Raw genomic sequence first — 282709 nt, 5'->3', positions numbered from 1 at the left:
ACAATAGGATTCCCATTCACGGCTCACAGTCCCAGGTCCGAGCAGGAGGTTTCGTTAGGAGACTCGGTAGAAAAATGTTGCTTTGTCTCTGTTAGCTCCGCTTGCCAGCAATCACCGGGCAAGCAGCCTTCTCTATTAGGATTGCTTTCTGTGTCAAACACCTCATCATTAGAAAGTGAGGCTTGAATGTTATTCTTTAAGCCTTAGATCGACTGTGGAAGCTGAGATGTAATGGAAAAACCTGACGCTGGAAATTTTTGAGTCGTTATCACAATTTATACTTAAAAGAGCTCCAGTTTTATAGCAAAAAGGAAAAAAAATCCATTCATTTTAATCATTGCAAAGCTTATTAAAAGGTTTTGAGTATTATTTATTGCAATTCTGTACCAGTTCTAATTCACTCATTAATTCTATTCATCTTGAAACTAATTTTAAAGTTTCAAAATTTACCATAGCATTTTGAAAAGTTAAAGTAACTTTCAAGATGAATAGAACTAATGTTTTCTTTCCTTCCTTACAAACTGGTTTCACCTTCAAACACAAACCATGACCACACTGTGCTAATAGCTGCAAATGTGTTCTCTGTTTAAGGCTTCAAAACCATTACTTGACAGCTGATGTGGAACACAATTTCACTGATATCGGTCTTGTTTTCAGCCAGAGATGGTGCGGTCTGCGCCAGGAGCTGCAGCCTTCAACGTTTACTCCAAATACGTTTCTACAGCTGAGGCTGTGGAGTGAAGCTTTTTTTCCTGCTTCCTCCTGTATATTTTCTATTTGTTCTATTTTCCCTTTGACCAAAGACCATTGCAGGTCTGTAGAGCCTGATGTAGCTGTTACAAATTTTGAGCATTTTCTGTGTGGGGAACATGTGGTTCCTAAGAAAACCAAGTGTTATTTTTTTTCTGATGGCTCCAGGAGAATGTCTGGGTTTAATCCACCTGTGAGGGCTGCTTATTTTTAAAACTTCACACCACCAGACCGGAGGTGGATGCTTCCTGGATGCCATGGCACAGCTGTGGCCTCAGCACTGCCAGAACTGGCCTTCATTTCCTAAATTATTCAGGTTACAAAAAGTTTCCCTCTTCCTTGCTAAGTTTCTACAGGACCTGAAGGAGCAGGCCTGGTTCTTTCTTTCACTGAGTGATCCCAAATTCCTTCCAGAAACAAGGAAAACCTTGACTGAAAAAGAACCCATTGGAAACTTTGTGAACAGAGCATTTTCAGTTTTGCATCACTGGGCAGCCAGCCGGGGCAAACCGAGCCGGGGCAGTGCTGCGGTGAAGGTAAACACCTTCTCACCAAAGGCTTCTGTTCTACGTGGAGTGACCGCTTTCGTCTGAAGATGCTAAAGGTCCTACATATGAACCCAGTTTTCTGATAAACATCAGGCTGCCTTCCTTCTGGCAGTGAGATTATTTGCAATAAGAGTTTCTGGAGCTTTGGGTACTTTATTTTTGTGTTCTGAAGTGATCACGTGTCTGCAGCAAAAAGGCAACAAGAGCTTATTTCTGAGCAGCTTCAGGTGCATACACGAGTCATCTAAGACATACCAGTTCTTTGGAAAGGTCTGCTGGTGAAAAATAACCAAGAAATTGTTCTAATTTTGGATATTGAAGGTCATGACTGTGTTCAAGTTTGGCTCTCATCCTTTGCTACAGCTACAGAGTGAAGAGGGGACATACATTGTGAACAGAGAACTGCAGAAAGGTCCTTGGTGGGTGCGTTCATCATTTGAAACCAACAGAGGTGTGTTTTTGTGTGGTTTTTTTTTTTTTTTTGAGAGTGAGTTTGAATTTGCACAGAACCCTTCTAGTTTTCCAGCGGTTGACAGATACTGCTGGGGAAGGTTCCCTTGGGCAGTTTAGGCCAGTTGGAAAGGCCAAGGAGACCCCTTTGCCATCTGTAAACCACAAAGGTCAAGCTAGATTTGGCCAAGCTTCCTCTCACATCTTAGGAAACACACCCTAGTCTTGGTGGGAAGCCAGGAGGAAAACCTGAGAGAATCAGTGGACAGGAGTTCAATTAGAAAGTTCAGAGCAAACACGGATGGGTTTCCCCAACACCCAAACCCTCCAGAAATTTGAGACACAGTGTACTCACAGCTGGAGAGCAAGGTGACCCATCCTGGGCAAGAATCTGCAACTGGTGAACGAAAAGTTCCCCTGGAAGATCTGCCTCTGTGAAAGGTCCCCTGGGCTCCTTTCGCTGTGTAGTGGCCACTTCTGCTGTGGGTGTAACGTGGGTAGTTTGCTGGTTGAAACCTCTTCCTGAAGGGAACAAGGACAAACCCTCTTTCTCCTTGCGGTGCTGGCCTGTTGGAGTGCTCGAAATGCATCGCGGCAAAGCATAACTCTTTTTTATGCTTGTGGTCACTTGACTTGATTTTACATGTGGCAAGCCTGGCAGTGTGGGATATAGTGCAGGGCGCCCACGGTAGTGTCAGGGAAGGTGTCTGAGTGAAGCATTTTATGGCTTGGCTGGATTTATTTCCTGGCTGGAACATTTCCACCGGCTTCCTTTGGCCGTGCCTCAGGCTCCAGCTTCTGGTTTCCTTATTTTTCTTCCCCTGAAGACTACTGTCTTCACTTGGAGAAAGGTGGGAGCGCAGGGAAGGATGCTGCTTTTGTGCTTTCTGCATGTTTCTGGCTGTCCCTCTCTGCTCCGTGTACAGACCTTCTCCAGGAGGGAAGCCGATGGCGCAAATTGCCTTTAGCACCAAGCCTAAGAGGATCCTGCTCAGCAGCTGCCGTGAGATTTATTCCCAGGAAAGGAAATACAGATCTAACGCAAGCGAACACACCTGAGCTGGCAGAATCTCGCTGGCACAGAGACACGGGCTGGGAAGACATGGCAGAACGGCTTCAGCAGGACGGAGGCATCAGGTCAGCATCTCGGCTCCCCAGCTGGTTTTCCCTCCAGGTGCAGCCCATGATCATGATCAGTTCAGGTGGAGGATGAACTCTCCCTATCTCAAATGGGGCTCAGCCTCAAGTCTGAAAAGGCTGTAACCCAGCTAAGGGCACACAGGCTTCTCTGTGCCAAAACTTTTTGTAGCTGATGGCCGCACTGACCTGTCTGGTTTTCTCCTGCCTAGCTCCTTGCACAGAAGACATGGAGGCAAGCAACCACGAGAAGGATTGATGTCACCTCGCCTGAATTTTGTAAGTCTGGATCTTGGTGTCATGCTCAAACACCTGCTTCCAGCCTGAAAGTTTCTGTTGCAAAACTAACATTCAGCAGTGTTTGCAATGGGGGTGCAGGAGCTGGCAGCCTTGGTAGGAGAGGCGCTGCTGGATTGAGAACTGGGTCTCCAGTTTTATGCCTGATTGGGAAATTTGAAAAAAAAAAATAAGAAGGGATTACGATGCTGTTTGTCAAGCCAAAAACGTGAGCAGTAATTCAGACACAAAGAAAGCTGTTGTCGCTTGTGGCAGCCTAAGGAATCTGGGCAGAGAAAGGAAGCGCTGTGTGTTCCAGGTAACCCAGGGAAGAGCCTTAGAGTGACTCTCGGGCATCTGCCAGGTCAAGCAAAGCTACCACTGACTTCCAGAGGCTTTGGATGGGGTCCAGAGTTAAATCAGTGTCTGATCCCTAAGCTGCTGGGTGGCTGAGGAGAGCTTTATGATTTGGGACGGCCTTTCCAGTTTAAAGTGTTGGCATTGAGCGGTAAATGTAGTTTAGCCAGATGATGCATTTCCTATTTCAGTTCCTTATTTCAATTACAAACACTGGCTTAATACAACCATTACAAAACTGAAGCCTTTAAAATTCAAGCGAAAAAACTTTCCAGAAGTGAATGAATTGATCTGTCACACGTACAGAGTGACTGTCCAACATGTCAGTCCTAAGGCAAAAGGCAGAATAACCTGAACCTCCAGATCTGTATCTCCAAGCACACGCTAACAACAACTGCCTAATTCCCGTTAAAAAGCAGCAATAGGAAACAAGGCTTGACTTTCGGTGAGAAATCAGTGGGAGTTACTTGGATCGTACTGCAGGAAAATGGGATTGAGAAGACAGAAACATAAGGTTTGGGAGGCAGAGCTGCTAGATAAACTCGTCTTGGATTTGTGCTTCTTTCTGTTCAAGAAGTGTGGCCCTTATCAGGCCACTGGCTTTTAAGCAAAGCTCTCAGTTGATTTCAGGGGGGTATCTTGCCCAAAAATCAATGGTTGGCGATGCGCCCGTACGTTTAGCTACTCTGATTTGGTTATTGACTATTAATAACTTCACAGATACTAACAAGGAAAAATGCCAGGACAGGGGTTCTGCAAATTTAAGTCAGGAATTCCCTGGGAAAGCTCACATGGCACTGCGTAAATACCTAATTTTGCAGTAACCACCCGCCAAAATGCAAATTGTTCTGCTCTCCAGGTGAACAGGTAAATTTTTTTTCCCTGAGTGATCACTCATCCATCAGAAAATTGGGAGTGGGAGGGGTGCAGGGCAGGCTGATTCTGCAAAGCTGCCTGCTAAAGCCCTGATTAGGGTTATCAAGCGAAGAAGCAGTCCAGTTTAAGCTGCTAAGGTTTCTGACAAGCAACAGGTTATAATGAAGGGAGGCAGAGAAACGTGTGAATGAGCGACTACAGACTCTGGTAAAGAGCGGATTACACTGAAGGTACATTCCAGTGAACAGACTGCATATTTCAGAGCAAGGCAGCAAATGGGCTTAAAAATAATCTGAATTTTTTTTTTTTTTTCTCTCCCAATCCAACAAAGATAGAGAATGTAAGATGCTTGTGGAGGGCAGGTCAGCACATCAAACAGGCTCTGCTTGTGCTGCTGGGAGCAGCGAGGGAAGGCTCTTGCCTGCCCGGGGCGAGTGGGTAGGGTTAAAATGTGTGCTCTTATTAAGCTGATCCCAGTGGTGTGAGGGTGTTTGGTTGTGTATCTGCTCAGTGTCTCTCCCAGGCACATCACAATTCACCTGCTCCTTGGCCTTGATGCATTTTCTGGTTGCAGCGGGTGTTGTCTTAGTCGTCCTCTGGTCATTGCAACACCCTGAATAAGCTGAAGTAAGATGTTTTGGATACTCTTCTCCTTCTCAGGGTTTGCTGGGAACTTACTGTGAGGTAAAGCTAAAGCTGGAATTTGTAACTTGGTGGTAACTGCCCGCGGGAAGGCTCTTTCCCTGGCATAAATGCAGGGTTGTTTCCCCTGCGGCAGCTGGGCGAGCCACCTCATACCTACAGCATGGCAAGACTTGGTGCATGGGAATGGGGTGGAATTTCCATGACTGCAGTTCAAACACACTTTTAGATGGAGGTGTCTGTCCTGGCAGCTACCATCTAGGCGTCAGTTTGGTTTCTGGCACAGAGGAAAGTCTCTGAATGGGTCAAAATCCAGGAAGAGGGCTGGTTTTTGCTCCTCTTACCCCATGACAGCGATCGTGGCGATGTCGAGATGCACCCTTTACTAGCCAGAGATAAGGCAGTGCCCTTTGCTGTCTGAAGATTGCGCAGGGCTTGTGTTCTTGTCAAATGGAGGAGAGATGCACGCCCCTCTCTCCGCCGAGCTTTTGAGCAGGCACTGATACGTTTACAAATGGCGTGTGATAAGCTCTAGAAACACCACTTTGAAATGGAGCCCGGAGAAGTGTGAACCACCTCAAACAAAAGCGATTCACCTTGGTCGCTCCACAAGTGCAGAAGGAATTTCTGACAACGGGAAGAAAACTGAGCCAACGCAAAGTTGCTAGGTTCCCAAAAAGCTCAGGCGGGGAAGGAGCCCCTCTGGTCCTCACTTTCCCTGCAGAGCCTTTGCTCCTGCCTTGGCCGTTTCCCTCACTAATGGGGAGGATGGCTCTGAGCAGGCAGCAGAGCTCAGAGTGCCTCAGCAGTGCCCAGGACAAGGCGTGGGATCCGACAGCCGGCTCTGCAGCAGTGACTTGCTCAGCTCTGCCGGGCATCGATCCCCCCGTGCCGGGCATCCCTGTGCTGCACGCTCCTCGCTCGCCGCAGGGGCCCAGGTGAGAAGTGCCCCGCACACAAACTGTCAGAGGGATGCGGAAAGCAGCTTCCTCGTGAACTGGACAGAAGTTTCAGCTCTGCTGCTGCTCCGGGGATCGCTAGTATTGCGTACAGACTGTCGCAGCCCAGAGAACCGTGATTTTAATACGCTCTGTGCGTGGTGTCACCCTACTGGAAAGAGGCTCATCAGAACATGGCATGTCAGTTGTCACTTCGCTGGGAACAGATGAAACCCTATTATCAGTACACCGTCTACAGGCCTTTGCTGCATCAGAAAACAGCTCGTCGGTGCAGCGTGTACAGAGATGTCACTGGTTTCTGTTGAACTATATAGAGGCCGTTACTGCGGCGGGGAGCTGCGTGATCAGTACAAAACATAGGGGCAGAGGGTGAGGGAGCAGGCTGGGGCTTCGCTGGGAGCATCTTCTGTGCATGGGGGGCAGGCAGCAAAGGGTGGAGGGGAATGGGACAATTTCCTACAGACCAGGGTCTGGTTTGCCTCTCTTGTGCCAGGTTAGGGCTGCTAAGCCTGGACAAACCACAGCGTAGAGAGTGAAGGAGGCTAGAAACGTCCTGATACACTGCTCTGTGGGGTTGTGGTGCTGCTACTAAGAACAGGGTTTGGCCCGTGCCATGCAAGGAGGAGAAACACGGTCTGAGACCTGCTGAGCTCCTGCTAACCCTAGCAGCGATGGCTCAGCCTGGCGCTGGTACCAAATCTCTTGCTCCAAGGATAGCAGCCTGGAGTCTCTGGATGGCATCGCTCTGTGCAGCAGAGTCCACCTGATTTCTGCAGCCTACACTCTGCGGACGTTTTCCTTCCCAAGCGTCCCACTTCTCCCCCAACACCACTTGGCTAATTTCTTGAGCGGGATACGCTAATCCTGTATTTCTCTAGTAGTTACTTTCCCCAAAGCTGTCTCGGAAACCCAGGTGCCGCCCCCCCCCCCCTTCTTTCCCCCAGACAAGGGAAAAGAGATGGCGAACGGCTTTCTCTTGATTGTGTCGATGGGAGATGATTTTCAAGGTGAAATTTCTAGTTCAGTTGAGTCACTTTCATTCAAGGCGATGAGCAAAATGTCACCCCCACACTGAACCACACTCAATGCGCTATTCTCCTATTGCATTTAAATTTACTCCACTTTTCCTTTCTGACACCTGTTTAAATCAATATCTTCCTCTCCAGGTCGTGGGCAGAATGTGCCTGGTCTCTCCGCACAGCGCTTCTCAAATCCACTAAAATCAACACAATAATTGAAATATTTTCAAGCTGATTACACCGCTGCCTGAGGCTAGGCTGGTTGCTAAGGGTAAGCTCCCTGGTTGCTAGGGGGAGTAAATCATCTTGCATTATTTGATTTTTGTTATAGATATGAAACCGCTACTCCCTCGATTAAATGTCTCTCAGTCTAACACCTATGGGACCTGGGGAAAGAGAAAAGAAAAGCAGCAACCTTGACCCTGTCAAATAAATATCTCTAACTTTTCCTGTCCTCCGGCTTCCAAACCAAACCTGTCTACTGATTTTTTTTCTTTTTTTTCCCCTGACTTTGTTTTTTTTTGTTTGTTTTGGTTTTGGTTTTTTTTTTGTAACCTGACTTTAAATAACAAAGCTGTGGGGACAAGCAGATGAAGAGAGGAAGAACTGTCTGTTCCATTAGAGGATCTCTCAGCTTGGCTAAACACTCTCTATTTACTCCAAACACAGCATGATGGGGAGCTACAAGGATCTAATAGCCTTGAAGATGTAGAATTGCACCAATTACAGTTGCTATTCAGCCCATGGCTCACGAGACACCAGCTGAAATCATAGGGCCAAATCCTGCTCCTACATCTGCAGAGTGAGATTCTGGAGCACCTCCGTTGCGGAGAAGGATTTCTCCAACTTTCTCATGGTTGCATAGGTGCAGAGTCCTGCTGGACGTTGTGGAGGTGAAGTGTCCGGGAGCCTGAACGTGTGCAGGAATCTTTGCTGGTGGAGCAGGATCTCCTGATGCATTATTAACAGGAAAGCAGTATGTGGGCCAAATCCCTGTGCCACAGATGTGGCACAGCTCCTCCCGGGGTTTTGTTACTCTCTTAGTGCAATCAGCTCCTGGGTGAAGGTATCATTGCTGTAGGGTCCCCTCCAAAAATGCTCAGAAATTAATGTGATGTGGTAAAGCTGTTGCAACTCACTGTCAGTGCCAGAGGAACAAGAAGCTCTTCTGCTGTTTGGGCTGGAAACAACCAGCAGCCCAGGGTGCTTCTGAAGCAAAAGCTTATGGAGGGGAGCCGACTTGGTGTGAAATCTTTTTCCACCCCTAAAACTTCCTGTTGATCCTCACAACCGCACTTGGCCTTCCCTGCACTGCCCCAAATTCTCCTTCTTGGGCGAGAAAACTGAGGTACAAAAATGTAGCTCAGCTATTTGCCTGAGGTTGTGCAGGCAGTCCAGGTTCCCATCCTACACCTTTTCCCCCGCTGGCTGTGGTGTGACCCAGGGATGTGCAGCAGAGACCCAGCTCCTCGCCCTTTGCCACAGGTCATGTTCCTCCCTTGCTGAACCTATTTCTCAAAGGGCAGGTGTAATCTGGAAGAGACGGGTACAATCTCTATGTAAATATTGTAAATGCTTTGGTTACAGCTATATGCAACAGCAATATCTCCTCTGCCGTGTCACTTCATCCCTCAGCTGGAAATAGGGATGAAAGTGCCAAAAACTGATGTCAAGAGCTTCAAAAGCTGTTGATAAAATAGATGCAGAGAGGCACCAAGGTCCTTGGTGCAAACCCTGGCAAATGAGAGGCCAGTGGTGAACAGCATCGTTATCGCAAATGAGCCTGGGCAAGCTCAGCCCAGCACAAGCTACGAAGAGCATCCCCATGTTGAACAGACTCTGCGGTTCCCTCTGAGCTGTGCCAGTCGCAGTGGTACTTTTTGGGGTTATTGGTAAACATGTGTGGAAACACGCAGGTTACAGTTGAGTAGGGTAATCAGGAAACCCTTGTAAGCCTGGAGGACACACTTCTTCCAGCCTGGCTTTCTGTTTGTGTCCTTGTTTCCCAAAGTTTGCAGGCAGGATCCCTCCACGGGGTACCCGCACCTGTGCCACACATCTAGTGGGAAATGCCTGCAGCATTGAGGGTACTGCAATCTAAATGATTAATTGTTTAATATATTGCAAACTGGTTACCCCTCCTGGATGTGCCGTGTAACAAATGGAGTCGGCTGAGGTCTCGCAGTAGCGAGCTCCTTGTTTGATTCTCAGCCAGCCAGCGCCGTTGGTTTGAGCTCATAAATACAGCCCGGTGCTGCCACCGCCTTCTCCGGCAGCTGCCTCGCTGCTCCTGGGCTTGATGTGAGGCTTCAAAGAGCTGTTGAAGGATGGGAGCAAACGCATGGGCAAAAAATGGGGCAGCCTGGGATACCCCGGGGCAGGGGAAATGCAGATGTGTACCAGGGATCAGGGCAGGTGCTTAATCAGAGCTGCTACGTACTTTTATCCAATGTGGGAAGACTTGAAGTAAAACCAAAAGCGTGTAACTCAACGGAAATGGGCCACACCTGATGTATAATGAGCACACTTAGGGAATAACCTGATCTGGTTGGAGATGTCCCTGCTCCCAGAGGGGTTGGACAGGATGACCTTTAAAGGTCCCTTCCAACCTGAAGTATTCTATGATTCTCTATGGTGTGGTGTTTTACTTACGTGCTTAACTTAAAAATCCATATTAATTATTATTTCTATTTCAATATTGTACAGGTCACACTTCATGTTAAGGTTCCATTTATAAATAGTTTATAAAGATTAATAGACGTTTTAATCAATAGCTATCAATAGTTTAGTGACAGGAAAGCCCAGCAGAGGGAATTGCCCCAAGGACTGCAGACATTTTGCTCTGGTTTGGTGACATTTGACCCTTGTTCTGGGCTAGAACCAAGGACCAGTGCTGTTGACAGCAGTGGGATGCAGCACTCCTCCCATCACCAGTGGTAGACACCCTGTGCCCATGGGAGCTCTGGGCTGGGCTCTGAGTACCCCACATCGTTACCAGGGGGGCTCGTTTGGGGAGACTTCTTGCCTCCTAAACTCCTGTCAGGGAGGCAGCTGAGGGCTCAGCTGCGGTAAGGGTCCAGCAGCCCCGTGGGTCTGAGGGGCCTTTCTAAGCATCTCATCACCCACTGGAATTTCTAGGAGGGATCTGTATTCTGTACTTGGGGAATACATTTTGTCGAAACCTAGTTATAACTTTTAAAGAGATTCCTCTGAGAAATAATGCTGTATTGTTTTAATAATTTTTTTTTGTCATATTCTTTAAAGACTCATGCCCACACGGGCACTACAAGGAAAACCTAATTATATATTTTAAAAGAATACAGTCAATTTAAAGGAAGACAAATATTAATGTTACATAAATTGATTGGTCAGAGGTTTCCAAGGCAGAGAGGTACGTGCCCATTCCCACTGAATTTCAGGAGCAGCTGGGTGTCTAAATCCCTTACGAGCCAAACTCCTGCGAAAAGCCTCCAGAACAGACCCTGCAACTGAATATTCAGGTGACTTCATGAGTTCTTCTTTATGTACCATCATCCTGGTAATGCTCAAATGACAAAACAAGACTTCAGCTCCTTCAGCACCCTGGAAACTCAAGTGAAGCCATTTAGCAAATCCCAGAGCCAACCCCTCTGCCTCCCAAACTTTCTCTGCACATGAGTCTTTGAAGAACTTTTCCATTTTTAATGGCCAGAAATATCTGCCTGCTAAACTTTAACTACAACTGTACCCAAAGCCCGTCTGTCTAGCAGCAGGTGGGCTAGTGAGAGTCACAGTCCTGCTGGGATACAGCCAGCTGTTCCCAGGAATGAATCTCAAGTAAATTAACAAACACCACACAAACCTGTCAATTGAATCATTCTTGATTACCGTAAATGCTGGGCTACCCATTAAGGAGCTTCTCCCTCTGTGTAGAGTGAGTTTCTTTATGTACTGTGTATGTAACTGGGGCAGTGAGACTCCATCCTCCAAATGGAGAATCCCTTGGTACCCACAGAGGTAGACAATTCAGACCATTGAGTTGAAGAGGTGGAGAGGTCTAAGGTGGTTTCCTCACATCTCTGAAGGTTCTGTGGGCTTTCAAAGGGCACATGAGCTATTTGGGGATAGGTCAGAGCATCCATCATCCCATACCGGGCATGTCTGCCTCTTTTTCCTTTTGGAGGCTTCTCCGTGGCACCAGCCTGTCCACCAAGTGGATCAAAATCCCATAGACTTTCCAGGACACCCCTGCATGCACCAGCCATTTTCCACTTGGCAGAAGGACACTGAGGAGAGAACAGCAACTCTGTGGAGATGAGAGAGCTGGAAACACGTTGCATTGAAGGCAGGAGATCTTCTGATACCAGATAACAGCAGTTTACAGAGGCTTGTAGACATCGTATAATAATCAGGGTGGTGGGTGAGAAGCAGAAGGTCTTGACTCAACATCTGTCTGTACAGTGTTTGCTTTTGTGCTTGAGCTTTGATGGTGCATCCAAGCCTTATGTGCAAATTTACAGATCTCTCACGAGTGGAACAGCAGCTAAATCCCTGGTTGCCAGCAAAGCCACGGCAAAATTCAGCTGGGGTTGTCTGCCTGTGCTGTTTGTGGCTGATGGGTGTCCTGGAGTGACAATGTGGGAGAGCTGGAGGTGACCAAGCAGCAGAGAATTTGAGGTTGAAGGGCCAATTGAGTGGGAGCGGGTGGTGGAGAAACAGAGAGGAGAGGAGCGACATGAGAGGGCTGGAGGCTGTTGACTGCTGCCAATAATAATGACTTGGAAACAACAGAAGGGAAGGCAAAAACACATTAAAGAAGGGAGAAAATGGACTGTCAAGAGACAACAGACTGATGTGGTCTGGGAAAAGCTGGAGGGCACATGGCAGGGAGGAGAGTGGTTGTGAGGGGCTTGAGGGTAGAGGATGGAGGGGACACCAAAAAGACTGTCCTGACCCCGGAGCAAGAGCTTTGGGTCTCATTGTTACCTTCCCCTGGTCAAGCAATAGCCTGGCCAGCAGCTGATGCTCCCTCTTTGTGCCCATCGCTTGCAGCTACTACTGTGAACTGGGGGCAGCAGCTTGGACCTGTGGAGAGTATCGGATCGCTGTGTAAGACACAGCTCATATCTTCAGAAGGCTCTGACTGTTGGCAGTCTTCAAATTAGAAATGACCTTAGAACTGCTTAACTGCCTTGCTTTGATGTTGTTTGTTCAATGTCCCTGTTTGTTTTCTAGCTGGTGACAGAAAGAGCAAGGAGGAGCAGTGCAGCATCACCTTGATCCTGTGCAGCAGATCCCAAGGTCTTTCCTCCCACGGAGGAAACATCCTGCTCTGTGCAGCATGGCAGACACCTGGGCAGAGCAGAGAGCCATGTGTGGCTGGGGGCCACCCGTCACCTCCCCTCCACAGGACTGGTTTTGCAGGAGGGTTGTTGCATTGTGCATCACAGTAGTGGGGAGGGGGGTGGTGGTGGCAAAGGGTGAAGACATTGGTGGGACATGTCTGCAACATGAATTTTTCCCAATTAACAAGTGGTAGGACGAAAGCAAATGGCCTCAAGTTGCACCAGAGGAGGTTTAGCTTGGATATTAGGAAAAAATTCTTTACTGAAAGGGTTGTCAAGCATTGGAGCAGGCTGCCCAGGGAAGTGGTTGAGTCACCATCTCTGGAGGTATTCAAAAGACATGTAGATGTGGTGCTTAGGGACATGGTTTAGTGGTGGACTTGGCAGTGCTAGGTTTACAGTTGGACGTGGTGACCTTAAAAGTCTTTTCCGACCTAAATGATTCTATGTGCAAAGCTCTTGGTGCCTGTCCCCACACCGTCTCCAGGCCTGATCCTTTGCCAGGTCTCCGAAGGAAGTTTCAGCACTGGTGCTGGTTTGTTCAGCTTTGGGCAGCCTGGCAATATGAGCTTGACACATCCCTAACTGACAACTGAACTTTGATTTAATTCCGTGCAAGTCAGCAGACTTAGCACTGGGTTCCTCCTCATGCGACAGCACAGTTCAGACTGCACCGATGTCAAGGACCCACAACCAGAGCAGCGCCCACTGACTTCAGGAGAGTAGGATTAGTCCCAGGATGGAGGATTTTGCTTGGAAGGGTGTGTGGGAGACGGAACGTGGCCCTAACCTTATCAGCTCTGAATCTCTGTCTATCTGGATATTAGCAACGTGTTTCCCCAGCTGCGTCAGTGTATGTGTGCGTGTATACAGACTCGATTTATGTCATTTTGTAAGCAGATAAGTGTTTGTGCCAGACTCCGTGTGATTTTGTGAAAGGCGTGCTTACATGTTTGGATAGATTTAATAACAGCCTGCATGTGCACTTGTTTATATTTAGACAGGCTCCTGGGAAAGGCTCAGCACACAGGGAACGGCATCCGGATGGCCTGGCTGAGGGGGGTTTCTGGAGGCTTGCACCTTGGTCTGCCTTCTGTGCGGGCAGCAGTGAGGCTGGGTCTGCCCATGTTCGTGCGCGGGGCGCTGCTGACCCCGTGTCCCAGGTGTCTTGCGTGGTCAGTGGTGGTCCTGCACAATGTGGGAGAGGATTTGTGTGTGTGTGTGGTTTCTGCACTGGATGTGAGACAAGTGTGTATGCCGTTTAATTTTGGTGGATGCCTTGGGAGGACAGATTTGCAAGATTTCCAGTGGGCAGATACAGAAGAGCAATGTTTATGAAGCCATAACAGCACCCCATTGTATCCTCCAAAATTCTGTGTGGCGCAGATGACACGAGTGAGGTGAGTTTGTGTGCTATGGATCTATACAGCACCAACACGCGCGTGATTTTTACGCCGTTCCTCACTTGTTCCTGCAGCATGCAGCGCATCCCGGGCGCAGGGCCCTTCCCAGCACATCCCAGTATAGCTGAGGCACCACTTTGTGGAGTTGAGCAAACCTCTGGCTCACCAAGAGATACCACGCACAGCAAGCCCGCTGTCCGCTGAGGCCCATTTGTGGCTTGAGACAGCAGAGGCACTGGCGGTTTAATGCCACGCGCGGTTTCACATGCTGCGCCTTGCAGCGGGTGCGTCGCACTCACAGACACACATTTCCAAGAAATATCTTTCCCTATTTGAAATACCTGTGCTCATCTCACGGCTTTTTGTACATGTTGGCCCAGGGGGGTCGGAAGCGGGGTTTGCCACGGGATGGCCTCGGGGTGGGTTTTGCTGGCAGGGTGCTTTGGGGGCGGGTGTCTCAGTCCCCATTGTGCAGCTGCTGGGGACGCAGGCGTTGCGCTCCCGCGCCCGTGCCCTGCTGCCCGCTCGCTTGGCCACCGCCCCGACTTTTGTCCTGCCGTTTGACATCTGTGACTTTTAAGGCGACGCATCCCCAGTGCCGAGCCCCGCTCGGCGCCCCCCACCCCGGGCTGCAATCCAGCAGCATCTGCCAGCCCCGGCCCCCACCATCACCACCATCACCACCGCCTGCACCCCGATCCCGCTGGTTCTCCGCGCTGGCGGGCAGCGAGCAGGGATCAATAAGACACCTCCGACTCCTCTATTTACAAACTAGCTGCCTTCAGCAGCCAGGCTGTTTAAGCACTTCATTCCCATTCAGGAGGGCCATCTGCCGCCTTTTGCTGTACGTCTCTCTGAAAACCTCAGCCTTGACAAGCTCGAGATATGTCAGCGCAGTTATCAGCGGAAAGCAACATCTGCCGTGCCTGACACCCACTATTGTAGGCCATTTAATCTGTCCCCCTCCTCCCTTTAACTGCAGACAACAGCTCCCTATATTATATTTTCCCACTCAATTAGCACTATCATCCTGCTGAAATAGAGGCCAATTTACCTTTAATGACATCATTGTTAGGAGAGTGGCAGCCCTGGCCGGTGGCTGGCGGGAGGCAGCCCGTCTCCCCAGCGCGGCGGGCGCGCGGGCAGCCTATCCGCGCTGCCTTCACCCCGACCGCAGACATTGTTTCCGACAGTTCGCAGAGGCAGTGTGGCGGAAAATTGAGTCCAGATTCATTAGTTTTTTTTTTTTTTTCCCTCCCTCCCTTCTCCTCTCCCCCCTCCCCATTTTTTTTTTTCCGCCATGCGCTGCTCAAGTCAGTTAAATTGATACATTTCCTAACAAAATTGAAGTGCTTTGTGCTGCCAGCGGAAAGCCTGGTGACCCTGCGCGGCCCACCGAGCAGCCAAAACGAGTTGATGGATCCATTAGGCCGAGCAGAATGCCTTCCCCCTCTGCCTCCGCTCCTGAGTGACACTGTAAATCTGAACCAATTTCAGTCCCTAATCATCATTACAAACCCCTCCACTGTTCATTTATTACTCTACAATTCTAATACAGCACACGACTGGGTCAGTGCGCAGGGAGCCGGCGTGGCTGCGGAGACAGGCTTAAAGAGACCATAATCCTTCCCGGGCTTTATCAGGGAAGCAAACCTGGTTTGGCTCCCCCTGGTCCTCGTGTGCCACCCACCGCCCCTGACCCAGCCATTGGATGATGTCTGCCTGGCGCGGAGATGGGGAGCACGGGCTCCGGAGCCTTGAGGAGCCGGGGGGCAGAGGGAGAGCGCACATCTGTCGGATGCGGGAATCGGAGCATGCAAAGGATGGGGTGCTGCGAGAGGGCTGGCACGGATGCTCCCGCCCCTCGGCTGTGGGATGGACAGGTTTCCGATGGGTGCTGCAACCCTGCAGCCACGCAAAACAGCTGTGCAAAGAGGGTGTTTGGGTAGGGGAGAGCTGGCATGGGCCTGGGAAAGACTAGGAGGCTAGAGGATGTTGCGAACTGGAGGTTTGTTGAAATTCTCCATCAGTTTTGATGAAATAAAGGACATCTTTTCAGAGCTGAAAAGACTCAGTGGACAACCCTACAGGGATGAGTCCTCCAGGCAGAGTTCAGCAGAGTGTCTGATGGGATCCAGGTGATGCCAGCTCACAGCCGCTTCCTGCCTGGCCATCCCTGCTCTGAGAGCCCGGGAGATGCCACCCGGCTCCTGCTGGCTCGGGGAAACCTTGCCCCAAGTGCTGGCTTCCAGCATAGAGAGTGGATGCTGATTGAGTTCTTGACTGGCTAAGTGTGTTTGCGTGTCTGGATCAAACACTTTTCCAACAGGCTGCTGAAGAATTCATTTATTTGATTTGATGTGGCTGACATTTTTTTTCCCCTCCCTTTTTAGCAACATGCTTATCAACATCTCTGTAGGTGCGGAAACAAGCAAAGAATCAGAAAACACACACAGTAAGTAATCAGATTAATGGCATGATCAGACATGACTTGCTGGCACCTAGGATTGCTTCGGGTGAAATCAGCACTCGTTGGGGCACTCGTAGCTGGAGCAGGATGGGGAGCATGTGGGGACAGGCTGCTCCTGTGTGAGAGATGGGCTGGAGGACCTCATGGAAAAGACTGGTGCCTTCATTGGGATGCCAAGATCTGAGCTCCTGACTGTGGATCTGCCTGCATCAGGAGGATATCAGACTCCAGGAAGTGTCAGTTTTTCTGCCATTGACAACCAAAGTGGGTCTTTTTTCTACAGCTCATGTGCCAGACGTGCATTTTGCTTCCTGCTACAGGGTCCCAAGCTCGAGGTCAGCCTCGTCTGGCAGGGAGACGTGACAGCTGCCGAACCGTGCTGGGGCCAACCCACAACCCCTGTCAGCCCCACCGGCGTTGCTGCCTGAGCTGCGTCGCACTCACAGTAAAACTTCCCAAAGTTTTCTCTGCCTGCAGGCCTCGTTAAGAGCAGCAGAGTTCATCATAAAAATAAATGAACCAGCCTTAAAAAATACATATTTGGAAATGCAACCCTGAAGCCAAGGGAGGTTGACTGTGGGGTTTCCTGTGGGATTTGGCCAGGGTGAACTACTCTTTGCTTCAAAAATGGTCTTGGCAACCTGCATCTCCTGTCTTAGCCCCAAATCAGCACTGGGGTAGAATCAGTTCGTTTCCAAGCTGGAGAGAAGAGCAGCACCTCGGCAGTGATGGCACTGCTCCCTGCGGGCCATGGCCATGTTTTTGGGAAGGTCTCCATCCCAGTCCTTACCAGGCCAATCTGCAGTTGAATCGCCCTCTCCCCATCACCCCCACATACACATATTTCTTGGACCTGAGCTAAGGGCCGGTGACGCAGCTCCCGTACCTCAATGCGTTGGCCCTTAGCGACTCCTCTCTGTTTACGGCCTGCCGGATGCCTCTCAGTCCGCACTGTTGTTAATGCTCATACCTAAGGCAGTCCGGATTAATTTCTCAAGTAGCGTTTTGCAAGGATCAATATCAAATGCTTTGCTGGAGTCTAGATGCATTACATCTTCTGTAAGGCCTTTCATCCACTAATTTTGTAATTTGATCAAAAAAAAAAAAAAAAGCTATCAAGTTGGTCTAGCATGACTTGTTCTTTATAAACCAATGTTGTTTATTGCTTGTGATTTGGTTATCCTCTAGGTGCTTTCAAACACGCGCCGAACAGCCTATTAATGCCGGCTGTGACACTCTGGGTTTGACGAAACCCAGCCGAACCTGCTGCTCGCACAACTGGGTTGAAGCACAGCTCGCCGGCAGCTGCTGGGACATATGTTTGCCGTGCGCACCAAGGGCCTGATTCATCTCTCACACCAACGTAAGGCAGGAGTAAGGCAGCTCAGCGGCGAGCTCGAGCATCCAGAGGCAGGTTTGATGCAGCAGATGTTGTGTTGCTGTTGCAGGCACTATTCCTGAGTTTGCTTTTACCTGCTGTTTCCCACCATGACCCTCAGGATCAGACCTAAGGGTTTCTCTTGGGGCAACAGGGTGGAAATTGCTGGCTACATAATGGGTGTTTTGTGCCACTTGACTAAAAGGTTCAAACCTTTGGGTGACTGATTCAAATTCTGGTGTAAAGAGATTTGGGCTGTGTCCAAATCAGCCTTGATAGAGTACCTGCTACAGAAAAAGTGAGGTTAAATACTTTGCAGAAGTGTGTTACCATTTGTGTCTGCCCTGATCGGGAAAGTGTAGCCCTGATGTTTCCTACAGCATGACCTGGTGCCTGGTCCAGATCTCCTTCTTCTTCTGGGGGTTCTCATTCAATTGCAGAGCCCCTTACCTGGTGATGATGATGATGATGATGATGGTGCACTGTGCTGTGCTGATGTTATCCCAGGGACTCTCTGAACAGAGTCATTGGATTGTGTCTTGGCATTGCCAAGACCAGGGGTACTCTCCCCTCCCTGATTTCTGTGGAGCAAAGACCACGACAAAGATGCTGAAAGAGCCCAAGAGGTACCGCAGCCTCTGTGTTGCATTAACTATGTTTCCACTGCCTACGGAGCTCTGCTGCTGTATAAATAATGGAGCTGACACAGCACCTTCTGGGATATGTTTTGTACAGTTTCATAAGACCTTCAGTAACTGCCTGGTGGTGCCTTGGCAGCCAGGCACCCTGTGATCTATAACACTGACAGCTCAGGAAGCTTTTGGGGGATACGGCATAGAAGAGTGAATTTCCAAAGTATCGCACGGGTTTGGGGTTGTATTGCTCCCTGCTGAGTCCCCAGACTCGCACAGTGCTGCAATACTCTGAAAATTAACTCCTTTACGGCATGACGCTCCAACCACGCAGCCCAGGGGAGAACGGGACGGATCCAGCCCGGTGGGATTGACTGCGGCACATGCTGTTGGCACAGCCTGCCGACCGAGCAGCCTTGCTCCTGCTGACAGTCCGGCTCTGGCACAGCCCTCCAACGCCCGCTATGGCTCATAGTTAAGCCAAGAAAAAGATTAACGGGACTTGTTGTAATCTCTTCTGGCATCCCAAGAGATTAAAATAGTTTGTTTCACTGCTGGAGCATAATCTTGAGAAGTGGAGAATTAGCCTAAGGAGGATCATGGTGAAGGGTCCTTACCAGTGTGATTTAGAAAGTTCGTCTCACTCAGGGTGCTGATGATTCTACTCTGGTTGAAAACACACTGTGAACCAAACCACTTGTTCCTCTTCCCTCCCCATGGCTGGGGCTTTGGATGGATTTCAAGGAAAGAAAAGGCAAACAAAACCCATCCAGGGGCACAAGGAGTCTGTAAATGTGGAGACACCTCTGCAAAGCTCAGAAACAGAGGACTTTTGACTGCATTTTCCCTCAGACCTGTGTTTTTCTCCTTAAGAAGAAGGGTGCCCTGTGTTCAAGCCCTGCTCACCAAGAAAGGCTGGAAGCCTTTCAGAGACCATGAATTCATGGAAGGGAAAATCTTTTGCATTTATGGACAGCAGCACATTCAAGTGTTGCATGACAATGGCAAGCAATAACCAGTGTCTCGCCCTATAAAACAGACGTTAGGGAATGATAATATGACCTTCATTCATCATTAACAGCGTTTATCATGCATTAGACCCCAAAATGGTCTCTTAAGGTCATCTTTCCCCATGGAAGGTCTGGCCGGTCTTTGTAGGAAGCAATGCTTTGGTGTGGGCTATTGTAACACCCTGGTCTCGAAGCTGCTTCTGTGAATGGAGCTCTCAATAGATGAAAGGCAGTGGGTGATGGAGGGTGCCTGCATGGTGAGCACGGGGATCTCCCTTGCAGCAAGAGCCTGTGAGTGCAGAGCCCAAGAGAGAGCTGCAGAGAGTTTAACAGGACCAAATTAACCCCTGTGGACAGGCAAACATTTGTTTACACAGCAGAGAAAAGCAGAGATGGAAATTTATGGTGTCACTAAAAGAACTTCTCACCTGGAATACAGAGAAGAGGAAAGAGATAGCGATATTTCCCACTGAAAGGAGGAAGAAAAGCTCTTAACAAATCAATACCCTTATTTAGTCAATAAACCCACAGAACAACCCCTCCAGGGGATAAACATGGAGAAAATTCATAGCTTGCAAACAGGCAGGCTCCAATTCCAGCCTTTGACAAGACGGTTGTGGTAAATGCGCTCGTCTCTCTCGGTTGCAGGGAGTTCAGCGTGGGGCTGGTCTTTCGGGAGGACGCAGGGCCAGGGGAGGCTGCAGGCTGCAGCTGTGCACCTGGGAGTGCAGGCGAAGAGGTGAAGGGTTCCGGGAGCGCCCCGCGGCGAGGGCGAGCGCATTAACTCAGGTTAACGTCTCTTCTTGGTGTGGTGCATGGAGCACCGCTGGCTTCGGCACTGTTATGCTGGGGAACGTAAAGGAGGAACAGAGTCTGGGCAGGGATGCCACAGGCAGGCTGGGAGCATGCCTGGGCTGAACGTCAGCAATAAATGTATGAAACTGCTCTCAGCAGTGGCTCAGCAACATGTCCAGCAGAAATGCAGAGGCACTTTATCTTATAGCAAAGTTTGCAGGGCTGCGAATCTCCAGCAGCCAACAGCTGGAGTCAGAAACTCACAGTGTGGCCCTATGATGTGCAAGATGTTAAGAAATTAATTTAAAATGCTTTCTTTTTTTTTTTTTCCTAAATATATATATATATTTAGTTTTGCTTAGCCTGCAGGCTTTACATCTTCAAGTTTTTCTCTGTAACCATGAACTAGAAATTTGCTTGGAAGAAATCCAAATTGTTCCCTTATTCACAAGAATTCAAGAGATGGAGCTTTGGGAAAAACTGTCTCTGTCATTACAGCACACATGGTAGAGTCCCAGGAGCTGCCATACCAGAAACACAGCTGAGCAGCACCATGGCGTTGACTCCCAGCACCTTGCAGAGGAATGCACCACCCTTCAGCAGCATGAGCACTGGATACGTTATTCCAAAACAAGTAAAAATAAGGCTTTTGTAACCATTTTGTTCCATCACAAGTGAACCGTTGGCCCTTTTGTATTTATCTGCTCTTCCTCTCCTCAGCCTAGATCCCTGGAAACCCAACTGTCTACGCTAGACCTGGGAGAAGGCACTGACCACAGGAGCCAGTATGGACTTCCTGGTGAATCACCAAGGAAACACCTGTATGTTTTGGGCTGTGCATATGAGACTGATGTTGTCTGAGATACACAGGTACATGCATTTTTCCTTGACTAGATGCTGAAGAAGCAGGTCATCATTAACCTTACCTTTGTTAACCATCTCTACCTTCTACAAGAATCCCCTCCTTCTATAGAGGAAAAGAGGGGATTGCAAACCACTGAGAAGGGATAGCTCTGCTATCACATTGCACAGAACCCTGTGGCTTAGGGATGACAAATTCTGTCTCTCAGCTGGGCTTTGCTGGGACCAGTAGCTGTGTGGAAGCCAAGGCTCCACCCTGGGGCTGTTCCACTGAGATGCTCGGCCAACACCCCAGGGTGATGCCTCCATTCTTTGAATGGATCAGACCATGGGACTGCATGCTGGCTCTGCTGGCCATGCAGTGTTGCTCCTTTCTACCAAGAACATGAAGCTGAAATAGAAACTTTAGGCCAGACTTTGCAGGCAGAATTTTGGGTGGAAAACTGGAGGAATTCAAAGAAAGCCAATGGATTTCCATAGTGGTATCCAAGACCTTCATGACCTAATAGAGCAGAGAATTCTTTCCTTCTGAGTCTATGATTTTCTCCACAACATGGCTGCAGACTGTAATTTGTGTTAAAAGGGAGACATACTCAGCCAGGGTTCACCAGTGTCACTCATCTGAACTGTGAGATGCTCAGATTTGTTCCAGCCAAGTCTTAGCCCAGTATGTATATTTCAGTTTATATTTATTTTTTTTTCTTCTCCTCTTTCCTCTGGTGCTCTTCACTACCAGGGCATCCATCAAGAAATGAAGCACTTGTTAGGATATGATAGCACCTGTCCTTTTGTGTTTTTGAGAAAGCTTGCATTTGAAATGCAGCCAGAGGTTGAGCTACAGGTGATGCCTGATTGGTTTAGTTCAAATCTGGCTCCTTAATTGTGTTTTGGAGCTGGACATTCACAGTTGGGAAAGCTCCTGCCTAATCTTATTTATACTCTGACAAAATGCATGAGTCCCAGTGTATATTAGTACTTTATATTCTGGCTCCTTCCAGAGCCTGGGAAGTTTTCATACTTGCTTGGGTGAAGGTCAGAGTTTAGAAATGGGGGGACCAAGGAATGGAAAGTATGCAGGAGAATTTGCACCCAAATCTGTTTGCCTCGGGTACTTGTGTTTGCACCACGAAGCTGCTGAGAAAAGTCACCAAGAAGTGGTGTAAGCTCTTCCTATGTTTGGAGGAGCGGTTCAGAAATTCAGGAATAAGTCATTTAATAAGTAGGCAGGTGGCTGCTTCTGCTTTGGTGTAAATGTGAGGAAGACCTTTGTAGCTGGGCTCTCTCAAAAAACCCCGATGTCCCCGAAATGAGTATCTGGTCTTGGCTGCTTGGCTCCAAGACTGTGACAGACCTTGGATAGAGGGGCCAGACCTCAGTCTCAGCTCTGCTGGTACATCCAGAGCATTTCTATCAAAATGCTGAGATTTACACCAGCATAGCTAGGATTGCATCCAGGCCCCTACCAGCTAATGCTCCAGTAATTGGATGCAAACGTGCTGGGGTAGGCAAGATACAGGGGGTTCAGGAAGATAAAGGCACCTCATATATGCTGTATAGACGATCTGTGTTTCCTGCAAGAGAGACATCTGTATCTCTAAATTTAGAAACGATACTCTCTTTCCAGCAGGTAATAAACCAGCAAGCGCCGTACATATTTTTTTTCTATTTTGAATTCTGTTAACTGACAATTTAACCTAAAATCCCTCGTATTTTCTACTTGTTCAGCTGTAAATAGAGACTGACAGTTTATTTTCAAACATCCTGGTTAAAAAAAAAAAAAACAACCAACCCACAACCCACCAACATTTGAAATAAATACTTATGGGTCCATGACAGACTACAGACGTGCAGTCAGTGCTCTGCAGCAATCTCTTGGAGCTGTCACACTCGGTGATCGGTCTTTTACAAACACAAACACTGTTGATTTCTTATCAAATGTAAAACCTCCGCAGCTCTTTCGTAAATGGTTACCGCGAGCATGAAATCGACATTGTGAATCACATGTGACACTGCCTTGTCTGCTTGTAATTGAGCTGCGCGGGGAAGGCGCCGGCATCGCGCCAGCCTCGTGTGCATCCCGCTCCCCAGCACCCTGCGAGGAGGGAGGATGAGCTTGGGCTGACTGGGTGCTGGGGGGGTTTGCTTCTTTATTTAGTGCAATAAATGCTTCATCCTGCCTGGGTGGTGGTTTTGGGTTCTGTCAGTTGTTGAGGATGGGATGCAGTTGGTGGCAAGGGGGACATGTTTCTTTACAAGGGTGGTTTAGGGTGGGAGACTGCATGGGAAAGGGGATTTTGGGTGCTGCCTGTGCCATCCCGAGAGTGGTGAGGGGGAAGGGAGACTGGTATGATAGCACTATCCCTTTCTGCCTGGGTACCCAAAATGACATCTGGAAACCAGGAGCCTGTTGAGGTGTTGCTGGCAAAGACCCTGGACAAATCCCGTGGGTCTCAGTCCCAGGAATGGACCTGCTGGTGGGACAGGTTCCCCCCTCCTACAGCATCTTCGTTTCTGACCTTGCAGTGGGGACAGCATGGCACATCCTGGCTGCTCAGTGCCCACTCAGCTTGGACAGATAGAAGCCCTCATCCCCTCCCTTCCCCATCCCTGCTATTTTTTAGTGTAGCCCAAATGAGTAGGCTTCCCTGGGTTGAAGTTTCCTGGGTGTCCCTCCAGGACCCGGCTTTAGTCCTCACATTTGACACACAAGGTAGATTTGTTCTCTGACCCTCCCCAACTTTGGGTCCCACTGGGCAACCCCAAAATATTCTCCTCTTTGCACAGATGTGTTACCTAGCTTAGATCAGTACGATCGGGGTGACCTGTTAAAATAAAACAGAGATACACCAGAGTTATGAAACACTTACATAGAAACATTTCCTGCATCTCTATCTATAAATAAAACTATGTCCTATTAACCAGGAGGTGGAAGATGAGTAGAAATGGAGTGGTCTATCTATTTATATAATGATATAATCTATCTAAATAAAACTAATCTATTTTTCATGCCATCTATTTCTCTAATCTAAAATATACTCGTTACCATGGAGCAATGATGTCACTAAAATGAATGACACCCATAAAGGCAGATGAGCTGTAGTTATTCTGATGATCCAGGACTTCTCTCTTTGCTCATTTGCTTAATTTTACACATGTGAGGAGTAGCTTGGAGCTAAACAGGGTCGCACTAGTAGCAAGCCTCGCTCCACGATGTACCACACTCTGTGAGATTTTGTGTGCACGTGTGTGCACATCCACCAAGAGAAGCACACACTGACGTCTTTCTTGATGCATTGCCAGCATTTGCTCAGTTCTGGATAATTCCTGTTTTATTTATCAGGGTTCGGGAGCTGCACAGGGTTAGGCGCTCTGTGTGTTCTCCATTGCAAGAAGTTTAACTTAATGCAATGTTGCACTTAATTTATGGAATGTAGCCCGTTGCTATGGCATTTGGCACATAAAAAAAAATCAATAAATAAGTGAAATTGGTGTCAATGGGAATTTTGTACAAAGATGAGCAGTAGAGTATGACTCTTCATTTAGAAAGGCGAAGGTACAATTTTCTTCACACTTTCTCAATGTAGTTTAACCCCCTCCTCTTTGGAGACGTGCATTTCCTGACCAAGAGTTATGTCTGTTTTGATTTTACTGAAGAGTAATAAAAAAATGTCTTCCTTTTGCTGGATTTATTGAGATCTTTGGATTCCAGGGCAGGATTTTCATATTCAAGATTAGAACTTATAGTCTAGAGCATCCAAAGGAAATGAAGTTGTGTATCAGTATGGCACATGCATTTGTGGGAAACTCCTTTGAAATGCAAATCGTGATTATTTGGTGAGTTAGGCAGGCTGAAGTAAATAGGAAGTCTCCAGTATATAGGATCCACACATAGGACTGAAAAAAACCACTCCATCTGGTAAAAAATGACAAGATGTTGTGTCCTGTTGGTGTGGCCTGTTTGCATGGGGTTGCCCCCAAGGTCACTTCTCCACAAGGATATTAAAACAGATCCTAATTCAGCAATGTTGCATTGGGTTTTGTCTGTGCAAAAATCAGAGCAAATATCTAAATGTGCAAGGGAAATCTCCCCCAAGAAATCCCTAAATAATTTCTTTTTTTTTTTTTTCAATATCATTGGTCAGACGATTTAAACAAACTCAAGTTAAAAATGGAGTTATGTAGATTGTGGTGGGAAATGGATATACAGCTGTGGCTGCATTTGGATCCGGAGAGAAACAACCCTACAGGAACAGCGGATAAACGGGGAAGAAGGGCTTCCCCATGGAACTTTTAAGTAGAATGCTCATTGGCCAGGCCCTAGCACCTGGAGGCCAGCTTGAGAAGATTTGCCACTGAGCTCCTGGTTTAAGGTTTCCTGCATCCTTTATCGCTGCCATCTTTTTGGTTCTTCATCTTCCCATTCCTCCTCTGTGGAGGCTGAAGCTGTGGCAGATGCATTTGCTGGCTTGATTCAGAGCCCACTGGTGCCAGCAGAAAACCTCCTCTGGACTTCAGTAGATTTTGGGATGAACTCCTGGCACCTGACTTGGATACGGTCCCCAGGACAGCCCCCATTGTGCTGACCCACATTCTGCCCTATGCATTTCCATCTGGGAAAGCTCTGGGAGCTCTCAGGAGCGACTTGTTTCAGACGACTGGCTTCTTGAAAGCTGCTGAGGACAGCAGTGGGCTTGGATGCAGAGTTTCCCCATCCTTTGAGGGTCTCCCGGCTGCTTCCTGTGCCCAGACGCCTCTCATGGGGTGAGGATGGGAGGGAGCAGCCCAGGATCACCCATCCTGTGGGAAAGTAGAGCTCACCAGAGACCGACAAGCCCCTGGCCAGCCCTGGCTCTTTCTGAGTGAGAGGGGAGGGAAAAAAAAATCAAAACTTTAAGGTATATGAACTGTGAAATTAAATCGAAATACTCAAATAAGGAATCACATAACAACATAAGCAAAGATGTTTACTAGGGCTTGAAGTTAAATACAGATTTTTTCATAAAGCCTAACACCAAATGCAATAAAGTTCTCTGGATTGATAAATATAATTTACAAGGGAAAAAATGCGCCCTGCTGCCATAAACCGACTCACGCCGTGTCCCTTTCCAGGGATCAGGCCAGGAGCAGAAGAAAACACGCACGGTGATACCTTGCTCAGGATTTCTCTATCCAGAGTAATCACAACCGCACTCGGTGATTGAGCCGCCCTTTCTCAATCTGCAACGCAGCCAACAAACAGGAGCTAATTAATCTGTGCTGCAGCTCCAGCGAAGGGTCTGCCCGGAGCGGGAGTGTCGGGTTGGGCTGCTCGCCGGCGTGGGGTCCCAGCTGCCCCGATATGGGGTCCCAGGCAGGCGGGAGCATGGCCCAGTGCCTTTCTTCACCCATCTGGACATTGTAGTGCCTGCACTGAAGCTGGAGAGTTTGATCCAGGGAAAATCACAGTCTCGCAGGATGCTTATTCCTTGACTATTGCCCTTCTCTCTCCCCCGGCGTATCTGACATTAACACCCCGAACCGACAGCACAAAGGCGGCATCTGGATAGCATAGCCTGTGGCTCTGGAGTCACGGCTGGTGGACTTGTGGTGTATCCAGATATATTCATTAAAACACTAATCAAGCAGAAGCTCATTTGTGGAATTGTCTTTCAATTTAAAAGGGAAAAAAAGATGGTCGAACTACAAAGCCACCGCAGTCCAGAAGTGCTCTTCCCATGAAAGACATTCGACAGCTCAGGCCAGTTAATGCCAGCCCCACTCCTGGATGCCCGTCAGGGTTTGCCAGGTCCTGTCGAAATGCCAGGGAGTGACAAACCAGGCATGGTGGTGGTAAGCTGGGGACGAAGAGCTCCTCTGACGTGCTATGAGCTGCTCCCACGCGTCTACACAAAGACAGGTCTGTGTGTATGTCTGCATGGTAGATCCTCTCCTGCTGTCGTATTGGCATGTGGCAATTATTAGAGGAAGGAATAGGAATATGCATTATATATAAAATAAAAAACCACACACTGAGACTATTTCACTGTCATCCCTCTCCCTTGTGATGTGATGAAAGGCTTTATCCTTTTCTTCTTACCACCAAAACTCTGAGTCTGTGAATTGCTCTGAAAAGTGAATATCCCTCCCACAAATGTAATCTTGATGGGAGTTTTAAAATTTCTAAATGCAAGAAATGGTCTGTTTCATGTTCCCAGTGTCCACCATTTTCTGGGAGCAGAACCAGCACATACCAATCTCTGCTCTCTTCATGATACAGGCAACAAAGAGGGAAGGATGATGCTTGCATGGGGTCCAGACCCCAAACCTGGTACTTTTTGTCCTGGACCAGTGGCAAATTTTAGTTTTTGGACCTGGACCTAGGACAGAGCCTCCTCCAAGGGAAGGGAGGTAGAGATTAATTGCTGGAGATGAACATTTATGCTCAAGGGACTTCTCCCCTCTAAAGACAGGTTGTAGGGTCTTGTTCCTACTGCAATGAGGAACAAAACTCCATGTTGATTTCAGGGGGTTTTGAGGGCTCCCTGGGAGCTGAGCAAGTAGCAGAGGGACCCTGGCAGCTGGAGAGGATCAGCAGTGGGGTCCAGGGCTTGGGCTCAACCCAACTTAACCAAGAAAAAATCCAACCTCTATAAAAAAACCCAAAAGCCAAAACCCAAATCCCCCAAACCTTACAGGAGAGAAAGTGTCCTCAAGACAGCTCTTCACTAGCAACTTGGTTGGACAAGGATATATACAGATGAGCTAAAACTAAACTAATTTTCAGCCTCTTGGAGGAAACAAAATGACTGTTGCTATCATGGTGTAGCGTGAAAGCCTGGGTCACGGGGCGACGGGAGACAATCCTTTGTTCCAGCAGTCCCAGGTGCATCATGTACTGGGCAGAACTTTAGCTTACAATTTGGGATTAAAGTAAATCCTAGTATTTTTCTGCATGCCTGCCCACTCCCTGGCTCCCAGAGACTGCTGGGTAACTGCCTATTATCCCGTGGTTCCACTTCAGTGCCCTCCCCAATAAAACTTTTCATATCCTTATAAACGAACTAGATTGCCGTGTTATAAACATTTACACTGTGCTAACAGATCATCTCCGCACATCAGAATTGGCTAAATTCCCTTTTCCAGATGAATATATTGAAGGAGATTAGAGATATGATAGCTTTTCAGATTGCTGAACCCAGAGAAATTAGTTTAGTGAGCATTTACAGAGGCTAAATTGGAACCATTAAATAGTGGATTAAATTGATGGTACTTTCATTGTCTGTCCTTCGGTACTGCTGTAAAATCAATTAGCCGTCACTATTCCATTCTCCATATAGTGAGATTGTCAGCCTGGCTAGGAGCTGCAGAGCCTCACAGCAGTAGCAAGCAGTGTGAAAATACACCTATTAGGTGATGTGGCATGAAATAACATCATAGGGCAGAATGTCCCAGTGAGATTTATCCCAGCCTTATCTCTACTTTAACAGAGAGGGGACAGACAATAGACTCTGGTGACACTCTTATCCTCCGAACATGTGCACCGGGATGCTCTCTGGACTGACAATTATTACATCGCCTCTCGGCTGTCCTGAATTTTGCATCGGAAATCCCTGCTTTGCCCCCTCTTAAACTGGCAGTGTCCCACATTAAGAGCAGAGGATTTGAGCAGAGTAGGTTTGCATCTGATTTGGGGAAAAAAAAAAAGAAAAGAAACCAACTTTCTCCCCCTTGCTTTTTTTACAGTAAGTCTAAGTCCTGTTGGTTGGCTGATTTATTAGCACATCCTCAGCCTGTTTTGGGGGCCAGCACAGCTTTGCCACAGCCAAAGAAACTGAGGCACAGTCACGAGTGTCCCACCACATCCCTGAGAGATCAGGGGCCTGATCAGGAGATCAGGCACAGTCTGGAGTACTGCTGCTGAGGACCACTTGCAGCCCTTTTCAGCTACAATTACTTGTTTTACACTCTTACATGGATAAAAAAAAAAAAAAAAAAGAAAAGGGTAAATAACTTGCTCTTAGGTCATGGGGTGAATTGGAGCACACGAGATCTCTTCACCCTCAACCCGTGGACTTCCCACCACTGCTCTGCCAGGAAGAGAGTGAAGCCCTGGAGCACTGCTTGCACACCACCTGCATGCAACCACCTCCTTATGGGGGAAAATGGAAATATTCCCCAAATTTGTGCTACTAAACTCTTCTCTTAAAGTGTGAAATTAGAAAATACTGAAGAAAACAAGGCTCCTAAATTTAAGCTTTAACCTTTTGACCTTGGTCCTGCCTTTTTTCCTCCCAGGGGAGGTCTCAGCCCTGGTCTGAAAAGCTATCATCCCCATTGTCAGCTGTGGAGTGAACTGGAGGAGATTTTCCATCCCCAGAGAGCTTTCCTTTCAATCTTCAAGTTTTCTATTGAAGATGGAAATGGAAAAAAACCCCACATTTCCAATAAAACTGCAGCCAGTTCCAATTTCTTGCATTGACGTGGCAAAGTTTTAAAATCCCTTGTCAACGTCTTAGTTATGCTTCACGAAGGAGCCATCTGGAGCTGCTGGCCTTCGTATTAAAAGTTTGCTAGGCTTGTAATACGGACACTCTGTCTTCTGCTCTCACAGAGCGCTCCTCTTTGCAGGGGCAGGCTGGGACCCCAAGTGTCTTGAACTCGGAGGATGTGCATATTTCCCCTTGTCCTGGGCGGGATGTAGGGTGAAGTGGTGATTTCAGTGCACTTTTATTTTACGTAATGCTCCTCTGCCCAGCCCAAGCCTTTCTCTTTCCTGGCTGAAGTGGATGCAGAGCAGCATCCCCACTGAGATCTGTAAAACACCGTGCACGCTCACTGCAAGTGCTTGTTCCCCAAATCTCCATCTCCTGATTCCAAGAAGATGTCATCCCTGTGGAGACCATGCAGTGAATATGGGAGAGTGCTCCCACATGGTCTCAGCTCATGGAAGTGGGGGGAGATGTGGAGGGTGAAGGTAATGTCAGCCCAGCGCTTTTGCCCTGGATTTAGCCATGTTTACAGAGACACCCTCCACTACTCCCCTAATCAGGTCTCACTCTCCTCCAGCCGAGGAAGCAATCAGCACTTCGTTATCACTGGAATCTCATTGCTAATTGAGGTCTGAGAGCCTTTATTTCCTGGACATCTCATGCATGGTGAGGGCACCACCTTTCACAAATAAATCATGTCATCGTCTGTTTGGCATCGCTCCCCTTTGCAGAGGGCTGGGGGTCACAATAAAAATACTTGTTCCCTCAAAACTGTCCTTAGAGCTTCTCCCTTCTACCACTTGGCCTCTACAACTACCTGGAGATTTTTTTTTACTTTACCTTGGAAAAGTATAGTTTGGCAAACCACTTTCTTAAAATTTCTCTGCCTGGTGACCGTAGTCCTCGATGGCGTGCTGTGGATCCCACAGCAGACTGTAGCAAGTCACACTTTCTGACTCACGAATTCACCCTTTCCTGCTGATGGAGGGTGCCGTTCCTCAATCAACAGAGAGCTTCGACAGTCAGCCTGGAAGATAGATCTAACTGTTTCTGCCATTGCCCCATTTATCTTAATTTCCATTTTTGCGTTGATGGGTATCATACACCACAAAGAGCCAGCCCAGCCGTGAAATGACACTGGACTGGCAACCTCATAATTACCCGGGCTCCCGTATCAATTCTCTTCAATCCCTTTGTGACACTCCATTGCTTCCTCATAACTTCCTCATCTGACAGATCAGCACTGCACACCCGAACCGCCTGAGAGCCCCTGGGTAATAGCCTCAGGGACAAAGTTATCCCTGGAAGAAGTGGGCAAAGATGCTCGTTGGCTTCGGCAGGAGTTTTGCTCACTTTGTGCCAAGCCTGAATATTGTCCAACCTCTCTTCCATACACACAAAGACCTCAGCTCCTTTCTCTGCTGCAGGGGAAAAGTGTTGGGGGCAGAAAGGTGGAGACAGGTCCTCCTCCATGTTTACTGTGATGTAGTCTGTCTTAAAGTATTCCTGTCTCTAGGCACATTCATATTTTTCCTCCGTCTTTTGCACTAAGACAACGAAAGCTCTCCTGAGGCAGGACGGGGTTGGTGCTGGTGTGGTGCCCACTAGCTTATTGATTAAGTGCACCTCCACTGCACAGAGCATGAAGGCCATGGTGAAGGAGAAGACTGTTGTCTACCTTGGAGAGCAAAGGCCACCAACCCCCAGGCTGGAGCAGCACCTGGACCTCGGCCCCAGGCTCATCTGGGAGCTGCTGTGTATCCATGTGGTTTCGTACTCTTAATGCTGGGTGAAAAAAACAGCAGTTGGTGCATTTTATACCTGCCTGCAGTGCCCATGGCTCTGTCTGGTCCTCGCTGAGTCAGACCTGGCGTCAGGGGCTGCTCGCTGGGTTCGAGGGGCAGCACTGCAAGGACCAACCTCGCTCTGGAGCTGTGAGACCCTCTGCTCGCCCAGTGAGCCCCAGGGATGGTTTGGCCTGACTCTTTCTTCTTCCTCTTCTTGAGATGAACTTAAAACTCCCCACACCATCCAAAGCGGTTTTGCTACAGATTTTTACACAACATGAAGATGTCAGAGGGGCAAGGGTGGGAAACGCTGGTATTAAATTTCTTCCCCACACGGCCTGGCTGTTTCTCCCAGAATATCTCCCCTGTTTTGGGGCACAGCAATTGGAGGATGAGCCCCATTTGTGGGAGCACTGGGGTGAGCTCTGCAAGAGGGCGAGGGGACTTGCCCCATCTCATTCAAACAAACTGCGATGCCCAGCAGCAAACCTCAGCCCAAAAACCTCCTCTGAGATGCTCCCCCTCCTTAGCACCCAGGTGAAACACAACCCATGGACCTTCCACGAGCTGGAGGAGGAGGGATGCTGGGCAGAAAATTGGTAGCAAATCCTTGGAGAATGGGGAACTTTTATTCTTCCTGCTGCTTGCATCCTAGAGCCAGGCGGGCGAGGAAGCCTCACCGGCTTCTCCGGGGCTGGCAGAGCTGCGCAGGCAAGCTGGGCAGTGGGCGTTGTGCTGCCCGAGCCCCTGCTGCTCCAGGCAACTGCCTTTCTTGCCTGCGTCCTGGGCCCCTTCTGCCTGTCAGATAGGCACAGCATGTGTCCCCAGCGAGGGGGGGAGGCCAAATCCTGCCATTTCGGGGGGAAGAGGGTGGCTCGCGCGAGGCTGCGCTCAGCCGGGTGCGGGGCTGCTGGAGTCAGGGAGAGCCTCACCACTGGTTTTTAATTTGCTTTGGATCGTGGCCATTATCATTAGAATAATCTCAAGCAGGTGATAGGCAGGAGTAAATTAATTCTGAATAAAAGCGTTCGGGAGTGGGGGCCAAGGAAGGGCAGGGGTGGGCATTGGGTACCGCTGTCACGGGTGGGTCAGAGAGGAGGTCTAGTGACAAGGTGGACTTGGACTCACGGTGGAAGGAGCTTATTTCCCCTCTGATGTTACGTTTGTTTCTGATAAAGATCCCCAGATCCAAAATGCAGAAGCCGGTGTTTAACAACGGATGCAGAGGGGGGTGGGAGCAGGGTTATTTATGTGATTTTATTTTTAATTCGCCTTGTCCACTGAAATCATGTGCATGAAAACAATTGAAAATAAATTATCTCCCATCTCCAGAAAGAACCTTTCACTGTTGTTCCTGGAGCCACCCGGACACACGAACAATTAATCCTTGACTCCAGACCCAAGTGACTCAACCAATAAAACAGCTGTCAGCTGCCGGTCCTGGGGAGGTGCTGCCTAATATCCCAGGAGAGGATAATTATTCTTATCTGATTTGGCTCTGGAATGAAATCATAAAAAGCCTCGTCCCATTCTGTAAATTCAGTTCTTCTTAGCAGGTTAAGCAGAGCCCAAATGACTAACATTTCTGTCAGCACTGACTCTGGCTAAGGGCTAATATACCATGAAGAATAACCCAATAATAAATCTTATTATAGGGAAGGAAGGGAAAAAAAAAAAAAGAGAGCATGGAAGAGTGTGAAACCTCAGAGACGACCTAGGAGGGTGCGAGGCAATTTAAGTGGCTGACAAAAGTGGTTTCAGATTGCTGTTCAGAGAGAAATTTCTGAGTAATTTTATTAAAAATTCCCCAGAATATTGACTCAAATATGAATGTTTTGGGTGAAAACATTTCTGGAGCCAGAGACTTTTTCTCTTGTTCTTTGGATGTTTCTCTTTGCTACACACAATGCCTTTTGGTACGCAATGAGCAGATACTGTAAAGACACCCCTCCCCCCTTCCCCCCCCCGGCCCCATGAAGAGAGACACTTCTTTGGAAGCAGAGATTTTGGAACACTGACCCCCCAGCAACAAGTCTTCAATGCTCCCTGGGTCAGAAAATCCTCCTGGAGCACATATGTGGAAAAAACGGTGCTACATGCCACATGTCCCTGCCTTTGAAGTGGCAGGTAGACCCAGGTCCCTTGTGTTTTCCTGTGGCTGGGATGTCTCTAGCACACCCCACCCAAGCTTGTCAGACCCATCCCTGTGCCCCGCTGTGCTGCAGGGACAGCCCAGTGCAGGACCAGGGCTGGGTCACCAGCATCTTGTGACGGCAAAGAAGCTGGAGGTGGGGGCTGAGCTGGGTAAGAGCTTCAAAACCAAACATTCGGGTCTGTCCCTTGGATGAACACAGGCTCAGGTGCTGCAGTTGATGTCTGGGAAGGACCCGCTCTTTGGAAATGGTGAGCTCTCCCTTATCACGGCAAGATTTACTGCCTGGGTGGAAAGTGCTTTGTTGGGGGGATGGGGTATGGTGTTGAGTTTAAAGTTCAGGATGACCTTTGTTGTTGCCTTTCATACTGCTGATCAAGAGGCTCCTGGAAATAATGACCGTGCAACTCAATCTGATGTCCCTGGGTCTCTGTTTCCACCAGTCCTCCCGGCAGGCAGTTTCCCAGGCAAGCAGGTTGGACGCCGTCTGAAGGGCTGTGTGCTGGGACCTCAGCAGGGCATGGGGACGGCTCGGGAGAGAGCTCGAGGGGCGTGCGGAGGGTCTTGAGTTTGGGAAACTGCCAAGAGGTCCAGCCAGGAGGAGCTCTGCAGAAGATTGATGGCAGAGCTCTGGTGCCACCAAAGCATTTCTCCAGCGCCTGGGAAGGACGTTAAGGAAGAGCGGGGACCTGGTGGTCAGGATGGGCTGGAGAGGAGCCGCAGATCTCAGCAGGGAAACCCTGGTTGCAGCCACACAAATCACAAGCACTTTTGCATTTGGTTTGTTGCTCCATCCCAAGGAACCAGCAGTGGCTGTACACTTGGGGGACCGCAGGGACAGGGACAAGGAGCTAAGAGGGGGATGGTAAAGAGATACCCCCAGTGCTAGGGGCTTTTGGGGCCTGTCTCAGCTTCCTAGGGCTGCCTGGGGCTGTCACACCATGACATTGCCATTGCAAAGCATGCAATTCTCCCACGCCTTGCTGGAGGGGCAGCCAGATACAATTTCAAGGAGAGAAAAAGCCAGGGCTGGGGGTATCAGCAGGTCAGCGGTGCTGTCTCTGGGCTGAGGAGGAAAAGCAAGGAAGAGCATCGGGGTGCAAACGCACATGGGTGGAGTGTGACCAAGGCAGGAGAGGCTGTGGCGATGGCTTCTTATGTACCAGCATGACCCAGACTGTCCTGACAGCATGGGATGTTTCAGCGAGGAGCGGGGCAGCCATGCTGATGAACAGCAGGTATTTAGAGCAAGAGGGACAGAACCCACAGGTGTCACCCAGATGCAAGGTCACCTTCCATCCCTCTTGGGCAGGGACACCAGCTTTTATGGCTCTTCCCTCTTTGGAGCTGCCTACCACCATTGCACAGGGAGCAAGGGTGCAGCGGAAGGCAATATAAATACCACATGTCGCTGCTTGTGTCCAGAGTGCCTCCAAGCCAGGTGAACCAAATCTCTAAAAAGTGGACAAATATTTGCTGAGAAAGGATCTTCCAGGTCTGGCTTGGGTTCAGGCTGATGGCTGAACAGTACATAAAATCTGGAGAGGCAAGGCCTGGGATCTGTGTTTTTTTAGAAGGGAGATTTATCTGTTTATGGAAAAAAATATTAGGACTGGTAGAAAGTGCTATAATCCCTCAGAAATGGAGATAAATCTTGGATGGAAACATAGTATATAAATTTCTATATATCACATATTCTTTACTACAGTCTGGGTACAATTATAGAATACTGTACTAATGAAGTTTTATACAATTCATTTTCATCCTTAAAATGCTGTTTCTGGGCTAAATTTGATTTATGCCTCTTGTCCTTTTCAGTGATCATATCTCCATCTGATGGGAATGAAGGACTGGTAAGACTGACCAGCACAGACCAGCTAAGAGCCACGTGGGAACAACAGTTCCAGTCAGAGGTGAGCTTTATTGTTTACTATATGAAGATCTAAAGAGAGAGAGACGAATGGTGATACCACCCTGGGACAATACATTAAGCAGCCTCAGAGATGGAAAAAAAAAACCTAAAAAAAAAGAGGAGTGAACAGTGACCGCATCAGGGATCTGGCCTCCATCAGAGGGAGGCAGAGAGTGTTTCAGTAGTTCTGCTAAAATTAAAGATTGCTGGGAAACAAGAGTGTCCATGATGAGGAAGCTCCAATGGTTCAGGAACAGGCTCAGGTGGCCCAAAGGCCACTATTGACTGCTCTGGTCCAACGGAGGGAGAGGGTGGCCAAGGATGGGAATGGCTCAGTGAGCCCTGCTGAGATGGGAATGGCTCATCTGGACTTGATGTTCAAGACAAAGAAATGAGGCCAGAGAAAGTGATGGACCAGCAGCAGTGGCATGGGTAGAAGGACAGCAGAAATTGCCTCCACTGTGAGTTGCAACGTAAGACAGATACCTTTTTCAGCTGAATACCTAACTTGATGATCCTGTATAGCTGGTGCTTGGAAGGATATTCCAGTTTCTTCTCTCTGCAAAAACAGACATTTGCATGTACATCGATTAAATTTACCCATGAGAGATCTTGGTCCTGTGTAGCTTTGAAAGTGTTCAGACCTGATTACCTTATTAAGTCCAATGCTCATTTTTAAGCCACTATTTGTAGAAGACATCAAGCTCCAAATTGTACCTGGCTTAGCTTTTATCTCAGATGCCTGCTTACCATAAAAGCCTGGAAACGAAGTACTGTAACTTCTTCCAATAAAAAAATTAAAAGCTGGTATTTCTCTGGCCAAGGGAAGCAATCAGACAGTGATACTGAAAGATCCATCATCAAAGTATACAGCAAGGAACGAACAGACTTCTAAATCAGTCAAACATTTTAAACATCCCTTTTGTAATTGACAATTTTGTAATATTTATTCACAACAGATCTGATTGCTGGATTCCCACTGGCTCCCCTCAGGAGGGTTTGCGTGAAATCAGTTTGAAATGGTGTGTCAATTTTTTTCTGAAGTCACCATCTGGCTGATAGACTTGAGTCTGTTCTAATACACTGACCCAGTGAATCGCTGCTAAACAATTCCCAGGGGTCTCCACTCCTCTCGCAGGCAATCCGGGAGAACGCTGCCGGGAGAGAGTGGGCGAGACAAGCATATTTTAATGTGTTATGTTGAAGGATTGTAAAAGAATCTGATTTATTTAAAGAAATAGAAATCTTGGGATGGTCTCGTTCACTCTTGCACCCTCGTGCTGGTTTAGAATGTGAGAGGAGGGCCAAGACCAGCATTGTTGACCTGAAACTACTTTAAATTGTGCTGAAGGAGAAAAAAAACCCAACAAATAAAAACAGACAAAAAGCCCCCCTCCCTGATCAACAGCAAGGAACCCAAACATTTGGTAGCAGCAATCCCCACAGCCCAGGTGGCAAAAATAAATATTGGATGAAATACACGGCACATCTATTTCAAATACGTGACAATAGATAGGTGACACTGGAGTCCTGCAAAATCAGCCCCATTCTGTATCACTGGAAATCCCTGGAATGAAATACGGTCAAACTGTTTGTACTTAAAAATAGATTGGTTTAACTTACAGTGTGAAATGAGGCCTCAGCATAGGTGTTTTGTGTGTGCTCTTACACACTAGCGATGAGTTCATATGGCACATGTTGGTAATTAGACGCTTCCTCTCATCATCCCTCTGCAAAGTACTGCCACTTCTGTGAGTTATATTTTCTACTCTGCAAGAGACTCTTTGTCACCGCATTCCCCGGCCCCAGAGCATGTGTGCACACTGCCGTCATAGATGCAACATTGCGTACGTACCCATACACGTGTGTTTGTGTACACATCCACATATACACGTAAGCTTGGCATAATTCTAGGATGACTAATTTTTTTTGACAGGCGAGTAAATCATCATTATAGCATTTGTTTTTTTCCATTACCATCAATCATTATTGTATGTGTGATCAAGTAGAATTTGTCTTTGGCTGCTTAAAATTTTCCTGATCGTTTTTCAAGGCTAAATATCATCTCTAGATAAATAACACTTACCGTAATAATGGGCATGCTAAAGAGCTGATCCGAACCCCACTGAAATAATGTGAAAGGTATTGGCTCCATGGGCATTGATTTAAGCCCTAAAGGATCGTTTGTTTCTCAATAGAGCCCCAGTAAGAGACTGAATGTGGAGAATGTTGTAAAGAGTTGGATTAATTCCCTCTTCTACCAACGGGGTGAGGCTACAGCACATAACTACTGATCAAGGCAGAAGAATAAGCAGGTATCTAAAGCCTATGAAAATATCCAGCATATCACAAGCTGGTGAAACATGTGGAAAAGTTTTCTGCAAATCTATTCCATTTTTAAATGAATTTGCTTCAGCTATGCTGGGGTCCATTCTGTAGGTCCATCTGATGGGAACTTAGAGAAAAGAAGTGTTTGGGAAGATGAGCAAGAAACAGCAGGAGTAAAGGTTAAATGAAGACCAGGGAAAAACCAAAGCAGTCATCCAAACCCACAGACCAAGGTACCAGGAGTAAGGAAACAAGTGTAGACTGGGTCAGGACACCTCCAGGATATCTTGCTGTATTGCCACATTTGAAGGACCTTGCCTGGGAGTATGAGACCTTGTCTGAGATGCTCTCAGACATCTTGATGTCTCCACACTCAGCATTCATCAGGGGCTTTTATCATCAGAGGGCATCGAACTTCCTCCCAAATATGTTCCACCATTAAAAACATGCGGGGAATCGGAGCTTGCCAGGACTGAACGGCAAGCACTCTCTGCAAGTGTTGTAATCAACAGTAAGAGTAATTAAACTTTTAACACCGGCTAAGCTCAATATGTAAGATCTGGGGGTTAATGTAGCAGTTTTCAAAAGGATAGGAAAATAAAGTAGTAATAAAATAAAATGAACGTTGCAAGGACTCTGAGGCATGCTCGTTCTCTTCACAATCCAGTGACGAATGCGTCCTGGTTTTTTTTCGGCTGCAGGAAGCCCTCAGTGCTCCCTGCCTGCTGGTTAATTATTTTATGGGGCCGTACAGGTTTGATCACAGACCACCGACAGCCTGGAGGACAAGAAGACAAGCTCTGAAGCAGCTGCAGAAAAAAAGTCTTTGCATCCCACTTTCTCTCCCCATTTCTGGGCTTGCAAACCAAGGAGAAACAGATGGAAGGGAAATAAATTTGACAGATGAACATTCAAAGTTTATCCTCATTTTTAGTGGGTCGTAGTGGAGACCATTTTGGCAATGCTGTGCAAGATGTTCTTGGGATGTTTTTCATCTTCTTTCAAGAAAGTTTGGTGGTTCTTGGGTTGTAAAAAAGGATGAGAAACAAAAGTAAAAATGTCCTGTGAAATGTGGGCAGGTTTGGGGGTGATTGACCCTTACCAAGCCTTTGAGACTGGTACGGAGAAGCCCTGTGCAGCGTCCTGGGTGCTACTGGACAAGAGCAGGGGCAGGAGCACCCATGCTGGTGTGCCTCCCTCTCTGCACGTTGAGTACCAACAGGTTTAGGAGGTCATCCCTTCCTGGGCTCCCTCCTCCTGTCCCTTGCCACCTGTTCCCATGGCGAGGTGCCTTGGCAAGCATTGATAATTCTTGGTGCAAGCCCACATAGGTGAGGGACGTGTCTGTCTAGTCTTTGTCACAGTCAGTTCACTTTGCCTATTATTTTGCCAGTTTTTTTTTTCCCAGGTTGGATCTAATAAGAAAAGCATTTTTCTCAGAAATAGGCTTTTTGTCCTTGAAGGATTCTGCTGTTGTCTCCTTACTTCTCTTAATTATATAACCCTAAGGTATGCCTCAGATTTACACAGCCTAAATCCAGACTTATTTGACTATATTTGTCGTTATTCCAATTAATTGTGCATCAACTAATTGTGTAACATGGCTATTTGCATGTCAACCCAGGGTCCTCATGCTGTTCTTTGCAGTGTAATTGCTCTGGCTAAGTGAATACCAGGAATATTCCTGAGGTTTCAGCCATTAATCAGGGTCTGCTGAAAGGAATATTAGCACCCTGGGAAATAAAAAAAAAAAAAAAGAAAGATGCAAAATATCAATGAGGTTTTTTAAATTAAAATGAAACATTAAATGCAACAACAAGAGGAGTATGAAGGCCAAGGAAGGTCTGGCCAAGCTTACAAATGCCAGGTCCTCTGGAGGTTTGGAGGGTTGGGAGATGCTTATGGACAAAGGAAGGGGCGATGGCTGGGCTTTCTCTTCTTGGTGCCCAGTTTGGGAGTGTTTGGGAAATGCTACTGAGCAAACAGTGATAGGACTCTGACTGTGTGCAGGAGCAGGGAGCCCAGATGTCAGTGGGAAGGTCTTTTTAGAGTTAGATGTTTTAGGGAAGCAAAACAGGGGGCTGTCTAGGTCAACCCCATGAAAGTGGGGAAATAGTCGGCTCTTCTGGATGTGGAAAGGCGAGGTGCTGCTGCAGGGGAAGCGGCTGGGGTTGGCGGATGGACCCTGCCAGTGTGAGGAGTGTGGTAGGGTTTGTTCACCACAGGACAGCAGGCTGGTACCTGTGCAGGGACATCCCAGGAGTAATTCCCTCCTGGGTTGGAGAAATTGCTCCCTGAACTCTGCACTCACTGCCCTGGTTGGAGAAGACACCCAGAGGGCTGAAGCTCCCACCAAAGCTCTCCAGGTAACAAGTGCTGAGACAAATCCAGGCCTGGGATCACTCTCCTTAAAACATCCTCAGGAATATTTTGGGAGGAATGAGAGAGAAGAACCATGGCCTGCTTCCAAACACTCATGTATGTCCCCAGAACAGCAGAGGCACCCAGTGATGAACAGTCCCTTCCCTTTGGGGATGGATGGATTTTTATTTTCAACACTGCTTGCCCTGTTGATGTATATAAGGTTGCTGTGGGAGAAACCAACTGAAGGCTGCGATGATGGAGGAGACTATTAATATCCTTGATGAACTATTGCTAACTTAGTCAACAAGTTAGTGACAGATCCGGTGCTGAAACTCAACTGCCTCTGGATCCTAGACTGGAAACCCATCCACTGCATTTTGCTGCCCCACATTACACAGTTTAGGTGTCTCAGAAAAAAAAAAAAATCATGTTTAGGAGACCATCAAGGATGCTAATCAAGGATCATAAAGGATAATCAGGATGCTCAAGGACATCATCAGGATCATCTTGCCCATTCACAAGAAGGACGCTCGCAAGGTGTGCAGCCCTCAGCGATGGCACGATTTCGGCTGCGTTTCAACATCTTTCCCAAGCTGTTGGTGAGGCTTGAGAACGCCCATGGGTCTCGCGCTCAGCTTGTTTAACCCAGGCTCCTCAGGGGACCAGGGCTTTCCTCACTCAGCTGTTTCCCATCCCTCATGCTACTGGATGGGCGGCAGCTCTCTTTTCTGCAGCTCTCCCTGCTGCCGAAGATAAAGTGAAAGCAAAGCTGGCCCTGGGCTGCTGTTTGCAAATAGAGATGAAGACAAACAGATGAGTTCAAGCTGCTGGAAGGAAAACAACCCTGGCGGCTCCTCTGCTTAATGGTGGGAACCTGGAAGTGTAAACAAAACCCTGGGCAGGTCCTCCTCGTTCCCACCGGCCCTTAGAGTCCACCGGTGTTTTTCAATCTTTACCTCCTAGAACCAATCAATTTCGTGCCAGCCTGTAACTTTTTACTGATGTTGTGGCTGTTTCAGTTAAAGACAACCAGGTGCCTCATCCCTTTCCCCCTGCTCAGCACTGGGATCTCTCCTGCCCCTGTTCTCTCAGACCCTGAGGGGTCCCTGGCTGCTTTTTCGTCACCAGGTCCATGACTGTCCTGAAATCGCAGGTCTACGCCCCGATGAACATGGCCAAGGAAGATGTATGTGGAGGGTTTTATTATCCTCCTGTTTTAACACTGTGTTCCTGACACCTTTTGTTTGCCCTCCATCCTGAGGTCGGCCATTCCCTTTAAAATTCAGAGAAAGGTAACGTTACTCCAGAAACTTGCTGGGTTTCTGAGTAGTGAGAAACAGGGCGAGGAGATGTGAGCCCCTCATGGCTCCTCAAGCCCCAGCGGCACCTTCCCATGGCAGCATTGCAGTTCCGGGGACATCCTTTCTCTGAGTGTTCGTGGTTCAACCACCAGCCTAGAACCATGCGTGGCACAGTCCAGGGACAGACAAAGAGCAGGTGAATTAGTTTGGGTAGAGAAATGGAGATGCATCGGGGTGCAGAGCAAAGTCCAACAGCGCTTTCATGGAAAGCAGCATCAGGAAGTGCTGAGGAGCGGACTCGATGCTCTTACCAAGCACAGCTCCCCTGGAATTGCGGGAGGTTTGGCTTGGCAGGCTGCTGCATTTTTCCCCATACGTCAAGTCAGAGAAGTGAATGCAGTATCTCAATTCTGCTTTTTTTTTTTTTTTTCCTTTCCTGACAGTCTCTTAATTAGCATGAGATTTCACAAAATTCACCAAGGCAGCCATCCATCTGTTTTGCTGACTTTCAGTAACAATATTTATCGTTGCAGAAGTGTCAAAACAATAAAACCAGATGACATTTATGCAAAGGGTTCCTAACTACTTTAAAAAAGGCCCAGCCCTTGAAAGCCTCCCGCAGTATTTTGGTGGGAACTGTTTGCAGACACAAAGCTGGGAGTAATTCCTTCTGTACCCACGTAAGTTTTAAATAAGCTGTAGAAGACTTTTCCAAGTGAGGTGCAAGGATGGCATATCCTTCTCTGTAGCAACTTTATTCCAAGTGATCAGATGAGAAAAAAAAGAAATATCCTGCCCTGATGCCTTTTCCTGGTTTCACCCCCCTAAAATATTAATTTTGGTGAATACTTTTCACATTTCGAAAGAGTGCTATATAAATTAGTTCATGCCAGTGACTCTTCTTAAGAATTTTAACCTGATCTGCCATGCAGTAAGAAGGGGGAATTAAAAGAAAAATCTGCTTATTTAACTTTACGGTATTTGAACCAATATATAAATGAGAATTAATAAATCTGCATTTCCTATTGTCAGCACTAGTTGATTACAGCACTGTGGAGCCATATCAAAGGGTGCATACGGCACACTAAGTTCTGCAGTGTATTTAAATTATCCGTAATAAATTTACCTAACAAATTCAAGTGTAGCTGCATTTTCCCCTTGTCAGAGTTTCTCTGGCTGGCAGCACTCAGAGTTATGCTCTAGCTTAACGGATGCAGGAGAGGATGAGCCCCTGTAACCCTGGTTTTGACGGCTTTTTGTGGGGAAAGTGGCTTGGTTCAGCTCAGCGCTGAACTTAACTCAGTCTCTGATTGAACATTGTTTCTCCCTCTATCTGATCTCTGGCAACGTGAGGTTTTAAAGCCATTTTGCACTCATGGCCTAATTTCTTGAGATTTTTTTTTCTCCTGCCGCTCTTGGATGCTCGATGTCAGGGGTTGTTGAAGGATTTGCAGGGGCCAACGCTAAAATGGAGCGAGATGCTGTGGCAAGGCGTTGCGGCACGGATAGGTACCACTGCCTGATTTGGGTTTGTGCAAGAGCATCCCAGTGAAGGATGAGCATTGGGTAGACATGCTCCAGGAGGAACTTCCCGGGCACTGCGTCTGGAGCAAGTCAGCGTTTTCCTCCTCAAGCCGGGGACGGGGAGTGTGGACCCCGTGGAGCTGGGCTGAGCTCCGTGCTGATTGCCCGCATCTGTCTTCTTCTGGCAGCTCTGCCTGTTAGTGGAGTGAGTCTGCTGTTTAATTTACCTGACTTGTTAACAGCTCCCTGTTTTGAAGTTGTAGGAAGGAGCCGATTTCACTTTTACAGTCGAAGCATTGAATTCCCATCGGGTGGCTAAAATTCACAAATAATCTGGTAATTTGTCCACTGTCTTGGGAGGCCGTGGGGACACTGCTCGGTGTGTATCTCAGTGAATATCACCGTGTTTTGGTGAAAAGATTGATGAGCAAAGAGGAGGATGGAGCTGGCTAGCTGTGTGCCAGGAGAAGCTATCGAAACCAAAAGGCTCAAGGAAATCTCGGCCAAAGAAAGCAGGAATGGAGGGTTGCACAGCCCCTCCTTGCAGAGGGGCTGCAGAGGAGGGTGGCAGGGGGCTTGCTGTGTTTCAGGACTGGCTGCTTGCAAAGAGCCACGTCCTGTTGCTGCTGTTGGTGGCCAGAGTGAACCAGAGCATGGAAATACAAAGGTTTGCCTTGGCATATTGCAGCCTTGGCCCCCCAGAACATCTTGGGTGTCTGCTCAGTCTGTAAAACATGGGGGCAAGAGAGAGCCAGAACAGAGCAGAGCTCGGCTCTGGATCATGCCCGATCTCCATGATACAGATCTCTTGGAAGGGAAATTGGCTCTCAGGAGCGCCGCTGCAGACAGATATCACACCCGATAGCCGCTAGTGGAACAACAAATCTTTGGACTTTCTCATCATTAATTGCTCACCCCCTCCACCATTCAACATATCAGTAACTGGCAGCCACAGGAACTGAAGGAGAGGAAAACACCGCGTGTGCGGCCTGGGGCATCCTGAGACTGCATGACTGGATTGTGACAGTCAAACTCTCACCAAGCACGTTCACCATCCCTTGCATGACCCATTGAGGATCATGCAGGGAGCTCTGGGAAGGGGCAGACCCTCTGCTAAACCCAAGTCCCATCCCCAGATGCCACAGCAAGCAGCATCCAAGCTCAGGCTCTGACTCTGCGCGTCTTCTCCCGGAGCACAGACCACCACGCGCCTGCGCTAAGGAAAGTGCCGCAGCTCTCCCTGAAATCAGAAGTACTGGATTTGTAAATGAGTTTGGAATTAGGGAAGGCAGGCTGCAGACATCCCAGCAGAGCTGCAGGTAATCAGTAGGCCATCCTCTACGGAGAAGGTGTTAAATCCTTCTTGGAGTGCTGACAAAAAGAGTCACAGCCCATATGCCTATTGCCAGAAAAATAATAAAAAAAGACTGTTGGTTTAACCAAGTCTAACGGCCATCAAAAGATTTAGACGCCTGCTCTTTCCCTGGAAAGGCAGTGAGCAGGGGAGGGGCGAAGTGTTTCACCTCAGCCTTGCCATCAAGTGGCCAAAGCCAAACCAACAACAGCCACCAGCCCAAAGTCCCAGTGATCCCAACAGGAGAAGGATTTGGTGCTATCCCACCTGCAAACCCCAATGAGTCATGAGCTCACTCCCAGGAGACAGCTGGCTCTGCCTTCCCCCTCGGTGCTCCGGCTGCACCTCCATCCCTGGCTGCTGCTTGCTGTGGGCAAGTCCCCACACTGGGATGCTGCTCTGTGGCTGGTGATGCTGCAGGGTGTCCACCAGCTAGGTCCTGCACCATGGCAGGGTTTGGTCCAACGGCTGCCCAACCTTGCTGCCCTGCCTTCTGGCAACACCAGCCCCACTTTTTTTAGGTTCTCCTGGGGCTTTGGGGCAGCAGTTGGGTGCAAATGGGTGGTAAATTTTACTATTTGAGATGGACATGCTTGTCCCTTGACGTCTGGGCATGATGAGATGGGAAGATCCATCTTAAAACTGAAGATTATTAGATTTAGGAGACCTCTCCGACCGAAAGAACAGAAAGGACCTTGTCAAAAAGCCAATGAGTGCATGAAATCGGAGCCGAGGGGAGGAAACCAAACTGAGAAGTGGTCCAGACGATGCTGCTCAGCCAGGCTGGCAGTGCTGGGGCAGCCAGTGCTGGGGTTCGCTGCGGCGTGTTCTCGTTTGCATTAACTAATGCTGCTTGGCATCGTGTAATGCGTTATTGTTTTTATTGTTCTTGTTGTAAATACACCTAGAGGCATCTTACAAATGGAATTAATTATAGTTGTTTAATTCATTAGTTAAGTACACAGCTCATTCTGCTCTCTGGAAAGGCATGGATGGCTGCGGTCAGGGCACACAACGTACGAATCAATGTATGGTCACGTTCGTTGTGCCTGGGCCTGCGGCACCAACTCTACGGATCCTCTGTTCTCATGTTTCCAGCTTCACTCTCAATTCTGTCCTTTTTCTCAAAAGCTCAGGTCAAAATCAAATAGTTGCAAAGAAGGTTTGGAAAGACTGGTCTACAAGAGAACAGCACAAAGGGAGGAGCAAGGCAGCAAATATGGGTGAAAAGCACTTGAAAGCTTTTCAGGGTTGTGGAGTCCAGGGGTAGGTCTGTCTGTGCATCCTAGGGACGACCCTGGCTAGGGGAGAGAAGCCAAGGATGCTGCTACATAGGGTGGGCCACCACAGGGAGGGGCCACCCACAAGGACGTGAGTACCTGTGCAGCAGCCCTGTGGAAAGGTGCTTTTCAAGGAGCAGATGAGTTTCCCCAAGTAAGGGCAATGCCAGCAGCCGTGTCCAAGTAAGGATATCCACACCAGGCTCTGTCCTGCCTCTCTTCTAGTCCAGGCTGGGGACAAACCCATCCCTCAGGAAGCACTGCAGAGAGGAAAAAGGGGCTTGCAACCAGATCATTGGCTGCTCTGTGACTCATGCCTGTTCAACCTGGCAGCATTGGAAACCACCTCCACACTCCTCCCGCACCACGGAGGCTTTCTTCCTCCCCTTCCATCTATCATGGCTTGCAGCAGAGTTTTACAAGCTCGCCCAGCCCAGGTTGCCACAGCCTGGAGCTGCCTCGCTCGCGGGAGCAGAGCTGTTTTTCTGCAAACCACAACACAACTGAAAAAACACAACGGATCAATACATCACAGGGTACACACTTGAAAGGGAAGAGGCATAAAACTCATGTCACTGCTGCGGGGCAAACCCTGATCCCTTTCCCCTGATGCTTGGGACGTCCCCAGGGCTGGAAACCTTCCCGGCTTGAGGATGCTAATGGAAACTCAGATGCTTGATAAAGTGTGGAGAGATGTGAAGGGAAAGCTGCTGAATAACCTCATGCAGAGCTATAGTTATGACCATTGGACTTAGGACAAGCTGAGGTCTGACGCTGGCTCTGACACTGCTTCACTGAGTGGCCTTGAGCAAGTCACCTCCTTCCCTCTGCATTGTCTTTGCCTAAAACCCTCCCTGGCACCACTCTTTCCCTGCTGTGTGTTTGCAATGGTCCCCAGCCTCTGCCAGCACCTGTGGATATGGCCAGATCTCAGAGCTGCTGCTGGGTGTTGATGCCTTGCCCCATCCAGTCCTTGATGGACTGAGTGGGTAACGCAACGCTCTTCTCATCCACCTCCTGCACATCTGGTACCAACCACAATCCCAGTACGCTGCATGCTGGTGTCCCCACGGGCTGCAGCATTACCATCATCCCACCCAGGAGTGGAGCCATTGACAATGCTCAAGCCATAAACTGAGCATCTTGAAAACAGGCAAAGAGAATCATAGAATCCTAGAATCTTAAGGTTGGAAGAGACCTCCAAGATCATGAAGTCCCACCATCAACCCAACACCACCATGCCTACTAAATAATGTCCTAGAGTGCCGTGGTTAATCTCTCTGGGAAAATAGCAGAGTGGTGGAGATTAAAACTCTGGCAAGAAGGAATACAAGGCCATTTTTGGTCACCAGGCCTTGTTCTGCATTAATGCTGCCTGGAAGGAGTGGAGACACTGAAGACCTGGGTCACATAACTCAGGAAGTACTGACATGCCTGGGACCAGGGCAGTTGTTTAATACACATCCCACCTCTCACCCAGAACAAGGCCATCATAAGCATCTTCAAAAGGTGCTGTTGCATCCTTCTGCAGGCAACTGCCTTTAATTAGCGCAGAATGGAAGATATTCACAACAAGATGGGAAAAAAATAATAATCAAAGAAAACCCAGTGAAGCCCCACATGACAATAAAGGCTGACTCCAACTAACAGTTGTTATTCAGACATCGTTAATGATATTATAAGCACTACCATGTGCTAGGCAAGCTGTGACACGCACCCCGGCGGACATATGGGTAATCAGATCATATGCCTATTTCAATCAAAGCCATAAGTACGAATTTGATCTGAATCGAAGAAAGACCAAGCCAGCAGTAGCTGGGGTGTGCTTTGGGAAAGTGAGCTCATACAGTTAAGAAAATAAATAAAAGAGGGAATCATAGGCTATGATGCCAGACACCCTCCCTGTGCACGAGATAGCCCAGCCCAAGTGCGCTCAGAGCCTCTCAGCATCCCAGGGACAGAGCCTGACCTCCAGCATCCACAGTGAGAAGCTTCCAGTTCCAGGGCACTGCTGCCATCTCAAGAGCTAGACATGCCCGTAGCCATCTCCAGCATGATTTCCCCCCTACACCGACACACCACAGCGTTGCCCTAGCTCAGGGGCAAGACTTTTGCCAGAGTTGCTGAAGACGGAGGTGCCTGAGCCTCTTTACCTTGATTCACCTCCTCCGTTTAGCCAGCTGCACACCGCAGTGCGGTGCAGCGACGCACACGGCTCCCTCCAGCCCGCACCTGAGCACAGCCAGTCAAGGCACAGGCAGCTCGCTGTCATTAGAAACACTGAACATAATCACCAAATTTAATGCCTTTATCATTGCTCAATGGATCAGTGAACAGAGGAGCTAAAAGAAAGACAATTAGAAGCATCAGTCTATGCTAAAAATTTTTCCATTGCTTTGCTTTTGTCTAAAGAGTTATTCATTCCCTAATTGTGAAATGTAATTTTGTTTGGAGGCTTTTTTTTTATATTTGTTTTGTCGTGTGGCTAATGCAGTTATTTGCTGCACACAGCCTCTTTTCTCCCGCTCAGCCCATTTAATGGAATTCTTTGGCAGCTTTGATTTAAAACCATTTTGGTTTAGTGACCAGGACATTTCTGGAAGTGGCAGTCAGATTGTTTCCTGGATTTCTGAGTCATATTTTGCTCAGTAAGATTCACTTCTTTAAATGCATTTTTTTGCCAAGGCCTTTAATCCGACATTTTTGGCTTCAGTGGAGACAAATCTCAGCAAGAAACAGCATCCCCCTCCCAACCCCCCATCCTGAGTTGGGAGACAGAGGGACCCACACCCAAATCCCCCTCCTTCTCTTTTTATGAGAAAACCCCAAGAAGTCACCCCCTCTGTGCACTTCCTCCCCCTCACCCCATTCCCATTAATGGCTGCAAAATCCTAGAGCGTCCCAGACGTTTCCTTTCTGTGAAGGGTGCCCAAACAAGAGCTGGTGCCAGGTCAGCCCCGTTGAGTCTCTGGGTGCTCTGGCTGCTTTGCTGCCTCTCAGAAATGGCTGTGTACTGGGCAGATTTGTTTTCAGTACATAATAAACTACACCTGAAAGTTGTTTTTTCCACTCTAAGTGTTTAACTAGAAGGCCTCCTACAGCTCCAGAGCCCCGCTGAGCCTGGATGGCAATGTAGGGAGTGAGTAAATTGCCCTTTTAGCACGTTTTCTCCAACAAGAGGATTTTCAGTCCCAGCCTGTGCACCTCTGTGAAATCTAGAGCAAAGGAAGACTGATTTAAAACCAATCACTAACACTTAAACACAGTCCCTTATTCAAGCATCCCAAGCTTCGTCTTAGACTATTGAATCAGTCCTGTCTCCACTGTCGCTTTTCCTAAGTAACAAACCAAATCAGATGATGGCACGGTCTCCTCTAATTGACTGAGCTGCACAAGTGTATCCATGTCTCAGGATGTGGGCATCAGGCGTGCTACACTGAGGGAGACAAAGCATGTGAAGATATCAATAAATCCCAGGCTGAGGAAGGGACGAAGCAGGACTGGACCTGGCCATCAAAGTCCATCACTCACAAGACTGGGGAACTCTATAGGGGAAGTAGAGCTTGTGGGGGGCATCCAGGCTCAGGCATGTGAAAGCTGGGTTGTCTCCATGCCAAAGTCATGCATGGTTTTTGGGGAGATTACCCGTCAGCGTGACTCAGGACGTGTGGATTTGAGATCACATGCAGGACAGGTCAGCTTGCCTTTTGAACGCATCTGTTTCACTGAAAACTTTGGGATTCATCTGGTTTTAAAATATATTTTCACCACAAAGCCACAGTTTTCATGATCTTTCTGCTGAATGAAATTTCCAACCCAATTCTGTTGGGTTCACTGAAAACAGCTCCATCCTCTGCCTGTCCCCCTTTGGATGTACACCCATTTCCCCCCCAGAGCCAATGCTTCAGCTCCCTACAGTCACACTATTTCCAAGGTGGACAAACCCAAGACATTTCTACACCAGGCTCATCCCAGGCTCCAGCGATGTGGTCACTGTGAAACCCCCTTACCTCTTCGCTCCCGAGCACTCGCACAGGTGATGTGGAGATCCGTAATTTTGCTGGTCACCTCTCTCATCCTTATCTCATCCCGGGGCCAAGGAGGTGAGACCTGCAGCACCCACGGCTGGCAGCTAGCATGTGGGAATGGGCATTTCACCAGCAAGTGCCAGTGGTCTTTCCCGCTTTGCCAAGCCACCTGCATGGAGTTTCCTCCAAGATCTGGGCCCAAATTGAGAAGACTGAGGGCCCTCAGTGCCTTGTCATTAACAGTTAAACAAAAGCCCTGGTTCCTTACACCTCTACCTCTTGCATGGCTCCTCCATCATCCCTGTACCCCAGCTCCTTCTTGCCCCTTCCCTTTCATCTTTTGAAGACGGATGTTCAAGATCCTGAACATGTGTTGAAGACGTGCCTATTAATAAGTGTCTTCATAAAGAAGAGAAGAGAGGGTAAGGGGGAGAGATAATGAGGAGGAGAAGCTAAACAGAGCAGGCATCCTTATAAATTAATTTCCCCGGCAGAGCCTAAATTATGCAGCAATTGCTGTGGTCACGAAATCCAGGGGCAGCCAGGCCTCCTGTTCCCGGCATCCCTTGGAGGGAGCCGTGCTGCATGGGGCCAGGGGAGGGGAACACCAGGGTGGTGGCTGCCCATCACCGTGCTGCCGGGGCTGCGCAGAGCCTGGGGCTGGGGCTGTGCGTGGGATGGCTCTGGGAGAAGGGCAAGGGACCAGGTTGTGAGCATACCCTGATTGTGCTATGGACCCCAGGAGACAGGGAAATCATAGTTCAAAGCAGATTTACCCTGTGGGGCTGAGTAAGGGGCTTTAACCCTAGTGGGGTTGTGCTCTTTAGAGAGGAGAGACGCTTGCCTATCTGTTAGGAATGGTACTTAATGCCCTCTGAGGGTAATGCCAGGGGCCTGGGCTGCTGCCAGGGGCAAAGTAGTCCCCGTTTGCTCCTTGGGAAACTTCTCCCATTTCTGCAGAGGTGTGTGCATCACCATCAGCCCTTGCCCCATCGCTCCGACTCGGATGGAGCTCATCACAATGAAGGCCTGGCAAAGAACAGTCCCAATCCCACCAGGAACTGCAAGTTTCAAACAAAGCCTGGCTCTGTAAAGCCCTTAAAAACCAAGCCCCGTTGCCTCAGCTGAACTACCTGCCCCCTCAGTCCGCACCATCCTTGGAGCCAGAGCACCCAGTCTCCGCATGCAGCACCGGGGCGGTTTAAGGTCTCGACTCCACGAGGCACCGCTGGAGAAGTGACATCACCAACTCGTGCGGCCGGGCTGGGAACAGGTGTGTGAAAATCAGCACCCAGGCACCCGCCCCAACAACGTTGTTTTTTCCTTGTGTGCCATAAATCAGCGTGCTAATCTTTCACTGTCCGGCGAGATCTCTCACTGGGAGGGTGATAAATTGCCCTCCAGCCCCTGACAGCTGCTGGGAAATCACTCACGGCCTGAGACAAACCTCTAAATCTGACATTATAGAGTGTTGAAAGGAAGAATGTCTGTTTTTATAACCTACCTCAGTTATAATAAATATTTAAAATCCACATTAACATCCTCTTATAGTTACAATCTGCCCTCTATGGAACAGCGTCCAACTTAGATTTAATTAGCAACTGAAACTTTCCAGCCCAAGCTCCTAGTTAGGCTGAAGATCCAAATCTCCAGTGAAATGCCTCTGTTTTCTTAAACTACCTGCACTGTAATAAATATTAGCCATGTCACCAGGCAGCCCTGTTGGAGACAGTGCTCTTTTTGTCTTCTCAAAGGCTAACATTTAATTTAAATTATAGGGTCTTTCCAGACTCCGGGGGGAATTTCTTTCCCGCTCTCCAGAAACTTTGCCATACTTCACCTCCAAGAGCTGGTGTATTCCTTTGGTACCAAGAGGACACAGGAATGGAAACACCTCAGCACAGGCATGGGACTGGAGTGACGAAAATAAAATCCAGGCACAACTGTTTTGGCATCTGGTCATGGACTCCCGCTAGAAATACGGAGCAGAGACCTCCCCCTCCATCACATTGCAGAGAATTTGGGAGCTGGATCCCAAACTCTGGCAGTTGGCTTCTCTTGGAGAGATGGAAGAAAAAAACACTGTCTTGAAGTTTTTGCTCACTCTTTTCCCACCTGCTTTTGCAGGTTGCCTTGTTTTCTCTTTTACAATTTTACACCAATTGTTTCCCAGAAGGCAGCATTCATATTTGCATTTCCCTCCTGTCCCATTAGTGTTTCATTAGGGTTTTTTTTTTCAAAAATATCACAGGAATAAACATGAGCAGAGGTGTTAAAAAGAACAAAGTTTCCTTCATCTCCCCTAACTAAACATCCTGCACCCAGCCATTTTGAATTTTGGCGATTTCTTCCTCCTCCTGCCTATCTGCCGCTGCAGTACGACTGCATCAGCCCATGGCAGAGGGAGGAGGAGCATTGCGGGCAGAAACCCACATGTTTGCAGCCCCCCCAGCTCCAGAGGTGCCCTGCAGCAGCTCCACCAGCCCATCGGGATGCCCTCCTCTGGGCTGGCCCAGCGGCCGTCCCAAGAGCGGCTGCAGCCAGGCTCCAGGGCCGAGGCTGGGGGGCAAAGATTTGCTAAAAAGCCTGGAGGTGACAGCCACCCTGCCAGCACCCTGCTTTGGGGCTGACCTTAATAGGAGAGGGGTCAGGAGGCTTCAGATGGGAAGGGGAGGCAGGGCAGCTGTGATCTGCGCGCATGCTTCCCCCCGGATTCGTATTTGGGCACCCTGCGACCAGCCCAGCTGCTGCTTGAATCAATAGCAGTGTATCAATCAAGGCGTCCCAGAGGAAACTCACTGCTCACACAGAAATAAACAGACATTTTCCTTGTGTATGTCACAGCAAGCCCTGGACATCTCCTGGCATTGTTTGAACCACAGGTAAATGGGACGCTGCATCTTCGGCTGCACCCTTAGGACGTAGGTTGTAGAAACGGGAGTGTGTATTATGTGAATTGAATATAAATAAATATGCAGACACAGCTTGGCCTGTGTTAAGCAGACAGACATGGACTTCTGTTTCATTTCCAACTCCCCAAATGATGGCAGACGCCCAAAAGAGTATGCAGCTTTTAAAAGAGCATCCTCCAAGCCTTAATATTTCGCCTCGTCCATAAGCTCCACACTGGGAGCTTTATCCAGATGACTCCAGCAAATACAGCCTTTATGAAAGCAAAACTAGGGGCATCCTGGTGGCACTTGGGTGATTTGGTGCCCTGATTGGTAGCTTCTTCGCTCTTCTCTTGCAAAGTGCATTGGGTTTCCCTTTTCCTTTCCAGTGTGTTTCTGGTTCTACCAAAACAAAGCTCTTGGGAAGAGGCATGGCAGCTCGGGTGAGTCTTAGATCTGGTTGGGGGTTAGAAACCCGTTGTTAAGTCATTGCTGTCCAAGGACAGAAGGAGATGAAAGGGCAGCTGATCAGCTCCTCGCCCACCATCCCAAAAGCAGAGCCAACTTCCTACCTCTCCTCACCCTAAACCACTCCTGCCCCGGCATCTGTTTGCATAACCTGCCTGCTGTGAATCTTGCTTGGGTTTGTAGAGATGGCGTAACCCCCCGTGGGAGACAGCCAGTGCGTTTTACCAGGAAACCTGCTGTTTTACAAAGGGTTTACGACCAGTGGGTCCCGCGTCTGAGAAAAGTTACATTCTCCATCATTCAAGGTTTGTTTTTGGATTATGTGGGAAGTGGTGTGAATGGAAGTCACAGAGTCCTTGAGGGAGAGAGGTAACATGAATCTTCAGCAGCTTTCTTAACCTTTGCTTTAGCAGATGTTTTTGGCTTTGCAGGAGGAGCTCCCAGGAAGCCTCAGATGGAGAGTACATGGGAAGAAAGATGCTAAGATGCTTACGTTTCACTCAGTGTCTGCACTGCACTGAGATGGTAAAGATGTTAGGGGCTTCCTCCTCTGCCCACTCGAAGAAGCAAAGAAGGATGCATAGCACAGCGGGGAGCAGGGAAACAGATCTGGAGGAAACTGCTCTCAAGTCTTCCCTACTGGAAGAGAAGAATTTTCCAGCTCTTCCTAGAGACCAAAGTACTATTTCATACAAAATTGGTGTCTGAGTACATATACCACAGGATAATGCCAATCCCCCCTGGCCAGTGCTAGAGAACAAGCAGAAAGTAGCAGCCTCCCACAGCGTGGTACATAGACCTTCCATCACACACACACCTGTGGGTGGGTGAGAAAACAGACTCCTCTTGGAGAAGGTACGGAAGACCGAAGGACCATGTCTAGGCAGGCTCAGCTCCAACTAAGCTGCTGTGCTGAGCATTTGTCATGCCCAGCTCAGAGACCCCCAAGAAGAATTGCTTGGAGCCATGTCAGATGTTCTCTGCATTGTCCACTGAGAAGGAATGAGGACTTAGCTGGAGCTCAAGTCTCCAGGCCATGTTTATATTTCCTTAGGATGACAGACGTGAAGAGTTAGATCCCAAAAAGAAGCAGGTTCTGCAACCTCCCCTCTACCTCCTTGCCCACCTTTCTGCAGTTGGTATTATGCAGTAGGATGGACTAGATCAACTCATGGTCTCTTCTAGCCTCAGCCATCCCCTGTGGAAGCCCAGGGAGGAGCTGAAGCAACAAAGAGAAGAAGGAAAATCAGCTTTCCTGGCAGAAGCACTACTCCAGCTTCCTAAGAGCCAGTGCACTGCTCAATCCAAACCAGAGTGAGCTTGAAAAGAGGTCGATCCCCAAAGAGGAGGGTGTCCGGGGAGTCTGTCTGGAGGTTGAAGCTGAAATGCCAGGTACCAATGGGCGAGCGGGTGACAAGAGCAAACAGAGCTTTGAAACTGCTACGAGCCGTTTGTCGATTTTATGTCTGAAGGCCTCTTGCGGACAGTCGGCGACCGGCTCGTTGTGAACACTGGCGCTCAGTTCCTTTATATACAGCGATTCCCCGCAGATTGCATCAACCGTGCTGCTCGCCAGCAGGACGTGGCTGTGTACCGTCGTTAATCAATGTCATGCTTTGAGAGAAACGCTGAGTTCATTCTCATGTGTCTCCTCAGACCTCTGGGGACCGAGTTGTCTCTAGCCAAGGCCGGTAGTCACCTGGAACAGTTTTCCAGCCCCCCTAAGCAGCAGGAGTGTCCATTAACTACCACGGATCGGTGGGGACGGTTTGTAAACTCCGGATACATACGGAGGGGCCCGAGCGCTTATTGGCTGCTGCTTTCCGCTCTCAGAAATGGGTCATTTAAACAGAAAACTGTAAAGTGTTCATGGCTCTGAATGCAGAGAAACTATCAAAACAAGCTCCCGTCTCCGTGCCACAGACCAGGCATTCAAACAGAGACTTGGGCACGTTGTATGGGAATGATCCAAGTGCTCCCAGCAGATTCCTTTCCTTTTTCGTGATGTTTCACACAATAAACATTTCAACTTTCTGGCGAGAGAGCAGACCTACCCCAATTACCAGGACAGCCTGTTTTGTTTGGAGCAATAGTTAAGGGTCCCATCCTGCATCACTGGAGCCAGTGAGAAAATTATCCTTGCCCCCAATGGGCCTGAATCCAAGAAAGCCCCACGGTACATTAGAGGCACTACTGTTGCTGGGAGGGTATTTTACCTTTCCTTATGGAAGTAAAACCAGTTCAAGCAAGTTCTGCCATGGCTCCACCTACGCAAAGGTGGAGACATTGTGGCTTCCCAATGAAATGAAAGGCAGAACCTGGCATCAGCAAATGATGCTGCTATAGGCTGATATGTTTCCATATACAAAACACACATGAAATGACCGTTTCATGGTGTCCTACAGCTGATTGACCTTTTGTCCATGTTTCTTGTACATCTGCAAGCCAGAGAGCAGTACCACAGTCCCTGGGGCCTCAGAAATCTGAGCTCTGCAGGGATACATCTCAGAAAGCTGGGGAGGGGAGGTGTCAGAAAGAGATGGAAAACCTTTAAGATTTGGCAATTAATGCACACTAAGAGGAAAAAAAATATTTAGTAAATGAAATCTGAATAAAAACAGCTCATCAATAATTGTTGTGTTCAGTATGAGCATTATGCAAAGTTGGGTTGTTTTTCCCAGTGCATTGAGTGGTGCATATCTGGGAAGTTCAATGATGTGGAGGAGAAGTGAGCTGCAAAAGCATCAGAGAACAAGGCTGCAGTGGTCCTAGAAAGTCAGGATTCTCATCCAGGACCCACTGTCTGTTGCCCAAGCAGGCAGCCCAGAGGAAGGAGATTGTGGAGTGAATTGAACAGTGAGACAGGAGCCCAGCAACGAAACAAGTCTTAGTGAATCATCAGCCAGCCTGCCTGGGGCACAAGGGAGCAGAGGGGTTATTTTTAAATAACCACAATGCCAAAGAATGGAAAGGACTTGGAGGGCCTGAAAAGACGAAATAGGCAGCTATAGCTGCCCTCAACCCATATGTGCCGTTTGAGCAGGTACAGAGAGAGCCCGTCTGTGAATAACCTCTAGGTCATTCAAACTCCAGGGCTCTGCAGACTCCATCTCTGCCTTGTCTCAAGGCTCCAGTGAAGCCCATCAGCTCACTCATTTACCTTGTTAAATGCCATCTGTGCATTATCAACCGTGTGTCACATCCAGTTATTCCTACCAGCTCCAGCACTGCACTCAGCAAAGGTACATCCATGTCTGAATATTCACAAGTGAGATGAAGTCCATCTGCCCATAATACCAATATATAGGTTGTCAAGGTGGCTTTGTATAATCCTGCCTTCATGGAGGTGATTTAATCATCTGAAATATTTGGAATCATGCTGAATTATGCTTGTTATGGTCTTCAGAAGGCAACATCACTTGAACACTATCAAAAGAAAGTAGATATGTCTATGCTGTCAGAGTGTCTCAGTGCAGAGAGACTTCAGGAATTTCCTCCTATCGTTTCAGCTCAGAATATCCCTAAAGTACATAAAAAGCACCCCTTGCAGGATCCCATCTAGCCGGGCAGAGAATCCAGTGGCTGTGATGTAGAAATAATCTGTCATTGAGCATCTCTCTGATCCCATTCTGGTCTCAGATTTGCACCTAGATAGACAGACAAACATCATGAAGACCCGATGCATCTGAAAATTGACAGATGCCTTTGCAGCCTTCTAAAAAGAGTATGTGTGGTGGCTTCTTGAGCCTCCAAGCAGGTTCATCACTACCACGGGGTTGACCTCGCATCAGGCAGGAGCACAGCACCCATGCTGTCTTCAAATTCTTCAAAATTTGTCTTTGAAAATGGAGCGGCAAGTATATTTTCAGAAGAAGAAATGTATAGCAAAGTAACAAAAACGTAATACAAATATTTCCACCTCTTCCTAGTGTTTTTAATTTTTTAAGAGCAAGAACTATCTGTCAAAATTTGCTCCAAAGCTATGAACATTTCCGAACACTGTCCAACAGCATTCTTTCCTGAGTCTGTTATTTGTAGGAAAACACATGTCTCTGCAGAGGTCAGGTGAGTGGCAGGAGCTGGTTGGTCTTTTCCACCAGTGCCGAGCAGGGCAGAAGTAGGGAGTTCAACATGAAACTCCTCTGCTGCACCTTGACTGGAGGGAACCATGCTGCTTCACTTTGTCTCACGAGCTTTGGGTTTAACACAAAACTTCGTAGCAGTGGCATGAGAAGATGTCAGATGTGGGATTTAATCTGTGCATAGCCTCCATCTTCCCACCCCGGCAAGATGTTGAGCTGGTCACCAGCGTTGATCCTAAAAATCTCTGTAAGGATGAAACCATGGTGTCCTAAACTGGCATAAACCCTATTGCGCGACCCTCTGGGGCCATTTCTGTTTATTCTCCATTGCAAAGCAATTCTCCCAGTGGTCTGCCTTGCAGCTCACTGCTCTCTCCTTTCACCATGTGTGTTTTTGCATGAGGCAGGAGCTGCCAGATGCTCGGGCACCCCAGGGTGACCACCCTCCCCGCCACCTCCTTGCCAGCACCGTGCCAGCTGATGGCACGTTGATGCATGCTGGATCTGCAGCGTTGATGGTCATAGGCGAGTGGGAAAGGGGCAGGGAGTGATAGCTTGGACGTGTCCTGAAGCCCATCACCTGATTGGGCAGGGCAGACCCTTCCATGCTGTTGGCACTGGCGAAGCGAAGGGTCTGAGGGCTGCACTCCCGCACAAACTGTCAGTCTTTCTGTCCGCCCAGATCTGTCTGCTTTGTGCACCTTCCCTTGCAAGCAGCAATTTCTGACAGCTAATATTTCACAGAAACCAGAGCCAGCTCCCTCCCTCCCTCCTTTTTTTCCCTCTCTCTCTCTTCTGTTTATGAAGCTGAGGGTAAGTGTTTAATTAGTTGCCTAATTGCCTGGGTAATTGGTAGACATACTCAGCTCTCCAAGTAATCAGTCTGAACAGGCCTTGAAAATATCTGGCCCAATATTCATTAGTGCAGTTAAATCGTTAAACAGTTACTGTGTTTGGTTCCTGACAAAGCCTCACCGACGGCTGCGTCGGCGGCACGGCAGCTCTCACGGGGCGGGGGACAGACCCGGGGAGACCCCGCACCCCGCAAAAAGGGCTCCCGTCACGTACGCTGACAGAGGAGCTGGAGGCGGGGTGAGGGGCTGATGGAGGGGAAAAACTCCAACAGATACAAAGGGCAGTGAAAGTGGGAGGTCTGTCCCCTTTGCTGGGGGACCAACCTCTTGCTCCAGCCTCCCGCTTCCCGCGCTGGCGGCCCCAGTCCCCTCTGCGTGCAGGCAGCCGCCCCTTTCCCTCCCTTGGCCGCCACAGGTTTGGAAGCCGGTTTTGCCATTAGCCCCAGCATCAATGTGAATACTGTCTCGGCGGGCTGCCCTGACCAGAGTAACTCATTAAAAGGCCCTCAGTCGGTCCTGCTCCGGCTCGGTACAAAGGCACCATTCTGCCGAGTGCTGCCAACGCACCGCCTGCCCATCCGTCTGTCTGTCCATCCTGCCTCCCTCCCTGTGGAGAGGGTCAGCACTGGTAAGGACCCCAAGCCTGGAAGGGGGGTCTCCAAAGGGCTCCTCGTCCCCACAGTTGAGCTTCAGTCGGGGTCTAACAGCAACTTCAACCTCAGAGGAGATTCCGGGTGCAAATTCCTGCACAGCCATCCAAGAGGCCGTGCAGCAGCGAGGAGGAAGGCATCGATGGGGCTGGCTTTTGGAGGAAAAGATTTGAGACTCAAGCGAAGCAAGAGGAGGAAACGGCTTTCCTCTACCTGCTGCCTCGGTTCCTGTGGTGGGTTTTTTGGAGGGCATAAGGTGCCACAGAAGATGCAATTAAAAGCAAGTGAAACGCAATTGTAGCACTGTGCAGCTGGACAGGACTGCCGGCCAGGGAGCTGCTCAGCGTGCTCCCGTACGGTTCCAAAACACACGAAATAGCTGAGGCCCTGAGCACTACGCCCAGCTCAGCAGGTGGTTGGCCAGGATATATGACCTCAGAGTTATTTCTAGCCATGATTCAAGGAAAATGGACGTGTTAGGAATCAGACCCTGTTAAAAGGTTGCTTGGCTGCAGATCCTTCTGCAATTAAGTGCAGAGGGGATGGGAGCTGGCGCTGCCTTCCTAGCCAAACCTCTCCACCCAATGCACCCCTCCTTCCCCTCCGTGCTGCCAGAAGACTGTCCAGTAGCTCTGTGTGCTTCATTTTCCACAGAGCTGGCTCATCCCTCTTGCCAGTGCTATTTTGAGTTTCTGTGCTTGGGGTGTGAGTCCATGATCTTACTGCTCCTTACCAGCTCCTGAAGCTCCCCAGAAACCATCTGTGGGACAACCCAAAGAAGGGACTGAGGTCCCAGGCAATGACAGAGGGGGAGATGGCAGCATCCAGGCAAGCAAATTCCTAATCAGATCCTGCACCTTGGTTTTTGCCAGGTGAACAGTTGGGTTCCTGGCAGAAAGGGACATTGACCAGAAAATGAGGACAGGACATGATCCACCAGAATCCGGGGCAGCCAGGCAGCCCCACGCCAGCACTGCCAAGTACCAGCCTCCCTGCACAGAAGGCAGGGCGGGATTCAGAGAATGGCAAGAGGGGAATTGGAGGAAGGCACAGAAAAGGTCCAGGGGCAGCGAAAGGGAAAGAAGGGAGAACTTGAGTGTGGGCTTTGACCTAGAGGTAAAGACAAAACTGGAGATGGTGAGTTAAAAAAGTGAAGGGATACTGAAGAGATCAAAGCAGCTTTTTGTTCCCATGCAGGAGATATTGACAACTGGAGGAGAAAATTTGAGATGGTTATATAAGGATTTAGGGAAAGGGGATACACCTCGAAGTGCAGGAAAGCCAGGAGATGTGCTGCCTGACCCCAAGACCTACAAGAGCTGGCAGGGAGCACCTTGGGGTGGCTCTACCTGTCAGAGCAGCCAGACCACCAGGCAAGAGCTGCACGCTCCATCAGCGCACAGGGACATCTTCCTTCTATGCTCTTCTTCTCTCATTGACGTGGCTTTCAGGACTTTCAGGATCCCATCCCTTTTGGGGAAGATAGTTTCTTGAGACTCCCCTTGCTAGGAATGGGGATGAGTCCCTGCCCAAGGGAAGGATTTTGGGCACCAGGGAGCACCAGGCAGGGCCCAATGAGCCTCCTGGGGAAGAGGGAGAGTGTGCAGGGGGAGGAATGTCAGAGGTGACTAAGAAATAGGTCTCCATCCATTACTCTGCCGGGCAATCCTTTCTAGTCACTGACTGGCTTTGTTCTCGACAACATCTGTAAGAGATTACGGATGCCTTCCTAGCTGAGGACATGGATGGGATCTATAAATACCGTGAGCCGGGGGTTGCTGCTGTCAGAGGAGAGCTCTGCCTGGGTGGCCTGGAGGCCAGCCACGGACAACAGGCCCTGGGAGCACAGGCTGTGTCCCTAGCTGAGCGCTCCGGGAAGATATGACTAGCACAAGGTGGTGATGCCACAGACGAGGTCTGTGCTGACGCACGGCCAGCAGCAGCTGGAAACGTGGCCGTGCAATGGGAGCACAGGGCTGGGGGTCCTCAGCACCAGCCCCAGCGCTGATACTGGCTCCTTACTGGCCTTGAGCAGCTTGTATCATTTTTCACCTAAAACCAGACTGACCCCTGCGAGGGGGCAAAGGTTATTCAGTACATTTTTTTTTTTTTTTGACAAGGACCTCAGGTAGCTGTCCGCTGTAAAGCTGAGATAATACATGCCCAGACACCATGGCAATGGGCACCATTTAAGGAACACAAATGGAGCAGACCTGTTACTGCTTGATCCTCCCAACTGCCCTGTGTCAACACCACTCCCCTGAGACCGTCCTCTAATTCCTCACTGCATCCCAGGCTCTCGCTTCGAACGTCGCGAGACTTTGTGCGGTTCACGCAACGCTAACGCTGTCCGGCAGGAGCTGAATTCTCCAGCGACTAATTGCTTGAGCATGTCTTTGTTCGCTCAGCTTTTCCCACCGAAAAAAGGATCCTGATTTTATAAGCTGTTAGAAGCCTGAAGATTCGGCGCTACACTAGCATGTTGCTAGCCACAATTATCCCCTTTCTGACAAAGGATTCCTGATTAGGGCTGTTGCATATTCATCCATAGACTGCGCCAAGCCTGGCTTTGTTTTTCAAGGTCGAGGATTGCATTTCTTTGGATTCAATTCCCATTCTAGACATAGATTACAAGGCAGGAGAGGAGGAGGCAGCTGAGATTGCTGGAAGCGTTGAATCCTCCTGGTATTGCTCGAAACATCCAACAGACGCGTGCCAGACATGCCAGGCAAACCAGGCAACCTCACAGCCTTTGTGGGCTTGGTTAGGTGAGCCGGGCAGCCTCAAAACTGACCTTGATTGCAGGTATGACATGTTGAGATCAAAGACCGGTGAACCCATAAGTGTCCCTGGTGCAGAAGAGTGGGTGCTGGGCAGGGATCTCAGCCCAAAACACACTTCCAGCAATCAAGGCTTCATGAGCTCCTGTTTCACATCCTCCCTGGGGGCCCTGTCCCATTTGCCACCATGGGAGAAGGGGCAAAAGTGGGACTTAGTCAGGAGGGAATATTTCACAGAGGAACTTCAGTTGCTTTCCCTTGCTGATTCCTCCACTTAAAAAAAAAAAAAAAAAAAAGGAAGAAAAGGAAAAAATAATTACTTCTCAGCCTCTAACCTTTCTAGCAAGTGACTTTGTAATAAATAATCCACATGTCTCTCCAGTGCAATCCATCAGCAGGAGTGCCTAATTACTTTAGACTCACTTTGAAAACCCTTCCAGTACCACTTTCAGATGAATAAAAAATTAACGTGGAACTAAAGCAGTAACCTGTAGAAAGTTTCCCCACCCTCCCTCAGTTCTCTCCAAGTCTGGGCTGACGCCTGGAAGGCTCCATGCCCAAAGATACTTCCCTGTCATGCTGAAAGGTGAGCTTGGGATGCAGTTTAGACAGCAGGGAACTCAGCCGTGGTGTCCATGCGAACATCCATCCTCCAGATATGCAGATGCTTGGAGAAATAGCTGGAGAATGACCCAACGCAACCCTTGTGCATGAAAACTCTTTTTTTTTTTTCCTGAATCCCCTTCCTCGGGATGTTTCTGTTACTTGTTTCTAGGAGTGCATTTTGGAGGCAAGTAAGCTCTGGTTTACTTCTTGGAGTTGTTCATTGCTCCCCGGTTGCATTGTCTTCTGCATCACCCCTTTCCTTCTTGCTCCCATGATTACAGGTGTGAGAAAGGCACCTAAAAGCTGAGCTGACCTGCCCCTGTTGTACCCTACACCACCCCCACCAAGGCTAAAGGGCCCCCACTGTGCGATTTCTGCAGTGACAGATGCCCCAAGCGCTGTGCTCATGTTCTGCATGCTGGGCACGTTGCAGCGCGAAGGCTGCGACAAAGGAGACAGGGGTCACTCGAGAAATTAGTTCTGTAATGGGCCTGTCCTCTAGCAGAGACAGGAGAAATTCCCAGTCTTCCTCGTCTGTTTCCAGCCGCTGCGTCTATGTCAGTTGTGGTGTGGAGGGCTGAGTAAGGGCATGAACACAAAGGCAATGTTCATGGCTAGAGCACAGCAAGGTGCCACGTCCAGAAACGTTCAAAATGGAGCTGGACGCCAACGGGCAGGACTTCTAGGGAGATTCTTTGGAAATGAGTAGAATAACACTGGGCAAGCCAGTTACACACTCAATGTTAAGGATGGTGGGCACAGAAGACAGCAAGAGCACCATCTCCAGAGCAACCCTTGGCATCTGGGCCATGCAGGGATGTGTTTTAATGGAGTTATTACCAAAGCAAACAGGGTCTTGCTGTAAAACTGTTAGATTAGGGATCATTAGTCAGCTGAATTTAATTATACTGGAAGTGAACTTGTTCTGGTGAAAGACCAAGCCAGCCATGAAAAAGGATTTTCAAGGCATCCTGTTGCAGTTATCCTTAAGGGAACTGACAGCGAGAGGAGGAAAGATGCTCAAGCCTGTGGGTGGATGAAGAGGTTCAGGAGCTGTGGGTGCTCGCAGCACCCAGGGGCACAGAGGCTCTCCTACCCTCCTGGAGAGGGTGACAAGGAAGCAAGGGACAGACAGCTTGGCTTGGGAGTTCTGGAGGGTACAGGGTGCTGGGGATGCCGTTATCGGTACTAGGGCTGAGACCCTGCACATTCTGGATTTGCTGGTGCTTTCACTTGCAAACTGCACCTATTTGTCACCAAAGCCACTAATCCACATGCAGGCAATCAAGATCGTGATGGGACAGCTGCTTCCACTGGCAGCCGGGATTGCTACTGGAGCCTGTTAATCTCTACAAGGAGCTTTTGTCTAGAATTAAGAAAGATAGCGATTTATTGATATTTCTAGCAATAAAATTAATATTAAAAAACTATGTCCGAGTCTCATTTTGCAAAGACTAAGAGCATCTCATGCCTTTGGCAGCTGAAGGTTGGAGCCTTCTAAGAAGACTACGTCCATCTCTCCCTCATCTTTGCACCCCACTTCTGCATTCCCTTCTTTCCCTTCTCCTCTCATCTCTGTGCTTAGGGCCCCGGGCAGTAGCCGACAAGCATTCAGAAACCAAACAAAAAACAAAAAGAAGCAAAATTAAATATTTGAGAAAAGCAAGCACAGAACCAATAAGATCTGATTTCACCGTAGGTTACCACAGCCGAGGCAGTGGTGTGTCAGGGGAGGAAGATGCTTGAAAAACCTCCACAGGAGAATTAATTAAATGAATTTCACTCTGCCAATTGTTTGTTATTTTTGCTGACCTCACCAAGTGGATTAATATTTAATTAGCCTTTAGGAGAAGTGGAAAGCACTTATTAACCTGTTATGTCAATCTGTCAGGCCTGGGGTCTCAGGACAGGCGCTGTTACCATGAAACAATAGAAATATCAAGGTCTGTTTCTCTCCATCTCAGCTGTTATTCCCACTGGAAAGTGGCTTTATTGAGGGGGACAGAGGGAAGGGACCCACTGCCTAACTGAGCGGTGTCTAAAAGGGAGTGCCCCAAATCTGGACATCTTTCAGAGGCCAGAGCAAGAGCTAGGGAAGCCATATGTGATGTCCCAAGTGCAGGTGGGAGGCATATATGGATATATGGTCCCCTTGGAGGTATTTCAGAGCTCAGGCTAGATCTTGTCTGGTGTGATCCTGGTGATTAGGGAAAGGCTTGGGCTTTCCTTCATTTTTCTTGTTTAAAAATACTGCTTCCTTTACATTGTGTTTACAGTTATCATAGTTCGAGAAGTGCTAAACTTGGTGTCGACACATCCTCCTTAGTGGGGAGATGCAATGGGGCCCTGCAAGACACCGAGGTCCTGGGTGAGTCTCCATTAAAGAAAAGCACTAAAACAGAAAACAGGATGAACACAGATGGCAGAACAAGAAACCCATCCCCACTGGTGACAAAGACCAGAAGGTCCCCGGCCAGCATCTGAGCTCATGTAAAGCTGGTGAGTCTCACCTCAGGACAACAATCACGTCTGCTTGCCGCAGGGCTGGGTCTGGCCCAAAAGAAATAAAACCTCAAGCACAATTGAACCCTTAGGAAACATCCTCAACAAAACAGTGAGATTAATGCTGTGTACATGTTAGTAAGACCAGGAGGAGCTTGGAAAGAGATAGTGGCTAAAGCGGCTGAATATCTTCTTTGGTGGAAATTCTCCACAACTCCAGGCACAGCCGCTAGTTGACACCTCAACTCACCGCTCAGAGAGAAGCCAAAGCAAAGTGTCTTCTCCAAAGCTCCCCAAATCCTGATGGCCCTTAGCATCACACACAGCTAGGGAGCTGCACTTTGACTTTGGCTTAGTGAGTCAAAACTAAACCTCAGGTTAAAATAACTCACTGACTCTCTCTTGGGATATTCAAAATCCCACCAGCAAACCCAATCAGCATCCACACCCTGGTTTTGCCATCTAACAAGGACACTGGAGAGATGCCAACCACCGCAAAAGCCGACCTCCTGTCACAGGCAGAAAGCTTCAGCAGACAGCAAAAATTACAAACTACATTCAGGAAAATACGGGGCTGTTGGCACCAGACAAGGGCTCGCAAGTCCCTTTCAATCTCTGCACGCAAGAGGTGAAACAAGCAAGCGGAGGAGGGAGCAGGAGCGCTCAGAGGTGGGCTTTGAGCACGTGGCTTCGCACCGGCTGCCAAGGCGGGTTGCGGTCCCCCCGCAATCTGTGCCAACTCTCACAGGGTCTGCCCGAGCCCAGCCACCTCCTGCTGCCTTGTCCCCACAGGCCAGGGACGCTGCCCACAACACCGTCCTGCCTGGACCGGGTGCCGTTACCGCTGCTCTGTGACAGGCCATATCACTTATTATTATTTTTTTTTTTTAAATTAAAATCCTCCTGAGTTTTATTAAATAGGGGTGCTGATAGGTAATTAAATCGCAACTTAATTAAATCTGTCTGCTCAATCCAACCGCAGCACACTGGCTACTCTGCAGTCCCTGCGAGAGGTGCTGTCGGTAGAGAACAGCAACGCGAATTAAACGGCATCACGCTCGGCACTGCCACCTCCCTGACGGGCACAGCTGGGAAGGGGCTTCGTAAGGGAAGGGGCTTTTTGGGAAGGGGCTGACTCCCTCCAGCATGGCAGGACCAACCCAAGGCTCTGGAGGCAGGTTGGAGGGTTTACAACTGCTTTGACACAACATGATAGTCTCGGGCATGAAATGGTTGGCAGGTAGGGAAGGACTTCTTCCACTGGTCTGCAGCACCTCTGTGGAGTGAAGGCCATGGTGACGGTCTGGGATGGCAGAGAGCTTGCAAGGATAGGAATTTGGATGGGAGAAGGGCTCTGGTTCGGGCACCGTTTCCCTGGGCTGGTTGCTCCCTCTGCACTTTAGGACAGAGCAAAAGGTGCTGTAGGATGTCGCCCACATTACTATTGAGCCTTGTGGGTGCTTGGTCCCAGGATGAGAGGAGGAAAAATCCCAGGGAGGAGGTTCCTGTGGTCCCCTGCTCTTTCTGGTGGGTTTTGCAGATACAAGCCTGCACTGGCGAGCACCAGCCCTCAGCCCTGGCTCTCCTCCCCAGAGTTCGCTGCCTCCCTGTCTCTTCGGCACAGCTGCTCTGAACAGGAGGCCAAAGGCAGCGACGTGGCAAAATAACCAGGCACTCTTGCTAAATCATCAGTCTGCTCGTTCCAAGGAAAACAGATCTTGGAAAGAATTTACCTTTTTTTCTTTTCTCCCTTTTTTCATTTCAACACACGCTCAGCTCGCTGCCTTTCCCAGACCTCCGATGATGTGGTTGCCTTTGCCCAGCCCTGGCAGGCAGCAGCGAGAGCTGAGCAGCCCTGAGGATGGACGCTTTCAATGTCCACACCGTGAGCTCCTCTCTGAGGAGACACCACCTCATCTAACAGCAGCCCCAGGTGTCTCCTTGCTCATGAGGTGTCTTTTTCCAACATTGCAGGTATGAGCAGGAGAAACCTCCCTCTCCCCTCCACATTGCACCCGCCTAGCCCAGGATGACCGTCCCCTTTGAACGCTTCCTAATGGCCATGGAGCTCCACAGTGTAGGCACTATGCTTTTGAGGGAGGTCTCACAACCTCTGGGGTTCCCCCAGATTTGCAGCCTAGCATCCAAGTACCTGAGCATCCTCCAGGTTCCCCTGCAATCCCCCAGGAGATGAATGAAGAAAATATCAAAAAAAAAAAAAAAAAAAAAAAAAAAGAAAGAAAAAAATAAAGCCCAAAGGGCAGCAGCGTCTAATGAAAGGCAAAACCAAGAAGAGATGGACAAGCCACAGGGAGCCTGTTCAAGGGCGACTTTCACACAGAAATCTTGGGAGATCAAATTCCTAATTTGCTTCCACCTCAGAGGTGGAGGAGTGAAAGTCCTACCGGGATTAGTGTTTAATGCTTGAGTTGGCAGGTGATGCCCTGTGTTGAGATGCTTGGGTTCCCTGCACTGAGAGCTCAACCAGCATCCATCCCGGATATTGGGGATGACCCTGCTCTCCGGCACAGGTCAAGGAGGGGTTGCCAAGTTCAGGATTCCCCACATCATTACGAAGTGTTGTGCGCTGGGGCTGCAATAACGGATGAGTTGTCCTGTCTGTATCTGCTGGGGCGTGTGAAACTTCAAACCTCCTAATTGTTTTCGAGCCACTGAGGTGAGCTGCTGGAACACAGCATCAGGGAGGGCAGTTGAGAGAAAAGGCAGCTCATTCCCACTGCTGGGTTTGCATTTCTGCTCCTGGTGAGGCAGGGAGCTGCTCTGTTGGAAGCCCACACATGGCAGCCTCAGCTCCTGTGCTTCCCACCAGGAAGAGACAGGGATGGAGGGAGAGATGGGTCAGCAGCAGTGGGACAGAGTGGGACACAGCCTGGGAGATGAGAAAAGACCTTAATGAAGATAAAGACACAGGCAGACCCCAGGATACACAGACAAGCAGTTATAAACCCTGACTAACTCTCTGAAACAAAGGTCATGTTAACAGTGCCACCTGTGGAGAAGGCTTTATTTTCTCTTCTCCTCTGCTACCAGAAGACTCTCTCTGTTGGGAGTACACAGCCTTAATTTTAAGGAGCTGCCTTGAAGGCCAGACAACGGCACAGAAACTGAGACAGGAGCATCAATGGCTAGGAATGGCTTTTTGCTCTCAGAAAAGGGGAAAAAATGAATTGATCACGTCCTGGGAATCCTTCCTGCACGATGCAGCATCATCTTAGCAGGCACTTGCAGATGTGCTGTTTGTGCTTAGGCTTGAAAGAGATCTGTTGTGAGTGAAACGATGCAACCAAGGGTGGTCACTCCTGCCTACACTGGATCTCCTCTTCTACTGCACACTGGCCTCCTTCCCATCTAAGTTTCCCAGATCTCCCTCCGCTCTCTAAAAGTGGCCTGTCCACTGTTCTATTTTGGATTTCTCTAGACTACTCTGTAAAAGTCACCCAAGCTTCCAGGCATCCACAGAATATGGCCAGGTTTCAAAAAATATTTTACATAGGCTCCCAAACCACTGACTCCAGGACAGCAACTCACCTCCAGGTAATGAATGGCTGGCAAGTTCTCAGCAGAAGTTTTATTAGCAGCTATGTGACCTGATTTTAGCTTCTCCAGGAAAGCAATGGGAAGTACCAGAAAGTCATGCTCTGAGTAGGTGTTCTTCTGTGCTCTGAAGCGCCGGGGGATACTGATGATGAACTTTCTTCTTCTATCCCTTGAAAGCAGATGTGTGCAGAATAGCTCAGACCTCTAAATGGTAAGACAGAGAAGTTAGTTAATAGGCAGAAGATGTTTGCTGAACTCCATAGCCAAAAACTTCTTGAAAATGGGGTGCCCAAGTCGCACTTTTGGAATAAGAAAGTTCTGGTCTGCAACTAAATGTCACTGTTGCCCTATCACAAGAGGGAAAATCTATTAAATCCTGACCCAAGAGTCTGGACAATTAGGGTTTAGGTCCAGAAAAGGATCTACATTTTGCAGTGCAGCCCTTCTCTTCTTTGATAGATTGTTTGTTTTTCATTCTTTCATGTGTCCCAGGTGGTGCTGGGACATCTCATAGCTTGAAGTTATGGGACACACTGTAGGTAATTTGGCAGGAGAACATTAAAAAGCAAGAGGAGGAAACTATAAATTCAGAGTGTAACCACCATAAAGTATTCTCTTAATTCCCAGCCAACCTCTTAAAAGCACAGATAGCTCTTCCTCCTGCCCACAGGATGCCTTTCCCTCCCCATAGGGTGTCGTGTTATGGCTTGGACAACAGAGCACCACGGGAACGGTGACCCTGATGGATTTCACATGTGGTGCAAGACCTGGTGGAGGCTCTGCCCTTTCACATGCTGGACTTTTCTTCTGTGCAATATCAAAGGTTTGGCATCTCATGGCCCTGTTTCATTTCTCACTGTCTGCTGAAGGGCTTCATCTCAACCCTCCTCGTCCTTTCTGATTGGCAAAGATGATCCATCTGCCTTTGGAGGTGGGAATGAACCATAACCCTGACTCCTAAATTGGCTGTAACTCCCATGGCAACATCCAAGAACATTTATGAGGCTCCTTTCTGGGAAAATAACACAGACAAGCTATTAAAACCTTTCCTCATCTCCTTTTGTCCTCCCAGGGTTACAGACCCTGGAAAAACTGCGTGTGAGGCTAAGGTCTGCTTTCCAGTAAGTTATGACTGACAAAGTGTCCTAACTTTCCCTTCCTCTACTACAACTTGTTCATGGGGTTGCTATATTTCTGTGTTCCTTCCTCTGAACCAGAAACAAATTTCTTGCACCTAAAAAGCACCGAAGTGCCTAAATCAAATTTTCAAGAGTCACAAGCATTTATGAACCCAAATCTCATGGATTTTCCTTCCAAATTATTACCCTAACAATGCCCTTTTTTTTCTCATCTAGACCAGTTTCCTCTCATTTGCACTTTCTCTCAATTTACCACCTTTCTGGTTATCTTTTAACCAAAGATCACTGCCCTACTCTTATTCTTGGTCGTGCTTTAAGGGCCAGCGTTTGCTCCGTGAGGAGGAACAGGAAACACCCAGACCTCGTCCCCGTTTAGCTGGTCACTGCCCTGTCCCCTGCTCAGCCGAAGCAGTGCTCTCCTGTCTCACAGGCACATCTGCCTGCTCCCGCGACCGTGGGGTCAAGTGCACGGCAAGCGGCGGTTAGGAAATCAGGCATATTTCTTATGAACCTCAGAGCACAAAAAAGAAAATGGTTTTCTGAGGGAAATTGCTCATGGAAAGCTCTTTCTAGTTTTGCTTCAAAAAGAAATTATGAGTAGTAACTTAAAAATTACCCAGAAGAAACTGTAGTGTAACTCATTTTAAAAAGGCTATTTTTTAGGGTAATTGGAAAGATTTTTGGAAGAAAACACTCCACTGATCTGGCCATCTTATGTCACTTAATGAACGCTAGTGGCAGGCCTCCCATTTCTGCTTCAGAGCTTATTTATCTCCACTGCTGCTTTTAAAGGCAAGCACCTCTGATGAGGATTTAGTTCTAGTGTACAAATTATGGGAGTGGAAAACTCACATTCAAAGTTTATTGCTAAATATATAGGTGTTTTACACCTACTTATATAGCTGAGGGCAACTTTTCTGATCTAAAATATGACTTAACGTCACAGAGTTCATCATTTGCACGGGGAACATCAGAAGAATGAACAAAGTCAGGGACGAGCAAACTAAAGGGGAATTTTTGAAAGCCAGAAACAGCTGGAGCCAAGCACAAAAGAGCAGAAAGGTACTGATGCAAGGAAAATAAAGCATGACATGAGAAATGGTGATAGGAAATCAAAAAGAGGAACTGGAAGACTAAGGAGAGGGTAAAGACAGAGAGAGTGAATGGATAGAGTAGCCAGAAAGAAGAAAATAAAGAGTAAATCTAACATTTGTTATCTTTGGGGAATAACAAAGAACTTTCTTTCTGCAAAGCTATTTTTGAATGGGGGCATGTTGCAGAAGACCGTAAGAAAAGACAGTATGTCTGAGTACCACCAGTAAACTGATGGAATGCTAGATGAATTTTATCCACCTAAGGGTTGCTAGAATTTGAGGTCTCAAAACACGTCAGGACCTCGTATCTCCCCTTAGCTGGTGTTACTTGCTGCTATCAATAATTTTGGTGTTGCTGAGCCTCTGAACCATCTCCTGGCATCTGGGACTGCCATGTGTGTATAGCACAATGTCTCTCAAACCTTGAAAAGTGCGGACGCCTCCCAGCTGCCCATGTGCATGAAGCATGCTCCTTCTCCAACTCCGATCCCAAGGGAAACAGACTAGAGGAGCTCCGGAAGGTCAAAACGCAATTAAAACCAATGAGATTTGCTGCTACTTAATGGGTGCAAAGGAAAGAGGGTCTGCCTCCTGGGTCATGCCTCTCCCACCCACACTGACCACCCCAGACTCTCTCCTCAATCTCCTCTCCGTCCCTGTTGCACCTCTTGCAGCCCTCCTCGTTCATAACATCAGCCCCTCTGATTACCAGGTCCAGCAATCTGGGGGACAATTAGGTAAATGTGCAAGTTTGGAAGGGAGGGGATTTACACCTCCTGTTGCCCTTGCAATGAATTACCAGGGCTGTTAATGGGCTGGTGCCCCAGTGCCTCGTAAATCGTGCAACTGAGGCCGAGCGGTGACGGGTAGCTTTGATCTGGACACGCTGCCCTACCATGAACAGGAAAAGGAAGAGGTGATTTTTCATGGGTTACTACTCACTTCAGCCTCCAAGTTTTCCACTCTGCTGAAACTTTGACAGTGTCTAATAATCCATCAGTGAGGCTTTCCTTGCTCCGCTTCCACTCCATTACCACCTTCGTGTTCCCATTTAGCTTCTTTCACACAGACCCCGGAAAGGCTGATGGTCTCCCACCCTCCCAAAGCAGCCTGGAGGATGGGAGCAAGAGCTGAGGTCACTCCACATGTTTCCTTTGAGGACAGGAGTCAAAAAGTGGAAGCTGAGATGAAGGGAAAGAGCTAGCTCATGTCTACAAAGCTGGGAAGAAACTTTCAGATGGGATCTAATGCTCCATTACCTGCAGGGATAAAGGCACCACCCTCAACTCCTGAACTAGGTTAATTCTTCACCAGATGCCATTTTTTCCAACCCTTAACAACATGTCCTTCACACCAGTAGCTTTTTGGACAGGGATTGTCCTTTCTCCATGTATAGCAACAAATGCAGTGCGGTCTCTCCTCTTGGCTAATGGTATTGGGCTGCCTTTGTGCTGCTAAGAGGAAAGGGCACCATAAAGGTTGGCCCTTTGGGCTCCTCTGACAGCTGTATGACCCAGGAGGCTTCCCATCTCCAGGAGTTCCACCATCCGCAGCTCCCGCTCCTGAGCAGCAGTGCCCTGCGGTTCTTGGTATCTCCCATTCCCTGGAGAAAGCCCTTCTCTCTCATGGGTCTTGCCACTTTGGGCATGCCATTAACTTCAACTGAAAACAAACAAAAAAGCCAGTCTGCCCTCCTAGAAACCACTTCACAGCAGAAATATTGGAATTTGGGTGGGAAACAACACAGAAAAAGAACCCATCACTGACTCACAGAATGATCATCGACCTGTCTCTAAATTATGCCTAACAGGGAGCAGTACGGCTCACACCTACCAGAGAGGGACCACTTGGGATGTTAAAGTGATTGGTGTTGGTGAAACCTTGAAGTTTCAGAGGAAAAGCAAATAAGAGGCTACCTTCACTGGTGAGATGTCACCTGAGGTGAGAGGGATAGATCTCGTAGAGACCGTTTGAGACATTCCAGAGCATCTGCCATGTTGGAAGACCATGGGTTTTCTACAGGTCTCTTGTCACATCTTCCAGCCATGCCTGGTGTCTTGGATACTTTAGGATGTCTCAAGAAGTGCAATACATTTGGGTACCTGAGCAGAGTCTTTTGTCACCAAGTTTTTTCACCAAGGGCTGCTGCTTAGATTCTTTCTCCAGGCTCACAATTTCTCTTGACAAATCCTTCCTTGTACCTCCTCTATGTTAGACCAACGCATTGTATGCGTTCAGTTTTGCACCTTCTGCCTTCTGAATGGAACCAGATCCTCGGAACTGCACTGTTTTCTTAGACTAATGAATTCTTTGAGAGGGGTAAAAACCACCTCAGTAATAAATCCAAACTGTGAAGGCTTGATGTATCTGTTTTTCTGTTCACCTGCACTGCAGCTAGACAGAATTAGCCCTCACCTAATGCCGAGCACAGACTTGATACAACCTTGTTTAGCACAATTGGTTTGAATCCATTATATTGACAATATCAATTTGTGTAATTCCTGCATTAGGATTTTGTACTAAACTGTATTTGAAAGGAGCTGTTGACCTTGATTAGCTCTTTAATTGTGGTTAAAATCCAAAGTAATTCAGATACCAGCCTTGACTGTGGAAGGAAAGGGCCATGCCATGTGACAGTGCAGTCAATAACTACCACGTTCCCCATGGACACGGCTCCCGTGTTTTATAGGCTCTGGGTCCCACCACTGCCTTAGTGCATCCATTTGCCTTCGCTTCGACCGGACTCTCAGGGCTTCACCTCACAGGGTGTGTTGTAAGAGCAGGCACTTGAGGTGCGAACTCCTGGACACGTTCAGCTGAGTTGTCCTGGCTCACACCACCTCTGCTTTTGCATGCAGGTGGGATTTTTTTTTTTTCTTCTCATTCCATCCTAAGCAGAGCTGTAACAGTGCTGGGTACCCAGGGACTGCTCAGAATGGGGTAGGAAGGAGCCTGTCTACAAAGCTAAATTGTGGGTGCAGGTGATGCCTCACTCACTTTGTGGTCTCTTAGCAGCAGAAAGAAAATACGAGTGTTATCAGAACACATTAAAAAGCCCTCATCTGCCTGTCAGTGCCCAGATAATCTGCAGGGGATGCGTAACAGTGTTATGGGCACCCCGAAGAAGGGATGGACAGGCATGTTGGCATTTCTGCAGGCGCTAAGCTCTCACTGAAACTCAACAGGAGGTGGGTGCCTAATTCTCCTAGGTCTGCAGGAAAAGATCAGCTGTGTCCCTTGAGGTTGGTGTCGGTGCAAGTGTCCTGGGTGAAAAATGGCAAGCAGGAGAAAAGACCATTTCCAGGACTCCTATGTACTGAAGGGAAAAATGGATGGGATGAAGCCTGGAGGCGGGGGGAACCCTTTTAAGTCAGTGAGGAATTCTGCCAGAAAACAGCAGAAGGAGCAGTTCAGCAGGAATTACAGAGAAGAAAAAAAAAAGTCTGGCAAGAGCTACAGCTTGAAAGATGGAGCACTTCATTTTGGGCAAACTGAACGTTTCAATTAAAAATGACAGAGCTGCGATCCTTTAAGAGCAGTCAGATTTTCATAAATTTTTCATGAATGGAAGCAGCTCGTATCCTGAAGACCTGACAAACCCTCTGCTCTTTGGAGATCATATGTTCTCCTGGATCTATGTCTTCCTGGCATCAGATGGGATTGCCAGTCAGGGATCAAAGAGAGAAAGCACAAAAGGGCCCGCCAGGCATCTTGTGGTACATATGTGTGCAGAATACAATGTACAGAGAGGAGATGGATGCCTATTGCTACGGTAAGGAAGGGTAGGGTTCATGGGAAGGAAGAGCAAACCAGCAGTGGAGAAGAGGACATGGAGATGAAAGAACAGGCCGTGAAGAAATCTAATCTCAAGAAGAGGAGTTTGTGAAAGACAAGAGTAGAGCAGTGAAAGTGGAGACAGGGAGGGAGGGAGAGGGGGAGGGAGAAACGTACCCTCTGCGCCTGGGAAAAAGACAATAAAAGCTGCGGACTCCTGTCACGCAGGACAAGCCCAGCACTATTTACTGTTTGCTCATTTAACCTGGTTAATTTTTAATAATGTTGAAATTTTCATTTTAATAATTTAGGTAAATTATTTATTAAACCACCGGATAAAGGGATCATAGCAATTATGAATTGACAGTGTTACCTGAGGCTCATGAAAAGGTAACGGGTTTTGCAAAGTCCTTGTTATTGGATAAACATTAAATTAGTAACAACTTCACATCCAATTCAAATCACCTTCTTCCAAGTCTAAGATTGCTCTCCCTCGGTCTCTCCTGGGAAAGACCACCGTGGGCAAAGAGGGCTGCGGGGAGCCGTGGCTGTCCTGTGCAGGGCTGGGGACGTTTCTGCTAGATGTCCCCAAGGCAGGGATGAGGAGTCTTTCCATCAGAAGATGGCAACAAGGGGACATTCGCTGCACTCATAATGAAGAAAATGTAAGGATTAAAATACCCAATACATTAACAGGAAAAGATGGCTGGATGGGTCTTGTCTGGCTATGACTATCAGAGTGGTGGTGGCTTTCCTGGTACAAAAAATGTCAACAGAAGTGTGCTGGTACTTCCTACCTTTTGCAGGGCTCCTTATATTTTGGCGATGCAGACTCCCAAACCATCTCATTGACCACAGGAACGGACTGATGCCAACTGCATGATGAAGGGTTCCTGAGGAAATGCAGATCTGGTTCTGGAAGATCCCAAGGATGTTCTGGAGATGTTTGTGTAGAAATCTATAGGCTGCCACTTGAGGAAAGCAACCCCTGTTGAGCAGAAACCAGTGCTCTGCAGAGAGACACAGCTCTTCACTTGAAGTAATTATATCAGGATTGTAAAAAAAAAAACCTAAATATTTTAAAGGTGGAAATTATGAACTTTAAACACACCTAGGGAATGTAGCATCCAGATGCTCTCTCAGAGAGCAAGAAGTTTTGCTTTAGAGTAGAAATCTAAATGTAGGACGGTGAGAGATGGGAAAGTGGAGAATGAGGACAGGATCTGGAACCTGGTGGCCTTGATCCGTGAAGTACTGCAGCGTTTGCCTAACTTTCAGCATCAGCGTAGACCCACAGAATTCAAACCAACCATCTACAATTTACTAGCAATCCCAGGTTTTGAGTGTAATGAATCAGAGCCAAGTTTGCATTTTCATATTTTGTAATGTTTAATTTTCAAGCATTTTGTTTTAATTACCAGTTTCCAAACATTTTATGTTAGCTCTGAGTGTCTTTCCCGCATTTTCTTCTCAATAATTAAAACTTTTTAATAACATTACTTTCAATCAAAGGCTTTCAATTTATCTTCTAACTTAGTTCTATCTTAATAAGGTTTTTTTTTTTCCCTGGGAATTTCCTAACTTTCAGTAAAGGAAATAAGCATTTCTAAAGAGTTATTCTTTTTTCCTTCTAACATATTGAGAGCTCAGTTGTCTTGAAAAAGATCTTTGGAAAAGCATCGAGACACATTCAGAGAACTAAATATTTGTACACAAGATGGCTCAGATACAAACATGTTCTTTCTTCTTTTTGGTTTAAATAGCAATAGCCGCTGACCAGTGTGTGAAACAACTTGATAAAAAAAAACATGTCCTGTAGATTTGAGAAAACACCCTCTTCGTTTTGAAATCTACTCAATCACATTTTTGTATCATACTTAACAGGTAAGAAAATACAACTTATTAACCGAGAAAATAATGTTGAACAAAGTATACAGGAGTGAGCAAATGCTTAATCCAACCGTAAGGCCTGCCTGGTTTATAATAAAATAAACCAGCCTCATTATAACAAACCAAATCCAAGTGAAAATACAATTATTCTGAGTCTCTGAGCTCCACATGAATCTAAACTTGCCCATCTCCAGGGTTTATAAATTGCCAGAGTTTCTAAACTCTGGAGAGCTTAGCAAAGTCTCTCTGAGGGATATGTATACTTTACGAATGAAGTCACAGGGAAACCTTAGAAAGGCACTGGTAGAGAAGACATAGGAAGTAAATACGAATCATTGAGATCTCACGACTACGCTAAGGCACTAGTGGGCATTGTGGACAGTCCATTATACCTGATTCAGTGTATTTCTGAGAATGTTGTATTAACTAAAACCAAACAAAACCACCAAAGCACCTCCCATGGGCATCTCAACTCTCCTTCCATTGCCTTTCATCTTCCCTCACATTCTTCCATCAGGAGATCAAGGGATAAATTTCAAGTGTAAAAACATTTTGTAACTGCAAGTCAATGATAATGAAAAGGTACCAGAGCTGAGCAACTTTTCACCAGAAAATGCTAACTCCACAAAGACACAGAGTTTGCTAGGAATCCATCAGTGTGCTGAATTTTTAAATGAACACTGATCAGAATCCTTCATTCTGGTAAGATCCAAGTGTATGTTTCAAATTAAGCAGCTGTTTTTCATTTTCTTAGCGCATAAGAACACTAATGCACAGGCTATTTTAAATCTCTTCTGAGATCTTGATATTAAAAGATATATTAAATCTGTTCCTTTCATAGTCGGTTTTTAAATTTTGGCTTTTTGTTCCAATATCAAAACTTCCTACAGAAAGCCTGAGCTTCTCCTACTTCAAAACCCAAGTTCACAACGAGATCAGCATTACAAGCTGCCATGGAGCTCCAGCCTCTGGAAGTAATTCATGACCCAAGGAGCACCCAACAACCGACCCTCTGAAATCACAACTGATTCAGCACAGGTTATTTAAAAGCCTCTTTAACTTCCTTTCTACAAAACTTCTCTCCAATCTATATTAAGACAGTTTGGCACCTTCAGGTGTTCCCCAGCGTCTTGGTGGTTAATGAGCCGGAGTGGAACGAGGTTCCCTTTGGGTGGAGGTGCCCATCAACTCCCACAGGGCCTGGGAGGATGGAGGAGCTCCTCTCCTCCCAAACCACCACTGTCTCACATGCTCTTTTCCACAGCGAGTGTTTTCCTTGCAAAGTGGCTGTAGCCAGAAGAAGACTTTGCAGCCTCGCAGCTCTGACCAAGTACATTATATTATCTGACATCTTTTCTGCTGCTGAGCAGAGACTGTTTGGTGGAGCCCACTCTACGATGAACATGCCAGGGCAGGAAGCAATTAATAACAACATGTGATTACATAGAGCAGTTCTGCCCAAACTCCTCCTTGGCTAGCAAGAACAAAGGCCTCTGCCCGTGCTCTTCCATCTCCCGTCACTGCTGCCATCGCTCTTGGACACCTAAGTTTTCAGTTATTATTTTTCAGGGACAAGGTCTTATACAAAGCCTAACTGAAGATGAGAGGAAGCCTTTGATGGACATCAGTTATCTTTGAATGCGTCCTGTGGGCAGGAGCAAGGACACACAGAGAAATTCCTGGAGCCAATGTTCAGGAGCAGCGCATCTAGGGGCTGTGACGAGCCTGTGCCTCTGTAGAGCTGCCAGACAACCCAGCGTGGGCGATGCTGCCGTCCCCCAGTGCGAGGGGCCCTGTTGTCTCCCACCCCACGTGCTCTGTATCACAGCCCCGTCTCCCACCATCCCTCCCATCCCTCGCTCGGGCAGGCCAGCAGAGCCAGGCAGAGACACTGAGCATGTTTGTCATTATTTTAAGTTACCAACCATTTCCCCTCTGACTTTTTTTTTTTTGTTATTAAAATTTTCTGAAAGGGAAAAAAAATAAATCCCTCCCCCTTCCCTGTCCCTCGCTGCCATGTTCCCAAGGTGCCAACTAATCTCCGATGCCCAGCTTGTACACAGCCACCTCTAATTGCTCCTGCATTTTCATCTGGTGTAAGTTCAGCCATCGCTACAGCTGCCCCTCCTCCCCCCGGGAATTCACACCTTCATTATCACTCTTTACTGCAGAGCCGTCCGCCGGCTCCCAGCTCCCGAACAGCAGCTCCGATAAAAAATAGAGCAGCTTTTCAGTGGTTTCAATTTTAATTACCAGCATCAAGGCAGCTCGCATTCTCACCAGGCTGTTTCGCACTAATTAAAGTGAGGAGGAGTTTATGGAAGGGACACCAACTCCACTTCACTCCCTCATCTATTATTTACAGACAGTAATACAAATAATTTCCAATTTAAACAGTCTGAGTTGGCCAGCAAAGAGGAGGGAGAGGTGGGCAGAACACTAAGCAAGGAGAAACTCAAATAAAGAGCAGAAACTAAGAGGAGGGGATGGAAAATCGACTCCCAGTGCCCTCTAGTGGGACGATTTCCTGAGGGGACACAAGGTCAGAGGTGTGAACATGCCCAGGAGAACCAGCGAGGTGGCAAACACTGGTTTCTCCTTGCCTGGCCTCACCAGTGACCTTCAAGACATGAGCAAGTAGCAGTGAAAGACTGTTTTGGACAATGGTCCAGTCTGCTCCAGCTCTGCAGTGGTGCCCGGGGTTTGTTGCCGTGCTGTTAATCACCCGTGGCACTTTGTCTTTTCTGTGGGCAAATAGCCTCTGAAAACCCAGCCCAGGGGGGTTCTGAGCTGACAAGTACCCCAATGTTGGGTGCCCAGCCCAGCCTGACGGCACCAGTCCTGGTGGGGTGTTAACCCAGGGAAATGCTGAGCTGCACTTCAGGAACGGGGTTTTCTGGGTGTCAAGGGAAAATCCCCCCAACTAGAAGATGGGCTGTCCACGGGGATGACGAACTCCATCTGTCAGCAGATACAGTTTCCCAAGGCCAGGATTGTTTTCCTGCCCAGTCTCTCTCTCCCTGGATGCGAAATGATCTCCATCCCTCAGACTGGCTCCAATCAATCTCTCCCAGGGCAGCACATGCCAAGCCAGAAAGTTTTATGGCTTTGTAGCGGAGAAGAAATCCTGAGGATGGGCCAGCAGGGAGGAAGGTGGTTCCCACCCCCACAAAAACAATGCCTATAAACAGAGACCATTGAAGACCTCTGGCACAAGAGATTTTATCATGTCAAGGAATTAAGGCAATAGTGTCTCTGCCACGTTGCTTTGTTCGTTCTCATCGGCATAGTTGAGGCAATCAATACCACTGAACTTGTGTTAGAGCTCTGATCTTTACAGGGCCCTGAGATGATGTCATCTGTGGGTCACATTCGGATTTCACTTAAACCAGTGCTGATCAGGAATAACTCCAATAAGAACAGGGTTACCCTGGATTTACACCAGGCTAAGGCAGATAAGCCTGAAGATCAGTGACTGAAGGAGAAGTTGTTTCAGCATAAATGATATTACTACAGAAAAGTAGCTTGATTGAAGCACAGGTGTTGAATGTTAATCGCTGTAGGCTTGATCCAGCATCTGTGTAAGTCAAAAGCAATATCCCATTTACTGCAGCATCTCGGGATTAGATCAGCGGCAGGTAAATACTCAGAGTCTAATTCATCTTCCTCTCATACCACCTCCAGAGTGTGTGAAGTGCCTGGGACTTCAGTGAAGGCACTCCTGGTTCATGCTAGGGTTGAAGAGAGAATCAGACCCTACCTTCTGCTTTTTAGGTGCTTCCAGGGGATAATGATGGTATGTGGGGCAATTTTACCTTGAGGTCATCGATTCAGACCTGGGCCAGGTTGGCTGCCAGCAAAAGTGATTACCAAAGGACAGCCTCTGAAATGAGTGGTGGTCTTGGGTACGATAAAAATTTCCACTGGTACCAGAACAGCAGATATTTCACAGATTCTCTTAACAAAAACAAATGTCAGGTTCCAACTCAGGGTACACTGCTGTCTCCCCTTTGGTAAAGATGAGACTTGGGGCTGGTGCTTGACTTTTTTTAGAAATGTGTGAGCTCAGCCTTGAAGTCTCCCTCTCCTTCTAGGGTTGGTACTGAGGAGACTGTAGCTGCAGTTACAGACAGGGCCTTTGGCCAGGATGAGCCCTGAATCAATTTCTGTGTACCTACACAGACAAAACCTCTTCCACCCTGAGGGGTGCTTTCCACGGGCTAGACTATGCCATACCAATGGAGAAGAGCCAGAGCCTGTGCTGAACACAAGAGGACTTCGTCTTCTACACCCATCATCTTCCTCAGGACTAGTATCCATTAAAGGTTTTGGATAATCTACATGACTTTTCACCATGAGCGTAGTGCAGGCACACGGATAGGGTCAGTCTCCATCTATCTTTTGCTCCACGTCTGACTGCCTGTCTAAAGAGAGGGGAATGGGCTTGCTCACGTGCCTTAAATGGGTCATACCCTACCCGATGCTCGTTCCACGCATGCTGGCAGAGCCCAGCTCATCTCCAGCACCTGCCAAATGCAGCTGGAAGCACAAATCATTTCATAACCGCTGGTGTTTGTATGGCTGCGCCTGGGTACTCCTGTGGCCAGGCCTGTACATCTTTGTTACGGGTAACTATTTACACTTAAAAAAAAAATATACAATGTCATATTTGCTCTCATCTGGATTCATGAGATGGATTTTGTTACGTTCCCTGTGGTGAAAACCGGTCATTCGTGTCTGCAAATAAACACTGCCATTTTGGCCTCACCCAGCTCATCTCCAACAGCATTAGTTAATTGTACTTTAAAACCCCTTTTTCTCTCCTAAAATGTGCTTTCTGATCATCCTCTCAGTGCAAATATGGTAAATAACTAACCAACATGAAGAGCCATGAAGCAATAAACATTTTACAGCTGTTAAACCAACGTCTGTGAACGCAGGCAAAAATTCCTCCTCTGTTCCCAAACTTCGGTCCCTGTGCAATGAGCCTGGCCCGGCTCGGAGGGGAGCGTGCAGCCGGGTAGGTGGGTGCACCACAAATGTGCCTGGTTAGTAAGAGAGGGCTTTCCACTGCAGATCGCAGGGAGCCCCTTCATGGAGCTGCGACGCCTTTGCACCAGGTCCCTCTCGCTCCCAGCCAGAAAGTATCTCTCTCTCTGATGAGAAAAGGGGTTTTTCTAATTTATTGCTTTTATGGGATTGTTCCTCCACAGAGGCACAAATAGCAGCATATCAATAAAGCCAGTCGTTTGAAGTTGGATATTTCCACCTCTGTCGCAGCAAAATAATTAAAAAAGGATTCACAAGATCATAAATTGCATGTCACCAAGGACGCAGCCTCCTTAACCCTTTAAAAGCCAGGCTGTGCCCATCCATGGCCCATGTTACTCAAGGCATGAAGACACATTTGTTATTTTTAGCATCTCAACTGCAAGGGCTTTCTTTTCTGGAAAGAGCTACATGAAGGACCTGTCTACACTGGGAACGAGCTGGCTGGCTGGCGGGATCGTAGCCCAGCTCCGGTATGCAAATGCACATATAGTTTTGATTTTCAGCCAGGCAAATGAGAAGCTGTGCTGCAGACCTGGGCATTTAGTCACATTGAAATTAAAATATGTTACAAACACATCAGGCACTGGGGAAAACAGTTTCAAACATATTTGAAGAGTGGCAGCATGGAGAGGGCTTAAAAACATTTGTTCTCGGTGAAAAGCTCCTCTGGCTCCAGCTAGATAATAGAAAAGGATGGAGCCCATCTGGGTGAGAAACTTCTGTCATCCTGCTGATCCCTCCCCAGCACAGACACAGCCAGGACGTATCCCGACTCACTGGAAAAAAAATACGTTAATGGAAGAGAAGAGAATGGATGTTCTTTTCTAGGCAGGCTTCAACTTAGCTCCCGACACCACAGCCAGCTTGTGCTCCAGCCTAATTTGATCATAGTGAAGGTTAACAACCACTGTTAACTCTGCAGGTCACACCCTGCCCTCTTATAAATCCAGGAGAACCCCGCGGAAAGGGCAGGGGAGTAAATCTCCAGGGCTGAGTCCTGATGGCACGCGGGAGGTGGACTCCCCAGTGCGGCAGGGTTGGGTAGAGAGGCAGGGGATTGAAGGGTGCGTGCTGGGGAACGAACCGGGGCAGCAAGTGAGGTGGGGCTTTTTCCTTTTGGTTATCCCAGCAAAAGGATGGTGGATAGGGTAAGGGGTGGATGCATCTTGCCCAGCCTGAGGGTCCTTGTGTAAGCTCCTTAGAGAAAAAAAAAAGTAAAGAAAATAGCTCTTCTGCTGTCCCCTTTTGGTAACGCAACCTAAGAGTTTAGTTGGGAAGGACACTTCCGGAAGGGCGAGATTTGGGGCACGTGACTCCATTATCAGAAGCGACACCCAGCACCCAGGTGGCACCAGCAGCAGCCTTGCCACAGCGCTCACTTGAGCTGTGCCCCCTCCAGATCTCCCAGTCCCAACCAATGATAACTGGTGCCACAAACAGCCGTCAAAACGGAGGGAGAGGCGTGAGTCCCCTCTGCCCGGGCTCTGCACCGGCACAAGTGACAGCAAGGCTGGGTGCAGAGGGCAGGACAGGGAAAAAGCACCGTGTTGAAGAGCCAAACACACTCAAATGTTCTCCTTAGACACAACAAGGCTTTACCAGCCACAGGAGGTTAAAAATACATAGTATGTAGGATCTAAAGCCAATTTTATGCAAGTACTGTGTTGCTTGCCCTATTACAGACTCAGAAAGTCAGAGGAGTTCAATGCCTTTACGCCAAAGCAGCATCAGTTTAGCAATGACCAGCAACAAACACAACAAAATTAAAACCTTAAGCCTGGATGTTGGGAAGAGGAAAGCAGATAAAGAGTAACAACACAGCCGGTGGGTGCTCGGTTTTAACTGATACCCTTTCCCAGCCTTTTTTCACCTCTGCAGTGAAGACTGAGGGGAAGGCTCTCACTAAGCTCATCCTTTGCATGGGTATAAAACCAGAAGCAGACCCCAACCCTCAGGAGCCCTGCTCTGCCTCCCAGTCCTCTCTCGACATGACACCAAATTAGGACCCTTCAGTGCCAGAGCCGCAAACTGGGCAGACAGGGCTAAACGGCCCCTGGGTGCAGGATTACCAGGGCTTTGCAGGGGGACGGGGCAGCGTGGGGAATTGCAGCTCCCTTCCCATCACAGCCAGGTAGAAAGGGCCCGAGGAAGAGGGAGCGCATATGGAGAAGGGCAGCAGCTGAGCCCCGGTTGGAGATCCCTGGGGAATGGGAAAAGCAGAGGCTGAACAGCAGCGCCCAAAGTAGGGCAGATAAATGGATGCGCATCAAGGAGGGAGAAGGTGCCCAGAGTGTGGGTCTGGTTAAATAGGAGTAATAAAGAAGACAGAAGGTAGGACTTCTCTTAGGATTGACACCAGACATCTGCAGGAATAGCTATTTTTGCTGACCCTGATGCCACCATGGGAGAGCGGTTAGTGAAACCCTGTGGGATCATTAAGGCATTAGGAGTCCTACAGAGACACCGAACTCATTTTCCTCTCCTGTCCTCATGGTCTCCAGACTCCCATGAGTTGGGAACGGGGGTCTGCAGCAGGCCACAAAATAAAGCAAGATCTTTCACGCTCCAAAACAACACACAGAGATATCTATCCTAAATGGTAGGAATAAATTGCTGCCCTTCTAGATACTGTTTCTGTTATCTATCTAAAATAAAGCATATAGATAAACAATGAGATCTTACAGACTAGCTATAATATGCATTTTGAGGGGGGTCAAATACTGTCTTATTAGGAGGTGTGAAGTTTGCCACCAGCTCCAAAGTGTAGAGATGCTCATATGACATCTGTCTCTTAATATTCGTTAGCAAACTGACGGCTAATGTAACAGGGATCTTCACATTATCACTAATCCATCAATGGTACTCATGTGGCTCCCATCACCATAACATCTGAGTGCTTCTAGCATTCCCGCAGCATGCCTGTGAGAAGCAGCAAGATGATTATCCATGGAGAACCCGCCATAATCCATACCTGAGTGTCGGAGTAAGTGGTGAGGAGGTCTGATGGCGGGGAAAAAATCCTTCTTCTCCATGCTAGGTGGAGAGCCTTGATGGGATCAGTTGGTTTGAGTGCTTGGCAACCTTAAAGCTGGATCTCAGTCCCACCTAAAGTGGGTTATCTGCACTCGTGCTGCAACACCAACAACCAGACTGTTGGAACAGAGGGGTCTGAGAAAACCTGTGGGGAGATAAATGAAAAGAAAATGGAGGGAATGTGTCTGTCCACAAGTTTTGTCCCAGAGGGGTCCTATTTGGCCTTGAGGTGAGGGTGTTTTGCTGTGGTCTTCCCTTCACCAGCCTTGAGATGGCCACTAGTCACTGTCTTGTGGCACATGGAAACCCCAAGGTCAAAGCAGAAATGGAGAAGCTGTAGCATCTACCCTGTGCACCAGTGATAGGACCAGAGGGCTGAAACCTTGGCTGCGATTTCGAGAGCTGTGGACTCCCCAGGTGGGATTTCTCTGGGCTGGCAGGGACCCCACTAGCGGGCACAGTGGCATCTGCAGCAAAGCAGAAAGCTCAGGAGAGGCAAAGTGGGATTTGGACAGGGCCAGGAGCATTGCCCTTGTGATCCTTGCCTGGCCACCAGAGGCGACAGCCCCTTCGCTCCCTCCAAGCACACCACAGGCACACAGGATGGTCTCCCTCTTAATTTAAGTACAGGCAAATCCTGTTGTACTGCAGCAAATATCAACCAGCCTCTTCCAGCAACCTGCCCTCCAGGAGCAAGGAAGGGGTAAAGCAGAAAGGCTTTAAAAAGTCACTCCAAGCCCAGCCTAGCCCACAGAGCAAACCCTTTCCCCAACTTCACCCCCGGCACCCAAGGGAGTCAGTGCTGGGTCCCCAAGCGAGCCCAGAGCAGAGCTCCCCTCACCTCGCCAAGCCCCAGGAGGACGCAGTGAAACATCATTTTCTCTCTGCAACCCTTTGAACTATGCTCCTGAGTACAGAGGAGACAAAGGGAAAGAAAAGGGGGCGGGGGTGGGGGGGAATTAATTCCAGGCAGTTGAGTGTGTTCCCTGCTCCAGCTCAGTTTGGAGTAGGTACACATAATAATAACTTTTTAATAATAATTTAATTTATAATGCGCCCCCCTGCTAAGGCACTCAAGGCACTACACAAACAATTAAAATATGATTATAATAAATAAACAACAATAATTAAAACATCATAAACCAGACAATATTAGAGCCAAACCAAATGCTAAAAAGCAAAACAAAGCAGCATCTTTGGAGGAGGGAGATCCTTGAACAATTCATCTTCCAAATCTCCTGTTGATGTTAGATTGAAATTCTCCTGTGAAGCTGTTTCTGCATCTGCAAAGATTTTGGCAGTGTCACAGTCATTAAAAAAACTGATTTTACACCATCATAAATTAACTGGAGTTTTGCAAGGCTGTAATAATGCAACATTCACTCTCATTTGAATAAATTCAAAACTCAGTTTGCTCAGGAACTCGGTTTATGGCGCTGAGTTTGTGTTGACTGCCCTGAGTTTGGGAAAAACACACATTTATTTTGTTCTCAGTTTGTAAAACGTGCCTCATTATAGAAACCAGAATGTTTCTATAGACACGAGGATGGCGTTTTGAAGATTTAACACCAAACCCCAAAACTGCATAGCAGACCAGCCTTCTCCTGGCCGTCAGCTCCTCAGAGCCAATGGGATCAGCTTGTCCCAGTTTACACAACTGGAACCAAAAGACCTAAACTAACAAAAGAAGCCATCTTCCTCCAAAACAAATGAAATTCCAACTTGTGCCAGGCAGAAGCTGTGCACTGAACTCTAATGATTAAAGGAGACAGGCTCTGTCAAGGCAGAGGTGGGACTGAAACGCAGCCAGTCGGACCCTCTACTGAAAAGACCTGGCCACCAGCCCTCAGACAATTACATCCAGGATCCGTTCACTTGAGTGCCTCAGCTGATCTCAGTTGTTGTGGCAGCGCATGAAGGGAAAATCCTTCTCGCAAACCCAAACCACACAGGGATTTCTCCATACTAGAAAAAAAAAAAAAAAACCAAAAAAAAAACCCCAGTACATATTAGGAAGATGAAGCTAGTGGTTTTCTTCCAGTACTGGGAACCCGGAGGATGTTTTCCATTCTGATCACCCTGAGGTTTTGTTCTCACAGGTTTTGCTTTGAGGTTCAAGTCCCAGCTAATCTTAAAAATTGTGGTAATGGCAAATGAGACCACATGGTTCTCACACACAAAGCCATCTTTTGGCCAGGATTCACAAAAAAAAAAAAAAAAGCCTTCAATAGCATTCATGAACCTTAATGTTCTGTGTCATAACTGCAAACTTTTCAGCTGGAGAAACTACTACAGATTTTCAGCACAGAGGATGTTGTCACTTTTTTTCTGTATTCTCCTATCAGGAGTCCCTCATTTAAAAATTAAATGAACCACCTACTCCTGGTCCCCTGCATAGCCACCTCCATGTTCTGGCAACTCCCCAGGACTACTATAATTTTCCCAAACCCTCAACCTTGCATAAAAGTTGTTGAGGAAACTTCAGATTTCCACTCTGTAGAGGTAACTGGAATTTCATGCTCCTGGGGCTGCTCAATGGATGTGATAAGTCCACCTTCTCCTCCAGGAGATGTACCAGCAGACAACAGTGTTTGAACTCCAACTCCCCATTAATAGTTTCTATTTTCTTTGGAGACGGCGTGCACCAAGACACAGAGCAGCTCCTCCAGGTCTTCTGCTCTCCCTCATGCCAGGCCACTTTTGAGCTAAAAGATTCAGATTCTGGGGTGAATCACAGAAAAATGGCATTCAGTTTTCTGTATCACCTTTCTATAAGGGTCTTGTGTGACCTTGGACAGGCAACTTGGATTTAAATTGTCAAAAATGTCAGACGCCTCCTTCACATTGATTTTAAAGAGATCCAAGCATCTACACACCTTGGAAGATCCGGATTAGAGCTCTGTGCCTCAGTTTCCCCATGTGCTTTTCCTACCTTCCAGGGTAGACTGGACACCAGTAAGTTAGCAATTTTTCTCCTCAGTTTCCTCATTCACTTAATCATCAGCATTTTAAACTCAGATTTGGGCAATCATACAATGTTGATTCTGCACATGCCAAAATTCCACCACAGAAGAAAAAAAAAAAAGCCAAACTCTGGAGGTTCACCCTGGATTTACGCTCAGTGTCCTTTTTCAAAATGTCACTCAGGGTGCTGATTCATTTGGAAAGACCCTTCTGAAATGGAGGTCACTTCCAATGGCTTCCCAGATCCTCCCAAGGCTGGGGCAGCTCCGGCACAGGGGCTTGAAAGGCATCAGGAACCGCTGCAGGAGAGCGCACACTGACACTTGAGAGCAGAAATGAGAAGACAGAGGTGGCAGAATTTATTTTATGACAAATCCTAAAAGGAAATTATGCAAAGTAATAAAATAAAGAAGAATTATAAATGAGGACAAGAAGTGGGTGAAATATAGAATAAATTATGGGAAGACAGGAAGGTACAGGAGGAGAATTGAAGGCAGAAGTGCTGAGTTAAAGGATAATTATTAGAAAGTGGCTGGTGGACTGAAGGGAAGAGGGTATTTGGGTAGGGGGATTGGTAGCAAAGGAAGCTGCAAGATTTTGTGCACAGACACTTTAGCAAAGCATCTTCCTGTTAAACGTGCCTTGCGGATGTGCATTGGCGATGGCATGGGGTGACAGCCACCATTCCCTATTTGGGTGCAAGCCCCTAAATCTGGGGAGAGGGTTGTTCCCACTTTGACCTACAATTAAAACAAGCCCAGACCCGGGAATAAAAGGACTGAGTGGTCACAGCCCAGGTGGCACCGCATCCTGCGGGAACTGCTGGCACGGCCTCTGCCATCTTCTCCTCCTCGCAGCCCTGCCTCGTCATCTTCTCACAGCTGCCCCCAGGCCCACAGCAACACTGGGGAGGGGGTCTGGAAGGGGGGTGTCCCCCCCACAAAGCCCTCACCAGAGGATACCCACTGAGAGCGGGAGGGGGAGCAGGGCTGCTTGGGGTTTTGCCTGAGGAATCCTTTGGAGAGTTGGTGAGCCCCAGGTGCAGGGAGAGGGCGAGGGAAGCCCCTTGCTCCAGCCAGGGACCCTCTCTGGGTGCAGCCCATGGCAGGAGGAGCTGGTCCCAGGCCCACGGCCCCAGCTGTCAGTCTGAGCGATGAATTACATGCTATAAGAAGGTGTTGACAGGAGCAGCTGGACATCAGAGAGTGATGAAAAGGGAACAAAATTCATTCCGAGTTCAGACAGACCGGCTCGTTAGGGGCACCGACGGCAGAGGCCACAGAAACACTGCTCCATCTCCTGGACATCCACCGAACCAGCTCCCGAAAACGCCGAGAGCCCCCAAAGCCCCTTCCCGGTGTGGGTGCAGCCTCCCCATCCCGGGGTGCTGCGGGGGAGGCATGTCAGGTCCTCCCCCATCCCCATTCTCATCCCCATCCCTGCATGGTCCAGGCCAAACCCCCCCCCCGGGGCTGAGGTGTCCCCAGCCACAGCTCGGGATTCAATTTGGATATCTTCAAAAGAAACCAAATCAAAGGAGTTTTTGTCCCTCTTGTTTAAGGATGTAATTTGTATAAATTTTACGAAGAGGAATGGAGGAGGAGGGGGGACGGTCGGGACCATTTGGCATCAAAACAATTATCTCCATTTTAATGCAAACTAAACGAGATGCTAAAGGGGAATTGTTTCGTACATATGTACAGCAAGTGAACATTAAACCATACGGCTAATAATTAACTGGCTCGCTGTTACCCTTGCTGTGTTAAATACAAGGGTGTCCCCTTACATTTAATGTACGGAGAAGTTTGAGGACACGGAGGTCCCGTATGAGATTATTCCTAAAGCTGTGAAAATAACAAAGAGATTTTTTTTTTTTCTAAGCCAAGCTACTTCTTGGCATTCAGAGAAGTTGGCAGAGAGAAAAAAGTGTCGGTCCTTCTCCCACCCCTTTCCTCCCTCCCTCCCTCCCTTCCTCCAACTCTCCTCCCTTTCCTGACTTCCACTTCTTTTTACTGCTGGAGAAAAAGAATAGCAAATTCAGAGAAAATTTCATTGAGGTTATTCAAAGAGTTTTTTCATGGATTATTTACACAAGTGCTGTTCAAACAGCCTTTGTCTGAACATCCCCTGAAATCTGCACCCAATCCTTTCAGATTCAAAGCAATAGCTCAGGGGAGACAAAGGGGAGCGGCTGACATGGGTTTCCTCTGCAAGTGAATGAGGGGTCTGGCTAAACACAGAAGGGCTTTGGGATCACAAGCTTCCTTTCAGCCTGGAAAATAAACACTAAGCTGAAGGCGGGCAGCTGTACCTCTGACCAGCCTGCCCCATCCTGGCTGCTCACCGGAGGGGTGGCGTGGCTCACTCACCATCCCGGTATCAAACACCGATTTACTCTAATCAGAAGAATCCATTTTTCTGCTTTGTTTCATACACAGTAAAAGACTTGCCCCAAGTAACTACTGTTGGATTTCAGTGAGAGCCTCTCATCTGCTGGCATTGGCCTCTGAAAACCTCACACTACCTGTAGAAATAAATCCTTCTTTCTTCTCCACCATTCTTTCAGATCTTCCCTTTCCTCCCCTCTGGCCTTCCAACAGCTACCATACGGCCCATCTTTTCTTTGCCTGACTTATTATCTTCTATTCCCACCTCCATCTCTTTGTCTCTATTCTGGATGTCCCCACGGAAGTATGTGAATGGAAACACACTGCTCAGGTGCAAACTCTGGATGTGACAGCCCCATTTCCAGGTGCCGCAGAGGTCTCAGGCTCCATCTCAGCTCCACCACTGGAGGCAGCAGAAGTTGGTGCGAGAAACTCTGTTTTGGGAATAACTTACCACTGCAGGAACTTTCTTCCTAACTTCGATAGTTAGCTGAGTCCTGGTGCAGGCACCCAGAGATGCTCTCCAGATCCTTTCACAGGGCGTTGTTATTTTGTTTGACTTATACATTTTTAAATAATAATAATTCCTGCAACTCTGAATATAGTTATCCATAAAAATGCTGAACCTCCTTTTAAACTCTGTTCAGCTTTCAGCAGTCACGGCATCATGGGGCAATGATTTCCAGCCTACCTGAGTGCTCATGACGACGTGATCATGTCTTATTTTTCAGCAGCTCTGAATTGATCAGGTTTTCCAGTTTCATTCATCACTAAGAGACAGAAGGAGAGCCCCCTGCAAGGCTGTTTTATCCCTCTTTGAGTCCCACAGAATCCTTGAGTCTCATCGAATTATCACTTTTAACTTTCCTGGAGTGATGCTGCTTGTGAGTCACCTTTAGTGCTGAAGAAGTAGCCTCTCCTAGCAAGAAGATTAAAATCCCATTACTTGTTATTCATGTGTTATTTAATGATATTTTTTCCATTATGTATTTATTTATTTTTAAGTTGCTTGCTTTGAATCTCGAGTTGGTGTTTTTAATACTAAGTGTAGTTTCTAGTTTGTTTTTCTAATTGGAATGAAATAAAAATAGAATGGAATTTTTTAGTGGGTATTTTTATATTTATTAAAGGAATGACAAAAGCAAGCCCCAACAACTGATGACCAAACCCCAATGCCAGTAATGCAGCTGCACAGGATAATGGCAAAACGGCAGCAAAGCAGAGCAAATGACACTAAAGACAGTTCTGCAGTGCAACAAAAAGCCTTCAAACTCCAAAGCATCCCTCGCAGAATCCCATTACCTCTCTTGTAATGATTTGGCATCCAAGTGGTGACCGTATAAACTCTGTCTTGAGGATAAACTCCTCTTCTTACACAGGTATCTCTCCATCCTTGGGGAAGGTGGGATGAAAGGAGACTTGCATGTTCTGTACATTTTTTGGGGATGGCAATCTCTGCTTTGGTGGAGGACATATCTTCCTGATGACTGGACAGCTCTGCAGATGCAATGCCACAACCACATTCAACAGAGATCTCACACCAGGTAGGAGATTCCTCTAAGACAACAGTTTCAGGGCCTGAAAAGACATCTGAGAGAAATGGCTTTTATTGGTGAGATGAAGAGCTGAATGGAAGATGGAAGAAAGGGAAAGATGGAAGGGGAAGAGGGAAAGAAGGAGGAGGCTCCAGAAGGAAAATAAATAACCAAGATAGATAGCCATAAAGGTAGATCCAGGCAGAGAAGTGGAATGGAGTCAAATGGGAGGTCAGAAGGGAAACTGCTGCAGAAAGGAGAAGACATGGTCGGGAGGAGAAGCCAATGATTGATGAAAAGGGAGTAGCAGGAGGGATCAATAGGGTGGGAGGAGGCTTGGAGAGACGATGGAAGCAGGGAGGGGAGAAATGAGAACAAAACTTTCCCCAGACCACAGTGCAGCGCTCCTCCTGCATCTCTTGGATGCATTTAACAGAGGTCTGGAAGAATCTTCATTTATCAGGATTTCAATCAAGTGGAATAGTCGTTATTAATTTTATAGGAATTATTTGTACAGGAGAGCCTGGAGCGAAGAAGGGCCTCCTGGAGCCATTTCTCCTGTCAACGCCCCGGGTCAGGTAGGCACTGGCAGCGCAGTCTCACCAGTTGAGATATTAATGAGATGCCTCTAGGTGCAAATGATAGTTTAATAGGTGTTACTTAACAGGAGCACCCTTCACCTGCGCACGCCAGCACGCGCGGCTCCTGACGAGGCTGCCTCCTTGTTAGAATAAGTAATTAGAATGTAGGAACACTCACTTTGACACTTTAATAAAGTGTCAGCCATCATCAATTTAGTATTTAATAAAAATAAAATTAAATATTTACTACACTTTTATAACATCATATTTAAAATACATATTCCTCCAGTTTCGGGGATTTAAAATGAGGTCGTGCTAGGACACTGGTCCCAAAAAATAAGCCTCACAATTTCTTAATGGGTTTTGTTTTCCATGGGACTTTGTTACGGACACCAAAACCCAGCAGCACATGGAGGGAAGTGTTCTTGCGTGGGGAGGAGAAGAGGTTTGCTCCTCCACCTTCCAAGCCCGTTTGGAGACTAAGGATGAACTGAACAAGTCTACCTCAGACCGCCACTGCCGACATCAGACAGCCATTGCCAAGGAGTGTGGGAAAACACAACTTTGTTACTATTTCATTGGAAGAAGAGCCTTCTGAACCAGATGTTGGAAAGAAAACAGAAGAAAATGCTGAAAATGAAAGCATGCTTTAAGCCTGGAGGGAATCTGAAAGTTAAAACAGCATAAGCAAGTTTATTCCCCTCCTGTCTCACCATCCCAAGTTGCCCTTCACCAAGGTGCGCACCTGGCTGAGGGAAGCCCAACACTGATCTGCCGTGCTGGGACCTCAGGTGCAGATGACATCCTGGTGACAGAGTGATACAGATTGACCCACAAGATGCTCGGTGGTTCAGCAAAACAGTCTCTCTCTCCATCTCTGGTAGAACAAAGACCAAAGACATCAAAGCCTCGCCACCATGGCAGAGCAGACCCCTTTTGGGATGCAGGCAGCGTACCCCCATGTACGCACACCCTGTCTGCACCCGCAGAGTCCAGGTGCACGGAAGGGCTCTGCTGACATGGGGCAAGTGTTTTGGAAAATAAAAGGCAAGAAGGAGCAGAAGGAGGTGCAGAAAGTCCCTCTGGTCGAGGCGCCTTGGCAACACGGGGTGTTCCCCAGACAGCCTCCTGCTCCCAAGGGACCCTGTCTCAGAGAAGAATGAGTCATTGTCGAAACCCTGGCAACAATTATTCGAATTGAAGCTGCAACTCTCTCTCCAGGAGGGAGTGGGGAGAGTGGCACTGACGTCTGCCTTTTAGGGGGTCCCGGCAGGGCTGTGTGCTGGCTGTTTGCACCCGGGGCACTGGTCCTGGGGGGCTGTGAGTGTTGTTGCAGCCACCCTAAAGTACGAGGAGACTTGTCCAACATCACCAGACACCTCGGGCTAAGGCCAAGCTCAGCTCCTTGGGTTTTCTAGGCTAAGAAAGCTCTTACACCTGGGCACAAGGCATATTTTACCCCAGGCACCAAACAGGGCTTTTTTTTAAGGGAGGTGGCTGGGTAGCTCTTACCTCTGGCATGCTTTGGTCACATTTCCAGCTCCCGTACCCGCCCCTGTCACATCTGGGTCCTCATCCAGATTAGGGAAACATCCACCCTGAAAAAACAGGTTATATCCCCCCAAACCAAGGCAAACAAACAGTATCTCCAAGTCACATCCAAACACTTCTCCCAGGATTAAAAACTAAGATTTTTACTCCCCTGCAAACTATTCCTAGCTGGTCTATCCACAAAACGCTCGTGGTGTATGGGTGCACGGATCATGTCATACGCTCCGAGCAGCTGTAAAGCACCCACCGAACGCTTTCCTGAGGCCAAGCCCCCGGATGGCTCAGGCAGCTGCAGGTCTCTGAGCCGCGATGCTCAGCAAAGCCCCAACTTTGGGTCGGAGTGTCACAGCCAGGGTGGCCAGATCGGGGTGTGCAGGGGGGCGAGCAGGGCTGGGACAGCATCCCGGTGCCTGCGGCTGCCAGCAAGGCCAGGGATGAGATCGAGCGTGGGGACAGGCTCCCACGGGAACCAGGCATAGTGCTCTGGAAAAAGAGTGCCACGCTGCGTCTGTGCGGGGCCTTACAGCACGCAGCTCCTCGGCGGGAACACAGCCGCCAGCTCCAGCCAGTCCTTCGTGTCTGCGGCTTCCCCGGCACGCTTGCGTTTCCTGCGCTATCAGTAGCCATGCCAGGAACAGCCAGGAGCAGTGTCCTACTGGGAAAACAACCCGCGCAGTAATCAAAGCACGAGGAAATCTTCCCGTGATGCCGGCAAGAGAGAGGCAGCCAGCAGAGATCCCCGTGGCTGTAGCAAAACCCCTGCGCTGCTGCCCGAGGAAGGAGAGCAGGCGGCGAGCATTTGCTTCGGCAGCATCAAGGGAAAGCCCGGCATCCGGGGGCTGCAAGGGGCGGCGGGGCAGCGGAGACACCAAGCGCTCTGCCGAAAACCATGGACGTTAACCCTTAGCAAGGGAAAGAAAACTTTAAATCAAACTGGGAAAGTTTGGGCATGACACAAAACCAGAATGGCTAGATCTCTTGGCCGCCTGGACTCTCCCAGCAAAAGACATTAATAAGGCCAAGGGGTAAGGTCACATAGGTCGGGAGGAAGAGCACAGTGATTAAAGCACAGAGGGATACAGCTGGAAAAAGGACAGCTCTAGAGGGACCAAAAGCACCCTCATTTTGCAGATCCACCTGAAACATAACTCCCTGCACCGCCTACAAGGTGCTGCCGTGACGCAGAAGCAAAGGGAGGTCTGAAGAAGCCCAGTGCCATGGCAGAGCAGAACTTTGGGTTTCCACCAGCCCTGGGCAGGCGATGGGGAGTGCCCCGCTCCTGGCCCCGTGCAGCGGAGAGGTCTTGTCTCGGAGAGGAGCTCTGCGCCAAAACAGTTCAGCAGCTGCCCACACTTGATTCGCAAACCAGCACTGTGTCATTTGTCACCCAGGAAAGCACCCGGTTCTTGAATGAGTAACGCTGGCAGCCCCACATCAATGTTTTCACAGGCAAATTCATACACTGACCTCCGCGGTGAAACACACAGCAAATGCCTGGAGTCTGGTTTACATCTGCCATGGGATCCTGTTACATTCAGAACAACCCCTGTCAACGCTGAATCTGTAACAATCAATAAAGAGAGAGGGTTTGTTTGTTCACTTTTTTTTTTTTAATGTTTTCTCGTTCCTAATTGTGTTATTTTGCTACTCCAAGTTTTGCAAGTTCTGCGATTGCCTTCCCCTCCCCTTCTTGTTTTCTTTTAGGACAAGCTGTCATCTTTTCACATCTTTTCACCAGGCCATTGCAAATGTAAAACTGTAAATTGCAGGATTGTGCAAATAGCACTAATAGCATTTGCATAAAAATTGGTTGCAAAGAGCAATTAGCACTTCATTAATAATCAATGAAGGGCCAATTTACACATTGCCCAAAAGCAAATTGTAAATTCAATTTTGTCTATAATTGAGCATTTGGTGCTGGGCAACTATACAATGGTGCCAGAAGAGACTGGCACAGCAGTTTGGGAGTCAAATCTCCAGTGAGTTCAGGTTTGGAGTGAGCCCCAACATGGGTCTTTCACAGGCCAAGCCAGCACCTCCTTCACAACGGAAGGAAAGTCCAGGAAGTATATTTGTTTCAGAGAAAACACACAAATGTCTTCCTGCTACCAGCCTTGCTCAGATACAAACCTATTGCCAAGAACATGGACACGGCTTATAGAGGAGAGGTCTTTGCGCTGCCCAAACACACCTTGCAGTGATGCTGTGGAAAAAGGGAGATGCACAAAGGATATCAGAGAAGAGGTGTCATCACCTCGGTGCTTAGACCCAAACATCCTCCCATTGCAGTATCCGCTAGTGCTCTACAAGTGACTTCAGAGCTCTTTCCTTTATCTCTAGGTAAAGGTCTAACATCACCCTTATGCGTTAAGTATTCCTACTGAGACAGATCATCCAATCCCTTTGCCATCTCCATCTGCCCATGACCTTTCTGGGATATCCCAAACTTGTATGTAGCCATTAGGGTCAGGAAAAACAAACAGCCTAGCTTTATCACTTTGATTTCAGTATCACTGAAGGGTTCTTGGGTCCTGATTTGGACGTTAGGTGATGTATCCCCCAGGCTTCCCTTCTAGACGAACAGTGGCATCCATTAAACTGGGACAGCTTAACTGCGGCAAGAACTTTCCAAGCCCCAAATTCTTCCCTGTCTCATTCTCCACTTAAAAGGCACAGCCAGCTCCGTTTCATGAGCAGAGCCTGACTCTAAACCACTTGACATCTGAGGTTTTCTTATCACATTTTGCGTGGATCTCATGAATCTGGTGAAAAGCTAGACGATCATTTAGCAGGGGTTGGTCGCTTTATCTATTTTCCATAATAATTTGAATATTATTACAATGGCACCTTTCATCTGGGGATATACATGCGCTTTACATATGTTACATTAATTTCACCGATGAGCTGGGGAAGCACTCTTTATCCCTATTGTGCAGATGAGGAAATGGAAGCACAGAGATGATATACCGCTTGCCCAGTATCACACAGGAAGTCTCTGACAGAGCCAGGAATAGAAATCACATCTCCCATGTCTTATGCAGAAGAATATCTTTATGTCCCTGCCCAGTAACTGAGCCCTTAATCCAGACTAAGACACCCACACAGGACCCACTTCGCTAAGAGCAGCACAGACACCCAGCGACAGCAGTGCCTTGCTCTGGGAGGAGACCTGACTGATCCGAAATTTCCCCCTCCGTGAAGGTTGGAAATGCCCTCTGCAAAGAGTGGCTCTGGGGGCTCAAGGGGAGGGGGGCTGGCTCTGTAAGCAGTTTCCATCCAAAGTAGATGTTATTAGTTGGTGTAAGCAGATGCCTGACATGGGATGCCCAGGACTTCTCAGCTTTCACTCAGTAACGTCTTTACTCCCTTTTTCCTGCCTGTTCAATCCACCTTCACCAAGAGATTGAATTTACAATGGACTCGAACACATTTAAATCCATTTATTGCAAAATTACTTTTCAATAATTACATCACTGTGCTGACTGTGTTGCATAATGAAATTAGCATGAGAGATATTAGAAAGAATATAAAATTATAAGAAATATTGAAATACCTCTTTCCCCGTCTGCCTTAGCACAGCCCATAGCTTAACTGGAAAACGAGCACTGCTCCTGGATGGGATTTAAATGCATCAAATGTAATTTTATAATGTCTTTTATATAAATTAATTATAATGGTTATTGCTGCTTTACATTATTAGATTTAAATTTGCCTCCACTTCAGTGCATTAAAAGAAAGCTGCACCCATTTTGCCCAGCAATGTCCTGAAAGTTTTCGTGGCACGGAGCCATTCTCCCCACGTTGCCACCACCAACACATCTGGAGTTAAAAGCTTTGGGCTCCTGTTGGCATTGCAGTGCCCACAACTAAAGCCTTGGGGGCAGGTGCTGGGACCCCCATGGAGATCTTTGGCCAGGACAGGACATCTCACCCCTTCCAAAGCTTGCTTTTCTGCTTCAAGGGATGCCTGGGCTGGTTTAAGTAATCCCACTCAGATTTTGTATCTGCAGAGAATTAGGGGTGATAAAACACATCGCAAATCCATGCCATGACACGGGTGAAGTGTTTAACTTGGAGCAAGTACGGCCCATTAGCTGACCGCGGGCTGCTCTTGCCGTGTTTGTGGGTGCAACTGTACAAGAGCTGGGGCCATCCTCTGCAAAGCCCTTCTTTAAAAGAGTTTGGACACAGGGTAGTGCTAACAGAGAGATTCATGTTGCGTATCCCCACTTTTACATGCATGGCTGTTGTTTTTCTGTTCTAATAGTTGGGCTATTACATGAAAAAACCAGTACGGAAAGACGATGGTCAGCTATCGGGCAGTTAACCAACTGCTTGCTACACTGGACAAACCACAGTCGTGCAAAGCGCAATGAAGACACAGCGATATGCTTTTACTGCCGCTTAATCCGCAATAGAAGTCTACTAATATTCAATTTGTGACGTTATTTGCACATTGAATTAATCCAGAAACTAAAGGGCTAATGAGTTACAGAAAGTAGCACATGGCTTAATTGTAACAACAAGGGCCTGCCGGGCTCCCTTCAGTCAGGAGATCCTGGTTAAAAATAAAATTTCGCATGCACCAGTACACACCAGATGGGCAGGGGAGCAGCAAACTAAACAATGCAAACTATCTGAAAGACCATTCTTATAAATGCCCTTAGTTTTCATTTTTTTCACCCATGCTTCACATCTTTCTGCATGTCCCAGAGTGACGTGCTCAGCACCGCCACATTTCTGTCTACGCACACACCTGGGTTTGGGCCAAGTAATCTGAAGGAAGAGGCTGCAATCAGTAATGAAGCTGATGAGAAATAGGAGGAAGAAAAAGAGAGGACCATCCCTTCATCCCACCCCACTGGTACCCAGCGAGGTAACAGCTGGCAGTGCTTCTCCCTGCCCCCTCAGTTGTCATTTCAGAAGATGTAAAGCTCTCCCCGAAGCCCTTTCCTGGGAAGATCTTCTGGTCTCATGGTCTCATACATCCTGCCCCTTCCTCAAATTTCCTTCGTGGCAGAAACTCAGTCATTTCTATTGTTTTCATGGTGTTGACAACTACCCTTCTCTAAGATCTCCTCCAAATCTGACCTAGGCAGGAAAAACAAACAGGTAAAGTGGCATATCCAGCAAACTCAGCCCAAAAGCCTCCTCTGCCCTGCATGAGCTCTGCTAATGGTCAAGCCAGGCCGGCAGCTCCTGCATTTCTCTTCTCGCTGCTTTCCCCAGCTCCTGAAACAGGAGTGAGACGGAGCTGTTAGCAAAGAGGGTTGATGCCCCTCATCTCAGACAGAGCCAGGCCAGGGTCAGGAGCTTGGGAGTTTTCACCATTTAATAGAAAAAGTGAATAAATCTAAACAGTACTTAATTTATTGATGAAGTAAGAAAGACCGTTTAATGTGGAAAACATAAGCAAGATCAATAGCAGAGAGCACAAATAACTAAAGCTATTGACACATAAGTATTTTAAGCCTAATTGCAGGCATATGCACTTTCTAAGGGTACCTCACCTTCTAATAGCACCCTTGAGATTATGGGGTTAATTGATGCAGCTGTTTACTCCGGGCTCACGTGGTCCAGACTGGGATTCCCTGGAGGATGCTATTAAACTAAAGTGTTTAATGAAGTGCTAAAGAGTGGAGTTCCTAATATTCTTCCCTTGAATGAAACTGAATAGAAATTTGAGCAAACTTCTCTTCCCCAGGTGGAAACCGCAGCTCAGCATTGGAGTAAACTGCCCCGCGCTCCTCACAGGGAGAGCCTTGAGGTGCAGGGGAGAAAGGTTTGCTCGGGTTTATTTGTTAGATTGAGGATGTGGGGATGCTCTCAGGATTTTTTCCTCCCAAATCACAGGTAGGAGAAGAAACCTACAAACGTGCTCCATTTTAGCACTGCTGTTGGACAAGGAATCCCAGGAAGCCAACGCAATTCACTCCTGTGGCTTTTCAGATTGAGTGTGCATTCTGTAGGGTACTGTGCTTCTCTCTTTTACGGCTGGCTGAAAGGAGGGTTTGGGCTCTGTCTGGGGAGGAGAACAGGTAACAGCACCAGCGGAGCTACCAGCCCAGGCATCTCAGCTTCACAGCAGCGGGGCAAACCAAGACTGTCAGAAAAGAAGCTCTTGAAACCAGTCTTCTCCTTTTAAAATTTGGCCCTGATCTGGTTTGAAACTCAGGTAGATGCCTACATGACACGTGTTTCCAAGACTGACAACCCTGTCAAAAGTGCACAGCCTCCCCATACCCATCCTACGGTGCACAACCCAAAGCTCAACCACCTTTATTTCTGTCACGGGAAGGTCTCAGCTGTCCTTTCTCTCCATGCTCCACCACAAGCTCCTCCCAAGTGAGGTCTGAGTGAAGAACAGAAAGTAATGATGGAGATTTCGTCTCTGCAAGCCCTCACCACCACTTAGACCCTGCCTGAAGGGACGTTGGAGCCTCCTCTCCCAGGGTCCAGCCCTCCTGCCCATGATCTTCACTCTCAGCAAGGCTTGTAACTGCTGTGAGAGAGAAATTGCTTTGTCCACTTGGCTTTTCAGTCTGAGAGGACACACAGACAACAAAACTGGTGAGGACAGGGATGTCGCTGGAGCAAAGAGCATGGGGCAGCGAGCGGGGCAGTGCACGATCTCAGAGCCTTCAAGGTCCACCCATGGAGTCAGGTGCATAAACCCTCTAAAACCATCCTCTCCCTCCACAATGGCCTTCCTACTGCACTTCGAGATTTTATTTTCTTTTAAAAATCAATTAGCTTGAAGCCATTTTACAAAACCCTTTCTGCACAATAGCTATTCCTGGTGAAAATGCTCCTTCTGTTGCCTCCATCCACATTGCATCACCCTTGAGAGGGGCAGAGGGATGGTGGGAAGGGAACATCATGTTTGTAGCCCAGATAATGTTACTAACTCCAAGAAAATGCTTCCAGAAACAAGCCATGCTGGCCGGCGCACGCGGTACGTGGTTGGGAGTGTGCTGAGTTAACTCGATTGGTGGTTTCAATGTGTTGCCTGCAGACTCCAGAGGGACCCATCAGGGGTTGTGTAAGGTAACTGAGAAAAGCTGGTTTGCTGTCAGTCAGCACAAATTTTAAGTATATGGAGGGGTCTGCACATATACTGTGAAAACCTGAGGGTCCTGTGAATCCGAAAAGGCTAAAACCATGGGTAAGGTGGGTTTTGGGGCTGTTTCTCCTGTTTCTGTGTCACAGGGAACGTGGAACAGAAAGAGGTTGTGTGTTCTGCAGTTGGATGAGGCTTATCTATTGGGGAAAAAAACATAATCAACCTTAAAACATACCTGTGTGTGCTCCCTCCTTCCCTCATACATGGGATCTCCGTGGTTTTGGGAAGATATGTCCGGAGCTGGAGGAGGGGAGATCTTCCTGCTATGGCAGCATGGCCACGCCCAAGCTCCCAGCATCCCAGCTCTGCACCATGCTGACCAGGTGCAGCAAATCTGGGGGAAAAGGAGAAATAATGTGAGAAGGGTGAAAACTCAAAAGGCTGGAGAGTTCGGTGGTGTGCTGAGGGACGTGCTTGCAGGCTCAGCACCTTGCAGAGGTGGACATGGAAGGTGCTAAAGAGAGAGGAAAGGGCCTGTGAAAGGGCACAGTGCTCCTCATCTGCTCCTCAAGTATTGCCTTGTCTTTTAGTAAATATTTCTAACTTCTCCCCTCTTGCACAAGAACTCCCCTTTGCCTTTCTGGTTTTATTCTGCCTGTGATATACCTGTCCTCTGTGCGAGGTGAGTGACTCCATCACCCACCTCCTGCTTCAGTGCCTTTAGCCAGCTGTGCTCCCCAACCCCTTCCCTTGCACATCAACCCTCCCAATTTGGGTACCTGAGCCAGAAAAGCAGCTTTTAGCTCTTCTGAGTCATTTTTAAGCACATGATGCATCCTTATCAACCCATGTCATGGAGTGAGGTCAACATCGGCTCCTCTTCTCTCTCTGCTCTCTTGCAGCCTACTCAGCCCTGCTAAGGGACTGTCCCCAAGCCCTGCCACTGCCTAGCCTCAGGACACCGCACCGTCTTCACGGCTGCACCCAAAAACGGGCTGTGAGTCTGTACTCCTGACAGGGGCACCAAGCCTTGACTGGAGGAACGCATTATTTGCCTCCTCACTGCCAGCCTCGTTTTACTGGGTTTGCTCACGTGTGCTCCCACGCAGATGATTTCCCAGCCTCCAGCAGCGTCCTGGACTCTCGCTGTGACTTTCCACCCAGACCAGCGAGCCGCAGCTGCCCCTCCAAGCCCACAAGACGTCTCTCCTCTGCTAGCTACAACCGCCGTGAAGGCAGGCTTACGCTAAGCTGTTTTATTTCGCAAATGCAGCCAGGCCGGCATACAGCCAGATACACAGGCTCTGCTGATACATGCTAACTCATTAAATGACAGTAATTTAATTGCTTGCACTTGTCCGTCCATCCCCTGAACTCCATGCTCGCTGCAGCACGGGGTGTGGATGGTCTCCCATCCCCTGAACACCGCAGCGGCAGGAGGGGCATCGTGCGGCCCCCGGCCCAACTGGTCCATCAAAGCCCCCAGCATTGGCATTACAAAACCATTTGGGTGCAGAAAAAAAGTGAAAACAGCCAAAAGGCCACAATGGAAAACCAGGGAGAGAGGAAAATTAACTAAGAAATATACAGCCTTGATGTCGATTCACTAAAGAATATTTATTGTCCTCTCATGCGTCTGGCTTGCTCTCCTAACAAATATCACATTTTTGAAAGAACTAGTCTCCCTTTACCATTGCTGTCTCTCTCATGCCCTTTCTCTGTCTCGCTAGCTCCGTCTCTGCCTCTCTGATACCAACTCTGACAAACCGTGCGATTCTGACGGAAAATTCATTAGTCGTTCCTTTTTTTTTTCCTTCCCCATTTTCCCAGTCAGCTTCGCGCCTGATCTGTCAGCCTCTTCCATCCTGATTATCTGGAGACGCCAATTTCAAAGAGACATCTTAATAGTGATGTCAACGAATTAATTAGATGTGTTAATGAGCTAAAAGCAACCCAAATTAAATTAATGCAGTAATAAGCACAGACAGCAAAATTAGCTCCAATTTCTGTAAATGATTCTGAACTGTACACAACATCTCATCCTGCTAGAACATTACCATCCCCCAAAGCTAATCAAGAACTCCAGTGCAATTAACTGCTTAATTACAAAACACACACACAGCTCATAGATCCAGCAGCAGGAGGGGTGCGCCGGGCTGCGGAGCGAGCGGGGAAATTCTCTCCAACTAACACCGCGCTTCGGCCTCACAGGGGAGGCTGCGGCCCCACCAAAAGCACCCCTCAGCCTCCTAAAATGGGGTGATCCGGAGCAGGGACAGGAGAAGTGTGGCCGGACACGCTCCCCAGGAGCATCCCACATACCGGGTCCCGCCATGGGCCAACCAGCGCGGCCGGGGATGCCAAGCCCAGCGCAGTCCCACCGGCGGCAGAGATGTGCCCATCGCCCCGCGTTGTTTATGGTGTTGATCAGTCTGGGGGCTGCACGGAAAAGCCTAATTGTCCAGCTCTGCTCACCTCCCCTGGGGACGCGCAGAAAGCCACTAATAGCTTTGCAGAGCTGCTCAGGTATCTGATTAGCTCTAATTGCAGCCGGGAAGACAGAAGGAAGGAGCGGGATAGTGCTGCGGACTGAGGGAAGGGGAAGAGGACAGTGGAAAGGGAAGAAAGAAGGGGCTGAGGGGAAGGATGGGAATCCCTGGGATAGGGTGGGGGCATGGATGAAGAAGAAAAGAGAAAGGAAAGACCAACAGAGGAATGATGGATGCAAAAAAACCAAAAATTTTTTTTAAAAAAAGGAAAAACCAAGCAAACAAAGAACTGGAGCCAGAAACAAAGGGAAGGAAGGCGAGACAAAGAGGGCTGCACGCTGCCAGGCCCCGTGGAGAAGCCAGGGCAGGAGGGCCAGCAGAGACGAAAGCGGGTCCCAGCCAGGCCCCATTCTGGCCCTGCAGAGCCAGGGTGTGCTGGGGATGTGGGAAATGCAGCCGCCTCATCATGGGATGACACTACCGATTTGGAGGTTGTGGAGTCGTTAGTCCGCCTAGTGAATGAGGAATATTTGCAATAAAGATGAGGGCAGAGATTTGCTGTGACAAATAGCATCTCTGTGTTTCTCTTTTTTTTAATTTTTTTTCCACCTTTTATTGCAATTAGCTCGGTCTGTTAATAAGCAAAGGATATTTTTAGTTAATTTCAGTTCCAGTTAATTGATTCAAAAGCGAAACCCAGCAACTGAGTTAATTGATCCATGCATCTTATGTTGTGGTGGCGAGGTACTCTCCGGGCAGCTGCTATTGCTGGGGCTCGTAACGGCGCTGGAAGGATGGAGAGCAGGGGGACGGCAGAGCCCCTGGCCCCGAGGCTGTGGGGTGAACACCACCATCAGCAGCCCTGCCACTTGCCCCTTGATGCAGAATAAGCTGCAGGGTGATGGTCGTCGCATGCCAGGCGCAGGAAGCATGCCAGCCCCCATGCAAGCCGGCAGTTGTGCACGGCAGCAGAAACGCTCATGTCAGAAAGCGCGGTGAATGGTCCGGCTGGCTCTGTCCGGCGGGATGTCCAGCCTGGCATGCTGTCTCCGACAGGCACAGCAGGACGTAGTCTTTAAGGAGAGCGTGCTACCCAGGCCACTTTCCATCGTCCTCATGCTTCCCAGCTCTCTGAGCTGTCTTGGTGGGGATGCTGGAGGGTGCATCCCTGCCCAGGGATTTTAGCTGCCGTTTATAAAGCTGTTTCCGTGAGTTTGTCTAATCCCTTTTTCCTCCTGGCAGCAAGTTCCTAAAGTTCATTACCTGCCGTGTCCAGAAGCGCTTTCTTTTATCTATCTCAAACGTAATCTCCTACTGTTTTCAATTGAGTGCCCCTCATTCTTCTATTACAGGATTTGGTGAACGATCGTTCTGCACCCAGCTTACCCACTGCCTCCAGGATCTCCTAGCCCTCAGTCAAATCCCCCTCAGCCCTTTCCACCTCTGCCTGGCAGGCAGCGCCATTCCCTACCCGGGTTGTGTGTCTGCATCTTGTCATAAGAGACCGGTTCATCTTTTCCACTGGAAGACTGGATCTCCTTACCTGTGGATTTAACACAGTCAAGGTTTGCACAGACTGAGAAGACCACACGGCTACCATGAGCACGTGTACGCACTTGGATCGTAGGTGGCTTTACAAGCTGGGTTAAAGTCCAATGGCAATCCAGCTGAGAGCTTTGCAAGTTGCTTCCTCTAGCAAGGGCTGAGAATAACTCCCCAAATGCCTTTCTGAAATACCTGTTGACATAGGTCTCCTGAGTTTTCTACAGACCATTAATGTTCTTGCCTATTCCTCCCAAAAGATCCTCGTGTCAATTCACAACTACCTAACCACTTCCAGGGGAAAAAACCTCCTGGGGCAGATAAACCAGATCTGTCAAACACTTGAAGAGCACAAACCATAAACCGGATCTCACTGTAGCAGGCACAATGCAAACAGAACACCAGCTGGGCTGTGATCTAGGAAACCAGGTTTGAAACAAGATGCAAATTGTGACAGTGAAAAATGAAAAGGCTCTTGGCTTTCTCTGCACCACCTTGGGGACCAAAGAGCAAGTCTACAGGATCAGACCATAATCAGCATGCAGTTCAGTATCCCTCGAAGTACGCGATGGCCATCCCATGCATGGGTGCTCCACAACAACTCACTTTAAGTAGATAAAATTTTCCTGGCAGCTCCATAGCTTCGGAAAGGGACCAAAATGCAAAGCAACCCATCTTGAAGGCTACAGGAGAGGTTTTCTAAACATGAATTCTCTGCCCCTGCATCCTTCTCCGATTACCCCTCCGAAGCGATGGTGGGACATGTCATCCATGCCATGCTTTGGCACAACTGTGCCTTCAACTCTCTGAGAAGAAACTCAAAAGTTGTTGTTTTTCCAGTTGATGAGAAGAGCTAAAGTTGGGATAAAAATGGCATATACTCATAATTGAACATACTCTGACAATTTTGTACCTGGCCACTTCTTTACTGCTCTCACTTTACATTTTAAGACAAAATATGTATGGGGATGTTAAGGATGTTATTTCTGTCTCTGAAGGCTACATACCACGGCAATGAGAAGCAGTGATAGACAGCCAGACAAATTGCTTGGTTTCTGCAACTGCAGTATAACTAAGGACCTACTTAATGAAAAAGCCTAATAAAAATAAGATTTTTTGGAAAATGCATGCTTAAACGATCTTTTGGAATAGGGCCTAATAGCAAGCCGTCTGTGCCAGGAATATGTAGCTCATTGCGATGGAATTTCCTCTCTTCCCAGTTTTTTCAATGGGATATTACAATGTACTGTCCACGAAGAAAAGTCCATAGATGCAAAGTTGGGCAAGGAGGTGAGCATCTCCAATGCAGTTGGCTCTGGGAGCACTCAGCATCTCTCAGGACCAAGACGGAGGTCCTAGCAGCTCAGCTGGTGTTTGGAGGAGGATATTCCTTCCCTTGTCGGAAGCTACAGGGACGGTTTGCTTTTAGAACTCATTGGGAAAAGTTGAAGGGAGAGGGTACTCTTCAATAATGCTGCAAACTACTCACAATTTAAAATGCTAGTCCTTGATTTGTCAGCGTATTTTTGAATAATTTACAGTGGATTTGTCAGGTTGCTGTGACATACAGCATAATATGCAGGTGGAAGGTGGAACACTTTTGAAAGAGAAGTTAATACTTTCCAGAAGAATAAGGAAATAATTGTGTCAAAACAAGCCTTAACCACTGAGGTTTCCCTGTTTCTCACTATACAGGAGTTTGCAAACATGATTCCCATTAAAACAAACGAGAAACATGCGTATGGGTCTGCGTGCCTTGAGAAGAAAATATTCTTCACAAGTGCCTTTCTTGGTGTTGTATGATCAATCCACCATCTGCTTTTATTTATTCATGGCTCCTCAGACTACTACAACAATATTGACATTAAATACAGCTTTGGCTTATTAATTTTTTTTTCATTCATATGTATTTTAAGTCAATTTTATTGACTTCCCCTTGGCTTGCTCTTTTAGTTGTTTGCATGCTTTCCTGGCCTGCTACTTTGTGCCTATGCTTACACCCATTTCCCATATTTTCTTTCCAGCTCCTTGCTTCCGTTCCAGGGAGCCAGTGGAGAGTAATTTTCTCTTCCAGGTGCTGTGGATGAGCTGAATTAAGATCCCGGTGATCAGACTGAAAATTTTCCCAGCTCAGGCTGCAGGTTTGGGACAGTCCTGTTCGTCCCAGGATCACCAAGGTTCCGCGAAGCTTCTCCCAGACCCTGTAGCTATTTCAAGGTGACAGGGCCAGGTCATCCACATTTCAAGGAGACCATCAATCTCCCCCACACCAGGCATATACTGGTATGTCGCTTGTTGTCAGTAGTGTTTGTGAAACTCAAGGCAGAAAATTGTTAACTGTATTTGTTCCTTTTCCTATGTTAACTGCCCCAGAAGATCCCAGGACTGGCTAGGACTGCACATCTTCTAATAACCCACCTCTGACCTAGACCTGTCACTTCATTACACTTCCAGTTCATCTCCACATCCCCTTCCTTCACCTCTTCACTGCCTCATCCCAATCTCAAGCCACACAGACCACATCACATGGCTAAGCAACAAAAGGCTCCCAGCTACAGACCAAGTCTCCATTTAAACCTTAGTCATTAATTTCAATGAAGATATTGCCCAAAAACACATTTTCAAGTTGTGGATCTTGCTCTGAATATGCCACCCCTATGAAAGAGGACAAGTCTCATCCTACCCCAGAGCAGCGATTCACAACCTTATACCCCAAAAAGCTCCGTGTGTTTTTTAGGGGGTATTGCCACAAAGTCTGTCACTGTTTTCTGCAAGGTTCCTCTCCAGTCATTTTCTTTTTCTCTGTTTCTGCAGCTTTATCTTCCCCGCGTCCCCCGCGAGTCTGTGCGCATTCCTCTTTGTGCTCCGCTCTCTGATCACCGCTTCCCTCTCTTGTCATATTCCCCACTTGTGGAGTAACAGTCTGTCACACTCATAACCTCTTTGCACCAAAAATGTTCTTTGATCTGTGTAAACTACATTTGATGCTGAAATCCTTGATATTAATATCTTTTGTTTGTGTGTCAATGTTCTCTAGAATCTAATTAAGCAATGTTTTGAGAGCATTATATATGTTTGAACAATTTGGCAGAGCAGACAATATGAGCTATTGACCCGCAAGGATAAATGGTGCTTGCAGAGTCTCGGAATTCACACGTGCGTGCTTCTTTATGCTATTTCTTCTGAAATACGTGCATTTGGAAAGAGGCCTTGCTTTGTAATAATCTTTGCAAGGCTTCATCAGGTGTCTGCTGGTTCCCTTCGCTGTAACTCCAGTGGCAGTTACAGCAGGGCAAAACAGAAGCAGGTTTAAGCTAACCAACAAAAACAATAATAAAATAAAACAAAGAGCAAGTCCTACCCAAACACTAATAACAGAGATTATTCAATCGATAGCCTCTTGTTATGAATGAATAGGCTAAATTGCCTTTGAATGATGTAGAGATTGACAAGGCACAGGTCAGCCTGATATAAGTACTTACCCTAATTTGACTTAGGCAATTTGAAAGGTGGCATCCGACGGCAGAGGGGTCAAGCCTGCTGCGTGTGGGGGGCGGCTGGGCGCAGCGGCGATGCCGAGAACGTCCTCGGAGTTGGGGATACTCAGGACCCAGTGGCAAATGCTGCATACCTCCGCTGGATTGGAGCTTCAGAGGGTTTTTAGAAGAGGGAGGGAGGGAAAAGAGCAATGGCAGACTGTAGGAAGATGATGTTGGCTGTTGGATGGAGGATCTGATTGATACCATTACAGGAGGGAGGAGAGACCTCAGGACATGCAAGCTCATTAAGGAGCTGGAAACAAGGCAGCTCAGCACATCAGTGATGACAGAGATACTCACCAGGTAGGACTGGGAACACTGGGGAATGGCTCCACAGGCCTTCACAAATACTGGCCTGGAAAGGAGATAGAGATTCAGGAAACAGGTACACTTTGCACGATGGGATAATTCTTCCCAAACGACCCACCCAACCCCGCCACACGGCACAAATCTATGGCTGAAGCCATGAACATGTCTCTGCTCCTAGAGCAGCAAGTGCAAACCTGCGGGACGTGTAAAATAAAGGGCACTCTTGCACAGGGGAAGCCTGATGAAAAGACCAGGCAGGGTTTTACTGCCAGGAACCACCTCTAGCATCACCCCATCCCTCACCTCTGCTCTGCCGGTCCCAAACAGCAGGAGCTCCCAGGACTAAAGTCAAACTCCAGGTGAGGGTCACCTCCAACCCAGCCATGCTCCTGAGGAGCCCTGCACCTCCTGCCAAAATAATCAGGCCCCCACAATTTATTTCCCTAGCTGGCTACCGGCATGGCGGGGAGGGGGTATGACCTGCCCAGAGGACACAGGGAGAAAAATGTCCTCAATGGGAATTGGAGGTTTTCTAGCAGTTGCCTCGTTTGCAGGATGGTTTTGGATCCCTTTTCCCATTAACAAGAACATCCCGAGGTTGTGTATAAACCTACCTGCTCTACATCGGGCTGGAGCAGCAGCTCAGGGTGGATGAAGGGTGAAACTTTGCCTGTGCCCTCGCACGGGGAGAAACTTCCTTGAAGTGCAAGGCTTTTCCAGCACTTGGGCATCCGGTGCCTGGCCTCCAGCAAGGCTGGGCTCCTCCAGAAACAGCACAGTGCCATCTGTTGGCTTCCTTACCCTGCGGTGGAGCAAAACCCTCCAAAGTCCTGGGAAACGGGAGAAAACTGGGGGGAAAAAAAAAAAAAAAATTGCTATGTGGGCCCGGGCACCTCTGTGAGCCTCTGCGCAGATGCAGGGTTTCCCCGAGCTGCTGCCTGCATCCCCTCTAACTTCTGCAGGCAGAGATGATGGGTCTGGCGGCGTCAACGCTTTGCTTTTCCATCGGATGCCTGGCGTTGCGTGCGAGCGGGGCCGTGGCGCTGCCCTCCTCGCGGCTCTGCTTCGCCAGCGTTAACGGTGACAGCTCGGTCCCGCCGGGCTGCTGGATAATTAACTACCATCACCGCCGCCATCCACCGTGCCTCTTCCAACACACCATCCTGGAATTTTTTTCCAGGTGGAAAAGGAGAATTTATTTTTTTTTTCAGCTGGGACTGCTGATGTCCAGAAACCCTGGACAGACAAGCGACACGGGCAAAATGAGTCCAGGGCTCACGTACCTGCGCAGTAAATCCGACACACCTGACTTTGGCACAGCAAATGGAGCAGAAACGGGCATCTTCCAAAAAGGCTTCGGTTCGACGTGCTCCTGGGTAAAGGAACGAGTGCCCTCACCCCGCCCCACCTGCGCCCGGGCTGTCTCGCTGTGTTTTAACTGGAAGCGCCTACATCGAGGCGGTGGCTGGATTTATCACTGCGCACTGCTTGCGCATCAGCCTCTGTGCTCAGGGATGATTCAGGTTGAATGGCTCTGAACAAATGCAGATTGTGTTACTGCTGTACAGGATTAAGGAACATGGCTCTGCTCTGAACATTTTTCATTGCATTAAAGAAATAAAAAAAAATGCCAAAAAAAAAAGTGCTAAAATTCCTAACGGAGGAAAAAAATATTTTTTTTTCCTGTTTTTTTTTTTTTTTAACCCACTTTTCTAACTGGAGGTGAACATTTTGCAAGTGAACCCAGAGATGGTGGGCCACAGCGAGGCACTGAAGGATGCTGCCTGGGGCCGGGCAGGAACTCCAGGCTCCAGTCCTGATCCTGCCCCACCTCCTCTTCTGCCTTGAATTTTCCACCTGCGAGTGCAGATAACACTGCCATGCTCCTCCACCTCACGGGAGCGGCCCACGGCTTCATTAGTTAACACCTGCAAATGGACTTTGAAGATGTAAAGTGCTCCATAAATGTTAAATATTATTATTCTTGCTACAAAGCAAGAAGTGGAAAGAGACAGCGATGAAGTTCAGCTGAAGAGCCCTCTCAGTACAGATAAAATAGTGCCTTGCACGGCTTACGGATAGAAAGTTTACAGCACTTCCACAGGAGAATGCAATTATCACCTGCAGTAGTTTCACTCTCTAAATTACAGTAAGTTCACATGTGCCCAGAACAACCACCTTCCATTTGCACGGGGCATAAGCAGCGGAGAGGATGAGAGAGGGTGACGTTGAGGTGCCCCCATCCATGTCTATCTCCACGCTCTACCTCCATCCCCAGCACCCGGTGTTTTCAGCAGCAGGTCTTTGCTGCTCTCTACCCAGGAACGGCATTTTTCCACTCTGGAAAGTGAGATGGGGAGATCCCTGTGAAGTGGCACCGTGTTATTTAATAAGCCAAGCGAGCGCGGCAGCACAGAGTTACGGATGGGCATCCTGCGGGTCTCAGCCCCGGCACTGCTGCCGCTGAGGAAGGGTCCTGCTCGAGATGATGCGCTTGAGACAATGGCGTTGGGGCTACAGTGGCCACAGGCCAGACACTTACGAGCCAGTGTGGGGAAAATCAAAGCCTTTTGTAGTCTTCTACTTCCCTCACAGTGCAGGAAATGTTTGAGTCACTGTTTCTGAGCTGAAATTTTGTGCTCATTTCTGTGCTCTCCCGGTGATGAGCTGGAGCACACGGGGCACAACCTACACATCAGCTCTAGCCACCTTGGCACGGCAAGTGCTAACTCTTTCTGGAGTTTCTTAATAATTTTTTGAACTTAATTTTAAAGAATTTCAAATAAAATAATTTCCTAATCTGCTCCTTCATGGCTACTAAACCCTCAAATATTTTAGAAATACACAAAAGCCAGCAGCACCTCGTGGTGCAAGCTGTATTTTGGGAGTGAGGATGCTGGAAACCAGGGTGAGCTGAAGCAAGGCAGCGGCCAAATCTGTGCCTTGGTTTCCCTTCCTGGGAGATGCAGCCAACATCTACTGACCCATGTGCAAAACACTCTCTAAACCGCGCATGAAAGGTCCTACACAAGCAGTTATTAATATTAATAATAATAATTGTTGTTGTTACTAAGCCAACTATAAAAATAATTTTTCAGAAGAACAAAGTGCCCTGTCTCCCGGTGATAGATTACAGCGATGCTAGAAATTACTCACAGTATGAAGCTGGTTTCCAGTCTGGTTCCTTTCAATAAATTATAGACCTGAGTCCCGAGTGCGTACAGTTTACCAGAGTAAATTCAAAGTAGGCAGAAAGTATATTCTCCCATCAATTTTGCTCTTGATCATTTGGGGTTCGCTCCTGAGAAGGAGAAGTTAAATATCCTCCAGCAGCTTCCCACTACCTTCTGCTGGGGCTGCTGGGGACGCGCCAGGGCAGCCGGCCCTGGGCTGTGCACAGGGAAAGGGGGGTCCTGGCACAAACGGAGGTCCCCGTGCAAAAGGGCCACGTCCCGGCCACCCCGTGCCCATGCATCGCCACCCCTGGGTGCTGCTCAGCCTTCACCCTCTGCGCCCCACGACCTTACCGGGGTGGCTGTGGCTCCCACTGCGCCATCTTCTTTTTGTGATTTGATTTTTTTTTTTTTTTTTTCATTTTCAGGTTTCGCCGCCCTTATTTATTCGCTAAATTCCTTCCAGATGGGGCTGCCGCTTTTTCCTCCTTCCTTCACGCCGGTGCCACGCGAGCGGCGCGCGGAGGCTGCCCATCGGCAGGTGTAGGGCAGAGCGCAGCATATGCCGCGGGTTTGGCAGCGCTGGCTGCGGCGGCAGCTTCTGCGCGCATCTCGCCGGGCAGCGCTCAGCTGGGACCTGGCGCCGCTCGCAAACACCATCTGGCCTTGGCAGGCCTGCCGCCCGAGGAGCCGTTCCCCGTGCCGGCAGCCTGGACGGACGGTGCCAGCCACGCTCGGCACAGTTGAGGTGCCACAGCGCCGATGGGGACTGGGCTTGGAGAAGGGACTGGGGGCTACGGGGTGTTTTCTTGCCGGGAGCCTGACCTCATGCAAAGGGGAGCCTTTGGCAACCCCTCAGCTGCATTAAAACAGCTCAGGCACTTTCTCCATGGCCTCCCAGGAGGCCCCCAGCCCCTCCAGCATCAGGCGGTGGGGAGGTGGCAGCGGGAGGCTCCTCGGCATCGCACGAAGCCCTCCTCAGCGCGATGCACAGGGCTCCGACACATCACGGCAAGGCAGCGGCCTCCGTTTCCAGCACCTGAACCAGCCCAGTGCAGGCAGAAGAAAAGCCACAAACAGGAATTATTTATGGCTGAATGAATCTCCCTGCTCGGGGCTCTGCCCTGGAAAGCAGCCCCGCGCCGCTGACTGGCATGGTGCACCTGGGAGAGGGGAGTATTTGTGCAGCACCCCATCTCCTCCTCCCATGGTAAGTACCAGCACTGAAACCATTTCTGGATGTCTGAACTAATGTCAAAGTGAATAAAAGAAGAAAAAGGGACATCTGAAGCCTGCATGGCAACATAACAAACTCCATCATGCAGAGTCTACAGCTACTACAAACACGTGCAGGACACATCCCACTCCAGGATTTCAAGATGAACGTGAGTCCATTTGGTTTGCTCTTTGTGGCGCTCACACATTTCGCCTGTACTTTGATCACAGACCCCCATTTACCACCCACCCTCCGCAAAGCCCTGCTCCTGCCACCGCTCGCAAAACCTTTCCCTCTGAAGACAGCCAGGATAAGGCTTGCATGACCCAGCACGTGCAATGCCGAACGCTGGGAACAGCTCTGGCTTCGAAACACCTGAGCCGCGGCATGAACCACTTCTGCACTCGCGGAGGTGTCCGGCGTTCCCAGCTCCCTGCCAAAATGGGGATAAAGGAAAGGTGCATGGGAAGTCTGCGGATGAGAAGTGCTTTGCTCCTCTCTCCGTGCAGCGAGGGACCACTTCCATCTGCTGGGACAGTCTCTGCAAAGCCTGACCATCACAGGAGCAGATATGCAGGAGACAAAGCTTTCTAGAACGAGCAGAGCTTGCAAACACCCTGCCTTCCCATGGAAAAAAAAAAGGGGTTTTCCCCACCTTGCCTCAGCCATAGCATCATCAGGAGCAGCAGCTATTGTGAGTCAGCAGGGCGATACACTTTTTGGCTCCTGGCAGGGCTCTTTCTAACTTGCTTGCCCACAGGAAGCCCACGTGAACGGCCTCGTTTCACCAAGACCTCCCTTGCTCAGCTGTTGCTGGCCGCCTGCTTGCTGAGGGTGGGCACTCCATGCTGTAAGGGCTTATCCCACGTGCCCTGCATTACGTCTTCTCAGAGGATACAGTTGTCATGATGGTTTCCATCTTCACTGCGTGGTGAGGGCCAGGAGCTCAGAGAAAGGCTTGGATTGCAAATCTGGATCCATAACTAACACTAGGAAATGACCCCCTGAAGCCGTCCCAGGCTCTGAGAAAAACGAATGAAGGGAAAGTCAACACAGTCTCCTTCTGCTGAGCTCCCCAGGAGATGAAACCACTGAAGTTGCTTTCACCTACCGTCCTGCTGGGACCCAGCAGTGAGGTAAAGCTCTGAAACTTGCTCTGCCTGTCTGTACGGAGGAGATGGGATCACTGCAGCACCTACCACAGAGGTCTGAATCTTAATTCAACCACAGCAAAGCAGCCGCTGTGCTCTGGTTCTCCAGGGTGCAGACAACGGGTGGTGGCCATGAGGGCAACCATCACCTGCCTCTGCCCCAGCACTTCTACCATCTGCCAAGAAAAGTCCCATTTCTTCCAAGCCACGTCTACTGGAAACCAGCTTGCCAATAAAAACAACTTGCACCCACACAGAGAGACAGTGCGACATCAGCTACCGCAAGTGACTTTTTGTGTGTGTTCAAAGCCAAGTAACACAACCAAAGGGCTTGGACCTCGGGACTCCACAGTCTGAGACAAAGCATCATCTGTGCAACTACACAAGAAATACGCACGCAAAGTACTGGCTGCAGTGGAGCAGAGCATCTCACAGGGTCCATTTGCTGCTATTTGCCAGCAAATTCTGGTTGCAATCATACTGACACCAACCCACTGCAAGACAGGTGTCGGTGACACTACATCCAGCCTCACTGGTGCATCCGCCGGCGTCCATCAATGTGACGTACCCAAAGCTGATTTCTATTTCCCTCTCTCTTGAAGAGGAAATAGTCTGATTTCTTCCTCACCAGGTCCTGCTCTCCAAACTCAAGCAAAACAAAGCAGGTTCTGCCTGATCCCGGTGTGCCACACACTGGGAGCCCACAACAGCAAGGCAGAGCCTGCCCTGCAGATCGCTCTGTGCAGCACCGCTCTATATACATATATACACACACACACACATATATGCACTACATAACTGGTTATTTTGCATGTAGAACAGCTTAAAGACAGGCCAGTCTCAAACTGAACTTAAAGCTCACGGGACTTTCTGTCCCTCTGGGCTCCCTCCAGCCTGGGAGGACGCTGACAAAGGAGAGCGAATGACAGATGCTCCCCACGCACAGAGGCAAACAGAGACAGGACGAGGGGAGAATGAGAGCCTAAAGGGAAAGGAAACAAGCGTGCACACACAAACACGTGCGCACAAAGACAGGCAAGACAAAGGAAAGGGGGACAAGCAAAGGGACCGGAGCTGGAGAAAACCACCCTACGTGCTTGGCGAGGGCTGTTTGCAGCAGCATCTTGCGCCGCTTCGTGAGATCCATCCGGGACCTATCTGCGCTGGTGAACCAGAATCCTGACATCGGTCCCTTTGATAAATATTTATCGTGCCTGGCTCTCTATCACTTCAGTTTCCACCAGATTAACCTCGATTCTCCCAACAAAAAAACGCCCTGATGTTCTGCCTGACACACACATGCCGCACTGACCTTCCTTCTCCGGATTCCCCACAGCCCTTGCTCCCGTACAGCTAAGGGGAGAATTTGCTCTCATCAATCAGGACCAGATTTCTCCCATGCCATGTAAATAATTTAGAGGCACAAGCATCCATGGCACTGCTTATGTGCAGCCCAAACCCAGTGCCAGGAATCTTGGGAAAAGGGCCCAATAATATTGTACCAGTCCAAAGTAATTAAAGTGCATCATTACATATAAATTTGTAATTAAACACTTTAACGTAATCATTCTGCACAGCACGATTCCTGATGAATTAATTAAAAGAACTCCAGAAATTAATGTTTTACTTGTCACCATTGTTGTGCTAGCTGTAGCCTTCTCCCCGACTATTCCTGCAGCATGTTGTGAAGTAATTATATAATTACTGGGGAACGGGAAGGCCCAAAGTCCCAACAGAGGAGGAACCTGAAAGAAAGCGGAAATAGCAACCACCAAAGGCAGAAGCAGAGCCAGTCTCCCCACCTTCAGCCCCAGCAGTGGGGAGGTTGCGAGAGGAGGGGAAGGATGGGCTCCACATCATGGACATGTTCTCCCAGGTGGGAACACCTCGCTCGCACCCGTGTGTGTGCATGCGCAGGGGTGGCTCCTGCACTCTCCTGTTGTCCCAGCTTGGCCTCCTTCACCCCATGCAAGTATCCTTCACCCCCACACCTCATTCTTGTTCTGCAGAAGCCAGGTGGTCACACCAACAACCGCCGATCCCCATATGTGTCCACCTACTTCCCTGACTCAGTTTCCCCCACCTTCTGCACCCTCCTCCTACATCTTGGGGTTTGCTGCCTGAAGAGGGGAGTCTCGCCAGCCCAACTGTTCATCCAACCCTCCTTCCACCCAGACTTCCTAAAATCCTTCCTTTGTGCCCTACATTACACTGGGCTTCAGTTTCCTTTCTCCAGCCCCTACCTCCAGGCACAGCTGAACAATTTGCCCCTCCCAGGGCCAGTCACATCCTTCCCACCTCAACAGCTCCGTCGAAGTGCCACCAGCAGCACGTCTCCCGCTCCCGACGGGACCAAGCCCTAGACCATGCCTCCTGCGGCGGCGAAGGGGTTAAGGCTGCGCTCAGATTGAATCGTTGGATGCAGCGGGCATTGGTGCACATCCATCCCTCTGCGCGTGTGCGCATGCATATATCTACACACAGCATGAGCCTCGCTGGCCGACAAACGCTCCCAGGGCTGTGTGGCGTGATGCACACGGGGTGTTCCTGCAACACCACAGAGCCTGGGCTCTACTTGCTGTTGCAAGAAAAATCATGGAATCACGTGTATACGAGCCCATGGGTGTACCTGTCCTGCCACGGGAGCTGGGCACCCATCAGTATGCGTGCAAGGAAGGGCTGCTCAGCCGGCTGTGGCAGGTGGCTGGTGGCCAGTGAACCTGGACAAGCCCCAGCAGGACCCAGCTAAGGTGGCACAGAGCCACCTTAGATGCCCCTCAGCAGGCTGCCCTTGTTCTAACAGGATTTCTAGCACCGCCCAGACACGTGGCTTCGCATCTCGCTTTGCTGCTGGGGCTGCCGGCAGCTCCGGCCACGGGGCTCCACATGCTCCGTAACTCTCCTCAAAAAAACTCAACCTGTGGCTGCAGCACTTGGTCCATACTTAAAAGCTCCCAGTAAGGCAGAGGCTCTCTTCTCATGAATTTCACATGAATGGTATTCCCAATATTAGTTCCTACTGCTTCTGTGCCCCAGGAATATCCCTTACTCTCCTGGGCACCATCTCTGTCTTACCTGGAGGCACCAATGCTGCCACATCACAAGTCTCCGCTTCCAGCCTGCGCCTTGGCATCATGGCAGCTGGTGGCTTTGGATATTTTCTTCCAGTTATCTTCTGTCCAGCTGAAAAACATGAAATACAGCTTGGCTTTACGGCAGCAAAGGGACAGGGACCCAGCACCTCCCCTGCCCAGGCTGAGGGACTCATATGGCATGTGACTGTTTCCTTGTCTACAGATTACACTTAACTGGGGCTGTATTAGTTAACGTTTGTGCAGCTCTTTGAAAAAGGAAAGCGTTTGAGGCTTTAAATACTGCCAGTGGGAACAGATCAACAAGATCTGTCTAACCCTTCTGAAAAAATCAAGCTTTTGCCAATTAAGCTGGCAAACACATGGATGTGAATCTAAAAACCTCTCGAGCTCGAGAGCAAGACCAAAGCCTCCTGAGAACAGCTTCTCTTGGCTCTCCTCACACTCCTCCCGCTCACCCATGTCAGAAATATATCCAGTAACGGAGCTGTGAGCTGTTTCACAGACACATACTTGAAAAGTACCGGGGCTACAGAAACAACTGCAGTGGAGCTGCCGCTCCAGACGTTTAAATGGACACCATTAATGTGCAGATAACCTCTTCTCCTGGATTGTTTCAACTGGTATTGCAAAAATGTCATAATAAAGTGTAATTTCCTTTAATTTCGCAATTAGCCCTGTAATTCGAGTGGCAGCTTTGATGCCACAAGCTGTCGCTGATCTCCATACTCACATCCACACCCGCAGACGCATCACTGATGCCTGGGAGATGTCTGCTGCTCGGGTGGCCAGGTCACTGCTGTAAGTCTGCTGTGGGCTGTGCCTCTGCTGAAAGTGTGAGGTTGTGCTCTCCTGGACGACACCAGGATTTGAGTGCAAAATTTTATGCTGCATAAAGCAATCTGCGCGCACCCTTTTTGGGCAGGTTTGCACCTTTGCAGGCTGAGCTGATGAGCGGCAGCAGCACCAACACAAAGACCCTGGCAATAATCCCGGCTGGGCAAAGGGGAACGGCGCTGCTCATTCGTCGCACGCACGCTTGGAGGGGGACACGGGCTTCTCTGCAGTCACGCAAGCTGAAATAAAACAATGTGAGGCAGTCGCAGAGCAGCCCAACACCACGATGATGGATGGTGAAGCAACTCACTCCATACCTGAATGTCCCCATCCCTTCCAGGCTAACTTCCACGCTGGGATGTCCCCACCGACTTTGGTTCAGGCACGTACAGCTCTTGGTGGCTCGCCTGCTAAAAATAAACGTGCCATCCCTGCCTGGTGTGTCTTGGTCTGCATGGGGTGCAGCCCTGCCCCGGTCTCTTGGAGCAGTGTTGTTGGAGATGTGCAGCACGGACACTGCTTCGTGGACCCTGGGAGGGAGCGTTTGCCCGCCTCTGCAGCGTGCTCGTCTCCAGTGTGCGGATGGAGCTGCTAAAGATACACAGGGAAGGATAAAAACCGTGTGTGTGCAAACACAGAAAGCATATGAGGTTTTACTCACATGCCCAGCCCTCACCTAGACATGGACAAGGGAAGATGTCCACATCATTGCATGAATTGTGAGGACAAGGAGCTGCTAACCACCCTCGTGCATGTGCGGCGGCACAACAGGCACGCGTGCCGCGATGCACATGTGCCAAGGAGAGGCACCCAAAGTGAAGTCAAGGGGCTCCTGGGCAGCAGTTTCTGGTGAAACCCTTTACCCCGTGGGCTCGGACCTCAGCGCACGGCCAGTGCTGCCTCCACGGAGAAACACAGCAAAGCGCCCGGCGGAGGGTGGCACAGGGTACGCGGGAGTTCGGAGATGCCAGCTCAAACCTCCGCTCTCTGACTGACACACGCAACCTGAAATAAGTCACTCAGGGTCTCCGCGGGGGTGGGAATAACCCCGACACCGTTCCCCCCGTGCAGCCAAGCTGGGGCTGGGGTACAGCCTGGAGGGGCTGCCCTGTCCCCCCGCACACGCTCACCCCAAGAAGGGTCTGGCTCACAGAGCTGGGGGTCCCTTCCTCACCCTTCCCCAGCCCCCAGTAGAACAATTTACCTTTCGGAGCAAGTCCAAGATATTAATTAAGATAAATCTACCTCAATTTTGAGATTCTCTTATCATGTAATTTATCAAAATTATGTTAATTATTTCTGTAGGGCAGCAAAATTATTACCTCTTCCGTGTCTGATTTGTATTAATATTCATAATTTAATAATTCAGCATCCAAGCCATCTGGTTTGGGGAGCCACGCTCCTTCCCCTCCCTCCACCAGAGCCAAAATGCTCCCACCTCCCCGCTCCCGTGCCCGACGGCTCCCATCCGAAACCGTGCCACTGGCTCCCGCCGGCGTCAGTGTCCCCCCGGGTCCTGCCAAGGGTGCTGTGGCGGGGTCCTGATCCCCGGGGAGGGGGAGCAGCCCCTGCCCCTGCACCAGGCTGAGCCCCTGTCACCGGCGCTGTCTCAGCCCGGCAGGTGAGCACAGCTGAATTGACATTTTCCACACTTTGTGATTTTTACACTGTAATTTGACATAATTAATGCCTACATTACTGCTGATAATTTAGCTAGTTAATTAAACTCGGAGGAGATAATTAAGGAGAGGCTACTGCTTGGACTGCTAATTGTTTTTGTCATTATTTTAGGGGCCCGACAGCTGCCGGCTGAGTCATCTTCCCCATCAGCTGATGGTCGCACGTGACCGCAGTGCCGAGGGCGCCGGGCTTGGGGCGCCCGGCGAAATGGCTGGGGGCTGCCGGTGGCTTGATCTGCCGTGGCCTGGCCAGGAGCCAGCATCTACCAGTGCTGTGCCGCACAGATGGCGAGCAGGGGCTCTGCAAACGCACAGCCCCGGCACCGCTTCGGCTGAGGCTGAGGCCGAGCGTGCCCCGGTTTGGGGCTGGAAGGAAAATGGAGAGATGGGAAGAGGTATTTGCCCAGGAAGAATTGAGTGATGGACAGGAAAGTGGCATCGAGTGTGCCAGGGAGGGCAGATAGTGAGGATGCTCAGGTCATCGGCCCATGAAACACTCCAGGCGCTGTCAGCTGGTGCTGCAAAGTGGGTCCCAGCACGGTCTGGGGCTCACGTGGGAGCAGGGACACCAGACACCCAGCCGGAGAGCAGAGTCCAGACCCGCAATTCCCCAGGCAGCAGTGCCAAGTGCTCGCCCTGGCCCCGAGGAAAGCCCACCTGCCTGCGAGCCCCAGGGCAGGCAAGTCAAGGAGGGGAGCAAAGGGTCCCTTGTCCCTATGTGGGTGGCTTCCCTCTTAACCCCACAGCGTTCAACCCAGCCGCGGCCGCACTGTGCTGTGCTGCTGTAGCATGTGCCTTCTCCTTCTCAGATGCTCTGGCTTCGTCTTTAACTGGATAAATCTGAACGCTTACCGCAAGCAAAAGCAGATGGGTGATGGACCCACCAGGTTCCCGAAGAGAAAAGCACACTGTTGGAGCCGAGTTCCTGCTCCCCACCGCGTTTCTCGTCTCGCAGAGCCCGCTGCCAGCCTCATCAGCGTGGGCTCACACCATCCACCCTAAGCCATCCCCTGCAAGACTTCCACCAAAGCCCCAGCTCCTCTAAGCACCTCACACTGGCACCACTTCATGCTTGTGTCTCTTCCACGCTTGTTCCTCCACCCTGCTTGGCAAAACCCAAAAATCGGGGTGGAAGTAGAGGTGCCCATACCCCATGGCCAGTTAGGAACTGCAGGAGTGCAGCACATCCCAGCCATTCCCCCTCCCTCCCCACAGCCTGGTGGGAGGAAGGCAGCCTGAGGCATGACCATCACCTTATTCCTGCTCTGTAGCAGCTGGAGAAGCTTTGTCTGGCCTTCCTGATGGGCAAAGCCCCCCCCAGCCTCACCCAGCAGCACCACCCCACAGCCCCTGACGACCGGCATTCCCGCCCACCATGGGCAGCCAGGCCAGGCTGTTCGCTGCCGGAGATCTCTTTCCACCCTCTGCCTCCTGGCGAGCTCAGCGCTCCGAGCTGGAGGCTGGCTTGACATCTCAATCCGGAGATTAGGACTGGTCACTTCCCAGTTCTGGCGAACACCCTTCAAATAATTTGATTAATCATCTTAGCCCCGCTCGGCGCAGTTGGCATCCTCCAGAATCAAAGCCTCCTGAAATGTTGTGTCGAAAAACCATAAAGCTGCTTTAAAGGTTCAACCAAGCATGGACCAAAGCAGAAACCGGCACTCCAGAGGCTGTGCGCTGGGTTGTCTAAATACTCCCTCTAAATATCTCTACAGCTAGCAGTCAGAGACATATGAGATGTGTAACAAGTTGCACAGGGACTGCTTTCCTTCTCTCAGTTAGGAGGATAATTTTTTTTTCCTCCTGCATTTCTATTTATCACAACGCAAAAAAAGAAATGTGCCAGAATGGTTTTATATTTTCACTTGAAACAACAACATTTGGACAGCCCCAAGGATAGCAACTGCAGCGATCATGAAAAAGTAATACTTTGCGCTTCTGTAGTCCCTTTCCTGGAAGCATCTCATGGCACTTTGCAAGCGTTGGCCCTGATCCAGTGGGGGCCCATGCGCGTGGATCATCCTATACAGGAATTTACTCCACCGGGTTCAGCAAACCAGGACGGCGGGGCTCTGCGGGGCTCTGGAGTTGTTCACCTCCACGCTCGCCGAGTCAGCTGCTCCATCAGCACTCACGAGCGCATCCTGAGGAATTTGTTGATATTTAAATCTGAGTCAGGGGATTGTGTTTCCATTTTTCAAACCTCTCTAGTTTGTCATCTTGGTGCAATCCCTACACCAGGAACCCTAAAAGCCCAGAGAGCAAAAGAAAAATAGGACAAACCAATTGCACTCTCTTTCCAGTGTGGTGCTTTTTCACCAGAAGAGAGCAATTCCTGCGCTCCAATACTCATAAAAGAATAAACCCAGCTGATCTCAAACTGCTCAGGGAAAACTATGGCAGAGGGAGCAATTTGCCAAAATCTGCAGCAGTGAAAAGAATAAACCTCCGCTGTCCTTGTTCCCAGTGCCTCTCCCTGCCAGAAAGACAACCATGGTTCAAAGTTGAAGGTTTGGTTGGAGTTTCTGCTGTCATTGTTTTATTGCTTTAAATCAAAAAAGTTTTCTTTCTTGCTATGACCAATGCCTCAAAGCCCCACCAGGGATGTAAGGCCAAGAGCCACCTTGGGCAGCATCTCTTATTCACCCACTCACGCCCCAGCACCAAAGAGCACCAGTGTTCAAGATGAAGCTCAAACCGCAGCCCTCTTGCAGGGCTCCTGGGGGCCATTCCCCCCCCAGACAGAGATCTTGCATGTCTCCCCTTTGCCTCGGGCTCAACACCTCCACGGAGAACATGCTATTGCTAACTGCGAAGTAGCAGAAGACAATTAGCATCCCCTGCCACACAAGGCTGTTGCTATGAGAGTGGTTTCCTCTAAGCATGAAGAGATGGCCCCTTCCTCTTCACAGCACAAGCCTGGCTTCATCAGGACACCAGATTCATTACAAGTGTAGGGACAACAGTGGTTTTGGAAAGAGCCCTGGACAAGCCATTGGTGGTCCACCACCGGGACAGCTCAGCTGAGCAGGAAATGCTGTCCCACCGAGGCTCCTGGACAGCTTTGCTGGGTGACCTGAAGGTCTTTACAGCTACCCTGGGTAGCATGGTCCAAGGTGAGCAGCTACCAACCAGGGATGACAGCCCTTCAGAATCATTTTCTGCTCCTGGGGTGACTTCCAGGAAATCATACAGCCTCTCTGTGGCCCAACTCCTTCCTCTGCGAGGAAGGACATATTTGACACACTTGGATATCTACGGCTGAGCAGAGCAGCAGCCTGCAGTTAAAATCCGGTGGAATTTCAAACCACCCTTTAACCTCTCTTACCTCTGTACTATCTTCCAGTGAAATGAATCTCTCGTATCTGCCCAGTCCAGCATCTTCGTCCCGACAGAGACAGACTCAGCCTTTCCTTCCCTGACCCTCTCTTCCTTCAACGCTCTCGTGCAGGCACGCACGCAGACAGAGAGAGCGCCCTTAGCACTGGAGGGGAGCAAGACGCAAAGGGAGAGCATTAGGTGGAATGAAAGATAGCGAAAGCACAGCCGTATCAGACGTCTTCAGGCAAGATAACACGATAAATAATCAATCAATCCCTACAAAATCCTTAAGTGCTTGATGTATCCTCCTGCAAATTGAATCACTTCTCCTACCAGGAAGTTCTCTCTTGTAAATAAATGAGAGCAGAAATGGCCCATATTGAAAAATAATGTTGTTAAAACCACTGATTAAGTTTTACACAAGCATATGAGAGCAAACTAAAAGGTTTTAGCTTTTTAATTTAAGAAATGAGGAATATGATATAATTTCAATTTGTGATGAGATAAGATGTTCTCGATATTGTGGCTTCAATTGGATTATATCCTAATGTACTTTTATAAAGTGTCAGGCTAGCTGCAGATTAAGGTATGTGTGTAATATTCTTTATTAACAATTTAATGGACTTGCTTTCACTCTATCCATCTTAATCAGTGTTTCCAGTCCACCTGGGAGATCTAGTTAGTGCAGAACCTGAAACTCCAACCTGATGAAAGAGGGAACTCAGTGATCTGTCAGTGTCAAAAACAAGAGGGAAGCACTGATAAAAGACTGTCAAGGACCATCTTTAACCTCCTGTCATCAGCACCACTCCAAAAGCTCTCAACAACCGCTCTTGGAGTCACTCAATGAGACATATGCCCTCCTCAGATCTGCATCCCTCCCCTGCCAGAATATTCAAGGGGCTTTTGGCAACAGGCAGGACTTGCCGGATCACAAACCGCAGTTGCCTGCTCTCGAGGGACCTGCTCCCATAATCCGATTTTACAGCCAAACGCCAGCGCAAGAGCAGCCTGGTTGTGTGGACTCTCCAGCGCTCGCCCATAGTCTCTACTCTGGCGCTTAGACACTTCCACCTCATTTCCCTCTGAAATTTATTCATGAGTAGTTTGTATCTGCATGTTTTGGTATCAACATTGGCCTTCAGCTTAACTAGCTCTTCTCCCTCCCTTGTGTTTATCTGCCTGTGCAATCACATCTCCTCTCAGCCTTCATTTTGTCAGGCTAAATAAGCTGTGCTTGTTTAGCCACCTCTCATAAAGTGGCTTTCTGATACCTCCCCTGCTCTAACAACACCTCTCTGCACCTCTCCCACTTTCCCAGACTGTACACAGCACTCAAAGTCCCACGGTGCTTCTAGTGCAAACGTTTTTTCGTCTCTCCTGGAAATGCTGTCTCTCCAGATAACTCCAAGCACCCTTTTATTTAAGCAGCCGCTCTCTGGTTGTCTCCTGCCCCCAGAGCACCCACCTCGCCCACCCTTAGACACCTCAGTAGGGCCAAGTCCTCCACCCCAACCAAGGCCTTTCATGCTGCAGGTCTCGGTGAGAAATTGCTATTTCACATCCATGGGGTGACCGGGATGGCTGGTGGTACGCTGCACGAGATCTCACCTCGAGCCGGGACCCCGCCTCCCTCTTCCCTGCCGCTCGGACTGCCGTGTGCGCGCACAAACAGCGACTCGGTGAGCGAATCCAGGAGCAGCAGCCTTGTAAATAATGGCCAATCCGGAGAAGGAAAAAAAAAAATGTATACACATCTCATCTCCTTTAATTCCCTTGCAATGCGATGATTCTGCAAGGGTGTGTCGGTCGTAGCTGCAGGTGCTCCCGGACAGGGGAGGAGCACAAAAATGAAGTTGTTTGCGGCTTTTGATTCCATCCCTGGAATTATTTACAGCTGCAGGCAATATTAAACTATGTAGAGCAAGTGTCCTCATTTACATGCTAATTCATTTATACCCTCTGGATTGATTTCTCCAATTCATTTTCAGCCCACTAACTCTTCTGATATGAATTATATTATCACCTCCACAACGGCAGCAGGGAAATGTGACGAAGCCACCCCAGCTCTTCTGATCTCTAATTGCCCTCGCTGTTCGGAACCGGCATGGCCAGCTGCAGCTTTGCCTCCTGGCTACCAGCACCCAGCTTCCTTCCATCTCCTGGAGAACAACCAGTGGTGTGGAAGAGCCAATCATCCCACCTCCATCGCCTGCTCCTATTCTGGGGAAGACCCAAGCGAGCGGACCTTGGGCTTGCTGCCTTTGGAAATCACTCCCTCTTCCTGCCCAGGAGGAGGAGCCACCTCATTTCAGGGAGCAAAACCAAAGTCCATCTGTGTTCTGCAGTGGAAAGCCCTGGAGCTGTGAGGAAATTGAATTAATCCTCGACTTCCCAAGGGCCTTTCTGAGGCTTCTCAGCATTTTGCAGCAGCCTCACCCATACCTGGCAGACACGACACATCCCCAGTTCTCCCTGCCTCGGGAATGAGGTACTCACCGGCGGAAAGGACATGTGCCCAGGGGATGGAGAAGAGTGGGGAAGTCTGTCCATGGGCAGCAGCAGCTGGAAGCAGTAGGACTTTTCTCCCATCACTGTCACTGATGGATGAAAGAGGTTTAGGTACCCTTTTCCATGAGATGTATCCAAACACATTGGTCCACCTCTCTGGAAGATGTGGTTGAGGTTTGCCAAGGTAACAATGGAGAAAGGAACCATCTCCTGCACTGACTCTACCTAAGCAGAAGGGTGAGTCTCCAGGACACCAGCTGGACACAAAGAAGGGGAGAAAAGCCATCAACAAACAGAGGAGGGCACATGCAATGATGCAGGGTGCAGCGCAGGGCTGCATACCTCCCCATCTCCCTTAAAATAGCTGCAAAGTGGTGCAAAAATTTAAACCTCAGCTGCCATAATGAGGTGGATTTCATCAGCCAAATATCTCATTGACTAACCATGACATCATTTTCAGTCCTGGACCAAATACACAGGCCAGACTTTCCTCAGATAGTCTATTAAAACCCTACCCCTCTGCAGAACAGGCCTTTCGCTATTATTCCTCATGATGTTTCAGCATCTGATTTCTTGTTTCTTAATTTATTTTTTTTAAACATTGAAAAATAAGGAAACATCAGACTCAATATAACTCTGCATTGCAGGATTGTTTGTTCCTTGATCTGTGGCTGGGTTGATGCTCCTTCAGCAGAGGACATCTTTTTCTCTCTGACTCAGCATTTCAGCATTGACTTTATCATCAGTTATGAGTGAATTCAAAGTAAGGGACTGGGATGTTCTCCCTCTGCAGAGCACTTGCACATCCTCCCTCCATGCAGCCGGATTTGGGTGCACCAGTCCTGCAGCAGGGGCAGATCTCCCTCCTTCAGCTTGAGGGACTTGTGGCAGGACGCCTCTGTGTGCCTCCAGAGACCATATCAGTGCTCTATAGGCACTGGTTAATCAAGGTGCAAACCCAACTCCAGCACCCATTTGAGTTGGCAGGGACCCCTCTTGAGGGAGCTATCAAGAAGCAGCAGCTCGGGTGGACAAAATGCCCAAGTCTGGACCACGGTGGTGGTCCAACTTTCCCTTTCCTTTGGCCCAAAGAGTCGTTCAGCACAGAAATGCAACTTTTGAGACAGATACCAACACTGTGGTACATAAAGAGACATTCAAATTGGATAAACGCACATGGAATTTGGTATTTGACAGACTTCTAGAAGCCATTCTACAGCCTCTTTCCTTGCTCTCGTACCCAGCATCTTGTTTGAACAGCACGCAGCTGGGCAGATGTGCCAGAGGGACCAAAAGGTCCAGGACCACTGGAAGTTAAACAGGACCACTTCCCCTCCAAAATCCTGAGAAAAATGATAGCTATAGGGAAATTAAGACTTTTTTTTTTTTTTCTGGCTTGCAGGGAAAGGACAGCTCTTTGTTCCTGATTTACACCATCTGAAACAATTAACTTGTGAAAGCCAAGATACCGTTTCCCCTTGGCATCCAGTGTTTATTATGCTTCAGACCATTTCAAACGAGCACTTGAAAAGGAGAGGGAGCCCCTCTGCCTCCTGATCACTTGAGGGAGGGAGGAAGTTCTCCTAAATGGAACAACAGACTGTCCCTTCTTAATGTCACTTCAAAGCTCCTCGGACAGGAAAATTGATAATTGCGTCAAGTGCAGTTTTTCTAAACTTCATCATTTAGTGCTGAAAACTGGGCTATTGAATTCATACAGTTCTTTGATCAAGACCAGTTAATTAAGTTATTCCCTTGATATGACTCTTATCACTTTAGTGCCAGACCTACATCGCACTTATGCAATTCACATATTGGCTTTGATATGCATCGTATAAGCTTCCCAGACCATAATCACTGCGTTTCTATAGATTCGCTGCCACCTTACCAGTTTCACCAACAGGATGGGCTACAGATCAGCCATTAAAAGGGAGACTGTGCAGCCCAGAAGGCTCCTAGACAAACTGCAACAAGGGAAGTGACACATGGACTGAAACGAGACCAGTGATTTCTTCCAGAACTTGTAATTCCAGTTAAAACTCAGTGCCTCTTCTGTCTCCTTTTTGAAATAGATCCAGCAATATTGGTAAAAAGTATAAAGCTGAGTATTTATTTTATCCTCATCAGCAAGATGATTGAACTTGATCTACCCTTTTGCTATTCTATTGCAATGACATCACACTTACATTAAGAAAATACAGTAAGATTGGGTGTGAGTTCCGAAATACGGCACACCCTTCACTGCACTACATCACAGGCACCTCTGTTTAAGCAGGCTTTCCCTGATCTCTCCCACCCATTCCCCTCCCACACTCCCTAGGATCATCTTCTGTCCTGGCCACCCCTCACAAAGGCTGTCCCATGGCCTCTCCTTGCCACAGCGAATGGTTTCTCTACCCCGTGCAGCTTTGGATGACTCCTGTCATTCCTTCCCACTCGATACCTCCTGACCCTTCATCTTCACAGCCCTCCTCCAGCCGCCCTCCATTTCTGACCAACCATCCAGGGACTCGTTCAGCAAATCCTCCTGCTCAACACTTCTGCTTTCCACAGGAGAGTGACAAGCTCCAATTTAGGTCTCCACAGTTTTCCTGGGGCTTATCCCCTTAAACCGGATTAGCTAACGTCTTAATGCCAGCGACACCAGTCACAGCTCACCATCTGATCCTGCCTTTCAGGATTTACTGCATCCATGCACTTCCCACTGCTGAACTAGATCCTGTGATCTTTCCTTCCAAGGCCTCCATCTCCCCATGGCCATCACCCTGCCACCCCGGACTGCGAGTTAAACTCTTCATATCTAGGAAATGCCCAGATCTCCTCCTCCTTTCCTCACCCAACACCTCCAGGGTCCAAACTCTTCCAACTCCCTGACAGCCTTTGTGCTTTCCCTGTTTTGATACCTACAAGTTTCTCTTTCAGATCATCTCCTTCACTTTGAGATACAGTGCCCCCAGAAAACTCACGGCACCTCTTCCACCCCTTCCTTGGGCCTCCTTTTTCTTCGGTGTCAGAAAAAATCTTGAGGCAAACAATTCAAGGCCTCATTTCCACTGATCTGACCCATTCCCGTAACAAACCTGCCTGTGGTCTCCACGCCACCAGTTTGACAAGGTCCAGCCTCAACACCCCTGTCCTCTGGACTTTGTCCACTGTTCCCCCATTTCAGAGCTTCCTTCCCCACTGCCTTTTACACACAAACCAGCCCACACAGCGACTCCTCTTGCCTCTTTTAAACCCCCTTTAGAGACCCATGACTTTCCCAGGCCTGCTGTTCATGCACTCCTTCATTCTCCATCCATCTCCATCGCAAGATGGAGATGCCATTGCTGTAGCGCTCTCCATTAAGCAGCACTGAGCAGCTGCATCACGAAGCCATTTTCCTCCCACCTCCATCCCTTTGCCCAAAACCAGCTCAGGTTTGACCTTAGGGTCAAACCAAGTACATCAAACAGTCTGTCCTATCACCCCTGTGTGATTTTTAGCTGGTCCACTGCTCTCCAGGTGGAGGTGAGGGACTCTCCTTCGCCCAGGAAAACGAGTATTACAGGGCAGGGACCAGCCTGCAGCTCCTGAGGAGGTTCTGTACCTGGCACCCACTTGCGACAAAGGGGAAGAGATGGTGTGAGCTGCAACTTTCCGTCATGGTCCTTCCTTGCTGGGAGGTGATGGAGCAACCACTGAGAGCAACGTGGAGAAAAGGCAGACAACGGTGGGCTCCAGCTCTTGGCTTACTCACTCCCATCACGCCTCTGGGTGCTCTCCAGCATCCCTACCATAGCTCATTGCATGGTTCAAAAAAAAGGTCACATTCTCTTTATTGATCAGGCTCTCTCTCCCCGCTCAGGTTCCCTTTGTTCCCTCCTGAAATAAAACCCCAACCAAGAAGAGTCACCAGCTGGAGTTTAATTTCAGACTCCAAGGCATATCTGGAGCCAATTTGCAATGCGCTTACTCCGAAAATCGCCCTCCCCTGTGACGCTTGACAGCTCCAGACCACAGTCCTGCTCTCAGCTCCGAAGGAAAAATGTTTTAATTTGTCACAAACCAATTATAGCGTCTCATCTATCCCTGAATTACTCATCTTGGCTACAGTCTAGGACAAAGGGCCCCTCTGAGAGGAGATTAGACATGGATATTAACAAGAGAAAAAGTGTCCACTGTCTCACCTTGCTGGGGACGCGGCTTCCAACGAGACAGGAAAAGGAAACCCCTCCTGACTGACAGCCAGAGGGAGGGCTCCCATCCCTCAGCAAATCCCTCGTTTCACGCGGAAGAATAGTCACGACAAACTCTATATTCAAATAATATTCATGCATGGCAGATAACAGAGTCACGGCTGGCAGAGCTGCAACATGAATGTAAATAACCTTCGCTCCCTTGGTTGCTACCGCAGATGCACTGCCACTGTGCCGGAGCGTGGGTGAAGGGGCCGTCAGCGTGGTGCACGGGCTGGGGAGGGCTGTGGGTGCTCCAACGGGTTCAAGTGCCTCGTCTGAGCTCCACCTGCCAGCCCTCTAATGAAGCCCCTTCCCCTCGAGCCATGCACTAGGTTGGAATGCTCCCTCATGGACTCCCAGCAAAGAGGTCCTCTCCAGCCACCTCCTCCCACCCCAGCTGCCAGGCAGATTTGCTGCTCTCACAGGGCACAGCAGCATCCCTCTGAGTTCTTGGACCAAATCTAGTTCCCCAGGCCCCAAGCCCCTCCATATCAGTGCTCCAGCCTTCCCTTCCCACCCTGTGCTGGCCTCGGGCATTACCCGTCACGTCAACAGCCAAGGACTGGGGTGCCACCTTCCATGCTGAGACACAGCCTTTAGGATGCTTTTGACCTGTCCTGTCGCCTGAGCAGCTCAGGTACCAATTCATCCAGCTGCAAAGAGAAGGCGAACACTCAAAAGCAGGGCCCTCAGCTCTCAAAGGCAAGAAGCACTTTGCGTTTACAGTCCCAGTTGTGACGAGCCTTGGCCACTTAGCTCAGCAGTACGGACAAGAAGCTGGAGGCAGTGCTGGCCTCTCAGTCAGCTGGATAAACTGGACGGGTTGCTGTTCTGTCTCAAGTTGACTCGAGGCATCCGAGGACAGCCACGAGGTTCCCTTCCTCCTCGTGCCTACTGCAGATCAGCTTCTCCCTTGGATGAAGAGAGAGATGATGAAAGCCAATTTCCCTTTGTGCTCATGGCGAATAATTTGGAGAATTCCCCTTGTTTACTCAGAACTGTTAATGACGCGTCAGAAATTACCTCCGAGATTGTAATTAAAGAAAACAGCAGAAGAGGGAGAGACATACACACACGCACGCTGCCTAATCACAGCTTCATCTTCAAGTCTCAAAGTGCTGGAGCAGACAGCAGCCTTCCCATCACCCCAAGCCTGCAGAAGGACCCCCAAGAGCCTCCTAAACAGCAGGAGCTCAGGAGTGCAGCCCCTAGCCCCTGTACAACCTCCTATGCTCCTCTTCAGCTACAAAGAAAGCAACGGTGGCACTTGGAGTATCCAGGAGAACCCGATCAGAGACCCACAGGAAACGGGTGGGAAGCTCAGCCCCCTTAAAACCACGCTGGAAGTGAAGCAGCTGATCTAGAAGAGTAATTAAGCTCTCAGCCATCACTGAAATGCAGACACCCACATGCACGCAGCAAAGTATCAGTCAGCCTCCTGCTAGCCTGACCTCGGGGCTCCGCACTGATGGGGCTGGAGCAGAGCACAAACATTCCTTTCCCCTTTCCAGCAGAGAACAGAGAGGAATTTTATTCCTGTTCGGCTACAGGAGGGTGCCCGGATTGCCTAATTACTCAGAGGTGACTGCTACGGAGAGGCAGCTGAGAGCTGGTTTCCCACCGCCTCCCTCCCTGCTCAGTCCCAAGGCCAAATCCTGCTTTGCCTCCTGGAGCATTTCCACAGGGCGAGCAAAGCTGCTTGCGCTGGGAGAGTAAACGGGGGTCAGGCGGGGGAATCTGCTCAGCCGAAAGCAGCCAGCTGGAAAACAGCCGTTTCCTTTCTCCACCTTAGCCAATGGCTTAGTTCGTCTAGGGCTTGTTTCAAGCCTTGGATTAGGAAGGAGAGCGGTTGAAATGCAAATCCTTTGAGTCCCAAATTCAAGGTAGGGGCAGGAGGAACAAGCTGGGTTGTCCTCATGTTCGCAACCAGCAGCTGTCTGGGTGTGCAGGAGCGGTGGGGCTGGGCAGGCTGTATGGGGTTTGGTACTAGTAGACCCTGGCCACGACCAGATAGTTCTTCACCAGTACAGACAAGAGTTTGGGTCTCTGGGCAGGATCGGTCTGGATCAATACTCCACTCCTCTTTGGTGTAGAAATAATTGAGGTGAGTCTTGAAGTCAGCCTCACGCCAGCCCATAACCTCCTGTTCTCAGTGGCATGGTGAGGAAGGCTTGGGCCCTTTCTCCACTCCCATTCTCAATATTTATCTACTTAGAGACCACTTAAACTCTTTAAATTCACATAGCATTCCCAGGTGAGCCTCACATCCCCTAGAACATGGTAGCCATCTCCAACAGACTCCAGAGGGGAGAAGCAGCAGTTTTCCCTTCAAAACCTCTTTAGGAGGCAGGTAAGCACGTAGCTTGCAGGCGTTATGAGTGCCTGCCTTCTGGCAGCAGTTGGCCTCTCACAAAAGCAAACCTACAGCAGGTCAAACCATGCACTCATTGCCACTGCAGGGCCCCAGGTGCTGTAGTTTAAGCACCTTGTGATCATGTTCCTGTGTAGACTAATCTCCTGCCTGCCTTCAAGTTGGGTGAAGGTTAAACTGCCCCATGTCCCCTGGAGACGGAAGGATTGGATAAGTTTGGACAATTCTGCCACCCCCAAATCCATACAGACTAAACTTCTTGAGGGTGGAGAGTTTGAGCCTGAAAAGATGAAAGCCCAGCAATAACAGCATAGCTGCAGGAGGGGGACCCACTCATTAGGAAGGGCACTTCACTCCTTCAGCAGAGGTGGTTTCAGCTCCCCCCCCTCCCAGCTGGCAGCCCACACAGGCAGGTTTAATTCTGAGGGTTTGCTGCTAACGCCTAGGTCTGGGAGAGAGGCCCTCCTCCCTCCCCTCATCTTTACAGACAGCCCCAGGAACGAAAGAGCTTCCTGACACGCAGTCTGGGACGGTGAAGCACAGCACACCAGCCCCTGTGGTCAGTATGTGCCCCAAAACCAGCTTGTCTTCCTCTCTGGGCGACCATGAGCGAGCATAGAGCAAAGAGCGCGGTGACAGCACTTCCACCAGCGTTTTACCCGATGAAACCGTGGTTCAGCCATTTGGGTCACCAACGCCACAGCACAACTATGGCAGAATAGGCTCTCATCTTCTCTCCCAGACTGCTGTCTAGGCTGGAATCCCAGGCGGCTTGGGGACATGTGTGATGCTAAAGCAGCAAGGGGGAAAACGCACTTACCTGAGAGCTGAGAGGAGTTTGACACATAAATGAAATCACTGCAAAACTCCTTGTTGGTGCTGCTCTTCCAGGACCTGCAGCTGGTCTGCAAGTTCTGGGCAGGGAAGCCTCTCCATCGCAGGTACACAAAGCTGCTGCTGCCATTCACAGCTCCAGCGAGGAACTGTCACTGCTCACAGCGACCAGGGCAGCCCACACCCCGTAACCCACATCCAAACTCGCGCTGGGACTCTGGCATTTGCTCCAGGAACTCTTTATTGGACAAAAGCATACGCAGGTGCAGGGTGTCCCACCTCATGTACACACTGTGGGCACCAGGGACGCCCTCGGGCACTGGGTACCTCACCCAGCACACCCCTGCGGTGCCCAGGGCGGGCTGCCTGGGACAGAGAGTCCCACTGCCACCTCGTGGGTAAGGGACGCATCGCCTCTGCTTTGCCACCGGGCACAGCGGGCAGCAAACCTCCTCCCTGCAAAATCCCAGGCCCTGCTGGAGAATAGGACCCGGAGAAACCCCAAAGTACCTGGTTTGGAGGGAGGAGGGAGGTCCACACATACCAGAGCTCGAGGCATCATGAATTAATCTGATCTTTCCCTGTCTGTCTCCATCCCTGCTCCCCAAGTTGACGGGGAAGAGAGGATGCTGCCATACAAGGCAGGTGTCTGGCTGCAGTCACTGGGCTGAGGGAAGAGCAGAAAGACTCACGTCCAACAGCCCAGGACCTCCTCATACTCTCCTGGTCTCTCTAAGCTGAACCGCAGCACCCCTTGAGGGCGCTGGCTGTCCAGGGACGGAGCCTCAGGAATTGAAATATTGGTCCCATGCAGAAGACTCATGGGTGAGGCAAACTCGTTAATTCCCTTCTGCTTCCAGTTAGCACCAGGTTGTTAAAAGACTTTTCAACAGCATGGGCCACAGACAATTAAAATCCTGCTTCACTGTGCCGTCAGAGAAAGAAGGAAGCTACAAATCTCCCCCACAGAGGGAACGAAGTACTGAGCAATGCCTCACGGCTTTGAGAAAACAGCCTACAGCACCTCCCAAAAGGAGGTCTAGAGTACTATTGCTGAAACCGCTCTGGGTGTAAGACATCCCACCCCATAGATACACAGGTGGTTCTGCTCTCTGCCTCCAACCAGCTGTGGGGCCTGCAGCTCCAGTTTCCACTGGTGTAATAAGGGGGACACCCTCAGTCTCTCATGCCCCACAGCACCTCCCTCTCTGTGTCTCTGATCCTGGCCAAAGAGCCACAGCAGGGACGGAGGAATGGCCCTTTTGCAGACCAGCGCAGTGTCCTTGGTGCAGCCCTGGCTGATGTGAGTGGGGCGCCGTGGGGTGACCTGCAATGTCATGCTTCTGCATTCAGGACTGTATTGACCCACGCAGTCAATGGGCAAACTGAGCTCTGCCCTCCTGAGCTGCCAACAAGGCTGAAGTCACCTCTAAACAAGATCCAAAGAATCAAAAAGTCTTAAAAGTCCATCTCCTGGGAAAGGCGTCCCTGGGCCCCATACCATGGCCAGAGGGCATTCACACTGTCCCTTTGGTCCGCAAACCTGCAGTCTCCATGTCAGGGAGCAGAGAAGCCTCATCACAGTCCTACACGTCTCCAGGAAAGCAGCAGTGAGGAAGGAACATCCTTTTGATGGTCCTCTCTGGGCCGCTGGGCAAAGGAACATCACTCCTGAGCTTTACTCTTATTTTTCTGCTTCCATATGTTGGACAAGCGGAACTTGTTCTTCTTCTTCTCTGGCTCCTGGGTCTCGAGAGATCCATCTGCAGGAGAAGGAGCAGACACCGAGCAGGTTGAGACCCACAGCCCCAGTGCCACCCAGTGCTGCTCCGTAAGAGTAGAAAGAGTCCTTACCCAGCCTCTGGATCATGTCTGCCAACATCTGGTCCTCCTCTTGCTCTCTGTAACGGACCAGCATGGCATCAGAAAACTTTGCTGTGTTGAATAACAAGGTGGTAGACACCAAAATACATGTAAAGACTACTGTTTTTCCCCTAGTCAGAAATGACCGCCCTCCATAGAACACCTCAAAAAGGGTGCAGGAAAAAAAAAAACAACAGTTAGAAGAGTCCTAGACATTAGCAATTTGCATCTGGTTCCCTTGAAAGCAAAGGCCTGTGTGGGGATTTCCAGTCCAGCACTGCAGCAGAGAGGCCTTTCCCCCAGCTGGCCTATGAATCATCTGAGTTGTCCGAGCTGAGAGACAACACCACACCCGAGGAGATGAATAAAAATTGAGACACCAGTAGCCTGGGGTGCTGCAGAGGTGCTCAGCGCAATGAGGGAGAAACAGGCTGCTATCTCCTTGGCCCTGGGCAAGGCCAGAGCCAAAAGCCTGCGCATTACTAGAATCCTTGGGCCGGAGTTGGTGCCCTGAGGTCAAGAAAGAGGCTGCTCTCAGCAACAGGAGGCACAAATCCAGCTGCTTGACACAGCAATCTTCCTTTGAACTTGGGGGGAATCCAATTCTTGGCTACAATTGCTCTTTCATTTGCTGCAGCAAACACACACATTCCTGGCTTCACGTTCCCAGAGTCCCCCTGCAGCTCCCGTACTGCCTCCATCCTCCTCATCTCCAGCCTCACCCTCTCTTCCCTCACCTTCTACCTTTTCACAGCCCTTGTCCTCAGAGTAGCATTAGCTAACATGGCTGCAGTCCTGATCTCAGTTTCTAACAGCTGCCAAAGAAGCAATGGCAGTGGCATTTAGGACAAGATGGTTGGTGAAACATCACCACCCAGCTCTCACGGAGCAGAAGGCTGGATTACAGCGATTCATGCACCCCTACAGCTTGGGAAGTGGAAGAAGTACAACGGCAATCATCTCTGATACTAGCTCATCTCCCACCACCTGAGGGCCCTCACCTGAGTCTGTCCTCATCCAGGCACTCCACGATACTATTCCGATCATTGACTGTGTTCAGGTACGACTCCAGCAGCTCTTTCTCTCGCTCCTTCTCCCTGGGTGTCTTCAGTTCCTCTGCACAAGACAAGGGAAGACCATCTCAAAGCTACAGGTGAGTACCTCCCTGCTGTGGCTCCTGTCTCCACCCTGCTCCAGCAAGTCCCTCTCACAGGCCCAAATTTTATTATTCTCATGCTCAGGGGCATATCTTACAACGCCTCAAAAAGCACAGGTGGGTTGGATGTTACAGAGTCTACACCTGACAGCTCGACAGCACAGTTGGGAGACATCCCGCAGTGAAACTGCAATCCCTGGCAGTTGTTACTCAGATCTAAAGGAATCCCAGGGCTGGCAAAGCAGAGTGGAGGGCTCCACACGGCCAGGGGCCAGCAGGATTCTCGGCGCAACCGGTCCTTACCTGGCTTGCTCATGAGGTGTCGCAGCTCTGTCTCAATGTTCCACTGCTGCTCCTCCAGCTTCTGCTGTTTCATCCTGGAAGGAACCACAGAAGTGATGAATTACTGCCCTTCCATGCCTGTTGTGGTTTGGCCCTGGTCACCACACTGTTTCTTATTCACCCTCCCTCTTCCCAGCAGGATGGGGGAGAGAATTGGGAAGAAAGGAAAACTCCTGGTTTGGGATGAAGACAGTTTACTAGAATAGCAAAGGAAAATTACAATAATAACAAAATATGAGGATACTAAAATATACAAAGTCAACAATGCATGATTTCTCATCACCTGATGTCCCAATGACCAATACAGCACATGCTGAGCAGCGATCACAGAAACGAAACCAAGCAGCAAGCAAAGGAGCGAGAGGGAGAGCATGAGAGGTCGATGTCCCCCCCCCTCCCTCAGCAGCCATACTAAGCATGACATTTATGGCATGGAATACTCTCTTTGGTGAGTTTGGGTCAATTATTCTGTCTGTATCCCTCCAAGCTTCCTGCACCTGCACACTAGCAAGACCTGAGAAGCCAGACAGTGTCCTTGGTCTCATTAGCAACCACTCATAACATCAGTGTATTTATTAACATTCTTCACATCCGAAATGCAAAACACTTCGGCTCCTGAGAGGAAAATTAACTCCATTCCTGCTGAAACTAGAACAATGCCCCAGGGCTGGCCCCTTCTCATACTGTCCTAAAGCCTCCTCTCTGCATTGCTGACCACCTGGGTACGTGGGTCGAGGGAAATTTTCCACCATCACATTTGTAAGGTTTACTTCCCCACAAACTCACCACAGACCCTGGGTGCTCATCAGTGCTCAGAGGCCCACCAGCTAATACCTCAAGATGCTGGCAGATCTCCCAGAGATGTCCTCAAGCCCTTCCTCATCCTACCCATTGGCACATTATTTTTTAGGCTGCCACATTCCCTATCCCTCTCTGCTTACTGCTCACAGGTGAAGATGCCAAGGAGATGCGAATTTCTGGTTACACTTACTTGTACATCAGCTCTGATTCCTGTCTGAGCAGCAGCTGTTTCTCATGGATCAGTTTGAACCAATCCACCATGAGGGCATCCTCAGAGTCATCTGGAAAGAAGACAAAGGGCAAGACTCCATCAGAAGCTGCATCAGTTCAGTCTCCCTAGCTTAAACACAGAACCATTTGAGAAAGAGCCTAGGGTAACTTATATGAGCCACAAGCAACCTCAAGGGAAAACAGCTCATCTTTCGTTCTTCTGGGTACAAGGGAAAGGACGCAGATCACTCTCTGCAGGTTCAAGGAAGCTGCTCACGGATTCTCTGCCACAGGGCACCCAGCTCATCTTCCATGTAGCCGGCACAACTCTGCCATTCTGAATGGACTGTGAAGTTGGAGCCAGCCATGATGGCCAGTCTGGCTTAGGATCCAAACGCAAGATCAATAGCAGCCTTCCATTTCCAAAACTCCCTGATCTTCAGCCAAATAAACACAAGACCTTGCTCAAACAATAGATTAGGAAACAGTCAGAGAGTGTTCAACATTCACCTTGCTATACCAGCTACCGTTCGCAACCTGGTGTCTTACATGTAGCATGAGCTCCTAGAAATGGAGCCAGGAATGCTCAGGGGTAGGACATGAGCCTCACACCTCCCCACCATAACAAAGCTGACCCGCCGGTCTCCTTTACCTCCCTCGCAGCGACGCAGCTGCTTCTCCAGATCCACTCCTTTCAATTCCAGCTCATCCAGCTGCTTCTCGATGTCACGCACCTTCTCCTGGATTTCCTCCTCAGGAATATAGTCTGGGTGCAGCTAGGAAAATAAATGTAGGACCAAATACAGCTCAGTGCACTCAGACTGCCTGCTGAGGTCACCACCCTAACACGGACGGGAAATCACATAAGAAGCCCAACTGCAGAGCCACGTACTGGAAGGGCCAAGTCAGCAGAGATGCAGAGCTGCCTGCTCATAACAGAGTGGTGGCCACTGCAATGTTACAGCGGTGCGAATGATGACATCTACCCACACTTGTCAATCCACAGACATTCCCCCTCCTTTATTGGGCGACACAATGTCTACCAGAATTTTGTTTGGCTCTATCTTATTCCAGCCTCTATTGTCCCCCTGCATGGGAGCAAACCCGCAATCTCTCCATCTTGTCTGTGCCCCAGAGCCTCTCACCCTTCCCCTGGGAACTCAAATAAACCCCCCCAATAAGACAAACTGAGAAATATCAAGGCAAGCACTCCAGCAGGATACCCAACAACCCCAGCCTGTTCCCCGTACACCTAGTTTCCAGTCATACCTTGGTTGGGGACACTGCTTCAGGGCTCTGGATGCTTTTCGGAACAGAGGGTTTAACTAGAAGGGAGAAAAAAAACCAAAAACCACTGCAACACACTTTAAATATTTTTGTGCTGTGGGACGGCAGGTCCCTGCCACTGAACAGAGGGCACTGATGATACATGTGCATTGACATGCAGGATTATACTTAAAAATGGCCCTCTAAGTGCTCTTGTACAAAGAAGTATCAGTAAATACTGATGGAACAGAGGTGGTACAGGGGACCTTAGCACAGGCCTCAGGAAACTAAGGTTCAACTCCTTCCACAAAACACTTCCTAGGTGAGAAGTCCCTTAGGCCCCACTCCACAGCATTATTTAGGCCCTGGACACCTATTAAAATCAATCCTTAAGCAATGTGTGTTTGTTCCACTGTGCCTCAGCTTCCTCTGCCCAACTGTGCTGCAAGGATAACTACAGAAGAGTGTGAGGTATTCAGATACCCAAGGGGCTGGGCTGGATAATTACCACAGAGAGGGAACAGAGGCGTACGTGGATGATGTGACAGGAAGGAAAACTGTAGTATCAAAAGAGCAGGGCTGTAAAAAAGGCAGCAGCAGTGCAGGCTCAGCACACAGAAGGAGAAAGACAGGACAGACAGACTAGGAGAGCCTCCTGAGAGTCTCTGGCAATTGGTGCTGATTCAAGGAAGAGCTTAAGGACAGCTCTCCAATTGCCCAGTCCTTGCTCTATTGCATTTTCTAGGAAGAGTGCAAGAGGAGATGCTGGATGTGGCAATCAGCTGTCTTGTCCCTGCACTCTTGGCCTCCCTCAGGCTACTCCCTCTGGACGCTGCTGGTTTGCTGCCCTGTATGCTGCTTGCGACTTGCACTTCTCTTAAAGGTTCCTCCAAGAGGGACCTGGACTGCCACAGGCAGCCAGCTGCTGCTGCCTGAGCAACATCTCCCTCTCCCAGCTCAGCCCTGCATCTCCAGGCTCCTTCTCACTGATCTCCACATCATCTCCAACCAAGGCAGAAAGCTGCACCACTGATGATGGGAAGACCAAGGTCACTGGAAGGGAACAGCTACTAAAATGACACACTCCTGAGCAGCTCAGGATCTGATATCCTCTGATATCCTGAAGTTCTGTCTTGACAGACACAGGTTGGCTGCTTGCCTGCAAACTGGAAGTAGGACACTTGGCAAGAAAACCCTGTAGCCTCCTTTCTCAACAGAAAACGCTATGTACGCTGAAGAAAATTAATGATCTATAGAAATACACACCATCCACAGCCCCACACAACACACAGATGATTAAGAGCAGGAATGGTAGCTGACTGTTTACAGCATCTCTCTGAGCGTGAGGTAGAGACTTATACAGAGTAGCAACAAGTATGTCCTTAATCCACAGGCTGCTGAGTGACAGCAGCAATAGAAGAGCCTTTCAGATGGCAGACTTGCACACATGAAAAATGGGGAGAGACTGCTGGGAAAGGTGCCCACGGCAGGCACTCCCCTCCAACAGCAATCATTAAGCTTTAGAAAGATGGATAAAAAAACAGCCTCCCTTATCTTAACAGTTTGTTTCCTGGGAAAGATGTAATGCTGAACCTCATAGCTGTGGCTGAGGAAAAAGGAGATGGGAAGTTTTGGGAAAACGATGGCAGTGGAGGCATGCAAAACATTAAAAATAGACAACGCAATTGGAGTTTGAATGCTTTGTAGCTGTCAGACGTGCAGGCTAAGGACAATGCTGGAACCAGCTAACAAATACTAAAGCATGAGGCCACCAAGCCATCAGGACCCATCCTGCTTGCTCCAAGACAAACATCAGAGTCCAGGCTGAGTCCTGCTGTGAGGGCCTTCTAGTCCAAACAGATAAGATAGAGCCAGATGGGGTAAGGAAAAGGGAGACAAAACAAGCCAAGCAAACAGGACAGCAGCAAACATCAGGTTAGTTCCAGGAAATTTCATTTGCGTTGTGGTGGGATAAGTAGGAGCAAGGACAGCTGGGAAAATGAGGAGAAGTACACAGTAAAGATGTGGTTGAACATATAGGAGTAAGAATTAACAGTAGGGACAAACTGGTCAGAACTGGTCAGGACATCTTTGAAAGTCCAAGAAGCAGCAGTCTTGGCTGCTGCTACGGTGGGTCCTGCCAGCTGGAGTCTCTGGCTGACAGTTCTCTGCATTCCTTCCATTTCCCAAAGCCACTCAACTGGAGCATAACAGAGACATCAACTAGATCCCAGTTGCCTGAATGAGGAGATGGTCCTCTTCATAGCTTTGAGTCTAAAGAATGACAGGGCAGTGACCCTGACAGATCCCTATTTTAATTTCTTCCTTTCCCACTGAATTCTTTGGCCTGGCTGGTTCCTGCTTAGGCCAAGCTGACTAATGAAAATTAATGACACAGATTTTTCCCCCACGACAATAGCCACAGGCTTAGCCACAGAAAACTTGGGGACATATCTCCTATACTGACCACTCAGGCTGTTCCCTGACAGTGCAGAGGAGAGAGTGCCTTTAAGCAGGCAGAAAAGACCTTACATGTGATAGTGCTTTTCTTCAGCTGGTTGCCTTCTTCCTCCTTCTTGGCAGAGTCCTTAGGGTTTTCCCAGTCTTGCTTTGAATTCTGACAGCTCTTGATAAGATCTGAGCTGGGGATCAACTTCTTCACAAATCCACCAGATGAAGCTGGATTAAGAAGCACAGACAGGTTTTGGGTAAGAAATTTCAACCCTCATCTCATAAAAATCCATTTATTGTCCAGCATCTCTGGCACTCGCCACTAGCCACCTTCAGTTCTAGTCCTCCTTTCTTGATGACAGTGAGGGGCACAAGCCCAAAGGAAACAGGAAGAAACCACCAATTACAAGGCCAGAGTATGAGAGAAGGGTGGATGAGAAGAATAAACAGTTGAGAAGAATCATCAAGATTTCTCAACATTACTCATTTATGCAAGAGAGAGTAAGTGAAATCTTGCTAGCTGTCTTGCAGAAGAAGGGCACTCTGTGAAGACCGAGTCCCTCTCCTTGTGGATGGATGGCTCTCCAAATAAAGGCACCACAGGGCCAAAGCAGGTGCGGAGACAAAAAATCCCTGAAAGCAGGGCACAATCTCCTCCAACATGTTCCTTACATGTGCCTTGCAGCAGAAATGCCTGTCTCCTACCTGACACAAAATGAAGACAAAGCTTATATCCTTCATACCAGAATCCTGCTTTGCTGTTGGAACAACTATTGGACTTGGCTTTGTCTCCTTGTGTGCTGGGGTCCCTGTTCCCACCTGGAAGTTGTCAGTAGGTTTCTTAGATCGATCTTGGTCTCTGCAAAGAAGAAAGACAAAAGTAGGGAACCATCCCTCTTCGAGAATGGTCCACAGAAGTGTTCTGGACATCCTGGGCTGGATCTCCATCTGGGATGGTCACACTTTTCTAATCAGACTCCAGCAATTTGAAATAGGCTTTCTCTCCCCAGAAATGAAAGCCTTGGCCTCTTCCATAAAATTGTTGAAAATAGAAGCATTAAATGCACAAGGCCTTCCCTCCTATGTGCATGCAGTCTTGCAGCAACAAACACAGCTGCAGACATGGACATCCCCATTCATTCGTCATGGAGACCCATCAGCTCCAAGAGACTCACTTGTTGGCTACAGGCTTCAACCGAGATCTCCACTCTGCTGGGCTCTCAGACTTGTCTTCACCAACAGTCATGCTTCCTAAAGGAAGGGATACAGCAAGATAATATCAGATCAAATAAAAAGAAACAAGCCAGATTTGTGTCTCAGGAGGATCTTAGGAGATAGATGCACATAGATACTATGATGTTATTGCAGCAAACCAGCACCAGTTCAACAAGTTTAACATTGACAGATTCACATACAATAGGTAGTAAATAAACTGGTGGCATTTTGCCCCTTTCAGCTCAAATACTTTAAACCCTATGCCGCTATAGAAACACAGCCGTAGAGTAGATGAACAGGCATGTTCAACAGCAATATAACACAAACAGCTCAGATTTCAGAGACCCAAAGATGTGGCAGGAAGCAAGGGAGACAAAACACCCACAAGCTCACAACAAACTGTGGACACTTACGGCTTCTGGCCCAAAAATAGACAGGCCACATGGAAGTGGCTGGAACACTGGGTACCCCCAGAACATCATCCCTAAGCCCACTGCTCAGTCACCACGGTGGAAGCTTGGTGGTGGCTGGGTGAGCCACAACTGCAATCATGAAATCATCCTGAAGTTCTGGCAAGGTCTCCCACCTGGGAAAGTCTACCTAACCCTCTGAAATCCACCATGATCCCAACATTTGATGACAGCTAGTCATTTGATGACTCCAAATACCTGGAGATCCTCAGAGAAGAAAAACTTGCCATGCTAGAGGGAGCAATTGCGCAGCGACAAATGGAGGTGTCTTGAGTCCCAGAACTCAGAAAACCCTTATGTGGTGTACAGACAGAAGGTATAGGAGTCACTGACACATTCACTGTACTGGTCCAAGAGAAAGGCACAAAGCTGACATGCTGTGTCCAGGCAGAGCTGTACGTGAATCAGGCATCCTCACCTTTGATGCTTTTCACCTCCTGCTTGTGCACAGAGTCAACAGGTTTGCTGGTAGTTTGGCTTTTGGGCAGAGGGTCTGTGATCTTCTCTTGTTTTAGTGCTGTGTACCCTGTTTTGCTGGACTGTGCTTTTGGAGCTGGATTCTGCCATTGAGAACTGGTAGAAGAAAACTTGCCACTGCAAAAAAGAACAACCTAGTGAGTCTTTTTGAAAGGACAGACCTTTTTATTGGCCTCTGTTCCAAAGACTTGGAACTCTACATGTTTTTAAATCCTGGCCACAAAAGCAGTCAGGGAAAAAGGAAGAAAGATGCGAGAACTTCTCCAAGTTATCCCAAGGATCATCTTGGGAGTAAAAAGGGAAAGAGAAACAGTACTTACGTGCTGGATGGTGAGAAGCCAGTGGAACTGAGTCCTCCTGGCCTGTTTGGAGAGGTATTTGATCCAGCCAGAGCCTGTATAATATGGTTACGTGCCTGATCCTTCTCAGTATTCACTGGACTGATCTCAGCAGTGGTTCTGGCAGAGGCAGTTTTACCAGGTCCATAAGAAGAAGGGACTTGTTTTTTAGCATCAGAGGTTTTATTGCTGGAGGACTCTAATGACTTAAAAAAATTTTCTCTTGCTTGCTGTGTTTTTGTTGTGGAGGTTGTCCAAAGAGGCCCTGAGGGGGTACCTTCACGGTGATCTGTTTTATTTCCCAATGGAGTACTTTTGCAGTCACCTGATTTATTTACAGCTGAAGAGGACCATGGAGTATTTACACTTTTGAAGCCAGAGCTTCCAGAAGATGAAACAGATGGCTTGGTTGAATTAGCAAGGCCTTCCTGGCCAGGTTTCTTCAATATCTGCTCTGGTTTCTTGGGTTCTGCTGCTTTCTGGAATGCCTTGGTGGCAGTAGGGGCTGGGGTGCTCTCAGTTTTGCTCCCGGTGCTGCGGAGACCAGAGATCTGGACATTGTCTGGCTGCTGGTGGCTGGTACAGACGAACGTACCGGGCTCAGGCCCTGCTTTGTAGCTTCCAGGAAGAAGCACGTTCCAACACTGCCTGCACCTGTGGATAAGAAAGTCTCAGAAAACATCCTCCAGAGCACTGGAAGGCCATCAACACACAGCTGACAGTGCAGGCACAATTCCACTGCCAGCACAGCGTGGGTGACGGTACCACATTGGCAGTGAGCAGACCCTGCGTGCACATTCCTCAGGTACCAAAACCAGAGCTGCTGACAGCAGCATGGCCTGAAGTAGGAAAGGTGTAGATGAAAATAGACCTGTGCAAAGCATTCCCCCTATGCTCAGGTCAAGAGCAGGCCCAAGCTGCCTCCACTCTGACAAAAGTGTCCTCCAGCACCCTCAGTGCCTCACACCACTCTCCCTTCAGTCCCAAAAGAACCAGGCTGCCTTCTCTGTGCCCCACAGGCCTGTGCCCCCACTTTGAAGAGCTGTACCTGAAGCAGTTCCTGTGATAGAGCTTCCCATCGACCAAGTAGCGCTGGACCAGGTGCACATGGTTCCCGCAGATCCCACAGCTGCTGCTGGGGATGTTCCCACTCTCTGCCAGGACCCCTTTCTGTGGGGAGAAGCAGTGGGTGAGCACGCAGCACTGTGGCCCTGCGTACAGCTACGAATCTCCCAGGAGGGCAAACATTCAACATGCACAGTCAGTTGGTTAGGACAGAAAAGTGATATCCAGCAAACTCTTGCTCCCACTAACCCCTTTTTCATATGAAGCAGAACAGCCCTCGCGAAGACAGAGTAAGGGGAACTTGTTTCCACAAAGCCAGAGGACCAGGGTGTTTTGTCTGCCTGTGAGAAACTGAAGTGCAAAGCCGTATGATTTGAATTAGCTGAATCTGTCCAGCAACCAGACCTCTCGATCAAATCCTTGATAAGGAGGAGAAACTTTAGAGACTGAGTCCTTACCACTAGGAACCTTGAACTAGCATAATACTCCCTAGCTTGCTGAACAGATTTAAGGTATAAAGAATACCCCAAAACCATTTCTTACCAGGGAGGTTTCTTTTGGTTTAGCTCTGGCTGGTGGGTGGGCAGGAGGAAGTTTTGCAGGCACTGGCTTAGGAGGCTCTGAAACAGCTTTCTTCCCAAGAGGCTGCTCCTGAGGTTCGGAGGAAGGACGCTTGATTCCAGCCATGCCTCCAACTAGAGGAAAGAAAGGAAGAAAGATTATAAGGTAACAAAAGGAAAACTCATGGGCTTAGGAGTAATTTACAATATAAGAAGATCCAGAGGTGCCTGATGGATAACATGAGGGGGATGAAAAAAATGGAAAAATATAAAACATCATCTATCAATGGTGTCAACAAGTCCTTGGGTTTGTACCTGGTCTACAGTTTGGCTGGAACTGATCACCACTGAAACAGGCACTGCTGCTAGGTATTGCAGCCAAGGAACTGAAGCACAGAGGTTTTGTTTCATTCAAGCTCCAGACCTCCTACACACCCTGAACCTTCACTGCTGTGGGCGTCCACCACATATCCCAGCTGAGACTCTCACGGACTAAACAGGCTTGTTGAATGCAGAAATGGCCACTAAAAATGGGTAATTTCACAGAAACAGAGACTTGGAGGTGCCATGGTGGTGCTGATGCAGAAACCAACAGGATTTGCCTCAAGAACCCTGCAAAAGCCCAATCCTCTTCTTTCCAGATGAAAGAGAAACCCTCTAAATTCACAACAAAGGGAGAAAAGAGAATCCCAAACACACTTTGATCAAGCAAGGAACGATTCTCCCTGCCCTGAGAACTGCAGGGAGACTTCCCTGGGAAATAAGGCTTCATGCACAATTTTTACAGACAAGACCCCTCATCTGTCTCACAGGGATGTTATTTTTGCGCCATTTCCTATTCTGAATGAGATGTCTCAGTGTTCCTTGTGGGATATTTGAGCCACAGCTTCACTTGAAGAGCAACCAGTTAAATGACCACCCGTCTGAAAAGAGATTACACCCTGCTCAGTAAATACAGAGGGAGTCTGGGCAGGGTGTAGGGAGCAGAGAGGAAGCCCAGTTCCCAGCAGTCTTCTCTCAAGAAAGCTAGCTATCCAAACAAACACCCAGGGCTCTTTCACCGCAGTGACCAGTGGACTGGTGACAGCCAACCCAGCAAACGGTTTAGACTTGGGCTGCCCCGTCTCTTCCCACTTGTGCTACTTATTGAGTTCTCAAAGCCCAGCACAAAGATGGGTGGCTTCAGCTCTACTCTTCCGTAAAAGCCTGACCTCAATAAAATATCAGCCGCTCGCCCTCTCTGGCATTCTGCGTCCTGCTTATTTCACGGTCCTGCTGGAGCCCACTCGAAGGGCACGACTATGGTGTTGGGAGTCTGCTTGGTGTCAGAGGGCACATTCCTGACTGGTAGCTCATTTTCAGACACGCACATTCACCCCAGCAACAGGAATGCAGCCAGAACGTTTTGTGGGACACTAGAGAGTATAAAAATGTGCTGTGTTTGATGACGTGGTAGGCAAGATGCTGATGGGGAGGAGGTAAAGACCCCAAACTGACCCAGATTCCCACCAGATGGCCCAAACAATGGAATTTGATTGAGTTCAATCAGCATAGTTTTAAAACAAGAAATAAAAAATGAAGAGAGGGGAGGGAAGAGATTACGGAGGGAGAGAGAAAGCTTAAGTGTGTAAAGAGGTGGAGAAGGGGGAAGAGTTTAGATATTAAAGGCAGCTCTCAGAGTGAATTATTCTTTCTTTCCAAGATGTAGGACATTTTCAATACATATCTGCCTTCTTGATCTAGATTCACCTTAACCAGTTAAGTCATTCATGTCCCACTTTCCAAAGTTTCCTCTGGAGGAACCTGTGAAATTGGTTTATCGTATTATTTCATTTTGTGTGAGCTTAAAGCCAAATATAAACCAAGCCTACGATAATGCTCCTGTGAGCCCAGATAAACTCTTCAGTATGTGGATATAACGCCTTGGCAGCTCTGTGGTCTGTTTTATGTTTGAAAGAATTGCCATCACAATTATGCCAGTTAAAGGGGTCATTTTCTTCTGCTTCCTTATATCAGTACTGCTGGGCTGTACAAGCCTTACCATGGATGCTCTGACATTGGCACAGCCTCACAGACAAGCTCAGCCTGGTTAGACTCCGTGTTTTCACCAGCCCTCTGGTGTGGCAAGGACTGGAGCAGGGATGGAGATGCTCAAGAAAGGAAAGCTGAGGTGAGGACCACGAAGGGGAACCTTCACAGCTCCCATCTGGCTGAACCATAAGAAAGTGTAGATGGTATATTAAATTTTAAGGCACTAGTTTTAAAGACAAGGCGTGGCCCTGCACCCTTCCAAAAGCACTAGTGCTGCTGTAGGCCAGGGTATAAAGAGTTCAGATCCTCCATTAAAGTATTTCTGGTGCCAAAAGGCCTCTGTGCAGTCTATTTTACTTTTCCAAGCTTGTTAGGAGACAAGGAAAAGCACAAAAGTAAGCCCCAACCCTTCCCACTCCTCCAGGGAATATGGTACTTACTAGGAGATCGTCCATGGAAGTAGTTATAATACTGGGAAACATAGGTGAGGATGCTTAGCCTGTCTGGTACCCTCAGAGCAACCATATCCTCTGCATCCAGCAAGGCTGGGATCCCCAGCTCCTCCTCCGCCACTCGAAATGCCTAGAGAAGGAAGGAAAACAAAAAAAAAAAAGGGGTCTTGTCCAGCCCAAGCAGCAGAGTTGCTCCTCATCAGAAGTCAGAAACTTCACTGCAAACAGCTTCACTCAAATAATAACTCTACTGGGGAACAGCTGCACCAGTTTAACTCCTACATTGTACGGCTGCTACAGGAACCAGCGGAGTCATGGCTTCCAGCCACCACGTTGAGAAATCCAGGCAGGGAGCCAAAAATCTGGCCTGGCAAGCTGGCCATAGCTCACTGCACGGGAACTCACCTGGGCTTCCTCTGCTATTCCTCGAGCCTGCCTCTATCTGGATATGCACAGCTGCGGAGCACGAGGCCTGGCAGAAGGGGATGTGCCAGTCCAGGCTGGCAGACTCGATTCCAGGCCAACCTGGAGCTCTCCCCAGTTAACGGGGCGCTGGTAGGTGTTTGCAGGCAGCTTTCTATCTCCGAGTGCTGTGCAAATGTTAATGTTAAGTAGGCAGGAGCCTACTGCCTGCTCTTCCCCATCTGAAAACTGGAATTCTTGGCCTGCAGGATGGAGCTCTCTTCCCAGACTTGAGAGGGGGAAGAAAGGAATAATGTAGAATTCCTGATACCTAGCTCCCTTCCAGCTTAACCATTTCCATGCTGCCTAACATGTATTTGGGGCAAATATTCTTCTTTGTGGTCCCCTCTGCTTTGAAACTGCAGGATCAAAGTCAGGTGAAAGAGGGAAAAGCTATTTTCTTTTGCCTCTGAAGAAGAGACTTTACTAGAGGACAAAAAAAAAGGCAACATCCGTAAAGTAACTTTGCCCTTGCTCAACTCGGTGTAGGGCTTTTACTAGGGACTTTCTCCAGCCCTCTTCCTTCCTGGCTTACAGGAAAAATTCCTTCCCTCTTTGGAGCATCCCCTTTGAAATGCCAACACAGCAAAGGAAAACAGCACTTGCAGGAGAGGAGGCACAAGGAAGACTACTGCTGAACCCCACAGTGAAAGGGTTAAAGAGACTGGAACGTGTTAAAATCCTCCGCATCTGACCTCTGGCACGGACACACAACAGTGTTGTGAGCCAGCTATTCCTGCCTAGAAGAAACAAACAGCCATTATTTTTTAGCAACATAATTACCATTTTTTTCCATTGGGTATCCCAGTAAAAATGTAACTGAGCTGACATTAAGCACGCTTTCAGCCAGCTACCTTCAGCCTCCTCATCCCAGCTGCCAGCCCAGCCCGGCACCCGCCTGTCTCATAACCTGGTAGTTAATATGTTCTTTGGAGCATTCCCCACTGCACTGGCGGCACAACTGGTCTGACCAGTGGAGTTTTCTTGCTGGACACTCCCGGTGCGCAGGCTAGCAGGAACGCAGGCCATATCACCTCCTGCCACACAGTGCCACGGGCGAGACCAGTGCAACGGGCATAGAACAGGAGCGAGGGGCTGCCTGGACCACAAAGAGCAGGGTGCTCTATGCACACAACTGGTTTGGCCAGAGCCAGGTGAGCAACAGAGAGCAGGATCAGGGTGTCGTGTCCCCTGTGCCTACAGCATCCTCATGGTCCTGGGAAGGGCTCTTGCCTGGCGGTCCAACAAGATCACCACCCAACATGGTCCAGTTGCCCTTTTCCTACACCTGCTTGCCCAGGCTGGCCTTTAAAGAAGCAACATGTTATTTCTACATAACATCTTTCATCAGCGCAGCTACAAGTGCTTTACAAAGGAGGTAAGTGCCACTGCTCCCATTTTGCATAGAGGAGGCAAAGCAATGCACTCAAGGCCACCTGAGCCGGCCAGGCACAGCTTTCCTCCGACACAGGCCACCGCTGTATCTGTGACACCATGCCACCATCCCTTAGTACTGAAAGAACTGGATCCAAAGTCTCTACAAACCTTTCTCATCTTGATATATCGTTGAAATCTTTAGCAAAAAAATTGTCACCAGCTGAAATTTTTCTAGGGTTTGGGGTTGTTTTTATTGGCACTTGAGAAGTGACACATTCTTCTTCGGCAGAAGACCTTATATGGCAAATTGCAGCCTAAACAAGATGGTTTTAGTTGAATAATACAGCCCCTGAAAAAGAGTTACTGAATAGTGAGGCATCAAGGAGGATCTGAACAATAGCAGAGGAACAGCGCTGGAAGAAATCAGACCCACCCAAATCCCAAGGGCAGTTGGAGGAAGAAAGCGTAGGAGCTGGGATGGAGAGCAATCCATGGTGGGTGACCAGCTCAGGAGCCCTCAGGGATACGGAGGGGTCAGCCCCACCTAGGGCAGATCCAAGGCACTCAGATACCAGCAGTGAAAGGGCAACGCAGACAAGTCATTCCACAGCAGGTGGAATAAGAGAGAGCAACATAAAGGACATTAAAAAAAAAACCCCTAAGAAATGCAGCGAGGTCGGGGGAGGGAAAACAGGCTGTAACAAAGAACGGGAGCAACTCTTTTTATGAGAGGCACAAAGAAGCTTTTCATTAATAAAAGCAGTGGAGGCGGCTCGTGCAGCTCATTTTCCAGAGACAAGCAAAGCCGCCAGCAGAGCAGACAGCATCAGCCTGGCTGGGGAAGGAGCAACACTCAGGGCTTCACAGCACTCTGCCCAGGATGACTGTCCACGGCGAAGAGGCCCTGATGCCTGGCAAATACCAGACCTCAAGGGCAAAAACACCCAGTCTGAATCTCACCTAGAGGAGAGGAACATGCAGGGCTGAGCTCCAGAGAGTGTGAATAACTGCTCACATACTGCAGTCCTAGCCTGGGGAGAGGAGGGTCTGTCACAGGCATGGCGAACACAGCCGGGGCCGAAGGGGAGCAGAAGCTAAAGAGCATGGGGAGGAAAGTTTAGCTCTGCCGGAGGCAAGGACCACCTCAGATGGCTCGCTGCGTCAGAGGATGTCACTCCTCCAGTCCAGACAAGAGTAAGCTGCTGTGGTTTGTTCACATCCCGAGCTCCTGCCAAGCAGCCACGAAGCTGTGTGGAGTGATGCCAAGTGGAAAAAAGCATTTTAATCTGTTGCCTCTCTTTGTGAGGAAGAGAGGGAGGAAAAAAAATCCTTCCTTGGAGCACTAAGCTCATGGTTTAATCCAGTGCAGGAGAGGGCTGGCCTGTCCAACTTCTACTTTCTTCATGGAGAGAACAAGAGAAACTTTAATCCCATCCTGGAGAGAAGTGTCCAGGCAGAATGAGGTTTTAGGACATCTCCACCTTCCAGCAGCCTTCATTCCCTGCACTGGGAATGAGCAGAACTGAGGAGAGAATCCCCACGTTTCCCCTTTCACATCGGCTCCCTCCCAGCTCCTGCTCCTGTGCTCAGGTTTCTGCCGCCACAGGACACAAGCATTACTATGCAGCCAGCGAAGAAGTGTGAGCAGTCTGAGGGTGTTTTCAAGCAGTCAGCCAGCCTGAACATTGCTGTTCAAATCACAAGGCTGGACATATGCAGAATAAGGTAAAGCATTTGATTATGGCACACTCAGCACACCGTTTCTGCAGGGTTTCTGTTGCTAAACCACATAAGCAAAGCACCAGGTCATAAACTAGACCAAAAGTAAAGCATTAAAAGTCACTTACCAACTTGTTGTTCTCGTACACGTTTTCTTTTCTGAGGGAGTTGAAGTTTCTGAAACGTAGAAAGAAGAGAAAAATCTCAGGTTGGTGATGTAGAGCAAGCCGCTTCACTTCCAGCTTCTCAAACCTCTCTGAGCCTCACTGGTTTGGGGAACAGAGCACCTCCTCCTGCCCTGCCTTCTCAGAGATGCTCCGGAGGGAGCAGCATGGCAGATCCCGTCTGAGACAGGCAAAGAAGTGCTGTACCTCCGGGACAGAGACATGCAGGACACCCAGCAGGCACAGCCATCTGCCCACAGGCAGCACAACACATTTTTGGCACATCTACCCTTGCAGGGCTGACTCCTGCAGCCTCCCGCGGACAGGACATGCTGATGCCAAAACAGCCCATGCAGATTCACAGGTTTTGCTGAGACAGCTAAGAGCAACTTCTAACTTACGGGGTGGCTTTTATTCCCCAAAAAAAGCCTTGTTCCTCTCCCACCTCAAAAAGATACACTGATGTCTGCCAGACAGATTTGCAACACTCTCTCCCTGGAAGTACTGTCCAAACAGCCACATCCATGCTTTCCTCCTGTCTTGCAAGCTGTCTCCATAGAGACCTCAGCTCCAAGGAGGTGCGGATCCCTCAGACGCAGCATGTATCGCACGCTCCTCCAACGCACTCCGTATTCTCCGATCTCAGCAGCTGCTGGTTTCAGCAGCACACAAATTCTGGTTTCAAATCCTCTCTTCTCCTCCGGCAAAGTTCCACAAAACCAGCACCAGATATCTGCCTGGGAAATACCTCTGCCCACAACACAGTACTGCAGCTGATAACACCAAAGTTGCCTGTAAAAATATTATTCTCCTTTCCCTAGGGCTGTCACCCTTGATTTGTAATCATAACCAATAACTGAAAAGGAAAGAGACAATTACTGTTTGCAGTTACAAGCCAAAGTCAACAATCCTTCTTCCTTTCTGCTGTCCCTGGACATCACCTCCCTCTTCCCCTCTCCCCAGATTTGCTCTCCCCGTCTCTGGTCCAAGCCAGATGCCACCTCTCCCTGCACTGTGCTGGGAACTCAGAAACTAGAATCTGGCAGGGCAGGCAAGAAAGCACGGAGGAGAGCGAGTTTGTGCTGTTGGAAGTGGAGCTGCAACACAGCGTGCCTTCTCACCCATAGCAGAGCATGTCCCTCACTTAGGAAACATTCACCATCAGCTTTGCTTTAAATAGACTGTCACTTGCTAAACTGGGAATACAGAACTGAAAATTGACTGGCAGTCCTGTTCTCCAGGACCGCTTCTTTCTGCCCAGGCAAGCAGGAAGGGTCAGTTCCTTTCTGATAACCCAGTTTCACTTTACAATCCTTGTATCTGCTGGCACAGAGCTAAGCAAAAGCCTGATATCAGAGGAAATTCTCACTCATGAATAGAAAAGGCTACAGCACCAACTTTGCATTTTTGTACGTAGCACCTTTACAGCCGACGTGGACCTACCCTTGTTAGTCAGCCTCTCACCCCTGAAAGGAGCCAGGATAACCGTGAAGGCCAGGGCAAAGCCGGCTTGCAGCGACTTATTCATGAGACAAACACATGATCTGTATCGCAGCAGGGGAACTTTTTCCATGACTTGTAACAGCAAGGAGCAAGCCAGGTCCTTTATCTACTTAACACAGAAAGTGGAGCATTACATCATAAATAAGAGAGGCGTCTTCAAACAGTGTACCCGTCATGCCACAGCCTATGCCTCCTCCCTGCTTCCCACAGCTGGTATTGCTACGTGGGATAAGGAGAACACGAATGACAGATAAGACCCAAAGATCAGACTCCCCCAGGAAGTATGTAAAGACAAGGCACATCCCACTTCTAAATCATATACTATTTCCTGCGCAAAATCAAGGGACTTGCAAAGGTTTTTCCTCAAGCAGTGCTCCTGCCCTGAGATTTCCCTTCCCTGAGACAATGGATTAAAAAGAGCAACAAAAATAATCATAAGCAAAAAAAGTTTCAGTGAAACAATAGCTACAATCATCCTGTTTTGTGTCAGGCAAGAAAATAAGCTTTTTTAAGAGCCAGCTGAAGGAGGTGATTGCAGACTCACTCCCAGTTCTGCTCCTGAAGTCTCTGCAGCAGGGACATCCTGAACACAGGAAAACACCTGCAAGAGCAAAGGGGAGCTCCAGCTTCCTCGGTCATACTAACACGCAACACAACATACCAGAGTTATCTATTTATCGGCGGTCAGTGCCTTTTGCTCGCATGCTGCTGAACGGTGTTTGTTATAACAGCGTGTGCGCAGCTTCACACCGTGTGGCGTGGAACAGAGACCTAAATATCTGAATCTCTGCCGGTGAGTGTCTGAAATCCTCCTGTGTTCCCCAAAGGAGAGTGCAAACAACCAGGTTACTTAATCATTTCAAGAGCCTCCTGCCCTCCCAGCATCACTCCTTCCCTGGCTAGTCAGGTAAACAGTTTACATATAATATTTCTTTTGGAAATTGATCTTGCTGGTGCATCTCCTATCTTGGAATATCAAAGCTCTCTGGACCAATATAATCCTAAAAAAGCACAGCTAATACAAATGGAGAAGTAGGAGTTCTCCACTGAGAAAACACAGGCACCTGAATTAATTGGAAGAGGTGAGAAATATAAATCCGACCCAAGAGAGGGCCTCCAGTGTTGGAAAAAAATCAGAGTGGAGTTCACTAGCAGAGGAATAGAAGTGTTTAGCTCCCAAAAAAAAAACAACCTTTCTCTTAGCAAAAAGTGGATGAGTATTTCTCATGCCCACAAATCTCCGTGACCACCCACTGCTCCAGCTGCACAACCCAGTGCTCACAAAGCACGCCACAGTACTTTGCAAGCAGATGTGCTTCCCTAGGAGGAATCTCTGCTGCTGGAAGCACTAACATGGCTGGAAACTTTACCTCAGAGTAGATTGAATTAAAAAAGTCCTACAGCCATGACGGTCCCAAAACGGGGGATGCTCTCACCACCACTGTACTATTTTCTCTAGAGACAATAAGATAATGTGCAGTCAAAAGGATCACTGAAAAAGAGTGAAGGATCTTTTGCCTGCTCACTGTCCTTGAACAGAGAGTTCAAATCCAGCGTGCGCTGCTGGGAACAGGACCTCTCAGCTGTGCTCCTTCTGGAGGTGCAGACAACCTGGGCAGAGGGGACAGGGCTGGGATCTCAGGTGGAACATGTTGTCCAGGCGCTCATCCTCCTCTCAGCAACCCCTGCTCCACACTACTCTGGTCTCACTGGGGAGCTACAGTGTGCTGCTGGGGTTGACCGACAGCAGACGAGACTCCCTGATCCCAGAACCATCCTCCCCTCGCCTACGAGGTGTGGGGTCACACAAACCACAACCCCGCAGAGGTCAAGCGGGCAGCAGCTCTGCTTCACCCCAGCCTTTTGCAAAGGAGAGGGAGACTGCGAGCAACCAGGGCCTTCCCTGTCCATAGCGGCAACTCTCGGCCTCGCTCTGCCCCGTGAGCTGACAGTGGCCCAGGAAACACCGCTGGAGGAGCGGGCGCCTGCTGCTCAGCTGCCAAGGGGGATTTCACAACCAAACAATTCGTCAATTCCCAGAACACCGAGCTAAACAGCTTCTCACAGTCTGGGAAAGAGCAAGATCCTGGACAAAGAGAAGGCACTTAATCAAAACCTTTCCTCGACATCTGGCATTAATATCCAAGCGAGTGTGCGCAGCTCCCCTGGTTCTTCTAACTCACTTATCACACCAAGGCCACTACAACTGTGGCCGCAGCTTGCACAGCCATCACCATCACACACAGCAGCTGCAGACCTCAGCCTCCCACCTTGCTGCCACGAGGCTTCACGTCCCTCTGATGAGAGGAGCCTCAGGGCTCCGCAGTCATCCCAGAAAATGGGCTGGGACCTGCCTGATGCAGCGTGTGTGCCTGGCTGGCCCTGGCTATGAAGCACCCTTCAGCTGGGACAAGAGAGAAATGAATTTCCATGGTAATTCAGCATGCATCTCCATTCCTTGGGTGAGTGGGAAGCAAGTGGGAAATGCATTTCTAATTTTACACAGCCTGTTCTGCTCACTGATAACATACAAACCAACATCAACTAAGTTTGAGAGAAGTTATCATATTTTCCATATGTTTTCCAGCAAGAAGACAGGAATGGGAGAGAGACCCATACCAGCCTGTCCTCCAACTTATGTACCCCAGAGAAGCCTGTGATTATGACCATGTTTTGTAATTGCTTCAAGTTTTCCTGGGAATTTGTCCGGCCCCTGCAACGAAAAATCCCCTGCACTCCTCAGCCCAAGAATGCCGTTTGTGTAAACCAAGACGGAAAATACACTGTTGCAAAACTCTGATGCCGTGACTGAATCATGTTCTGCAAGTGATTTATATAGCAGAGTTGCTGCAAACACACCGAGCACTCCAAACACTGATTATCCTTTTCTAGTTTTATTTTCAGTACGATGCTTTTAATCTTCAACTAGGACCTTTGCTAGCAGCAAGGGGAGGAGCTCAGGATAAACCATTTCAAGCCACCGGGAAGCAGGAGTCACAGCCAAAGGTGCACCCAGCTGCACCTCTCTTCTGATGGCCCCTGCACTGCCAACACTCAGAGAAGCTTTTACAGATTCATGGAGAATTTGCACAAGTATTCAGTCCCAGGATCTGATACATGATTCCCGGTAGCCCTGGCCACCAGCCACTTGAAAGTATAATTTCCTTCCAGACGGACTTTGCTCTCAAGACACTGAGCTCCTGTTTACACCCATGCTCCAGATGGGCCAGCTGCAGAGTCAGCCAGGAAGCGGCCACGGTCCCTCTATGAGCATCTCCTGGTCACGTTGCTCTTTTTGCCCTGCTATTCCGTATCTTTGGAAGTGTGAATCAAAGAAAGGAAGGAAAGGAAGTATCTGGAGTCATGCGGACACAACAGCATGTCAGGAAGCCATTCACAGCAACACCACGGTGACTGCCCAAGCACTGGTGACAACAGAGAAGGTGTGCCTGAATCTCCTGCGCTAACCTCCTGCTGCCCAAGCCTGCTCCTGTCTCTTCAACATTTCAAAACAACAGAGGAGAGACAGCAAGAGAAGATCTTCTCCTTGGGCTTTCACCAGAAGCGAGACACCTGTAAGAGATCTCTGCACACAAACCCAAGCAGCAGGCTGTCCTGGGAGATCGAGGAAAAAGGCAGTATTCAAGGAAAAGGAGGAAAATTGCAGTACAGAAAACCCAACCTGGTCCTCCACCAGCTGGATGCATCTGACTGGGAGAGACATAGCAATCTTTGTACTGCTCTCTTGCCTTGACCTCCCCTTTCAACTCCGCCACCTCAAAGTCCAAAGAGTCCAGAAGTAAAACAAAACCAAAACAACTAGGAAGAAGGATCTAAGTCTCCCTTCGGCAATTCACCTTCCCAGATGTTAACATCCGGGCAGGGACAGGTCAAAACCCACAGGGCACCAGCAATGGCACCAGCAAGGGGTAGAAAGCACTTTGCCTCCACAGACAGAGTTCTAGATGGGAAAAACGAGTGATGTGCAGGAATCCAGTGGCTGTCGGGCCCTGCCCTTCTATTGTATTTTGTTTAAATAGCCCTCGCCTCCCGACTTGTGAGTCGCCGAGCTGCTGTTGGGCTGAGCGAGGAAAACCCAGCCTGAGCAAACATGAACAGCAAAGAAGGAAACGCTTCCCCAAAAATCGGTGCCTAAACTCGTTTTAAAATGGAAAGGACGCATTTAAAGCATTTGTAGTTCAGCCACACAGGGAAGAAAGTTGAAAAAAGAAAAATGTAGGGGGGACAAAAGCACGTAGGTAGCAAGAGCGAAGCTCTTCGCTTGGAGATTTTCAGTGTGGGTGCTAGCAGACCTCCTGACGGCAGTCACCAGCCCACAGCATCTCCCAAAGAAGAGCTGGGATTTCTCTCGGGCTGTGTCTGCGAAGAACGCGAGGGTCCATGGCGGTCCGCAGCCTGACAGCAGGCTGACCACAGCCCCAGTGAAGGCCCTCGGTCCAGCCGAGCTGGCAGCCCAAGCGTTGGCCTCGACGCCCGGCGAGGGTACTCACATGAGGTCGGGCCGGTGTCGGTGGAGGATGGCGCAGAAGGCGAGGCCGTCGCGGAAGGAGGTGGTCATGTTGGTGATGCTGACATCGCGGTAGCCCTCACACTGCTGCTTGCACCACAGCTGCAGGTTCTGGATGGCCGCCATGGCCTCGACCGGGCCGGGGGAAGGCGGCTCGGCGGGGCAGCAGAGCAGCCCCTCGCCTTGCCCAGCCCAGCCCGGCCGGAGGCTCCCGGCGTGTGGCTGCCGGCCCCGGCGGGGCGGAGGCGGGGAAAGGGGCGGGCGAGGGGCGGGCGGTGGCGGCCCCTAAGGGCCTCCCCTCCGCCTCGCTCCGGGGCCGAGCTTGGCGGAGCGGGAGGGGGAGGAACGGCAGGAAAAAGGGGGGATGCGTGTGTGTGTTCTGGACGTGACCGGTCGTCCTGCGTGGGCTGCGCGGCGTGGGGGGCCGGCTGCTTCTCCGCAGGGGCCGGGGCAGCGGCACCCCCGGCACGGCCCTGTCGCGACACGGGATCCCACGCGCTGTGGGGACAAAGGACATTTCCTTCACACCCACCCGCCCACACAAAAATGAGGTTTCCTCAAGGGGCAGCCGCACAGGGGAGGTGTGAGGGAGGAGGAAGCGTGGCCGCCCAGAGGCCTGGTCCTGGCTAGGGAAGGAGGGAGGCCGGCCACAGGCACAGCGTCTGTCCGGCCTGCGGCTCTCGGCCGTCACCCGCAGCCACCTCCGCTCCCTTTCCCCGCAGAACCGGGAAGAGCAGGGTGGCTGGATGGGGAGCCCAGAACAGTGGCCACCCACCCGCTGCAGTGCTGGCCCAGCTGGGCTAGCCACGGCCCGGGCCAGCGCTGTCATTGCCAATTCGTACGGCTGCCCCCCCGGCACCCACATTGTATAAAATAACTCACCGGCTCTCATCGGCTGATAAAACTGCCCAAGAGACAAGGTAACACTTTAAGAGCTGCCTATAAATTAGATAAAAACAATTAATAATACACATAATATAATATATTAATGGTATTTCTATGACATGATATGGATAATATACATTAATATATAAATACCTCACAAATAATTCAGTGTGTTTCCATTTCATCAACAATCACTGGCCAATGTATTTACTTTATGGTAAGGATTATACATTTCATTATAAATGGCTTGCTGGGCATGTCAGCAACTTTTACATCTCCATTCACTTTATTATTAATGGTTTCCTGAACAGTAACGGCATAATAATGCACACAATGCAGCATGAATATTTGATGTGGCATCTATAGTCTCCCATTTATCATTTATAACAGGCTACAAAAACATTATAAAACATTTATTACAAATTTATAGATCACTTTATACTAAAACAAAGTTGTGTTATAAATACATTATTAATCCTTTATGCCATTTATAGGAATCCCTTGTAATAAGGCCTTAGCGTACGTTGCTGCACAACCGTAACACGAATGGTGCGGCAAGGAGGAAACACGGCACGGTGAGCCTGCTCCCGAGTACTGGGTGTCTTCTGTGAAGGAAAGTGCAAACATCTGCACTCAAAATTAATCACACTACCAAGGGACCGATTAAAAGGAATGCTGGATTAACTCAAAGTTGTTGGTTGTTTCCCCTGCCTTGAAAAAGATGCTTGCTTTCTTGCAAGTTGGAAACTTGCTTGCTGGAGCCCTGAAAGCTGAGCTGTCCCACTTCATTTCCACACCACCTTTTCATTAGATTGCTAAAATTTGCATAATTTATGAAAAGCCAACTGATTAACGATGGGCAGCCCTTCCCATCTTTGTCATCAGGTAACTTAGGGCTTGGCGAGAAATAAAGAGCACGCAACGGGTTTAGGAAATGCATTTGTGGAGTTTTTTTTAGGAAGTCCCACAAACTGTTTTGTGTGTAAGTGTGCATCCCCCTGCCGTGCTTGCAATCTACGTAGTGCAGCACTGGGAAATGAGGAGAAGAAAATGATGCTTGAAAAATGGAGTTGTTGCCAGTTGCTAGTAGTACAAATAGTGAAAATCAGCTTCTGCGCTCAGCTTTGACACAGCTGTAGTTACCCCTTTCAGATTTAATGGCCCAGATGGGGCACGGCCCAGGGAATTCCGTTTCGTTTTTTAAAAAATGTATTTGTTTAACATGACAATCTGTCTTCTAACAAACCCAGCTTAATGAGTTGATGCGGTTAGTCCCTTCTCATTACCTCACGCTTTGGGAAGGGGCAGCTGGGGCTGGGTGGCAGGGGACACAGACCCACGGAGCAGAAAGCCAGGCTGGACTTGGAGAGCAGCTGCAGTTTTCTGTATATCACAGGCCACTACAATTCACCTCATCCCTCCCTGCACTGAGCCTGGTCTTCTGTGTTTGACCAAGATGATCTTACCAGAAAGGCATCCAGGCTTGCAGACACCAGAAGAAACTATTAGTTGCTGACTCCAAGCTGTGCATCCCAAGAAAGGGTTATGTTGGAGGTACAGCCCTTGGTACACCGGAAGAATCAGGTCCACATTATACGCTAAGGTGATTAAAATGACATCGCTGAAGAAGTTTGCTAATGCAGTAATAGTATTTCTGCTGGCCCAATAAAGACTTTTCAAAATACAGGCATCAGCGACTTGTGCAGCGTTCTTAGTTGGTGATTAAGGAGAGCTCTGCGGGAGTTCAGAGCCATGATGAGTCTTTAATGCACCAACAGGTAAATTCACAAGCACGAGAGGGAGGAACAGGGCAGGAAGGGAGCAGAGCTGCCTGCACAGCTGCCTACCCATTACCCACAACCGCTGTTCTCCCAGGACATACCTTGTGGGATGATCCTTACAAATCCTTATTCTGGATTGTATTTTTTCCCTTCTACATCTTTTCCTCGAAGGGGCCTTACGTGTCCTCAGCCCATTTTGCGGACCACTCACTGAGCTTTTCCCAGTGCTGCTGGGTGAAAGTTCCCACCTGTGATGCGCTGCTGGCTCACGGAGCAGAGGATGTCCTGCAAGCACAGCGCCTGCTCCCCTAGATCCCTTCCTGAGGCGTGTTCAGAAGCTTCTTGGAGCGCAGCAGTCCACAAATAGGGAGTGATTTATTAAAGACACTTGTCTTTTTCTTTCTTTTCCACAGTCCTTTTTAGTTCTCTTCCTAGATACCAAACTGCAACAGAGAAATGCTGAGTGCTTCCTGATGGTTGCTATGGCTATGGCTAGTAGGGATCAACCTCTGCCATTACCTCTTAAATTTATCCTGGTTCCCATATGCAGCAGCCTGGACTGTAGTGTTAGTAGAGAAAAAAAAAAAAAATCTTAAATATATGACTAGCACCACCATAAAGCCCAAAGAAAAACAACCACTGTTTGTTAGCTTGAGGACTTGAGGGAGGGGGAAAGGGTCGATTCCTTACTTCAGACCATGTGGGGCCTCATAAAGCTGAGAATCAAATAATGCAGGGTTTGTTTTTTTTTTTCCGCTCAGAAGAAAGCATAACATCATAGAAAAAGAACATGTTTTAACTATTGTGGGAAATCAGCTGATCAAATTGAGCTACTTCATAATTTTGCTGCAGGCTGTATGCAGAACTGTTCATTCCCAACAATAGGAAGCGTGTGTTGTAGCCAAGAGCTCTCATACATTCCTGTGCCAATGGCTTGTATGAAATTGAGGGATTCACAATGAAAAGGAAAAAGTATGCTTCTCATCAGTAACATGCCTCATCAGCTCTCTCTTCCCAGAAGGCAGCCAGGCTGACTCCACAGAGACGGAAAGGCCCAAGCCAGGGAAAAGAAAGCCCCAACAATTTCACAGCTACTCACACAGAAATGCTTCCGCATGACACCCGCCTCTCCTCGGAGTCTAGCTAGTTTGACCTGCAAAGCAGCAGAGAAAAGGTTATTACAAAATTCAAGTCTGAACATGAATTTCCACTGAAAGAAGACAAAAGTGAAATGTGAAGTTATAGAAAGAGGCGCTTTGGTAAATCTCTTCACGACACATGCCTCTGAGAAGCTCAAAAATGGTAAATCCATTATCCTAAAACCTCAAACGACCAAAACCAGTGAGGATCAGAGCAAAGAGTGTTCTGTCACCCAGGGATAACACAGTGTCACATCAAAAAAGAATCTTTCTCTCCCTTGTTGTCCTTCCTCCCCATTGGCAAGATGACCTGCCAGCTTTCCTGTCCCCCAAAACGCTGAGATAAGGGACAGGCTACAGGGTAACGTCAACATTATTTCCAGGTAACAAGGGTGGGAGATTGCTCACATGCATCCTACACATCAGGTGAGAAGGAGAAAATGAAGCAGCCATAAACAGCTCCTTGGTGGGTCACACCAGGGAGTCTCAGGGAGCTAAAAGCAGCTTTCCAAGGGGATCAGGGATTGCGCTTGTTTCAGAAGGTGACCTCCCCTCTTCTGAGGAAGCCGGAACAGGCGGTGGTGACCTCTGATCTTTGCAATGCCATGGCAGAATGCTCCCTCCTGTCCTCCAGGAGCCACAGACTTCACTGCTCTTATCAGAAAGTGAAAGTGCGTTTTGCAGATCAAAACCTGTTTGGATCACAAGATCGGGTGAGGTGACCCCTATCTATCATAGCATCACCATGGGAACAGGACCCACCCTGGAGCAGGAGCTGGCTTGGCTGCTTTGAAATGCTGTGTCTTATCAGCGGAGCAGAGTTTTAAAGCCTGGAAACCCGATAATATTTGTTAGTGATAACAATGTCAACGTGCTGAAGCAAAGAAGCACTTCGCCTCTTCCAAGCTCATTGTGGACATGCATAAGTGAAGTCTCCTTTTTCTGGTGGTGGGGGTAAACGAGGTCTTGTTCTCATTTCACAGGAACACAAAGGCACTTGCTCAGCCTTCGGCTTATTGCTGATCTCCAAAATCCAGCTGGAACCTCACCCAGAAGAAAGGCTGGCTCTTACCCCAGGTTACTAACTTGATAGTAATAAAATCCTTGAGACAGCATAACTTTAAAGGCCAGAACTTTCCACTTTTTTGCTGAATTGATGTGAAAAACTAAATTGCCTTGTTTTCACCCAGACCAGACCTGAAGCACCACCTGCTTTATTTGGGGGAGAACGGGGGCTCCCATAGGAAATCTAAACTCTCAAAATTTAAACTCTCTTTCCCTGGTCCTGGCCTAGCAGTGTGATGACTGTGTGGTCCTCCAGAGCCACCGGCACCAGTGTGCCTCTGTGTTGCTGCCTGGGTGGCTGCAGTGGGTGCAGAGCCGAGGGGCAGCCTGGCACTACAAGCCCTGCAAGGTGACTCGTGGTATTTGTGGCTCCAGATGTCCTACTCACCCTGTGCTGAGTGCCCTTACAGGTCTCACTCCTCTCCAAAGATCTTCCCAATAAACCCTGGAGAGCAAAACCATAAGCATCACTGTAGATTTTAAATCTCATTATTGAGTTTAAAAAAAAAAAAAAAAAAGAGAGAGAGAAAGGGATGTAATTTTATTACTCTTATGCTATGTTTTCTGTTATTTGCATAATTGTTTAATGCTAATAAGACAATTAGCAATTCTTACAGCTTAATAATTACCCTGCAATGACTGGCCTATTGTAGCTTCATGAATTTTTAAATTGTTGCTGGGGGTCTTGACTTTTTTGCCCAATATCTTCTTGTGTTAGAGATGCTGTGATGCGGTTTGTGCAGACAGGGTAACGCCAAAGGCAAGACACCACCAGCTACACAAGACAGGCAGACATAATATTATAAAGCTCTCTTGAATTTAAAAGGAGGGGAAAATGCAAGCTCTATATTTTGCTGCTTTAGGGCCATATTATCTAAATGCATGGAGAGACAATGCAGAACTTTAAAAAAATCAGTCCACCTTAGGCAAACACTACCAGTAGCCAGGCTACTTAACTGGTGTGGGGCTGGCTTTGACACTCTGAAAACTAACAAAAGGCTTGCCATTTTTAGTTTTTAGCAAACAACTCCTCGAGTTAAGTGCGAATCATACAGTCCTGAACTGTGGCATGGCCAGAATGAAGTTAATTGAGGGCAGGCATGGCCAGGATTGTGTTTGTTGCTGATCAAGGTCACAGATGAGGTTGGCTGGAGAAGAGGATGGTGGGGCCCCAGGGAGCAGTCCCAGGAACAGACTCCACAGCCCACGTTTACACACAGACAGTAAGCAATGGAGATGGAGTTTTCCTCTCCCTTTTTTTTTTTTCACAAGATTTCTTACATGCTGCTCCTTGCCAAGTGAGGCTTCTCTTTCTCTACCCTTCCTCTTTTCCAATGGCTGGCAAAACGTTGGTGCCTTTAGCCATAAAATCCTGTTTGTTAGCAGTTGCTCCTATACCTTTCCCTGCCTTTCTGCTGTTGACATAGCGGGTCAGGCAGATTTACTTCTGAGCTCAGTGCTGGGACTCTTCCAGTTCCCCAGCGTCAAGCATGCCCCAGAGGCAGTCGCCACCGAGTCAGGAGCACGCAGGCACCTCCCCGGTTAGTCATGCCCTGCTCATGGCCAAACTCACGTGGTGCTCCTGCACGCCCCTCACGGTTCCTGGGATGCACAACCCTGTGTGGAGCTGGGTCAAACAGCTGCACCCCTGCTCCGGGGCATCGGCGTAAGTCTGGGGCCACGCTCCCAGCCACGCCGGGCCTGGCAGGGACGGGGTACGGTCAGGTTAGAGATGTCCATTTGTGCCCAGCCAAGGCAGCGAGTGTCCATCATGGATATGCCGTGCTCCTGAGGCTGCCACAGCTGGGTGATAAAAACATGTTTTGATTATAGGTTATAAAGACATTTGATCTTTGCAACAGAGAAAAATAATTTGCAGTAGGAAACCGCCACAAGAGGCGGCCTCGGCTCTTCTGCTGCAGCCTGCCTGCACCATGCCACCACCTCTACCCAGGCACACTGGGACCTGTTCCCAGTCTGGATTTGGCTATTCCTGCCCCAATCCTTGCCAGCCAGTGCTTAGAGAAAGGGCCCTGCAGCCCCTCAACTGCTCCAGGACTGCCCAGCTCCTCCTGGGCTCCCTTTGCTCCCCAGCCCTCTACCACCTCTGCCCAGCACCAGCCATGCAGGCACCAAAGCAGGGCCAGCTGATGCACAGGGGTTGTGGGAGCCCTGCCCTGAGCTGGGTGCAGCCACATGATGCCATACAAGCCTGGGGCCAGTTTTCCCTTCCCCATCGTGCCTCCCCTGAGCTGGGACCGGATTCCCAGTGTATCTGAGGAGAAAAAAAGCCTCCCCAAGAGCCAGTGTTGAGTGTGTTCCGCAGCCCCAGGTGGACTCCCTCAGACATCAGCCCTCACAGCCCATGGCTCTGCTAGAAAGCTCTTGACTACAGCAGATCGTGGTAGAGATCTGTTCTAAGCAGGGATTTTGCACCGCTTTGGGACGTGTCATCTGTAACGCAGACGGAAGCAGTGATTTCCACTGGGTGAGTCACAGGGGCCCCACGGGCTTGGCCAGGAACAACCCTGCAAGCCTCCTCACTGCTCCTCTTCGAAACAAGCAACCAGTTCTTGAAGACAGAGGAGATGGCCCCAGGCCCTGGGAGGAGCCCAACAGAGCTGTGAAAGATAACACTGTCAGCTCAGCAGGGATGGGAGGAGAGAAGGTGCTCAGCCAGGTGGAGATGAAAGTTAGAGCGCGCTGATTAAAAGGCGGGCGAGTGTCAGGGCATCAGTAACGCTGTTGCTAACTGTTTTAGAACTGTCAGGGCTGCCTTCACAGACAGGAGGGACGGGCTCCTGCTCTGAGCTGTCTCTGCACAGCCAGGCACACCTTGACAGCCCGTTCTCAGCCCTGATCTGGTTTCACTGACGTGCTTCAAGCCAGGGCAACCCACTTAGTTCCACTGGGTCCAAGCAGAGCCAATGGGAACATTAAATAAAGCAAAAAGGAGAAAGATCAACAAATCACAGATGATGCTTTTTGTACTGGGAGATCTATGGAAGGCCCAGCTTTGCAGAATAACTTCCACCCACTCTTCCCTCACCGCTACTTCATCTCACTCACTATCTTTGCATGGTAAGAGTCTTGAGACATTTTCCTTGCTCCTTCATTCAGAGTCCTGTGAAAAGCCCTTTTCCAGCCAGTCTCACAAGTTCCCAGCTGCTCTAGGCCCACAGCAGCACCAGAACTACCTTCCTGCTCTGACAAACTGAGCAGTGCCTTAATGATGTCTGATAAGGGACTAAAGTAAGAGGAGCCAGTAATCTCACTAGGAACCCTTTAGACAGGCGTTAATCCTGCTGTCACTGAGCCCCTCAGGAAAACCATTTCACTGACTTGATCTTCTTCAGCTGTTCCTCCACATAATTTATATGTAGCTAATTGCCACAGTAGTGGCTCTGGATGCGAAGCAGATGCTGCTGAGGAAAAGAGCATGTTGCATCCTTAAGCGATGGCTCTCATGTCTTTATTTAAAGGCAAGGCTACTTACAGTTGATGGGGGGTTCAGATCTCTCTCTTTTCTTCTGTCTCTGCAAAGCCAGCCAGGCATTCATTCTTATTTTGACACAGTAGCAAAAGTGCTTAGCTGTGGCACTCCTCCTTTGCAAGAATAGACAATATTTCCCACACAGCCACCCACGAGGTCACAGCTGTCTCTGCCACCAGCAAGGAGATACAGACTTATTTAAAGCTATCTATAAAATTCCTCCAGAATCTTTGTCTTTAGAGTACTACAAAGATTCTCTACTAATAAGTGGAGTGCCAGAGGAATAGAGACAAATGACATGAAAGCAAACAGGTGGCTAGAATTAAGTGAGACTGGAGAATGAGCATATGTGGCAGTTATTTCTCCAGAGCTCCAGAGAAGGAAGACACCTCCTTTTCTGTCCTCAAATGACAGCTGGCAAATAAGCCATCCCTCGTACCAGCAGACAAGGAGCAGAGAACAGTGGTCAGAAGAGTCACAGGGAGGAACTGGCGGGTCCCAAAGAGGAAACACAGCTGCTTGTTCGAAGACTCCACTGTGACAGTGGCCAGCTGCTGTGATGTTTGCAGATGTACTAAGAAGTTTGCTTTATTTGTTTTTAAAGATAAGTTTTCTAAGGAACCTCTTAAAAGTTGTCCTGTCAGCAGTTGGTGCTGACCAAACTCATCTATTATACCCTACTGACCCTTCTAAACCTCCTCCATTTCCCGCATATACTGTAAAAGGCCAAGACAGCTCTGTGAGCATTTGGTCATGGAGACTCTTTGTCTACAATAACAAGAGACTGAAGAGCAGGGAGAGAGGGATATCAAGCTACAATCAAGGCCGCATGGAGAAGACAAAGGCACAGTGGAAACAAAGATAATTTTAATTAAAAAAGAAAAAAAAAAAAAAAAACACTCACCCCTAGAAAACAAAATAGTCTCTCCCCCTGCACAGAATGTTCCCTCCAACACAGAATGCAGAGACTTGAAGTACAAGGGCCAGTGCTACTTTCTGCTCTCCCAGCAGCTCTGCCTTCTTGGAGAGACAAAAAAACCTCAGACAACAAACTGACAGCCACTGCCCCAAGACCCCATGATGGAAGTGGTCCCTGTTTGGCACAATGTTCACAAGATTTTTCTCCCACAATAATGGCGTCTTAGCCAGACAGATCCTTGCCCCTTTCTGATCTTCAGTCAGTACATTCTCCTTTTCCAGCACAGTCTGGCCTGCTACATCACCTCTTTGATCCTCCAGCACACTGGCTGAAATACACTGTTTTCTTACAAGGCTTCAATGCAGCTGATGAGTCCAGTAGAATTAATTCCTCTGGAAGCAGAGCTCCCAGAACCACATGTTCATATCATGGCCTCCATGTGCAGAACCTTCAAAGCCTCTGAAATCTGAGAGCTGGTGTCGATCTGGCCATACATCCCCACCAGGAAGGCCCTGTGCAGTAACACTGCTGCGTGCTCTGTGAAAGGGAAAGACAGCATGAGGACTGACCCAAGAGCTTCAACATACAAGCAAGAACAATCCACCAACAAACAGCTGTTGTTCCCAGCACAGGAGCCCAGCTTTGACCCTTGTGAGGCCAAGCACACACCGAAGGTGGCAGGTATCAACTTACCTTGGCAAAGCAGGGTGTATTCAGGCAGGTTCCTCAGTGCTGTCTGCACCACCTCAAAGTCTCGGCTGCCAAGGCAGTACATGAAGGTGGGAAGGAAGTCTGCAGCAATACTGGGAGTAAAACACGATAGTGTCAGTACAGTCCAGATCACCATCAGCAGGCATGCAAGATGGGTAGCCTGTGCCCAGCTGGGGACAGCCTAAGTTCCCATGGTCCTCACCTGGGGTTGTTCTGAATGGAGCGCAAAGCCAGGCTAAATGCCAGATTTCGGCAGGACTCCTCTGCTGAACTCATCAGCTTCTGTAGGTTTGTCTGAAAAAAAAGACACCCAAGTTAGGATCACAAGGCCATCCAGGGAGCACAAACTCCTCAGAGTTGTGCTTCTACCCCTCCAGCACCAATCCAGCCCAACACACATCCAGCAGGTACTGGTACATCCATCTCCGTAAGAAGGATTATCCTGTTTTTGAATACTTTAAAGCACCCTTCTGTAATCTTACTCCACATGGGACAGCTAAGTTTTCCCTAGGCTCCAGTGTTTGACAGAGCTGTTCTGCTCTCTCCTTGCCCCAATACTGGGAAGAGGACAGAGGATTCCTCCGACATAAAGAGAAGTTAAAGTGGATGATGGCAGACCCAGTATGCAATGGAGAGAAGATGGTAGGGAAGTAAATACTGCCTGCTGTCAGAAGGCCTAACTGAAGATAAAGTTCTCCTAAGATGCTGCAACAACAACCCAAAAAGCACAGCAACGGCAGTACTTAAGCTGGCTATGCAACACAGACTCTGGTGAAAAGAATCTCTTCCTTCCAGTGGCAGTTTGAGACACTCATACTCACAGCAAAAAAGGAGAGAATTTCTGGCCTCCGTCTGGACATCTCATCAATGTCTGTCAGCACCTCCAGGATGTCTGGTGGAAGACACAGGTTGAAAGGAGTGACTAAAATTCACTGATCCAGCAAAGGATCTTTTTCTTTTTCCCTACAAATCCAATCTTCCAAGCAGCTAAGTTTTCCCAACTGCACACAGAGACAGAGTAATAAAGGCATTCTTCAAACAGGAGAACATGTAGGTCACATGCCAGCTGAGCACATCCCAACCTGCCCAGGCAGAGGTCACCAACACTGTCATGCCATAGGCAGGGAAAGGAGTGGAGTAGGGTATGAGGTTTCAATTTCAGAACACTTCCTTCTGTAATTGAAATATCTTCACAGAAAGCCTCTTTTAAAAATAGTGTCCAGGCAGGATTTCTAGTGTGGAAGGAAAACTGTCACCCCAATACCACAACTTAGGTCTGAACACCAGACACCTGTGATTTCAGAAGACCTTTGGATAAGCAGCGTTGTTCCCATATGCCAGGTTAACATGATTTTCTCCCATGAACGCCATTTGGAGATTTCTAACAAATTCCTGTTTCTCATCAGTTTGGCATTTTTGTATCACTAAAAAAAATGGCATTCCTATCAGCACTCCAGACCTGGGTCGATATGAACTGCAGTGCTCCTTGAATTTCTCACACTACCTCCCAGAGCACTTAAGATCCTTGAAGAGCCCCAAAGCAGAGGCAGTTGCAGCACTGCTGAGCCAAGTGATAACAGTATCATAGGAAGCCTCTGTCACAGAATCACAGAAGGTTATGGACAAGTTCATCCAAACCAAAGCCACATCCTAACTGCCAGAGACTTCCAAACCCAAGACTGAAACAGTAGCTGTAGCTGATAGCTGATAGGTAGTAGCTGATAGGTAAGTAACAGGGTTGGCATCTGTCTGCAGTTGCACTGCATCTTGTACAGCTCTGCAGATCCGTACTTACCCTCAACCGTCTGGCCTCTGGAGAGCCTCTTCATATATGGGGCCATTTCAGCTGGCGTGAGAGGAGTGAAGAGAGACACACTGACAAGGGGGAGAGAGCCAGTTGCTGCTTCATCTGGGAGACAGAGAAAGAACAGGTCACTCCTGACAGTCTATGTAGTTTTAACAGGGAGACAGTATTCCCTACCAGTATAGTGGTGTATCAGGAGCCAACCAGAAATACTGTAATACAACTCCTTACTCTCACACTGTCTCTAGCCTTACTGCACCTTCTGGTAACCCTGAGCAGATGCAAAGAGAAGAAACCTTCCTGAGCTGTTTTAATACAGAATAATTTTCCCATGCAAGTTGCAAACAGTGGAGAAGCAGGTGTACCCTTAGGGTCTCCTGACAAGTCAAATCCTTAAGTGTGACTGAGGAAGGCAAAATCCACAACAATGAAACTCACAGTTGTTAAGAGCTTTTCTTCTGCTCCAGTAGTGATACCAGTGACAGGAAAACAAATTAACCCATCTCAGACACTGATTCCAAATTGCTGAGTACAAAAGTGCCATTCTCCACTCTAAATACCCTTTTGTTGGGCTGTTATGAGAAGAACAAGCACAGCATACAGCCCATAAAAGCACTGGTATTCCAAAACATACTGCAGGTTCACCAGCTGGGATAACTCTTCCCCCAAATCAGACTCACCATCTTTCTCTTCATCAGAGCCTCTGTCCAAGATGCCACTCTTACTGGGCAGGCTCAGCCCAGCCAGGAGGGACTTCAACATTGTGAGATCACTGTTGTCTGATGATAAGTCACTGAGGGAAGAGATGGCATGTTTAGCTTTCAATAGCAATATGGGCATGAGAACAAGTACACTAAAACAAACAGTTTATGAGAAACAGAAACAAGATTTTTCCTTTCATCATAACTGGAACTCATGCATTTTTCCCCATATCTGTAGGTGGGACCCTGCAGTCATCACTCAGGGAAAAGACTCTCCTGCCAGCCCTCTGGAAATGACTGCAGGGCACTACAATGCCTCAGTAGGACATTTAGGCCTTTACATGAGTTGAAATCATCATCTGACTTCCTTGGGCTCAGTTTTCACCTATAAAAAGGGATATGCTGCTCATCTCAATAGAGACTTAAGGGAGCCAAGGATGAAAAAGTAGCATATTAATAGCTATTTTGTCACATCTTGCTGTCTTCTGTCTGATTAGCTCACGGCAGTCTGACTGTGCAAGCTCTCCACAAGCTAACAATGGGCTAACTGGAGTAAGGAAGCTTACTGGAGTGGATCTGAGTGCTTTTGCAAGAAGGAGACAGCTGCCTGGGCATTGCATGTGATGTACTTGTGGATGAACTGGACAAACTTGCTGATGAAGGCTGCCAGGTGCCGTGAGGATTTTCTGTAGTTCTGAGAAAGGAATGAGAAGGCAAGAGTTAACAAAAAAGAAAAGCAGTGATGCATTGCCCCATTCCGAACCTCTAGGGACCAGGGAGTAGCTTTTTGATCTCCTGCCTCCTCTTTAAGCTCTCCAAGGTACTTGATTCACTTTTTTGTTCTTAAGCATATAAAGGTTTTCCCTTCAAATGGGCTGGCCCTGTGTTACATGAGCTTCTCCATCTAGTGGCTGGCAACCCGCACATGGAGGGGGAGCAGGGATTTTCCTACCAGCAGCAGACGGATGAAGGACAGGAGACAATCCCACAGTGCCGCCTGGTGCTCGTTCTGGAAGACCTGAGGCTGGAGCAGCTCCAGGATCCCCAGGACATGCATGAAGAAGGTCAAGTGGTTCTGCTGCCTGAACTCCTGGAAATTGAGGTGAACACGGCCGTGCAGCAGTGCTGCAATCATTGGCAAGTGCCTGAAACACCAAACAGAAGAAAATTCAGACCTAGCTGCTTCCTAGGAACACTTACACATTGTTATACCTCAGTTCCCAGAAGGAGGCGTCCCTTATCCTCTCCCAGGGTTCTGGATTTGATCCCTGTTATCTATAGAATCAGCAAGCCCCATTTCCCACTCATAATCTGTGCTGTAGTCTCCAAGAGGACTGTTTCCAGACAGACACGGAGCAAAAAGAGGTGCTGCCTCATTATAAGAGAGATTACTTTTGTACGTGAATGCAGATTATGTCACAATCATCACGACTGCTGCAAGGACAAGGGTGGATGCTTTTCAGTGAACACCAGCCACACAGAGGGTGAAAGGAGAGAGTGGTACCTAAGAAGCAGGATGGGATGAGCCACAGCTAGCTTCCTGCAGGCCATATTGGCATCCCACACACGGCTTTCTGATGACTTGGAGTCACTGGTGTCTGCAAGAAGGTTAATGAATCTGTGAACCAGGGCATCAAGCTAGAAGAGAAGTAATGAGTAAACAGTTAAGAAGTTTAAAGCACAATCAAGCCCCTGGGTCTTCAGCAATGTTTCCCAATTCCTTCCCAACTATGGAGAGGGTTAACAGAAATTATTTTCTGGTAGAATCTGCGAGCAAACGCAACGTTCCCGCTGGCATAGGATCTGAAGTCCACAGGCCCTACAGACATCAAAGCAGGATCAGACGCCTGCACACTTGTGCTTTACAGAAGCCTCTGGCACACAGACGTTTGTGGAGCTTATACTATTTTATAGAAGGACACTGCAAAATAAACCACACCTGAACTCTCTGCTCCTGAGAATGCAGGCAGGGAAGGGGCAGGAGAAGAGAAAGGTAAAGAAACCAGAGACCCAGGAAGCTTTTGCCAGTCCTCTCCTTTTAGACTGCACATCAAGCTAGCATCCACTCCGGGTACACAACTGGAAAGGGGCTTTCCTATGCTTCTAACTTTACCTTGCAAGTGCTGCTTTCTCTGGCTCCTTCACTGGTGAGAAGCATCTCGGGCATAGGCACAAGGATCTCTGGTAGTTGCAAGTATATCTGAAGCAGAAGGTCCTGGCAGCATTTTCCCACAGAGCTGAAGAAAAAGAACAGGTCAGCCACTGGGTACTACATTAGTTCAACCAGCAAACATCCCAGACTTAGCAGATTAGTAACAGCCTTCCTGCATATGGCAAACAGACCACCTAAAAGAGCAGCCACCACTAATCTGAATCAGTGTTTTTCCAGTCTTTGCTTCTTTTGAACCACTGAAATCATTCACAATCTACAGGGATCCATGCACAGTCTACAGGGATCCATCATTAGGCCATCTGGAGTTAAAAAACTGCAGTTACAAAGTGACACAGGACAAGAAAGCTCTGCTTACATCTCCAGTGAAGAGTTTCTGCACATAGTACTCGCGGTCATCCGCAGTTGGAAGAGTAGTCAGAAGCACAACTACTCAGAGCAGCCAGCCTGTTCTCTACACACTTGCCCTCCACAGGTCCCCGGTGCAGTCTGTACTGGGAGGCAGTACAATGCAATAGCAACTGAGATTACTCAGTATCTTTTCTAGCACCACCATAAAGCGAGGTTAGAACTAGGTCTAACCACAAAACTAGGTCACTCCACAAAAACACCATCTTCCAGTTCTTCAGACAGTGCTAACATAGCTGTTAGGACACAATCTAGTCTTCATGAATGCAGACTGCAACGGAGACAGTGATTCAAGCAATGACTAGACAAGAAATCCCACGTTAGGAACTGCTAGTTAAAAATAACCATTGACTTAAAAAAACCCCCACAAATAAAGAACCAACAAGAAACATGGCAAGCATTTTGTCCTGAAGTCCTAAAAGCAAAAGGGCCTTGAAATGTAACTTTAAAAGTCACCTTCCTGGTTCAAGTACCACTTAAAATGACAAGTAACTACAATTAGAGTAGATAATACTCCCATTTGCAACCCCACCTGCTTCCCCACTGCTGGATGCAGCTAGTCAGATTTGCAACCCCACCTGCTTCCCCACTGCTGGATGCAGCTAGTCAGATACTCCGTTACTTTTTTGATGCTCTCAAGGTCCCCATGAGAACAACTGAGCAACAAAGGCAGTCGAGACTGGATGAGTGTGCAGGAGGCCTCTTCTGTGTTCTGGTATCTGGTTTCTGCTTCAGCCAGGATCAGCTCCACCATGCTGATCAATTCTGATGCCTTTAGATGGAGCACAAATTCCTCACGGCGCTTCTGTAATGCAAGGGAACGCTGAAAATGAATGCAAACTGAATCCCTAGATCCTTAGTTCCTTCTAGTCACACCTTCCCCAACTGGAATGGAACAACTCTCAGAACTAGACTTAAGAACTGCCTCATATCTAGAGCTCTGAAAACATGCATCACAGCCCCAAATGAAACCTCTTTATCCTTCTTCTATTTCTGAACCCATTTACTTCCATCCCAGCATGTGTGACGGGTCAGAAACTGCAATTCAGTCACCGAGCCAAAGAAATTTCTCTGTAGAGAAGAGATGCAACTCCCTTTTCTTGGTAAAATAGGAATTATCCTACACGAGGGTTTAGCTTGCTCACCACTGTAGCCTGGTGCCTAGATCTTTAACAGATATTGTTGCAACTCCTGCAGGAGCTGCAGAGAAAATGCCAAGTGGGCAAACATGTGTGTGTTCCTATCAGCTTTTTGGACTCAAAATTGCCTCTGTAATATGTAACATAGCAGAGCCGCTAAGTAATCAGCTGAGGTACACGCAGCAAACTTGGCAGCTGCACCTGTATCACTCCAGTCACCTCTTGGGCCACGGAAAAATGGCTTGTGAAAGCATCGCCTCTCACTCCATCCAGAGGGGAATTTTGGAAGAACTGAACCACTACCTGAGGAGTTCTTTGGTCCCTTCCCTGCCAGATCCGAGGAATGTGAATACAGGCCCACAAGAAATCCAAGGATGCAGTTGGGTCAAACCTGCCAGAAGACAAAAGACAGATTTGCAATTAGAGTCAGTGCAGCCCTCGGGCAGCACACAAACACATGGCAGTGTCTCTAAACATCATGAGTACTGCGAAGAAAGAAACATCTGCAAATGTAAAAATAGGATCCACTAAGTCCTGAGGAGGCGTTTGGTTCTGTTCCCAGATAATGACTAAATATTTGTTGCAATACGCACAGCACAGGGTATGGAGCTGAGCAAATGGCATTCAGCAGGAGCATGGCAGCTATAGGGAGTCTTTTACCACAAGGCTAGAAGCCAGTCACCAACACAAGCAGCTGGTACAAACAGACCAGTGACCTTACTGTCCCAGCATCCCAACATCCTATCCTGGCTGTTATCCTGGATTGCAGAAATAAATGAAATAGTGAGCAAGAGATCAATAATAAAATAATAAGCAAACTGAAATACTGCTAGCTTTAGAAGTATTGCTAATTTAGTCGTGTCCTGAATTACTACTATTAAGTGTTAGCATTTCCTGGTCCATAAGCATAACAAGTTTAAACAAGATACTACTGCAGTGACACTTCAGTGTCTGAGAGCAATGTATAGAAACCGAGAGCTAGATCTGCTCCAGAGATCAGAACTGGGAGCATGACGCCAGGAAGGGGGTTAGAGAAAGACTAGTAATGGAGTTTAGTACAACAAAAAGATCCAGCAGAGCCTGCCCAGGTACAGAGACTGCCGTCAGTTTGCTATCCAAGCCATCTTTCAAACCCCATGTTCATAAAGATTATCAACAAGGGCAATGCTAGATGGATTACCCAGTCATTAGCACTTCCTGTTTAGAACACAGCCAAATCTTTATGTGCTGTGTCAGTCAAACAGCAGGTAATATTTACATCAAGGTACACAAATCAGCATGACTGAAGGCAGCATCCTTCTCACAATGCCTGTTTTTGGCTGGGTTACATCTCCTGGCAGATGCACCGTGGAATGTGGCAGCTCTTGTTCTCAGCTTCTGTTTGCTCTCTCTCAGACATGATGAGTTGACCAACTCAAAACTCCTTGCTAGGCCCAAAAAACAAGACTCACCTTTGCTCCCGGTTTCTGCAAAGCAGAAGCCTGATGCACTGGTGCAGTGTGGTCCAGCTGGACTGGTGAGTGAGAAGAGCCAAGAGATACGGGCGGAAGGAGGGCACCTGGGACCCTGCCTAAAAGGACCAAACAAGGAAGAGATGTTAAAAAACCAGATCCTTGCTGTGAGGTGGATGTAGGAGATACTAGTTATATTACAGAAGAAGTGATCCAAGCAGGCAGACAGCACAGAAGACAACAGGAGGGCTTAGGATTTGAACTGCGGTACTTTCTAACAGAACATGGCATCAGCCGTGAAATTCAGTTTTAGTCTTAGCTTTGGCACAGCACTTCTAGACAAGCTCTTTATCTGTCTGCAAAAATACCAATGAAAACACAGCTGGCTGAGCTGTGATGGGAGTATGTTGTGTCTGTAATGCACTCTGAAGTCCTGAAAAGAACACAGCTGAAGAAATAAAACAATAAGATGAAACATAAGCCTTGCACTGAGAAGGAGGCACCAGAATCCCCTCTTAGTCAGTCTGTACTGCTTTGGAACTGATACAGCAACATGTGGCACAACACAAAAACTACTCCTTGCCCCGTTTCCAGGTGCAGGTCAGTACCCCAGAAAGGTGGTTTCAGCACAGTAGTCCCTCTACCCAACAATCCTTACTTTGTTCCAGGAGAACAGCAGCTTCTGCTGGAGATCAGGGCAGCTGCTGATCACCTCTGGGTCCAGCATCTCCAGCCAGTCGTTAAGAAGGCCAGAGGAGGGTCCTAGCCAAGCAGCTTCAGTACTAAGGAGAAAACAAAGCCAATATCAGTGGTGATGCCACTAACCCAGGCCTACCAGTGAGTTCCCATTATCGTCTAGGCTCACCTGCAGCTGTCCACCTCCTTCTTCACTGGTGTTTCTTCTTTGTCCTGGAGCAACAAGGAGCTCACCACAGCAATTGGTTTCATGGCAGGAAACCTGGCAGTGGTCTCAACAGTAGCTGAGAAGAGGACAGTCAGGAGTTCCTCCAAGTATGGAGAATGAGTTTCAATCAGACCTTGAAGGACTAGTAGAGAAAGATGTCACTTGTTAACTTTAGGATGTGGTGAAAGCTATGGAACCTTGTAAGAATATAATGAAACCAATTAGTCCAGCATTCCCGAGAGCCTGGCTCAGTAAGGAAGAGGGAAACCATTTCTATCTGGGATAGCAGGCTTGTATTTCTCATTTTGTTAGTGGAAACCAACAGTTTGACAAGAGACTTAAACCCAGCCCCAGATTACAATTTATAGACCCACATACCAGTGCAGGGGAAGGAGCTGATACAAGACAGGGCCAAGTTTAGATAAGTTCACATTTTCTGATCCAAGCAGAAGGCAGTTTCCCATAGCCTGCACACTAGGCACTCCCTTGCTGGGCTGGAAGTTCAATCTGCTGCTGCAACAGGGAAGGAGAGCGGAAGGAAAGCCATACCTTTGCTGATGAGCTCCGGCTCCACATTACACTTCTCTCCTGATTTCAGGGTTGCAATGATGGCACGTACCGTGGAGCTGATCAAGTCAGGGTCATGACGGAAAGTCAGAGCTTCTGTGAGGTGCAAGAAGCCACCTCGAACTGCAAAGAAATCACGGTATTGGCATCACAGGGCCAAGCCAGCCCCTACATCAGGCTTCCCTTCTACAGAAGCCCCACGTGGGTCCAGGGCACAACTACGCAAACATACAAACACAGTACACTCTGCTGCCATTTCACTCCCATTGAAACCCTTGACAATTCTTCTGCATGCTACAGGGACATGTGTCTAAGAGAAAACTCTAAAACCACAGACCCATTTCCATGCCTAAGCTCTTGGTTATAGATTCCTCCTCCCAACAGGTGGCAGACGATAAACAATTCTACAAGTCGTGATGTGACCTTGTTCCAGAGGCATTCTTGCATGCCCATTTTTCAGGACTACAGCTAGCACAGAATTCCTAGGCTTAGCAATTGTAAGTTTTCCCTGAAAGATCTGCTGTGCTTGGTGAGATGCTACCAGGTGTCTACTGCAAACCCCTAGAGCTAAATCACTTGTCTGTATCCTCACAGAGTTTATATAACACAACACAAACCCTCTCTTTGCTACTCCTAAGCACAACTTTCTAAAAGGTAACCCACCCCACTTTCTGCTCTGGGTGCAGTTTTGTTTCTTTCCTTTTCTTGTCCCACTCTGAGTCCCCTAAGCTGCACAATGCCAGTACCATCACTGATCCTGTGTCTTGAGGAGTACTGCACAGCAAAGGCCTTCAGTTGAGCACGCAATGGACCATCTTCCACTGCTGGGTTCTCCAACCACTGCAGCATCTGCATGAGGACTTTGAAGAAGAGTGAGGAGAACGCAGTGTCCTGTGGCATGCAGCGCTGGGGAGAACAGCAAAAGAGACTTGCTTATACACATTTCAAGAATACAACAAAGACAGCAGGAAAGATGAAGATAGTGCCACATCCTGCCAAGAATACATAGAGCACACCTCCTCTGTTGGACCGTAGCTCACTGAAATCAAGGCAGCAGCTTCTAGTGTACAAATGCAAGGCAGATGACCAGTCACATATACAGTATCTTTCCCAGCATAACTAGGGGTAACTCTGTGCCTTCTCACTATTTCATTTATTCCAAAAGGAATGAGATATTTCATCAGATGAATCTCAGCCTGCTCTGAAGATTTCTTTAAAGAATTACAGACTTCAGCTCTCAAGTTGTCTGCAAATGCCCTGGCTTGCAAGACATTTCCATGCCATAGAACAGCACAGACTAGAGATCCCAAAGCCACCAGAGACCCACAGCTGCAAATCCACAGTAATGCACAGTTACCAGACTAGGTAGGACACATCTAACTCTGTGTGCAAGCCTCAGTTCTCAGCAGAGCCAGGCTAATGTGGCCAGCCTGCATTCAGATGCCTATGTCCAGGCAACTTGAGTCCCTACCCACGCTGTATATCCAGTATTACACAGGCAGAAGGTCTACCCTCAACAAAGCAGACACACTGCAGATTTTCTGTTTCCTCCCCACTCCTCTTTCTTCAATGCTACAAAGATTCTTGTCCTACACTGCTCACCTGATACTGGTACAACTGGCGCATCAGCGGGCAGGAGATGAAGTGGTTACGATGCATTGCCATCACCAACGCACCGCTGTGCGGTGAGTTCATCAGTGCAGCTACTGCCTGGAGAAGTCGTGCTGTGATCCCGGTTACCTGTGTGTTTCCCTGGCGGATGCGAGCCAGTTCCTGCCCCAGGGCCTGCTGTAATGCCAGGGCAAGTGGGCGCAGGTTTGAATTCTGCCATCGTGGGTCTGGATTTAGTGGGAAAAGCTGGTAGGATACAGAAGGGAATAAGTTTATGAGAGCAAATGAAAGGACTTGCTATACCATAAACATATTGAGGCTGAGGACTGATTTACCTTGTACAATGACCATGGGCTAACTGGAATCTTGTGATTCAGCTTTCTCAATATTTTAGTGCCTGGTACAGGAACTACATCTACGCAACCCCAACATGACTATCATCACTGACACTGTGGGGGAATCACCACACAACCCAAATACAGGCAACTAACTTGGCCAACTAGTTCCCTGTAGGATCCTTCTAGAGCCAACGGAGAGAGGGAGGCTCTGCAAGCAGACAAGCCAGAGTACAAATGCTGTTTGCACACAGCTTTGCTGCCAAGGCCCTGTGAGCATTTCACAAATCCTCCATCCGCTAATGAGGAGGCACAAACAAGGCGCAGAAACAGTAACATGCTACTAGGCACTGACAGTACTAGGCATGATCATAGGGCACATCATGTTCAAACTACATGAAAAAAAAATCCTTCCAGTATCAATTGCAGCAGGTTGTAATGGCACAGCCTCACTGCATGCAGGGCTTTCATATTTATTGCCTACAAACCCTGCAGGAGGAAGGGGTCAGAAGACAGAAGCACAAGAGAAACGGATTTTGTAAAGCTGCTATTCCCCTGCAGGGTGGTGATCAGCTAGAGGTTATACCAGTACCTGCAAAAAGATGCCTGCTAGATCATCTTCTGGCCCCAGAACCCGGACCTGGCTTAAGGCCCGGATCCGACTCTGGGCTTGAGCGTTCTCAGGACTAGATTTTGACCTTGCTGTCTCAGCACTATCTGCAAGAGGAGTAAAAGAAAAGCAAAATGCTGTTATGGTAGCTAGCATCTGGAGCCCCAGCACTGGACCACCTTTGGCTTTAGAGTCTCTAACTATTGAGGAATTTAGTAGCTTTCCTCACGAGGTCAAGCAAGACTATTTTTCCACATCACTCAAAACAACTCATTATAGTAAACTCCAAAAATACTGGAATTTTTCCCTTTGCCGGTAGCGAAAAATTCTAGTGAGGACTGGTGTCTAACTGCAGTTTGTCGATACACCGCCACACAATCCCTTTTGAAGACAGCTTTTCCTGTCCCTCTCAATAGCAACCGAGGAAGAAGGTTTGGAAGACAGCTCCAATATTCGGAAGTTTAGGCTATCCCAGACAGTACCTCGGCGGGCTGGTAAGGAGGCAGTGAGCAGGGAGTGGAAAGTCTGGCCTCCTGTCGCTCCTCTTTCATGCTGAACCTCCACAAGGTGAGCCATGTAGTCTGAAAAAGGAAAAAATACAAACACATCATCATTTTTCCCTCTTTAGTAAAGCAGGACAGAACTGGTTGCTGTTTGTAGAGCTCCCCCAGTGAAGAGAGCTGCTCCCATGGACTTTGTGAACACAATGCTTTTAAGTGTTGTTTCTTTTACGAGTTAGCCTCCAAATTATTTTTCAGACTCTGTACAGTCCAATCCACGAAATTGTTCTCTACTTCAGGAAATACAGCCAAGGGCCATCCAGACAAGCTCTAGGGGAGGTGTCTACAGTGACAACAGGCTGACAAAGCAGCCTGTGTACACAGTGTGCTGAACTAGTTTGGATTTTTCCAAGAAAGTCACAGGAGATACTTGTGAAAATTGTTCAAGAAAAAGTAGAATGCCTAGTCAGTCTCATACAAAGCTCTTACTCTTGTCCATGATGTTCTGCTCCAGCGTCTGTGGGTCATGAGATACTGCCTGATCCAGGTATTGCAGGAGTTTGCTCATGCTGGAAACTGGGATTCCAAAGGACTGAACAAAGAGAAGCAACTGCTGTGGCTCCAGGTCCTGCAGGGCTGAAATACACAAACACTGAATCCTCAGACCTCTGAATTGCTCACAGAGGGTCATCTTTATTACCTGATCTTTGCGCTTTTGGCTGGACCAACAGTGACACATCAATGACAGAGCTGCATAGAGCTTAAAGCCAGAAGCCTCACAGCTGCCTACTATGTTTTCTTTGCTCTGCAAATCATCGCCTTCTTATTGCATCTTCCAGTTAATTCACTCACTGTCTAATTTGATCTTCTGTTTAATTTGATCAAAACCTCAGGAACCCAATCATTTGTATTAAAAAATAACTTCCACCCTATCTGTTGATGGCTGTAGGCAGGAATTATTGAATAATTCAATCACTGGCTATAGAGAGCTGTCATTTAATTAGTAAGAAAGGGATGAAAGCCCTGAATACCAAGGAGAAAAAGAGCACTGACAAGCCGTGCAAGGACAAAAGTAACTACCGGTATAGCTTACATCCTTCAGACACTCCTTTCCACACTGCAAGCACACTATGTCCTATAGAAGCAGTGCAGTGCCTGCTGTCTGGTGACTGCAGAGCTTAGTTCAATCTGAATTGTTGTAACTTTGATAGGATCCAATTCAATGCCCCTCATTTCCTTAAAAATACACGAAGTGCAACATCCATACAGACTCACTCCCCTACTTTAAAAGCAATAGTAACTGCATAGAAAAGCCAGCAAGATTCAGCACTGGGGTCGGTGCAGGAGGAACTGCCTTCCACGCTGCACTAAGGAGCCCTAGCAAAGGCACTGATCTCCTCTTCAGTCTCAGCTTTCACTGAGTTCTCCTCTCAGTGCTGTGGAGGTCCGATGGTTAGACCAGTTGTATCTGCCGTCAAACCCTTGGTACCTTAACTATGCATCACGGCTGAGTACGGAATCACCCTGGGACATCCCATAACATTCCTTGCTTGGAAACAGCTCATTCTGTACATCTGTTTTACAGACCTATGGGCCGTAGCAAAGAATTTCCTGTATGTTTGACATGACTGTCACAAAATCCAGACACACACTGATGGTCCCACCCAGAGGCATCCAAGTAGGATGGCTGTGCACACAGAGGACTCGAGCAAGGAAACCTCTCCCTTTTCTTTCAGAAGGGTTTAAAACACCAACAAACATCCCACAGGCTCACCTGCATCCACAAGACGTGGGACCTCAGAGCGGATCATACGTAGCTTTAGCCAGTCGGGGAGCAGCAGAGCCTCCTCTGAGGTGTCAACCAGAAAAGCAGTAGGAAGGGGCTTTTTCTCCGGAAACCATATATCCAGTAAGGTATAAAAATCACCATCCCCTGCTTAAGAGTGGATACAAAATTATCTCCCATGTTCATAAGCACCTCGAGCACTCTACAAATCAATACACCAGAACACTTTCTTGTTCAAAAGGTCAGAAACAACTTGGGAATAAACATTATCAAGTAGAAATGTGAACTACCTGTCTGAGTACCCAGTTCTCATACTATAGTAAGTCTCTTAGTCCTTTTTGTTTAGCAGGGAGGGACACATCATTTTATAATACTTCCTGCAGTCTGCAGAAGGCAAAAAAATAAGCCTGCAAATCCTTCACTCTTTGCAGCAATTTCTGATAGATCTTACAAATACAAATAAATATTGCAAGGGACAAGCCTGTGAGTAGAAGGATTAACACCAGCTTGACTTGTTCGGAGATGCCAGGTAGAGGAAAGGCTCTCTGCATTGTCCATGACCCCTTGAATAAATCTGAGCACACTTCACTAACCTTGAGGTGGCCCTAGTGTCAGGAGAATAACCATGGCATGAACCACAAGGATGTGCATAGTGGCTGTTTCCCCACTAGTCCAACGAAGGAACACCTGATCCTGGGACTCTGACTGGAAAAAGGCAGAAAAAAAATGGATGAACAAAGGCAGGGAGAGAAGGAGAATGAGATCTGTGAGATGCAGATGAAATGAGAATGCACAAATTTGGTCGAAGTTCTACCTAGCCCAGTATCTCCAACAGTGGCCACAAAAGATACTGAAGGAAAAGTTAAAAAGCTTTTTTACATCCACATACCCTTGGCTCTGATACTATACCAACCTCCAATTATTTTCAGATCAGGGAATTCTTGAACCACATGTGGTTTCTACATACTCAGTAACCCACTACACGTTTCTCTTTTGTTAACTTGTCCAGTTTCTTCTACGTTTTTAAGAAAGGCAGGGAGGCACTCACCCAGCTGTACACCTCCTCGCCCTCCTTACTCTGGCGCATGCGTTTGATGTAGCGTGAAAAGATGGAGAGAAGAGCAACAAGTACTGCATCCGATTCAGCACAGTACGAGAGCTTGGAGAAGAGGTGAGACATGATGGTAGAGCGCTCCACTATGAGTCGGGCTACATCCTGCAAGGGGAAAAGGTCCATGAGGTCTCTACTGAACAAGACGGCCAGGTCCTTCTTTTTCATTGCATCACATTCCCCAGTTTTCATCATCAGCCCAGTTAACATCCCTCTGGAGATCAATGTTTAGAGTCAAGAACAGAATCATCACAAAAGGGAAAACACCAGTGATTTGCGTGCATCTTGTGACACCTTACAGTGTCCCCAGTTATAGCACAGCTGCATGCTGACGCATCTTATTACAAAGTGAGCATTTACCTAGTAAAAATCTACATTTCTCTGAAGAAACAGATCTACTGACTCTTATTATTTAACATTCTCCATGTATCTAAACAGATCTACGCAGGCAAAAAGATCACATGAGCCTCTAGATCTGTGCATCAATATCCAAAAGACTTACGAAGGATGTAGTTCAATGGACTTAAGAGCAATTTAAAAAGCACCCAGAGATAGAACAATGAAAAAAAGAAATAATCGTATAAAAGCCAAACACACAAAAAACCCAAAACCTTTAAAAAAAACCTTTAAAAAATTATAAGAAATCCAATTTTGGTTATAGGAGAGTGCATAATCCACCACTAAGGTTCCTGACTTCCCATTCTCTCCCCAGATATATATGACTGCAGGTTTAGCACCTGCTTACTTGTGAAACACTACCAGATGGTGGGATTTCCTTTAAATCACTATCCACTCTTGCATTCTCCCTACCATCTGAGATGGGCTGCTGGACTGGAGGTTATTGCTCTGATATAATTTCATGATATGAAACCAAAGACACAGCTTTCCAACACATACGCAGAAACACAAACACACAGCTGTCAGATTCACATGCTCCCAAGAACCTCATCATGCGGGCATAGCAAGTCACATGCCTACTACTGTCCTAAGACGTGCCAGGTTCCCCCCGTGCAACGCCTCTGCCCTAGAGCAACCTGGCCTCTCACCAGAGCGAGGTCATTGTGCTGTCCCTGCTCCTCCACGGGGGCATGCTGGGAGAGGTACACCAGGTAAGCACTGATGGTCTGGGGATCTGTCTCCATGTGGATGGCCTAGAATGAGAATTTCTCTCCTTAGAAATCAAGATTTAATGCAAACAAGCACCAGCATAAGAAAAATTCTTCTGCAAGCATATGAACATGTCAGTATCGCACCCACACACAGCTTGCTCAGATTTGTTTTAGCATGAGCAGGACAAAGAATAAGCTGGTCACTTATCCCTTCCAGCTACTAACACCTACCTGTTGCAAGGCAAGAGCTGTTGTTGCTCTAACACTGTCAAACAGCGGCAGCCTCGGGAGGTCTCTCAGCAGCCACTGATATCCCTGCAGCAGTTCAGAATCGCCAGAGTCTTCCTCCATGGGGTGATCTTTCTCCTCTCCATCACGCAGTCCTCCTTCTGACAGCACCAAGGACAAGCCCTGCAGAAGGCACAGGGACACAGCTGTTGCATGCGAAGCCACAGCTGGACCACCAGTTTCATACTAGCAAATATAATAGAAACGAGTTCAAACATCATGGAACAATCCGAATGCAGCACACAACAGGTTTTATATCTCATATAATGTGTCTGCTTGACAGCTACGCTGCTTGAAGTTTCAGTCTTCTGTCAGCATCTTTTTGAGCTCTCTGCAATTCTGCTTGCCTCTACTGTGCTCTGGAGCACCAGGCACTCACTCATTTACACTCCCTACAGAAAACAGCTGCTGTCAATTACTCCATGCAGCACATGATCTGCTGAGCCTACACCTGAACTTCACAGGAAACACAGCAAAATCCAGCTCTATCTTAAGAAAAGTACTACTTGGCTGTTGAACAAAGAAAGGCTTCTGAGCAACATGGAGTAGAAGTGCATTTGATAGGGTCTGGAGATTGAGATAAGTTACTGAAGAAGGATGACATGAAACAATTTCACTGTGCTGGCTCTGGACTCATGAGAATCTAGGACTTTGCCCTCAGCTTCCGAAAAACCCTAATCACGAAGATTTTATTTTGCTCACCTTCATGGCCAAGACCCGTGAGGCCACCTGGGACGAACTCAGGCGTCGTAGGAAATAGTCAAGCACTTCACAGGTTGTCTGTTCATCTGCTTTGGGACCCAACAGCAAGTCTTGCAAACGTCCAAGCAACTGCCTTTGTTTCTGTTGTCTCTGTGGAGCAAGAAGTTGGCTTTTCCAATCAAATCAAATCCAGGATGCACAGAAAGTAGGCAACAGAACTGATCCCCAGGAAACTACTCACCTGGCGCTTCTTGGCACGCTGCTCCTTACTCTCACCCTCCTCTTCTTCTTCACCTGAGGTTGACTCATCAGCAGCATCATGAAGCAGGAACTCACAAAGGCACTGCACAGGTAGGACGTCCAAGGAGCCCTCACTGGACTGAACCAGATCTGCCAGCCATGGCATTGATTGCGATGAGGCCTAGGAAGCAGGAGAACAATAGAAGATCAGCAGAACATAGATGCAGCACACTGATCATTTAACTCCTGAGCAGTAAACCGCCTTCCTTAGCATCTTACTTAGCTTCCTTTTGCCTCTTGCTCTGCTCAAGTTTCAGAGACAAGGGATCAGATCCCAACACAGCCAAGCCATCGAGGGAGCCCACCTGTCTTTGAATGATGTTGAGAAGAAAGTCAGGATGACGACTGCGACACAGGAGATGGCCCAAGCGAAGTGACTGGTTCAGGCTTTTCACCTGCTCCAGGACATGTGGTGGAGGTCTGCGTGGGGGGCCCCTGCCAGAGAAACAAGAAGTTATCCACAGGCAGACATACTTCCACTCTGGTGTTGATGAGGAACAGCCAGCTCAGTAGTGCAGGAGCATCACATGCAGGTGGCAACAGAAGGACAAGGACCAAATGTGCCCCGTATCTCACAGGCTATCAAATTTCAGGACTCTTCTTGCCCACATCAGCCACCCTATAAGCAGCAGGCGTTCCTGACTAGCATTAACTGTGATTTCCTGATGGCACCATACTGCAGAAGGCTACTTACTGAGGGTCCAGACTTGTCAGCTGGGACAGCAAGAGGCTGCTGCTCTCTGTAATTGTTTGTTTTGTGGATGCAGCAGCCAGATGACCCTCAAATGCAAGAATCTCCTGTTTTTCTCTCTGGGAGATTTGAAGTTCACGATTAATCATCTCTGTGCGTGTCTCCTCATCCGTCAAGGTACATTGAGGATAGGAATAATTACTGAGAAAACAAGTAAAAAAATGGTTATCTTTGTCTATTTGAAATTCATGAACCACAGTCACAAAGTCCCCAGGACCCCAGCTCCATTAGGCAACTTGTTAAAAACAAGGCAGCTTCTCAACAGGGCCAGAGAGACCTTTGCGGCAAGGCACATCACAGTCATCCCTCCCTTTTTCTCAGCTTTATTCCCTCGATGTTAACATTTCTGTTGGGGGACAGCACCTTTCCCACTCAAACTGCACTGTTGCTGCCAGCCAGCTTAGTTTAAACCAGTCTCACTGGAAAGGAAAATATGTGTTTTCAGTGGCCTATTTGATTATTTAGGGATATATGCATACTAACTTGGTCATGACCATTTCCATGAGCATCTTTAGAGAGGGGTACTCCTCCCATGCAGCCAGACCTGTGGCAGAGAAGAGCAGGGCAATCAGGGATACAGGAAAAAAAACGTGAGGGTCTTTATTCGAACACACCCCGAAGTGGGAGACACACAACAAACTCACTACAGAACAGCTCACCACACTTAGGAGCACAGACGATGTGATTCCAGCCACATGCTGGTCCAAACCCTGACACTGTGTGTTTTTGCACACACAGGGAACAGGCAGTCAGTGAACTGCAGTTATCTCGGCAACTCAGCACATGCCTTGAACACAGGGAATCAGACTTCAGCAGACAGAACCTTGGCCAGTTTGTGCAGCGGAACTAGTATCTTGAGAAATGTCCACACTCACCAATGTTTTCAGGATTGAATGCAGCCACTACAAGCAGGAGAGGCCAAGCTTTCCAGTAGAGGGTGGAAATAGCTAGATTTGGAGGCTGGTACCTGCAAAAGCCATCATTGGATACAAGTGGTTAGATTTGGTTACTTAAGCCCATCTCAAGACTGGTTTTGTCTTTAATCATGCACTGTTTGGATTCAGCCACACCAGTTTAGTGGCTTTCAAAATAAATAAATAAATAAAATAATTTAAAAAAAAGGAAGCCTCTCTCAGGAGGGACAGCAGGACTCAGCTGAAAATCTAGAGTGTAAAGAGTGCTTGTAGAGGAAAGTCCATTCCATGACTCAGGTCTCACTTGCCCTAGAGAAATTCCCACCTGAACATGACATTAGAAAGGTTTCCTCATTATTTTGTTATTAGAAATTGTAATAGGTAAAAGCATCTCAAAATCTGTCAGCTAGTATTGTTAGTTACAAGGTGAAAATTACCTAGATCACAAGAAGATTGTCCATGTGATAAGCCTTACCCTGGAGGTAGCTGGATATTCTCTGGATGGTGGTAAGTGCACAAATTTAAGACTGCATCGATCAGCTGGATTCTTTCTACCCTCAGGACCTCAACATCTGGAGGAGGGGAAGAAAAGACTAAGCAAGTTATTGACCTGTCTACCTGGCTGAATGTCCTTCAAGAAAAGCATCACAGTGTAACAAAATTTTTACTTCAAGCAACTATGTTATTGTGGGCTTGTTCTTACGATATTACAGGAACAAAAAAACCCAACACTTAAGAAGCAGCAACACTTAAAAAAGCTACAAGTCAATATATAAGGGTATCAAGCTTTTCAGCTGCAATTTGGTGTAAATTCTTCATAAGGGCAGGTTTTTTTTTTTCCCCAAATACATCCAATATGATACCTGTATCTTTTTCAAAACTCAAATATATTTCTTCAGGTAAGCAGTGAACCTGCTTAGAACTCCTGGGGCTCAGAGGAACTAAAATTTCAGCTTTGTTGCAAGTTTTCAGACTTGCTCTAACTTAACTCTGAGACTTCCAGTATTTGAAATGGTGCAGCATTTAAAATGCTATTCAGAGAGACTGGATATTCACAGGATATTCAACAGCTAAGTGTGGCTCATTCCACTTGCACTGACCAGATCTGGATTAGACTTTGCTATTAACCAGTCAGCACTAAGAGCACATAAGATGCCTTAGAATCAAACTCTGACAAGCCCCTCAACTCTGACACAAACAGATACAGCTCAAATAAACAGACATAACTCTTCAAGGATGCAGAAATCTGGGGCAAATGTTGAATGAATCCATAAAAGGGGTAAGAGTTAAGGCTGTTTTTGTAACTGATATTCTCTAACAGTGTTTTATTCAAACTGGGAGGAGTATACAATACATGGGTTAACTCCTTTAACTTCCAACCCTTTCGTGTTTTGATGGCCTAATAATGTCTATTCATTTTACGGTCTACATAAAGGGACTAAACTGAAACTCCAGACTTTGGGGGGCTACTCACAGTCTCTCATCCCCTACACAACTAATAATTTCCCAAATACTCCATAACAGGAAACCATTAACAGGGAGAAACAGTAGTAGAAACAAAGAAGCTTCTCTAGTGAGAAAGCAAGAGCAATGTGTGCCTGGCTTTGAGCCAAGTGCTTAGCCATCACTACTAAAACATGCTCGAAGTGATGCAAAAGTTCTTTGGTACATGTTAGGAGCCACCTCAGCCCTAGGTGGCAATAAGAGGATGTGTAGACAGCCACACTTGCTGGCTGGAGCTTTGTGCAGTCTCACCATCTGCTTGCACAGCCGCAGCCCGCTTCACCAAGTGGTCAGCAAGCTCCATGGCATCCGCAGGGCCAAGAGGAAGGTCCCGCGACAAACCGATCACAAGGATCCGCATCAGTGTGTCTTCAAGGATGGGCACCTCGGAGCAGAGGCGAAGGAAGAAGCTGCATGAGACATCAGACATCAATCATGCTTCTTTTAACAGCAGCATGAGGGTTCCTGAAACCCTGCACAGACGCCAGAGCTCATCTGGGCAGAAGATAAATCACAGCTTAGTTTACAACCCCTTCCCTGGTCTCCGGCTCCAAATGCAAATACCTGAAACAAATTGTTTTACAGAATATTGCTGGCATTGCCTTTACCTCTACACTTTAGCCTGCTTGAGTATGAGCTCCCTAACGTTACCCCAGTACAAACCATACAGTGCAGGGCTGCCCTTCTTACAATTACAGCACCAAGATATAGAACAGCTTGGCACAGGGAACAGGAATGAAGGAGGAAGAGGAACAGATGGAGAGTGAAGCAATATCCCTCAATTTTAAGGCAATATAACAAATGAAGAAAATCTAAGCACAGTTCCAAACCCTTCCAACACAGAGCTATATAAGGAACACCAGTTCCTCTCCCTCCAGCTACAGCAGCTCTGTGCCTGTGCCAGTTACGGGTGGGGCACACACTCACTTGCGGTCACTCTCAGGGGGCCAGTTGTCCCATTTGTAGTAGGTCTCTGGCTGTTCTGTGAAGAGCACCTTGTGGAGGCTGTAGAGATGAAAACAACAGAGGCTCAAGAACACATTCAGCAGTTCAGTCTCCCCAGACTCCTGCCAATGCTTCCCATCTTACATGTGAAGGAGCCCCCTCAGATAAGCTAGTCTGGCAAAAGTACAACTCAAATCACAACAGAGAGAACTATACAGTATAGGCAATGGGCGTTTACAGTTCCAGTGAATGTATATCAGATACTATTAATTCTGGCTTGACCTCAGTAATGCCTTGAGCCAGACCCCAGCATATAACTAGAAGCAGGCAGAGAGCACAGCACTATCTACAAAGCTCTCAACTGTACAGCCTCAAAAAGCATGTCAGACAAAAGAAAATATGGGGTCCACAGGGATTATGCTTGGTCAGGTAACTGAAAATTTCCTATTGGGTGAACCCAAATAATATAAATCAGAAATACTTCCCATTATCAGATATTTCTGGTAAGAGGATGCATCTGCAGAAATTCCTGAGAGGGAGACAGTCCCAGCCTAAACCCTGCTAATAACACTGCTTCTGCTCCCTGCCTGATAAGGGGAGAGAACTCTAACCAAACCCTAGCATATGTGTGGTTTTTCATAGTACGTCATACGCTGGGAAAGCAGCTGGTTAAGCACAGCAGATTACCAGGCTCAGGCTGACTCTCTTACCAGTGCACGTAGTCCTTTGGAGCCAGCTTGCTGATAGAAGGAACAACCGTATGAAGCCACCAGACAGCATCTCGTTGGATAGCAGCAATTTGGTTCTGGAAAGAGCGCAGCACTTCCAGGTCTGCAAAACAGTCGGGTTACAAACTAAACACATAACAGAGCCCCATCAGGGGCCAAGCAGGAGAGGGTGGCTGTTTCAAGAGCAGACAGTAACCAGGGCTCTGAGGCATCAACAGTAAACTGGGAAGAGGTATCTCAGACAGCCTTAAGCATATCAGCACTGAGAGCACACTTGATTCACTTTCCAATGAGCATTGCAACAAAGCCCCAAGATGCAGCACAGATTAATTAGCATTGTGAGAAGACAACATCTGTGTAGTCACTTCACTGCCACCCCAAGGCCTGTCTCCTCAGCACTGGGTACCTGGTAATTCTTATGACTGGCCCTCCAGGAGAGACCCAGCTCCTCAGACCCCTCCACACAGGGTCCCCTTCCCCCAGCCTCTCAACCACTGCTTCTATAGATATGAAAAGCGCCTGTATACTTACCCAGCCATGCAAATGCCACATCCCCTGCCTCTGTCAGTCTCAGGATGATGGCAAGCACTGCCATGCCTCCATTCAGAATGGAGGCTTACACCTCTTCCTAAGTCTTGCTTAGTTCCCCCACCTCAGCACTGCCAGAAGACATCTACCAAGCTGTCCATCTTCAGAGGGAACCTAGGTTGTTCTACTTACTCTTTTTCTCTCCTTTGTCCCAAGCAATTCCAGCCTCCTTCACCTGGGCCGTGATACCAAGCATCATGGAGACAGCCAGCAGATCAGTTATGTGGATGACAAATCGCTCCTTAAAAGAAATATAACAAGTGAGTTAAATCAGCAATATCCAAAGCTGCCTTCCGGAAAAGTGTTTCCTCAAAAAATAACAATCATGGATGTCTGGAAATGGGATGTGGAAGCACTGCTGTAAAACATGAGACACAAATACTGACTCAGATAAAAAAAAGAGCAAAAGAAACAACAGCCAGAAAAACAAATACAAAGGAGCCCAGTATGCCACTGGTACATGCAGCAGCACAAGAGTCAAAGGAAGTGGTACCTTGAATTCCATTTCTGCATACTGGGCCTCCTTCCGTTCCTGCATAAGACCCAGACAGAAGGCCTGGAAGTTGATCTCATGTTTTGTCTGTTTTATGATCTCTCGCAGCAGAGCCCGTGAAGCCCGCAGGTAATCATCCTTAGTAGTCAAAAGGTCCTGGAACACCATTGCTAGGTACTGAGGCCATACAGAAAGAGAAAACTTTCAGTGCATTGTAACTTATCTGTATCCACAAAATGAAAAGACACAAGGAAACAATGCTGGTGGTATGCCTGTCCTTCAGACCCCCGGCGAGCTAGAATAATGTTTCCTTCATGAAACTACATTACCACAAGGCTGGTCACCCAGAATACAGGAGTTAGAAAATGCCCATGCACATTTATTTCTGACAAGTGCAATAATATAATTTCAAAACAGTGTGACACAGATCACACAGATGCATGTGAAAGCATTTCATCTGAGCCTCAATTCAACTAAATCTCTCAGGTGAGGGCCTGGGATCACAAGCAGTCACACAAGACAGACTAAACCTACCTTTGGAGCTTGCTCTGAGCTATGCTGAAGCACAGTGTACAGGATCTGCATGTTGTTGGGATTTCTCGCATTTGATAGTTCGTTGAAAATCACAAACTTAATTGTGGTGCCCAGGTTATCCCTGTGCGCATTCAGCAGCTCTCTGTAAGGGAAGATCAGAGGTATTGCAGCTGAGGTTTCATTGCTGCTAGACCCACTGTTTTGATTTCTCCTTGAAGTACTTTACCCACAAAAGAGAAGACAATGGAGCAGCACACATGTCCATTAGTAACCAAAGGATTACTGATAGACTCCCAGCCCAGTGAAGTTAATTTAAATGTTACACAGAACACCCCATGGTCCAAGCTAGTATTAAAAACCACTATGCAGAGATACTGAGACCATCAAGGCCCTGGGCACATCTTCCAGAGTGCTTTCTCCTCCCAGTTACTCACTCACCTGACACACAGCATGTAGTGGTTGAGAAGGACTTTTGGCTTGAGACGAATTTTGATCAGGTTGGAGATAACTTCCATATCCTCGGAGCTGTGGGTGTTGCAGTTCATACAGACTGACATCAGCAAGTCCTGAGCTGGCTTGGTCAGCTGCAGAGGAAGAGCAGAAAGGCTACAGCCACTCGCCACCACAGATCAGAAACATACCTGTCTGAATTTCAGACCAAGTCCAGAAGAGTCATGCTTTGACAGCTTCTATCCTTACCTTCGGATTCTGCAGCCACATCTCCAGCCTCTGCACAGCCATCTGCCGCACCTCTTTGTAGCCACAGGTTGCCGTCAGCAGTCGAAGGAGGTTTCTGGAGACATTGTCCATTGGCTGGCGCCGGTTGAGTTGGTCCCGCAGCATGTCTAGGACATACTCCTCCACGCTCTCTGCAAGGTCGTCATACCTGGGCCACACAAACTGCATTTTATTCACTTCCATGCAAGCCAGCTTGGTCACAGTTTGCTGTGTCTAGAGATCAGCACCATTTCTTGTTTGTGGTACGCATTACAAGCAAACAAAATCTACTCTTTTACCCCGGAACCAGTTTTAGCTAACGCTCAACATGCTCTAGCAAGTGCCACGGTACAGCTAGTGCAGAGAGGGAGCTCCCTGCCACAGCACTGTAGGAGTGGGTGAGCACAAGCAGATCTGCCACACAGCTACATCAGGAGAAGAAGAGGCACTGTACCTGGGCATGAGCTGGCCCTCCTGCTCTGGGCTCATTTTCTCCTCTGCAATCAGCAGCTCACTCTGGCTGTCTTCCTCCTCTGTCATGGAAGGGTGCGGGCTACTCCCTAAGAGAGACCAGCACACTTCATGAGACAATTCCTCTTTCTAGAGAACGCTCACTCACGCTTTCAAGTGTTCAGCTTCTTCCAAAGATCCCCTTCAGCAACACTGAAGGAGGCCACAACTAGTCACTTCCTCACTCTGTATCACATACAGGCACATTCTCCAAGCCTCTTTCACTGCCTACCCTCAAACACTTCCCAGAAATGAAAGAGCCCCAAAGAGAGGAAAAGCAAAGCCTGGAACTCAAAGCCTGGTCTATGTGACTCCACCCAGTTACAAACTATTCTCACCAGGCTCCATCATCTCCCTACCCCTTTGTTCCCACTTCTTAAACATCTTCTTACCAGCACTAAGGTCCCCTCCGCTCCGCCCAACTTCCCCATGCAAGAGCATGGTCTTGGGAGGCATCTTTGTGTTAAAAGCTGTTTGGATGTTATCCACAAACGTCTTGCAGTGAGGGCTGTCCACCCAGATGCGTTCCCCAAGGGAGTCCTCAATGTAAACCTACAGGACAGAAAGCAGAAGAGAACACAAGCCATGCTCAAGTCTTTTACGTACCTGTTAATCAGAGGAGTATTTATGAGCTTCCCAAGTTTGTATTTATTTTCAACATACCGCTGTGAAGTACGGAAGTAGCATAACCATTGCATGGAAGAAAAACAGAGACTGGATGACTGCAGCAAAAAACCAAACCATCACATCCCAAGCTCTACCAGACACCAACTCTCTCAAGCAGGAAAGCTGATTAAACTTTAGCAAAGATTTTACAATAACTTCCACCAGCAAAATATAGAAACTAGTCTTTTAAAAGCTAGGCCTTTTAAAATGACAGGTTATGTTAATCCCTATAGACAAATTAGAGAGTAAGAAGTCTCTGGGACAAGTATCAGTACAGATTGTCAAAGGCATCTCAGAAAAGAGCAGAGATAAGGCAACAAAAGGCTAAGGAGACTAGAGCATTTCAACAACCTGGTGGATTTTCCTTTAAAAAAACCAAGGACTCTGGTTTTCTCCCTTGTCAATGCAGCATAGGCCCAGTCTCCAATGTCTGCCTCTTCCAGTGCATTCCCCACTGGACACCCCCTTTTGCTTGCAGCAAGAACAAATCCTCTGCCTCTATCCTGCCCCCAACACACACAGCCTTCCCAACCCTGGCCAGTTTCACCCAGTCTGCCCACAGTCCGGCAGAAGCCCCCTTGGTTCAACAACCTTGACAAAGATCTCTGGCCAGTTCTCATCCTCTTCATAAGCTGCCATGAGAAGGTTGCAGGCCAAGACAGAGACGAGGCTATTCCCTTTGGCTTTGAAATTGATGGAGGCATCTCTTCGGAGTAAGCTGCACAGTGCCTGGAATATCATCCACAAAATAAATAAATAACTAAATAAAATCAAGCCATCCTGTAAAAAAAGCACACAGAAAAGCTTTAGAAAGATAAATACAAATTGCAGCAGCTTGACACGGAGCTACAGTACTATCAAAGACAAGCAGACAATGCTCTGGCCCAAGAGAAACTGCAATTATGCCTGCAACTTGGCAGCAACGATATGCCAGTAAGCCCAAGAGTCCCAGCATGGCACAGCCCTCACCTCAATAACCCCTTCAGTGGCAAATATGTTTGGTTTGATTTTTGCCAGGTACATGAGGCTCAGGTACAGCGTGGTATCAGGTTTGGCTCTGTTCATTTTCAGCTGCTTCACGGCTCCACACAGCACCCCCTCAATACGGTCGTCGTTGCCTTCCGCCTCTGCTGCCTCGATTTCATCCAGCAGCACCGTGGGGACAACTGCAAACATCAACACACACGCTTCAGTATTTACTGTCACGCAAAACAGCATGCCCCAGGATGCTGACGGAGTCAGTTATCAGGAGAAGAAAGCATGGAGCTGCTCACCTTTAGCCTGGCAACGGCCTTTTCCCTACCCAACTGCTATTAAAAGTTCTAGTTCACACTGACAACACCTCTTAGTTATTTTTTGTTTAGCCTGTACTAGAATGCTCCTCTGCAAATGCATCTAACACCAGGAAATGGTCTTAGATCAAAAAACAAGCGGCATTTAGATCTAGAACCTCCTAAAGAAATATACAAATAATACACCAGAACCCAGGCTCAAAGGTTTCCTCATGGAGTCTTTCAGATGCTGCTACTGCGTCGCTGTCAGACAGGATAAACACAACCCAATGCCAACAGAAGAGGAAAAAACTGTGACTTCAGCCCCACATTCAGCAGGGAAACTCTAAAAGACAGCACATAAACACCAGCGTGCGGGCTTTGAGACCGGTTTCTAGGCAAAAGCTCTACGGAAGAGTAAATCGAAGCTGGCGTCCCCGCTTGCCCGTCACGGCAGAAGCACGGCGAGGCCTCACCTTCGATGGGGATGACAGACGGCTCCTTGATGGAGGGCGAGATGGCTCGCTTCTCTGCCACGGCAGCCTCTGCCAGGCGTCCCAGGGCGCTGAGGGGAGGCGTGGAGGAGAGCTTGGGGCGCTTGGTCAGGCCGGTCAGCCCCGCCGGGCCCGCCAAGGCGGCGGCCGCGTCCCGCTTGCGCTCGGAGGGCAGCCCGGGGGGAGCCGGCTTCAGCAGGGTGACGGCGGCTTTGCCCTCGCCGCTCTGTCCCTTGGAGCCCAGCGCGATGAAGTCTCCCGGCGGCGGGTGCGCTGCAAGGGGACAGACGTGACAGCACCGGCCCGCGGCCACCGCAGCCTCCCCGCTCGCCTGGGCCCGGCCCCTCTCCCCAGGACTCACCGGAAGGCTTGGGCACGGCGCTGGGCCGCCGCACGGCGGCCGCCTTCGGGCGGTTCATGGTGCCGCCGAGCACGGAGCCCCGCTGACCAGCCGCCGCCGCCCGGAAGCGGAAGTCCCGCACCGCCGCCCGCCCCCGAGGAGGAAGCGGAGGGTGCGCGCTCCCGCCGCCGGGTTGCTGCGCGGGGGCCGTGACTCCCGCCCCGCCCCGCGGGACAGCGCCGTCTGCTGGCGGGAGGGCGCGGCGCGGGAATGGGGCGGCGCCGCCCCCCAGCGGCCTGGAGTGGGAACTGCACCCCGGGGTGGGATGGGGGGGTCTGGGGTCGTGGGGGGGCTTTTGGGGGCTGCGGCCAGAGAGGAACTGGGACTGGGGGGCTGTTTGGTGGCACTGGTGGGGGCTGGCATCAGAGAAGGGAGTCAAGGGGCTGGGATGGCGGCTGGAATCTGGGGGACTGGGGCAGAAACTGAGGATGAGATTGGGGGCTGAGACTGGGGGCTGAAACTGGGAGGTTGTGATGGGGGGCTGGAATTGTGGGGGGACTCGGATTTGGGCTGAAATCGCGCAGCTGAGACTGAGGGGATGGAATCTGGAGGACTGAGATCAGGGACTGAAACGATGGGGCCCTGCGGCGACCAGCTGCCCCCCACCCCTCGCCCCACCCTGCCACCACCCCGGTCCCCACATCACGCTCCCAGCACAAGCTCTCCACGCGCCTTTATTGCAGCAGGGACCCACACCTCGACCCACACTGCCCACCCGAGACCACACGGAGGGCACCCAGCGGCCGAGCCCCCACCCCACACCCCCCTCCGAAGGGGTCCCGCATGGCGGCAGGGGACAGTCCCCACCGCCTCCTCCACAGCAGCATCCCGACCTCGAGGGCCCGAGCATCGAGCGCCTGTCTCCTGGACGGGTGGTCTCAGCAAGGTGAGGGTGACCCCACAGCCCCCCACTCACAGCCACTGCAGGGAGAAGCCCTGGCTGAGGCTGAGGCCGACGTCACTCACGGTGAGAACCTGTGGGAGGAGAGGAGATATTTTGGGGTACAGCCTCAGCTGGGGAGACACGGAGCATCCTTCCCCCTACCCAGTTTGGCTGAGCTCCGCTCCCTCTGAACCCCGACATGGTGGGAGAGCCGCCCCGGAATCCCCACCCGCCCCGTGGGCCACTAACCCTGTGACAAGGGCTGCGGGAAGAGGGATGGAGACCCCCAGCACGGGACCTCCAGGACAGGGCACCTCGAGATGGAGCCATACCTGGTTGTCCAGGTAGGAGAAGGGCTTCTCCTGGCCATTCAGGAGGACCTTGCTGGGCGGCTTCTGCACCCCGAAGATGCTCAGTGTGCCAATGGTGACCTTGGTGGCCTCACTGCTGGCATGGAGAACGGTGGAGGTGAAGACGTTCTGCAGGAGGGGACAGCATGAGCTCAAGGTGGTCAGGTGCCATGGGACCTCCCCACTCCTGCCCTCCCAACCACGTCCCACCTGTGTGACGTTGAACACCACATAGGAGTAGCTGCCCTGCTCAAAGGTGTCCAGGCTCTCGCCGTCGTCCCAGAAGAGGTCCCCCCACGCAGTGGCACTCGAGGACAGGGCCACGATGAGGCGCAGGGGGTTCCCTCGAGTCGCCTCACTGGTGGTCCCTGGTTTCTGGGGTTCAAAGACATGGGTGCTGTAGGTTTGTGAGCACCTGGGACGGGGTTCTGGGTGCTGGGGTGCTGGTGGGGACACACACACTGTGGACAGCTCCCGGGGAAGTGACGGGTGGGCGCTCACCTGGGTGGGCAGGATGGCACCCTCTCGGATGTGCAGGTTGAGGTGCTCCAGGGGAGCCAACATCTTCAACATCTCCCCACTGCTGTTCACTGAGGAGCCCTGGGCAAGTGGCAAGAGACACGGGCGTGAGAGGTCGGGGGCAGAGTGGAGGGTCTCAAGCACACATCTGGAGAGCTGCCCCTCCCCACCAGGGCTTGCTTGGGCTCGGCTGCGTCTTCCCACCCGCAGCCCCGAGACGGTCGAGCAGCGACCATCCGACCCCTGGCCGAGCGCCGCAGTGCTGCTCACCGTGTAGAAGTCGTACCACACGCCTCGGGGGAGGTAGCCCGTGACCGAGTCCACCCCAGGCTCCAGCACTGGTGTCACCAGCAGGCTCCGGCCCCACAGGAACTGCCTGTCCAGCCCCAAGGTGGCCACATCCCAGGGGAACCTGTGGCGAGATGGAGATGCCGCTCAGATCAGCGGCTTCTCCGTCATCCAACCTAAGCGTCTCCCCAGGTCCCGGCGTGGATGCTCTTACTCAAAGAACAAGGGCCGGGCGACGGTGTCCCCTTGCAGATGGGCACGGTGGAACAGGGTGTAGAGGTAGGGCAGGAGGGAGTAGCGGGTCAGCAGAACGTCCTTCATGGCCGTCCTCGCCGCAGGGCTGAACACCGTGGGGTCCTGGGCCTGGGGGAGACGCGGGGAGTCAGCAGCTGCCCCATCCTCACTGAGCATCCTCGCTATCCCTGCCCTTCCACATCCTGCATCCCCTATCCCGCATCCCATCCCTGGGATGCCTCCCACCAGGCACGCTGCCCTCCACCTTCTCGTTCTGGGTGTTGTGATTGCGGGCGAAGGGGTAGAAGGCGCCGAGCTGCATCCAGCGCGTGCACAGCTCCTCCGAGGTGCTGCCGGAGAAGCCGCAGATGTCCGCCCCGACCAGCGGGATGCCGAAGAGGCTGAAGCTCAGCAGCCCTGTGGGCAGGGACGGTCAGCAGGGCGCAGGGATTTTGAGAGATGTCTCCGGACAAGCAGAAAGCTCGATGGAGCTGAGGGTGCTGGTAGTGGGGGTCCACGCGCGGCCTGTGCCACCCACCTGGGATGGAGTAATACATGTCCTTCCACTGGCTCCGGTTGTCGCCCAGCCAGTGCCCCGAGTACCGGCCCTGGCTGGGGAAGGTGGAGCGGGAGATGACGAAGGGGCGCTTCCCCCGGATCTGGATCAAGGCACTGGAAAACAACGGGGAAACCCAGTGGCAGGAGGTGAGAGCAGCCCCCCAGGGGTTCATCTTATCCCACAGCAGTGGAGGCAGAGGTCCAGCCCCACGGCAGCCCTGTGGTACGGGGAAGGCTCAGCACCAGGACCAGCCTCATCAACCCACCCCTTCCAGAGCAGCGCCGGCTCCCCTCCTCTGCTGGGTTATTCCCATCCCGGAGGCTGCGAGCAGCCAGAGCATCTCCCCTTCTGGTCTAGCACTCAAATCCCTGTTCTTTTCCCACGCAGCCCTGAGCAGCAGGATTTTGTCCTGTCCCATCCCCAGGCCGGTGGGAAGCGGGATGCTCAGGTACCTCGCCGTGGCTTTGGCTTCCATCAGCCCGTAGAGGTTGTGGAGGTTGTAGTGCACCGAGGCTTTCTGCTTCGCCGAGGCACACACCGTCTTTGCAGAGAGGGAATCGCCCAGCACGGCTGCCAGGAAGGAGAGCCCCCGTTGGCATGAGGTGGCAGTGGGGTGCAGGAGACACAGCCCCCTCCCGTGCTTGCTGGCTTTGAGCCAGCCATCCCGCACAGAGGAGCTAGCCATCGCTGCCAAGTCAGTGCCGAAAACTCAGGCAGATGGTCCCAACCCTGCACCCTGAAATGACTCTGACAGGCGTGCAAGGCTTTGGCACGGATACCGGCACACACAAGTAGGGATGGAGACATTCAGGGTGTAAAACAGAGACATGATGTCTCTTAAAAATGGTTTTCCCCCATTACACTTGGTTGCCAGCGATCTCAAAGCACACAGTTCCTACCAGCATAACCTTGTATGTCATCCCCCTCCTTACCCGGTGTGTAGGGTGGGCTGTCGAGCTCTCCCGGGGGGCAGCCGTCTTCAGACCCATCCATGAAGTTGGATGGCTCATTCATGTCCTAAGTAAAGAAAATGGTGGATCAATTACAAGGGAGAAGTTTTAGGGATTAGTGGATGGACTTGGAAAAGCTGCATTTGAGGAACAGACAGTCCTGCCAGGACGCACACCGGGTGCGAGCCAAGCTGCTGGCAGGGAGTGACCCAGGGGCAAGGAGGGACTTACGATCCAGAGGCCGTCGAAGGGCACGTGGGCATGGAAGCGCTGCAGGTTCTCCAGCCACCACTGGTGTGTGGCCGGGTTGGAGAAGTCTGCAAAGGCAGTGAAGCCAGGCCAGACCTGCAGGGACACCACAAAACCACAGGTTCAGGGAGCAGGTGATTTGTGGGGGGGCACCACCGGGAACGGGGTGCCACAGGGATGTGAGCATGCTGAGAGACTAAGAGTGAAACAGGCAATGAACCAGAAGATCAACCCAGGCCGACTGCTTTGAGCCCTACATGCTGCACACACAGCATCCCTCCTACCTCCATGGTACCCGGGAGCATCGGGGTGCTGAGGAGCCCCTCATGGCTGGGTGGGCAGCAGCAGCTGGCGGAGCGGCTGCTTGGCATCCGCTTGCACAAGCCCTGACACCACCAAGCTCAGAGCACGTTAGGGAAGAGCCGTGATTTCACTGTGCTTTGCCTCGCTCCAGGAATTTTAGCCAATTCATTTTTCCCCATGTTTTCAGGCTACATCAAAAGCCCCCTCCTCGTAGATGGCAAGGGAGAGCCAGTGGGAGCAAATGGCCAGGGGGCACGAACCAGGAGGGAACTGCTGCAGAGCAGATCCGGAGGTGCGTATCCATCACGGACAACCTCCCCTCACCCCAGAAACGGGAAGGGAGGGAAATCAGATGACCAGCCTTGGGCAGCACCGCCAACTCTGTTAAGCTCATATGACTTCCACGGGCTCCTCCACCGGGGCAGGGGCTGGCTCCCGGGGCTGGGGAGACGCCAGGAGGGGACACGCGAGGCCGAGGGCTGAGCCAGGCTCTGGCAATCATCCCAGAGAGGTCAGCTCATCCCTCAGCTGCTTGGTTTTCCCTCCAGCGCGAGGGATGAAATCCCAACCCTGCTATTGCACAACCCTGCGGGGCTGGGATTTCCCCCTGGAGCTCCTCACCTGCCCGATGAGCGGCTGCCCTTGGGTGGTGTTGAGGAACAAGCCCCGTCTCAAGGCTTCGTCAAAAGGCCAGTAGGAGCCATGAGGGCTGGTGCTGCTGATGCCGGGATCCTGAGGATGGAGGAGAGGGTTAGCGCCTTTCCCGGCAGACCGTGGCCCCTTCCTCCCGCCAGGCCAGTGTGATTCAGAAAAGAGGACAACCCAGACAGGGTCAGCCAGAGCCCACACATGGCGGCTGTTTCCTCCAAGGGGAACAGAAACTTGCTTCAACGCTTCCAGGCATGTTTTCTAAAATGCCACTTCTGCAAGTCCCCAGGACCCGTTAGGGTGTTTTGGGGAGGAGGGGACACAAATATAAGAAATCTTGCGCTTATGCAAGAAACGTCAGGTCACAGCCAGGCTTGGGCTATGAAGGGGAGTTCAACGGGAGGGAACTTGACCTTTCCCTCCCCAGGACCCCCTGTCCCTACTGCCCCCAGCAAGCAGAACCCACACGCCCTTTCCTCGCGGAGGGAAGAAGAGAGATCACAGCTGGGTCATGAGATCCCAGCACTCGTGGGGATGTGGGGGCACCCAAGCCGAGCACCCACGAGTTCAACAGCCTGACCCTGTTCCTTTCCTCCATCCTTTCACCCAGGGGGGACAGGGGCATCCTTGTACTCCCACAGCACGAGAACCTAGCCCATCTCCATGGTCCTTGCGGTAGGGGGATTTCCAGTGGCAGTTTGCAGGTGCTTGCCCAGCACTGGGGACCAGCCTTGGATAAAAATCCCCGGGGCTGGGGATGCTCAGGCAGGGCAGGGAGCATCCCTTATGCTTTGCATCCCGGCTCTGCAACAAGGACAGCACAGGGGGAGAGGAAGGCGAGTACCAAGATCATAACGTAGTGCTGCTTGTGTTTGTGGAGGTCTTCTACCAGCGAGGGGAGGGAGGCAAATTTCTGGGCATCAAAGGTGAAGTCCCGGTACCCATCCATGTAATCGATGTCATTCCACTGTGCATCCTGCGGGACAGAGGCTCAGGGATGGGTGACAGAGCCTGCCCCCCTCCCCACTCCGTGGGTCTGGGGTTACCTGGGGGATCTGGTAGTTCCTCATGGCTCTCACAGTCTGCCAGGTCTCATTGCTGGATCCGTAGCCCCAGCGGCAAAGGTGGAAGCCAAGCGCCCAGAAGGGTGGCATGGCCGGAAAACCTGTAGCAGGAGAGTGGGAGCACAGATGGGGTGTCCTGAGATGACAGCAGCATCTCAAATGGATGGGAAGGGAAGGGGAAAGGAGGTAACTGCTGACCCCTGATGTGCTGAGGGGGTTAGGGATAGAATGGTTAAGGACCACTCCCCAGCTGGGAGGACTGGGGATGGTGGTAAAGCTGGGGTGAGATAGGGATGGGGGTCCGGGGAAGGTGCCCACAGATGGTCACGTCAGTGTGCAGGCACTTACCTATCACCTGCTGGTACTGCTGGATGACCATGTTGGGATCAGGTCCCAGGAAGATGTAAAAATCCAGCACTCCCCCGATGGTCCTCCAGGTGAGGCCCGGAGCGGGCTGCAGGGCCACCTCTTTGCAGGAGAGGGAAGAGAAAAAGACAGCAACTCCCAACCCTGACCCTCATGGCAGAGACCAGGCAGAGAAACCCCTGCCTTGCACTCAGTGGACATCAAACAGACATCTGGAAGCTTAAATCATCGCAGCCCAGGCAGATCGCTGGTTTACATGGGGAGAAAGGTCGTTACCTTAAAAATTTGCTCTTTAAGACCAAAGCTGTGCCGTTCTCCCAACTTCCACTTAAAGACCAAGCACATGCAGAGCTTTCCTTCACGTCCTCCCCCAAAATCCCTTCCTAAGTGAATCAAGAGTTACTTGTACAAGCAAGCATGTGGGAGCAAAGGCTTTCCTGGGAAGGGCTTTTCACACAAACGAGCCCTTGAATCTCAGCTCAGGTGGTTGCATCTCCCACAAGCTCCTCCTCAGGAGCACCGCTACAATAAAGCCGAGCGCAGCTGGAACTACAAGAGCCCCAGCGTGAGCAGCATCGGCCCAGCTGGCTGCAAGCGGCGGCTGCTGGGAAGGACAGGTTGTCGCCAGTGCCGTTCCTGACACGGCAGGAGCCCGCGGGAGCTGCGTTATCATCTGGCACGGGCGGGTGGATCCCACGGCCGCAGCTGGCGAAGCACAGCTGGGAAGAACGTGGGTGGCAGACGGCATCCCCGGCTGCGCCCTAGCTGTACCACGCTGCCAAGCCTGGGGGCAAGACCATTTCGGGTGGAGGGGGAATGGGCACAGACCCGCACGCAATGGACTTGCTTTTCCGATGGCAACTCAGCAGCTGGGCGTGTGGTTAAACTGCTCGGCAGTTGCTAAAGAGCCTCACCGTAGCCAGGAAACAGATGGCTACGCTCAATAACCAAGCCATCAAACCACATCTTTCCCTTTTACAGCTTCCTCTCGCCCCAAGTTCCCGAACCAACCGCTCCAGCAGCTCCCATCTGTCCCCACCTGCCAGCTCCTCCTCCAGGGACAAGCTGGCCCAGGGTGCCCCAGGACACCTACCCATCGCGTTGCTGTTGAGGAGGAAAACCCCGTGAGCATCTCCGCCCTCCTCCATCAGCAGGTAGAAGGGGTGAGCACCATAGAGGTTGAACGATTCCTGCAAAGAAGAGGTGCTGGGTGAGAGAGCACCTCCTGGGCAAAGCGGGAGAGCCTCGCGTCACCAGGGGCAAATAAATGGCCCCAATTTGCATCTGCTGCCACCATCTAACCAGGCACCTGTCACCCCTGTGGAGGACAAGGTGAAGGCTGAGGATGGTTTTGGAGCTGGTGCTGAAGGCCATGGGAGGCTGCTGCTTCTTAGCAGCTTGGGGGCTGCTACCAGGCTGGGCTGGGTGAGGGGGAAACCTCCTGCCTTCCCACAGCCTGTTGCACGAGCAGCAGGGTGGAGCGGAAAACACCCAGGGCCCTCGGAGTGCCAAGAGCATTTTGCAATTGCTCTGAAATCCTCCCTGGCATGTATCTGCCCATTGGCCTCCACCACCTCCTGCCTCTCCCAGTGCTGCTGCCCATCCCCCGCCATGTTTTCCCAGGGCTTGTCTACCGCACTGGAGAGCTGTATCCCCCTCCTCGTGCCCTGCACCCCCGCAGGGAGTGGGGAGGTGGTACCGTGGGAGAGACATCGCGTGCCCACAGCGTGAGGGTGATCCAGTCCAGGCTGTGCAGGAAAGTGCTGCGGTGCTCCCCCAGCCCGTAGAGGAACCTGGACGGGAGCGATGTGGATATCTGGAGAAACTGGTCAGCGAAGATCAAGGGGGCCACAGTGGTGTTGAGCCTGTCGGGGTAACACCGAGGGAAAGAGAAAGTCAAGAGGGGATGTTGGGATCCATCTGGATCCACTTTCCCTCCAACAATTGACCCCATCCCTCTCCAAGCAGCCCAAGGGCCATCCCACCCTGCATTCAGCCCCCACATCTTGGCCCCGGCAGCAAATTTGAGTCTGGCTGGATGTGAGGCACAGCCCCAGCCTGAACCAGCCTAACCCAGTGCGGCGCAGCCTTTGACACCAGAAGTTTCCACCCAGGTTATTATTAACCACCGAAGCGATGCGGTAGTGGGGTTTCTCAGCCTGTTGTCGCTGATAAGCAGCTCCCAAGTTAAAGTGCGGACCACAGGCACCAGCAAATGGGAAGGAGGAGGAAAGGATGGGATCTCAAAACACCCTGGCCATACAACGACCAGCCGCTGTGGCTCACCAACGGTTTAGTGTGGGCAAAGCCGTGGAGGTGACTGAGAGCAGCGTAGCAAAGCCACCTGCAGTCCTTTTCCACAAAAAAAGCCTGGAGCTGTGGGTGTCCCTATAGCTTGGACAGCCAGGGAAACCAAAAAGCAGGGTGAAACAGGCAAAGCCACAACCCTTCAGTGGCCCTTTCCCTGGGCAACCAGGTCCCTTATGGGTGATGAGCCAGGGACCTGCACAACGTCTGACTGCTGTAGGAAGTGGTGAGGAATTAGGGCACTGGGTGGTTTTTGGAAAGGCTCTGATCCCACCCAGCCCTGCCACAGCCACAGCAAGCACATGGCCAGCCCATGGGGCCAGGAAGCCATGTGCTGCCACATCCCCACACGAGCATTGCTGGAAAGACGAAAACAAAGAGTAATTATTGGCTGGAAATCCCACAGTGTGGTTTTCGCTAAGGAAAAACCTCTGGGAAGCGTGCTGGAGCCTGCCTAGGGTGGGATGAGCTTTCCACCACCGCTGTGGGATGCGGAGGAGGTGGGTTCTTACAGCACCATCCCCGTCGCCTTGCGCCTCAGCACCACCCCAAAGGGGTCCCGGGAGAAGTCCAGGCTGTAGATGGGGTTTTCCGCCCTCTTCATCGCCCGGGGAACCTCGAGGGGAACCTCGTACCGCGGGTTGGCTGCATCCGTTATCTGCAAGTGGGACAAAACGCACTTCAAAGACCAGAAAAGCAAGAGGGCAAAGGGTTGGGGATGCTCATCGAGGCCACGTACAGCCACATCTGGAGCAGAGGAGCTTCCAGACTTGGTCTGAGCAGGGGACAGTCACCTATGGGATGGAGGGTGCAGGGGTGTGGGAGCATGGTCATGAGCTCTGGAGAGCAGCCGTAGGGAGCTCACCTTGATGTGCAGCCGCGTGTCTGTCTCAAACTCCACATCCAGCTGCAGCATCTCGATGTCCCGGGGGTAATAGGCCTTCTTCCTCCGCACCAGCAACCCCACCATACCCAGCGCTGTCTGGTTGAGGCTCTCCAGGGTGTAACTGGGGAAGTCGGAGGGGTAGAAGCACCAGGGCACCCCCCGCTTGCCCTTCGCTGGCGGGGGGGTCTCAATGAAGCAGCACCCCCGGCTTTCGCAGAGCTCCTGGGTGACCACCACGTGCTGCTCTGGGTAGCAGTCAAAGCGATGGCTTTCAGGTACCAGGAGACATGTGGGGGGCAGCACAGGTCCGGGCCAGCCCCCTGATACTTGTCGCAGCACCCAGACGGTGATGGTGCTCAGCAGCACGGCAGCCACCAGCAGCCCGCTGCCCACCCACCATGGGGCCAGCTTTCCGTGTTCGGTGGGCGTTGAGGTGTCCCCTTCCGCTGGCTGCGGCACTGCTGTTGTCAGCTTCTGGTACGACTTCATCGTCCTGGTGCTGGAGCAAGGGGGGAGATGGAGGCAGGCGTGAAGGAGCTGGAGGGGGAGAGCTTGCCCACGCCTCACGGATGGCTTCCCTGCTCCCGACACCTGCCGTCCAAGCAGAACCTGCCTGTCTCTGCCCACCTCCGCACCCTGCACTGTGATGCCTACGCCCTTGGCTAAGATTCACGCAGCAATTTCAGCAAAGGATGGCTTTGCCAGGGTTCGGTGGTCCTGACCCTGCCAGAGTGCAGGGAGATGCTGCCACACGATTCTCCAGCAGCGCCAAGAGATAAAGCGCCATCCGCCTGAGCCCCACCTGCTCTTGGGGGGTGACAAAGTGGCCCCTCAAGTTTTTCCCACGTCTGAAGTTATGGGCTGCAGCGTTTCTGGAAGCTGTAAGCAAAACTGAGCTCCCTCTGCCTCTCGGAGCAGAGCCGCGGTGCTGGGAATGGCAGCTCCAAGGTGCAGAGCATCCTCTGCTCCGAGCATCCTCCGCCAGCGCCCAAAGCCCTGAGTCAGAGGTTTTAGCCCCAGGCTGTAGCCGGGTTTTAACCCCAGGTTTTAGTCAGAGGTTTTAGCTGGGCGAGGGATGGCAGGGAATATGCTGTCGGTTTTTGCCTCCCACTGATAAAATCCGATTTTAGCAGCCTCTCAGGCAAACCTCTCCCAGACTATAAGCTCCCGCTGAGTGCAGGGACCGACCTCAGCACTTTTTAAATAAGAGACGCAACTTTCTTCTCGCCATCTCCTGCCCAAGCCAGGGCACTCGGACCCCGCTCGCCTCCGCCCTGCAGTAACCTGCAAAGGCCCGGCAGAAGGGCTCTCCCCCAAAACCCGGGTTTATTCCCCGCAGCCCCAGCACCAACACGGCTCCACCGGCCAGGGCCTGGCTCCAAAGCCACCCCCGAGTGGCAGCACCTGCCCCACGCAGCGCCCCACCCCTTCTGCAATCGCCCTGTCGCTTCCCCACGCGTGGGTGGCACCGTGCAGAGGAAGGTCGGGGGGGGGGTCGGCAGCACCCACCCGCCGTGGCCGGCATGCGAAGCCCCGGGGACCCCGGCGTGCCACCAGCCCATGCACCCGTCCTCAGGCCAGGCCGCCCCGCGGTGGCACCCTGGCATTAGAGGGGGGGGATACACCTCCCCCCCGGCCCGGGGGGACCTGGCACCCCGGGACCCCCCTGCCCAGCCCGCCCGGGCCCCGCGCCGGGGGCGTACGTACACCCGCCTGCCCTTGACACTGCGGCTCTGCCCGCTGCGCCGTAAACACCCTACAAACCGCGCCCCTCCTACCGCGCCTCTCTAGTAGCAGCGCCTCCAAACACCCCCCGCCGGCCACTTCGCAGCCGCTCGCTCCTCTGCTTTGTGTGGCTTGTATTTATTTTTTTTTTTTTAAATATACCTGTCTACACTTAAAGCTGTTCGCAAGCCCCGAGGTGAAGAATATGGGAGTTCAGCGATATTTTAGATTTTCCCCAGCCTGGATGCACGCAGGGTCTCAAGACCCAGAGTATTAATCACAGAATCACAGAATGGTTTGGGTTGGAAGGGATCTCCAAAGCCCATCCAGTCCAACCCCCCTGCAAGGAACAGGGACATCTCCAACCAGATCAGGTTGCTCAGAGCCCCGCCCAACCTGGCCTGGAATGTTTCCAGGGATGGGGCACCCACCGCCTCTCTGGGCAACCTGTGCCAGTGTTCTGCTACCCTCAGCATAAATTATTTTTTTTTCCTTATGTCTAATCTAAATCTACCCTCTTTTAGTTAAAAACCATTACCTCTCATCCTATCACAACAGGCCCTGCTGAAGAGTTTCTCCCTATCTTTCCAATCAGCCCCCTTCAGGTACTGGAAGGCTGCTCTAAGGTCTTCCCGGAGCCTCCTCTTCTCCAGGCTGAACAGCCCAACTCTCTCAACCAGTCCTCACAGGAGAGGTGCTCCAGCCCTCTGATCATCTTTGTGGCCTCCTCTAGACTCTCTCCAACAAGTCCACATCTTTCTGATGTTGGGAGCTCCAGAGCTGTACACAGTACTCCACATGGGGTCTCATGAGAGTGGAGATGAGGGAGAGAATCCCCCCGCCTCGACCTGCTGGCCACGTTTCTTCTGATGCAACCCAGGACACATTGCCTCTCACCAACCAACACCCCCAAGTCCTTCTCCTCAGGGCTGCTCTCAATCCACTCTCTGCCCAGCCTGTATTTGTGCCTGGGATTGCCCTGACCCACCTGCAGGACCTTGCACTTGGCCTGGTTGAACGTCATGAGGTTTGCATGGGCCCACTTCTCCAGCCTGTCAAGGTCCCTCTGGATGGCATCCCTCCCCTCCAGCCTCTACCGCTCTCCTAGGGTGAGAGCACTTCACCCAAAGCAGCGTGAAATAGGTGCCTGCACTGAATCCTGCACTGTGGCTTCAGAGAATCATGATGCTGGACGTGTTTTGAGCACACAACAGGTGGGCTAGACCCACAAACCCCACACTTCCCAAAACAAAACCCTTTTTCCATCCAGGTTTTCACGAGAGGTCCTTTCTCCCATGCACTCCTGTTCATGTGGCTAACAAGTGTTTATAATTGCACCTGCCCAGGCTTTCCCACTCTCAAGGGACTGGAGAGCTGCTCGTTGTTTACTATCGAAGGCCACCGCAGTCTAAAGGTCAGCAGCAAAGGACAACAGACCTTTGGAGCAGAGCTGCTTTCCCCAGGGAATAAAACAAAAAGCAGGAGCTGTTGCGAACAGGACGATTCACCCAGAAACAGCATTTCAGGCGACACGACACCATATGCGATCTGTCAAACCAATGTTGTTGCAAAGACAGGGGAAAATACCTCAATTCTTGAGAGGGCAGCCATGCTGGGGACACGGGTGGCCCCAAGGCTCCCACCATCAGCACCCCTCTCCTTGCTCAGCTCTCTGAGCCACCAGAACCCCCCCATGGACGTAAAGGAGATCTGGAGACAAACCTTGAGGTGGGCACCACGGGGATGGGTGAAATCTGCCCTCCAGCCCTGAGCTCACCCCGTCCCAGCACCTGGGGCAGGTTTTCCACCAGAGTCTGAGAATCTGGGAGAGGTGAAGGCCAGCACTGTTGCAGTCACACCAAGAGGCAGCTTCATACTGTCGCCTGGAGATTTAACCAACCTCTTCAGCTCCGTTCCAACAAAAAATAGGGGTTTTTAACCACGGGGAGGTGTATCTGCTGAAACTCCGCTTCAGCCAAGGCTGCGTGGAGCCGTGGGGGTCCCTGTGTTGTGCGAAGGGAGCAGCAAAAGATGGGATCTTACTCAAAGCCTCAACGACGGCCCTCAGATCTGCTCCGGCGAGGATATTTGGTGCCAAGGCTGGAAAGTACGAATTGAGGGGGCCGCTACAGACTTTGTAATACAGTTATGAACACGAAAAAATCAAAGGGAGCCTGCTTTTGCTGGAGGCCATTTGGTTCGTCCAACCGCCTGTGTTATTCCATTTTCTGGACGCATTTTCACCGCCGTTGGACGCTCCCGGGGTCGGAAACGCCGCTCACGCCGTTGGGGTCAGGGCGTTGTGTCAGCAGCTCCGGCCATGGCACTGGCGATGAGCAAGGGTTGGGCGCGGGATTAGGCCCCGGGGCAGGATTTGTCCCGAGAGAGCCCCGCGGTGCCAGAACACGTTCCCCCACCGCAAACCCACTCACGCGTGGGGGTGCAAAACCCCACAGCCTCCGCCATCGGGGCTGCTCCGGGGGCTGTCGGAGCCGGAGGCCCGCCACAGGGTCGCGGTGCCCGGCGCCGCACACCCCGAAAAAGGCGGGGAGGGGGCGCTACGCGCCGGCACCGCCCCACCCCTCTCCCCCGCGCCCTTCTCCATGAATGAACGGCGCGGGCGTGGCCGGGGGGGGGGGGGGTGGGTAGGAGTGGGTGGTGACGCGTCGCCGTCGGGGCGGGGCCGGGCGGGGTGACGCGCGGCGTGACGCGCCATGCCGGAAGCGGCGGGGGCGCTGGTTGGTCGGCGGCGCGGCGGGGGGGAGGGGGCCGCCCCGCGCTTGTTGTTGTCCGCGGGACTCGCTGGCAGGGAGGGAGGGAGCCGCGCAGCGCCCCCGCCGCCGCCGCCGCTGCCGCTACTGCCGCCCCCCCACCGCCGCTCCCCCCGCCTCGCCGCCGCCCCCCGCCCCGGGCGCGCGCGCGCCCCCGCCGGCACGCAGGTGAGGAGCCGCCGGGGCGCGGCGCGGTCGGGGAGGGGAGAGGAGGGGGGGGGGCGGGGGCAAGGGGGAGTTTGGAGCTGGTTTAGTGGGAGGGGGGCGGCCGCGCGCCTGCCGCCGGTTTGGGAGGGGCGGCTCGTTGCGGTCCGGTCGTGTCCGGTCGGGTCCGGTTGGGCGCGGGCGGGGCGGTTGAGGTAAAAGTGCTGAGTCACCACCGCGCCGGGCACGTGGTGCCGCCGCCCCTCGCACCGGGCCGGCCCGGGCGGCGCGCACGTGGGCTCCGGCGGGGCGGCGGGGGGCGGCCGCGCCCCCCTCGCGTGGGGGGGCGAGCACTGCCCGCCCCTGCCCAGCCGCCCCTCGCCCCGTCCGCCCGTCGGGGGCTCGGCGGGACCCGCGGTCGCGCCTTCCCCGCCGCCTCAAACCCAGCGCGGCTCAGTCCCCCGCGGGACGGGGCCGGCCGATCCCCGCCACCCCGCACCCCTGGGGACGCGGGGTCCCTTCGGGAGGAAGACGGCAGGTTCACGCTTGGGCGATGCTTCCCGCTCTCTTGTTATTATTTTTATTTTTTCCCCCCCTCAAGGATGAGTGCGCAGCCTGCCTCTGCCTTTGAATGGTTCTTAAAATACACGCGAGGAAACCTGTTGTGACGCCGCGCGCTCCGCCGGCTAAAAATAGCTGCTTCTGTACTACGGAGGGAAACGGGGCGCAGCCGGTGTCCGTGGCGGTGGCCAGGCGTGGCGGTGGCCTCGATGATCCGCGCCCCGCCTTATCGAGCGGGAACAGCCGCCGGTGGGAAACGCTGGCCGGGCTCCTCGTCGGATGGGCCTGGGGGATCAGGGGAAGGGGCTTATCTCCCCCGAGCACGGCTTCTTTTTGAGTGGAAAGAGGGAGAGGTGCGTGGCGTGGTCCCCGAGCTGGCGGGAGGGATGTGTTTCTGTGGGGGCAAGCCCTGAAAACGGGGTGCTGGGCAGCCGCCCCGGGGACGTGCCGGTGGGAGGGAAGGGGACGGTGTCATTCTGGGAGCAGGCGCTGCCGCGTGACTGTCTGGTGGGCGCGGGACGGTTTGGGGATTTAGTCAGAAATGGGGTGGGTGGGGGAACCTCAAACAAACTCCTTGTGAAGGCGGCGGCGTCAGCCTGGGGAAACATCCAGACCACGAGCGAGGGGAACTGAGACCTGGGGACTCTCACAGCGTGTCAGGGTCTGCTTGAGAAAAACCTCCCTCCTCCTCTTCCTCAGGCTGAGAGCCCGCTCCCCTCCCTCGCGGGCTGCTCCGTGGAGGATTTATTTTACAGATTCTGCCGAAAGCAGGCCACGAGGTCTCAAATTAGGAACGAGCCCCCTTTGGGCAAAGTTGTTACAGAAAAGGGAAAGGCCTCCATTTTCGCTTTCACCTGGCCGCCCCCTCCTTCGCCGGTGTAGTCCTAAAGCTGAGCTGGGACTGCGGAGGCGGGGGGAGCCGGTAAGAGGAAAGTCTTCCCCCGGAAAGCTTGCACGCCTTTTTCTTGCACTTTCAGTCTTTATAAGCCCTGTCTGCGGAGAAACGCAGCCCTGCGCCTCAGCCCGGCTCGTCGTGCTGTGGTACTGTCAGGATTTTGGCAGCAAATGAATTTACCTTGTGATTTTTCTCACTGACGAAACAGGCGTGCGTTCCTCTGCTTTTCCCTCTTTCCTTCCGTGTGTACGCGGTGCTGGCTGCGGAGGAGCCTTCCTCGTGCAGTCACTTCCTAGAGCTGATGGACGCCGTGGTTGCCCAATGGCAGCACGCAGGGCTGCGCGGCACCGGAGTTAACTCAGCTCCCGCTCGGCGGAGGAGCCGGACAGCCGGCCGGCAGCAGCGGGGCGATTGCCGCAAGACTGGGGCGTGCGGTGACTGCCACTGTCGGGACACTCCGAGCTTTTTGGGGCGTTGCGCCTGAGCCACGTTAGATGTTCCTGGCTGTATTACAGCAGGCTCGTACCCTGCTTTGCAAGTGTTTCTGAACCAGAGGCAGAAATTTGTTAGCTTTTTTTGTTTTTTTTTTTTTTCTCTTGCCTGTCAAGGACAGCGTGCTTTGTCATGTTTTGTCTCATTTCTGCGCCGTCACCCGTCTCGGCAATCTGTTGCAGCAGAGGAGTTCGGTAGCGCTGTGTGCCTCCTGAAAGGGAAAAATACAGATCGGCTTGGTACGCTCTTATTTCCATCAACATTGGAAGATGATTAATGGCATGGAATGTGCTGCAGAACTTGGTATTGAAAAATCTCTAGCTGTGTGAGATGTTTGCAAAGCGAAGAAAGGACAGCTGGGAGCGCTGGCCCCCGCGGCAGTTGGGGTTTGTGGGATAAGCTCGCTCGCTGATCATTTTTGTAAACATCCAGCTGTGAAATACTTGAGCGGCGCTAGCACTTTCAATTATCGGGAAGTTTCAGGCTCAGCACCCTGTAGAGATGAACAGGCAGTTTCCACTTCTGTCAGAGCTATTGTTTCAGGCTATCTTCAAACTCGGGCAGAGAAGTCTTCCAAGCACAAGCAACGTGGTGCTCTGTGACCATCAACACAAGAACTGGGGGGGAAGAGGCAGTAACGAGAGCGGTTACCCTGCCACCGAGCTCCCGAGCGGAGGGACAGGTTGTGTAGCGAATCCCGCTGCTTTGCGGGAAGCGGGAGCCCGAATAGCGATGCCGTTACCTTCCGTTATTAGCAGCTGGTGAAGATGTCCGACTTGATGGCTGGCACGTGGGGTCAGGAGCAGTCGAGCTAGGAATCCCAGCTCTGTCCCAGGACCCATCTGTGTGTCTGACCAAGTTATTTGTTGCTCTGTGGCCCAGCTTGACTGTCTGGAGGAGGTGCAACTCTGGGCTGGTGATGCTACGGAGTAATTCTGGTGTAGCTCTGTCACCGCGTTTTATAAGCGCGTGATGTAAAATGTACTGTATGCTTGTCAGTACTGGGGCTGCCTGCCGCATACCTTTCCCTTCCAGCCACCTCCTCCGTGACGTTTTTCTGAGGTGACGCACAAGTGTACCCTCCTGGTACTCCGTATCCTCTTCTCCCTAACCACAGGCTCTCTGCAGCATCTGACTAGGTTGTTTACCAGACCACTGAAGACTGTCTGATCCGTGTCCAGGCTTCCCCAGAGAGAGCCTCAGAGAGCCGTGTCCTGGCAGCTCTCAAATGTGCTCTGAAGGTTCCTGAATCTCCCCTTTGCTGCTGGATGCTGGTTCCGATCCGTAAGGGAAATGGAAAGCTGGCCAGCTGGGCGAGGGCTGTGTGGAGCTCCTCTGGAACAGTAAACAGTGACTCACCCCCTCCTTGTGTCTTCTCTCTCTTCATGTCAAATATATTGCCTTGCATATGCTTCTGCTCTCTGATTCACGCCATCAGCCCGTCCCTCCCTGCTCTCGTTACAAATGAGTGACAGGCGTCAGTCTGCCTTGCGGGATGTGTGAAGATTGTCAGAGCAGGAGAGCGGCTTTTTGAGTGATGGGGAGAGGGATGGTGCTCTGCCTACCGTGCTGCAACGTGCTGGAAATCCGTGTCGTGCCTCCGAGCGGCAGAGGCACGGCGACGAAGACTGAAGCGCCTTCACCTGACAGCTCCGGTATCCTTGGTAGGCACATCCCTTTGGCTAGAGCTCTGGAGCTGGAAGTAACTTGTGGATAAATGAGAAATTGGGGTGATTTTACTAGAACAGCTGCCTGGGAATTGAATCACCGCGTTTGGGAATGAGTAGAGTATTCCCTGTGTAACTGTTGGTGCTGAATTGAGATGCGATGGTGGAGATCCCTGTCGCTGCTTGAACCTTCTGCTGTTTTTCTGCCCTCTGGAAGTCGTCGCTGGCCTGGCTGAAGGTGAGGGTTGCATGTTTTCAGTTTGCTGTACGTGTCTGAGGATGGAAGCTAAACACCAGCAGGGCTGTCTGCCAGGCACTCGTGTTCTGGCCAGGGTTGTCTTTCAGTGTAGAAAGAGTTTTAACATTCGAGTTCATCCGCGGTTGTCGGGCATCAGCAGTGACTTTGTAGTAATTCCTTAATGCGTAACGCGCTTTGAAAGCGTGAGAAGTCCGAAATCGCATTCTGGCGTGTTTTCTTTCTTAATTGCAAGCCTTGTGTGGAAAGCTCTGTCCTACCTCTGCCAGAGTCGGGCTTTCTGCTGTTTTCCTCTTTCAAAGTAAAGGAGCTGGGGATCTCTAGGTCCAAGCTGAGACCATCAGGCTTGGGAAGTCAGCTGGAGACCTCCAAGATTTTGGGAGAACGTTGCAAGGGGCAGAGGAGCTGTCTGAGAGAGGGAAAGGGCGTTGGCAAGGCTGTCAATGGGTAACTTTATTGCAGAATTACAAGGGCTCTTTATGTAACCCACAGCCAAAACACTTGCTTTAAATACAAGCGTGGAGCTGCATCAGAAAAGCCTTTGCCCCTTGCCGTTGGTGTATTACTACTCGCCGCTTTATTTATGTAGCGTTCAAAGTGTGTCCTACTGCTTACAGAGGAGAGAGAGATGTAATGCGGTCCTTGTTCCAAAAAGCTGAACTCCTAATTTTAGACATGATGCAGCAAATGCAATTAAGAAAAGAAGGGCAGGAATAGGGTAAAGACTAAAAGGGTTTTAATAATCAAATCACAGGTAGGATCCCAGAAGACCCCTGTTGTGGCATGTTTAGGGGATGCTGCTGGATAAGGCATGTTTGCGGGATGGTTCAAGATTTTTGTCGTGGGGTTTTGCCTTCTAACTACGGGAGATGCTGCACCGATTTCAGTTGCTTGTTCTTGATGGGAAGGGTTTTGTAGGATGGGAGATGGAGCCCGAGGCCCCGCAGCACTGTTGGTGAGGGTTGCGAGGGCTGGGGTGTTGGTTTCGAGTGGGGTCCAGACCACTCCTGTGGGTTCACCAAGTGCAGAGATAAGGCTCGCCCGGGCACTGGTGTCTGAGTGTGAGACTTTAGCCCGTTTGAGTGTTTCTGCTTGTTCTACTAAATCCGGCCCTTTGGGTTGGGGCAAGACCCCTACCTCCCACCCTTGTTTGCAGAGGGCCCGGTGTCGCCATTCCTGATGGAGCCCTGAACCTCCTTGCTCACCTCTGTGCCGGCAGCGGCTCCGGCACATCATCCCTGGTGCAATAGGACGGATCCCAGCCTGTTTTGAGGGGATGCTGGCCCATCTGGCGCACTTCCATCCGCCGGGCGAGCACAAGACCCCGTACCGAGCGTGAGGGCATCCGCGCCGTCCGCTGAGGAATGTGCAGGGTAAGGAGATGTTGCTTTGGCGACATGGAGCGACAGGTGACCAGAAGGGGGTTTTGTCACGTGGGGCCTGAGCGTTGCTGGGGGTGGCAGGCGAGCCCGCGCGCTGACCCCCACCGCAGGCAACCTCGCCTCTTGTTTTCCACGATATTTTACATTTCTTTCTGTCTCCGCGCAGCCAAGTGGCCCTGTTCAGTTTTTCCATCGGCTGGCGTAGAAAGCGCTTTGAAGACGGGCTGGGTGAGGATCAAAAGGCTTTTTGTGTAATCGGTGGGTGTGACGGGTCTGTCGTCGGTCTCCCCCTCCTTTTTGACTTTCCTTTTCCGGTTTTAGCAGCCCGGAGTGCCGCCAGCGGGACGGCAGCGTGCCCCTTTCCTTGTAGGGATGGAGGGAGGCGGAGGGGGGATGCCGAGGGAAGGAAGAGTTTCTGATGCTGTGGGAATGTGAGCTCTCAAACTCTGTAAACAGCTGGTGACTCACTGCATAACTATGGCACCAACTGCCTGCGCCGCGCGTCTGCAGGGAGGGGGCTGCCGGCCCTTTCCTTTACGCACTGGCAGCGCCTCTGCTCTCCTGAACTCGCCGGGACCGTTTGGCCGAGACGAGGAGCTTTTTCCTTCCTCCTCCGTGCTAGCGCCTACGTCTGCGCCTCCGGCCTGGAGGTAGGGGTGGGCGGTGAACGCCTGGCGCGGAGGGGAAGCGATGGCTGGCGAAAGGGCGGTGCTGGGATCTGGAGAGGCGCCTGTGCTCGCAGGAGATCCTGCCGGCAGTCAGCCCTCGTGTGAAACACGCAGTGTGGCAGCAGCCAGAGGTCAGGCGTGTCCCCGTCCCTTGGAGGTGGCTGCTGGGGACCGGGACTTGGTCCCCTGCCCGGTGCCCAGCCCGCTCCGGCAGCCCCGGTGAGGCAGGGGCCCAGGGTGGGGTTCGGTGCTGGAGGAGGGAAGGACTCGGTGATGCTCTAGAAAACGCAGCGCACACCAGTTGCTGTAAGCGGTCCATTCATCACAGAGCATCTTGGCTGGTGCACTGTGCGGCTGTCCTTGTCCCTCCTCCAGACATGGAGAGCTGTGCTGTCTCAGGCTTAAAAATAGAGGAGGCACCTAAATACACTCCCTAATATCTGGGATAGTATCTCACAGATTTCTGCTTATGGGATTTTTTTTTTTTTTTTTTTCTCCCCTCTCCTCTTCGTCTTGATTTTTACGTAAGTGGTGTGACGATGAGGTGTCTCGACTGATGAAATTCCAGTGACAGTGATGTGGGCTGAGCCAGCACCTTCGCCCACACGGCTCCCACTGCTCCCCACACCCCACCTTTGTGCACCCCCCCCCCCCCCAAATCCCACCGCCCCCTGTTTGCAGATATGAATGAGTTTGTTTACTCTCTGACGACCTCGTGATGTCTTTGCACAGACATGACCTGAAGTCATTATTGCTTTTGGGCTTCTCTGTTTCCATGGCGACTGTCTCCGGGTTGGCTACTTTCCCAAGGTCACCATGGCAACTATCAGAAGGGAATCATGCTTGGGATGCTTTGGCTGGATTTTTCATGAATGATTAGGATGTGTGACACGATGCAGACGTGGAAATGGGGAGGGTTTGGGCTGGGCTGGAGAAGTGGAGGTGGAGGGGGGAAGAGAAAGCGAGAGGGCTCCCGCCAGACAGGCTGCGTGCTCTGCGCCGCTGCTGGGTGTGCGACCCGCGAAGCCGCCGTGCGTCGGGGTGGGGAAGGGGGGGACACTGGCACCTCGCGCCCTCCCCGCTGGGGGAGTGATAGGCAGAGGCTGTGATGGTGGCACAGCTGCGGTCGCCTCTCTCGCGGTAGGTACTCGACAGGCCGCCGCGCTGCCGTTGCCGCAGGGTGAGGGTTTTGAGTGGAGGTGTGGGCAGGTGGATTTTTCTGCAAGGCGCTGATGGAAGAGGTGTAGTCGCTGGCTAAGGTGAGAGTGAAGGGCAGCGTCTCGGCAGGGAATGGTCTCTCCGTCCGCGGACGTGCCTCCACATCGCTAGAGATATCAGGCAGGTCAGCTCTCCCAGCCTGGGGCCTGGAGCATCGGGAAGCAACAGTCTTGGTGTGTTGGGAGAGGCGAACTCCTGCCTTGCTTTGTTATCGGGGGGCTTTTGTTCCTGTTGTTTTGGTTTTCTGGTAGCGTCTCCTTTGGGTGGGGACGGCACTGAAAGCAGGTTACAAACCAGGCAGATGCTTTCTGGGTTGCTGATTCAATTTCCAGCCGGGTTAATAATAATCAAAATAAGAATGAAGGGAGTTGTTGTCTTGTGGCTTTTCAGTGCCTTTTATGAGCGGAGGTAACTCTTAATTCGGTCCCTAATAGGCCATTAGCGTCTGGGATTCCTCCGGAGGGAGGTGAGCGAGTGACTGGGCCGGGGAGGCCACGCTCTGCGCTCCCCTGGAGAAGGGGTGGCACGTTGCGAGGTGGCGTGTGCTGGTTAGCATAACTGGTGTTTACAGACGTGAGTTGGTGTCCTTTCCCTCCCTCCCTGCCCCGTCTTCCCTGCTTAGTCGTAGCGTAGTGAATAGCAAAATACAAAGTCTTTAACGTTAAAAAGCAATGCACTCATCAACACAAATTTCTCTTTTTTTGTATCTGAATGGGGTAAACCAATCTCTGAACCCATCCCAGTGTTTTCAACAATTGTGTGGTTATTTCTTTTAATGCTGGTTGAGTTGCGGGTTTGGACCGCATGTTGGGTATCTTCTTGCTGCTGTGAGATTACTGTAACCTGAAAATCTTGTTTTGTTTTCCAGTTGCAATTTCTGAGCAGTTTTGTCCGGAAGACTGTGCTCAGGTTATGACGACTAATCCCAAACCGAACAAGGCGTTAAAGGTAGGGAAGGAGGCTGAGTGGGTGGTGCTGGGTGGCAGGGGAGGCTGTTGCAGAACTGTGCTCCATGCGACGTCTGTCGTACATGACTGTTCTTTTTCATTCTGAAAGACTCTTACAAATGGGTGCCGACACAATTTCCCGCTATCTACAGGAAAGGTTAGAGTAGAAGAATACAAGCAATACCCAGAAAGAAGTCTGAAGTCTCTGAGATGGCGTTAAGGCTAGAGTACCCCAGTTGCTATCCAAGAGACTTTTGACTGTAGCGGGTACTGGCAGCATCCCAAAAACAGTGCTCCCAGACCCATCAATGAAATACTTCTTCTCTCAGAACTGGGAGGTGCTGGGGAAAGGATGCATCTAGCTGGTGTCTCTTGGATCCGTCAGACAGTAAATGTCTTGGACATAACGGCTTGGTGGTGATCTACCCCTGGGTTGTGCATGCATTGTTGCAGTTTCTTTCCAGTGTCTTAGCTCTTAGTTCCAGATGTCCTGCAGTCTCCCAAGAGACAAAAGGACAATGTCTTAACGGTTCTGAAAATAATTGCAGCAGCAAACCTGCTTGCAAAAAAAGGCAGAGGGCATTGGTGTCTTTCTTTTGTAACTTCAGAGCTTGGCCTGTGCACCAGGAAAACCAAATCAGGCTGCGGTCCTTGAAGCTAAGCAGGCTTGGTTTTGTTCCCTACTTGGACGAGCAGTCTTCAATGAAAAGCCACAAAATGCTGAATTAAGCACCACGTACAAGTGGCTGTTCTGCTTTTGAGATGCTGCCCTGGTGTCCCAGCATAATGCTGGGAAAAGGTGTCATCTTCAGCATTCAGTATGAATTCCAGGTCCTGACAAAGAAACACAAAGGGCTTCAGTCTGCTCTGCATTTCTTGTTAAAAATGTTACTATTCAGGCCACGCTGAATGTGTGAGGCTCACTGCTTTCTCTAACTTAAGAGGGTTGCCTAAATCCAGATGACAATAGGGCTCAGACCTGTATTTACAGGAGCACGTGCTCTCTGCAGTGCTTCAGGGGTGTTTTCGAGGTAGGGGTGTTGCGTTGGTGAGGTGTAGCCTGTCTCTCCTCGCTGTCCAAAATATCTGTTCATGTAGGGTTGCTGCTACCCCTGTGCTGTTGGTATTTGCAGGTAAAGGAGGAGTCAGGAGAGAATGCCCCAGTGCTGAGTGATGATGAACTCGTGTCAATGTCCGTACGGGAGCTGAACCAGCACCTGAGGGGTCTCACCAAAGAGGAGGTCATCCGTCTGAAGCAGCGGAGGCGCACGCTGAAGAACCGGGGCTACGCTGCCAGCTGCCGCATCAAGCGTGTGACTCAGAAAGAGGAGCTCGAGAGGCAGCGGGTTGAGCTGCAGCAAGAGGTGGAGAAGCTGGCCAGAGAAAACAGCAGCATGAAGCTAGAGCTGGACGCCTTGCGCTCCAAGTACGAAGCACTCCAGACCTTTGCTCGTACTGTGGCGCGAGGGCCCATTACCCCGACCAAAGTTGCCACCACCAGTGTCATCACCATTGTGAAATCAGCCGAAATCTCATCCAGTTCTGTGCCGTTTTCAGCAGCGTCCTAGTGCCCTCGGTGTGGGGAACTAGCAGCCTTTCAGAGGGGAGGGGAAGAGGCTCTTAGGCGTTGTTCCGGAGTCCTTGGTCACGTCAAGAATTGGCATTTTAACAATTCTCTTCCAAAAGTGCAAAAAAATAGGAAAAATAAAAGAAAAGGAAAAAAGAAAAAACAACCCCAAACATACAAAGGGAACTTAACTGGCTGCTTCTGTCTGGACTCAGTGGCTCCATCAACCTCTCCTGTCCAGGATTTGAGCTCTGTATGCAGTACAAATTGCAAGATCTGCTTCCTCCTTCCCCCTGCCTCCCCAAACCCCTCTCAGCCGTGAGCAGCTTTCCAGCTGGGAGAAGATACCTGAGGAGCCTCCGGAGTCTTCGTTGAATGATGCTGAAGAGCCAAGAAACAGATGGACCATAGAAATCATCGTGTGAGATGAATGTACGGGAAAAAGAGTTTCCTTTAGTGGCATCCTGCTCCCTGTAAGAAGGGTCTCCCCTACCTTCCCCGCTTCCCGAGGGCAGGGATATAGGCTTTCTGGATTAGATTTCATCCTGCTATGAGTGGATGTGAGCGGGAGGACGATGGAGACTAATGCTTGGGTCTGACCACACCCATTAGGAATAACCTTTTGTTTTCAATCCATGCTATTAAAATATGGAAAAATACATCTATTTTACATATTTTAATATGCTCCATTACCTGTGTGGCCTATAAAAACTAAATTGCAGCCTCCTTTATTCCAAGCCCAAGTTTCCCGATAGCTCCATCCCTAAGGTGTGCCTGTGAATTGGGTATATTTATGCAGTTGATTTCTTCCAAATGATCCACTGGCTTGAAGTAGTGGCTTTTTTTGTTGTTGTTTTGTTTTTTGGGGTTTTTTTTGTTTGTTTTTCTGGGTTCCCTGAAGCTTAGGGGAAGGAGGCACGGTAAATGCTGTGAAGAGCTGCGTGATGGGGAGGAGAAGGGGAGACGAGGAGGAAAAATGCTGCGAGTATGGTTAGGTGGAGGCAGAACTGGCCACCAGAAGGTGGGACAGTTCTGCTGGGATCAGCACTATGAGAAGGGGTTTGTGCGGAGTATTTCAGAAAGATGTTTTTAAAGCACTGAAGTGTAACTAGAGGGCAATAGCATTCAGACGGGAGGAGAGAAGTTACAGAGCCTCCTCTTTGACAAAAGCATTGGTAGGTTAGCAATGAACATCCCAGCTGTAGAGCTGGGCTCACCAGTCTTTGATGACCGGAGAAGGGCTATGGGGAGGTCGGATGGGAGCCAGAAGAGTCTTTTCCTCTCCGTAGCACGTCAGGCGCTGAAGTTGGGATCCAAAGAGTACGGTGTACAACCCTCGGTGTTCAGACAACCTGTGTGAATGTGACCCTGAAACTTGACGCTTTCTTTTGGGAATGGGTGAATTATTCCCGAGAGGCGCACAGAGAGCAGGTTGGAAAATCGGTGTGTGTAAGGGATGGAAGAATTGGGATTGAGAAGTCGTTCGTATGGCTCTGAGTAGTGGTTTGGGAGAGGGATTTCTGGCTCGGCAATGGGCAGGAGGTAGGAAGCTGGAAGGAGAGATTCTGCTGTTGCGCAGCAGCGCTGAAAAGACGAATGTTTCCAGGTCACTGTAAAAACAAAAAAATAGCTGTGTTGGTGTTTGTGTGTTTTGTTGTTGTTTGTTTTTTTTTTCTTTTTGAAGTAGGAAAGAAAAGGGACTGTGAGTTTTGCAGGGCAGGTCAGAGGCTTGTGAAATGGACGATGCCTGTTGTCACGCAGGTGGGAAGAGAATGAGATTGCTGAAGTTTAAGGTGAGGAGAAGAGCTTAGAGGATTTGGGCTCCAGAACAGAAAAGAAAGATCACGGAGAATTCATGAGTGTTTTGGACTGAAAGAGTGCCACCGTTGTTGCAAATAATCAAAGTGGCAAATAATCATGTGCCACTGTTGTTGCGGAGGGGACAGTGAACTGGCATCCAGCACCTGGCATAATTTGTTGTTTGAGGCTTTGTTTTGCCTTGAATGGCAGTAAGTTTGTAGAAATTTAGTGAAGCCCTACTTGTCTTTGGAAGAAGTTGTTAGCTTGCTTTTTTTTCACCTTGTCATTGGAGTCTCTGGATTTCCCAGGAGGGTCCTTTGTGAAATAGGTTAATGAAAAGAGAAACCTCAGACTTGGTTCTCGTTCAGTCCTCAACATCGACATCCGTGACCTTACTGAGCCAGAAAGAGTGTAAGTGAAACGCTTCCTGAAGGCTCGTTACCCCTGCCAGATCCACGTGTTATGGAGGGGAGCAGGGAGTTTCCTTCAAGTGATTTTCCAACACGTAGAGTTTGGATGACACTTAGCGTTACCTCATTCCTCCTCCACTCCCTCCCTATCTCCGAACAGGCAGATCGATGTCCTGTGTATCAGTACCAGTTATTGACTCCCACAGCAGAAGCTGAGGAAGAGAAAGATGTTACTGTCATTTCCTGGTCCTCTCATGTTCTCCAGCTCACAAACATTGGAAACTTTCCCAGACCTTACAGGTGCCTCCAAAACCAGGCAAAATGGAGACTCCTGGCACTGTTGGGGCTTTAAATGAAAACTTTAATGAAAAAGGCCAGTTGACTTGAAAATGCCCAAATGCTTCCAGTCTTTAAAACAGCTCCAGAGCTCCATAACATTCCTGGCTAGATAGGAACACCCTCTGGCTGCCCCTAACCCCCTCACCAGGGAAATCAGACCAGTCGCACTGAGGGGGACGGAGGTCGAACGTTGTTCTGTGGGGTCTTCTTGCTGTTGGAATGAGTTGAGAAACATATCTTTACGTGGCACTTCCCTTGCGGTATTTCTTTTTTTCCAGTTCTTGGAAGGGTGCCAAAGGCTTGTCTAGGTGATTGCTAGTTTGGTGCCGGTAGGCGCTTGAATCTCTGGTCACTCGATAAAGAACAAGAGGCCTGGGTGTTGTTAAAGCTGTTGATACCATAGCCATGGTAGGTAATCCATATTGGATATCCATAAGGACCACGTGGAAATATTTAAAGAGAGAGAAATATATATATAAATATATAATTATATACATTTTATCGTACAGATTTTTCGTAAAAAAAAAAAAAAAAATAATTTTTTTTCCAAGTTTGATACTGTAAATCTTTATTAAAAGAAATTGCCAGTCCAGGGCTCCCTGGGTGGTGACCTGGAGGGGAATGAAATGTCCTGGCTAAACTTCCACAGAGGGATGAGAATTGCAAGGTAACATGGAGGGAGGAATGACCCGAAAGCTGTCGACCGCGTTGGAGACCCAGCTCCTCCACCCTCCACCATGGAGGGCCCTCCAGCTTGGGGTTGTCGCATTGCATTCCTCTGGGGTTTGGTTTGTTTCTGTTGGGTTTTTTTTTGTTTTTGTTTTGGTTTTTTTTTTTTTTTTTTTTTTCTCTCCGTCCTGCACTTGCAAGCCTGACACCCAGGGCGAGCGCCGCGCTGGGAGCTGGCAGCTGCCTGCGGAGTTGCCCAGGTGGCTCTGGCAGCGCTCTCCCACAGCCGTACTTCTCGCTTGTCTCTTTGCTGCAGTAGTTTGGATGCCGGGGCTCCCTTCTCTGCCCCTCTTAATTTGTGTGTGTCCCCCCCCATCTCACTGAGGAGCAGGGGCTCTGGATTTGAGCGCTGGAATCCCCTCCCCTGGGCCTGGCCTTTCTTTGGTTGCTCCCCATCCGTGGTATGACGCGGGAAGCATGGGCTGGGCGGGAGGCAGGAGAAGACGAAAGCGTTGGGCAGGGACCGGGAGGGGACATCTCTGTTCTTGTAGAAGTGTTTGCTGTGCTCTCTCTTGGGAGTGGGGAACCTTTCCCTCCAGGGCAGCTCCAGATCCCCTGGGAACAAGTCAGCGTTCTCTGCTCTTGCCCAACTCTACCGTCTGCCAGAGGAGACCGCAGAGCGCGAGCGTAGAGACCTGGGTGACACCACGGCTCCGGGGAGGGGACGCGGCGCTGGCGGGTGAGCTGGTGCAGAGGCGAGCTGTGGCAGGGCTGGGTGCGATGCCACGGGAGCGCGGAGTGGTCAGGCCAAGGGACGGCTTCGACCCGGGGAGGAGGAGAAGGTGGCTTTTTTTTTTTTTTCCTCTCTCTCAAATCATTTAAACTTCATTGTCATGATTGTTTTTATTTAAAAAAAAAAAAAGAAACAAAACAAAAACAGAAAACTTTTGTAATGTGGATTTGTTTTCCTTCGTCTGTATTTCAGTCTGCTGGGGTGTTTCCGTAGATGGTGGATACTTGCTTTCATTTTTTTAATGATAGAAGTCTTCTGTTTTAAGTTGTTTTTTATCACCAGCTCATTCTATCCTCTGTGGTTACTCAGTAATTTCATTTCAATATTTATTTTTGTGCTGCTTTTTTATTATAAAATAAATTATTGATATACCAAGCAATGTGGATTCCTGTTTGTAAGGCGAATAGCCCTGTGTATGTGTCCATTACTTTTCTCTTGACAGCCACAACGTAATTTATTGCTGTAAATTTAGCTGCAGTGACTGGTTTTTTTGTACCTTTCCAATAAAGCATTTTCTGGTTTCAGACTTGCCCTGGTCTATGGTCAGCGTTTTGGAGCCTGAATTGATCTTCAGTGGAGTGTTTTGTTCGGGTTTTTTCCCCTCTCTGTCCCCGGTGCAGCGTGCCGCTGGCCGTCGGCTGGTGAGCGATGTGTTTTTTGGGAGGCAGGCTGGGCTGAGGCGAGCGTTGACGGCTGCTCGGGCTTTTGCAAGCATCCAACCCGGCCCGGTGCAGCCAGCTCGCCCATCTCCCAGCCATGCTGTGCTGTTCCCTTGGTGTATTTGGAACATGCCCAAGGGATAGCTCTTGTCCAAGCTGCTTGTCTGGTAGATCCCATGCTCAGACCACGTTCTTCCAGCCCGGGCTGTGCCCTCGTGTACAGTCAGTGGGTATTTATGGTCGTGGTGCTGAGAGCTGGCTGCGCGAGGCCACTCGTGGCTTGGAGACACCGTGCTGTGCGACAGGTTGCGGTGCCGGGGAGAGATGCTCCCTTCTCCTCCTTTGGGTTGTGAAATATCCCTTCACCGCTTTCCTACGCAACTGCTTGTGAATGAACTGCTTTAACCCCTTACCTCAATATTTAATCTTTCTGGTTTTCCCTGCTTGGGATTTAAGGAGGTGGTGCCTTGTACCAGTGAGCTCCAGCGGCCACGTTTGCTTTAATCCTCTCTTCCAAGTGATTGGTTTTCTTAAGGAGGAAAAAGCTTGGGCTGTGCTGGGCTGAGGCAATAGGTTGGAGGCAGATGGATGCGTTGGCCGAAGTCGGAATTAGAGGTAGGGTTATATACAGACAAAGTGGAGAGAAAAGGCTTTGTGTGTCAGCAGGTAATGGATGGTCATTAGGTGCCAGAGGTGGGGCCGAGCAGGCTTGGCTGAGCAGGGACGCGAGTGAAGCCTGGGGGGGTGACTGCATTTGCCGTGCTGAGCAAGAAAATCGCCATCATCTGCTTCAGTGCCTGCTCAGAGAGATGGTGGCGAGGAGCTGGTGATGATGGAGAAAAGAGGGAGGTGGGCCACTCGTGGCCGTCAGAGGGATGGAGGAGTGTTAGGGCATCAGGGATGGGCCGGGGGAGGTTCAGCAGCGAGAGAAAACTCAATCTTCACCATGCTTGGGGGAGGAGAATGTCCTGGAACTGAGGGGGGAAGAATCTGTGAACAGAGCTGCAGAAGCATGACTGCTCTCTGACCCAGGTCTGGCAATCTGCTGCCTGCCAGCAGCTGAGCCCAGGGACTTTGGCTGGGTACTGGTGAGGAAAGCAACCCTGGGCGAGAGCCCTGGCCGTGCTGCGGCGGTCGCAGCCACCTCCCTTCCCCTCTGCTCGTAGGAAGCATGGTCAGCCCTGGCTCTCACGACCGCGATGGTGCGCTGTGCCCCACGAGGACGCATCCCCGACTCGAGTGGGTTGTAAACCTGCCTGACCCAAGCCCAAAAAGCAGCAGGAGAACTGATAGCCGCCGCCCAGCCTTGTCCTTGGGGAAAGCCTGAGGACAGGCGACAACTGGAAAACAAATCTGCTGACCACCGGAGCCTGCTGCTGGCGGGGAGAAAAGCCTGTTCCTCCCAGGCTGCCTGCTGGCCTGGCTCCAGGCGCAGCCGGGCTCCTCTGTAGGTCACCCCTGTGCTTGCCGCCAGCTTTCCCAGCGTCCTTGTTGAAGAGATGGAGGAGACGCGTTAGCAGAGGAGCGCAGAACCATGGCTGCTGGGGAATGCGCTCAGCCGACGACACCGTTGGTATTTCTGTTCTCCGCGGATGCGTTTTGACAGCGTAAATGTTTGAGGGCTGTGACAGTGCCGAGCCTGAGCCGTGAGCTCTCGCCTGTCTCCCCTCTCCAGGAAAACGGGCGGCCGGGAGGCCAAGCCCCTGCCTGCTGGAGCGGGGAGCGCTGCCTGCACCCCGCTGGTGTCCAGTCCAGCACGGCTCCTTCAGCCTGGTACCACGCTGCTGACTTGGATGAGTCACAGCTGATTTTTTATTTCCCCCTCCCTCTTGTTTTGCTTGCGAGAAAGACCTGTTTTACATATAATAGAGCAATCAGGGCTCGACATAAATAGGCAAATGTCATTGTCTGCAGTGGGAATTGCACCTGCTGGCAAGAGCCATGAATGCAGCCCAACGTGCACCCGAGCTGATCATTTGTGCAATGAGGTACAACTATGTTTCTTGCTGTGTTCTTGTGCAAGTCTTTGTCTCAGTGACTGCAAGCATGCCGGCAGATGTGCCATCGTCACCTTTGCAGTCTGTCCTCGCCTTGGGAGCCGGAGCAGACTGTTCCTGCAGCTGTGGCCAGCTCTCTCCTAGAGGAATGGAGAAGACCAAGATGTCCAGCTGAGAGATGTCCCTGCTTCGGTGCTGGCTGCGTTACAAAGCTAAACAGCCTCATCCCTGAGCATCAAGGCTGCACTTTGTGGGCTGTTCCCAGAATGCGCAGGAGCCTGGATGGATGCCTGGATGCACAGAGCATATGGGTCTTGTTTATGGACCTCCTTGCAGGAAAAGTGTCAGTGGTCTCACCGGCTGAGCGGGTACGAGCAGCGGTGCTTCAGAGCAGAGGGATGTGCGATTGGCTTAGCTATAGGTTGCTGCTGTGGAGTCCAGGCTTCCAGCACAGTAAGATTCCTCCAGTAATAATAAATAAGCGTGGAGTCAGGCTTAGCTTGGCTAAAGCGGACCCAGCAGCTCTGAACTGCTGCATCCACCGCTTAGGTGAGGGTTGAAGAGGTGCAGTGCAAGGAGAGGAAGTGGGGAACACACACACTGTCTTTGTGGAGTGAAAAAGATGAGCACAAATCCCGTGGGAATGCCAAAATGTGCAGGATGCTGTGTGTGCAGGTATTTCTGCTGGGCCAGCAGTGAGGGGCAGGGAGGACGCTGAGCTTAAGAGCATCAGCACTAGAGCAGGAACAGGCAGATCGTGGGCTTTGCTTGCTGAGCTAAGTGAAAACAGTTGCTCATTCCATGGTAGAAATTGCTGTTTATTAGAAAAAAAATTCATAAATAAAATCATTTCATGTTGTGATTTACATCTTGCAGCTTAAGAGCAGAGGAAAAAAAAAAAAAACTAGCCCTGCTAGGAGTTGTGTGTAAAATGGCTCTAAGCCTTCCCAGCGGTTGGTTTGCCTCGTGACTGTAAATCTGAGGCTGTAGACTTGCCCTTGTCCTTTCACTACCCAGCTCCTACCCCCACACAGCAGCCCAGCCAGTGCCTAAGTAAGTTCCCAGTGATCATCTGATTAACAGGGAAATAGAAATTGGCCTAAAAATTGGGGGAAAAAAAAAAAACCCCAAACAACCCAGAGAGGAAGTTTAGCAGAAGGATGTGTGCTCTCCACCACTGATATGGGGAAAGTCCCTCTGTGTAGTATCTTCCTATCTTCCCCTGCCAGCGGTCCTGCCCCAAGTGGTGGCAGCCCCCAGCGCCTCCCCATCCTTCCCACCATCACCCAGCTAGGCTCAGCTCCCGCCTGGCTTCCCACAGGTTGGGCAAAGCCCAGGGACAGTAAATAGCGAGGGGTTAGGAGGAACAGACAGTTCCCAGTAAGCGCATTCCTACCACCAGCACTCACAGTCTGGTTCCCTAGTAAAGACTCTGATAAAGAAGCTGGAATCCCTTTTAACTTCTGATCCATTCAGAGATAAGTCGGTTTAGACATAAACAAGCGTTTCTGTCACCGGCCGCTCTCAGAAACACAGCTGCGAGACCACGCGTTAGCCCCAAATGGGACCTCACTGCAGCTCCCAGGGGAGTTACTGGGCAGCTGCGTCTCCATCTGGAGGGAGAAGAGGATGACTTGCTCCTCCTCCCTAGTAAAGGTCTTCTGCACAACTCTGTAGGCTTTTCTGGGAGGAGAGGAGAGAAGATGTAAAAATAAGGAATGACGTCTTTCAGCTGTTACCGGGTTTTGAGGTGAAGTGAAGTCACCTTCCTGGGCTGGTTTACTCCACAGGGCCCTTCGAGATAATTTTTTTTTACTCAAACTGGGAGAAACTAGAGCAGAACTGTGCTGAGAAAAGCATTCTCTCAGGCCTCAGCACTGGTTGGAGGTAAGAGGAGGGCGAGGGTGGCTGGTCTGTCCCGCAGCCTGGCTCCCCTCTCTGCCTGGCGTCCCCCAGCGTGGGCACGGGGCTGGCATCGAGACACCGGCACTGGGGCAGCACAGCCCAGACAGCCACACAGGGTGCTGAGTCACAGGAGAAAAGTCAGCCCAGTCCCTAACACCAGTAGAGATGGGGCAGCAGAAGCTGGCACTACTTGATTTAACCTTTCCTTGGGTTATTGCATCTTCCCTTCGACAGACTGGCTTTTTGGGTAGAGTTCCTGGCTTCTCGGTACTCCGATTAGACCAGGTTGTCTCAGCCTTGAGACAGCTCCCATTTGCATGGGTTTAAACCTCTCCAGTGTCCCTGTCCCCTCTGATGTTTCCTACACTTCCTCATCTGACAGGATCAGCACTCTCTTCTCGATGTTTTTGCTCTTTCTGACGCTCGGTCCCTCCACCTTGGAGGCCACATGCCCGTTCTCCCCTGGCACTTTGTGCTCTGCCTCCTGCATCGACTGCTGGATGTACTGCTGGTACGCGGGCGAGAAGTTGTGGATTGCATCCTGCACAATGTCCTGGGGGCTTATGGTCTCCTTCAGCCCACTTGAGATGCTCTGCATTGGGGCAAGGTTTGCTGAAAAACAGGGAGAGAAGAGGGTGATGGGACACCAGGTAGGCAAGGAGTCCAAGCGCTCCAAGACTGGAGTGACACTTTTCTATAGAAATTCAAGATCAGGGCTTCACTGTGGGCCACATCAGCTTGCGGTGGCAAGTGCCAAGGAGAAGAGAGGCAACCCCAGCTCCATGTTTCGAAGAGGAAGGAACCTCTCCAGCAGCATGTGCTGTAATACCGTAATCCCCTAAGTCTGCCCATCCACCCCAAGGTCTCTTTTCCTATCCACTCACTGTGGCTCATAGGTATCACGAGGGAAGAGGGACAAGAAACTCATGGAGCACAGGAGGAAACTACTCTGGTGGCTTTTAGCATCCCCTTGCTAATGCTAGGGGGAGGGAGTCTCCTCTTTCCTTCTTCACCAATGAAGGAAGGAAGAAGAGAGTAAGAGTTACCTGTTGAGTTTTCTTTCTTTTCTCTGTACACCTGGCAGGTGAATGCGTAGCGCAGGGCAATGGAAGCAAAGAGCATCTCAATGCAGATAATGAAGTTCTGGTAGCCAGCAGCCACCGTCCCAGCTCCCACCTCCTTCCCATCGATGATCTGAACTTCAGGGATCACCCCACATTTCTCCAGGATTGCAAGCAGCGTCCCTGTGCCAGGGAAGGGAGAGACATCACCTCTGGTCCTGTGTCCCTGGGACAGGTGGGGCTATAGGAGGAGAAGTGCTGGGACTTGGGAGTGGTGGTGGGACCCACCTTGCCAGAAGGAGAGGAAGATGACTGCCTTGATGGTGATGAACTTGAGGACCGGCTCAAACGGGCGCAGCAGGTCCATGGTGGCAAAGTAGAAGAGGAAGAGGGCATAAAGTGCCAGGCTGACGGAGAAGTTGTAGATGATGGTGATGTAGAGGTAGCCACTGTGGACACTGCAGAGAGAGAGAGCAACCTGCAGCCATGGGCTGTGGGGAGCAAACTGACTGCAACTGGAGGCAAGGAACAAAGAAATGGGGGGGAGAAGTGCACGCTTTTGTCACGGGGAGAGTACAGCCCAGGAGGGGAAGGAGAGGCAGGGAAAAAGGGGAGGAACAGGAGGCCACTTTCAGCTTTTCCTCTGTTGGTGGGACCTCTTTTGTTATGGCTCACAGGAGTTTTCATTCCTTTCTTATTTGGGGGCAGTGGGTCTCTGTTCCTTAGCTCTTTGGGCTCCCTGTGCTCCACTCTGTGGAGCAGCTCCCCAGGGGTGGCTGGCAGGACACCCTGTCCCTTGGGACAGAGCAGGGACCCATCCTGTCCCCTTCACCCTCCCCAGCCCAACCCAGCATCCTCACTTGAAGTCTCCATCGTGGTACTTCCCAAACGCCTGCAGGATGATGGTGACGATCGCCATGAGGGGTTTCACGATGCAGAACTGCAGCGTGGCCTGCAGAGGGGAGAGACACAGCGCACCCCGGGCAGCAGGGACGTCCCACCGCCCTCCCTGCAGCTCCTGCCACCCCTGACCCTCCACGGGAGCCAAACCAGGACGGAGACACAGAGGAGAGAGTTCTCCGTCACAGGAGTGACCAGTGCTGCGGGGTGAAATATGAACCAGCTCAAGGTCTGCAGAAGGGAGGGAGCAGAGCTCCCAAAAGGCAGCTCCTGAAGGCTACTCTGCGGTGGGGGACTGGGTGGTTTGGGGGCAGACCGGTGCCAGGATTCGGCCCGCAGCACAGCCCTGGAGAGTTAGAGAGGCGTCCAGGCTAACCTGGGACTGGACAGAGATGGCAATCTCAGCTCTGCAGTGGGAGGAGACCCTGACTCAGCAGTGAGTCAGAGGCAAGGACAGCGAGCGGGCGCCCTGCTGCTGGCCAGGTGCCTGCAAGCTGGGTGAGCTGCCTCCCTCGGAGGGGAAAAAAAAAAACAAAACCAAAAAGAGCATCTTGAGAGAGCAGCAAAGCAGAGCCCTCTCAGCAGGGCAGCAGGGAAGGGACCTGCCACCCGGAGAGCCCCTGGCAGAGGGGAGCGGAGCTGACGCATCCCGTTGGGTACCCACCTGCTTGCAGAAGCGCAGGAACCCAATGGAGTAGGACATGCCCTGGAGGCAGCAGGTCCCATAAAAGCAGCTGGACCTGGAAGCAGAAGCCGAGGAGGTGCCGTTGTGACTGCTGGATGGGGAAAGTGGGTGGAGGGCAGAAGAACTCATGGGATGCTGGGACTTACGCAATGGGCTTCCCTCGGATCTCTGTCATGATGGTGCTCTCACCTCCGAGGTACTCAAAGCACAGGCTCAGGAAGCTGTAAATCACGAAAGCTGGCAAGGCAAGGGCAGACATGATCAGCAGGGCTGACGGAGGTCCAGGGTGAGGGTTGTTACATTTCACATTCCTTTCTGCTCAGATGTCTTATCTACCCTGACACCACACCAGAATTTGGGAAGCTGGTGGGTGGGAGCCCAGCAAGAGGAGCAGCAGGTCAAATCCATCTGACTTCCAAGCAGAGTCGGACAGACCACACCATGTGCACAGGGTCTGTTGCAGACGCACCAGCTCCTCCATGCACTCACAGCCCCTGTGTGCACGTGGCAGCAGTGGGGCATCCCAGCAGTGCCCGTGGAGCCAGCTTCCATGCACACCCAGGAGTGCAGTGGCCAGAGACCATCTGTATGGAAGGACCTCAGAAATGCCAAGGGGCAGCAAAAGCTGCTGGTGGCCAGCAAGGTCCTTAGCAGTTTTGTTTAACATCCCCATCACTTATTTTCCATATACTCCAAATCTGAAGTAATACACAATGTCCATACCCCTCTGGTCCCCAGGGGAAGAGCAACAAGGTGGAAGAGTAACCTCAATCTCAACCCTGACGAGCTTCCCCTGCACCTCAAAACATCCCAACTCTGAATTTCTTAGGTACGTTTACCTTCCGCATTAGAGATGCGGCCAGAAAACCTCTTTCCCCAGGAGTATGACTCTGGGGACCCTCTGAACCTGCAGGCAGGCGGTGGAAAGGCACCAGCTCATGTCTGCCTGCAGGGCATCCCCTCCTTGCTGCCAATGGAGGAATAAGGGGAAAACCCCCACAGAGAGGAAGGGAGAGTGGGAAGGGAGTGAAAGAGATGGAGATTCGCCACTTTGTGCAATCTAGGCCACTCCAGAGACACAGGTCAGGGAAATGAGAGCCCTGCTTGGCCATCGGCCTCCCTGCCAAGGAGAGGCTTCGCTCACCTTCGTAGCAGTCACGCACTGAGTCAAAGTAGACATAGTACTGGTGGCTTCCGAGGAGCAGGAGGCTGAGCCAGGAGTCGAAGGCGTAGATGGGCACGATGAAGAGGATGCGGATGATGTAGCGCTGCTCCTTGGGGACGGTGTAATTCCTCAGATGTGTGTAGATCTACAAAGTGTCCAGCATGCAGAGCTGTGGCTACCACTGGTTGGGAAGGGAACCAGAGGTACCCCCAGCCCACAGGGCTGCAGGAGGCTCATCCCATGTTAGCCTTCCTCCCGGAAGCCTTCCTCCACCTTTCCACCACAGATCCATCACAGCGAACACACACATGAGACAGGCTCCATCCTGGTCCCTGGGGCAATCCCTTCCATGAAAACACGTGGAAATTGAGTCCCTTCCCCAGGGCTGTGCGAGGAGCGTGCCCTCCTCCATGTCAAGCCCCGTGCAGCCCTGTCCCAGCACTCGGAGGCAACAACTTGCCCCAGAGCTGCCTTCAGCAGCACAGATCCCCACAGCACCCAAAACCGTGCCCACTGGCAGTACGTTTTGAGGCAGCTAGCGGCACACACCCCAAAGGCACAGATCTCGGGGTGCCAGAAGAGAAATCCCACTGGGTGTTGTCTCCAGGCAGTGGCGATGCCCTGCAGCCTCTCCTGGCTCCGGCTCTGGGGAGCGTGGGGGCAAAGTCCACCCTGCCGAGCTGCCAGCACCAGGCTCCCGATGGTGGAGATATCCCCTCTGGGCAGCAACAGGAGGAAATACTTATCTGGAGCTGGGTGATTTGCAATGAACTTGGGGGCAATCAATAGGTTTGCCCTTGCGTCAGTCCGAGCACCGGGCTCCGTCTCCGCTCCATCCCGTACCTGGTGGAAGGTGACGATGAGTGCTGACCACACGAAGATGCCGGAGATGACTTGTGCTGCTGTCGTCGTCAGGAAAAGCTGCCGGTCATCTTCAGAGTCGTTGTGGGCAGCCGTGAGCAGGACAAGGGCCGGGGATGGCGGGGCAGAGGCCAGCCTGGCTGCTGTGCTGGGGCCCGGGGTGGCAGGCGCCGCAGGAGAGGGCAAGGCACGCGTGGCATTACTCATCTGCAGGGAGGGAGAGGCAAGGGGAGTGGTGCAGGAAGGCAGGACAGAGGTAAGCTGGGGAAGAGGAAGGTCCCAGCAGATCTCCCATCCCACAGAGTGTGGACAAACCTCCTGTGAGGTTTATCTCCTCCCCAAGGTTTCTCCAGGATGGCCCTAACCCAAACTGGCCTATTCACCGTGGTTGGGTCTGCTTCTCCCAGTGGGGAAATGCAAATGCCCTTCAAGAGAAGACCCTCTTTTCTCTGAGGAGGTGTATGCGATCCTTGTGTCCCCAAAAGACACACTTCTCCTTCCCAGCCTTGCTCCTTCTTGTTTTCTCAGAGGTCACTGTCCCACTTGAAAGGGAAAGACCTGCCTGTACTTGTGCCCCTGTGAGCTCGCACTTGTGGCTCAGGATACTTTTCCATCAGGAACCAGAGAATTAAGAGTTAAACCCATCCCTCACCCATGACAATAATGAGCTCCTTACCCATGAGCCATCAGGACACCAATGTCCTCCTTGGGACCCCAGAGAACACTGGCATCCCTGTGGTCCCCCCTAGAATTTGGCTCCTTTCCTCGTGCATGGCCTGCTGGGAGCAAACCTCAGGGCTGCCCAAGAAGCCAGAGGTTTGGCATCATCCAGGGTGTTTGGCAAGCCTCAGCCGTTTTGGGATTGCGGGGGTCTCCGTGTGCTGGCAACGCCAATCCCGAGACCTGAAGGGCAACCAGCGCACCCGAATTAAGCACACGGGAGGAAGGCTGCCATGCCGCAGGCAGAGCTGCTGCTCTTTGGGGATGCTGAAGTGCTCTGGCATCCCCCCAGCAGGTCTGTTCCCCTTGAAGCCGGCGGCCCCAAAGGCACCAAGCGTTCCCAGTGCAGAGGGTGGCTGGGGCATACTGGCACCGTGTACCCTGCAGCTACAGATCGCAAGTACCAACCTAATAATGCGCTCTTATTTATAGGGCAGCTTCCTATCTCAAGGCCAACAGATGCATAAACCATCATGTTTGCCCTTTCTTTCTGCTAATCTATGGAAAGCTGCTTTTTCCCCAAGTGTAACAATAGCAGTTTAAAAACAAAACAAAACAAAACAAAAATAAACCCACAACAACCTGCGAGGAGAGCTCTAACAGTATAGATGCTTCTCAGTGCATTGTTGATAAACAAAGATTTTTAGCTGCTGGGTAACTATTGCCTCAGGGTAAAACTGTAAGCATGAGCTGGTGAGAAGCAAGAAAATACCTGCCATAGATAAGAGTGGTAGGGAATGACCTCGGTCCAATTAAACACAGAAAACAAACGAAAGCAGGAGCTTGCCCTGTGGCTTCCTCTCCTGCCCTCTCCCCGAACCCCAACCTCACAGGAGAGGAAACTCAGCTGGTGTCAGATCAACAGCCCTAAAAATACCTTTAACCCTCCTCCGCCTGGCAGGAGCCGCCTGTAAGCGGAGATGCCCGGGGCGGCGTCGTGCTGGCGAGGTCCCAGGAGCTCGCCCCGCCGTACCTGCGCCCGCGAGCGGGGAAGCGGAGCCGGAGATGGCTGGAGGGAGAGCGTGGCCGATAGTGTTACGGAGGCAATGGGGAGCTGGGTTTTTCCTCCCTGCGATCGTCCCGCAGCCCTGCCCCGGCCAGCAGGAAGCAGGATCCCGGGGAGAGCCAGGGAGGGATCTGGTCTTTGGACAGACCGCGACGCCGCCGGACCTGCCGTGTAAACATTAACAGGAGGCCAGAGATAGCTTGTGGAGCGGGGAGGGAGGCGAGAGCCCAGCTGTGCACCATTTCACGCCGCTCCTCGCTCTTTCTGGAGGCTGCCCTGCTGCGGGTTGGGGCCGTATCGCTGGATTTGGCCACGCTTTCCCTCCACCCAAGCATCGCTATAGGGAAGGATGCAATCCAGCTCACTTCCCAGGACACAGCGGAGACCTGTGCTCGTCGCCAGACCCGTTTATTCTGGTTTTGATGTCGCCAGACCCGTTTATTCTGGTTTTGATCTGGCACCGTTCCACGGATGCTTGGCCGAAGACATCCTGACTCCTGTTAGCTTTCCCGGCCCGGCTGCCGCCATGGCGGTGTGAGCACAGTGGCACCAGCAGCCGGTCCTGGCAGGCTCCCCTACATTGTCACACTCTGAAGGCGGTGGAGCAAGTCATTAAAAACAAAAGCCGCGGTGCCACTCAGAGTCAGGGCTCCCAGCTCCACAGGTAATTAGATCCGGGCTGTGCAAGGTAGCCGGGCCATTCAATGCAGCTAGAGGGCTGCTTGCTTCCAAAACAAAGGCGGCGAGAAGACACAGAGAATAATATTAGCTGCAGAGAATAATATCAGCTCCTCGATGGGACCATGCCGGTGCCACATCCAGTCTGGTTGTTTTTATACACCTTGTAGATACCCGCCACACACATGTGTGTACCTGTTACGCTCACTCCATGGGATATTGGAGATGCTAGGTGAGTACTGAGCAGAAAATAAACTGGGCAGTGGCACCCGTGTTCATGCCACCTGCAAACGGGGCTTTTCGCTTTGCCAGGGATTCCCCTCTTGCCGCAGGCTGCCAGAGCCCGGACTCTCAGCTCACATCCCTTCCAGTGTCCCAGAGTACCTGGGGCCAAATCCTCACCTTGGCAGCAGCCCTCACGGGGCTGGGGTGGTCAGAAAGGAAAGGCGAGCCCCTGCAGCCCCCAACCCGTGCCTCCGCGGGCTGGCTGTGCACCCTAGTAAAGGGGGAGAAATCCCCGACCCCCACCCAGGGAGGGGAGCATCCAGGCTCAGCCCGAGCAGCGCAGGAGACACGCCTTTCCTCCTGATTGCTTTCAGATAAAGCAGGGGTTATTTATCTGATCACCCTCTCTGTACCACCCCCACGCCACCCAGGAGGAAGGACCTGTGGCACATGGCTATAAATTAAGGCAGGGCAGAACCGAGCCCTCCCTAAAGCCCGTCCGGAGGAGCTGATGGGGCACGCTCAGGGCTCTTGCAGCAGGCTCTGCCCTCGCAGCAGCTTCCTCGGTTGCTCAGGACACATGGCTGGGGCAACCTCTGCTCTGTGGAGGCATAACCCCAGCCACTGTGCACCCCCCCCCGGTCCCCCACTCACCCTGCGGGGCTCCTCCGGGAGCTGGTCTGGCTGCCGCGCACCTGCCTCCGCATCCCCTGCGCCCTCCTCCACCTGCACCCGTGGGAGACTCCTCCTCCGGGCACCCTCCCAGCCGGCTGGCAGCAGGCCCTGCCAGCGCCCCGCTCGCCCTCGTTGCACCCCGCGGGAGCCGGAGCAACAGGTCGGGCTTGGCTTCCTGCAGAAAACCTACCCAACTTACCTTTCCAGTCCACCACGCGCAGCACCCACGCCTGGAAAGCAAACACGGGTGGAAAGCCACGGTGCAGCCCGAGTCCTCTGCCCGCAGCCTGGCACAGGGCCTGCAGCCGTGGATGAGAGCTCTGGCTGGGTGGCAAAGGCAGGTTTGCTTGCAAGTGGGAATTAATCCTTATCTGGAGGATAGCGATGACTAAAGGGCAGGCAGCCGGTGGTACTGGCAGACTTGCAAGTATTTTTTAGGGCAGGCCTTCCCCCTGGTTCACTGCAGAGCAGAGAGGAGCAAAGTCGAAGGATCAATTGCTCGTGGTCTAATTTATCGCCCCTGGAAAGACGAGATAATTCTGTTCTGGCTCCGAGCATCAAATGGGAGAGAGCTCCATGTCCCTTCCTTACCCACCACCCTGTGCAGACCTGGTGGCACGCAGCCAGGAAATTAAGGTGGCTAATTTGTGGTTGGCTCTGAGGTAGCAACACCCAGGCCTTCAGGGCATAGGGTTGGTATGCCACCATATCACTATGGTGGAAGATCTGATTTACATTAAATCTGCTAATTAATTTCTGGTTTCCACAAGTTGCTGGAGGTATGGACTCTTTAAGAGCACCAGGATTTGGGAGACGATACATTGAATTTTGTGTCAGGAAAGAATCCCTACTAGCAAACCAGGATCGACATTAACAAATTCCACATGGTGCTCTCAGCCCTCCTAGACAAAAAAAAAAAAAAAAAGTGTAAAAGAGGAAAAATTTGGAGTTCTGACAGATGCAAATCTTTGCTTCTTGGAAGCACAGTTTGGAAAATTATTTTTAGATGAAATTTCTTGTCAAGGGCAGCTGCAAGCCTGCAGTGTTTGAATGTACTTTAAAAAAAAAAGTTTCATTTCTCTATCTCTTAAATACTGTAAATAACCCTTACTTCAGAGAAAAGAGCCCTTTCGAAATGCATTTTCTGCTTTTCTACTCTTAGGGGATTTTTTTTAGCAACAGAAATGGCCCAGCGACTGGATCTATGTGGGGCAGGCACAGGCTCTGTGCTCATTCTGCCGATACCAACAGGTCTTAACACAGCACAGGCTGTCCCTGCCCAGAATCTAAATGTAAGACCTGGCCGCTGTCTGCTCTGTCAAGTTCATAAGTGACAAAAGCGTGTAACAGCTCATTTAAAAATTTACTACTTGGTGTTACTTGTTACAAGAAGAGGTAAAAACAAATGTGCTTTCCAAGCAAACTGTGAAAGTTTGGCTATTAAGCATTGCATCAACTCACGAGGCTTCATCAAACATTTTTTTTTTCAACAGACTCAAGAGAAACAGCTCTGTGCATCTGCCCCAAACCCTTCTGTCCCCGTGTCTCCTACAACAGCTGCTTTAGGCAAGGACAGCTTGCTGCAGGTGGTCCAAGGTATGTGCTGCCTCTCCAATGTGCTGGAATCCTGCAATCCATAAGCAGCTGTTATTTTCTCTTTTTCTCATCACCAATTTGGGTTCCTGTCTTCCACCTTGACATCAGCTTTCATGAAATTTGCAGAGCATTATTATCTGCTTCTCTTTAAAATCGGAGTGAAAGTGGAAAATGGATTCAGAACACATCAGGAAAGGGACTGACATAAGGACAAAAGCAGTCATATAGGACTCATTTCCTTAAAAACAGGCAAGAAAATCTTTCCTATTATGCAATTGCTGTTGATTTGTTACTGAGGCTTGTATTTCAATAGAAGTGATTTTCACAGAGCTAAAAGGAAAACAGGTAAAATTAGATTTGTCAATGTTTCTTTTATTCACTCTGCACTGGGTGTTGCCCCTTTGCGGTACAGCGTAGCTACAGAGCTTGGCATCTACTGCTCCTCAGGACACAAACGCAGAGCCGTGCCATTTCCCAAGCACACATCCCACCCAAAGTGATAAAAATAATACTTCTCTTGTATGTTGAGACAATTGTTCTCGTCTCATCACTGACTATATGGACTGCAAACCTGTCACAGTAACAAAACCCACAAATGTTCTACACAGTAGAGAAAAATTCATGAAATTCCTCATTATGTCCAAAACCAGCACAAAGACATTCCATCATTTTCATTTCTTGTCCTTTTAAATAAGCAGTGATGAGTCATGGACTCAAGATCATTTCCTTGAATCCAGATGGCACAACTTCACCACACTTGGCAACTTCGGATCACTTCCCGTAGAGCTTGTATTCCTTCCACGGTCTTGTCCTTTAAAGCCATAGCGAGAAGAACCGGTTTGTTCCCAGCTTCCTGAGAGACGAACGCCACCAGGTTTTTGGCACAAACATGGACAAGGGGCTGAAAAGCAAAGGTACACACATACAGAGTCTTACAGCTGGGACAGCCCTCCCACACGAGTTAGGAGAGGAAGAGTCCTGCACTGACAGGAGTGTGTTGAGAACCCGTCGATACTGGACTGAGTGTGCAGTTTGCTGAGTGGTTCCAACGTGACTGGGAACAGACCCGCAGTTTGGCCGGTCAGCAAAGCCAGGCCACGGTACAGGGAATTTTAGAAAGCGCTTTCTCAAACAGCTTCAAAAGGAAGAGTTTGGACCCATGAGTGACAGCCACCCAAACCACCCTGAAACAACTTAACTGGAGCTGCACTCAAGTTTTGCAACAGTATGGAAAACCTGGAAAGTCAGCATGGAGAATCTTTCCTTCTATCAATCCTCCCACCCAAATTACGTCACCAAATATCAAATTATATGAAACGCCATGGATAAAAATGCCTTTTTCCATGTTAGTCAGATTTCTGAAGAAGTCTCCAAGTACAATTTTCTTTTAAAAACTTGTTGGCATGTTCTGCTGACAAGCTCTGGAAAAAAACCTATTATTTTTGCAATTCCTACAGACCCTAAAGTGGTGTTATATACAGTTTTCACATATTGTGTGTAAAAGACATGTTTTTCAGTTTGAATAGAGTAACAAGAACTAGAAGCGCATAGTGAGGCTGAAGGAGGGAAGAAATGGGATATAATCTTCTTAATGAGGTTTCTTTAACAAGAATAGACTAGACTAGAATAGCATAGACTATTTCAGTTGGAAGGGACCTACAGCGGTCATCTAGTCCAACTGCCTGACCAGTTCAGGGCTGACCAAGTTAAAGCATGTTATTGAGGGCATGGTCCAAATACCTCTTAAACACTCACAGGCCTGGGGCATCAACCACCTCTCTAGGAAGCCTGTTCCAGTGTTTGACCACCCTCTCAGTAAAGAAATGCTTCCTAATCTAAACCTCCCCTGGTGCAGCTTTGAACCACTCAGCTTGTTTGTGGACGTTTTATTTACACCCACAGTTATGTATTTATCAGAATGATGAGTTTGCTTCATTTTAGCTACCAGTGTGGTTTGAAAGTGTGCACCATCCCAAACAGGGATGTTAACGGTGACGAGCAGGAAGGCAGCAAACTAGTGAAAGCCTTTTCTTAAAGTTTAGGTAGATTAAGTTGGTAAAATGATTTAAAAATACTATGTAACAAAGTAAACAAGGGCACTTCCCATTTCCAAATAAAACATAAATCCAGCTTGGGGGTGGAGGTGGTCAGAATTAGCAGATATCACACCAGGAAAAGAGAACAAGAAGAATGAGAACTCCATAAGGGGGAGCTGCAGAAAAAATCAGGAACTTGTGTTGCTGGAGTTTTTCTAGTTAAGGTTAGCGAGTAATATTTGACAGCTCCAACCCTGATGGAAAGCCTCATAATCTCGTAGCTCTGTAACTCTGTTTTAATGCCTGACTAGTTGACATTTTGTGAAATACATTTTCTTCTGTTTTCTCTCCAGCTTTGTTAAATGGTCGATAAAATCTCATTTTGTTGAAGCAAAACAAATTAAACTTTATCAAAGGGAAGGTGCTGGCAGGCACACCTGGGAGAGGGCAGCTAAAGTCCATTATGGGGCTGGCATAGATTGGGGGAGGGTGGGGATGAGAAAAGGGACTTGAAAAAGAAAACAAACTCATTGGAACAGAAACCCAAAAAAGGTTATCAAAGGCTGCATGTTTGATCTTGCAAGCCTTAAACCAACAGGAGCTTCATCAAACCTTCCATAAACACGGCAAAGCAACCCATATCCTGCAGGACACAAAATAACAGGTTCCCCAAACCACTCACAGTTAGTTAAACTTTTGTTATGTCACAGAGTAGATGAGTGTGCATACTTTTATGATGAACCCCTTTTCCCTCTGAAGAGATTGTGAAATTAATCTTACCGCTGTGCAAACACCGCTTAACTGCTGTGATTCATCAACTCCCCGGCAACTTGCACAGCCCAACCTACTACATTTCCCCCTTATCCTTGCTGCCTGTGCGCTGTACATGTGCTCTCACCTCATCCTTGCCCAGCAGCACCTTTGTGGTGAGTGAGGGCCTGCCCACGTTGTCACCGATTGTGTTGGGGTCCACGTAGACAATTGTCCCCATCTTGCCGTACTGTGTGACCACCACGAGGACGGAGTTGGAGAACGCCGTGCACACCACCTCCGTCGGCACCCCGTGTACCACCTCCTCTCGCTGCTTGGACGTCACGATGGGACTCGCTTCCATCGCTGTGGAAAAAGACCAATAAAACAACAATAACAATAAAATAACATCAGATTAAAAACAGGGACCATGGGCTATAAAAAGCCTGAATCCTTCATTTGAAATACCCAAGTTGATTTCAGAGCACAAAAGCATCGGAAGGTGTGTGTCTGCAGGAACAAGGGTGAACACCCCACATCCCCGACTGGGAAGGGAAATTTAACTGCCCCGCAGCAAGGGCCTGCACTCCCCCCGGCACGAAGGAGCTGCCATTTAATAGGGTTTCGCGCTAATCATGGTTTAACACTGATTGCACCTATGGAGCAGGCCGCTCCCGACCCGCCGCGCCCTGCCCTCCCTGGCCGCCTCCCTGTCGCTGGCACCGAAGGGGCGACTCCCAACCCCGCTTTCCCCCCGGACCCCGCAGGCCTCGGCGCTTCCAGAGGCAGAACACAGCCCCCGCGCCGGGCCCCGCCGCCCCTACCCGCGCCGGGCCCCGCCGCGCCGCCGCTCTCCGCCCGAGCCCGCCCCGCCGCGGCGGAAGCGGCGCATTTCCCCTCCCTCCGTCGGCCCGCGGCGCGGGGAGATGGCGCAGGGCGGCCGCGGCCCGGTCCTCTCTACCCCTCCCCTCCGCGCCGCCATTACCCGCGCCCTCCCGCCCGCCGCGCTCGCGCCCCGGCAGGCGCCATGTCCAGCCCCTCGCCGGCCTCGGTCCCGGGACTGAGCCCCTTCCCCCGGCCCAGCCCGGCCTCCTCGGCCGGTTTCTGCCCGTTTTACGCTGGCTCCCATCGTGAAGGGGTGAGGGGGATATGTCACAGGCAAGAACCCCACCATTTCTTCCCACCTGCTGGGTGTTGTTGGGCCACACCCCAAGCATGCTTTCCCCTCAAAATCAGGCTGGTTTGGGGCCATTGGAGCAGCCTTGCCATCCCCGGCACAGGCAGGCCGCCTGGCCTCGCACCTCGCTGCAGGTGGGATGGCCAGCAGCATGTTTTGTTCCAAAACACTCTGTGGATGGTCCAGCTGCTCCGTGAGCGAAGCACGGGGCTCGAGGGAGTGATGGCAGCTGCCCGGTGGTGCGGTAATGGGAGATAAAGACATCTGTATGAAGAGTCCAAAAGAAATGTTTATGTCCCATGAGCAGCCTGTGCAAATGTTAGTTTCTGTTAATTTCACACAGTTAATTCAGTGCTAATTTCTTTAAAATAGTCATGAATAATGATTTTGTATACTAAGTTATAAAAATCTCTGAAAACTGGGATTTCTCACAGGTTTGCAGCCTTCCAAGACTTCCGCAATTGCTGCATCTAAAAATATGGTCATTTCCACGTGTTGGCTCTCCTCTGCTGTCATTCCCACCACACACAAAATGTCCTGGCTGTGGCTGCAGCAAGAGCTACCTGAGCTGTGGGTTATCTCTGCAGGTAACATCTCTTAAGGACCTCATGAATTTTTTTTTGTTTGCATTAAAAGTTTTAAGAAAATTTGACTACAGTTGCAGCAAGAGCATGTAAACTTTGGGCTGAGAATCCTTTAAGGCACCGTTAGAGAGCAGCAGAGGTCCACGGAAAAGCTTTTAATGCAGCAGGTTATTCTTGTGGTTAATTCAAATGGAGAGGCTTGATACCTTTTTGGCACTCCGTCCAATCTGGCAAACAGTCTGTTTTCCAGCACTGTGAAAAACCAACATTCCTCTTTCTTGCTTACCAGAATCACTCGAGGGTTTGCCTGTTCGACGGAGATAATAGCAGCTCTTGTCAGTAAAGCCTCCTGACTCATAAAGTTTATTTCTACTCTGCCTTCTCCAGAGAATAATTTTACTTCAGGAAACACAGAAGATTGGATTCTTCCTGCCATCCTAGCTAGCCTCCATTTTATTTTTTACATGACAGGAGGACAAAGAGAGTCCGCTGTAGTTCAGATTTACATGGAAACACCGTACTTCATTGTTTTTCATTAGATTGGGACAGAGGATCTTTAACAGTTTCAATCAATTGGATATCTCATTTTGGCATGAAGCTGAGGTGGAATATAGCAAACTCAAGAAGCAGACAGCAGGAGGTACCTGAGCACTGAATCTTCATCACTGAAAGTAAATACATTTAAAAAAAAAAACAAAAAACTCCCAAAAAAACTAGAGAGAAGGTTTGAATTGTCTGTGTGACTGAGGCAGGGGATGGAGATTTGAGAATACACACCGTGGCAGATAATGGGACCTTTCCCAAGGTCCTGCCACCTGTTTCCCAGCATTTTCTGGCTGAGAAGGACATGCAGCTGTACTTACATTCCAGTTATCTGTAGCAGTTTTTCTCCAAAGATCCCTAATCACATTGCAAACATTATTACATTTAGCTTCATAAACTCTCTTTTGACATAACAGGTTATTAATATACCCCATTTTACAGTCCTAGGGAAATAAAGAATCGAGACAAACAGCAGTTCAGCGCCATCAAATCCTCAGCTGGAAATTCGGGAGGATTTCAGGATCCCTTCTTCCACTCCCATGCACTCGCTGCTGAAGAAATATAACTTGTGTGTGTCACTATCTCAATTACCTGAAAAAAATCAGTGACTGTGCAGCCCCATACTTTGACAAGAAAAGCTACCTATAGTATTGCAGCTTTATACCTTTATTATTATTTATTTGAGGAGTTTCTTACTACTCTTCTTTTTAAACTGCTTAAGTGCCTCTGTTTGTAGACTGGAAGGAGGCTGCTTTTTACAATAATCTTTGCATTTATCTGAACTGGTTTCATAGAGTGAATGCGTAAGATCCACAGAGCATCAGAAATGTTTCCCACTTCTCTCAAAAACTAGACACACAGTGTTTCAGGACATCCATTAATAATCCTTGCTCTTGGGAGCGCCTAGCTATCAAAGTGCTGGGTTGGTTTATTAGTTTACAGGTTATTACTTCTCTGGTTTAGATTTCTCTCTTGTATCTTTTATGATGCAGAATATAGACTGTGAGCTGGAACCTCAGGTGCAGCTGAGCTCTGGGCTGCGCAGCCAAGGAGAGAGGAAAGGAATTAGTTTGCTCCCCGATGCGGGAGCTGCTTGGGAATTATTCTGACCCTTGTTATAAATCAGGTACGTGAGGCAGAGCTGCCTTTAAGTACATTCCTCTGGTCAGACAACATCGGAGCACTCCTCTTCCCCTTATTACTGTCACAGCAGGGTCAGGGGATGTGGGTGGTGTGGCATTTTGCGAGCTCTCTCTCCATAGGGCTGTTATGTCAAAGGCGTTGGTAGGGATGGCAGAAATCCACCCCCTGGTGCTTTCAAGCTGTTCCCACTACATTTAAGAAGAGTCTGGCAGGGGCGGTGTTCAGAAAATGCTATTGAATTGAGGCCCTTGGGGAAGCGAGTAGAGGAGCGCTTCTGGGGCTCTTCTCAAAGACTAGCTTTAGCCCCAGAAGCCTGATTTCCCTAGCGGGCTCTCTCTGCAGTCAGTGGAAAGAGTCTTTGTCACTGCTTGGTGCAAAGTGGAAACACAGCTTTGAACCTGGCTATCCACAGTCAGGAGTTAAGCCTGCTGCAGCTGAAGTTGGCAGTTTTAGCTCCCGATTTCTAGATCTCAGCCTGACACAGGTATGGGCCTGCCAAACATGACCAAAACCCGACTGTTTCTGCACATGGACAGAAATGGGACATGGGCTTTGCAGGGAAGCCCAAGGTTGAAGTGTGAGCAGCTGAGGAGTTGAGACATGTCCAGGATTAGGTGCGAGCTGAACAGCATTCTCAGAGGTAAAGCTCTGAGGCTCTCCTTTCATGTGCTTATATTTTGCAGGAAGGTGAGGGGATTCTGCCTCTTCTGTGCATTGGTCCCTTTTCTGTGCTCCCAAGGGATAATGAGTAGTTTCATTTCTTATTCTGAGAGACAAGTCTAAGAGGTTTGCTTTGTCCTTAAGTTGTCCACACAGCTTTTACTGTGTGGGACATCTCTTACTTCACTCATTGTGTGAGTAAGAGGAAGGCTAAGCCTATCAGACATTGCAGAACCACTCTAAGCTATGTAGTTGTTGATTAAACCTTTTTTCTTTTTTTTTTCAGTGTATAATTCAGCTGGGATAAAACACAGTCTTTTAAGAAAAAATAATCATAAAGCTCAAAACCAAATTGTTGCCTTTCTATGTGAGCTGTACTCAGCTGCACATCTGAAATAGAAATGCTGGATGTCTTTGCATATCTGAGACTGTCAGGTCACACTGTTGTCTTGTTTTCTTGCACTTGCAACTTAGTAAGGAAACAATATGGGAATGTTCATTAATGTCTGTGTAAATAGTAACTGCCTACGTATGAGCATTACCATGTTTTCCTGTGAAAGCTCAATGTGCAGGGTAGGGTTTAAATATATGGCAGTATGCCAGCACACGCTGGCTAGGTCTGTGTCATAGTTTTGCCCTGCTCAGGACCAAGTTAGTCTCTTACTCACTCTCCCCACCCTCCAGTGTGACAGGGAGGAGAGCTGGTAAAGAAAAGAAGGCAAAACTCCCGGGTTTAGATAAAAAAAAGTTTAAGAGAACAACAGATGTAAAGAAAACAGAGATTGAAAACAAAAAAAAACCCTCCAGAAAATATGTAAGCACATAGTTTACAGTACAGTAGCTCACAGCGGATCCTGATGCCCAGCTCCCTCCCAAGTAGCAGGAGCCTGTCCCTCAGCACCCTTCTCACTGACATACTGACCACGGGGTCACATGGTATTCAATAGCCCTTGGGCTAATTTGAGTAATCTGTCCCAGTTTTGTCCCCCAGCCACAGGTGCCACCAGCTCCAGTTCCTCTCCCAGCTCAGGTGAAAATTAACTCTATCCTAGTCAGAACCAGGACAGCCTGGAAACATCTAGGTGGCAATTTGACTGGAGCTCTTTGGAATTTTTTTTTTTAAGTCAGATTCAGTGACCTGTGAATAGAGGAGTACTCCAGTCCTTGTGGGACTTTGCTATGCTGTGTCATTTGTGTTTTCTGAGCTGCTGTGCAGGCTAGGGAAGGACTTCAGATACATGGGGCTGGGATGCGAAAGGAGCTCCCTTGGTGCTGGGGGAGATTTTCAGAAAGGGGCTGCTGCTGAGATGGCAGAGCCTGGCTGAAGTGAGGCAAGTCACACCAACAGAAGGACTGCTGAAAACAGTGGATGCTTGATGTTGAATAGCAGTAGTTTTCAAATATTCAGCACCTTTCAAACTAGCAGATCCTACATTTCTTTGCAAAAATTATCCAAAAATTATTTCAATAACCACTGAAATGAAAATGACGTTCTTGAAATGTGTGAAATGCCATCTCCAGACTAGCTCCAGACTACCTAAAAGAGCTGGGATTACATCATGCAATCAACCTGGTGCTGTCAAATGATAATTTCATCCCTGATATTTGTCATGAGGTAACAGCTGGCTGTACTGGACACTGTAGCCAGGGGGTATGGAGCAGGCAGAGTAATCATGAGGCAAGAATGAGTTTGAGTACTGTTTACATAATTTTCATTTGTCAAATAACAGCCCTACATAGACCATGACCGTGACAGCACTTGTGGATGGTATCATCCATCAGCAGATCCACCCTGTGAACTGCAGAAGCTTTGCATTTCTGAGATGGCTGAAGAAATTATTTTCATGGATCAGTAAAGACAGCAGTAATTGCCATAAAGCACACTATGGTTTATGTAGGAGTTTTTCAGTTGCTTGTGGTGGTCTGTCAGATGAAAGACAGCATGTAAATGGAGTGGATCATAAAAATAATTGTAGCACAGCTTCTAAGAGAAGTGCGAAAGCAGAAAGCACAGAAAATAACAACGTGGCTCTTGCAGAAGCAACAAGAGAGTGTCAGAGTATTGGTATGACACTGATACTGTAGTCAGTTGTATAAATCACTTAATTGTGACAGCAAATTAAAGTGTTGTTGTCTAAAATTCAACCACAGTTAAAATGTTGTATCTTGATGAGACAAATGCCTTGTGTGCTGCCAGTAATAAATTAGCTCCTCTTTCAAGTGAGAAAACAATTAAAAACTTGGTTGAAAAGGGCATATTTTCTCTGTGGCCACTGATCCTTCAAACTCTGGAAATAATAAAGTGTTTCTAATAGTTGTTCATTATTACAGAGTTGAAAGAGGAAAAATCCATTGTCTCATTATGTTCAAGACAGTTATGAAATTGCATTGGGAATATTTGAAAATGTAAGAGGCATATAACCAAATGGTTTCAGCTTTGACAATGTATCATCATTTGCAGTTCATAATGCTGCTGTTAACTTTGGGAGATATCAGTCAGTGCACACAGTAGAAAATGAGAATAAATATTTACTTTTTGTTTATATACTGCATAAATAGCAGCAAAGTAGGCAGTAGACAGGTCATGATTCGATTTTGAGGGTTGTGTAACTAAAGTTTCAGATTTACAGAAGATATTCATTTTGCAAAACTTAAATATGTGGAAACATTGAGGCATTTCCTGACGAAGTGGGCAACTCTGTGCCTTGCCAATGAAACAAAACCAAAATTGTTTCTGAGTATTACAAATTACTCTTGAATATTAGGTGAAATTGTCCCCGTCTGATTTTTAAGTTCTTTATAGACGTTGAAGATGGAGATTGTGGAAATACCTGGTGTCTGAATGCTCCCTCCTTCATAGGAGTTTAAATTTCTTTTTTTTGCCTTCTAGTCAAAATTAAATTTCTCTTTGTTGCTGAAGTTTAGCACATAAAACATTAGTTACACTGTAGATCACAATAAAGAATCAAAGTCAGACCCGCATGAAGACATGCCATGACAAGGCAAAAGAATGCATGCAGATGACCTTCAGTGGGACGTAGAGGTTCTCAGATCTCAGTCTTCATCTACCTATGCTGACCTGGTTGCTGTCTCTGAAAGAGCGTGAGATTTTAGGAAACTGGAAGCCATACTGAAGGACTTATCTATGACAGAAGATTGAAATACATTTATGAGGAATATTATGATTTGAAAGATTTTGTGAGGCACATGCATGTACTGCAGGAATTGGTATTTAGAAGTGCTTCAAATCCTAGTTATCTCAATTTCAGAAAAGTTGTAGCGTTTTCTACATTCACTCCTGTCTCTAGAGACTAATAGAATAAATATTTTCTCTTGGAAGCAATTTGACATTTCAGAAACCTGCTAAATATTGAGTCTGTTAAAGCTGAAGTTTAAAGTTAATTTTAACTGACCACGTAAAGAATTTTATGAATTGACATAAAAAGAAATAAGTATTGAAATTGTTTGCTAGTGCCATTCTAAGTAATGAACTGAAGTTTGTGATGAATTGTTCATTTGATGGACAGTAGAAATGTACTCTTAGGAGAAAAATACCATTATATAGTGAGGAAAACGGCATTAGAATAATGTGTTGTCTCTTATTTCACAGGTGCTTATCTCCTGTTTCTGTACAAGAAACATGATAATCAAGAAAAGCAGATGTCCTGTCAACTTTTTCAGCTTCATCCTGGAATTGAGGTTGGAATATTCCAAAAAGAAATCAATGTCATTTTCCTACTCTCTTCTGTCTGTCTAAGAAATGCTCTGCCTAAGTCTTTCTCTACTTTGCACTTGCAATTCTTCTTCTGTTTCTCTAGGCTGAGCTCATGTTTTTGCTCTTAAGTTCATGTAAGCCTCCTTTCCTATCTGTTCCAAGAGCATTTTGGAACCAGTTTGCCCTAAAACCCTGAGATCAGAGAATGCTGGGGGATTAGGTTTAAACTTGTTAAACTAAATTAACGCTCCTGCCACATGATTCTGGCCTGTGCCAGTCCTTCTAATCTTGTTCAGAGTTTAGGATAATTTGTTTAGTAGTGCTGATCAGCTGGAGGTTAATTCAATTGGACTTTGGTTATTTATTCATGCCCGGATTTGCTAAGTGTCACAGCAGATACATGAGGTCTCTGTTACGGTTATGAGACGGCTTCATTAGTGTGACGGAGAGTCCATCTGGATGACTTCCTTTCCTCACTGCAATAACTGGCTGTCAGGGCTCTCTCCGGTGGAAAAAAAATCCTTATATAACATCTCCCTTCCACTTGTGTCATAAGTGTATTGATTACAACTTAAAATACACTTCTCTCTTCTGATTGCTGGGATTGCCAATAATCATTCTCAGAGATCTCAGTAGTATTTCAGCTCTACATCTTAAATTGATATCGGAATTTAGAAGAAAAGTACAAACATGTTTTAAAAGCAATTTTTTATTAATAATGTCTTTTCACACAGTATTTTGGTCCACCTCACCTCAAGGGCCACTTTCCCCATCGGTGAAATGCATCCTGCGCTGGGGTGGAACATGGTCAGTCTTTTACGCTGTCCAGAATAAACTGCGCAGAAATGGAGGACAAAAAGAAAGAAGAAAATTGCATCCTGCTGAAACCTCTGGAGGAATTCAGGTTGGCAGAACGTTGTTACTTGAACTGGAATGTGTCCAGGACACCAGGATTAATGTTAGCACAAAATGCCACTTGATTGCAAGTGTTCGGATAACCTTGGATGAAAGTCTTATCTGAAAAGAGGCTCTTCTAACAGAATAGAGCTCCCTGATATTGACTGGGACTTTGGTTCAGGGTTGACTCAGAGAATTTTTGCTATTTGCTTCAGCAGTTTTTGAATGGGGCAGCTCTTGAATGGTAACAGATCTCCCCTTCACAGCCTGCAGCACAGCAGATAATTTCCTGGAGAGGATTCTATGCCTTAGACTGATGTCTCTTGTTAGAGATGTTTCCTGATATATCATGCAAACATTACAAATAGGAGCCTGAAGGGATGCTTGTTGGAGAAAGGTCCTAAAGATTAGAAGGCAGGAAAAATGTTCAGTATTGAGAAGGCACTGGGCCCAGCTGAGCTTCTGCAGCCACATCAATGTGGAATAGCTGCTTACGTAATGGAGTTACTCCTGAGCAAGCAAGACCAAAATTTGCCTCATTTTTTGTTTTATTCTTCTCTCTGAATGTTTCTACTGTCAGTCCTCTTATACATGTTATGGGTTGGGCTGGCGGAACCAGGTGGTGCCCAGTGAAAGCTTTGATGATTAAGAGCAACATTAATAAAAATTTCTTCTCTTGCTCTCAGTTTTTCAATTAAATTGTAAATCTATGCTGAGGAACAACCATTAACTTCCAGGGAGTGAGAAATGTTCCCACGTTTGGCCTTCTTCAGAAAACCCTGTCACAGTTACATACCGTGAAATATGGTTTCCAACAGAACAATGTTCCCAAAACCAGCTGGGACTCACATTACAACTCAGCATTCTTTGCAGAAGTTTATTTGCTGTTGACTTGGAAGCCAAGTTGGAGCTTTTGAGAGGAGTTTCTACTGATCTAGACAACAGTGCAACATGGGTCCCGCAGCATCAGCTCCCACAGAGAAGCTGGAAAGAGCAGGGCTAAGAGAAAAAAAGTGTCAGTACCCATCTTTGCCACCAGATGAGTGACCTACTGAGGGGGTTGGTGTTTCTTGCGCTGGTCCTGGGTCTCACATGCCTGTATAGGGTAAAAGGAAGGCATCCAGGGACCATGTCGTGGCAGCCTGCCATAAATTATGAAGGGGACTGTATCTGCCGAAAGCCGGTGTGTGTTCCCAAGAGACAGAATCTGTGTCTGGAGGAGAAAGACCCATGTGCAACTCCATTTCCGTGTGCACTTTCCTGATACTGCAGCCCTTTCCTTATGATAAGGCAGGAGCTCCATGCAAGGGGAACAACCCTTACAGGGCTGTATGTCACCTGCATGTGTGGTTAAGCTGTATGTGAGCATGTGACTTGCTTTGCTCTTTGTTTTTGAGGGCAAAACCCATCACTGCTGTTACGTGGGGTGAATCTGATCTAGACTGTTTTGTAAGTGGAGCTATTTTCCATCCTACCTGAGCCCCACTGAGGTTTTCCCTTGTATTCCATGGGAAGAAGCTGATCGTCCCCTCTCCCCTAGCCCAGCCTTCCTATTCCTCTCCTGCAGCAGCTCAGACTTGTATATGTGCCAAGATGTGATTCCCCTAAGAATTAACTTCGTTTAATATCCCTCTTCTCCGTCTTCATTATTTTTCATTTATAGGTTAGCCGGCACCTGAGATGCTCAGTGCTTTCTTTCCCTAACTTTACTTTGACTAGGTAAACTTTTGAATTAAACATTTTCATTCCTCCCTCCTTCTATTTGAGGGTTACTGCATAATCCTGTGGTTTAAAAAAACAGCAAACAGAGAAGTAATCACAGATGCATTTTGCTGAGAAGATATAGATGGCCTGACATAAAGGATTGAACATACTATTCCACAGATATCCCTGCATCTGACAAAATAGACCAAACTCATTCTTTATGTAGCTCCACAAGGGATGAAGAAGACCCAGGGGTAGTAAGGAGGACCACGTGCTGACATTTTGTTTCACCGAGGCCCTGGAACATTGAATATGCTCTTGATATGCAAGAGTAGGCTGAAATCTGCAATCAGCTCCACGAGTGTAATTGAATCTGAGTCAGGAGAAGTGACACCTGAATGATGAAGAAGGGCATTCATTATGCTCTGTTCAGGTCTGTACCATCCTGCTTGTGTGGACGGAGTTCAGCATGTACTATCTTGAGCTGAGGCATCACACAATCATGCTCCAACTATCGTTTCCTATATATATTTCTTCTACGTGCTGGACATCTCAATGCTATGCTGACGAGTGCATAAGCACGCACCATCCTATCTAAATATCTGCTCTGTACATGTGCCTCAGCTAACAGATGCACATTGGGCTTATGAATATGAATGGGGCAAAACATGTAGTGCGACCTTCACATCAGGCTTGCTTTCCTTCATGTGCCTGCACTTCTGATAAATCACCGCTGTCTCGGGGACATCTGTGTAAGTTCAAACCAATCCACTGTTATTGCAGGCAAACATGATACAGCTGTGAAGTCTGCAAGGGTCTATAATGTTGTGTATCTTCACATGCACGCTCCTCATGGCCAACAAGAATAACAAGACTCTTGTACAAAAGACTAAAAGTCTCAAAGACAGTACAGGAAGAGAGGAGAGGCCAACACACATTGCCACTGCCTTAAAAGAAAGTATAAGAGGAGAAAATTCCTGGATGATCTTTTCGTGCTGTCATCAGGAATGGTCCTTTTGGGAATGGGGCAATGAAGAGCTTTTGAGAAAAATGTTGTCAAAGCATTTTTTGTTGAAAATGTTATTTTGACACATCAGGCCATATTGTTTTGATCACTCCCTTTTCAAAAGTAACTTTTAGGTTACCGTGTTCTGCTTTGATGATTTTTCAAAGTTGCATTCGTTTCATTTCATGTCGATTTTTCATCTACATTTTATCTTAAATGGGAAAAGAGAGCAAAAGAAAACATTTGATTGACCCAAACTACCTATGGGACATGCTGTTTTTGTGGAAACTTTTGAAGTATTTATTCCTTTTTCCCTGTTCAGAAGGAAATCTTAGGACCTCTCACCCTTTGGAGAAAGGAGAATGCACTCTGATGAGGGCATCTGGTACAGAGGCCACAATCAATGTGCTAAACCAGGGCTAGTACTGAATCACCTTCTTGCACACCTGAATGCAGACGGATCTCTTGTTTAGCTACGTAGTGGTCCCGTGTCTCAATTGTGCCACCATGTGAGCACTGTCCCTTGGGGAAGCTGGGCTCAGTGCTGGGCAGGAAGGCCTTTGGGACCATGTGCTGAAGACTTTACACCCTCTGAAATGCAACCTGAAGCTCCTTGGCAGAGATCACTGGTGGGAGGAGCACATCTTGGCGTTTAGCCTTCAGGGAACCTGGCACTTCTCACAATTAGCTCTCAGGGAGGGCACTTGGGTGCCCTTGACAGGTGGCTTAAATGCAGAAAGCAGCACTTCTTGGTGGGGAGCCAGAAGAAAAAGCAGCTTTGGCAGGTAGCCTTTGTGCAAATCAAGCGCTTTGCAGTTCTCCTTTAGAGGAGGGAAGCATGATGCAGTAACAGGTAGAAGGCTCAGATCCACTCCAGCCCCTTTGGCTTTGCACTCAAAGTTGGAGTTCCATGTTCCCTCCCTGTTGTCAAGTGGGAAACACCTAGCATTTCTCTGTGCTTTGAGGAACTCTTAGCAAAATCTCTGTATAAATATGTATATATATGTATATACACACATGTATAAGATCAGTTACTGAAAGCAAAAGAACAAAAGTATTGTGGAAGTCAGCTGGATCCTCCAGAGAGAGGGATGCAAAATATGTACCCAATAAAGCTTTTCTGATGATACCCATAAATACAGAGTGAAGTGCTGGCCCTGCTGTCCTCTCCAGTACCATTCCACCAGAAATGTGTAGCTCACATCCTGAGTCATCCCCAAGGAGAGCAATAGATGTTATACACTTGAAATAGTTTAATTTCTAACTGGCCCAAGCACGGTTCATCCCTCCTTCATCAGGCAAGAGGAAGATGGAGAATTTTAATATCTTCTGGTGAGATCATGGGACCTCTGAGTCCCTAGCCTTATTCAATGCAGTCGCTGCATTTTGCCAGTTCCGTGCAAGAAACTGCAGGTGCGAGAGAATTTGGGCTCCCAGATTGCACTACAAGTACAGGAGAATGACGATGCTTGTGTAGAAAGTTGGACCATTCTAGTTACTCTGACTGAGCTGCAGACCTTGAGATCTCCATTTTCATCTGCAGAAGACCCTCTTTAGGCTCATAAATTTATAGCAAGGTACTCGAATGGCTTTATTTCCAGAGGCAGAGGTGATGAATTCTCACTTGAAGAAACAGTTCTGTAGGCAGATGCGTTTGGTGAGGATCTAACACTTTATTTATCCTGAAAGACCTTAGTTTGCTGCATCTATTCCTTGCTTAGTGTCAGCCTGTGTGTTTTCTGTGTAAACTGAGGTAGAGGGCTGACAGGCTCTACTGTCCCCTCCAAAAGAGTTGCCTCGGCATACAGGCAGGGGTTGGCTCCCAGGAACCTACCCGCATCACACACCTTGGGCACAAATTTCCCTTGGAATGAGATAAGTGACCAATGGCTGCTATTACAGGAGGAGATCTTTGGAACAGATCTGGCCTCCTCTATGGTGGACTGGAAGGGCAAGAAAAATCTTTCAGACGGCCTGTAGCTGTGAGGTGGCTTTGCTTTGGACGTAAACAAGAAATACATTTTCAGAGAGCATGGAATCCACAAGCAAAAAGGAAAAAGAATGAGGAAATCAGATGGCTGAATTACTAACTCATCAGAGGCCAGCAGGGACTGCGGTAATACAAGCTATATTATATTGTCAATTTGTATTGTACATTCAGAACAACAACAATCATGTTGTTTTGAAATTAAGAATAACCTGGAAGGGGCAAATAAACTGACAGTGTACCACACAGTGGAGAGAGAGAGAGAATTTGTACTTGGCAATAATCAATACTCGTGTACGTCTTCTAATTGAGTCAGCCTAGCCTTCCTCTGGGATGTGACAGTGACAACTGAACTCCTCTTCCCATTTGATGGATTTGATTGTGCTGCAGCTGTAAATAGAGCGTGCACCAAAAATGGCTTTGATTTGTCCTCAGTGCCTGAGCACCAGCCCTGCTCGGGCCAGAGCATCAATCAGCCAGGCAGGATGTGGGCACTGGTGCTGTCTTTCCTGGGACGGTTTGAGGGCACAGCTAAGGGTAGGTCCTGAGGACCTTTCCTAGAGGAGGGCCTAATCTCCTCAGCTTTCAGCTCCCTGGCAAACATGAAGAGCAAGCATCTTCTTTAATCACATGACCAACCCTGATTTCTTTCTCAACAATCTGGTCCTTGTGCTATCTCCTAAAATAGTCTTTTAAAAATACTTCGCTGCCAGAGGCGCTGAGTGGGTTGGTTGATTAGCGTGACCTAGCGCTTGGGGATCCATAACTGAAGTGTGTATTATTCCATTTCAGTCTGAGGTCTTCATTCATGTGCACAAGTTTGCAATGGTGGTCGGATTAATGACTGGGAAAGGACTCTGTTGACCTGAGGCTTTCATCAGGCATGTATCCAAGGCAGACCACAGGCACCCTCAGCTCATGTCTCCACATCTTGGCATTTCCTAACTTGCATTTCTTCCTGTGTCCCTCTGCTATGGCTGGAGGCACATCCAGATCGAAATGAAAGGCTTTCTTTTTCGCTCTTCAAATTGCTACTGGTATTGCCAACTCAAGCTCTTCACTTGATTTGTATTAGAGGATGAGTCAAAACTCTGGCCTGTTCATATTTCACATCGTGTGCACATTATTTGGTACTTTACATCCCAGGGACTTCCTAAGGAAGCACCAATTTGGTCTCTTAACAATTTTACTACAAACCCATTTTTCCCCCGCTTCCTTTTCCCTTTTTGTCATGGTTAAGATTCATTTTTTTCTGGACATGAATCTATTGCCTGAGGTTTCTCAAATCTCTGCTCTGGGACACTGAAATGTTATCTCTGAGGCAGAGTGGGAAAGGAAAAGTAGTACATGAGGGGAACTGTGACTCATGCAGAAATTGGAATGATGAAGCAGATGCTGCTATTACAAAGACCCAGAGGTGTTCAAAGACCTACTGGCGGAAAGGCAAAAACCTGGGCTTTTCACTCTTGGAAGGCTTCTGCATATTGAAGGTTTGAGCACTGGATGAGGATCATGAACTGGTGAGCTCTCTGCTTGCCTGCTAAGTCCTTTCCATGTTAGCAGCAGTGCAGCGGAGCCGAGAGCTCGGCTGGAGGCAATGTGCAGAGGATTTAAACCTGATCAATAGAAGATCTGTTAAAACTTGAAATGGTGCTGCTTTCTTCCTTGCAGCAGAAACCTTAATGATTTATTTTTTTTTTCCTGGAGGGGCTGAAACTGAATGAAAGAAAATGAGGAGAAAATGTGCCTGATTTTTCTATTTAAATGAATGAGTTGAAGGAGGCACCTATGTATCTGTCATCCTGAAAAGCTCCTTGTTTTGATGGAGCCTTAGTGGATTTTTCAAAGACTCTTTGAATGCTTTGCCCAGCTCTACTGGAAACAGTTATGTTTTGAAGCTGGCACCTTGCCAAGTCTATTTATGTTTAATATTGCCTTCAAAAATAGCATCACTTCTATCTTTTCCCAATATTCAGAGCAGTGCTAGTACCTAGGACGATGAGCCTCCCCTGTGCTAAGGAAAATGCTTCAGGGGAACCCAGACCAGCTCCTCTCCTTGAGGATGGGTAAAATTCCTGAATTCCTCTTGCCACACAGATGGCATTTTAGACACCATAGAAGGGAGAAAAGACTTGTACACTAACAGGAGAGAAATGTTTATGGCTCTCATGCTATTAATTCCTTCGACATGGAGTCTCCCCAGCATGCCAAGGTTATCTGCTTCTGACACCCTGTTAGACAGTCCTCCACATCTAACCTGATTTGCTGATGCTGCAATTTAAACCCATGACATCTTGTCCTGTCTGCCACAGCTATGGGGAACAGACCATTCCCTTCCTCATGAAGGTTATCTTTTAAAGACCTTAAGGACTTAGCAGTTAAGCTGGGGGAGAGATGAGGCTAACATCCCTCCTCTGCTACTTCTTAGGCTACGTAAGGAGAGAGACCGTTCCTCATTTGGTGCAGAGCTGCAGGACTCTGTGCCTTCTCATAACAGACCCTTGCCCTGTGTCTGCCATTATCCCAGGTCGTTTCTGGAAGACAGGCCATACCTCCATTCATTCCCACCCTGTATGTGAGCAGTCTGTGCCTCCTGCTGAAGTGCAGTGCCTTGCTGTTGTCCCCAGTTTGCATTTCACCTCAGTATTTGGGGCCATTTCATCCAACTTGTCTAAATCATTTTGAATTCTAGCCTTGTCCCCAAAGCGTCCTTGCCATCCCTCCCTGGTCGCTCTTGTCTGCATGCATAATAAGCCTGCTCCTTCATCCCTCACTGTGTCTTCAATGCAAACACAAGATGGAGCAAATGCAGGAGAATATGCAGCCCAGCCATCCATACAGGCTGGGAACCACTGGAAACAGCAGCTCCCCAGGGATCTGCCATTCCATTGTGTGCATGCCTAGGGCCACAGCCCTTCTACCACATGCTCTTCAACCAAAGAGCCCTGAAACAAAGGGGCAGAGGCTTGTGACCCCAAAATTACAGTTACGATGCAGCATCATTACAGCACATGGCTGAGAAGGTGGCAAGGCGAGTGGAGGGCCCTTTCCTGGGAAGATCTCCCCTCCTCTGTGAGCAGCTGGCTGCAGGATGAGTAAAGTGCCCAGTCATGTCCTGACTCCTGAGAAATCCATTATCACAAGCCATTTTTCCCTTTGAAGTATCCTGAACTCGGTGAGCACGCAGCCTTATCTCTCCCAGTGCCAAATTCTCCTTGATGAGGTTTATCCAACTTTTCTAGCATGGCTTAGCATTGTCCATCCAGTCTGGCCAGAAAGGATCCTTTATTTTGCTAACATAATTAATAGCAGTAAGCTGCCCGTGTGTGTGGTGATAATGGCATTGATGTTGTAATGCCCCGCGGGCAGAGCTTGGGATTTAGGGAAAGTTTCATTCTAGGTGCAGTGTTAGCAATTTCTCCAGTTCCCTTCCTGAACAATTTCTATTTCACATCCTATGCTGGAATTATGCCTCCCGCTGTTTACATTAAAAATGCATTATACATATGTTCAAAACATTGAGTTCTATGTTGCTGGCAAGGAAGGAAGCTGTTATGTTTAAGAAGCACTCTCTTGTATTATTATCACTTTTGTTTAATTTAGTAGGATTATTTTCTCTAATTCCAAAGCTGGGAAAAGACTCCTGTAAATATTCTTCCCACTAGCCAATTTCTTTATCATCCAAACCCGTGTATAAGCTGACTTGCTTGTGAACTGCCTCATCACCAAGTTAAAATGCTGATTTCCCTCTGTTAGCTTTCTCCTGCGCTTTGGATCAAAAATATACAAGGAAAAGGTAATCTCATTTAAAAGTGCTCTAAATGGCTTGCTGTGGCACAGGGGAGATAGGATTTGTGCTAGCAACATAGCAGTGCCAGGCTGGGGAGGTACTGTGGTTTGTAAACTCCAGAGAAGAGCCGCATGGACTAGGAAAATGTGAGACTGAGCAACTCTGCACCTGTAGGGACTGGATGTTCAACTCCACCATGCCCTCCTCTCTAAGTAAGCCTAGGAAGGATTTGCTATGGAACTCACTGCTGTCATATCTGAGCACCTTACTGAACAAACAGAATGTGGCAGGGCTGGGAGTTAAACTCCTATCTTTCAGATCCAGAGCTTTAACTACATGGACATTTTTATTCTTGATAATATAACTCGATCCAGCTAAATCAGGGGCCTAAATTGAAATGTAGTAAGAGTGGTGCAATAGCACAGAAATGGTGACTGTGGGTTGAAATTAGAACATTTAAAGGAAATGAGGTATGAGAGAAAAAGAAAGAGAAGAAGAAAGAGAGAAAGAGGAAGAGAAGAGAAGAGAAGAGAAGAGAAGAGAAGAGAAAAGAGAAGAGAAGAGAAGAGAAGAGAAGAGAAGAGAAGAGAAGAGAAGAGAAGAGAAGAGAGAAGAGAAGAAGAGGAAAAAAGAAAAGAGAGAAAAGAAAAAAGGAAAGGGGAAAAGGAAAAGGGAAGGAAGGAGGAAAGGAGGGAAGAAAGGAAGGAAGAAAAGAGAAATAAAGTAAAAGAAAGGAGAAAAGAAAAGAAAAAAGAAAAGAAAAAAGAAAAGAAAAGAAGAAAGAAGAGAAAAAAAGAAAAGAAAAGAAAAGAAAAGAAAAGAAAAAAGAAAAAAGAAAAGAAAAGAAAAAGAAAGAGAAAGAGAAAGAAAAAGAAAGAAAGAAAGAAAGATAAAGAGGAAAGAAAGGAAGGAAGGAAGACAGGAAAAAGAAAAGAAAGTGTGGGAGAGAAAGAAAGAGTGAGAAAAGATCCAGTGGCAGGTGATGTGTCACTTGGAGGTTCTGCGTGTAAGGCCCAGGAGCTGTTTTGTGTTGTACAGCACAGGGGAGGTCACAGGGGAATCCCAGGCAGCTTGGGGCATGGCAATAAGGCACCAGAGTGGGAAGCTGCAGTGAGGAGTTGCAGCAGAAAAGATCAAGGAAATTACATCTGTGGAGGAAAATAGGGGAGATTCAGGCTAAGATATAAAGGTGTAAGGAGCCTTGCTGAGAGGAAGGAAAGAAATTGTTTTCCTTAATTAGTAACCGACAAAACTGTGCCCCGTGAGCTGGAAGAGAAAAAAAATCAGTTTGCGTAATCGAAACCCAATTTTTAGCATTAAGACTGGCTGGGGTTTGGGACCCACAATGGAACTGGGCAGCAGATCACTCGGTGCACAGCACTTGGTGTGGTCAGCGACTCTTCAACGCGGGCAGAACGGGTTGCTGCAGGCAGTCAGTGGATGCTGCCGGTACGATTTGTATTCATTCCCGCAGCACTTTGCGAAGTGATGGAGGATTTGATGCCGGCATTAGGAAACAGATCTCTCAGGGGGGCAAAGTGGCAGCTGTTCCATGGCAGCTGGCAACAGCGCATTGGGAAGCCCAGTGGAGCCGCGTGTCTGCGCAGGTGAGCTGGGAGAGGAATGCCAAATACCAGAGGCGAGCCAGGGAATGGGGTCCCTTCCTCCTCGGGGCAAAGGCAGGGCTTGGGGTGACTTCCGTCAGCTGAGACCTCCAGTTTGTCTCGTTGCAAACCCAGTGTGCCCTGCAGCACAGAGGCAATTAGAGACCAGCACAGGTCGTTGGTGATCCCTCAGCCTTCAGGAATGCAATAACATGTCTGTTAGATCTCCTTAAGCATTCGCCAAGTCACCGCTCTATCCTAGAGGGAAATAACCTTGTGCTGAACAGTCTGATTGTCTAGTGCTAATATAACAGGAGAAAGCCTATTAAATGTTGTGCTGGAAGGGTCCTTTGGGTCTGCAATAACTTTTCTCGTTTTTGCCTTTTTGCCTTTCCTTTTTCTTTCCTTTTTTCTTTTCCCTTTTCCCCCTTCCTTGCCTTTTCTTTCCCCTTCTTTCCCTTCGCCAGACCAGAAATGAGCCACAGCAATGAACTGATGGCAGGGAAGACAGCATCTGTATGAAATGAGATTGCCGACCAGCTGGAAGCATTGCCTGCAGCCGTGTATCCGCTTACTACTGGGGTCAGGCCTGCATCCTGCTTTCCTGCTCTTGCACCATGCTGCACACTTGTGAAGGCTGCCCCAGAAAAAATCATGTCTGCCCCAGAAAAAATCACTACCAAACATTTGAGGAGTTTTTCCTGCACTTGTGCAACAGTGTCTTTCTTCTGCTCCTCACTGGGGAAACCTCTGGAGCAGGGCTGGTCCTGGATTGCCTTCTGCTCTCTATGCCTCAGCAGCTGGCCAAGAAGAGCTGACTGAGACCACCAAGCTCCTGGGCACAGGCAGTATCTGACCAAGGCTCTGCAAAGACAAAAGTATCTCATCCAGTTGATGTGTTGGCCAAGGTGACACCTGGACCAGCTGTGTCTGACCTCTCCCTCACTTCAGCAGAGGTTTCCTTGTCACACCGGCACATGGCATTTCAAGGGGAGAGCTTCAGGGCTTCTCCTCTCCTGGCGTTGCTGAAACACTGGTGGCCCATCAGAAACAGCCAGAGAGGGACATGTTGGAGTCTGCAGTGCATCTCCCATGCAGACGTGACTCTGAGCACTTGCTATTAATTTTAAGAGCAGAAAAGAACAAGAAGCATGTTCATTCATCACCTGGGTGAAACACACAGCAGAGAAGCACCATGTTGGCAGAATCCCTTTCCCCCGTGAGCTGGAGAGAGGCAGTTCTGAGGCTGGTACAACTGTTAAACCATGGGCTTGCCCTGCTAACAGCAGTTGTAGGAGGCACTTTCCCGCTTGGAGTAGTGCCTGGGTGCAGAGCACGCACAGTGATCCTCTCCGAGGAGTGAGGAGTGCGAGCAAAGCCATCACAGCAACTAGCTCACTGAAATGAAGGTGCATGAGCGCTTGTAGGCTGTGATAGAAACTGGTGCAATTGGTGCTGGGGAAGCGTAAGCCACTGTGGAGAGCATAGATCGTGCAACAGAGTGGTGGCCTTACTCTTAAGGTGGCTTTTTAAAAACGTGATTCCTTTAATCAGCTAATCTTATGGGTCCTTAACTGTTTGTGGGTCTTTGCGTGTCTTCCAGGGCGGTGAGAGATGCCTGTTGACTCTCTGCAATTAGTACCCCGGCTTAATTGACTTTAGCATTCTCTCAGGCTCCTTTCAGATGAATGGCTCCATCTGCTAATCCAGGACAAAGGTCGCTCTTCCTCAGATGCAGTTACAGCTGATATGAGAAGTGAGTGAGAAGTGGACATGGGACAAACCTCAAACTCTTATCACAGCACATGTGAGGGAGAGCTTCACTGCTGCTGCCAAGGGGTGAGAGGCTCCTGAGACCGTGCCATGGCCGTGGCCTGCACCCACATTGATCCTGATGATCCAGTTCACTCTGGCAGTGACGTTGGGTGCCAGAGCCCTCATGGCAAGTGCAGCCCCCGTGGGATGCTCGGCTGCAGTCGGCAGCACTGGCAGCCTGGTCTCTACCAGCCCCTCTGCCAGCTCAGCCCATCTTGCGAGCTGCTGGGGCAGAGGCACTAGCGCTCACTGCTCCGCTTGCGTAACTTCTTCACGTCTCAGTGACTTACTCAGGATCTGGGCAGGCGCACGTGAGCTGAGCTGCATTTGCTACTGGAGCCTTGAGGGGAACCGGGGACATCCATGCATGTAAAGCCATCAGCTCTGGAGTGAAACCTCTGCCTGAGTCAGTAATCATTGGCAGGGGTGAGCGGAGAAAGCACTCCTGACAGGCTTTGCCAACCTAGCTTTCTGCAAGGGGTGCGTTCGGAGACCTTAAAGACCCAGCAGCTGCGCTCTGGCTTCAAGTAAATAATTCTCCTGCCTTTGCTGTCATCAGGGGATGTGACGAAGCCACTATGGTGGCTGAGCCCCAGATGCCAAGTCTTATTTAATCCCATGTAAATCCTGCTGATATGCTGAGCCTCAGATCCCCAAATGGTGCTGTCTCAGCCCCTGATTTGGGCAAAAGGGCAAAACAGCCCAAGGCCCTGAGATGCTGCTTGGGTTTTTTGGGTTGGCTTTGTGCCTGCTTGGGAGCCTGACCTTACAGGAGGAGGGCTGCCGAGAGGATCTCCTGCCACTACTTCTGCAAATGCCACATGCAGCCTGGCTGGGACTGATAGAGGGACAGCATGACTGGGAGGAGATACTGAATCCAGACCATCCCCTGACACCAAGGAGATGTGTTCCTGCCCACTATGCAGACAAAAGTGCTCCTATGCTGAGGTTCCTGGAATTGAGATGTGTCCCAGGCGTTGTCCCCTTCCCCATGGTGTACTTGCCTGAGGACTCCTTTCAGGGCAGTTGCTGAGAAAGCTGTGGGGCACAGAGGTCAGTGTCAGCCTTGGCATGGGCTCAGCACCCCACTGAGTTGGCCTCTGTTGGCATCCTGTGGCCCGTATACCCTGTCATGGTGTCCCAGTATTTCAGGGTTCTCTGGTTTCCTTGGGCACAGAAAGACCTCAACTCTTGTCACTCAATGCCACAAACTCTGTCAGTTTATAGTACCCACACTGCCTGACTTGCTTCTGTAGATTGATGTTCACGGTACGTGCTCCTCCGGCAAGCCCAGGGTGTGCCCAGGGCGGCCAGAAGAAGCAGAGCTCTTGGCTCTCATTCCACTCCCTCCCTGAAATCAAGAGACTTTTAACTTCAAAAGAAGCAGGCTTGAGGCTTCCTGGGGAGGATTCAGCGGGAGCACATCCTGGGAGTGGGTTCTCTGGCTTCTGGAGGAGCCGTAGGGCTCATCCTAATGCTGTTCCTTCCAGGTGCAAGAGAAACCTGGAGTGACCTGCAAACAACTCTGTCTGCTCCAGCCTGTCCCACTTTATCACCCCTGGACAGGGACAGGATGAGGGATGCTCATGCACTATTCCCCTTGAGGACTGAGATAAGCAGCCACTGGATGTCATTATTGCTCCAAATAAATACATCGCAGAATCTATTCCAGCTCTCCAAAAAAAAAGTGACTTTTCAGTATGGAAAGCTTAAAATGTGCTTCCTGAGAACACAAAGCCATTCACCTATCCTCCTGAGCTCTTGCCTTCCCTGGCACACCTCTGCATGCCCAGGGACAGGGTGCTGAGATTTTGACACAAGGAGGATGCGATCCCGTGTGACCTCTCTGCCCTTCCCAGGAGCTCCTGCTCTACCTGCTCATCTTCGGGGATGACATCATGGCTGTTTCTGTAGCAACAGAAAGGGGCACGGCGATTACCGCGTGATGACACCGTAGCAGGATGGAGCAGGAGTGAGATGTTCCCCCAGCAGTGTCCTGTGGGTGCCCCTGGCATGGCCCTGGGCTGGAGAGTAGAGCTGGTGAGTCAGAGGGCTTTTGGCTGGTATCTGGTCCAATAAACTGGGGGAAAAAAATTGATTCAGGTCCCCACCCTCTCCTCTCCTTTTGTCTTTCAGCTGGAGACCCCAGCTGTCTTGCTGGACCTGAATTTAAATGTTTTGCTTTAGGTTATTCAACCTGTCAAAAACTTTTCCTTCCTTCTCCCTGCTTTGCTTTACAAGTGCAGTCTGGCCTTAAAGAAAACTGCACTTTGAAACCACAGAGGAAAGTTTCATTTACAAAGGGGCTGTATCTTCCCTTTGCCTCCCTCCCTCGAGAGGTTTTCATTGCAATTTTCCCAAATTCGGCCTGATTTCACCAATGATTTTGCTTCTTGCTTCATTTACTGGCTGATTTGATACTGAAAACATTGTGCCTGGTTTGATGGGAGAGCAGATGGAAGGAGAGGATCAGGGGTTCAGCTGACCTTCCTCTCCCCGAGCTGCTCCTAGTCCTGTCCTGGCGCTCCCGATGTAGCTGTGCCATCACAGTCTCCCGTGAGCTCTGCCTGTATCGAACAGGGACAGACTTTTCCCAGCATAGTGGGAAGTCTTGGACATCCTGTTTGCTGCGTGTGTGATCGGGAGGGACTTTGCAGGGGAGCAGAGAGCAAATGCAGAGGAGAACTGGTGTTAGCACTGCAGTGCAGCACGGGGAGAAGGAACGGACAATCCCCAGGGAAATCCTGGCACGATGCTTGCTGGGGAGAGGTTTTGTATAGCCTCACTGATCTGTTCTCTTTCATCTTTATGTGCCTGCTTCTGACTTGCCCTGTTTCAGTTATATCCCTTTCATTGGCTTTTCTTCTTCCACCACAGTTGTAAAACAAGCTGGGGAAACACCAGCTGCTGCAAGCCTGATGTAAAGAAATAACCCTGAAACAGCGGAGCCGGATACGCGCAGGCTGTGCCTCATCTCTAGCACCACCTCGGGTCCCACAAACAGCTCCGGCCAGCGTCAGCATCTTCTGCTCCTGCTGCAAACCATGGCAATGAGCCACAGCCCAAGGGGAAAAAAAAAAAAAAAAAAAATCTTTCTGCTCAGCCTTGCTCTTAAGCTCTTGCAAAGAAGAGCTCGGGCTAGGCCTTGGGTGCGTGTCGGCAGAAGGGGAGATGTCTCGCAGCCCTGGTGATAGCGCTCAGCATGTGCCTGCGCTCCCTGCTTGTTTTGACTTGCGTGGGAATCTTTGCAATCAAAATGATACGACAATTCCAATCACTGTCAATCGCTTTAGGCAGGTGTAATTCAAGCTCTGGCTGCAGATGGTTGTCATTTAATTAACAAGGAAAGAGCCAAAATTCTGCCGAAGACTCGGGAAGGCAAAGAGAAGAGCCTAAGGGGGACTTGTGATAATAGAGAGCAGAGGATGCCAGCAGCCTTACTCAGAGTTTAGCTGTTCACACTACCGGGTAACGCCGACATTATTCCCTGCGTCACAGGCAGAGGCATGTGCTCAGCAAGCTGTGGTAGGCAACACAATTATCCACTTATTCCAGTCCAAATTGTGGGGAATGACTTGAGGACAACACAGAGGGAAGCCCTGTGGAAATCTCTTGGTATTCTTACCAGCTCTAGGAATTCACAAGCTCTTAACCCTCTTATCTCTTCTCTTGACGTTTACTGCTTTGATTTCACTCCTGGCCCAAGCAGCACTTGCTCTTAGCCCTCCGAGGCCAAGCCCAGCCAGGGTGCAAATGGCTGCAGCTCTCTTTGGTTGGTGGAGCGATGCTGGCCCTCTGACAGTGCCGAATTTGTCCCTGTCGCGCTCCCTTTGCAGCTGCTGACTTGCCAAGGGTGTTATTTCTTTGCAGTGGGCTGTGTACCATGTGTGCCTCTGCTTTCCCCGCTTCTGACCCAGATTTCAATTTTCTACATCTAAAGTGAAATTAATAGGTCCTGTTACTGCAGCAGGGGAAGTGGTGGGCAGTGAAGGAAGCACTTCAGTTCCGCTTATTGTGGGCAAGTTGAGCGTGTTTTGAAACCTTTTTCAGTAACTCATGTCCTGATACTGCAATGCTTCACCTTCTGCGGCACCTGCTGTGCAAAGTTCTCCCTCTTCTCGGTCGCCAAGAAGCATCAGCATCTGGCACTGGAATGTGTGTCCAGAGCTCACCTTCATGGAAGGGAAACTGAGGCACATGCCTGGAAAATACCTTGTGCGAGGTCAGTGGATGATGAGCTCAGAGCTGAGTTCTGAGCTGTTTCAGCCCTTGGACCAGCCCATTATGCAAAAGGGAAAAGTCAATCTGTAAATATATAGGTAAGCCAGGTCACCTGGAAAGATGTCAGGGCTGTTTTGTGTCCTTGCTCCAGCAACTGTGGCAACATTCCTTTGCTCATGCAGCCTCTCTATGCGGGACCCTGCCGGCTGCTGCAGCAGCTCACCCTGCCATGCACAAACGCTGCCGTGCTCAAGTGAGGGACCAAGGAAAAACCTCCTGTGCTGGGAGGTGTTGAGCTGATGGAGGGATTTCCAGTTGCAGGGATGGCAAGAAAAGTCACTCTGTTGTCCCTTGGCCCACAGGAGTGCCTGTGTGTGTTGGTACAGCCTTGCACATGTGTGACCCAGAGCGTGCATCATGCAGGACCTAATCCAGCTTGACAAAACCACCCTTGGTGTCCCACTTGGTGCGCTGGCTGCTGTTTTGACGTCCCTGAGCTACTGGGACAGCAGGGCCTTGTAGCCTTTTAATTTAGTCCTGTCTCAGCAAATGGCTGAGATACTAAGAACCAAATTTCGGAGAGAAGGGAGATGAAAATCCAGAGGAAATTGCTGGCTTCCTGCAGTGCTGACTCTGAGCTGTTTGATATTCTCTCTTTTTTTAAGGTTTGCTTGTTTTAAAGCAACATTAATTGGAAAGATGCTGGAGTGTCAAATAGAAACCACTCCCTGAATAACCTCACTAATGAGCATGTTATTAAAGCAGGGTTAGGAGCTCCCTAGAGGGCTCTCGCTGGATAGGATTAAATTAAAAAAAAAAATTATCTAAACTAGAGAGAAAATCTCTGTTAGTCTGCAGTGATGAATATAGAAAAGTCCAATGAAAAATGGCTTTGAAAGGTTTAAGCGTATGTCTTCCTGTCTGGGACTAGTCTTCTCCGTCCCTCAGGGCTCGCTTGGGCAGGGAGGAAGGTTTTAATGGAGCGGAGGGGAGAAGCTGCAGCTCAGAGCCTGGCAAGTCCACTCTCCAGGTGATCACATCTCCTCCAGCGCTTGCCTGTGTAGGTCAGCAAGGGCAGTCCCTTCATGCCACCAGGATGGAAAGTGTCTCTGCCCAAAGCAATGTGGCTTGCAGCAGGCAAGAGGCAGTGGAGATGGAGCTGCTGAGACCTTGTGTCAGGAGATGAGAGGGTGCCTGTGCTCTCTGCAGTCTAGCTTTGATCAGAAAGGTTTGCACTAACTCCATTGCAGGGTTTTGCTGATAAAGCTCCGCGGTGCTCCAACCCCCTTGATCCTTTGAGGTAGCAACATCTCTGGTTCCCCATTCATCTACCTCTCCTGTAGGTCTGGAAGCATTGGTGAGAGCAAGGAGACAGTGCTAGTTCTGGGGCAGATGGGGCTGTGGGATGGAGTCCCACATCCACCCTCCCCTGATGGCAGCGTGGGGATTCTGGTCTCCACCCCACCTCCACGTTCAGGCGGCCACAAGTGCTGGTCACTGGGGCAGATGTGGGGAGGGATAGAGAAGGAGGGGCTTCACAATCCCGGTCCCTTCCCTCCTGCTGGAAAGGATGTGGGAGGATTTAGGGCAGGAAAGCTGTTCTCATACCATCTGAAGACAAGCATGAAATGGTTTAGCAAAGCTTCCCTGCGGGCAACGCTGAGTTCCAGAGCAATTCCGGCTTTTTTTTTTTTGCAGCTTGCCCTTGCTCCCTGTGGATGGTGGGCAGGTCAGCCCTGCCCCAGCTGCAGCAGGGGGCTGCATGGGGACTGGTGTACTGCACCTGCAGCCAAGGAGCTAAATAGCTTAAAGCCATTCTTTGTATTACTATGGAGCGTATTTTCTGGGGAAGCTTGGCTGCCTGAGCCGCTCCTGCCCAGATATTTGGGCTTTGCAGGCATGAGCATCTCTTCGGAGAGGATTTTGTCCATGTGCACACCATGTCCAGGTGTATTGCCTGCCTTTGCAAAGCACCGGCTGACAGGCTGATGCAAAACATGCCAGCACCAAGCTGTGACTCTAAACAAAGAGAGGGAAAACACTGGTTTTTTTTTATTTTATCTGCTGCTGCAGTGAGTTGGGAATTTTTTGCTTTCTTCTTGTTTTTTCATTGTTTTTTCTTTGCCTGAGACAGGTATTTGGATTCTCTGTGCTCACCAAATTCTTCCCCAGGCTGTCTCCAGCAATCAGACAGAGTGACAGCTCTGAAACTCCAAGTTAACAAGTTCAAGTGCTGATGATTAACTAGATTCACAAAGTTGATTGGAAAAAAATAGGGATATAAATAAATATTCCTGGAGATATTCCACCCCCTGTAGTCATGAACTTTGAATAATTGGAGGGAATTATGCTGAGTACTAATCAAAAGGGTTGTTTTTTTTTTTAATTTGCTAATTACTGCTGGGTTTCATCAGTGTCAGACTCTAATCATCTCAAGACATGTTAATTGACCCTTGGGAGTTATTTATCTGATGCCGAAAGTTTTAGATGGGGTCATACAAAGAAATGCAATCACTGAGGTTACTTCTTGCCTGCCACTCAGCTGGAAGGAAGAGTTAAGGAGACTTTGGGCCACGAGGACGTGTGTGCTGCCCTTCCCATCACCTGAGCTCCAGAATGGCTCCTTGTGGATACCATGGCTTCCTCCATCCATTGGGGACCTTCTGTTTCTTGTCCCTTACACTTCAGTATCCTCTCTGCAGGCCTGCTTTTTGTTACACACACAATTACTAACTTTGGTGATCCACATCCAGTGAGGGCTAATAGTGACATCCCTCTGGGATCTGGCAGTGCTGCAGTGCTGCTCCTTTCCATGGTAAAATCTGCTGGGACAGGTTTGTGGTGCACCAGGAGCAGGCTGAGGGTCCTGCTGTGGAGCGCAGGCATTGCTGTGGAACGGTGTGTACCAAGAGGAACATTTCAAAGTGTTTTCTAAGCAAATTCACATTTAGACCTTTAAATCCAGACATCAGTTCCACCTCCTGAGAAGGCAGTGACCAGGAGGTGGGAATGGAAAGTCACACTGTGCCAGGCCATCGCTGGGACTGCAGACAGCTTTGGTCTGTTCCTGAGAGCGTCTGCGTGGTCCCCTCCTCCCCACGGAGACAAGGCTGCTGAGATGCACTCTTCAGAGTTGGGCCATCTTTGCAAGATGTGTGCATGCGGCCCAGCCTCTTCCCCAAGCCGTGTCATATTTTTCCTTATTACCCCAAAATTCACTTCCCGGGCCGTTTCACAGTCTGACTGTCTCACCTATCTCATGTCCTGTTAATTAAACCAAAGGAGGTGGGAATTAGTAGGATAAAAGGTGGGCCAGTGTGGAGCAGGGAAGTGCTGAGCAAAGGGCTGACGGTTCACTGAGTTTCTCAAGAACAGCTTTCAGGAATGACAATGTTTTCGTCATATAATGTTTTAATTCATGACCTTGGTAAAAAAATTAGTCTTATGCTAATGAAGTGCTCTGGAGACGCAAAGGTGGGAAGTATCCTCAATACAGACGCACGTCATGTCATACCAGAAGACCTAGGTGATCTCAACATGAGTAGAAGAGAAATGATTAAATCTAAGAGTGCCAGCAGTGCAAGGTCGCACACGTAAGGGCAGATGCTGAGAACTTCTGTTACTGGGGACTGTCAGCAGCTCAGGAGAAGTGCCTGAGTCACCTGGTTAATGGTGGGTGACTAGCACTGCAGAGATGCAACTCAGCCCTGGCACGAGTCTGTCGTGTCCATCCCAGCATCACAGCAAGAAGTGTATGTAAGTCAGAGTAGGCGGCAGAGGAGCGTTCCCAGGTGGTGTGTGACCCCATGGCACGCAGGAGCATCACCCAGGAGCTGTACCAGGCTCGCTAAGAGGGCTGAAGCCACCACATCGGTACCTCCAAGAGGATGGTGTAATGGGGCAGTGGCTGGCTGCTGGAAACACTCAGAGAAATGCTCTGTGGTGCTCTGTTAGTAAAGTCCCCGCATAGCTGCAATGGTGCTGTTTTACTGATCTGGCTCTTTGGCATTCCTCTGTGGAAAGAGCAGAGCTGGGACAAAGCACCTCTGATGGCTCCGGCTGCATCCATGCTGTGCATATCTGTGGGAGGAGGAGCTCTTAGGCAGGATCATGCTTCTGGAAGAAAATAAATGGTGTTTCTGGTTTACAAAGGCTGGCTGGTGATGGTGGGAGATTGAGGAGCAGGGTCAAGAAGCCTCATGAGAGCTAGTAGCTGGATTTCCCCCAACTCCCAAATGAGTCTTTAAAATGCATCATTGTGAAGGACAGGAATTTGCCCCCATGCCTGGTGGGAGCGGAGGGCAGCCAGCCCTTGCCGCACGCTGCTGTGCTCAACCACAGATGGTACCCAGGTGGGTTTGGAGACATGTGGAGGCTGGAGGGGAGACCACAGCATCTCCCAGGGCTCTTGGTACCAGCCCAAACCCTCATGGTGGAGCAGCAGGCCCTGGGGCTGAGCTCTGCACATCCGCTGGAGCCGTAACTTCCCGGTGACAGTGATGGAAGGACTCATGTTCCCATTCCTGACTGATAATATTTCACCACCTCTTTTGTACCTATTTTCATTTTGATTCCAGGATAATTTGTATCAGTTTATGAAATGTGGCCTTTCTTTCATTACAGAAAAACACAAACCCAACCGTGATGTCTAGGTGTTATTGACTTAAGGCATATATATGCGTGTGTTTTTATTTGATCATCATTATTCTAATTTCCCCTTCCCATCTTCTTTTTCCTCTTTATTACATTGCTGGCTGTTGGAGGCCCTTGGAATAGAAATAATATTTCTAGGTAATATTTCTTAATAAAAAACATCATTTATTATTGTTTCTCTCTACCAGTAAATGCCAGGCTCCTTCTCGCATTTCTTTTAAGCCTAGTTTAACATCTTTTCTGGCAAGGCTGGGGTAGGTACTTGAATAGGATGGCACTTGTGCCCCATCCTGGCTGTACCCAGCTGTGGGTGTGCTAGCAGAGGTCAGGTCTCAGCCACCAGCAGCGTGTCACGTGTGAAGATGTGCAAGTCCTTGCTGCCACAGCAGGACACCAAGTGTGGAAGAGATTTTTGCAGGCTCCTGCATTTACCTCGTAGCAGTGAGAGGCTCGCAACAGCAGGGCCTGATCCTGCACCCCTCGTTATCATGGAGTCAAGCTGCTGCTTGTTTAATCTCAGCTGAGATCTTTCCCCTCCCGTTGGCTTCAACAGTTCTTCTGAAAGTGGAGGTAGAGATGTCTCCGGAAGACACCTGAGCTGTTGTTTACTGTATCACCATTTGCTGTTTCAAGGAAAAGCTTTTTCTGTAAAATACACAAAAATAACTAATGACATTAATATAAACAAATACTTTAACTACTGGTTAAAGCTGTCACTGGGTTAAAAAAAAATACTGGTGCTGCATCCCAAATGCATGGTAATTATGTGGCGAATCTATTTATTACAGGGTGTCAATCAGGCAACGATGTAGCTGAGAGTGAAATCTCTTTGTGTCTCCGCTGATATTCCCAGCACGGAGCTGCAGGCTCTCGCCTCTCCACAATGCTCCTTGAGGTCTGCATGCCTGTGCCCGGTATGTCTGATTAAAAAGTGGCTGTAGGAGGGAGAATTGTGCACAGCATCTGTGCTTGGCTTTTAGGGAAGGAAACGGTTTTGCAAAGTATCTGTCCATCTTCCTGTATCAAAGGAAAACACACACAAATACTTGTCCTAATTATGTGCGTCGGCAGGTGATGCTCGCAGGCGGCTGCACTAAAGTCCTCCAAGCTGGATGTCCAGGTGGTTCGGGAAGAAGCTGGTCCTGCCTTTGCTAGTCCTGGCAAGCACAGCGCAGTTCACACAGCCACCCTCACCTGTGGCCCCAGGCTCCAGCCCGAGCGAAGCCGTGGTGGTGCTCCCGGGAAGGTCTGCCTGCACCACCAGCTGCGGTGCACAGCCTTCGCCCTCCAGGCACTGGGGTTTCTGGGACCGTCTCTTGCCGTTCCTCGTGCTGCGACAAATGCGCGGTGGCAGGCAGTGGCGGCATGGGGAGCTCCCTAAAGGCTCCCAGCATCCCCGTGCAAGGGCCAGGGGGGAGGTGAGGGCAGCCCAGGCTAATTCTGAAAAGTCGAGGTCTCTGGACCCGGGTGGGGTGGGTACTTTGGGTTTTGGCCTGGAGGCTGCAGAGACTGACCTCCTCCATCAGTCACTCTGGGAGAAAGCTGCTCAATTTTATGTCTAAACACAGTAGCGAGCTTCTGCTTTCTGTCAGAGATCTGTAACCCCATCGATCCTCCCTTTGCTGGGCTGGGAGCTGGAGAACAGATGCCAACACTTGAGCCTCTCGGAGTCAATGGGAGGGTGGGAAATGCAGGCATTTCTCTACTTGGCAAGGGGGTTTTGCTTCATTTTCTCCTGCTGCCACTGCTGTCAGCTGCTGGGATCTTGTCTGCAGCTTTTACAGGGAGAGGGATCCTTGGGGAGAGACATCGCAGCACGCATCCTCATGGCAGCGGGGACTTCGTGGCTGCAACGCGTCTCTCCCTCTCCCACCCTTCCTGGCCATTGCTCACGGAGGACAAATCTTCCCTTTGCTTTTCCTCTCCTTGTCTCACTCATTTTCTCCTTGCACTACCCTGCCCCTCCACCTTTCATCTCCTTTCCCCTCTAACACCATCTTCCCTGTGTCCATGCTCTAATGTTTGTGGGTCAGGCAGTTTTTTGAGCAGAGGTTACAGAAATAACCCCAGCTTTTGCTGTGTGAGCATCTTTCCAGGAGGGGTTGAGAAATGCATTTCCATATGTTCTTGCATGAGGACCAGGGGTGACGACTCAGGCCCAGTGGCAGGGGTGAGCACAGGCTGCATTCTCTGAGGGGAATGTGGGTCTGGTGTGGAGTGGCAAGGGATGGGTCGGGCTAGAGGCTGGAGCTGCTGCTTTTCCCGGAAGCCTCTGGTCCAAACCTGGCCAAGACCAGAGTTTGCTCTGTTATCCCACCAAGCTAGTGTCCTGGTTTCAGCAGGGATGGAGTTAATTTTCTTCTCAGTAGCCGGTGTGTTTTCGATTTCGTGTGTGAAGAATGTTGATAAAAACATTCTGATGATACGAGTTGTTGTTAATGAGACCAAGGACACTGTCTGGCTTTCCAAGTCTCGTTAACGTGCAGATGCGGGAAGCTGGGCAAAAGACAGACAGAATAATTGATCCAAACTGGCCAAAGAGAGTATTCCATGCCATAAACGTCATGCTCAGTATATAAGTGGGGGTTGCCCCTGGGAGGGGGCATCATTTTCTGGTATTCCTTTTCTTTTCGGACATTCTTGTTGGGTATCTGTGCGGGCACCCTTGGCACCCTTTTCTTCTCTCTTGCTTGCTGGCATCGTTCCCTCTACCTTGCTAGCTTGCTCTCCCCCCTTTGCTTGCTGCTCGGTGTTGTTCCTGTGATCACTGCTCAGGACGGGCTGCATCGGTCATTTGGACATCGGGTGGTGAGAAATCGTACATTGTTCATTTTGTATATTTTGTATATAATAATATCCTTACATCCTGTTAGCTTTGTAGTTTTTAGTATTTTTAGTGAACTGTTTTTATCTCAACCCACGAGTTTTCCTTTCTTCCCAATTTCTCTCCCCTGTCCCACTGGGTAGGGGGAGGGTGAATAAGAAACTGTGTGGTGATCCGGGCTAAACCACCACAGCTAGATAGACAGAGTGGACTTTTTTTGTACACAGATCTCTTGGGTGAGACCAGAAGTCTCACATCCTTGCTGGTTTATGAGGGTCTGAGGAACCAAGCACATGGTTCTCTTGGTCCAAATTCCTCCTTTTCCCCACCTGTAAGTGGGGTGGTGGCTGCTCTGCTGCAGCTTCCTGACAGGGTTTGTGTTTCAGCGGCTCTCAGAGGACATGATAACAAATCACTTTGGGAACCGTTTGTGATAAAAAGTGCAATACAAACAGATAATATCATCGTACTCCACTATTAACAGGCTTAAATCCCACGGATGGGGAGAAGCTCCTGTGGAGAGCCGAGCTATCTCTCAAACACTTCTGCTGCAATTTAAAAGCGCTCCCTAGCCTGGCAAGGCTAATTTCACATCTCTCTTTCTCCAGGGAATATATCTGAGTTTCTCCCTGCTTGAGGCCAGAGCCCTCCATGCTGATTAGATTCAGCCGGGAGTTTTGGTTATCGCTCTCTGTGAGTCCTGATGGAGTGTGATGGAGGTGCCCAGCTGGGCTGCATCCCACACGCTGACCCATTTGCACATCCCCTTGGTGAGGACAGACCCTGGGGTGGTAACTTGTCTTCTTTTGTTGGACCCCACTCGGCTTGTGGCACAAGGTGTCTTTGTGGGCACGTCCCACTCTCCAGGGGAAAACAGCTCTGGGTTCCCACTCCCCCACCGAGGATTAACCCTGAGCCATGGCTAAGGATCACCGTACAAGAAGGACACATCGGATGATTGCAACAACCCCACTGCGGCCAAATCAGCTGTAAGATGTGCAGGCAACACTTACTGGAGTGGTGTCCCTGCAAATGTGCCACCCCTGGGGAGGCTGACTGCTGTCTGGCTCATCCTGCCCCAACTCCCCACCTCCCTCTGCCCTCCCTTCCCCATGGGATGCTGTCCTGAGCCATCAGGATGCAAACTGGTATTTGGTCTGTGCCTTGCTCACCTCCGTCCCCATCTCCTCTACCATCCTTCTGCGAGTCTCTTCAACCACCTTCTGGTGGGGTGATTTTAAGATGCCTCTTTGCGGTGGGTGAGGCCACCTCTAATGCCCGCAGCAGCACAGCAGAGAGATAGCTCGTGGGGCTGCCCCTCTTGGGGTGGGCACCAAGGATAACTGGGCAGTCATTGCCCCCTTTTGTTTATGGCTGCCTCTATGGTCACTGGCTGGTCCCTATGGGAAAGTCTTATGGGCCAGGCAGGAGGGGCAGTAAAAATAAAATAGAAAAGGAGAAAAGCATGAAAGGCAAAAATACTTTTCCTAATTAAACCAAGTATCCCACCCTTTCAGTTTGCATTGAGAGATGGAAATTGCTTTCTCAAATTATTTCTTTTAGCTGGAAAGGAGGCGTTTATATCCAGATGTGGCTGGTGTGGACAGTGCATCAGGTGGGCTTTTAATTACAGTGGCCCTTCTGGAAGAGCCGCATTTCCACACGCGAGGTTTTGGTTTCTGCTTTGAATGGTGATTCACTGAGCCTTCACCTGGATCCTCCCCAGCGCTGCTCATGGAGGCAGTGGGGATTCTGGGGATGGAGAGTGGGTGCAGGGATGTCCTCAGCAGGAGGAATGGGTGTAGTAACTATTGAGGAGTTGTAGGTACAGATGTGTGGTGCCTTCAGGAGAGCATCTTCAGCTCCCGCTGCTCCCTCTGTCACCAACACCAGCTCAATGCACGACTGGGTCCCAGTTCAGACACCACTTAGTTCTGACTGGTTTTAAGTCACTGCATTTCCCGTCGTCATTTCTTTTGCAGTGGGGGTTTTTCCCCCAATCGGCGTCATTTCCCTGCTCATCTCCGGCTCAGACAAGGCAGGAAACGTATTTTCAATGTATTAATTAAAATGTCTTTGCAGCAGAACATCTGCATGGAGAGCGATAGATCACCGAAGTGTGTGTGTGCGTGCGTGTGCGTGCACGTTGCAGGCTCCCAGATAACGTATTGCTTTGCATAATTTATTCCAGCCAGCAAAGCAATAACTTTCATAGCCTGTGATCTTCAAGTATGCAATTATAAATCTGTGACCCAGCTCCATGTTGTGACCCAGACGTCAGATTATTGCCAGATAAACGTATAGGAGATGCAGGACGTCTGGATCTCCATCACCTCCAGCCAAATTGTATGGGTTGTATGGGATGAGATCAAACGCTCTGTTTTGTTAGGTCCCACCATGCCAAAGCAATAGGTCTGCTCAGGTATTTGTCACTGTCAGCTATTTGGGGAGATTTGCTGATGATGCTATTCAATTTCCTGATTGTTGAGCTCGTATCGGTTTAGCTTGAAAGATAATAAGATAAGAAACAGAGAGTTCCCTGTCAATAAAGGGAAACCTCAGAGGCTTTTTCCATCTTGCATCTGTCATACTTTGTTGATATTTTAGCTGCAAAGCATTTGACAGCTGGTTGTAAAGCTCTTATTTTCTCCTTTGAGAGAATTAAATGAGAACATTTAATTTATCCCATGGAGGTTTCCCCAAGTGACCCATGGAACAGGTCCCTTTCTGGCAGCTGGACTCCAAAACTGGAAGAATTTGGAGCTTTCTCCACCTAGGGGAGAAAAAAGGAGATTTCATTACCTCTTCCCTTTCTTTTACATCATCAAACCAATTCTGTATTTTCCAGCATGTTCCTACCTCCCCTGAGGAGCACAAACCATCACTGGCATCTGTGGAGCCAGCCTGGCCCTGCCAGTGGCAACCAGCATCTCGAGTGGAGATCCTGATGCAGGATTGCACTGTGGTCCATCCATCTCTGGACACTGGTGCAACTGGGAATGGCAACTGGGAGCATTTCTCCTGCAACAGGCACACAATGGGACCACACCAGGGTGGGCAGACACAGGTGGGTGCCTGGCCACATCACTCACTGCATCCCAGGCCGTTTAGCGGGTCAGGACACTAATGGGGCTAACGGTTAATGTAATTAACCAGTATCAGGTGAAGGCTCCCTTAACTGTGCCAAGGGCAGGCGGCTGCTCACAGCAGCACAATAATTATGTATAGCCCAAGTAATTATTTTTGTCACATCTTCCTGGCAGGAGAAGACCATTTGTGGGATGGGTTTAGCTACCATCCACAACACGCCTATGTGTTATTTATCCAGAACAATATACTCAGCGTGATTTTTCTGTCTCCTTTTTCCTTTTAACGTCGTTTCCAGCCCACACTGCTTTTAATTTGGCGAGGGAAATTGAGATTGGGAGGAAAAGCTGCAGAAATCCTCCAAACTCCCATTCTCCGAGCAAAATATTCCCCTGAGATCTGACGGCATCGCTGAATAGCAGGTCCTTCCCTTCCCTAGGGACTTGTCAGTCTCAGTGGAGACAAATGCTATTTTGGATGGCCGTAGTCACTGCATGACCAGGTCTTGTTATGGGATCTGCTTACAGCTTTGCAGCCTTCCCGGTGGCTCCTGCCTCACCTGGGTGTCTCTGAGTCAGCGGCCCCGCGCTGTGCTATTTTGAACGTTGTGTCAATAACAGGGAAATTACCCCAGCGCTGCCTTCCACATCCTGGCACTGCGGTTGGTGTGGATGGAGGCGAGTTGCTCCTCGCACTCATATTTCAAGGCTGCGCTCAGCCTGTCTGGAGTCAGATAAAGAAGATGAAGGACTCAGAGGTCTCCGCTCCCAGGATCCTGGGGAAAACAATATGCACCGCGTGACTTGTTCTGAACCCATTTCCAAATCTCTTCCTGGATATACTTGTGTTGTCCTGGACCTCCAATCAGCCTTAAAATAAGAGAGGAAGCTGAGATGGTGTCTTTAATCACAGATTTGGTGTATTGGATACCTGGGTTCCCATCTGAATTTCCAGTTTGTCCACTGCTTTCACCCATCTTACTTTTTTCTGCTTTTCAGAGCCAAAGAGTTTAAGTGACCACAGCTGTGACCCAACCAGTCCTGTCTTGTACCTTCAGCTACACATCTCAGCTGCTCTCTCCTTTCTCCCCATCTCCCTCTGGCCCAAAACACAATTGACCCTTAAATAACCAGGTGGCCATGCACAGGAACCAGTAGCCGGTCTCCATGGTGGCAGTGAGACTATTGCACTGCCATTTTTGGTTATTGTGGACATCTTGAAAACGCAGCTTGAAGGTCCTGGGGAGGTTCCCACCTCTCATCTGTTGGATCCGCTGTGGAGTTACACAGCCTTGAAAGACACACTGTTTCGCATGGGGACAACCTCCGAGGCTGTTTAATACACGAGTGCTCACTCAAAAGTGTCCTTTCCTTTACTGCTTCTGTAAAAGTTTAGGGTGCCTTAGGGAATCACTTGCGTTAACGTCCTTGCCTCAGTAACAGAGCGGCTGCTCCTGGTGGGAACAGGCACCTCCTGGCCTCCTCCCCACCCATCCTCTCTGTCTTGGCTTTCTCCCTCCTCCTTCCTCTTCCTCTGGGTCTACTTGCAAAGTGTTTGCTGTAACTATTGAAATGGATATAGTGGCAGTTTGGGGAGAAGATGCTCTTTAAAGCTCTTTAATTTAAAGGATGCTAATTCACTCCACTCCATCCTCAAGTGAGTTACCCAGCTATGTGGAAGCCTTGTTTTCTCCGGGTGTCAAATGGGAGGATAATTTTCCTCAGTTAATATTTAGAGACTTTGCTGAGCCCATGGCCCACTGGGTATGCTGCCGAGGGTGGTGAGGGGAACAGGGAGCTCGCAGGAGGCAGAGACACTTTGGGGCACCGTCCCTGGGGAGCTGGGATGCTGCTGTGGATGCTGCAGCCCTGGCTGGGGGCTCCCTAGGACCAGCCCCTTCTCCTGCAAACTTTTCCTTGTCTGTCCTGCTTGGGACCACGGCACAGCGGGAGCCTGAGGTAAGGCTGTATTCGGGAGCCAGGGATCTGTGTGAAGGCAGCTGCTGGGAATAATAATAAGAAACTTGGTTACAGATCTCCCTCCCACAGCTGCTGCTGGCCTCCAGCGTGTCGGGTGCTCCAAAGACTGTCGCTAACTCATGTGAAAAATCGGCTGTGGAGACCTCCCTGCAAACCAGGTGCTGCCTCCAAGACAAGCTGGAGAAATAGCTTTTCAAGCTGGGGAGGGGGGCAGCTCCAGTGAGACGCTGCAGGGTAATTCCCTGTCTTTAAAAGACCCCCACCGGCCACCATCCCAAATTATTCCTGTCCTGTGCCCAAGTGCGCTCCATTATTTCTCAGGCTGCTCCACGTGCCCCCATGCTATTGCTCTGCAATCTCCCTCCGTGCGATATTGGGGGATATTCCACTGCATTAGCAAATTGAACTTGTTTTTAGTGCCCAGTGTCTCTCCGTGTAATATTTCACTGTCTCGCTGGCTATTATCCTGGCGGCATAAAGTCCCATTGAAATTCATGGTGCAAGTCGCCCATTTGTTTCCTTTGAGCTTTGCAGGGTTGTTCTGTGCAGCTTTATGCATATCATTTTTGCTATGCAAAGTGAGGGTAATGACTTTACCTGCTGTCTTCCAAAGCACTGAACAAAGCCTGTCCCCATGCTGTAGACTGATTTTGGAGTATTTGTTCTAGGGTTTGGGAGGGATGAATCAGAGCTCTTAGGGAATGTGCAATCCGATGCTCTGTAAATACAAAGAAAGTCATGCTGCATCTACATGTCTGTGAGGCAGGCGTGTGCTCCCTGTCAACCTTTCTTGCTGGGAATCAGCTTCAGGGATAGCTTTGGCGAAGCTGAATAGCTTCATCTCAATGACAGCCCTGGACTAGCATCGCTTGGTTTGGCCAGTGCCACTGACAGGCCTTGAACCAGCTCTGCCTTTTGAGGGACAGATGAGGTCCCTCATGCTTGACAAGGTGACTGCTCAAGCAAAGGGTCACTGGAGATATCCTCAGATGGGCGTGGGAGAACTGAAAGCACAGCAACAAAGGAAAGGGTTTGCTGTGAGGACCTTGGGACCCAGACTGACTTGCCTCCATCACCACTCCAGAAGAGGCTAAACCTTGGGTACCAGTGGCATGCCTTTAATGTCTTAAATGAGACCCGCAAATCAGTGGCCACTTGTAAAAATGGGGGTCATAATGTCTATGCTTGGGTCTGTGCAGTGCCAAGAAGGGCAGAGACAAGTCTTTCCTCTCCATCCTCTGGTGTTTGGAGGTGGCTAAGCATGCAGGGTGGATTTTAGACGTTGCCCTGGGATGCGTGGTTTGAAATGTGGCCCATGACCCAATGTGCAACTTGAAGATCTGATGGCAAACTCCTTGGTTTGAAAGCACCCACAAGCTAAGAGTTATTAACTGAAGAGACTTGTGAATAACATCAAACAAGTGCACTGGAGAATTTCTCATTCACTTCATGGACAATGGGCATATGAAAGGGGGGAAAAAAAAGACAAACATCTTTAAAAAAATTACTCATTGTGAATTACTCTCTCTGTTTACTCACTTGGAGGTCCTCAGGTGGAAGGTGCTATGTAATCCGCACTACAATAGTGCGTCAGGGTATCCAGATGGGCCAAAAGAAACCATCAACCGTGGGATGAGTCCCTTTGGGCCTTTGAGAAGGACACTCAGTCTTTGCTGCACTGAATCCAAAATCATAACCTTAGGACCCCTTATGCTCCACAGGGATGCAAGCATGGTAGGGAGATAGCGCTCAGCATCAACGAGGAGGAATAGGACCACATCAAGCCCATTTTCAAACTTTGGTGGTCAGTACAAGCAACACGTGCTGTAGGGAAGTGTCTGCGCATTGAGAGGTAGCTGAGCAGTTGAGGGTCTGCATGACAACTCCACTGTCGTCATGGATATCACCTTAGCTGCCAAGCCCAGCAAAAAAAAGTGGCTCTCGAGACCAAACCAGTCCTGGATGTCTACACCAGCTCCACATGGGAGGCCCTAAGCAGGGCAATTCATGATGCACCTGGGCTGTGGGCTGGCAGAAGTCCCCTGTCCCCACCGCTGGTACCTTTCACTGACATAAAATTGACTTCTTTAGAGTTTCAAAGACAAAAATAAAAAAAAAAAAACAGAGCAAATGGGAATCTATAGAAACGCATCCAAGCTGCCAAGTCTACAGCAGGTATGATTTGCAATGGATGAGGTCTTAGCACCCTGAAAAATTGGGGTGGTGATGTGCAGTAATATTTGTCATCACCAAGGCTGAGTATGTTAAACAAAGATGCTCTGAAATGCAGCTTCTGCCCAAGCCCGGTCACTCTTTCCCAGACATAAATATCGCAGTTGTTTTCCAAGCATACTTTAAATACCATAAGGCCTTAGTCCACTTGCAGCACTAACCGCCTGTAAAATGTCATTTTTTGTTTTATAATTAGTCTGATGATTTTTAGATAGGATTTGACAACGACAGCTAAGAAGCATCTCAGGCTGCAAAAAAATGATCCCTTGGACAGCCCGTCATCACAGCCGCGCTGGTACATCGCTGGGAACCGCACGGCCGCATCCCCTGGTATTGCTGGATGGTGACTTCAAGCCATGGCTTTTGAGGGGAGAGCAATGGTGTAACTGAGCCAAGGACCCCAGACCTCCATCCCTCATCCCCATGGGGTCCCCGTGAAGCGAGGGTGGGGACATCTGTCTCTCCCCCAGGCTCTGCACAGAGGCTACCACAAGGCTGTCATGTTGCCACCTTTTCCTTCAGACTCCCCTGTTTTGGTGAGCGCTTTTCTCTCTTGGAGGACACCAGGTTGTCACAATCACTGTGACACCAACAGAACCCAGAGTCGAGCTCTGCTGCTGTGGGCACTACATGAGGGACAACTCGGTCCCTGTCCTGAGCAAGGCCAGGAGGAACTCGCTTGCCCAAGGTCACACCGTGTTTCAGAGCCACTGATGTCCTTACCTAACTTAACAGCTCCCCGTCTGCACTGACAAGTGGAACACGGCCCGGCCAACGCTCTGTCCCTTGGCTGTTTTCTTTCCAGGTGGTGCCACAAAAGCCAGCAGAAGAGCTCTTGTTCCTGTACCACCTCCACATCGCTGGGGGAAGCAGGCAATGTTTTATTAACCCCTTCTCCCTCCCATACCGCTCGTTAAACTGGGTTAGGACAGCTCGAACCTCCTGTGTCAGACGTTGTCTTCTGCTGGTGGAGGGGAAGGGCCCGCAGAGGCTCTCCTGACCCCAGACACCTTTCTCACAGCACTCCTCCCACTGTCTTGCGTAAATAGATCAGTCACCCCAGCAAGGCTACGTCTTCTTTTACTCCTTCCTGTCTTTAACAATATTATCAATGTCTGGTTTAGATTTTTACTAAATATAGGGCCAGAGGCTGGGTTGGCGTCACTTCCTCCCAGACGAACTGGAACAGCTCGCTCAGAAGTGCTTACTTCTTTTATTAATTTATCTTGGTTTGCAAAGTTGTTTGATTGCACCATGTCCTTCCATCCCCCCACACCCCGCTGGCCCGGCGGCTGGTAGGAGTGACGCTGCTTTAGAGCCCGTCCTTGAGGCACGGGGGAGGCTCGAGGTTTGGGGGGGCTGCCTCTTCCCAAAGCAGCCCTGGGGAGTTGAGCGCTGCGTGCCAGCGGGCAGCAAATTTGCAAAGAGCCTCTTGCAAATCTTCCCTCTCCTCGCTGCTGATCTCCATGGGTGAAGACCTGTGGTGTAGCACAGCACTGGTGGCATCCTTGTCCCCTCCGGGCGGTTCTTCTTTCAGCTGCCAGGGGCCAGATCCAGCTCCAGGGCTGGCATGAACCCTGTGTGGCACCGCGGAGGGGGCTGCACCCTGGGACACCCTGCTCCTAGCACCCAAAGGGACCTGGCAGCGTCCTTTCCCTTTTCCCCAGAGCCACCCTCACAATGCCCCCCTGCCTATTTCATGTCGCTATCTGAACATTTGTGAGTGTTCAGAGCAATTGAGTCACATTTATGAGTCCAAAGCGGGAGCTCCTTGACTTAAGGGCATCCGTGGGACATGGGAGAAATGGGATATCCCTGCTCCAGCGAGGGAGGGGTCTCCCATGCTTCAAGAGCCCAGGTGGTGGTGGGGAATGGGAATGGGAATGGAAGAACCCCAAAGCAACCAGCTCGCACAGGCACCAAGCCCCACAGCCTCCCCAGTGGGTCGAGGGCTGGATCAGGGCTGCAGAGCAGAAGATGCTGGAGCCCTTCTCCCTGCCCCATCCTCTCCATCACGCAGGGGTGGCTCCTGCGTTTCTGTGGACGCTTCCCTGGGGCTGTGTGTCTAACGCAGCTGAGCGCTGTGCCAGGTTGCCAGCTGCCGTTTGGAGAGGGGCCATGGCTTGCCTGTTCCCAGGCTGTCTCCCAGCTCCTTTACTCCACACCTCATTTTTTTTTTTTTTTTTTTGGCTGTGGTGGTGGTGGTGTTGTTATTAAGCTGAAAGGAGTGAAATTTCTCTCCTGCATCCCACCTTCCCCGTCTCCCCTGCCACCTCCTTGCAGGGTAGCAAAAGGGACTCGCAGGCTGGAAGATGGTTTTGGAGACGGTTTTGGAGATGGCTTGAGACACCTTGGGCCATCACAAGGAATGCGCTGGCCAGTCCTTACCTCAAATGACAGCACCTGGGGAGAGAGAGGAGCACTTTTTTCCGAGGACCGGCTCAGTGCCAGCCACACTTTAATCACCCTGAAGATATGTGTTGTGTTGCTAAAGCAGCATTAAATAAACAAACCCACAAAAGCGGGGAGGCGGGACGGGCTGTGGGTCAGGCGAGGGGTGGTCTGCGGTAGGAGGGTGCCTGGGAAGGGCTGAGCACAGGGGCTGGGGACCCTGGGGGGCTGCGGGCGGGGGTCCAGGCCCAGCCCCATCACTGTCCCGGCTCTGTCAGCCCGCTCGCCCCGGTGAGGCCCAGTGTGACCCATGGAGATTGGGGTTCGGTGTGAGGGGGTGTCGTGCCCACAGGGGGATGCACAGAGATATTCACATTGGCTCACACAGACACATGTGTAAATACAGACACCCGGGCTCCTGCACCCCCCCGGCCTGTCACACACACACATGTACCCCCCAGCACTGACACACACCCAACACACTCATCCCTGCACCCCCCAGGTGTCACCCCCCCAGCACCGTGTCACACACAGAGAGGCAGGTACCCCTGACGTGCACACTGGCACCTTCACAAACCCCAACAACCGCCCCCTGCTCTCAGAAGGTGTCACACACAGTGTCAGTCACGCACACACAGTGTCACACGGTGTTGGAGTGTCACACAGAGAGTGTCAGACACACACGCAGTGTCACACACATGCAAGTGTCACACACAGTGTCACACACACAGTGTCTCACGCAGTGCCACACACACAGTTTCACATGCAGTGTCACACAGTGTCACACACACACAGTGTCTCACACGCGCAGTGCCACACACACAGTCACATACAGTGTCACACACACACAGTGTCACACGTGCAGTGTCTCACACACGTGGTGTCACCCACATGCAAGTGTCACACACGCAGTGTCACACACACAGTGTCACACACACGCAGTGTCTCACACACACACACAGTGTCACACACACAGTGTCACACACATGCAATGTCACACACACACAGTGTCACATACACGCAGTGTCTCACACACACACAGTGTCACACACACAGTGTCATGCACACGCAGTGTCTTACACACACACACAGTGTCACACACACTGTGTCACACACACGCAATGTCACACACACAGTGTCACATACACGCAGTGTCTCACACACACACACAGTGTCACACACAGGCAATGTCATATACACACACGCCCCCCCGCCCCTCCGGTGCCAGCCCGGCTCCCCCCCAAACCGCTCATCGCTCCCCGCCGTGGCAGCTCGGGCAGACCCAACCG

The 282709-nt window shown here is 49.6% G+C and overlaps 6 protein-coding genes across 18 annotated transcripts; 1 reads left to right on the top strand and 5 right to left on the bottom strand.

The window, feature by feature from the left end:
* Nucleotides 1–132349: 132349 nt before the first annotated feature.
* On the bottom strand, nt 132350–156796 carry MICALL2 (MICAL like 2). 2 transcript variants are annotated; one of them, XM_086760143.1, is made up of 17 exons: nt 156560–156796; nt 150510–150558; nt 146812–146953; nt 144324–144475; nt 143764–143885; nt 142698–143369; nt 142319–142494; nt 141391–141466; nt 140959–141074; nt 140297–140443; nt 137768–137823; nt 137151–137274; nt 136479–136569; nt 135449–135522; nt 134991–135105; nt 133981–134027; nt 132350–133889 (listed from the first exon to the last, which is right to left on the bottom strand). In XM_086760143.1, exons 1-17 carry the CDS (start codon nt 156700–156702, stop codon nt 133792–133794), a joined length of 2400 nt encoding a protein of 799 aa, XP_086616269.1. In that variant the 5' UTR covers nt 156703–156796; the 3' UTR covers nt 132350–133791. The 2 variants fall into 2 exon arrangements, with proteins under 2 accessions (XP_086616269.1, XP_086616270.1); XM_086760144.1 differs by lacking the exon at nt 134991–135105.
* Nucleotides 156797–165087: 8291 nt separating this feature from the next.
* INTS1 (integrator complex subunit 1) lies at nt 165088–194617 on the bottom strand. 6 transcript variants are annotated; one of them, XR_015260197.1, is made up of 48 exons: nt 194541–194617; nt 194162–194452; nt 193384–193580; nt 193006–193143; nt 192141–192300; nt 191693–191798; nt 191221–191407; nt 190960–191105; nt 190522–190663; nt 189988–190164; nt 189627–189735; nt 188889–189009; nt 188161–188238; nt 187486–187643; nt 186206–186302; nt 185692–185783; nt 185300–185360; nt 184760–184957; nt 184371–184500; nt 184007–184186; nt 183766–183915; nt 183007–183186; nt 182713–182817; nt 181604–181771; nt 181149–181260; nt 180544–180705; nt 179259–179405; nt 178752–178850; nt 178252–178376; nt 177316–177570; nt 176460–176619; nt 175696–175836; nt 175108–175288; nt 174901–175024; nt 174243–174361; nt 173095–173182; nt 172231–172457; nt 171188–171311; nt 170579–170712; nt 170027–170219; nt 169641–169768; nt 169054–169166; nt 168365–168478; nt 167391–167461; nt 166772–166863; nt 166552–166661; nt 165844–166395; nt 165088–165108 (listed from the first exon to the last, which is right to left on the bottom strand). XR_015260197.1 is itself a non-coding variant. In XM_086759621.1 (47 exons), exons 1-47 carry the CDS (start codon nt 194596–194598, stop codon nt 166280–166282), a joined length of 6564 nt encoding a protein of 2187 aa, XP_086615747.1. In that variant the 5' UTR covers nt 194599–194617; the 3' UTR covers nt 165790–166279. The 6 variants fall into 6 exon arrangements, 5 of the variants coding, with proteins under 5 accessions (XP_086615747.1, XP_086615748.1, XP_086615749.1 ...); XM_086759621.1 differs by lacking the exon at nt 165088–165108 and having other exon boundaries at nt 165790–166395; XM_086759622.1 differs by lacking the exon at nt 165088–165108 and having other exon boundaries at nt 165790–166395; nt 180544–180702.
* Nucleotides 194618–195240: 623 nt separating this feature from the next.
* LOC104475925 (lysosomal alpha-glucosidase-like) lies at nt 195241–205916 on the bottom strand. 2 transcript variants are annotated; one of them, XM_086759295.1, is made up of 20 exons: nt 205893–205916; nt 204165–204684; nt 203812–203957; nt 202692–202857; nt 202086–202182; nt 200975–201094; nt 200609–200727; nt 200407–200538; nt 199536–199646; nt 198594–198707; nt 198345–198429; nt 197865–197982; nt 197392–197525; nt 197119–197270; nt 196834–196982; nt 196602–196743; nt 196314–196412; nt 196023–196187; nt 195795–195941; nt 195241–195554 (listed from the first exon to the last, which is right to left on the bottom strand). In XM_086759295.1, exons 2-20 carry the CDS (start codon nt 204672–204674, stop codon nt 195492–195494), a joined length of 2769 nt encoding a protein of 922 aa, XP_086615421.1. In that variant the 5' UTR covers nt 204675–204684; nt 205893–205916; the 3' UTR covers nt 195241–195491. The 2 variants fall into 2 exon arrangements, with proteins under 2 accessions (XP_086615421.1, XP_086615420.1); XM_086759294.1 differs by lacking the exon at nt 205893–205916 and adding an exon at nt 205695–205860.
* A 2810-nt stretch (nt 205917–208726) lies between these two features.
* Nucleotides 208727–219139, top strand: MAFK (MAF bZIP transcription factor K). 4 transcript variants are annotated; one of them, XM_086759299.1, is made up of 3 exons: nt 208727–208849; nt 216833–216912; nt 218045–219139. In XM_086759299.1, exons 2-3 carry the CDS (start codon nt 216877–216879, stop codon nt 218477–218479), a joined length of 471 nt encoding a protein of 156 aa, XP_086615425.1. In that variant the 5' UTR covers nt 208727–208849; nt 216833–216876; the 3' UTR covers nt 218480–219139. The 4 variants fall into 4 exon arrangements, with proteins under 4 accessions (XP_086615425.1, XP_086615422.1, XP_086615424.1 ...); XM_086759296.1 differs by lacking the exon at nt 208727–208849 and adding an exon at nt 209490–209739; XM_086759298.1 differs by lacking the exon at nt 208727–208849 and adding an exon at nt 215868–215886.
* A 6808-nt stretch (nt 219140–225947) lies between these two features.
* Nucleotides 225948–233502, bottom strand: TMEM184A (transmembrane protein 184A). 2 transcript variants are annotated; one of them, XM_086759806.1, is made up of 9 exons: nt 233416–233502; nt 231705–231929; nt 230841–231006; nt 229843–229933; nt 229676–229751; nt 228972–229063; nt 228400–228569; nt 228097–228294; nt 225948–227662 (listed from the first exon to the last, which is right to left on the bottom strand). In XM_086759806.1, exons 2-9 carry the CDS (start codon nt 231927–231929, stop codon nt 227412–227414), a joined length of 1269 nt encoding a protein of 422 aa, XP_086615932.1. In that variant the 5' UTR covers nt 233416–233502; the 3' UTR covers nt 225948–227411. The 2 variants fall into 2 exon arrangements, with proteins under 2 accessions (XP_086615932.1, XP_086615931.1); XM_086759805.1 differs by having other exon boundaries at nt 233320–233491.
* A 3473-nt stretch (nt 233503–236975) lies between these two features.
* Nucleotides 236976–240473, bottom strand: PSMG3 (proteasome assembly chaperone 3). Of its 2 annotated transcripts, none has more exons than XM_086759920.1 (3): nt 240394–240473; nt 239557–239774; nt 236976–237523 (listed from the first exon to the last, which is right to left on the bottom strand). In XM_086759920.1, exons 2-3 carry the CDS (start codon nt 239770–239772, stop codon nt 237371–237373), a joined length of 369 nt encoding a protein of 122 aa, XP_086616046.1. In that variant the 5' UTR covers nt 239773–239774; nt 240394–240473; the 3' UTR covers nt 236976–237370. The 2 variants fall into 2 exon arrangements, with proteins under 2 accessions (XP_086616046.1, XP_086616045.1); XM_086759919.1 differs by lacking the exon at nt 240394–240473 and adding an exon at nt 240233–240297.
* Between the last annotated feature and the right edge of the window lie 42236 nt (nt 240474–282709).

The sequence above is a fragment of the Chlamydotis macqueenii genome, chromosome 15 (assembly GCF_036417535.1).
Source record: "Chlamydotis macqueenii isolate bChlMac1 chromosome 15, bChlMac1.mat, whole genome shotgun sequence".
NCBI classification, from domain to species: Eukaryota; Metazoa; Chordata; class Aves; order Otidiformes; family Otididae; genus Chlamydotis; species Chlamydotis macqueenii.
Note: the sequence above shows the minus strand (reverse complement) of the source record. Positions and strands in the feature narration are given on the sequence as shown.

Excerpts from the sequence above, each read along its gene's own strand:
- MICALL2 (XM_086760143.1), bottom strand. The coding sequence starts at position 156,702 with ATGGCGGCCATCCAGAACCTGCAGCTGTGGTGCAAGCAGCAGTGTGAG. Across the intron at positions 141,075-141,390 it reads TTGAAGCCTGTAGCCAACAA|AGACCAAGATCGATCTAAGA; the intron begins GTGAGTCTCTTG and ends TCTTCTTTGCAG. Across the intron at positions 133,890-133,980 it reads AGACATGATCCAGAGGCTGG|ATGGATCTCTCGAGACCCAG; the intron begins GTAAGGACTCTT and ends CTTCTCCTGCAG.
- INTS1 (XM_086759621.1), bottom strand. The coding sequence starts at position 194,598 with ATGAACCGCCCGAAGGCGGCCGCCGTGCGGCGGCCCAGCGCCGTGCCC. Across the intron at positions 189,010-189,626 it reads GGACAAAGGAGAGAAAAAGA|ACCTGGAAGTGCTGCGCTCT; the intron begins GTAAGTAGAACA and ends ACTGTTTTGCAG. Across the intron at positions 183,916-184,006 it reads AGCGTGCCAAGAAGCGCCAG|AGACAACAGAAACAAAGGCA; the intron begins GTGAGTAGTTTC and ends CTTGCTCCACAG.
- LOC104475925 (XM_086759294.1), bottom strand. The coding sequence starts at position 205,792 with ATGCCAGGGTGCCACCGCGGGGCGGCCTGGCCTGAGGACGGGTGCATG. Across the intron at positions 202,858-203,811 it reads AAGGCGACGGGGATGGTGCT|GCTCAACACCACTGTGGCCC; the intron begins GTAAGAACCCAC and ends TTACCCCGACAG. Across the intron at positions 201,095-202,085 it reads CCTCAACAGCAACGCGATGG|AGGTGGCCCTGCAGCCCGCT; the intron begins GTAGGTGTCCTG and ends TCTCCTGCAAAG.
- MAFK (XM_086759299.1), top strand. The coding sequence starts at position 216,877 with ATGACGACTAATCCCAAACCGAACAAGGCGTTAAAG. Across the intron at positions 216,913-218,044 it reads AACCGAACAAGGCGTTAAAG|GTAAAGGAGGAGTCAGGAGA; the intron begins GTAGGGAAGGAG and ends TGGTATTTGCAG.
- TMEM184A (XM_086759806.1), bottom strand. The coding sequence starts at position 231,929 with ATGAGTAATGCCACGCGTGCCTTGCCCTCTCCTGCGGCGCCTGCCACC. Across the intron at positions 229,934-230,840 it reads AGTGCGTGACTGCTACGAAG|CTTTCGTGATTTACAGCTTC; the intron begins GTGAGCGAAGCC and ends TTGCCTTGCCAG. Across the intron at positions 229,752-229,842 it reads ATCCGAGGGAAGCCCATTGC|GTCCAGCTGCTTTTATGGGA; the intron begins GTAAGTCCCAGC and ends TTCTGCTTCCAG.
- PSMG3 (XM_086759920.1), bottom strand. The coding sequence starts at position 239,772 with ATGGAAGCGAGTCCCATCGTGACGTCCAAGCAGCGAGAGGAGGTGGTA. Across the intron at positions 237,524-239,556 it reads TGCTGCTGGGCAAGGATGAG|CCCCTTGTCCATGTTTGTGC; the intron begins GTGAGAGCACAT and ends TTTGCTTTTCAG.